Below are 288,358 nucleotides of genomic sequence, written 5' to 3' on the forward strand. Positions count from 1 at the left end.
TAAAGCTGCTTTGAAATTGTTTTCTGGCTTGAAGTTTGTATGTCTTGTCTGTCTAATTAGATTGTCAGCTGTTCAAGAGTAAGTGCTCATCTTTAACTTCTTTTGTGTCTGCAGAGTGCTTGGGACACGTGTACATAAGTGTTTGTTGTGTGATAAAACTTTACCCATGATTAAGCAATGTTACACTGTTTATTCACCATGATCCTTTCTGAAATGCCTAGGAACTCAGTTTTTCAAGATGAGGTCGTGTGTATGAGAGGCCTCAGATAAGACATAGTTGTATAGCCCTTTTCCATGGACTCTAACCTCCGATAATAGAAGACAGTGATGCTGTAAACTATCTGTGAGTCTTGTGAACTTTTGAGATCTTGCATGGACCAGTTGTTAAATCATTCCAGTGCACAAATCCAATCTTCCAGATCAGATTACTTACAAGATAAAATGTTGTCACATAATAAAGATGTGCTCTGAGGGGAGAATGGTTTTATACCAGGTCCTTTATACACTGTAACAAGAGAAGCAATTGTTTCTTCTTCTGAACTGAAGCGTGAAATAGACATAGTTTAAGAACTTGTAAAATTTCAGGAGTTTGGGGAGTTATAAAAAAACTGATAAAAGGTGAAATTCCTAAAAATTGTCCTTCTACTCCAGAAAAATTTCCCCGAACACCCCCATCAGAAGAAACTTGTCTTTTGAATTTCTCTGGTAGGCACCATTTTGTATGTCATTTGGTACCTACGGTCTCAAATTATTTCTTGAGCTCTTTATTTCCCCAACGAAAGGGAACATTTCCAGAGGGAAAGAGAAGTAGGCTGTGTTTGGGATGAGTTGAAAGAAAGTTAGTTGGAGGCCAAGCATGGAGGGTATTAAGCCCCAAGCAAGAAATTCTAATTTAATTGGGTTGAGTTATGGGGGGAGGGGAATCATTGACAGGTCTCTGAGAGGGAAATGACATATTCACAGCTGTAAAAAAATCATCTGCTTATGTATGCCAAGGTACTAAAAAGTTACAAGGGGATAAAAGTATCAAGAGAATAAGGATCCCAAATCCATTTGTCATGTTACACAAAGCATCTCTCAGTTATACAAAATAACTGTTCAATAAATATTTGTTGAATGAGTGAATAAATAAATAGAAGCAAATTGAGACAGAAAATGCCTTTTATTAACTTAGACAACCTTCCATATGAGAGTCATTTGCACTGAGCTCAGATTTCTATACACAGTTTATTTCTGTAAGTAGTTTATTTCTATACAAATTACATCATTAATGATGATGATGATAGAAGAAAAGAAGGATGAAGTAGAAAGGGATTTTTTAATTAAATATCAATTGATTATGTGCTCAGCAAGGCATTAAACTGCTTGATACACATTCACTCATTTTCCCAAGCCAACCAGAGAAGACTTAAACCAGGAGATTAAATACCAAGTTTGAGTAACACTAACAAAATGTATAGGGTTTTGACTGGCTGTCATGGCCAGTACTCTCACTGTCAATGCCCTGCCCCTTGGGCTGCCTGAGCTCTGGCTCCAGAAAGACAGTGTCCCTGGTTCAGCAGTTTCTGGGTTCTGGAGCCTGTGTCCCTCACCTCTTCCCCCCCCCCCCCCACCCCACAGGACTCCTCTGGCACCTGGGAGCATGCTTGCAAACAGATGCAACCTGTAAGTATGGCACAGTTACCCCTTTACCAGGAGAGGATGAGTCCTTGGAAATATACCCCAGTCTCCAGGTCCTCCAGGTGTGGGGATTCTGAGGTGTGTTTTACACAATTCTCAACAGATTCCAGAGCTCTCGTAACAAGGAAGAAGCATTATTTCATGTTTTCTTTAAAAGCATTGATATTTATATTCAAGAATCAGGAAACTGGGGGTAATATTACATATCAGGATAAAAGAGGTTCTTGTTTCATGTTAGGAACTTTATTACTGTGGGAAAAAATAATCTCCTATTGACTTAGTTTGGATCCCCCAAGAGCAGACCTTGAGACAAGTGCTTAGAAGTCAAATTATTGAGGGAAAAGGGGTGTTTCAGAATTTGGGGTTAGTGGGAGGCAGGAAGAGATTGCAAATATTTTCTTCATGCACCACTAATTGCTTTCCATGTTACATGCTTTACTTTAGTGATTTAAAGTATATATTAAATAAAAAGTTTTAAAAACTACATGCCAAATATGTCTATGAATGTTCCACAAACTTCAAAGACTCATCTCTAGAACCCAGACATATTGTTCAAAAACATTCTCCTCCTCCTCCCTATTCCAACTCCTTCTTTCTTGTTGCTTTATTTTTCTTTTTTTGCTACTACTACATTCCACCTTAAAAACGTCGTTTTACTTCCTCATATGACCTGTAGCTGACAATTTATGTCAACTTTTTCCCCAATGTACCCTATCAGTTATTTCATTTTCCCTTCCCTACACTCCACCCAGACTTAGGTTCTAGGACTGCCCTTTATGCCTACATCATTTGTTAGCAACCAACTGTCCCTTCTCTTTCCCAGCTACATGACATTCACATTTGACTCTGTTCTCTGGTTCACTGAGGCCTATCATGTTTCTCCTCAGAAATTATAAGCTTATTGGGAATAGGACCCATATTTTGTAGTACATTTTTGAATCTGCCAAAGGACACATTGTTTTGTATATAATAATGCATGATCATAGAATTATCCAGATTTCTCTCAATTTATGACATTAATGATGTAAAAAGTACAAATCACGAAGAGCCATTCAAAAAATAATTATTGTACACCTGGTGTTGGCCAGGCAGCATATCAGGTGCTAGAGATAGAGTGGTGAACAACAGTAAAAACGAAACATGTGTGTTCTGCTCTCTAGCAAGAAAAACTTGTAAAGACACCTGTGATTATAAATTAAAGAGCTCTAAAAAGAATGAACAGGATGGTTTGTAATATGATGACCTATTTTAAGTGGATGGACAAGAAAATCATCTGTGAGGAGGAGACCTTTCGGCTAAGACTGAAGAAAGAGGAATCTGTGAAAAGTCAGAGGTTGTGTATCTGGTCAGAGGTAATAAGATGGGCAAAGGCCCCAGGGTGAAAAAACTTTGATGCACTTAAAGAAATTAAGGATGGGTAATGTGGATGAAAAAAGTGCTCCTGGGGGAAGTGGCCATTGGTGAGCAGGCAATGTAGACAGAGGCCAGATCACAGGGTCCTTGTAGGCCATGCTAAGTGTGGTTTGTACTAGAAGAGCATGGGAAACTCTTTAAAGAGTCTAAGCAAGGAAGTGGAATGCATGATTTGATTTAGAATTTAAAAATTCACCTTAGCTTCAATGTAGAAAATTTATGATGTAGGTGAGAGGCAAATAGTGAGAATAGGTCTCAGATCCCTAAGAGATCAGATCAGATGACTTTACTTGGAAGAGGATAGGAGCAAGGCAGGAGAAGCTCATCAAACAGATGAGCTGGGGATATAGTGTGAAAATGGATTAATAGGACTTAATTACTGATGGATTCAAGGTAGGGAATAGAGAGAGAGAGGACTCAAGAATTACTTTCCAGTTTCTGATCTGAATAACCAGGCAGATGGTGTGCTGTTCTGGGGAAAGGAAGATTGAGTGGAAGAATAATTGAGCTGTGGGTTGGAATTCAGTGTTAAGTTTGTTACGTGCACAGTGCTCATTTAGACATCCAAATAGAGACATCAGGTAGCAGTGAAACATATGAGTCTGGAGTTGAGAAGAGAGATCCAGTCTGAAGACCTGAACTGTGACTTATGGAGTATTTAGTGGGATTATTTAGCTAGTATTTAAAGATTCAGGAAATGAGTTAAAGAAGGAGGAGGAGAAAGAGAAGGAAAGAAAAAGAATGGAGCTCCCACCCCCACTCCCCGGGGGCTTTCCTATACTTAGGGAGGAGGGGAAGAAACCAGCAAAGGAAACTCATAGTGGCCAGATAAAAAAGGGGAAAGAGTTCAAAAAGGTTAGTATCATGAGAAGAGAGACTTTCAAGAAGGAGAAATGCTCACTCTTGATAATAGCTGAGAAACTGGGCGAGCCCATGTGAGAATTGTTTCTACTGGGCAGGACTTCTTACCAAGGATAGAAATCACTTGAAGTATGTTTTTTATTTGAGAGTTTTATCCAGCTCCTAGCACACTATGGGCACTTGAAGCATATTAATCAAGTGACATTAATTGAATGACCGAGTATTTGAGTTCAGTTCAGGGTAAGGGATAGGCCTAAGTAGTTTTACAAAGTCCCTCTCTTCCTGCATGAACATGCTCACCCACCTGCTACCTGACTGTCACTCTTACCTGCAAAAGTATCTATTGGAGAGAGAGCAGTATCTTCAGGCTCTGTCATAGCAACATTAAATACCATTTATTCCTCCATACTTGGGAAAAGTGAACTGTTCAATAAGCCTTGGATGAATAAAAATTGGGGCTAACATAGTGCATGAGGTCATAAAGGATGACTTTCTGAAATTGTAATGAAAATCAGAACCATGACTATAACCATCATCATAGAAATGAGGTCCTGTCCCATCAAGACTCCTTCATCTTAGCTCCACATTGGTATTTACCAGTACTATTACCAAGTTCTTCTAGGTTCAGTTCTCAGAACTCTCTTAAGTCTATTTCTTCCTTTATCCCTCCTGTTCCTTCCTAGTTCAGGGAGTGCTTAGTCTAATGCAGCCCTCCTTGTCCTGTAAGTGCCCCTAAAGCATTCTGAATTTTCTCTAGTTAGTAAACATCTGTCTATCTACCACTTGGCTGAAAATTTTCCTAAAAGCTTGCCCTGCCTTGTTCACCTTGGCATTCTGTGGGCCTACCAAGTGCCCATTCAATGAATATGTTGAAAAAAGGAACAAGTATTTTAATTATGTATCTGCCTTTACAACTTCAGATGTGCTATTTCAGTTGTTTTAATGTGCACAGACACTATGTGATGAGCACGTTTTCTTATGTTTTTTTACCATAGAGTAATAATATATTAACTTGGACCTGCATTGCCTACAAATACCATCCTAATCATTTATGGCTGTGGCTGGTTGCTCTAGAAAGAAACCTGAAGCACACCATGGATTAATTAGGATGAGAATCAAGCCCAGTTCAGGTGTGTTGTGCTGTGGGTCCTCAGCGCTTTTTCATAGGCTCATTGTGGTGTGTGTCTCTTGACCTCAACTGGGTCTGAGCCCTGATGGCAGGTGCATCCGGTGGCAACTGGGTGGATGTGTGGAAATGGGGAGCGTCAAGAGTCCCAACAGAGGAATCTTTTGAAACGAGGCAAGTCACAGCGCTTCCTTAATCCAGCCCTTGGACTTAGCAATAGCCTTAAAACACCCGCCCCTCTTGTTCAGCCCTAGCCACTGCTCTTCAAGCAATAGGCTGGGACTTAAGAGGAAGTGCGGGGAGGAAGGAAGTGGGCATAGAGGGGTGCAGGGCTCTGAGTCTCAAAGTGAATACCAAAACGTCTTTGTCACCAAAATATTTCTCAGGTGCCTTCAGGGAGTGCCTTTTGTTTGTTTTTAATTTGTGTCTCCCTGATTGATTTTTCTAGTGGTTCCTTATGGCCCCCAAATCAAATATAGCGCTTAACCAACGAAAGATCAGGATGAATCCCCACCGCAGTCCATCCCGGTGCCCGAGTTTGCAACTGGCCAGGCCAGGCGGGGCAGGTCGAGGAGCCTCATAGTGGGGCTCTCGAGGCTGATTGGAACCTCGTCGCTACGCATCTAGGCCCCAACCACAGTTAAAAGGCGAAGCCCGGGGCCCCTTCTCGCCCTACTCTTGCAAAGTCCCAGGAGCCAGGCGTCATCCCGCGCTCAGCTTGGACTAGGTGGCCCCAGTCTGGCGCGCGTCCTGCGCAGCTAAGGTCCCCCAGCGCCCCCTACAGCCGCGCGATGGGGGAAACGGCGCTAGGTACTGCGCCTCTGCACCACGCCCGGGACCCCACCCAGCGGCCCGCGCCCCAGACCTCGGGAGTACCTCACCTCCTCGGCTCCAGAAACAGGGCGTGGGGCCCGGCAAGCGCGCAGCATCCCGGGCCACCTCTGATCGCTCCGCCCGCTGCGGCCCGACTTCCCCTCCCTCCTTCTGTCCCTCCCTCCCTTCTTCCCTCCCGCCTGCCCGCCGGCGCCGGACACGCTGAGCCTCTTCTCTTGGGGCGCTCTTCCCCTTGGCTGACCGTCGCATCCCGCGCAACTTTGAGATAGACCATGGTCGTTTGGTGTTGAATGTTCCTTTCCGCAAGCGCATGGCTGTACAATCGAGGCGCGGGCCTGGCCCCCGAAGGGCAGCCGTCTCGAAAGCAGTGATGCTACTGTTGTTCTTGGGAGTCCCGACTGGGCGCGCCTACAACGTGGATACCGAGAGCCCGCTGCTCTACAAGGGCCCCTCCAAAACCTTGTTCGGCTACTCGGTGGTGCTGCACAGCCACGGGGCAAACCGATGGTGAGTGGGGTCGGTCTCGGTAACTCAAAGCCGCGAGCAAAAGACGCCTCAGGGATTCCCTGCGGGTTGAAACTTTCCTCCCTGTGGAGGAGGAAGGAGGGGGACGCAGAGACGGCCAGCTCGCGAGAGAAGTGCCCGGGAAACTAATTTGTCTTGAGGTGGCAGCACCCAGTGTGCGTTCTGGAGTTTGGGGTGGTGGGCGGGCGGAGGAGGAGGTGGGGAGAGCGGCCCTGCTGCCAGCTGCACGTCTGTAGAGACCTGGAGTTCAATGGGCAGCACCGCTCACGTCTGCGCGCACGTGCACAATTCTCTTTTTAGGCTGGTAGTCGGGGCGCCCACCGCCAGCTGGCAAGCTAATACTTCGGTGGTCAACCCTGGGGCGATTTATAGATGCAGAATCGGAAAGAATCCGGAGCGGAACTGCGAACAGCTTCAGCTGGGTGAGTTGAGTCTGCGACCAGAAGCTAGTGACCCCTCCCCACCCCCATCCCCACATACCCAAGGAAGCACAAGTCCTGGAAGAACTCCTGTTGCCTATTCTCCAAGTGAATGATTTTCACTAACTTCACTCGTGACAATGATTGCAGTTCTCTGACAAAACTATGTGAAGGAAAAGTTTTTTTATGAAACCTTCTTTTCACCTCTCCCTTTCTTCCCGCATTTGTAAAACACATTTTCAAGTCTCTCAGCACATTAAGGACAGGATCCAGCTAAGCCAAGACTTGAAAATTTTATTTCCATCTTTGACATATCAGCCTTATTAAAGAACAGGCTAAGGAATAGATAAGGATTAGCAATTGGAATTGATTCCCTATCCTGTCATTTAGCCCAAGAGCTTTCTAAAAAAGAAAATGATATAGTTTTACTTTGAATGTGAAATCTAAAAGAACACAAGCAAAAAGTGGCATCTCCATTGTTAATATACTTAAAATAAAGCTTAACGTATAATTATTATTTTTTCTCTCCAAAAACTGATGTTACGTAGATACCTCTATTTTACGTCATTTATTAATGTCTCTTCTTAGGTTTGTGATGACTTGAAAAATGCATTCTGATGAGGGAGGGGAGAAAGTTCGTGTTTCAAATCCAAAAGCAGATTTGCTTTGCACAGACACATGGGAGAAGAAAGGGGAACTAATATTAATTCAGACTATATCTTGTTCTAAATATTGTTAAGAACTGCTATGTATGTTGCTTATTTTCTGAAAAGTGGCATTGTTCTTATTTTACCCATGAGGACTCTGACTCAGAGAGTTGCAAGGACTTTTTCTAGAATTACTTAGCTAGCAAGTAGAAGATGGGACCCCAAGTCAAAGTCAGGTCTACTTGTGTCCAAAGTCTAAGCCCTTTCCTATCATGTATACATCTTCAGCGCAAATAAAATTAAATGAAAATTCTAATATGTTGTCTGCTGAGCTGATACGTCATCTGTGAAAGTGAATAAAAGGTCACAGTTGGTACCTTTCTCATCTTTATCTTTGTATCAATGCACTTTTGGGATAAGCTAGTTATTGCATCTTACCACCTCCTCCCCCCTTTTTGGGGGTAGTAGTCTTTGCTTTTTCTCAAACTGGGAAGCTGCTTCTCTTCATTGAGAATGAATTCAAATAGAGTACGCACATGATGGAATTTTATTTTTGAGTCAGAGAGCATCCATAAAAGTCTTGAAGTTGTCTGCAGGGTATAGAGTAAACTTCATCCTCTCATTAAGCATTTTCCACCCCCAAAGGCAAACTAGGTAAGCATAACACATTCACGGACCTATCTATTTGGATAATCTGCAGATCATAATTTTCATTGCATGAGGAAGTTATAGGATGAAGAATTAGGGAGCAGAGCAGACGACCTTGATCTGCCAGAGGATTTTGACAAGGTCTCAGGAGGGAAGTTTTTTATTTTTGTTATCCTGTCATAGTTTCCTGATTCATGGTATTACAACTACTGGTATTTAGCCCTTACTTCCTGTATGGAAGGGCACCGAGTCTATTTGTAGATGTCTGTACTTAACTGGGAAGAGCCTGTCATAATATTGGATGAAATTTAAAATTTATCATAATAATGCCTGTCAGAATTGAAGGAAAAACCTAAATTCTTTGGGCACACAGAGCATAGGGATTGACTCCAGAAATAACCTCCAAGGAATGTGCATGTGGTAGATGTGCAGCAAACATGAATTAAGTGAAGATTTGTTGGACGGATAAATGAATAAAAACAAAGTGCAATTTTGATTGTTATCAACCTGATTGGTGAATAAGAGCATTAATTAGAAGTGATAAGCTACAGGGATATTTTTAACTTTCAAATTTTTGATCAATAAAAAAGCTATTTACTAGATGAAAGGCCAAAAAGGAGGAGAAGATTTCTAGTCAGACAACTGGTTGAAACACTAATAGCTGTCGTAATAGCCTTGAGCATTTGCAAAAGAGTTGACTGAAGTTACTTCTCAGATAACATTTTAAACATATCTTCTCTTCCTCATAGAAAGAGATGGTGTGTTTCTATTCAGAACAATCTCAGGAGTAACTTTAATTTGTAAAATCAGGAACTGAGGATAATGTCTGAAAGGGAACACTGAAAACAATAATTGGTAACTAAAGACATTTAAGGATTCTCAGGCTTGTGGACTATGTAATATTTTTTATGAAGAATTTTCAGGGAGAAAATACATACAGACCATTGTCTATATAAGATGACTTCACTTGTTCTGTTTCAAATGTGGGTGACTCGTAATGTATGGAAAAAGCTTAGCTCAGTAACTGACATAACTGACATTCAAAAAATATTACTTTTTTGTTTTCTACTTAAATCTATATCTGCACATTATCTATTATAGGCAGTTTGAGGTTAAAAATAAGGACAATTAATAGATGAAACCAAAAGTTAAATGTATAAATGAAAAGTACCAGTTGGAAACACAACAACTATTTTTTTTTTGTTCGCCCAACCAAAAATCTTATAACAACTAAAGACTGAGCTATGATTGCCCTGTCATAGATGTTTTCTTTCATTCATGGCTGAAAGTGCTATCAAGGAGATGAAGTTGGAAGACCCCTTAAAATGATGCCCATCTCCTACACAATTCAAAATGCTATTTCACATGGACTTTTTTAGGTCTCAGAATTTCAGTTAGAAGTTTGATTCAGATATTCAGATAGGCTCCTTCCCTAAAAAGAGGAGCTCAGTGCCCTTCCCCCATCTCCTACCAGCATTGCCCCGTATTATGGTATCTTTGCTATGGTCATAATCAGAAGTGAGCAGCAAATGGCTGTTTATCTGAAATGTTCAGGGAATGAGATGTTGAGAGTCAGATACTCCTTTTTTATCCCTTTTAAAATTTTATTGAAGTATAGTTGATTCATAATGTTGTGTTAATGTCTTCTGTATAGCACAGTGACTCAGTTACACATATATATTCTTTTTCATATTCTCTTCCATTATGGTTTATAACAGAATATTGAATATAGATAGTTTCCTGTGCTGTCAGTAGGACCTTGTTTTTTTATCCGCCCCATAGTGAAGTGAAGTGACAGAAGAAGAAGCGCCTTTCTTCCTGCATGCAAACAGGCTTTTTCCACCTCCCTGCCTGCCTATGAAGTGTCTTTTCCCTCACTTCTTTGGTACTTCCCTCTAAACCAGAGAAAGGTCATCTTCCCCTCAGGAGGGTCTGAATCCAAACTTGTTCATAAAGGCCTCAGTGTGTGGGGAGGCCATAATAATTTCCAGAGGTTCAGTTGCTTTTTCACTCAGGTGCTCTGCAACCTTGCTGAAGTTTTTTAAAAGGATGCATTGATCACAGATGATTGCTAAATGAAAGCATCACAAATAATGGCTTTTTAATGTATTTAATCATAGTTCACACATGGATTACCAGTATCCAAAGAATTAAGGACATAATAAAATGTATAAATACTATTAAATTTTACCGAAAAGATTGTCTTCATTTGGTTATTTGAAAGGCATATCAGATCTTTCATTACTTTGGATTTGCCACTAATAGCATTATACATGTATGTGCAGGCATGCACACACTCACGCACACACACACCTACACCCACACTTATTTGGGTAATAGAGGCTAATGTTACACAGCCCAATACAGTAGCCATTAGCCATTGTGGCTACTGAGCACGTGAAATGTGGCTAGTTTGTAGTGAAAGGTATTGTAAGGCAAGTTACATCCTGCATTTCAAAGACGTAGCACCAAAAAAAAAATTACATATGTAAATATATGTATATAAAATATCTCTTTTTTAGATATTATTACATTGGAATATTTTGAAATTCATATTGATTACACATTTAAATGAGAATATTTTTGATGTACCAGGTTAAAATTTATTAAATTAATTTCACATATTCCTTTTATTTTTTTTAATGTGACTACTATAAATATTTCACATGTGGCTTTTATTATGTTTCTATTAGACATCACTGCTCTAGAGAAACGTAACTTCCCTGTGTAAAATAACATTAACTTTTTAGCAGGTGCTTTCCCAGTGTCTACATATAAAATGAATAGAATTTTTACTTTTATTTTCCAGGCCTATGCTGTTACTAGACCTTTAAGTTCCTTGCTTGTACTTCTTTTTCTAATTGGAAAGAGCAATGATTTATCACAAGTTAGTCATTATTATTCCCCTTCATATGTCTTCTGAGAATTGAATTACCTTAACCAGTCTCCTGGTTTATATTACATAACCTGTTTGGAAGAGGATTAGCATTTGTATCATTAAACGAACTCACACTTGAAGGTGCTAGCTACCTGTGGATGTGGTGGTGCTGAGCCGAGCTGCTGCAAAAGGCATGGCCTGATGCAGCCCACAAGCTATCCTCCTCCGTAGCTGCATGCTTTCCCCTGGGTGTGTGGACTACAGTGAAGCTTGACAATGAGCAGAGGTTGGTGATGGCAGAGGCACAGATGCAGGGACAAACACTGAGCCTGGGCAGGATGGTGGGGTCGGCCACAAGCATCTAGGCTGATCTTACACTTGCAAGAGGCCTGATTACTAGGCTCTGGTGGGTACAGGGAGGGATTCAAGTGGCTGGCTTCTTACATTATGGTAAGAAGAGGCCATCCTCAAAGGCTCCTGATGGGTGGGGGTAAAGGGAGTGGGAAAAAACCTAGGTAGCAGTGTACAATAACACCTGTTGAACTAAAGTTGGCAGGATCTGCAAAGGTCCATGGTGGCTGTACGACCTTTGGCTTAGTCAGTGATGGAATCTGCTGTTTTTTTGCAGAGCAGGTCTCTGTGACCTGGACTTTGTAATTATTGCATGAGAGAGATGAAAGACGTTACCCAAGGTTCTGACTTGGGCTGTTGGATGGATGATGGTGCTATGTCCTGTGAGATGTAAGAGTAAATAGCTAGTAATCAGTTGGATGTGTGGGTCTGGTAGGCAGGAGAGGTCTGTACTGGCAATTCGAGTTGAGGGTAATTGGCATAGAGATGGTAATCAAAGCCATGGAGGTTAAGGAGTTTAACCTGGGAACTCTAGGCCAAACAGATCATAGTGCCCAGGAGAGGTCCCAGAAGATTCCTACAATTTGAGAAGCAGCTAGAACAGTGTTGCTCAACTCTGGCTGCAATCTAGATTCTCTGTAGAGCTTTAAGAATACCATTGCTGCCAGCCTCCTAATAAAACCTCTGGGGCTGGGTCTAGGTAGGTGGGATATTGTGATTTATACTAAGAATATTTGATTTTCATCCCCATTTCTGGCACTGAAATCCTAAAACTCTTGCAGTTTTCTAAGTTATTAGTGATAACTATGTCTTTTTTATGTTAATGAGATGACTTTGAGACCTAAGGGTGTGGCTGGTTGTCAGTGGAGCCAACCACCAGGTTAGAGGTTTGAAACTTTCATTCCCCCCATCTCCAACTTTCAGAGAGATAACAGGGCCTTGAGGTTGAACGAGTTGCCAGTGGCCAGTGATTTAATCCATCATGACTATGTAACACAGCCTCCATAAAACCCCAGAAGGGCAGGTTGGTGACACGTGGAACTTTAAGATGAGTAGTGAGCTCAGAGATAGCCTAGAATCTTTCCTGCCCCTTCCACACACCTCGCCCTAATTGTCTCTTCCACCCAGCTGTTCCTGAGTTAATTCTTTTATAATAAACTGGGGATCTAGTAAGTAAGTTCGGTGCGCCACTCTAGAAAATTAATCAAACAAAAAGAAAAAAATGGAAACCTCAGTAGCTGGTGGATTTGAAATTGGCTTCTGAAGTGGGGAAGGAGGTGGGTAAGGTACAGGCGAAAGAAGTCTTTTTCATTTATTTTAATCAACTATTAAACAGGTACTCCCAGTGCTTTTTACCTTTCAGCTTTCTTCTAAAATTCCTTTACTTATTAAGGAAGTTTTATGCTAATTTATTAAAGTTGCCTAAATTTCCTAATACTATAGAAATAGGCACAAATTACTAGATGATAGTCAGCTATTTTTTGGTGGTGTTCAGTAATGTACAGTACTTATTTTTCTGTTTTTACCTTTTGACCCCCTTCACCCATTCCTCCCTTCCCACCTCCCACCCCCACCTCTAGCACCCACAGATCTGTTTCTATATCTATGAGTTTGTGGTTTTTTGGTTTGTTTGTTTTAGATTCCACATATAAGAGAGATCATACAGTATTTTTTTATCTAACTTATTTCACTTAACATAATGTTATTAGTTCATTCATGTTGTTGCAAATGGCAAGATTACATTCTTTTTTATGACTAAATAAAATTCTGTTGTATATACATACTAGATGTCTTCATCCATTCACCCCTCAATGGACACTTAGGTTGTTTCCCTATCTTGGCTATTGTAAATAAAATACTTCAATGAACATGGGGGGGGGGTACGTAATTTTTTTTTAAGTTAGTGTTTTTCATTTTCTTGTGATAAATATCCAGAAATGGAATTGTTGGACCATATACTATTTCTATTTTTAATTTTTTGAGGATCTTCCATACTGTTTCCATAGTAGGTATACCAACAGCCACCATTACCACCAACAATGCCCATCCTTTTTCTCTGCATCCTCATTCACTAACTCTTGTCTTTTTGATAATAGCCATTCTAGTAAGTATGAGGTGATAGCTCATTGTGGTTTAGATTTGCATTTTCCTCATGACTAGTGATATTGAGCATGTTTTTATGTACCTCTTTATCCCTCTGTATGTCTTCTTTGGAAAAATGTCTATTTAGGTCTCTTGCTTAGATTATTTGCTTGTTTTGCTATTGAGTTATATGAATTCTTTATATGTTTTGGATATTAGCCTCTTACAGATATGTAATTTGCAAGTATTTTTTTTTTCCATTCAGTAGGTTGCCTTTTCATTTTGTTGATGGTTTTCTTTTCTGTGCAGTTTTTTAGTATGATGTAGTCCCACTTACTTATTTTTGCTTTTGGTCTCATATTTTTAAAATTTATATCTAAGGCCTATGTCAAGGAGCTTGTAGGACTGAACCCTTATCCTATCGATCTGACATTATCTCCAGGTAGTGTTACAACTGAGTTGAATTGTAGGACACTCATCTGGTATCAGAGAATTGCTTGGTGGTGGTGTGGGAAAACTTTCTCACACACACACACACATTGGAATTGGATGCAAAACCCTTAGTAGGGCATCAGAAGTTTCCAAAAGTCTCTAGATGATTCCAGTATTCATCTATGATTGAGAACCATTGGAGAATGAAAAAAAAAGAAAGAAAGAAAAATAGATTGAGAAAGAAAAGTCAAAGAGTTAGCTAGGAAATAAGGTCAATGTCATTATGGAAGTGGAAGGATGAGAGGTTTGGAGAAGAGATGAATGGTTGACAGTATCAAAAGTTGCCAAGAGGTCAAGCTAGGTAAGAACTTCAGAGGTTTCTTGGGATTTAGAGAGAGTTGATTTATTAAAACCTTCATAAGACCAGTTTTAGTGGTGACACCAGCCTGCAGGGGGGTAAGAAATGACAAGAAATATTGGCAGCAGGTGTCAACTTTTAACTAGGTTCTTCCTTTATTTATAAAATGTGTCAATTACTTATGCTGGTGCTGAGAATAGGAAGTTGGCTAAGACAGCTAAAGCCCTCAAAGTACTTGTTGACAAGAGAGACAGGAATATGTAAAGCATAAGGATAGAGACACACACAGTGGGGAGAAGAAATTGTTTGGATGATGAGTTTCCCAGAAGAGCAAATACTTGAGTAATTGAGCCAGTTCTGACCAGCTTTGATGAGCACTTGGTAAAATCTCAATGAGTGTGAAATGGATAGATACATTTCTCAGATTGGGGTGGGATCTTCTGGGATTTGCTGTATATTTCAGCATCATTCCAAGAGGTCTAGGCTAGCCTTGGGTTTTAGACTCTGCCTACTCATGCCAGGCAATCGAAAGAATATCTCTAACTGAGATAGGGAGCTTCTGACAGGGGCTTTAATTTTAGTAATGGCTGGAAACATCAAATTAGAGTGTGGAAATAGATTTGCAAGTGTCAGGACTGTGCTCAGTCATGCAGTGTGTTTATTCTGATGCTCTCAGTTTCTCCTCAACATTTTTTTAAATGATAGAAAATCTTTTTCATGTAGTTTATATGAACTACTGTAATGCATACTGAATATGTTCTGAAATAGTAAGAGTGTAGACTTAGTTGTCAAATATCTTTTAGGATATATTTTGTGAAGTGGATTAGATGTGCCCTTTTTAAATTATGCCCTGTGTAGAAGCCTCTTGTCAATATCTGCCCTCTAAAATTTTTCTAGATCTACCTCACCCCAATACTATTCTCTGTTTTCCTGTGACCATTTTATAGTATTCATTAGAATATCATTATTTTGTCTGCAAATCATTGTCTCTGCAACATCCTATCCCATTTGTCCTTTAAACTTTGAACGACAAGATGTCCTCTCTTGTCACCTCCCCCTAATCTCGCTCTGACCCTACACTGATTGGTACAGGGCTCCCTGCCTGACTTTTACTTCTCTCACATATTTTTAAACCTTGATATCATCTCAACCTCCTTCTACATCCTACCCTGTGAATTCCAAACCAAGCTCAGAACTTCAATATTGACCACTGAGCGTTATGTGTGAGCAGGTTTCCCAGGAGTTCTTTTTCTGTTTACATTTTTGTATTGTTTCAGAGCCACTCAAGTGGTATTTTTATGAGTGATACTTTTTCAAATGAACCCTTAAGTCTAAGAGATCAACTGAAAACCATGGAAGTAGAGAATTTTTCCCATTTTTTTTTTAATGTTGAAAGTTGTGGTTATAATGTAATAAGTTGCTGTGGAAGTAAAATTAGAGTAAGATATTAATGAAGTCAATACTTGGATGCATTCCCCGAATAACAGGGAAAGGTACTAATGGCAAATCATTGTAAAGTAGTATAGGGTGGTGGATAACAGTGTAGGTTTGAATCCTTCCTTCCCCTTATACGGGTTGTGACTCTGGTCAAGATGCTTAATCTCCCTTCGTTTCAGCTTCTCCATCTGTAAAATTGGGATAACGATAAAAATACCTCCCTCATGGATATATAACAAAAATTAAATCAGTTAACATATACGTTTACATGTATTAAAAGTATGCCTGATACATAGGAAGCTTATAACAAATATTTATTATATAAACGATTATATAATTATTATTGTAAGACAATATTTCTTCTTTTAGGTATGCTCACCAAATATATCAGTTGCTGTGTATTTTTCTGCTGTAGTTAGTAAAAGGACTTGTATAGGTTTTCTGCAGAAATTTTAAAAAGTTTGGGCCTGAGGTACCTGAAGGAAACTCTGATCTTAGATTCAAGCTCTCAAGCAGGATGGTTTTTAGAGATTTGAAGTCTGATGATGACTCGGGATCAACCCAGATTTATAAAATTTCAGCCATCAAGCTTGGCACTACTTCCTGAAGATGTTTACCTCTGTGTTAGAACTCTTTTCCTAAATACAACATAGTAAATAAAATGATGCAATAAAAAATTAATTTTAATTAATTAAAGTAAAATGAAATAGAGGATTGTTAATAACTGGCTTTTTCAGGCCTCTGATTATAGGAGCTGATTCTCACATAAACTGAGTGTGATTATCAACCATTATCAGATTCTGATTAGGAAGTCTTAGAATAAGACACTTAAAACATATTTTTCCTGAAAAAAAAAAAAAAAACTTTGTTAGTGGTTTCTGAGTTTGATATTTTGACTCTCATCTGCCACTACATGAGTTGGAGGGAATGGTGTTGGAAGTTTAGTACTTTCATGTCATATCTCTTCTAAAACTTAGGTGTTTGACTTTTCATTACTCATTGCTGTTAAATTCATGAATATCACTATTACCTTTGAGAAACATCTCCACCAAATTTTATTAGATATGTGGTGAAAGTACACAGTTTAATATAATAAATATGATAGAATGGATTTGATTGTAATTAGGGTTTGATAAGAAACTAAAACAAGGGGCCATTTGACTTAGCAGCTGAAGGCAAACTGCTGATTTAGTCTTACAGCACTGTGAGCTCCCTCTGCTGGTGGATCCCCATCAACACAATGTGGGTATGCAGGGAGCAGAGCATTTACCATTTAATGAACACCTACTAGGTGCCAGGAAGTCTTATTTGCACAGATATAAATTTTCTGTAATTTTTACATCCCTCCAATAGGGAGGGATGTAGGTCCTATAGTATTGCCATATTTGAATTGGTTTGTTCGCTTTTAATACTGTATGTTTTTTTCTATATTCAGAATTTAGATAAATGAAGGAATTTTATGATTATTTTCACTCGGTAATTATTGCTTCTACAAATAAAGATATCTTGAATGAATGACTCTATAGAACATAGGATAGAATCGGGGTCACTTATTTTTTAGAATTATTTAATAAAAATTTAGAATGGAAGAGTTCGAAATATATTTAGAATGGAAGAGTTCTATATATAAATAATATATATAGAATTATTTAATAAAAATTTAGAATGGAAGAGTTCGAAATATATAGGACTCGTCTTTCAATAGACTAGAACCTCATGTTTTAAAAAAGTTGTTGGAAGTAGGGTCTTTCACTATTTTTCTGAAACTTAAAAATGATGTCACATGTTTTGAAAGATCAGATAAGTGAGTGTTGTCTTAGCCATAAAGCCAGACCAAGAGCCCCAATCAAATTTTTGAATTGAAGCCACAGCACAGTGATGCAGGCAAATAAGCCAAACGTGTCACTGCATCCAGATGTCCCAGGCTGCCCTAGCCACAAAGTGTGTCACTCAAGCTGTCAAAAAGTTACAGAAAGAAGACCTTTGAATCTGGTCTTTCCCCTTGGTCCTTCCTCAGTGGAAATACCAAAATATTAAGAACTGATCTAAGTTGAGAAAAAGGTCAGAGTAAGATAAGACCAAGTATGTAGCATTTTGTGTGTGAACACTTGAAAATTGATTTTATGTCTGCAGACAGATTTGTGATATTTTATACACTTTCAGCTGAAAAAAGATTTAGATGATAAAGTTGATTCAGTTAATTCATACATCTGAAATATTTGTGGAGTTCTATCATAGATACTTCAGACTAGTAGAAAGTAACTACTTTTAGGTCTTCTATTTCTAAAAGTTTTTTAGTTTTCTTTTTTAAAAATTCTTTTCCATTATGGTTTATTACAAAATACTGAATGTAGTTCCCTATGCTATATCTATTTTATATAGAGTTGTTTGTATCTGCTAATCCCATACTCCTAATTTATCCCCCCTTTTCCCTTTGATAATCAAAAGTTTGTTCACAATGTCTGTGGACTATTTTGCTTTTGTAGATAAATTCATTTGTATCATATTTTAGATTCCACATATGAATGATATCATATGATTATCTTTCACTGTCTGACTTCACTTAGTAGGATAATTTCTAGATCCATCTACTTTGCTGCAAAAGGCATTATTTCATTCTAAAAGGGTTTTTTTTTTTTTTAATTATTTATTTTTGCTTTCACCTGCAGCATGTGGAAGTTCCCAGGCTAGGGGTTGAATCTGAGCTGTAGCCACTGGCCTACACCACAGCCACAGCAATGTGGGATCTGAGCTGCATCTGCGACCTATACCACAGCTCAGGGCAACACCAGATCCTTAACCCACTGAGCAAGGCCAGGGATCAAACCCAAAACCTCATGGTTCCTAGTCGGATTTGTTTCCTATGCATCATGACGGGAACTCCCAAGTTTTTTATTTTTGATGCTAATCTTTTCCATTTACCATCCCCATGGGTTTGGATAAATCACTTCTTTAAGGTTCTCTTTTCTCACCTGTAAAATTGGAGTGATAACATTGTCCTCTGCTGCTACTGTGAGAATGAAATAAGTTAACATGTATGGGAAGAATCGCGGACAGGGATGTGCCACAAATACGTTAGGGAGAAGGATGTATGCCATGACGTATGTGCAGCTTAATCATATCTTTTGCTTAATCCTTAAAATAATAATGTCAACATCAACTAATGTTTGCCTGTTTTCCTGCCAGGCTCTGGCCCGAGCACTTCTCACATACCTCATTTACTTCCCACAGTCCTTGCAGAACCCCTCTGAGACATGCATCTCCCACAGGCCCAGCTAATTCCCAGTCTTAAATCATCCTACTCACATCACACTTTGTAAAGATCTTCAAACCTGCAAACACTGTTTTCCTTCAGACCATCTGTTACTATCCTAAAACTTAAGGGACTAATGTTTTTGAAGAGAAGCAGGGAACATAGTAGTGAAGGAAGAAGACCTCTCTAAAGTTAGATCCCTGAGAGATGGGTGAAAGTTTGCATTAGTACCCTCTAGTCAAGGGTTTGGATTTCAGAATTCCCTCAGCAAATATTTTGTTCCTGCCTACTGAATGTAAGGCCCTGTTCTGTGCCATGGGAATGTCTCAGCAACAAAATAGTCAGTCTGCCCTCATGGGGGTGACAGTCATGACAGAATATCTGGTTTTCCGTATCTTCTGTCACATTTTGGCACTTGGAACAATGTCTCTAAAACAGAATAACAGCAACAACAACAACAACAAAAGGCCAGGATAGGAAAGAATATACCTACTTGACTTTGTACTAACATCCTTTGCATCTGTCTATCAGAATTACTGTTTAACCACATTTATATGCACATGTATGTCCCTGACACACAATCAGTAAGTGGAAATAAAAAACTGAATAGTAAGCATACATCTTTATATTTTCTTTTCTCAAATGAAAACCAAAAGAGGAAAAAAAAAGATGGGCTTAATTTTCAGGATAAGGGGTATGATTTTTATGTGGCTTTGTATTTTTAGTGTCTGTTGGGAAAATGCATTCAGCTGTGTTAAGAATTAGTCATTCTAATTGTATGAAAGCATGGAAAATGATCACATGTTAATTTCTACTGACCTCTTTTATGTTAAACCATGTAAGTACTTTTTTTCAATTATGAAGCTGATTTGATTTGCTAAGACTTTAGATTAGTAATGTATGAGCTGAATTGAAAACCAGATTATAAATCATTTTAACATGACATTTGGATAAAATATAAAGATGATCTGTGTTTATTTGTGATGTCCTGTCAGGGAAATGCATGAGAATTAGCTTTCTCATGACAGTTCTAATAATCATCATTTCTGACCAGTTTAGAAATCCTCCATTTCCACATGAGGAAAATTGGCTTAATATTTGATATTCTATTTCAATATTTAGCTGAAACCAAGGAGGGCAAAAAAGTATTACTGTTATTTTCTAGATGGAGTAGTTTCTTTTCAAATACAATGCGACACAGGAAATGGCCTAGCTATGCTGTTCACAAGCCCCACTGCACACTACCATTACCTGGGGAACTGTTTGCAAAATTCTCAGCCCAGATGCATCAAATCTGAGCCTCTTAGAGTGGAACCAGGTATCAGTATTTGTTCAAACGCCCCCTCTCCATGCAGCAGGTGATCCTAATGTGTGGCCAGGGCTGAGAACCACATGAAAAGGTGTGGCCTCTGGAGCAAGGAGTTTAAGGAAAAGCTTCGGAGAAGCCCAGAGCATAAGCTGGTGATGTGAAGGTCTGACCTCTCTGCCAAGATTCTGCAGGGACTACAGAGTAAAGAGGAAAAGGTGCTTGAAATTAGGCAAAAACCCTGATTGGTAGTGGCGATTTATAAACTGATGTTGGAACTGATTCCCTCTGGTGACCAGTGCTGAAAGCACCTCAGGATTATCATTGCTGTTGTTGGGTGCTGCTCTGTGGCAGAAGCAGTGTTAGGAAGTGCAAAGAAGAAACCTCTGTAAGTGTGAGTCTGTGTGTTTGTTCACTTACTAGAATAATCAAGGTGTGTGACCCTAAGTGTGGGAGCAGTGATGACATTGTGATAAAACATACAATAATTCACTGTTTTGTGCAAAAGAACTTTTGGGCCATTTTTATCAAGCAATTTACGTGGTGTTTTGGGAGTTCTAAACATTTGTATATTTACTCCATGAATACTATTGTGTGTTTAAACTTTGAGGTGGCATTTCTAGAGCAGTATTATTTGACCATAATCTTAATGAAACTGTGTATTAAATACACAACATTTTAACAGAGGTAATGGGTTCTTGGAGACCTCTGACCCCTCCTGTCTTTAACTTTTCCCTTACACAATTGCTTAGTTAACTGAGTATTGACTATAATTTTAGAAAGACTTTGGTATTTTTATTTTTAAAAATTTTTTATTATTATTATTTTTTGTCTTTTGTCTTTTTAGGTCCACAACCCTGGCATATGAAGGATCCCAGCATAGGGGTCTAATCAGAGCTGTTGCTGCCGGCCTACGCCACAGCCATAGCAATGCCAGATCTGAGCCGTGTCTGTGACCTACACCACAGCTCACGGCAATGCCAGATCCTTAACCCACTGAGTGAGGTCAGGGATTGAACCGCAACCTCATGGTTCCTCGTAGGATTCGTTTCCGCTGTGCCACGATGGGAACTCTAAGACTTTGGTATTTTTAGAGTTGATTCTTTATTGCAGTGTCAACTGGAATAAATAATAATAACTTCAACTTCAGGTGGAGGAATATGCCATTTATTATCTATTTTTGACACTAGTAAAAAAATAAGCAATTGGCAATTTTAGTAAAAAGTCAAATTGAAAATTTTGTGTCATAATGAAAATTAAAATTTATTTCATTCTTTCTGTTTCTTTCATTTATGTTGGCATCTTGTAACTACAGTAACAACTTTCTATGTTAGAACTTACCACACAATACTACAATTTACTTGTCTTTCTCGCTTCTTCCCTCTTCCTGTCCCTTCCTTTCTGTATAGAGACCTTATGCTTCCACCTGGGTCATCCTTGATCAAGGTTTGGGCTGCATCAAGATTCCCTTCCCATTCCAAGTAGATGCTGCTAATCAACCCCAGCAGTCTTCCCAGACCTTTCCTTAGTCATCTTCCTCTGTCTCGTGCTCTAGGTAGGCAGCGCCAGTAGGTGGGAGTTGACACTACTATTCTGAAGTGTCAAAAAAACTCTGCCAGAAAAAGATGATCCACCTACCATTGCAACAGTGTTCCAGATTATGGGAGTCACCTGGAGTAGTCAAGTTCTCAAATACTAAATCAGTCTCCAGAGAAGGGACTAGGAGACTTTCTTTAGTTCAGCTGTGTTGAAGGGTTGGTTTGTCCTGAAAAAAGTTTTTTAGAAAACAAACAAATGTATAAAATATATATACAAACATCTTTCCACACTCCTTACCCAGTCTCTTACCCAGGAGACTTATTGCAAATAGTTTCACTTTCAAAGACTAACCTCATCTAGGAAGTATTCTGACTTTGCCTGGGAAGCTTTATTTAGGGGTCAAGGTTATCAGAGACAAGGAAGTACCTAATGATTTAGAGTATGGTCCTTAACAATGGATGAAAACTTAGTTCCAAAGTTAAGTAAACAAACCCATGTTCCATGTCTTTAGCCCATAAACTTGGTGCAAATACGTTTACCTGCCTTTGGAATTAAGCTCAGGTGGAATAGAACTGTCACCTGGTAGTTGAAGAGGATGGAAATGGCAAAAGGAATCTTAATGTCCTGTATCTTATTCTCCCCCCAAAACCGCTTTACTCGAAATCACATTTAATCTAGGATCCAGCTGCAAAGCCAAGAAGTCACTTTAACAATTTTTTTTTAAATAATTGAAAAGATGTAAAGAGAAATCACTTTCTCTTACATAGCATGGAAGTACTCTATTGCCATGTGCAATATTTTATTTTTGGCTTTCTGGCTATTCATGCCTTTGTCAAAGTGCCTATTGAAGTTTTTCTTTACTAAAATAATTCAGCTTTTCAAAGTTTTTTCTTTGTTGAAAAACCTTACAATCCACTAAATGTAAACCGTAGGTCGGTTTGTTTTATACACTAGACTTTATTAGTATGTTAATTATACACAGCCACTTTCCACATGCTCAGTCATCACCTTTCAACTTCAATAAACTGTGACTTAAATTCTGGGGACCATATTGCAGTCCTTCTATTCTTAATGTCTCAATGTTTCTTAAAGAAATTAATGTCTTAAAGAAACATTTAAGAAGGTGCTCTGGTGATGTTGCTAACACTGCTAGATAAATGTCCAAAGCAAAGGGGCACATTCTTTGCCAAGCATCACACACAAGGAGGGGTTGCACAGCCTGTGCTGGTTTAAGCTGGTGTTCCCCTCTCTGGGTCGGGTTGGTTAGTTATCTCCCGTGTGGAAGCCATCTCTTCTCAGTGTTACCAGTCGGAGGTCTTACCTACAAACCAAAACCACCTGTGAGAGAACAATTCTGCTGGCACAGAGTAACTCACAGTGACCCAGCAATGTGCGCTGAATATAAGATGACAGGGAAACAGTGAGGAAGGCATTCCATGGATGGCTGAAAGAAAAAAAATACTGGGGATACACATGCATGTTTGTTTTCTCCGCTCTTGTGGAATAAAGCTGTTTTCAAGATAACTGATGGTGAAATTATTTTCAATGCTGCAGGTAGCCTTAAAGGAGAACCTTGTGGAAAGACCTGTTTGGAAGAAAGAGACAATCAGTGGCTGGGGGTCACACTTTCCAGGCAGCCTGGAGAAAACGGATCCATTGTGGTAGGTTATTGGCCTGGGTCCACTGAGAACATGATGGAATCAGATACTCTGGGTGTGACTTTCACATCATTTGGTCTACTTTTGTGTTTTATTCAGACTTGTGGGCATAGATGGAAAAATATATTTTACATAAAGAATGAAAATAAGCTCCCTACGGGTGTTTGCTATGGAATGCCCTCTGATTTACGAACAGAACTGAGTAAAAGAATAGCTCCATGCTATCAAGGTAAGGCATGGTTTTGATATTAACTGCATCAAGAGAAATAAGAGAATGCCTTTAAATTTTTTTCACTTTTCAATTTTGGATACTCAAGGGTGGGGGGAAATCTTTGAAATAGCTATGTTCTTTTTAGCTGCTCAAAGTATTATTTCCTTTCCTTTTTTTACCCACTTGCAGCAGTTTTAAATTTCAAAAATGTACTGTGTGTTTCAGGGACTAGGAATTTACAATTTAATTTGAATAATTTAGCATCTAGTTGATAATTTCCCACTTTAGCATTAAATATATTTCCAACTCCATATAAGTGAATGAATGCCCAGGAAAGGTAAGACACTTAAAATCATGAAATTAGACTGAAAAATCTGAGCAGAAGGAAGACTGTTTCTTGCTTCCCTTTCGCTTCCAGCAATATTCAGAAAGATTCAAAGTATAAACATAAATCTCCGCCCCCATGTCTTTTTTCAAATTCACATTTTCTCCTTGCAACAGCAAGGGATTGGTATCTTAAGTTTGAAAGGCCTTTCTCTTTAAAATTTTAGGTCGTAGGTAGCATTAATGCATATAGAGCTAGGACATAAACTGAAATAAAGCAGTGAGTGTCCACAATGCACTAAAAAATAATACCTGCAAAAATTCCAAAAATGTTTTTAAAATAAAATACATATGAATGCTAATTTCTGGTTTTTCTAACCAGAATGATTACCCAATTGTCCCCTCAAAATTTCTATTTCTTGACAAAACTTGGACCAAGTTTTCAAATTGGAGTTGATTCTGTTTATATTGGGGTCTTCCCTCCCTCCCTTCTTAGAATTTGATATAATAGGAAACATTATAGCATCTGTATTTCTAATTTGATTTTGAATGCCAAGAGGATAAAAGGTGAATTTTAGCTTCTCAGTGGCAGTAAAACTTTGTTTATCTGTCATCTTCTTTTTCATAACAGTTTATGGTTTATACTTTAAAACATTTCCCAGTAGAGGCCTCTCTCCTGGTTAGTTGTGGAGGCCCTCATGGGTGTTTGAGGTCTTACAGTCTCTCCATAATGCAAACCTGACCAGCCTGTGTCATAATCTCATGTCCAGATGAGGCCTTTCCCTTTGAGAGCCTGGCTTCCTTTAAAATCGTGTGAAAATATGTGATGATAGGACTTAGCTGTTTCTGCTGAAGGAAACCTATCAAAGGACAGGGTAGTAGAGATGCAAGGTACAGATACCCCTCAACTGCAGCACCCCTTTCCACATAGCTGGCCTCATGTCTGGGGCTTTTAATTGACTCAACAATCGCATATAACTGTTCTAACGGTATGGGAGGATGCACTTGACCCCTTAATGTTTTGCAGCTTTTGTCCTGCTGCTGGCTTGTTTCTTCATTAAATATTGGTGCCTCCCTGGGTGCAGATTTCAGTCCCCCACATTTTCTCTGTCTTCTCTGTGTGACTTTATGCAAGGACTGATTATGTACATGGATGACAGTGTCCCCATCCCCCCAAAAAACCCATTCTATGGGAAAAAAAAGTGGCAGAAATCTAAGACACTTAAAATTATAGTAATTTTTTTTTTTTTCTTTTTTGGCTGCTCTGAGACAGATGGAGTTCCTAGGCCAGGGGTCAGATCCAAGCCACAGTTTTGACCTACACTGCAGCTGTGGCAACACCAGAACCTTTAACCCACTGTTCTGGGAAGGGAGTGGAACCTGTGTCCTTGCTCTGTGCTTCAGAGACACCTCCAGTCCCATTGTACCACAGCAGGAACTCCTATAATAATTTATTTTTAAATAAAAGGACTATAGGATCAGAGAAAATATAAAAAAGAGTGAAAAAGCATGCAGGGAATGGTAATTATAAATGACTTAGCAAGGAGTTCTCACATTGTGGCTCAGCAGTAACAAACCTAACTAGTAACCATGAGGATGTGGATTCCATCCCCTGACTCTCTCAGTCGGTTAAGGATCCAGCATTGCTGTGAGCTGTGGTGTAGGTTGCAAATGCGGCTCTGACATTATGGTGGTTGTGGCCTAGGCCAGTAGCTGCAGCTCCAATTCAACCCCTGGCCTGGGAACTTCCAAATGCTGCAGGTGTGCCCTTCCCCCCAAAAAACATGCTTAAAGTCAACAACAAAAAAATCATTATTCCAAGCCCTGAAACTACTTTGACATTTTTTTTCAGTTTATTTAATTAGTATAATCAAACCAAAATTTTAAGAAAAAAATGACATAGCAACTTAACTTTTCTAGTTAGCAAAGCCAAAACGAAGATGTGGTCCTGATTATTTCCTTTATAGAGGCTTATTTACGTCAGTTTTTCAGGAAAAGTGAGCGTTGTTTCCGTATTAAGTTTTACAAAACATTCATTCATGAGGGCTTTGTAAGAAGAAATCTCCACGGGATCTTAACTCAGTTTTTGATTTTCAATGAGGGGCAAAATCTAGGAAGCCTATTTTAATTTTTTTTTTCTTTTATGACTGCACCTGTGGCACATGGAAGTTCTGGGGCCAAGAATTGAATCCAAGTCACAGCCGTGACCTATGCCACAGCTGCAACACTGGATCCTTTAACCTACTGTGCCTGGCACGTGAGCAAACCCATGCCTCCACACTGACCCATGCCACTTTAGTTGGATTTTTAACTGACTGAGCCACAGCGGGAACTCCAAGGAAGCCTATTTTATTTTATTTTATTTTATTTTATTTTTTTTTTTTTTGTCTTTTGTCTTTTTTGTCTTTTGTTGTTGTTGTTTGTTGCTATTTCTTGGGCCGCTCCCGCGGCATATGGAGGTTCCCAGGCTAGGGGTTGAATCGGAGCTGTAGCCACCGGCCTACGCCAGAGCCACAGCAACGCGGGATCCGAGCCGCGTCTGCAACCTACACCACAGCTCATGGCAACGCCGGATCGTTAACCCACTGAGCAAGGGCAGGGACCGAACCCGCAACCTCATGGTTCCTAGTCGGATTCGTCAACCACTGCGCCACGACGGGAACTCCTATTTTATTTTTTAATTTAGTTTTATTATTATTTTGGGGGACACACTACCAGAATAGGAAAGTTCCTAGGTTAGGGGTTGAATCGGAACTGCAGCCACAGCAACACAGGATTCGAGCTGCATCTGTAACCTACACCACAGCTCATGGCAACGCCAGATCCTTAACCCAATGAGTGAGGCCAGGGATGGAACCCTCATCCTCGTGGATACTAGTCAGATGGTATTGTTAACTGCTGAACCATGAAAGAAACTTCCAAGGAAGCCTATTTAAATGGAAACCTGGGACTTGCCACTGTGGTGCGGTGGGTTAAAATCCAACTGCAGCAGCCTGGGTTGCTGTGGAGGCGTGGGTTCCAGGCATAGTGGGTTAAAGGCATAAAGGCTCACCTGACAGTTTTTTGAGTATATGTTGTATGCTCTTCCCATGAGAAAGGCAGAGTGGATATTTTTATTGCTCTTTGACAGGGATAATTTGAAGATTAATATGGAAAAGATTTGTGATCTTAAATTTTACCAGTTACTCTTTTTTAAATGATACTGTAAAATCGAGACTTTACAAGGTATATTTACAAGGATATATGAGATAAACAAAATTATGCAGATTTTATCTTTATTTTTAAATGAAATCCTGAATTGTTTTCTACTTCATTTTAGATTATGTAAAAAAATTTGGAGAAAATTTTGCATCCTGTCAAGCTGGAATATCTAGTTTTTACACAGAGGTAATAGTCCAAAAAATAGATGCTATGGATGTTTTTATATAGCATTTTAATTGTTTTGAAGATCTAGAAGACTGATAATGAGTTTTGAAGTAAAATCCCAAATAATATGTCTTATAAATTTGATGTATTATAACTTAATTTTCACTGCTCAATATTCAACATATGTGGTGAGAAAAATATTAATATTTAGGTGTCTGGCTAACTCCAGAGCAACTAAAAGTCTATACCAAATAATGTTACTTTCATTAAGAATTTAATAGAAATCAAAAGTAGCTGTAGTATTGTCAGTTTAGGCATTGAAAATAGCTAAGTACATTATTTTTAATTGCTAAAATATATAGCCAAGTATATCTAAGTATAGTAGTTGAAGGGGAAGGAAGAATATGAATTCACATTTTTCATTAGAAGTATGATAATTGGGAGATTTAAGAACATAATAATATCCTTTTAAATAAGATATATTTCCAAACTCTATTATTCTCTTTCCAACACTATCTCATATACAATGAAAGATCACAGTTGTACTCCCAAATCACCCACTTTCTCTTAACAACCCATCATGAAGTTACGAATGTTTTCTAAATCTATGTGGACAGGCTGTATCAAGCCTTGAGTTAACAATTTCCATAATTACCAATAGTATGTAAAAATAATAATAATGCGTTCTGATTTTATATTTAAATTCACCTTCTCCCCCCCCCAAATTTTAAATTGTTTAGTAAATTTAAATGAAATGTTAAGTAGGTTTAATTACTGAAAGTTTTGTATTTCACCAGACAGGTATCTGCTTATTTCAATCATCCCTCTGTTTCCTTTTTTTGAATTTCTATGTTTATCATCAGTCATGCCCCAATAATATTTGACTTATTTTTTCCTAAGCTAACATTATTAAGGAAACTATTCATTGGCTTTTTGCAAATTGAAATAAATTATGTCCATTTTTTACTCTTTGGAAAAACGTGATAATCTCTGTAATGAGCACTAATGAATTACCCAGATACAATTTACTTTAATAGAAACCACATTGCCTTTCTCCCCAGAGCTTACTCTAGTGTTCAGTGGTTCTGCCTTTGATTTTAAAGTTCACCGTTAAGTATGAAGTGAATGTTCCTTTTCTGAAACTCTACTTGTAGGTGAAAATTCATTAACTAGTTTCTCTGGCTTTTTTTGATATATTTTTAATCTCATAAAATGCTTACATATCAGAAATTTATTTTAAAATACATTTTTGTCGCTAAGTACTTAGTGTATATCTGGAGGGGGTTTCGTATAGTGAAATCAAATGTTTAAATGATCATAAATTGCTTTTTATCTTACAGGATTTAATTGTGATGGGAGCCCCGGGATCATCTTATTGGACTGGCTCTCTTTTTGTCTACAATATAACTACAAATAAATACAAGGCTTTTTTAGACAGATACAACCAAGTGAAGTTTGGAAGTTATTTAGGTACTATAAAAAGTGACAAACTCAAATTGTTTCTGCCTTACAGATACTGGTAATTATAAAGAAGGAAAATCGTACCTTCAAAAGATCAAAATGGCCAATAGGAATTAAAGGGCCACTTCAAAAACTGCATCTTTAAGAATGTAATCTATGAAACTTTTAGTTAACTTAATATTTTATATATGTAACTGTTACCATCAATGTATAGTTAGATAAGAACTCCTGGTTTGGTTTACTCTTTGCCGTAAATCACTTGAAAGTCTGTATCTTTATACGGTCTACGTTTTATTGTAAAGGTAGTGTCTATTGAGTGCCTGCCATCTCCTAGGAACTTCTGTAAGCACTCTACATGAATTGATTCATTTAATCATGAATGAGTGAGTAAGTGTGGTTTCTTCAAGGACCCACTGAAAGTCAATGAGACTGCGGATGGCTTTCTAGACAATGGGTGACATTATGAAGAATATGTGTCTAAAAACAGCTCATTGACCTTTGCCTCATAAGTTCTTAGAATATTTCCCAGAGCATAACTATTTTTATCTATCTTCTTATTTAAGAAAGAATACTTATTTAAGATAGGATACTTTATAGTCTATGTTTCTACAGAAACCCAAGATTTTCTCTGGCATTATTTCCCTTGTTGTAGTATAAGGAATTCTTTTCCTAAGGTTTCTTTAAAAATACAGATTTGTTTAAATGATGTGTGCTTCAAATGTGAACAGCCTACACTCAGGAATAATTATAATAGAAAGCAGGATTTTTCCCCCATTTAAACAGAAGGAATTCATTTTCATACAGAGGGAACTAATTTACAAGTCAACATTTACTTGTTTATGGTTGAAGGATATCTTAAAGGATTACAAAAAATGTAACTTAGTATTATACCTTTGACCACATAATAAAATGAGAATATTTTACCTGTTGTGTTATCATACAATTTTATCATAATTGGGAAGGTTTCAGGGCAAGAAAAATTGAAGTTTAGGAAAAATATGGGTTTTTTTTTAACTTCAAGTTCAAAATGTTATATTTTAAATATGCTAAATTATTTCTGTTGTAATCCTAGAAGCTAGAATGTCCTGATACCACAGAGACTAACAAACCAAATGTAAAGGTGCTATCTTCAATTTCTAAGACTGAAAAATATAAGCCATGTGACTAGTTTCATGATGCACAATAACTGCTTAAGGCATATAATACATAACCAGTTTTGAATATTGCTATGCTAAATTTTCTTAAATCTCTGGTTTAGTGTAGTTATTTTGAATTTAGTCTTATTTAACTCTGAGTGGATTTATGATCGGGGTTTTACCCATTGCCAATGATGATTCTCATACTTTTCTACATTTTCTTGAAGGATACTCGGTTGGAGCAGGTCATTTTCGGAGTATGTACACTACTGAAGTAGTTGGAGGAGCCCCTCAACATGAACAGATTGGTAAAGTAAGAATTTCATTTTAGTATTTTATTTCTTCAAAAATGTTCAAATAGATCACATGAGAGAATAAGATATTAAAGGGCACCACAAAAATTCTAAGCATTCAAGCTGAAAATGATGAGCAATGTGCTGCTGTTAGAGGAAACTTAGTGAAAGTTGTATGGCTTTTAGATAAAATTGTGCAGAAAAGCTTTAAGGAAAATTATGGAAGTCAAATGATGCTCTTCTTTCTAATGAATAATTGTTTCTGAGATGATAGAATTTTCTCAAGATATCATAGGAATACACTTATTGGTTAATAACTTTATAGCTGAAGAGAAATCAAGGCAGCTACATTTGTGGTGTAGTAGTGTTAAGACTAGAAAGAATAAAATATTATTTCTCATTTAACTTTCATTACATTGTTGTGAATGTTAACTAAATTTTTCTGAGCCTTATTTTGAAAATTAAGGCAAACAACGTTTTCTGTGCTCTCTGTAATGGATCCGTGAGATTGTTCCTGAGAAGGTGGTTTTGCAAGGAAGGCATGTTAATGTGAAAGTGGATCCCTCGGCCTTTTGTATCACTCTGAAAAGGATTTTTTAAAAATATATTTAAGCAGGAAGTTCCCCTGCGGCACAGTAGGTTAAGGATCTAGCATTGCCAAAGCTGTGGTGTGGGTTCCATCCCTGGCCCAGAAACATCCACATGCCGTGGATGCAGCTAAAAAAAAATTAAAAAATAAAAAAAACCTGAGCAATTATGACAATTAATGTTTTGACTGAATGAAAAACTTTTAATGTGATAGTAGTGTAACCTTTCCTAATGCTTTTCCCTATTGCAGGCATACATTTTCAGCATTGATGCAAAAGAACTAAATATCTTACATGAAATGAAAGGTAAAAAGGTAATATGTCTCTACCTTTGGTTATCACTGAGGGCGTTGGTGAGTAACTCTGCTTTTTTCTCAATGACTGGATCTGGTTTGCCTTGGAGCAGCTTGGGTCTTATTTTGGAGCTTCTGTCTGTGCCGTGGACCTCAATGCAGATGGCTTTTCAGACCTACTGGTGGGCGCCCCCATGCAGAGCACCATCAGAGAGGAAGGAAGAGTGTTTGTGTACATCAACTCTGGCCTGGTAGGTCCGATTGCCTGCAAACTGGAAGCCATTTATGGGATTTTGATTACAACTGATGCTCTTCTTATTCCAGCAAGACTATAGATTTTTAGGCTTATTTTACCAATGAAAATTAAAGTTGTGATACTGTACTGATGCTCTAAAAATGAAATGGAACATGGTAGGGAAAGGGCCTCTGTCCTATTTTAATGTCTCAAAAGTATGAGATCAGGTGTCTGAAGTTTTTCTATTCACAGCTTGTGTTCACTCAAGTAGTAGAAGTGTCTTCCAGTTTTATTATGATGCAAATTTATAATTTGAAAGAATGATTTTTCTATAACCCTAAAAATGTGGGTGTCCTACTGGTTTGACAGTGAGTGTCCTTATATAATTTGGTAGTTATAAACACTACTGGAAGTAGATGATAAAGTATAAAATGTTTTTAATTTCTTGATTTGAAACAATTGGAAGCAAGAATTTTGATAAAATGTTTATTTGCACAGTTCTTACAGATTTTAATTCTTGATGTGAATGTAAAATTGACATTGTTTATTCCAAAGCAGATATAGTAGTTGTAGAAATATGTGTTTACTTGCTTATGGTTGAGTTTTAAATTATGCACAGTGTTTTGGAGTAGAAACTGACCAGTTAACACTTTAAAGAGTTCTGCTGGCCTTATCTTGGCCAGTTTATCTTCTTGGTATTCTATCAAAAGAAGGACTTGATAGGACCTTAATGGGGTCTTCTTGGCTTGTTTCTTTAAGAGCAAGAACAGGTTTGTTAAGTTTCTTAAGTCACAGCATTTTCAGTTGGGATTTAACAAAGTAAAATCTGTTTCAAAAAGATAGCTTATTTAATTAATGGTTTCAGGTCGTTTAATAAGGTCCTGTATTCAGCATAAGATGAAACTCTTTACAATTGAAGAGAGAACATACTCGGTCTTACAAAGCTGAGAGATTCTCAAAGTTCCAAATATAGAGCAGGAAAGTTATTTATATATTGGGGTTTCCTGGACTTTAAACCTAAGTTTAATAGGGAAAGCATATCACCTATGAAGTGATCATTTTTATCTCATTAATGGTGAAATACTTTTTCTTGAGTAGATATTTCACATTCCCTTATCCATAAATGGTCTTCCTTATACTAGTTACATCTTCATTCTACATACTTTTCTTTCTCTTTAAAACTAAACTTTTTAAAAACATTTTGCAACAGTAGAGTATATACCCAAGATAAGGTGATATAGGACAGTTTTTCCCATTGAAATCTTATGCAAGCCTAGAATGAAAAACAGATAAAAGGGGATCTTTTATCCACTTGCTTAAAGGGCAAGGGAGGGGCTCTACCCAGTAGATTACTTGTTCACCCCTCACTTCTTCACTATTCAATGCTGGATTAATTTCATAATTGATTTCAGCTTTAAGATGTCTGAATAAAGTATTCTTCCTTTGTTCCCTTCCATCTTCCTGTTTCTTAGCTCTAAAAAGATACTAGCCACTCCCTGATATTATATTACATATTTATTGGTTTGATTTGCCATTGCCTGTTCTTCTGTTGGAGTATAAACACCATGTGGAAAGGAATCCACTGTCTCATTTACTGCTGTTTCCTCAGGGCTCAAAAGAGTTCTGGACAAGCAGGTGCTCAGTAATTGTTTTTGAATGAACTCAAGAAGGAATGATACTTGAATGAATCTGGCTTCCACCCACTTCTGCTAAAATAGCTCTCAGAGGTCCCCAGCGAACTCTTAGTCACCTTTCTGTGACTGGAGAATCCTTGAAGAAGAGTGATCTCCACTTCTTGAAACTCTACCCCTGGAAATTCAGTGCCATTGAGTTGTCTTAGGTCTGCACCCCCTCATCCTCACTGGAGCCTCTTCTGCCTTCTGCCCTTTTTAAATTAGGCAATTCTCTAGAAGAAAAATAAGTATAGAAATTTTTTAGTTGGAAAATAAAAAGTAAAAGGCACTTCACAAGGGGAAGAACATTTGTGTCTGTGGGAACGAAGGACAGACTAGTTTGGGAAGAGGAAATTATCTATGATGAGTAGTGTGTGGATTTTTTTATTTTTTCATTACAGGGAAGTTACATGATCAGAATTGGGAGAGAGGTCTGGCAGCTGTTATTGCAACAGCTCTTTTGGAAACATTAGTGAGTGTCTAATTGTAGTAACTCATCTTCCAACTGCAAAGACAGCAGTTAACTGATCCATGCTCCAGTGCTACTGGAAAAAAATTCCAAAGGCAGCTTAAGTTGTGTCCCTCCTCAACTCAGAAAGCTTAAGTGGTTGTTTTGTTTTCTCAATTGAGAATAAATTTCTCCCAGCATTCAAAGTCCCACCCCATAAGACTCCAGTTTGACTTTTTAGGTCTCATTTATTGTACATACTAATCATTATAGCTAAATGCTTTGGAATTTGTGTTTTGCTGGTTTCTCTATGTATCAAAGCTGTGCCATTCCTTAAATAGCCACCTTGACTACCACTTCCTTTATGCAATCTTCTCTGGCTCTCAAAATTAGACATGCTCTCTTTGCTGCTTGAGGTCTCAAAGAAGTCTGAACTTCTGAGTCATTGACATGCTTGTGCTACATATTCCAGCAACAGAGCACTTCTTCAGGAAAGGGCGTGTCATATACACACCCTGCTTTTCCCCTTTCACCAGTTCACTCTTCGCATAGTACATTGCCTTTACTAGGAGCTCACTAAATATTTGCTGCATTGAATTATCAAAATGATTTATTGGATTTTCAAAGCTAGGGATCATGATTTTGACATTTTTTTATGTCCTCTGAGCTCTAATCATTCTATTCTGTATATTGACATACTTGATAAATATTTATTGAATTGAACTGAGATGTGTGTACTAAAGCTCAGACTATAGTTTGTCCAACTTGTTTGAAGCATTAGAAAAAAAAATCCATATCCAATTACAACAGTAAATCATGTGTAAAGTTGTCAGGGAGTGTTATAATGACACCTTTCTCTCCTCTCTATCTAGGGAGCAGTAATGAATGAAATGGAAACAGAGCTTGTCGGAAGTGACAAATATGCTGCAAGATTTGGGGAATCTATAGTCAATCTTGGTGACATTGATAATGATGGCTTTGAAGGTAATTAAAAATATCTAATTCTTATTTTCCACTTTTAAAATGGCACATGGAGGAGAATATAATTGGAGGTTTATGTAGTTTGCGTTTCTATAGATGATGAAGCCGGACTGGTATGCTAACTTTTTTTTTTAGTGTTGAACCTGATTTCTTCTCAGTTGTCAACTATTGATTCTCACCACTATTAATAAAGAATAATATTCAAAATACCTTATTTCATTGATTCTAGGGCACCATTGATTATAAGTAAGATCATTATTTTATGTGTCCCTTAAAAAAAATAGTGCCTCTTAAACTGACTCCCTATTTTTCTATTTTAAGAAGGATTCTTATTTCATAAATATGAAAATGTAATAAAAAATGTGTATCATAGAACCGTAGTATTTAACTATCAGTTCAGCAGAGACACGGACAAAACCCAACAGACCCTGGCTGCAGAGCTGGAGCCCGGCTCTGAAAGCTCCTTGCTATGCCAGCCTTTCCTTGCTCAGCTGCCACATTGTGGGAGGATTTGGGAATTCCAGGAGAGAGTCCTGAGCAGTGAGTGGTAAGGGGGCAACTGGCAGACACGGAGGTTAGTTGCCAACTGATATAGATGCATTTCAATAATAGAAATGATGATGCCATCATAACTGTGATTGTGAATTAGATGTTGGTCCTGCTGTGGATGTACCTGTCTACCAGCCTGCCCTCTTAAAATTTGCTTTTTTCAATATACTTCTGAACAGTAGTTAAGCCTGCTAAAACTGTGCCTAAAATGATAAATGGACTTGAGAGTGTATAATTCCTAAAGTTTAGCAAATAAGCATTTGATGTTTTCAGGGCTCAGAATTGTCTTCTTGATGGTCATTGGCAACCGTATGTAGAATTAGGTAAAAACATCCTTGGATCCTGGAAATAAGTGAGGGAGTACTGTAAATTCTCACTTTCTTAATTTCTTCTTTTGCCTAAATGATTCATTCTACTTTAAATGTATAAACCATGTTATTCTACAAGAAGAAAGCTAGTTGGTTATTGAATATATGTTCCCCATGAGCCCTATTGAATATAAGTGTAATTTGTTACAAAAATATTACCATTTTTGGATTTGTTTTACTATTTTTAAAACAAAAGGAGATGAAAAGTATATGTAGATTATTTTTATGGTAATGATTACATATAAAAATTTACATCAAAATATCAAATGCTGTTAGGATGAATGTTACATTTCACAAGTAATCAGCAATTCTATAGTATTTAATTGAACACTTATTTTGTGTCATTTGTACCATGCCAGGTATAGAGTATGTGCCATAATGAATGTAAATGAAGGACATAGTGGCACTCTTTTCTTTTTTTTTTTTTTAATATATATTTTTTTATTTTCCCACTGTACAGCAAGGGGGTCAGGTTATCCTTACATGTATACATTACAATTACATTTTTTCCCCCACCCTTTGTTCTGTTGCAACATGAGTATCTAGACAAAGTTCTCAATGCTATTCAGCAGGATCTCCTTGTAAATCTATTCTAAGTTGTGTCTGATAAGCCCAAGCTCCTGATCCCTCCCACTCCCTCCCCCTCCCCCTCCCATCAGGCAGCCACAAGTCTCTTCTCCAAGTCCATGATTTTCTTTTCTGAGGAGATGTTCATTTGTGGTGGATATTAGATTCCAGTTATAAGTGATATCATATGGTATTTGTCTTTGTCTTTCTGGCTCATGTCACTCAGGATGAGATTCTCTAGTTCCATCCATGTTGCTGCAAATGGCATTATGTCATTCTTTTTTATGGCTGAGTAGTATTCCATTGTGTATATATACCACCTCTTCCGAATCCAATCATCTGTCGATGGACATTTAGGTTGTTTCCATGTCCTGGCTACTGTGAATAGTGCTGCAATGAACATGCGGGTGCATGTGTCTCTTTTAAGTAGAGTTTTGTCCGGATAGATGCCCAAGAGTGGGATTGCAGGGTCATATGGAAGTTCTATGTATAGATTTCTAAGGTATCTCCAAACTGTTCTCCATAGTGGCTGTACCAGTTTCCATTCCCACCAACAGTGCAGGAGGGTTCCCTTTTCTCCACGGCCCCTCCAGCACTTGTTATTTGTGGATTTATGAATGATGGCCATTCTGACTGGTGTGAGGTGGTATCTCATGGTAGTTTTGATTTGCATTTCTCTTATAATCAGCGATGTTGAGCATTTTTTCATGTGTTTGTTGGCCATCTGTATATCTTCTTTGGAGAAATGTCTATTCAGGTCTTTTGCCCATTTTTCCATTGATTGATTGGTTTTTTTGCTGTTGGGTTGTATAAGTTGTTTATATACTCTAGAGATTGGCACTTGTCAGTTGCATCATTTGAAACTGTTTTCTCCCATTCTGAAAGTTGTCTTTTTGTTTTCTTTTGGGTTTCCTTTGCTGTGCAAAAGCTTTTCAGTTTGATGAGGTCCCATGGGTTTATTTTCGCTCTAATTTCAATTGCTTTGGGAGACTGACCTGAGAAAATATTCATGATGTTGATGTCAGAGAGTGTTTTGCCTATGTTTTCTTCTAGGAGTTTGATGGTGTCCTGTCATATATTTCTTTCAGCCATTTGGAGTATTTTTGTGCATGGTGTGAGGGTATGTTCTAGTTTCATTGCTTTGCATGCAGCTGTCCAGGTTTCCCAGCACTGCTTGCTGAATAGACTTTCTTTTTCCCACTTTATGTTCTTGCCTCCCTTGTCAAAGATTAATTGACCATAGGTGTCAGGGTTTATTTCCGGATTCTCTATTCTGTTCCATTGGTCTGTCTGTCTGTTTTGATACCAGTACCACACTGTTTTGATGACTGTGGCTTTGTAGTATTTCTTGAAGTCTGGGAGAGTTATGCCTCCTGCTTGGTTTTTGTTTCTCAGGATTGTTTTAGCGATTCTGGGTCTTTTGTTGTTCCATATAAATGTTTGGATTGTTTGTTCTAGTTCTGTGAAAAATGTCATGGGTCATTTGATAGGGATTGCATTGAATCTGTAGATTGCTTTGGGTAGTATGGCCATTTTTACAATATTGATTTTCCCAATCCAGGAACACACTCTTTTCTTATGGTTTTACAATCAAATGGAATATAAGATGAAGACATTAAAAAAATTAAGTGGTAAATTTAAAGACCCAACTTAATAAATATCTATTAAAAAACATGTTTTTGCACATTGATATTTCATATACTTATATGAAATAATAAAATTCTTTCTTTAAAAACAAAGTCATCACTTGGTAAAATATTTGTTTACTTAGAATTCCTTCCTTCTACACCCTGTTTTAACTGACACAGCCAAGGAAAAGCATTCACTACTTTGAATGTACTAAAATATTTGTGTATGTGCTCATAAGAAATGAGTTTTGTGGCATCTAAATGTTAATAACAAACCTGAATTATTCTTATAATCAGATTGAGTTATAAAAACGTTATGGACAGTAGGCAAGTTCCCTTATCAAAATCACTCCAGTACTTGGGAGAATCTGAGACAATTTTCCATTGATGTGAAGAACAGACAGAAGCTGTTCTGTCCTTTAGACTTAGAGAGGGAGAACTTAAAGGAGACCTGCAGGGCACAATGCATTATTTCAGAGTATGAGAACCTGGGTTTCATATAGCATTTGTGTCTTGGAGCCCTCAGCCCATCTCTTAAAGATAATACCTTTATGCATGGAAGACTGTTAATTCAAAGGAATGATTTCAATATTTCAGGATATTTTTGTGCTATTTATAATTTCATATATAATCACAACTATTTACATCTAGTGGCCACATTCATTCTGATTCACTTCAGTGTATGTATGTAATATCATATTTTTTTTCTAATTTATTCCATTTTTTCTTCCAGTTTTATTGAGATGTAATTGACATGTAACACTGAATAAGTTTAAGGTATACAGCATAATGGTTGATAAGCATGTATGGTCTGAATTATTTTGCAATAAGTTTACTGTCCATCACCTCACATAGTTACAATTTTTTCCTTGTGATGAAAACTTTTAAGATCTACCCTCTCAGCAACTTCCAAATACACAGTACAATATTGTTAACTATAGTCACCATGCTGTATGTCCCCAGGACTTGCTGATTTTGTAACTGGAAATTTGTATTTTTTTGACCAACTTCACTCATTTCCTCACTTTCCATCCCCCCATCTGTTGACAATCAACAGTTTGATCTGTTTCTATGAATTTTTTTTAAATTCTGTGTATAATTGAGATTACAGAGTATTCATCTTTCTCTGATTTATTTAGCGTACTTCTGTCAAGGTCCATCCATGTTGCTGCAAATGACAAGATTTCTTTTTTATGGCTGAGTAACATAGCTGTTTTGCCCATAGATGTGTGTTTTCTACATTTTAGGTTTTAGCCAAGACTATGCTGATTTGGAAGTTGGTTCAGTGTTAGTTCTTCACTGAGGTCTTTAATCCCATTCTACTGTATCTGCCTGGGTGAGACAATAGGGCATCTGTGTTTTATTTTTCATTATGAGATTCTCTTGTTCCCTCATCTTGTAACCTAGTTTATTTTTCTGGGATTTGGATGAAGTTACTTCATGTTCATGGCAGGGTGTGTGGGCTTGTGTGGAAAAGAGATGAAAACTGCACCTGTTCTTTTTCCTTCTACCCCCAGTCTTAGATGCAAATCAGACTTAATGTCCTTTTCCTATGTGCAGTTTTGTAGTGTTTTGAATAGTAGACCTCAGTTATTTTGGCATTTATGATATAATTTATATTGTTCTTCAAAAGAAACAAAATATATTTTCCGTGTCCTTAGAAAAGCAAAACAAGCCATTTTCTAAGAAGATAACAAATCAGTTCAAGAGTCCAGCATAAAAAGTTCATCAAATGTATGAGAAAGTTTACAGAATAGATAATAGAGAGACAGACCTACTCAACCATTGTGACCAGACAGACAGATGATAGCATTTTACCCATAAAGTAGATTAGGTCATTCCACTCTTTTTGGTTTAGGTTTTTACTTTGAGCTTTATCACTTGACTTTTATTTTTTTATTAATCGTATTTATTTTTATTAAAGCATATTGTCACCTGACTTTTAGCATGTGTTTGAGTATTTTTTAACAGAACAATAATAAAATTCTACAGTTGTAAACTTTATGTTGTATTATTTTATGTGCTCCTAAAATGCTTATATATTATCAATCATTTATTGAGCACGTCTTTCACACAGAAGAGGATCAGGTGCCAGTAGGGGAGAATGTTGGTCATAACTCTATTGTTAATGATTTTATAGAGTATGTGATGGACAACACAGATCTAGAGTCAGACTGCAGTGTTTAAATGCCAATTCTACCACATCTGGTTCTGTGACCTTGAGCAAGTTACGTTCTGTACCTCAGTTACCTTATCTATAAAAAGTGGGTATCCCAAAGTATTTCTTTGATAGGGCTCTGGTGAGAGTTACATGGGTTACAGTGGGATATGTGAAAATGCCATGAATTATATGTAAAGCCCCTATCACAGTGCCTGCACTGTAAACATTATATAAGTGCTAGCTGATGTTAAGATTATTATTATGCTAATGATAATCATTGTGATTTTTATTGGCAGTGGAATAACATATACACAGTACTCTAATAAATAGATTAATTAAAACCTACTGTATAGCACAGGAAAATCTACTCAATAGTTTGCAATAACCTATATAAAAAAAAGAATGGATATATTTATATGTCTGATTCACTTTGCTGTACACCTGAAACTAATACAACATTGTAAATCAACTAGACTCCAGTAAAATTAAATTTCAAAAATAAACTATAATAAAAAGAAAAGTAAAAACAATTGTCAAATACCTCAGTGTTTATTCTGTTTTGTCCCAAGTGAATTGCATTGACATGGAAAACCATTTTATTATTTATCATATATATTCTCCTCATTACTATTATGATAGGTAAAACTTCAGTACATTATAAATAGATCCAAATGTCATCATAGGAAGTAAGATTTTGGATCTATATATAAGATAGCCAATGACCAAATATACTTAAATGTCTTCTGCTTAGAATTAAATTGATCTGGGTCTTCTTACTTCAGCTGAAAAGGCTCATCTGTGTATTGTTTTAAGATAATTGCCTTACTATAGATCACTAGTGCTAGAACTGATAAACAGAAATTCTTATAGTATCAATAATCTTATAACCCAACTTGTGATCTGTTCATATATTATCATTAAGAATCAAGGTATAAAATTCTAGTTACTCAGGAGTAGCCGCAGTGGTTGAAGTATAAACCCACCACGGGTTAATGAGATTGCTAACTGGTCTTGTCTTCAGTGGTTACAGGATACTTCTTCCCAACTGGTCTTGTCTTCAGTGGTTACAGGATACTTCTTCCCTCACTCCTTCCCCTTGCCTCCCTCTCCCTCTCCCCTTCCTTTTTTCCTTCCCACCCCTACCCCTTATGTTGCTGAATGTATTCAGTCTGCACATAATTGGCTCCAGCTTTTCCAAATTGTTAGTCTTCCTGTGTGCCATGATGCCTTTATGTTCCCCTCCTATTGCTCGGGGTCTGTCTAAAACTTTGCTTTTCTTCACCTGCCCCTGATCTGGCAATACTTTCATCTCAGCATTGGCATCACCTTCTATGAGAAGCCTTTCCTAATTTCCACCACCTTCTCTTCACATGCTGTGTTATTATTTTTACTTGCTGTTCTTCCTTTTTGGGGTACTGCTCCTGGCAAATGTCTCAGGTGCAGTAGGTGCTCAATAGTTTTCCACTGAATGAGTAAATGAATGAGGTGTATTTGTATATGAAAACTTAAGCATGAAGGTTAGTTTTATGAAAACAAAATAGTTTGCAGAAGCAAAAGAGGCTAGCCTTGGTATGTGTAAGCAAAATAGATATAAGGTGAGCCTACTATTTAATTTTAGATGAAAATAGAAAAGCTTTTTCTTTGAAAAATTGAATAGCATTTGGCATAGAATTATATATCAAAGATGTTTTTACTCCCATTGAAGCAGCAGTGAAAAATTACCTCTGTAGCTGTTAAAAAGCTTTCAGATCTGATGAACAATGATAAAAAAAAATGAGTATCATGAAAGCAAACTATCTGTATTTTAGGTTTCTATTTAAGTAATAAGAAAACATTGTATATAAACAAATGTATAAATAGACATAATATTTGGTAAAAAAATAATGAAATGCTCTTGCAGCTATTGAACATTATTTTTCTCCTGCATGCTATGTACTTATAGCATTTAAGCAACCATGTCATTACTGCTGTTTTTTCTTGTTCTTTTTTTATGTGAAAACATAGCCTTAACAAGTATCTTAATCACGTTCATTGGGACAGGATTAATTTAGAATTCATTTTGCAAATAAAATAAAACCTAGAGTTTAATGTAAGAATTCTTGTGGTTTTATAATATTTATACATTATAATAACTTATTATATGCCACACACTGTTCTAAGCACTTTTACATGAGTTTTGTATTTTTTTCCTGAGGATGATTTCTCTTGTGATCTTGTGCTATAGGTGAGGGAACTGAGATACAGAGAGGGGGACCTGCTGTATAGCACAGAGAACTCTACCCAGTATTATGTGATAACTATATGGGAAAAGAATCAGAATGGATATGTGTATATGTATGACTGGGTCACTTTGTTGTACAGCAGAAATTGTCAAGCCTTATAAATTAACTGTATTTCAATAAAACTTAAAATAAGGGGGGCAGGGCTCAGTGTAGCTCAGTGCTGGGGGTCAGGCCCTGACAGTCTGACTGTAGAACTTATAAGCTTAAGCATTCTGTTAACCAGCCTCTAAGACCCTGAAACTCTAAGCTTCTTCCTTACACAGATTTATCTGTACAATCCTGTACAGTGCTATGACAATGACAATGTTTTATAATTTTTTTCTCTCCAGTGAGAAAAATGTTTTTGGATAAGGAGTTTACTTATGTGATATGAATTAAGGAGCATGAAGGTTAGTTTTCAGAATTGCATTCTTTGCATTAAGAATTTATTTTCTGCCATTTAAATTCTTGAATAGATGTTGCTATTGGAGCTCCACAGGAAGATGATTTGCGAGGTGCTATTTATATTTACAATGGTCGAGCAGATGGGATCTCATCAGCGTTCTCACAGGTAGGATAGTGTTCCATTTTCAAAAGAAGCGTTGGTAATCTTTCTTAGAACGTCCAGTATTAACGTGAACCTATTTTTCTTAATTCGCTCTTTCAGATGCTTAATATAGTTTCATCATTTTCTCATAGTAACAGTAGATATTCTCACTTTTAAGGTTATTAATAACTCCTTGAGGGAATTCCAGTTGTGGGGTTAAGGACCCAACATAGTGTCCATAAGGATGCAGGTTTGATCCCTGTCCTCACTCAGTGGGTTAAGGATCCAGCATTGCCGTGAGCTGTGGTGTAGGTTGTAGATACAGCTTGGATCCTGCTTTGCTGTGGCTGTGGCATAGGTCTTGGAATTGACCCCTAGCTAGGGAACTACCATATGGCACAGGGATGCAGCCAAAAAAAAAGAAAAAAAAATTTAAAAACTCTTTGAAACCATTTTTTTTTTTTCCATAAATGAGAGTTCTGGTTCATTTCCATTCTACTTTATCTTTCACCTAGTAAAGATTTCTCTCTGTATTTAATTAAATTTATGTTTTGAGATCTATCTTTACTATTCCAAATAAGCCCGTTTGAATTTGGTTAACTGTGTCTTGCCTTGCGGCGGCAGCCCCACATTTCATGGAGATTACACAGGGAGGGCAAACACTTGTATGCTTCTCTGCTCCTTTCAGAGCAGAGCAATAAGATGAGAGCACCTTACTGAAGTTTACTCATCTAATTCTGGATTTCCTTCATATTTTGAAAAATTGGGGCATTTCAGTACATGGAAAAAACTACGTACTTATAGAAAGAAGAAAAAGATTTCTAAAGATACTCTTGGGGAAACATTAGCTACTACTGTTATTTCTGATTAAGCAAAAACCAGTAAATGTTTCTCTATGTAACATGAAAAATATATACTTGTCTAGCAAAGAATGTTGGTTGTCTTAGAATGAATGACACATGCTTGTAAGTCAGTTTCTGGACATGAAATTAGGTACATGGACTAGGAAGCACATATCTGATTTGAGTTGCTAGGAAGCAGTCTGCCTAAAAGCGGTAAATGAGTAGCAGGCTCCATTAAGTGATTGTAGATGTCTCATTTTCCAGATTCCTTGTTTGGTTATTCATGTTCCTCAGGGAAATAACATATAGAGCCAGAAAAAAGACCGGAGAGAGAGTGCCAGGACTGTTTTAGGAGATGTATACTACATAATTTTCTCTCTGCTCAGAAAGTAATGAAAGCAGTTTTTTTTTTTCTTGTCCCAAAGTAGATGTCAACTTCTCACTTCAAACTAGAAACTACTCTTTCTCTTAGACAAGTATATTTGACTTAACTACAAGGCATTTATTATTAATGCACTGGGGTGTGTGTCAGGGCTCATTATTTAACTAAATCATTGTTTCTCTGAGATGCTAGATGTTCAAACCCTGCTTTCCACTTACCTTATCTATTTTTCAGAGAATTGAGGGACTTCAAATCAGCAAATCATTAAGTATGTTTGGGCAGTCTATATCTGGACAAATTGATGCAGATAATAATGGATATGTTGGTGGGTATAAAATTTACCATGTTTTCTTTCTTTTTTTTTTTTTTTTTTTTTTAGGACTATACCTATGGCATATGGAAGTTCCCAGGCTAGGGGTTGAATCTGAGCCATAGCTGCTGGCCTACAGATCTGAGCTGCATCTGTGACCTACATCACAGCTCACCTCAATGCTGGATCCTTTAACACACTGAGTGAGGTCAGGGTTTGAACCTGTATCCTCGTGGATGCTAGTCTGGTTCTTAACCTGCTGAACACAACAGGAACTCCTACCATGTTTTATAAATTGAAATAAGCTGTACTGTGGATGCTGCTTTATTGTGAAGTATATAAAACTGGCAGGTAAAAGTCCTAATTTACTAGTGAATTTTTCCCTTCATTTTTAAGGCTTTTTTTGAATTCAGGGATGAGTCAGAAATAATTAAGTAATTCCTGAGCTTTACAGTCTTAGTTATTTAACATTTTATTCCTTGTTCTTGAAAAAATTAAAAGTGCTCATGAAAATAAATCAAAAAGGAGTTCCCATTGTGGCTCAGTATCCTGACTGGTATCCATGAGGATCTGGGTTTGATCCTTGACCTCACTCCCTGGGTTGAGGATCCAGCATTGCCATGAGCTGGTGAGCTATGGTGTATATCACAGACATGGTGGCCCTGAAATAAAATAAAATAAAATAAAATAAAATAAAATAAAATAAATCAAACATATGATGATGAAAAAAGAAAGAGGGTTTTTTAATGTAATTTGAAAGGCTATTTCTAGATGAATGTTTATAGTTTAAAAATTGAATTTTGTTGTGTTAAGGCTGTCTTTATATCATATGTTTATATTTATATTATAAAGGGATGAATGTCATTGTAAATGATCAGATTCAGACAAATGTGAAATGAATCTTAAGATGTAAGCATATATTTTCTAATTAATTTTCTGTAAATAGTGTTTTGATATAGTCAAAAGGTGATATGTAGTTAAGTATTTATGGCTGAAAGTAATTCTCTTTGACTAATGATGATCATTAATCTGTGTTGTTTTTTATCCTCCAGATGTAGCAGTTGGTGCTTTTCGGTCTGATTCTGCTGTGTTGCTAAGGTAAAGTTGATACATTTCACTGCTTAATGACAATTGGGCTTAATTGTAAATAATGGGAGGCAGTTTTTAAAATCAGCAGTGGTGGTGACCTAATAACACTCTTTTTGGTACTCTGAAATTGAATCATTAAACTTTAAGATACTTTTTCCATCTTACATAGACATGTACTTAAACCATCAAAGTCAGTATTTTCAGAAATTTAAATGAAAAATTTCTGTTGATTCATACATGGAAATTAATAAAGTATATATACACAAACTGTTTATAAAGTAGATTCATGAAATTACTTGACCAGTAGAAACTGACAAAATAAATGTAATTGTCTTCTTAAGGAAAAAATAATTCTGCTATTAATATTGCTAATTTTATTTCATTCTTAGGACAAGACCTGTAGTGATTGTTGAAGCTTCTTTAAACCATCCTGAGTCAGTAAATAGAACACATTTTGACTGTGTTGAAAATGGATTGCCTTCTGTGTGCATGAAGCTAACACTCTGTTTCTCATATAAGGGCAAAGAGGTTCCAGGTTACATTGGTAAGGGGCCCTTACAGAATTAATGCCTGGTGCACTATGCACTTCACTCATACATCTCATGGTCATCTTTTAAGCCCTTTCTGTACTTCACCGTGGAGGTTTTTAGGGCAAGAGACAGCAGCTACCTGATAACCTTTCTCCATCTTCTGGATTCTTGCTTTGTTCTAACCAATGAGTTGAACATGTTAAGTTGTTTAGAGATTAGGGCAAGAAGCAAAGCAAGGGTATCACTTGCTATGTTATTTAAGGTGAAATAACTGAGCTTAATCTGCAAGATCCCTTTAGAATAGAAAGAACATTGCCACACTTCCTCCCCTGTTTTGCTGAAACAAGGTTCTTAAAAGCCTTGAGCTGGCTTATGATTCTTTTCTTCAAATTCTTTCCTGTTTGAGTAATTGAAGAAGCTTCTCTGGAGTCTAGATCTTGGTTCTAATTTCCATAAATAACATGCATCTCTTAAGGTTTTACCGTGACTGTCAGCTCTTAAGAGTCATGCCCATTTGCCTGTAGATGGGCAACTCTCAATTATCTCCTGTGGAGAAAGTCATTTTGATATGGCTCATCCACCACTTGGATTAGTCCCAAATCACATATGTGTGATTTTATAAGTTTTACATTGTTTCTAGCTGGTTAATGTTTCTAATTATGTTATATTTAAGCTAATATTAAAATAACTGCTAATAAAACTAGCCCATGGTAGGAGAGAAGCATACCTGAGTTTACCATTTGGACATTAATAATTCTTCAACTTCATGGGCGCCACAAGACCTATCAAGAGTTGTTTATATCCATGACCTGCAGGCTGTAATCTAAACATGAAGGGTACCAAGTATTTATTGAACCAAACAATGCATCATGTAACAGAGGCCTCAGTCTAATGTAGCCTGTAATAAGAAATACAGAATGAGCCTGGTATCTCTACTTCAGATCAGACTCATTTTTAATAGCACTGTGCAAAAGCCATCATGAAAGATGCAGTGATGGGACAGTGGACAAAACCTTCATCTGGTTATCGATTAGAGAAATGGTATCGATTTAAGGACATGACTCTAGTAACACAGTAACATAGACAGCTGATGGATTATCTGAAAGATACACATTAAATAGAACTATTTTCCTTTGTGGAAAATCAGAGCTTGTTGTACTACCAGTTCCGTTGTGACCAAATATTTCTTCAAATGGTTGAAAACGAATATATGAAAAGCATAAATAATCATAGCATTGTTACAGAAGCACACTTTATGGCTGTCATAAAATGACTTTGGGGAGAAATAATTCACATCATAAACATATTTAATGAAACCAGGACATTTTGCCTTTTGCTATGAGTGGATTTTTATTTACCCTTCTTTCATATACTTATCTGAACTCAGGGTAATGAATTTGTAGATGGCTGTTTCAACTGCAACTCCATCTCTGAGGCATTGAATCTCAATTATTGTCATTTCAAAGCCAATTGATTTGGACTTTATTTTCTAAATAAAAGAATGTTGAAAGATTTATTTGAAGTTTGTAGGAATGACGTAGGTTTTATATTTATGTTTACTTGAAGTAAATAGAAAAAAAATCCTTCCAGAAGAATAAGTTACTCCTAAAATGAGAAACTATATAAGTTATTTGAGGAATTATATAAATTATTTTAAATATCACTTATGAATTATTGCTCCTATATAATTAATGGTATCTCAGCAGACTTTTAGATGCAGCTTGTTTTGCAAAGAACCCTTTTATTTTCAAGTTTTCTCTTAAAGTATAATTGAAAACCTTTGTACTGATTCGATTGATTACATAGTTGAAACGTATTAGTTTCAAGTGTACAACATGATTCAATATTTGTGTACATTGCAAAATAATCACCAGAATAAGTCACCATACATAGTTGTAAATGTCTTTTTTCTTGCAATGAGAACTTTTAAGATCTATTCTCCTAGCACTTTTCAAATATCCAATACCGTGTAATTAGCTGTCGTCACCATGTTCTGCGTTACCCCATGGCTGATCTGTTTCATAACTGGAGCTTTGCACCTTTTGATCCCCTTCACCTGTTTCACTCTCCCCCACCTCAGCCTCTGACAACCACCACTCTGATAAAGAACCCTTTCAGATTCAAGAACCAGCTCTTTCTTCCTTGGTAAGATCAGGCGTGGAATTTTTTTGGTGGTTGTAAATTTTCCTTCATTTTCTTCCTTATCAAAGATCTTCTTTAGCAGATGATTATTTACTAGGTCAGATCTGAAATAAGTTCTTACCAAACCACCAGAATATTTATTGAGAGAAGATCTATCTGTATGTGTTTATTTTTGCACAAATTAGCACTAGAAGATCAAACCAGAAATCAATAAAAACAAGGAGAAATAATCAGGGTCTGGGGCTGGAGAGGGGATGTCTGTTGAGTCAACTGTTTATATAGGTTTAACTTTTAAACCATGTGTTCACTTTACATGAAAACAATCAGAAAAAAAAAAAAAAACCAGCAACCCCTCAAATTGGAAACAAATGGAAATACATGAACCCAACCATTTATGAAATTAGTTCTGTAACCACACAAAATAGAATTATTCCAAGTGACATTTGAGCGTAGTACTCTTTCTGTACTTCCTTAGCCAGATGTTCTTAAGGACAAAAGGACAGAAAAATCTGAAACTTTACTCAGAACTTTTATTATTAGTAAAAACTTTGGTTTTGTAGTTTTGAAATGTTTATATATAGGAGGATTAAGCAAGTAGCTAGAAATGTTAATTTTAAAAATAGAAATCTAGAGAAAAGCTTATAATTCTTTTTCATAATTTATAAAAATTTTTGAAATTTGCATTTTAAGTTCCTTCTTTTATGTTTCCAGTTTAGTTTTTAGAAAGCTATTTAATGAAGTTTAATATATTTCCAGTATTGTATATAACTTGATTGTTATCACTTCAAAAATAACAAAACAAATGCCTTTAGATAATAATATTCATTACAATTCTCTCTACATTTCTGCAGTTTTGTTTTATAACATGAGCCTGGATGTGAACAGAAAGGCAGAGTCTCCATCGAGATTTTACTTTTCTTCCAATGGAACTTCTGATGTAATTACAGGAAGCATGAAAGTATCAAGCACACAAGCTACCTGTAGAACACATCAAGCATTTATGCGGGTAACATAAACTCATTTTTGTTAACAGCTATGTAAACTTCAATATTATTAGCACATTTAAAATCTTCTGCATTGGTATCTTTTTATAAATCATAATTTATTTATTTATTTATTTATTTATTTTTTTTATTTTCCCACTCTACAGCAAGGGGGTCAGGTTATCCTTACATGTATACATTACAATTACAGTTTTTCCCCCACCCTTTCTTCTGTTGCAGCATGAGTATCTAGACATAGTTCTCAATGCTATTCAGCAGGATCTCCTTGTAAATCTATCTAGGTTGTGTCTGATAAGCCCAAGCTCCTGATCCCTCCCACTCCCTCCCCCTCCCATCAGGCAACCACAAGTCTCTTCTCCAAGTCCGTGATTTTCTTTTCTGAGGAGATGTTCATTTGTGCTGGATATTAGATTCCAGTTATAAGTGATATCATATGGTATTTGTCTTTGTCTTTCTGGCTCATTTCACTCAGTATGAGATTCTCTAGTTCCATCCATGTTGCTGCAAATGGCATTATGTCATTCTTTTTTATGGCTGAGTAGTATTCCATTGTGTATATATACCACCTTTTCCGAATCCAATCATCTGTCGATGGACATTTGGGTTGTTTCCATGTCCTGGCTACTGTGAATAGTGCTGCAATGAACATGCGGGTGCATGTGTCTCTTTTAAGTAGAGTTTTGTCCGGATAGATACCCAAGAGTGGGATTGCAGGGTCATATGGAAGTTCTATGTATAGATTTCTAAGGTATCTCCAAACTGTTCTCCATAGTGGCTGTACCAGTTTAATTCCCACCAGCAGTGCAGGAGGGTTCCCTTTTCTCCACGGCCCCTCCAGCACTTGTTATTTGTGGATTTATGAATGATGGCCATTCTGACTGGTGTGAGGTGGTATCTCATGGTAGTTTTGATTTGCATTTCTCTTATAATCAGCGATGTTGAGCATTTTTTCATGTGTTTGTTGGCCATCTGTATATCTTCTTTGGAGAAATGTCTATTCAGGTCTTTTGCCCATTTTTCCATTGATTGATTGGTTTTTTTGCTGTTGAGTTGTATAAGTTGCTTATATATTCTAGAGATTAAGCCCTTGTCAGTTGCATCATTTGAAACTATTTTCTCCCATTCTGTAAGTTGTCTTTTTGTTTTCTTTTGGGTTTCCTTTGCTGTGCAAAAGCTTTTCAGTTTGATGAGGTCCCATGGGTTTATTTTTGCTCTAATTTCTATTGCTTTGGGAGACTGACCTGAGAAAATATTCATGATGTTGATGTCAGAGAGTGTTTTGCCTATGTTTTCTTCTAGGAGTTTGATGGTGTCCTGTCGTATATTTATGTCTTTCAGCCATTTGGAGTATTTTTGTGCATGTTGTGAGGGTGTGTTCTAGTTTCATTGCTTTGCATGCAGCTGTCCAGGTTTCCCAGCACTGCTTGCTGAATAGACTTTCTTTTTCCCACTTTATGTTCTTGCCTCCCTTGTCAAAGATTAATTGACCATAGGTGTCAGGGTTTTAAAAGCAAGTGTTACCCCCTCTTGAACTAGTTGACCTGTTGTTCCAGAGTCAACAGTGTTAGATAATCCTGAGACCTGGATAATTCAAACTTTACTTTTTGCTTCTTCTTTATTTCACATTTATCGCATTGGACTGCATCATTGTTTTGAAAGATTTTCCTTTTCTTCTCCACAATTGCCATTGTCCCATCCCTGTGTGTACACTTGCCTAGAAATGTGCATACCAAGTAGCTCTGCTGAGCCTCACATGGACTCCTGGGAGATTTTGGCAGAGGGCATGGAGTGGGGAGGCAGGGAAGTTGGTTTTGTTTTTCATGTGACTTTAATGAAGCAGAATCCAACAAGACTCTTTTGGATTGTGTCTTTGTCTCTGTGCCAGCATTGTCAGTGATGTCAGTGGGAACTTGCACAGTTGTAACATGGTGGGGATCATCTGTGGGCCAGGATGGCGGTTCTCATGATGGTTTGGGGTATGTCTGCCAAAGCATAGCCGATTTCATGTTTCTTTTATTAAAACACTCATTCCCAAACTGATCATCACGTTCCTTGCATTGGTCACATTTTATCATATGAAGCAGTGCCAGGTCTTTTTCATTAGGGAATGGTATACTTCATCAGAAAATGTATTGTCACAAAAAAGCCAAACTATTCCCGGGAGCCCTTTCTGGGATTTCAAATAGTAGCTTCAGCTTAGAACTTAATTTTCCCTTAGATGCTTATTCCAAGCAAATGCAAACAAGCATCAGGGCTGTTAAATGCTAAGAGCAATAATCCCTGTGCTATTTCTTCATTTCCCTTAACAGTTTTTATTGTCGTACTAGACTAAAGCTATTAGCTGCTTGAGAGCCAAAGGTATAGAATGATATTAGTGTAACCATCATTGATATGGAAGGGATTAAAGAGAGTTTGTTTAATTCTACATAGTTGATTTTACTTAGATTAATCATTTTTAGAGACAAATATTGAGACCATTTTGAAGGCAATAAAAGGACCAGCGTTAGATATCCATAAACATATTGTGTTAAATTTGTGTAAATGGCAGCAAATTGATCTGATTTATTTAGTCCTTTTTTCCTGGTATTTTTCCTATGCCTAAGCATTCATCAAAAGTGTACACTTTCTTCAGAATGAATTTGTACTAGAAATGACAATTTAGCAGAGGTTTGTGTCGGTTGCATGTATACTTGTATACTTGGTGTGTTACCATGGTAGTGACAACCACAGGTTGCAGGCATGATGTTGGGCCCTCCTGTCAATTTCAAACAGAAGCACTTACCTCTGGGATTGATACATAGTATAAAGACTTTTTTTTGAAAAAGTGATTGTTTCTTCCAATATTTTTTTTCCTTCCTAAATTACCTTGCTTTGGTTTGGGACATTTTAAAACTCACACATAGAAAGGCAAAAGGCTACTCTAGCATTCACCCTTGCAACGAATCCAAAAGTGGGTATAAGAACCACAGAAGCAACTACCCCAACCTTGAGTTTTTGTCAAGGAACAATAGCTGTTGCTGAGGAGGAGATGAATACATAATGAGTGTGTTTTCCACCCCTACTGGCACGGAACCCGAGGCATTTGGAAACGTGAACTGGACTGTTCTTTTCCTCTATAAAATGTGTCCAGTATCAGGAATGTTAATACACATATGCATTCTACTTCAGAACCCCTTGCAATGAACTGTGGTGATGCTTGTTAATTATGTACTCAGCCCTCACTTCTCAGAGGACTCCATGCCTGCTAGTGGGATATGTTTGTTTTGTATAGTTCCTGTTGGCTATACTAATTAATTAAACTCCACTTCTCCACCCAATTAATTTAATAGATAGTGAGTACCTATGCTGTGTCAGCTTCTGTTTGAGACATTTATATAGGTCAGTGACTGAAATATAAAAAGATGAGGACCTTTATAGAGCTTATAGTCTAATGTGGTGAGATGAAACATAGTGTAACAAAATGTAAATTCTGCAGTATTTTAGAGGAAGGTATGTGTGATGGAGAAAGGAAAAGAGAGCAGAATACAGGAAATTAAAGAGTGCTGGAGAAGGAGTGAAGAGTACAATTTTAAATAGGATGGTCAGAGGGAGCCTCATTCAGAAAGTGACATCTGAGCAAAGACTTGAAGGAAGTGAGGATATCTGGGACAGTGGTTCTCAGCTTTAGCCTGCAGCAGCATCACCAGGAAGGCTTGTTAAAACACACATTACTGGGCCCTACCTCGAGTTCTTGATTCAATAGGTCCTCAGTGAGGCCTGAGAATTTGCATTTCTACAAAGCTCCTAGGTGATGCTGATGCTGCCAGCTTGTGAGATGTACTTTGAGATTCCTTGATCAAGTAGGGAACATTATGGAAAGAAGAGCTGGGTAAAAAAAGCCTCAAGACAAGAACATGCCTGGTTGTTTTAAATAAACACGAGGAGGCCAGGATGGCTGGAAAAGTAGCAAGGGGGAGAGTAGTAGAAAGAGTCAGGTCTTTGTGTCTGTTTCTGTTTTTTAAATTCTGCTGTATCATTTGTATTAGATTCCACATATTAGTGATCTAATATAATATTTGTCTTTGTCTGACTTCCTTTACGTAGTATGATAAGGGAAAATGTTCGGAGGGGAAGAATAAATTGGGGTTGGTATTGATATATACACACCATGGTATATAAGATAGAGGGGTAACAATTACTGTATAGGAAACAAATTGTTATATAGGAAATTTACTCAATACTATGTAATAACCTACATGGGAAAAGAATCTGAAAAGGAATGGATATATGTAGATGTATAACTGATTTATTTCACTGTACACCTGAAACTAACACAACTTGATAAGTCAATATATTCTAGTGAATTTTTTTTTTAAGAGTCAGATCTCATAAGACCCATGACTTTTTCTCCAAGTTAAATGAGGACCTATTGTAGTTTGGGGCAGAAAAATGACATGATCTGTCTAATAAAAAGGAATACTCTAACTGTTGTTGAGACCAGACAGTAGGTGACCACAGGCTGACCCAGGGAGAAAAGGATGGATCCAGTGAAGGAGGTAGCAGTATATATGTTGAGAGGAAGCTGAAGATAGACGCTACACAATTTCCTGACAGATTGGATCTCTAGCATCTAAGAAAGAGAGTCTCCAAGGTGACTCCAAAGTCATTAGCCCAAGCAATGGAATGAATATAGTTTTCAACAGTAGGGCAAGGGAAACAACTCTTGAATGGAAAGTGTTGAAGTTCAGTTGTGGACTGGCTGAACTGGAGAGACCTGTTTTACTTTCAAGTGTAAATAGCAATTAATCATTTATATCTACTCATCTGAAGTTGGGAAGAGGCGTGGAACTAGAAATATTACAGTGCATTTCAGCATATGAATGGTTTTGAAAGCCATATGAGGTCATCACAGGAGGAGAAAAGAGCCAAAGTCTGCACTGTGAGTGACACAATGTGAAGAGATTAGAGAGAAGAGAAAACTTAACAGAGAAGATGAGAAAGACTAGTCAGTAAGAAAGAAAACCAAGAGCTTACTTGTGGCATCCTGGAAGTGAAATGGATAAAGCAGGGCAAGGAGAAGAGAAGGACAATGTTTTCACTGCTGCAGCTTGGTCAGATAAGAGGAGGACTGAGGATTGATCATTGGATTTAGCAATGTAGAAGCTGTTGGTGATCATGACGCCAGCATTTCAGAAGAATAGAGCAGGGGAAAAAAGGAGAGGAATTGGAGACAGAGTATAGGTTATTCTATCGCAAATTTTTTCTCCAAAGGGGTCCAAAGAAAAAGAGTTGGGAGCCATTAGCTGACAAGGGACATGGAGAAATCTTTTTTTTTTTTTTCCTAAGATAGGAGGAATAGCATGTTTTTGTGCTGATGAGTGTGTCCCAATAGAGTGAAACATTTATGATATAGATGAGAGGAAAGGATAGTTGGAGCAGAGTTCTTGAGAAGGCAAAGGGTATGGGATTAATTGTGCAAATGAACGGATTGATACTAGATAGGCACATACAGAGTTCATTTGTTTATGAGCTTGCAGATGCTGGGCAGATGTGGTTGGAAGAACTGGAAGTTCTCTTCTGATTGCTTTAATATTCTCAGGGAAATAAGAATCAAAGTCATTTGCTTCAGTCAGAATGGGAGAAGTGGTGCTTAAGTTCGGGAAGAAGATGGGAAATAGTCTTCTAGGAGAGTGGAGGAGTGACAAGAGGAAAGGTGAGGGATGGTGGGAAATGTTGAATTGGAGGTCTTGGTGCCTCCAGTGATGGTCACTGGATGATCATCCAGCAGATAATTAGCAAATTTTTGGCGTTAAATATTAGAAAGTACCAGAAAGATCTCATCAGTATTACAACATGTAAGAGGAGCCAATTACGCTTGGTCTTGCTGGCTTGGATTCCAATCTAGGCCTCAGTCTTACCTTTTCCCACCCTAACCCATTCCCCACATTGACACGAGAGGGGCATTTCGACAGCACAAATCTGATCATATTCTTTGCTTAAAATTCTATGTGAGAACCTTCCCATCCCCCCTTCAGGTGTAAATTAGGTGGCCCTCCCTCTTCTGTACTTGTGTGAGTGTGTGTCAAAATGCTCATCCCCCAACAGAGGTGTGGACTTAATAGGTTATAGACTACGACATGGGCTCTGACTTTCAGTTTGGTATTCCCATATTCTGCCTTCTACAGAGAGGACCCATGAATAGATATCTTCAAATGTTTGTTTATAATTTAATGTCATTTTTCATTGAGTAAGGTAGTATAAATATTTCTGGCCTCACTCTTTAAATTCCTTCACTACATAAACACAGTAGGAGGATGTGGGCTTATAGCTCAGTTCTCAAGTTGGCCAAATACAAATTTCTATGAAAGTCAGACAAGAAGGCTGACTTTGTGTAATTTCAGGCATATGCTAATTTGCATGCTTGTGGGGGCCCTATTTTATATAATTGTCCATAAAAATGTGGCATGGAATCTTCATTATTTTTAATATAGATAGCACATGCCCATCCAAATTAAAAAATTTAAGCAAATCTACTTTTTCCCTCCTAAATATTAGTTACTTCAAGACATTTTTAGATATTCTAGCTTTTTGTCTTTAGGTGGAGCTGTAAAAGTTAAGTAAGTGTGAATATCTGTCAAATGCAGTTCTTGCAAGAGTGCACGTACATTTTATATATTGTGAGAAAAGCATAATTAATAGCTAATTAGGATAATGAAAGTAATATACAGCAGATGTAGAGAAGACCTTGTGGAAAATTAGTATGAATTAGATAACATGTGATTTGGTCAAAGCAAGCTTGTTGAGAAGAATTAAAACAGTGGACATGTGGAGGGACAATCAGTAGCTGTCTGGCTTCTACACCTGGGGAATAATTTAATCAAGTTTGCTATTGTAACACTCAGGGCTTCAAGCTGTTCCGTTTTCACAAGTTGATAACTTGGGATTTGGGCCTTGATTTGCAACATTCCTATATGGTCAAGGTTTTGGGTTGAGATGATCACTTATCGAGTAATCTAATAAAAACATCTCCATGTGTGAGAATGGAAAAGGCATGAGAGATCTTGAGTACTCTGATTCATGCTCCACGTCATCTAGGCACCACTTAATGAATACAAATCTAATACTTGTATTAGTAGAAAATGTAGCTCATTTTCTTTAGTGTTCATTGGTTGACCATTGTCTAATTTTCTTCTTATTCCTTACAAATATTCACCACAATTTATTATGAGAAATTCAAATACCTTAATTCCTTGGTTGACTTATATAGCTTCATTTTTAAATAAAATACACATATTAAGGTTTCATGAGATGTTAAACATTATACGTACCAGACACTGTGCTTAATGTTATATATACATTATGCCATTGAACCCTCACAACAATAAGGTGTAGCTGTCATTGTCATCATTATCACTATTATAATTTTCAGATAAGGTAACTGGTCCGTAGATAAAGTAATTTATCTAAAGTTACACAGATAAGTGATGGACCTGAGGTTTGAACCCCAGAACTCTACCATGAGACCACTTGCTTTCAGCCATTATATACATGTATTAATAGTGTTGAAATGATGAGAAAAAATAATATTTTTTATAATTACATAGACATAGAATAGGTGTAGTCTTTTATGTGATGTGTCATCATATTAACTCCCTTGATTTTTAACAAAAGTCACTATAGGTATATGTAGCATAGCAATAATGTGTTTGATAGGTATTTTTGGTATTCTTTAGGGATTATTAATTTATGAGCTTTGGAAATCTGTTTTTAGGCAGAAAGGTTTAAGCCATATTCCAACTCTGAATTATCTGTATATAAATAGAAACCCACTGACATTATTCACCAGGAGGTCTGTCTATTAGTGTCATGGATCTACTCACAGACTCACCAAGCGTAAATATAAAACTGAATTATGGTTAAAACTAATAGCTATTCTCAATCAAAACACTTGAGTTTCTTTGATGGTCAAGAGGGACTTTGCTGAATCTATTTTTTTTTTTTTTGTCTTTTTGTCTTTTTTGAAGGCTGCACCCACGGCATATGGAAGTTCCCAAGCTAGGGGTCTAATCAGGGCTGTAGCCGCCAGCCTACACCACAGCCACAGCAACACCAGATCTGAGCCACATCTGCGACCTACACCACAGCTTGCACCAATGCTGGATACCCAACTCACTGAGGGAGGCCAGGGATCGAACCTGCAACCCCATAGTTCCTAGTCAGATCCATTTCCTCTGAGCCATGACAGGAACTATGAATCTGGTTTTTTTTGTATTTTTTTTTTTTTTTTAATGAAGAGCACTGTAGATTAAAATGAACATACGAAAAGTAGAGTCAAATCAAGCTTTACATTTAAATTATTAGTGTGAAAGACAAAGTATGTGACTAGTTCTTCAAATATCTTCTGAGTATAGTAACAATTCTATTACCAAAAAAGAAAAGCTGCATAGTTCCTATGTAGGTGGACTGTACCTGCTGATTGCAAGGTGCCCTTTCAAATCCAGAGATTACATCTACTTTTAACTTCTGTTGTGTTTAAAATACTTGTTCTATAGATTTTCCAAGAATATATCTTACTTCTTGCAGTTTAAATTGTCAACTGAATTCTGTTATGAATCCTCATGAATTCCTTTATAGCAAAATCTTATTTTCCCATCTTCTTAGATGGGAAGAAAAAGAAATGTCTGCTTCGAAATCTTTTATATTTATTTCTTTTAGGCAGGGCTCAATGAAGTGCCTTTTTTTTTTTTTTTTTTTCCTTTTTAGGGTCACACTCACAGCATATGGAAGTTCCCAGGCTAGGAGTCTAATCGAAGCTATAGTTGCCAGCCTACACCAAAGCCACAGCAACACAAGATCCAAGCCATGTCTGTGACCTACACCACAGCTCACAACAACGCCAGATCCCTGACCCACTGATCAAGGCAAGGGTTCAAACCTGCATCCTCATGGATACTAGTTCGATTCATTTCTGCTGCACCACAACGGGAACTCCAGAGAAGTGCTTTCTAAGAGATACCAGGTGTTTCATCTTATCTGACTTTATTTTTTTAATAGACTTTGGATTCTAGAATACCTTTGCTTTCTTGTGAAGTGCTTTCTTAATTGAATGCCAAATGCTTTCAAAGTTTGCCTTGTCAGTTATTTTACTGTTGGTGCGTATATATGTTGGCAAATAATTTTGATAGTAATGAAGTATATTCCCTTTTAACAAGGAGGCTATTGAATAATCAAATGAAAAAATGAAATACATTTTAAGTTCATGGGAAAATATTTTTAAAGAGAGAGAAATAATGCCTACATGTAGAAATAAAGATTAAAATGTATGAATTGACAGCATAATAAACTCAACAGTTGTTTCTTGGAGGCAGAAGATGATAAATTTTTAAAATCTAATCACTCAAAAAGACTTTCTTGAATACATATAAATAAGATTAAGAATGAAAAATGCTCTGTTAAAATTGGTTAAGATAGTAAACTTAAAAGAATGTCATATAGGAGTTATCTTGTAGCTCAGAGAGTTAAGGATCCAACATTGTCACTACACAGGCTTGGGTTGCTGCTGTGGTGCAGGTTCAGTCCCTGGACTGGGAATTTTCACATGCCGCAGGTGCAATCAAAAAAAAAAAAAAAAATGAAGTGTGTCATATAGAGCAGAATGGATTCCAAATGTGTTTCAGTTTCTGTGTAATTGATAAATAAATCCAAGAACTTTTTTTGTGAAGTATAAAAGCACAAATGTAGAAAAACCATAGTGACTAAAAAGAAAATTGAATAAAAATTCTGTAGGATAAAAGATTAAAGATACAAAACAAATTATTTTCTTATATGTCATTTATAGACTGTTAGAAAATATAATTGTAAAAGGTCCATAATGAAAAGCAAAAAAAAGGATATGTTTCATAATAAATATGAGATAAAATGAGTCAAATTGAATCAAAAAGTAACTCTGAGATATAAAAAGAGAACTTGAATAAATTGAAAGAGCTATCATATCTCTACAAGTCTGCTACAGGGAAATATTAAATAGAATAAAATGATTGGCACTTTGAAATGATTTACAAAGAGTTTATAATGGAAAATGCTTATGTTATAATGTCAAGTTCTGAGAAGTATGCGTAGAAAATAGCATGAAGAAAATATGCCCAATGTAGATCTTTATAACTATTATTGGATGGTTATAATTTTTCATTTTTAATACTTTTTGTTTTTTTCATAATCATGAATTTTTGGAATGTGCAAAAATATAGTTCAACTTTTTAACAATTTTTATCTTTAAAAATAAGGATTTTCTTTGACTTTCAAATGCTGTATTTGACCTTATGTAGGAAAGGATGGGCTGTATATGTTTTTTATTTACATACTTATTTTTATTATTAAGTTTTTCGGTTTTAAATTCCCTTAGAAAGATGTACGGGACATCCTCACCCCAATTCAGATCGAAGCCGCTTACCACCTCGGGCACCACATCGTCATCAGTAAACGAAGTACAGAGGAATTCCCACCACTTCAGCCAATTCTTCAGCAGAAGAAAGAAAAAGATAGGATTGAAAAAACAGTAGGACTGTTTTGCTTTATTTGAAATATTATGTGACACATGAAGTGTTTTTTTTTGAAATGTTGCATAGTTCTGGTGAAATGAACTCTCTCTCTGAATGCTTTTTAAATTTTTATGATTTTTTTATAAAAAAGATTCATGATATGTCTTGTTCTCCATTTTTCTTTATTTTTTATATTCCCATTGGAATACTGAACTGAATACTTTTAAATATGCATTTAGTCAGAGCAGTGGTTTCTCATATACATAAAATGTTAATCTTCTCTCTTCTATGTCTTGCCAGTGAAGAAAATATATTTCTAAGTGAGCATTCATAATGGAAGTTAGTTGCCTTCATGAGTTTGTTATTCAGTGCTCTCATTTGTGTTCAGATTGTCTTTCTCTTTCTCATTTTTTGTCTCCTTTTTCATTTTTTTTCCCTTCTTACCCACCTTACGGATTCACTCACATCTTTTTAATCAGATTTTTACTCATTTATAAACATATGCATTTATGTCATGCAACAGTCTCTCTTTTTAAACAACTATATTCTTTTCAGCTACATCCCAGGATCCAATTTCATTTTGAGGTAGATCCTGCATTTTAACCAGTGAGCAGCTTTTTAAAATTTATCCCAAAGTAGATGTTTCACTGTGTGTTCATTCCCAGGTTTCCAGTTGTTCAGACTTTACTAACAGCACAAAGTCAAAAGGATGTTTGGGGGCATGGTGAAAGCATTCATTAAAACGTTTGCTAATGGCACACAGAATGCAAAAGATGACAGGGACATTTAAAGGTATAGTTCATATCCTATCCAGACAAATTGCCCCTAAGTTGCTTTAAGATACTTGAGTTTAGGAGTTCCCGTCGTGGTGCAGTGGTTAACGAATCCGACTAGGAACCATGAGGTTGCGGGTTCGGTCCCTGCCCTTGCTCAGTGGGTTAACGATCCGGCGTTGCCATGAGCTGTGGTGTAGGTTGCAGACGCGGCTCGGATCCTGCGTTGCTGTGGCTCTGGTGTAGGCCGGTGGCTACAGCTCTGATTAGACCCCTAGCCTGGGAACCTCCATATGCCGCGGGAGCGGCCCAAGAAATAGCAAAAAGACAAAAAAAAAAAGAATAGATTTACAAGGAGATCCTGCTGAATAGCATTGAGAACTTTGTCTAGATACTCATGTTGCAACAGAAGAAAGGGTGGGGGAAAAAATGTAATTGTAATATATACATGTAAGGATAACCTGACCCCCTTGCTGTACAGTGGGAAAATAAAAAAAATATTAAAAAAAAAAAAAAAGATACTTGAGTTTACAATCAGCACTGTCTAGTCTACAATATTTATATTGAATGAAGAGAATAACTTAAGAGCAAATTTTCTCTATAGATTTGTGTGGAAATATTTTTGCAAGTCAGTATTTTTCACTCTTCTGTTGAACTTCAGATTTCAATATCAACTTTTATTTTTTTAATTCAATGAATTTTATTATATTTATAGTTGTACAACCATCATCACAGCCTAATTTTAGAACATTTCCATCCCAAACCCCCAGTCCACCCCTCCCTTCCCCCACATGTCCCTTTTGATAACCATAAGTTTTTCCAAGTCTATGAGTCTATTTCGGTTTTGCAAATAAGTCCATTTGCATCCTTTTTTTTTTTTAGATTCTGCATATAAGTGGTAGCACATGACGTTTGTGTCCACTGTCTAACTTCACTTAGTGTGATAATTTCTAGGTCCTTCCGTGTTGCTGCAAATGCCATTATTTCATTCTTTTTTTATGGCTGAATAATATTCCATTGTATATCAACTACTTTTAAATGTCTGTAATAATGAACATCTCAATATTATAAGTACGCAAGCCAAAATCTTAGCAATGTGTATTCATATTAGAATGATCTACATTTTGATTTTCAGAACCTGCTTTACAAATAAGAGTAGTTTTAAAAATTGTTACTTAATTATCTAGAGAATGATTTATACCTTCCCTCTCCTCCCCCTGGTACAGACAGTCTCTGATCTGACTAGCCATTTGACAGCCCTCTACCCACTTCACATGTCATGTGCCTGGTTCTTTCTCTAACTTTCTAGATTTCTTTATTTTTTGCATCTCTCCTTCTTTCACCTATTCCTCTCAGCTTCCTTTCTTTTTTATCTCTCTCCACTTTGTCCTTGTCCAGCTTATAACTCAGGGCTTCCTATGTACCTTACAGTATCTCTGGGTCCTAGTAGAAGTCTCAGAATCAAATAAATTCTGGAACTTCCTGATGGACTATCATTTATTTCTGTTTACTATGTACTCAAAGTAAATTTTCTCAATCTCTACATTGTATTATTTTCAACAAATATAAAATCAGTGTTCTACCATCTGGAAAAATTGTCATGCTTATGCATAATAAGTGGGATCAAACTGTAGTACCAGAAAATTGAGAGGAACTCAACAAAAAAAATCTTGGCAGCACAGGTTTTACACACTTACAGAGATTACTATCACAGTTTGACTAAACTTCTTTTTATACAACTATTATGAAAGAAAAATTTTTTTCACTTAAAAACATAGGCTTTAAATTTATGTAATGAAAGAACTTGGTTCCTTTAGCCCTGGAATTGTCATTTGAACCTACTGACTGATTCTCAAATTGAACTCTTCAAAAGGGATAAATAGTTATTAATTTGCTATATTAGTTTTTATTTTTCTCATGTATCATAGATGTCTTATTCTTTAAAAAAACATATAAATATATCTACTGATTTGAACCTGAGTTAAAAATACTATTGTATTTTACTTCCAGATAAACTTTGCAAGATTTTGTGCCCATGAAAATTGTTCTGCTGATTTACAGGTCTCTGCAAAAATTGGATTTGTGAAGTAAGTATAATTTACTCTCTTTTATTCATCAAGATGGGGTAATTGATGTGTGCATGTGGGTTCTAAAGAGAAAAGGACTAAGAACTAGTCCTTGGGGGTTAGACATCTTTAAAGACCTGGAAAAGAATAGCATTCTGCTGAAAGAGATCAAGTGGTCCATACATCATTCATGTAAGTATACACTCAGAGGTTAGCACTTTTTGAAAAAAGTGAGAATATGTGAGCACTATGGTTTTATCAAGTGTGTTTTAATCTTTTATTGATACTCAGAAGATATTTCAGGATACTAATTGTGCTTTCGGTTGTCAGTATTAAAATTGTTATTTTTCAGACTACAGTTGTTAAGTGCCTGTTAATAGAGTTTTAGTGGTAAAATGACCTAACCTTTACTACATAATGTTTAGTATTTTATCATCCAAAAACTGGTTACATAATTCAGACTGATGTACAAAACAATGAAATCCGTGTGTGTGTGTGTGTGTGTGTGTGTGTGTATTCCCACATTTGAAAGGGAATAAACTATCCCACTCTTCTAAATTCATAGAAGGGAAACAGGAAAAAAAATTACATATAATGTGCTTAGAATAGTACACACAGTGCAAATTAGATAAATATGTATTGCTGCTGTTATTCTATGATGGGAAATAAACCATTGTGATTTTGTATCATGACTAGATCCCCTCTATTGAAATGGTTCTTCATGTCAGAAGGAGAATGTGAAAATGATAAGCAGAGAGATAAAACCCACACTTCCAGTTAAGGGCTGATTGTATGCAGAAAGTGAAAGAGGAGAAGGAGGCATGAGTTAACAGGGCAAGAACATGGGAGACTGTTTTGGGGAAGTAGGGATATAAAGGAAAGGGGTTTAAATTGGGGTGTGTTGATCAGTGAGGGGTGGAAATATTAATTTCACAGAGAAAAAAACTAAGGATCAAATCTTTGGGGGTGGGTTTAATTATATTTAAAGAGCTTAAAAAGAATAGGGAGTCACTCTGGAAGAGTTCAAAAAGGGTGTCCCCTATCACTGACGAAATATCTTCCTAGAACTAAGAGCAGAACCAAGTCCACAGTGAACCAACCAATAGAGAATATGAAAAGACTGACTTAATACTGTGATTTTGATAGCATAATGTGCTCACATAGCATAATGACTGAGAAAAGGTCATGGAAGTTGGCATTTAAAATGTGACTTATGGGGGCGGAAAGGATGTCACTGGCAAGTTTTGACATAGAAATACCAGTGCAGTCATAGCTAAATGACAGTCAGTGATTAAGGGAAGGAGAATAGACTAGGAACAAGTAGGTTCATTGGAATTTGTATGTATTTATCAAGTGTTATTTGTTTAATCATGGGGAGATACAACAAGTATGAGGATTGCAGGCAGGGAAAAGAATAAATTGAACAGAGAAATTGTCTGCTTAACACTAGGGGATACCCTTCTTGAACTCTTCTCTGAAGCACTTGACAGCTGTTCACCCCCTTTTTTGAACGCCTTTTGCTTTAATTTCCATGATGCTATCCTACTCTCCTTCTCCTCATACTTCTCAACTTCCTCCTTCTCAGCTATGTTTAGAGAATCACTGATTTTGGCTCTGTAGCCATGGCTGTGGCACAGGCTAGCAGCTATAGCTCCCATTTGCCCCCTAGCCTGAGAACCTCCATGTGGCACAGGTGCAGCCCTTAAAAAAAAAAAAAAAAAATTCCTCTACCAGGATGTTTCCAGGGTGAGCTTTCTAACTTACACTTCTCATAGCAGTGCTTCAGTAGCTTAAAATCTAAAGACCCTAGTGCTCATCCTCAGCACTTCTGCAGGACTTTTCCCCATTGAATAGCTGTACTTGCTTGGCCATGCCATAATCTCTTGAGCCTCTGTATCTTTTCATTTCTCCCACTTATCTACCTAACTTGTATATCTTATAAATCTCAGCTGTTTCCTAGGTATAGGCCCCCTTTTTCTCTAGCTACATAAACGGAAACCCTCCTGTGGCCCTGATCCCATTGCACCTGTGTTCACCAGTATTGTTGTGCGTGGCACACAGTGCCTGGAATACTGTAGGTGGCAAGTGGATGTTTCCTAAGAATGGAACAAGGTCCTAAAGGAAACAGTATGTAAGTGGATCAGATTCAGATTGAGGAGCTAGCATTTGAAAGAAGTTAAGATTCTCCTTATCTTCAGCTAAGAAGCTATGAATAGATGCTTGACACTAATTAAGAAATTTTAGGAGTTCCTGTTGTGGCTCAGTGGGTTACAAACCCAAGGGTTACAAACCCAACTAGTATCCACAAGGATGTGGGTTCGATTCCTGGCCTCACACAGGGAGTTAAGTATCCGGAGTTGTCATGAGCTGTGGTGTAGGTCACACACGTGGCTTGGATCCTGCATTGCCATGGCTGTAGTGTAGGCTGGCAGCTGCAGCTCCAATTCAACACCTGGCCTGGGAACTTTCATATGCCCCAGGTGTGCCCAAAAAGAAAAAAAAAATTTTTCACCGAAGCAGCTTGAGTCACTGGTTTAGGTGCAGTTTTGATCCAGTGGCTGGGAAGTTTCCCATGTCATGGGTTGCAACAGAAAGGAAGGAAGGAAAGAAAGGATGAGGGAGGTAAGAAAAAAAAGAAAGAAAGGAAAAGAAAGAAAAGAAAAGGAAAGAAAGGGAAAGAGAGAGAGAGAGAAAGAAAGAAAAAGAAAGAAAGAAAGGAAGGAAGGAAGGAAGAAAAAGAAAGGAGAAATAAAGATTTCAATGTGCAAGGAAGGGGAATACAGAGAATTAATGGATGAGCGAATAAAAATTGAATTTTTATATGGCAAGTGAGGGCTCTAAGGATGGCTTTGGGGCCTTATGAAGGGAATGGGAAAAGATTCAAAATGGCTGTTACAATAAATGGGATAGAGACTCAACCAGGAATGAGTAAAAAGGTTGACAAACAGTGTTGAGTAGCCTGCTGGGGTGGGATCACATATGGTAGAGAATAAATTAATTCTTTTCACTTAGGCAATGCCAGGATAGCCTTGAGCATCTGCAGTGGAGGGCCAAGAAGCCCTAACCTATTTGATTGATAATTGGACTTTATACTTAAATCATCCAGATTTGCTGCTCAGATAGTCCAAAAACAGTGACTGCTAACTACTTTGTAATCCAGCATGTAATTGTGGTGCCTTTGTTGAATTATTAGATGAATAATTTATAACCTTCCCATTCATGTATTTATTTTCTTCCTAAAATGCTTGATCTTCTTGGTGTTTTTCTGTCATGGGGCTTTGATAAGAAGATGAGTTTTGTGTGGGAACGATTAAGCAAAAATAAGTGGTGTTTTCATTTTCTCAAATGAGACATTCCCATTGTCACCTTGTCATCGTTCATTGAAATCTCTCTGGCCCATGAAAAATGGGACATTGAATTTCATGTAAATTGAAATTGAATATAATTGAAATTATATTACTAAGAATTCTTCTTTGCTTAAGAATGAAAATACAACTTAATGAAGATATGAAATCACGAATTTGTTAGTTTTCCTTAATTATATATTTCTCACAATAAGAAATTATATTATCTACTTCACATTTTTAACTTGAAGGTAATGTTTTCTGTTGTCGGGATACCGAGTCCATTATGATTTTTAAAAGGCAGCCAACACAGGGTAAGGCAGTATTTCTCCAGGTGTGGCCTTTGAGTCACCTTCATGAGAATCACCTGTGATGTCTGGTAGAAATGCTGGTTCATAGGCCCCAGCCATCCAAACTAGAATCTATGGGGACCAGGCCAGAAATATTCATTATTGAGAGGATTATTAGTGGCTCTTATCAAACTAAAATCTGGGAACCAGTGTTACAGTGGTTATGTGATTCAGATTTGAAGTCACACTAATCTGGTTCAAGTTTATCTGCCCTTGACTAGCTGAATGACTTTGTTGGAGAAGCCTTTCAACCTCTATAAACTTCCTTCCTCGTTGATAAGAAGGTGAAATAGTACCTACTCTATAAAAGCACTATAAAAATACAGTAATGCAGGGCCAGTGCAATGCATAACACAAAGCCTGGCACACATGAAGATTTGATAAAATTTGTTACTTTTGATAACATTATGGTTGGAATGTTTATAGGCTATGATAAAAAAAAAATGTTTTATTGCCCAGAACGTGAAATATTGCCAATGAATTCTAAATATTTTCTGCACATGACACTGGTTATTTGTCCAGAGTTTATTATTTTTTCTGTATTGTCCTGAGAATGTTCCAGCCTGGGCCTGGGTCAATTGTTTTCCATTTTATGAGGTTTGAAGTGGCCCACATCTCAGTATAAAGTACCAGCCACACATCTTTCGCATCATTAAGAAAGTTACAGGCTTTTTCTATTAGGTAAATGATAACTTATTTGACAAATTCTCAAATGAAAACTCTTACAGTTAATTTTTAGGCCCATGGTGAAGGGTTCTGACAAACTTCTTTACATTTTAATACTTTGAATTTAAATTATACTCTATCCAACAAAACTGTGCCTCTCCCACATAGTAGTGCTCTCTGCCTTCGCAGTCACGGTAGACAAATTGTGACCATTGTCTATGCCTTCTCCCGACTCTGACTCTATTGGCATTAATGGTATTCCTGCGTCTCAGAGCTATAAGCTTGCTTTAGGTAAATGTATTTACTCAGGAAAGAACAGGCATTTCTGACAATAATAGAAAGCCAACAGCAAGCTAAATCGTGCAGCTGTACTCTGTATCATGTTTTCATTAAGTTGAGGCTTCCTCCCAAATCTCTAAATTTTCAAGACAGTGAACCACATTGAAATGGCCTTAACACTGCAAAATGAAGATGAAGAAATACGACTTTATCAGGATTATGAGTAGCAGGTATTAGCCATTGCATAAGCGATTTAAAATCGAGTCTTTCATAGAGATGACTGATCTTAATGACATTACTTCTCCTCTGTGCCCCCATCATGCTTCTGGGGTAAGTGATGGAGGCTTTTCCTGAGAGACAGTGCTTTCATATCAGTTAGGAATGCTTTCAACTGAGAGTAACAATACCCAACTAATAGTAACTTAAAAAATAAGTAATCTTACAAAATAAGCGGTCTGGAGGATGTAATTGCTCCAAAATCTGGACATCCGGGGTTATTCTTCCTTTCTTTCTTTCTTTTTCTTTTTTTTTTTTCTTTAGGGCTGCACCTGTGGCATATGGAAGTTCCCAGGCTAGGGGTTGAATTGGAGCTGTAGTCGCCGGCCTATGCCACAGTTGCAGCAATGTGGGATCAAGCCAAATCTGCAACCTACACCACAGCTCATGGCAATGCTGGATCCTTAACCCACTGAGCAAGGCCAGGGGTCAAACCCACATCTTCGTGGATACTAATCGGATTTGTTACCACTGAGCAACAATGGGAATATCCCATGGTTATCTTTTTAGTTCTCTTGGCTTTCCCCTCGTGGCTATCAGATGGCAGCCATGGCACAAAGATTCCCAAGAAACGAAAAGGTGCTAGAGAAAAATGCAGTGTCCTCTTGTGGCTGCCTTTCCAGGAAGGGTCGTTCCTGAGCAGACCTCTTCTGATGAACCAGACTGGTGTCGCCTGCTCTCCCCCGAATCCCTCCTGGTTGCAGGAAGATGGAGTCATCATGATTGTGGTAGATCAATTAGAATCCACTCCCTGAAGCTGATCGAGGGGCTTATCTTCTGCAGGATCAAGGGATTACTGCCTGAGTAATCTGGGTTCTGGTAGCAGGGAAATCACTATTGGGTAGGCAGTGAGCACCGTGAAACAAAGAGTGAGTCAAACGAAACTGTCCATTGATTAAATGCAGGTAGGAATATATGCCTCCCTGAAGTCAGAGTCTGGGAAGAGGAATTATATGCTTTATACACTAAACATTCTAGTTACTGGTTCAATCTTCCAATCTGTGTTCTGCTGTCTTCTGCAGGATCTCAATGCATTTGTCTTTATTCAATAAAATCTTCTTAAGTAAATATCAGGTAACATATTTTCCAGTAGATGAGAATTTTCCAGTATTTAATTCTTTTCCCAAAGTCAGTAGTAAAGGAAAAAGAGGACAAAATTTTACTTGGGCCTGTAGGCCACTAGCTGCAGGCTAGTTTTTTGTTAAATAAATGACTCGTGTACCTTGACATGGGTCCATATCAGTTTATATTTTGTTCTAGCATTTTGATGAAAAACATGATCGTTATGAAGCAGTCATTCATCTTATCGAGACAAAGTGCATTCATTATATTAGGAACTGGGGACCATCTCTCGCAAAATAAAACATCATTGTTCATTCAGGAAAAACATAGAGCCTGGTGCTGAAATATATCAGTCTTCTGTTTTTCCTTTCACTTATTAAGTTATGATTCTGTAAGTACACAGTACCTTGATTGATTTAAATTATGTGGATTCAACGTTGCTTTGTAAATTTCAAGTCTGCATTATGCATGTTTTAATGAAGAATGAACCACGATTCCTGGAGAAAGCTCTGGTTCAGCCTTGTCCCACTTCCAGATGTGCACCTGGTCCTTTATTATGCCTCACATAAAAAGCTGGTGGATATCTTTCTGACAGCACCTTGTTAATGAATCAGGAGACAGTAAAGTGTGTGTGTGTGTGTGTGTGTGTGTGTGTGTGTGTGTACATACATATATATATAATATATCACAAGAGTAGAATTATAATTATGGTAATGTGGCAAAATAGCTCAAAAATGGAAAATAGAGCAGGAGCTTCGCTGCTGAAATGTGAACACTGTGTTTCTCTTTAATTTGCTGTTGTCTTGGAACCTAGCTGTTTATGCAGTGCTTTCACCTTCTGTTGCTTGTCTAAGTGCCAACTTCTTTCCCAAAGGTGTTCAGTGACTAATGCTTTGGTTACAAGCCAGAATATTTTATAAATGTCTATTTCTAGGCAGCTCTTCTACAAGTCTTAATTAAACTTTAATGTCAAGCCGAAGTTTACTTTTAGAACCTCTTAGGTTCCTTTAGTTGTAACATGATTTTAGAGATGTGGTGGGTCTGTGGGACAACTGTGTTCCTACATGTCTCCCCTCTGCTATTTAACACAAGGCCACCAAGCAGGTGCATCCTTATGTAACACACAGGTTTACAGCACAAGAATGAGTCAATCACAGCCATTCTCTTAGATGTGGGTAGTGCACTGCCACTGAGTCACATTCTTCCACCCTGAAATGATAGCTATGGTTTAGAAGAGTTATTGCCTTGTCAGTTATCATACATCCTTCCAGAAATATGCAGCTTCTCAAACCCAGGAATTAGAAGCTAGAGATGCTGCAAATGGACATTTTCTTCATTCCTTTCTCCTCGATGTCCTGAGTACCAGACAAGGAATTAAAGAGGTCTGGGTGGTCATTTCCTCTAATGCTGTGTCCCATGTCGTCTGAAATAATGACGCTTCTGTCAGTGTTGGAATAATACAGGTTTTCGAGGTAGTAATATATCAGAAGCTGATTATACCCCTCAGTCACATTGCTCAGTGGCGGAGCCAGTAAACTTTTTACATGAACAGACAGATAGTAAATATTTTAGGCTTTGTGGGACAGAGATCTGTCTCAACTGCTCAACTCTGCTGTCATAGTGCAGAAGTGGCCACAGACGAATGAGCTTGGGTGTATGCCAATAAACCTTTCTTTACAAGACCAGGCAGCAGTCCAAATTTGGCCTTCAGGCAGCAGTTTTTGAACCCCTACTCTATGGTATGCTTGCTATTTATATGACAATGCTGTAGTACATTTTTACTTTTTATTATTTATATATAGTTCCTTATAGTATATTTTATTTTTTTAATGGAACTTCTTAGTAAAATTTAAGTTGGTTGCCAAAATTAGCCTGACTTGGGGGTTTTTTCAGGAATTAATTCTGAGTTAACAAACCATAAGAGTCTGCTCATAGACAGACACAACAGAATTACATATATACGTCTCCTGAAAAACTATAAAAGCTCCAAACTGGAATTGCCCAAATTCCCAATGATAGATGAAAAAAAAATAAATAAAATGTGGTGTGTATGTGTACAGACAGATAGATAGAAGAAACAGTTTATAGCTCCATGCATCAATATAGATAAATCTTACACAGAAAATTTTGAGAAAGAATTCAGATACTTGGTGATTATGTACCCAGTGATTGATTCCATTTATATGAACTATAAAACTGGGCAAAATCAGTCTGTATTAGTAAAAGCAAGATAGCAGGTGGGGGCAATGATAGGAAAGAATGGGTCCCAAGAGTATTTCTTTGGTGTTGGCAATATGTTTTTCGTTGATCTGGGTGCTGGTTTCAGGCATGTATTCAGTTTCTAAAAATTTGCTGAGCTCTATACTTAGGTCGTATTCATTTTTCTCTATGTATGTTCCACCTTGATGAGTAAGTTTAAAGTGGAAAAACAATTAGAATAAGAGGGGAAAAACTTCTAGGTGTTAAGGAAAATGTCCAGTTTCTTGGAGATTTATTATTAGAACTATAAAATTGGGGCAGTGTCCACACTCTAATAATTTTCTTTGTACATTCTGAGGTTCATAATAGTATGCTTCTCAAAAACTGTACTCTTTCCAGTAACCAGGTTGTCGTTACCTTACTGGTCAACTCAGCAATTGTATTGCCACTAAAACTTTACGTTGTGTGGGCACAAATCACATGAAAGTGGTAGTAGATGTTTACTTTATCTTAATGAAAAACTCGGAATTTGCATACCATCCCAGAACAGATAAGCATGGCTGTAATTTCCCTCCCCACCCCATGGCAGTGTAAAAATTGGAGAACTTAACAAATCTATTAAGAGTATAATCCATGTTAACTTAGGTTTAATCATGAAATATTCAGACTTTCTTTATTTTAAAACAATTTTAAAATCTTCATTTAGTTCAACCTAAATAACAAAAATAGTAAAAAAAAAAAAAAAAAAAAAAAGCAGGAAGCAACATGCCATTTTTGTCGAGTAGATGGAAGCTGTCACATTTAGAATGGATTCGCAATGAAATCCTACTGTATAGAACATGATGGAAGATAACATGAGAGAAAGAATGTGTATATATATGTATGACTGGGTCACTTTGCTGTGCAGCAGAATTTGGCACAACATTGTAAATCAATTATACTTTAGTAAGAAAAAAAAGAGAGAAGGAGCAACATGCTTTTGCTACTCCAGGAGAAAGAGGTTCCCTGCTCTAGTTTCCCAGAGCCTTTCAAAATTCTTGGCATGTATTTCTAATATTTGTTGACATTTGTTTATAAATCTGCCCTTCATAAGCTCTACGAAGGTGGGAATTTGTTAAACTATTCTTTATCAAAGACTAATAGACATAGTGATTTCTTATATAGGCACTTTCAATTAAAATCATCCTGCAAGTAATGCTTAAAAGCATCTATTTTGAAATTTGTTCCTTCACTCTGTCCTTAAACTCTCGTTGTCTTAAATCAATTCACACATAACTAAGAAAATGCCTCCTATGTATTTAACATTTCCATAGTTTATTCAAACATAAATCTTCCATACAGATGTTCATCAGAATGGCACAATGTAAACCTATTAAAGAAACCTTCTAAATTCTAAATTGCTAGATGAATGTTTACCTTTTTTATTGTTATGATTATCCTCATCTGCTATTTTCTTTTGGGTCTCATTCTTCTCTGGTTGAACTCATTTTTCTAAAATTTACATTCTTTGATATTTAAGAACATCTGTTTTTGAGGAAAGCTTATAGAATTGTGATATTCTGTAATTCAAGTTTTGAGCTCTTCTAACCACCTAATTGGTAAAGGGAATGGGTCTCCTTGTTAGAATATTCTAGCTGTGGTATCTTGAATACATTTCTTAAACCTCAAGTTCCTCAGGATTTCATGGAATGTGCATGAGCAAAATCTTCACTGAATAGTAGTTATTATGACAGATGGGGTTGACTGACTCTTTAAAATGCTAAATGACCTCACCTCCAGAAGAAGTGGGGCCAGAGCCTGAACTTGAACTCATTTATATGTTTGGATTTGCAGCAGCGTTCTCTTTTCAATTCACAGGAGAGTTGAGTATTTCTGCAATTCTGTTTTTAATTTGATCTAGTTATTGGTAGAGGTGATCACTTGCTAGCCTTAGCAGTCCTTTCCGTACTGTGCTCACTTCCACCAAAGCATCCTCTATTTTGGTGGAAAGAGTCTCTCTTTTCTCCTTCTCTGCCAGGTTCCTCCAGTTCCCCCTTTGGCTTGGGCAGAAGCTAGTGCAAAGTCTATTCAAGGGTAAAGAATGAAAAGAAAAAACACTTTTCATTTAGAAAAAAAAATTGTTTAATTTAATTTTATTGGGGATATAGTTGACTTAAAAAGTTGTATTAGTGTCCGATGTACAACAACGTGAATCAGTCATACAAATATGCTTATCCATTCTTTTTCTCCCACATAGGTTGTTACAAACTCTTGAGTATATTTTCCATTTCTTGGGCAATAACTAACTGAATTTACCTGAAACATGGGTAACTGAGATCTTTTTAACATGGATTACAGATGTTTATCTTGCATAGGGTCATCTCCTGTGGTTGTGTTTCCAAATTTTATGTTCATGAAAATAAATGAAGCAAGGAGACCTTTAATTCCCAAACAAAAATTAAGCAGCATTACTTGATTTTTAGACCACATGAAAATAAAACCTATCTTGCTGTTGGGAGTATGAAGACATTAATGTTGAACGTGTCCTTGTTTAATGCTGGCGATGATGCATATGAAACAACTCTGCATGTCAAATTACCCTTCGGTCTTTACTTCATTAAGATATTAGATCTGGTGAGTATCAAAAACTCCAATACCATGAGACCATATGATGCTTTCTTTAATTTTTTTAAGAATGTAAATGGTAGGGAGTTCCGTTGTGGCTCAGCAGTTAATGAACCTGACCAGTATCCATGCGGATGTGGGTTCGATCCTTGGCCTCTCTCAGTGGGTTAAGGATCCGGCGTTGCCGTGAGCTGTGGTATAGGTTGCAGATGTGGCTCAGATCTGGCATTGCTGTGGCTGTGGTACAGGCCAGCAGCTGCTGTTCCAATTAGACCCCTAGCCTGGGAAACTCCATATGCTGTGGGTATAGCCCTAAAAAAAAAAAAAAAAAAAAAAGTATAAATCACTTCATCAATTTGAGGTATAAATATGTGGGCTATGAGTCTTAATATTCAGATTTTCAGACTTATCACTTGGGCTTCCTATGATTTTGAGACTTTCTTTATGTCCCCAATCAAAATGGCAACTTCCTTGGGAACTGAGATTAAGAGAGTCAGCTTCCTGCCTCCAAGTCCTACCATGAAACAGAAGCGATTGTCCAGTTACACAAGCAAGCTGACCAGGTGCCATTGCTTTTCTCATGGGTGCATCCTCATCTGTGGTGATGCACTTCATGGTTGGGGTCCCTACACAGGCAGTACTAGTCCTCCATGCTGGGCTCCCAGAGTTACCGCTCTGCTCTTCAAGTTCATGTACACTGTCTCATTTCCAGAGGACTTCCAAAATTCTAGGACTAGCATCAAACTCCAAAATCCTGGTGTCAGCCCTGTTGGAGACAAGTTTCTCTTTTCCTACAAGCTTGGAACATCTTTTTCTTCTTTTTTTCTCTCCTTTTTTTTCCCACTGTGTTTCAGTCATCATCAGTAAGGTATTAAAATGGTTGAATTTGAAAGAAAAAATTGTCTTGGATGCTTCTCTGCCTCTTAGAAAATTTACCCATTTCTTATCCAGCGATTATCTCTTCACACTAAGGACATTTAGAAAGGCCTTTGTCCTCTCATGAATACTTGTTACTTTCTCTAGAGCTTTGGGAGCCTATTTGCAATGGTAAGAAGGAAAACTCCAATATTCAGGATATCTACTATTCATAGATGTATAGTTCCATGAATATTTGAATATATATGTATATCTTATTGTGGTTACAGTTATTACAATTAAATACCTTTATCACATTCTCACATCTGAGACAGAAGAGGGCCAATGAAGTATAGACCTAATAAATTCCTTGCTTCATGATTTTCCAAGGACACTTAGGTTAAATAGGGAACAAGAAACGTAGATAAAAGCTACAAGTCCAGGAATTAATCTGCGGAGAATTTACGTGGCTGTTAGAAGAAATCTATACACATACACACATACTTATGAAATTTATTTATATTCCTATTGATTTATCCCAAAAGTAAACAGAAAATAGTCTTCCCAGAAGGTAAATTCTTTGAGCATGATTTTCTTTTCAAAAAGCATCCTTAAACATATGTTACTAACTTCTTGTTCCCTTCCTACCTGAACAAGTTATCTCATTTTTCCTTTTAGGAAGAGAAACAAATAAACTGTGACGTGACAGACAGCTCTGGCATAGTAAAACTTGACTGCAGGGTTGGTTATATATATGTAGATCATCTATCAAGGGTAAGCATTTAGCATTTGTGGTTTTTGTTACTGACATGAATATGAAATATTTTGTTTTCCTTGTGTTTGTGCTGCATACAAATAATGTAATTATTACTGTTGTTATTATTATTGACTATGGGCAACTAATGAAGTGAAATAAAACCAAAACTAACTGAGCTTGAGATCTTTGAAATTTTGCCTATATTCTTGGCAATGTACACTGTTTGAAAAGAAAGAAAAAGAAGGGGCACATGTTTATGTCAGGACGGGCATGTGCATTGTGTCAATCAGAATTCCGCTCCCTGGTCTCACCCTTCCCCAACACTCCCCCACCCCACCCCAGGTGGTCCTATCTGCCAGGCATGTTACCTCTGCTATACAAAAAGGTGTTTCTGGCAAGAGTCCTCACTCAAGTTGTTAAAGCATCTCTAATTTTGTCAGTCTGGACCTGCCTGTCTGTACATTCAGAGAAGGCTTTGTCTCTGAATGTCACTTGTGGAAACGCTGATGCTTTCAAATTGCCTCACACCTCACACTGGCTCTCTGTCTGAGTAAGGGATAGCCTGTGCTTCTAGAGCATTGTCTCAAATCTGCATTTCACTGAACATAAACAATAAGAAAAAGTAAAATTCAGATTATAAAAAAAAAAGCTTGTATTATTTTTTAAATGAGTATTCCCTGTCTGTTTTTCAGGTAGATGTTAGCTTTCTCCTGGATGCCAGCTCACTCAGCACAGTAGAGGAGGACCTCAACATCACAGTGCATGCTGCCTGGTACATTTCATTGTGAAAAACAATTCTGCTAAAGGAAATGAACCCCTGACTTTTTCAGGGGTGGGGTGACCTGAGGGGAACCACGTAACTGTGTGTCATTGTACGCAGGAAAAAACTTCCCTTATGTGACCTGTTAGGACAAACAAACAGAAAACCCCTCTAACATAGCGTAGTATAGCATAGAAGGAAATAGCAGTGTAAATAATGAGAGTGGATTTCTGCCAACTCTGACACAAACATTTCTTGCTACTGCTTCCACTTTTATTCCTGCTCCACATAGCATATTCTAAACCAACCTCCAAGTATGTTAGGTATGCATGGGTGTAATTAGTTCTCTCTGAAGAGGATCTATGTACTGACTGGATTCGAAGAGATTGTTTCTCTTTGCTTCTGCAGCGAAAATGAAGGGGAAAAAGGTGGGCTGAAGCATAACCACGTGACTTTAACCGTGCCTCTCAAGTATGAAGTCATGCTGACCGTTCATGGGTGAGTAGATATGGAGGCCTCCTGTAAGGCTCTGAGCTGATTTTAAATTCTGTTGCTTCTTAAACTACTGGTCAATAACATATTCAAAGTTTATGGTTTAAGAAAAAGTCACTTGTTCTTTCTGGCTCTTAACGATTATCTCGGGGTTGCAGTCCATTGCTTAGCTGTTCATATCTTAATCCACTCTATAGTCATCACAGAGACCACCTCAAACTCATGCCCAGATGGAGGAGATTTCTTACTGGAAGAGCCCAGTAAACCTCTAGCAGGCCATGCCTGACCTTTCAGAGACATGCTGCACAGGCCAGGGGCCCAAGTGACAGGATGTAGTCTGCATGGTTCATGCTCAGTGACAGGGCAGGTGTGAAGTTCAGAGAAGTGTAAGCTTGGCCAGATCACAGTTCTCAGAATATGAATCTAGCTGCATGGCAAATGAATCACAAGAGACAGAGAGCCTGCTGCAAGGTGTCCCTTTTCCACTCTTTCTATCCATGAATTACAGCATTCCTTTCCCCAGAGCCAGCATTCACGGATTCCTCACAATTTTAGAAATTGTTTGAATGGACCCTCCTCTGATTCAGAAAGGAGATGTGAGGAGAAAGAATTAAAGGAGTGTTAAATCACCTTTAGTTATTTTATTGAAAGTGGAGCCTATTAATCTTTGTTTAAAATCACATTTTTGTAGTAATAGAAGATAAGAGATACAGAACAAATAGACAGATGAGCTTTTCTAGTTGCTCTCAATATAAATTACCCCCAGTCATTCTTAACGACCCATGATGATGGCATATAGTTATATAAAGATAAAATAGTGTCTGAAAATGAAGCAACTCAGTCTCAAGTTTGTGGGATAAAAAAAGCAGGGGAAAAGGGAAGCCATTCAAGGAAGAGCAGTGGGAAGCAAAGAAAAGCCAATGGCAGTTTTCCTGGTTTTGAATGTTTATCTTGCTTCACCTCCTTGATTTTCTTATGATGGGTATATCCTCCTGGCTTTCCATTATCCACATCTTATTCTGGGCAAAAAATGCTCTGCAACTATTCAGCTGCTTATATCTAGAGCATTTGGATATTTCTCTTTTCTTTCCTGTGTAAAAGAGCCTCTAACATATTACCTCATATTAGCTTCAAATATGAGCAATTTATGGAGTCAGGATTTCCCTAGGAAAAAATATTTCTTAAAGTTCATTACTGACATACATATGTCTAAATATAGGTAAAAGAATAACAACCTTGTATTCTAACAAAATAGTGCCCTACTTACTGCTGTTTGAATTGTTCCCCAGACTTGAGCTTCATCACAAGTAGCCAGCAGGAATTGGGGGATGGTAAGCAATTACTCAGAAATCCGTAAGGGAGATTAAAGCATAGGAGGATATTGGAGCTCTAGGGAAAAGCTAAGAATTTATCTCATATCACTCATGTTTGCATGAATCACTAGGGCTGAGAGATAAGGAAGGGTCAGTAGAGTGAGGCAGGCAGTGTTGGGAAAGCAAGCAAAGGATACTGGTGGGAAGAGATACTGTCGCCCAAGTCAGCACGTGACTGTCTAATTTCACTACATTTTCACTAAAATCATTGTATTTACCTAGAAACCAAAAGTATTCCATGGTACTTAGAGGTACCTGTAGTCTAAATGATGGCATATTTTAGATGTAGGTTATATTTAGACTATAGGGAAAGACTGTTTGTAATATGTAATCAAATAAGACAGTTAAATTAAATCCGAATTTGTTTCTGCCAGGTTTGTAAACCCAACTTCGTTTGTGTATGGATCAAAGGAGGAAAATGAGCCCGAAACATGCATGGCAGAAAAACTGAACTTCACTTTCCACGTAAGAAAAATTGATACTCGTAACAAAGTGATGCCCCAGAGGACATCATATCCCTGTGTGTGTGTGTGATGTCCCTCAGCTTCAGGAGACCACAGCTGGCTGAAGATCAGGTGCCTTTTGGTACTCACGCCGTTGCCTTCTTGGCCCCTGCTCCTTCTTTCCCATTTGTTTTATACCTCTTACTGAAGCCCATCTCCTTATAGCACAGGTAGGAATAAGCAAGCAGGAACAGAGGTAATGGCTGAAACAGGCAACGTTATGGGAGGAACTGAATCCACTAGAAGCAGAAATCATACAGAAATCAGAGTAGGTCAAGGAAGGGCATCTTTGAGTGCAAACCAGTGAAATCTCTACTTGGTTCAAGCTCTTCCCAAGGCTTAGCCTTACTAAATAAAGGAAGTTTTTACCTCTGCATCACCGTTGAAGGCCCTCTTGATCAGCCTTTCAGGCCAATCATATGTGATCCGTGATGAGTGGTGCATCATTTATTTAAAAATCTTTTTAAAGAATACTATCACCATCCAGAGTATTATCATACTAATAAAGAGCTAAATTCTGTTTTTTACTGTCAAACTGAAATTTTTGTAATATCATGGATATTGATAATGAGTAAATCATTGGAGATTAGGTCCACAAAAGTATTTTCTGAACCAAAAGCACTGCTCACTCATTCTTAGAGCTGTGTAACAATCTACAGAATGTACATCTGGATTAGGTACGTTATGATATTTTATAAGGTGATGCCTTTCATAATACATATCAGAATCACTTGAGGTGCTGCATCTAAAATGCTAACTCCTGGGCCTTGCCTCAGATCTGTGGAAAAATGATAACCTTGGAATTCTGGAGTCTGTACTCAAGTTGAAAAAATGTAGCCTTCTACTTTGGAGTTCCAAGAACATGCTTTTATCACAGCCCAGTAGGGGTTTGTGCTCTGATAAACAGAAACTGAGGTGGACTCTAGAAGGCCTATTTATTAATTTATAATTAATAGTTAAGTATTATCTAGTTAAATTACAATGCAGTGACAGGGTCTGGAGATTGTTTCAGTCTATAGGCTTGGCGAGTTGTCCAAGTGTGAAGATATTTTTGGAGGTCTAATAGTTATTAGGAGAAGAGTTCCCATTGTAGCTCAGTGGGTTAAGAACTCTACGTAGTCTCTGTGAGGATACAGGTTCGACCCCTGGCCTTGCTCACTGGGTGAAGGATTTGGCTTTGTCACAAGCTGCATCATAGACTGCAGATGTGACTTGGATCTAATGTTACTGTGGCTGTGGCGTTGGCCTCAGATTTACCCCCTTCATATGCTGAAATCCCCAGATTTATCAACAATAATGAAATATCATCCCTTTACACATTATTATTAAAAATCTGGTTCTGGTGGGGTTTTTTTTTCCCCCTTTGGCTTTTTAGGGACACACCCATGGCATATGGAAGTTCCCAGGCTAGGGGTCCAATCAGAGCCACAGCTTCTAGCCTGTGCCACAGCGACAGCCACACCAGATCCTTAACCTACTGAGCAAGTCCAGGGATCAAACCCACATCATCCTGGATACTAGTCGGGTTCATTACCACTGAGCCATGATGGGAACTTCCAAAAACCTGTTTTATTTTTTCTGAAACTCAGTTACCTACCCTTTTCTGATTTTCTGAGTGTATTAGCATTATAATTATCCTGAATTAAGTAGATTCTTATTCACTTACTGCTGAATTCTCAGAGTGATTTTGTGAAAATGACAAAGAATTTAGAATTAGAATACCTGAGTTTTGAATACCATTTCTTGTCTCTTTTTACCTTTCCACTTGGGTACCACATTAACAATTCTTACCATTTTCCTGAGTTGGCAAATAATAAAATGTCAGCCCATCTCATGGGATAATTATAAGGATACTCAATCATGATTTTTTAGATACATAATGTGCCATACCAATGTACAGTTGGCCCTTGAACAAAACAGGTTTGAACTGTATGGGTCTACTTACATTTTTTTCAGTAGTTAATACTACAATGCTACACAAATCACCATTGGTTGAATCTGTGAATATAGAGGAACCGTCAATACAGAAGGCCAACTTAGTTATACTCTGATTTTCAGCTGCTCAGAGGATGAGTGACCCTAACCCTCGAGTTGTTCAGGGGTCAACTGTATATTATTGATGTCTTTTTCTTCAGACTATTTCTACAATAAACCAACAGTGTAGACATTATGGTCTAATCAACAGCAAAAGTTGAGGGCTAGGAATAATGACTAGCTATATTATTAACAGTTTAAAGTTAACTATGGATATTCTGTCTCCCTTTTCCATGAAGCTGTCAACACAAACCTCCACATTATAAATGTTGCATGAAACACATGGGTTCACCTAAAAAACTTGTTAGTATCTGCACTTTTATAAAAAGTATTTTTTGTGTATTTAAAATTTATTTCTTCTTATCAGGTTATCAACACTGGCCAAAGCATGGCTCCAAACGTTAGTGTGGAAATAATGATACCAAATTCTTTTATCCCTCAAACTGATAAGCTGTTCAACATTTTGGATGTCCAGGTAAAAAAAAAAAAAAATGTGATTCTTCCTTTTTTCTAAGTAATATTGCTAAAATGGAGATTCGTGTTAACTTGTTTCAGTCACACAGTCTAAGCTATAAAGTCACCGTGCATTTACTGTGTGCACTTTGAATATTGCATAAGAACTGTAGGATATTTGCAGGTGACTTACACAGTGACAGAACTGTGCTCTATTACATTTCCTTCGTGATAGTGACCTGCAGAAGTCATTTAATTGGTAGCATTGTCCATAAAGCTTGAGACCACTGTTGAAAAATTAGTGTTTCAGCCTTTTATTAATAAATATTCAAATCACTACTTAAGGATCAAATTCCTGTGTTGATGATTCTATCAGAATTGCTTTGCTCTCCCAATTTCAAGACAAGCAATTGATGGATAAACCTACTCAGTAGATTTGATATGTGATCCTTACAAATATTACTTGAATTCCAGGTTTAGATGGTATGACATGCTGTTACAACATATTGTTGTGTGTCTAAAGCCAAAGAAATGTTTAATTTTATATTAATGTTCAAATGTCCATTTTTCACACTGTCCTAGTTTCTGTAAGGTTAAGGCCATTGATCAGTTTAGGACCTATATCCAATCCTCTGAAATTTCACTGGGTTTCTGTTGAGTTTTTGCTACAAAGATTTACTCTCTCCCAAATAAATCTGTCAGAAAATATTTTCATACAATTTTAGAAGTACTTAATGTATTTCAGAAAAGGTAAGGTTTACAAGGTAAATTTTAAAGCCACATAGCTTTTGTTGTTCTTTCCAATACTGGATGATGAGATTTTTCTACTTTTGTAGACTACTACTGGAGAATGCCATTTTAAGAATTATCAGACGAAGTGTGCATCAGAGCAGCAAAAAGGCGCAATGGAGACCCTTAAAGATGTAGTCAACTTTTTGTCAAAGACTGATAAGAGGCTGCTCGTAAGTTTCAGTTTTTCAAATATAGAATGAAACACTTAAAAAACAAGAACCAGGGGATTTGAACTGTTAATTGTAGGAGAGAAACCAGGTCAGGTAATATTTGTATGTAGGAGGAACAGACAAGATTGGAGACTTGACATAGACTCAGGGTTAAATATATACTACACAGTTTCTTTATCTAACAAGGGCCCAATTCATGGCAACCAGACATTGTACCAGATCCTTTAGGAGGCTAAGATGCTGTCCTCAGCCGAGCAGACTTTGTGGCATGAGGTTAGTTTTCACTCTTTCCATTTTAGTGAATTTTGGTGGCATGGGGGAAACAAGGGAGCCCTTCAAATGATCCAAGTTTTACAGTGAACATAGAAGATGTAACTTAGCAAGACTCTGATTGGTTGTCTTTTTCTGTCCCAGAAGATTAAGTTCATAAGGATAATGACACCACATGAGCAAGTTAAAATACTTTGTTTTTGTATAATTTATTAAATATTTGTTTTGTTTAATGAGATAATTTTTTAAATGCATCTATGAAAGCAGATCTTTAGTTCCATGTTTACAGCAAGATAATATATACAAATGCCACTAATGGGAGCAGATCTTGAGTTCCACATAAACTATTTTAACCATATTTTTTAAAAATTGTTGAAACTTTAATGTAGCTCTTTTGAATTCTTTCCCAGTACTGCATAAAAGCTGATCCACATTGTTTAAATTTCTCATGCAATTTCGGGAAAATGGAAAGTGGAAAAGAAGCCAGTGTTCACATTCAGTTGGAAGGCCGACCATCCATTTTAGAAATGGTAAGTTTATGATACAGTGACCACTCGTGGATAAAATTTCATTTAGAATCTACAAACTCAGCCATCTTATACAGATATGGTGGTATGGAAGGAGGCATTCAACAAATTAAGAATTTATGGATGAAAGTAAATCTGGAGGGCAACTCTAAAACTGCATTTATTACTTCACATTGCATTGTCTAAATGATATGGCTTTAGTAATTAAACAGATAACTAAAATAGCCTAATTTAAGAAGTTTATATTAGCACATCCAAGTATTAATGAACCTTGATTGAATCAAAGAAATTGGCTGCCTTAACATTTCATATATCCTTCAAGTTCTTTCCAAATTACTTTATGCTTAAAAACCTATTGTATTTAATATACATTTACTTATATTTACAAAAATGTTTTCCATGTCATACTACAACATCAAAATTTATCAACAATAAAACACACACAAGAACAAAATGCACTTTTAAGAAGATGAACTTTGAAAAGTTGAATTCATAAATAAACACATGTTGGATTTCTTCCTAGAAAGGAGTATGCATATTTATGAGAAGTACTTTGATGGGTATTCTGTTCAATTTCCTTATCTGATAAATATGGATATTATCTCTTTTGCAGAGGTGTTAAGATTAGATGATTTTTGTAAAGCACTTAATAGCACATGACACATAATAAGACAAAGGAAATGATAGCTATTATGTTCTGTCAAGAGGAAGATGCACTAGCCATGAGCTACGGTGGAGGTCACAGATGTGGCTCAGATCTGGCATTCCTATAGCATGGTGTTGGCAGGCAGCTGCAGCTTCAATTCCACCCCTAGCCTGGGAACTTCAATATGCCATGACTATGGCATTAAAAACCAAAAAAAAAAAAAAAAAAAAAAAAGAGGAATATGCACCAGACAGGGAAATAAGAGTTATGTGTTTTAGTCCAAGTTATTTGAACTTTTGCAGACTGCCTTCATACTCTTGAGGATCAGGTTTCTCAACAGTAACCACTAATAGCATTCTGGACCAGATAATTCTTTGCTGTCAAGGCCTGTCTTATGTATTGTAGGATACTTATCAGTATAGCTGGCCTCTACTCAACTAGATGTTAGTAAGCCTCTCCTCCCAAGTTCTATCACTGAAGAATGTCTCCAGACATAACTGACTCTTCTCCAGGAGACAAAGTCATCTCTGTTGAAGCACTGGTCTAGAAAAAGTATATGTAATTTATTTTCAGTCCTAAAATTCTACATGTTCTGTCTAAAATTTAAATAACCTTTACACAATGGCTTTAACTTTTGTGGGTCACAGACCTCTTTAAGAACTAAAGAATATATTCTCATCTACTCTAATAAATGCATGTGCAAAAAAAAAAATCTCAATTTTGAATTTCAAAGGTCCTTTGAATCTGTGGATCCTGTCCATAGATGCCTAAGCTCTGTGGATTCTGGGTTATAAAGTCCCCGTATTAGATAGCTCTGAGTTCATCCACTGATTATATTTTTGGATGCTATAAATGTTTGTACCAGATTTTTTCATTATATTTGGTATACTATCTATATTTGATCAGAGCAGCAAGATGACAATGCTATTGAAAAAGAAGCCCAATAAAATAAATTTGAGGACACATTTATCAGGTAAAGGAAGTCTTCTTTGGGAATGAAAATTTAATATCTAAAATAAAAATACACTGGTAACTATAATATTTAAATATTAAATAGTATAAATATTTAAATCAAATTCTCTGCACAGTATCTATGTTTAATAAAATGATTTCAACAAAATGATGCCATATAAATTAATACCAAGGCCATGCCTTTGAAGTCAAAGGAAGCATTGTGTTGCAATTACCTACACATGGTGAAATAAATTGAAGATAAATTGTGCAGACCTTTAGCTAGAAATAGTTTCTCCTGATCCTTACCTGCCATAATTGGTCTTCAAGAAATAAAACTATGAATTAGGCTACAGTGTGATCTTTTTTTTTTCTTTTTATTTTACAGGATGAGACGAGAGCACTGAAGTTTGAAATAAGAGCAACAGCTTTTCCAGAGCCAAATCCAAAAGTTATTGAACTTAACAAGGATGAGAATGTTGCACATGTAAGATTACTTTTTTAACTGAAACATTAAGATTGTAGGGAAAAAATAGTGCTAGGGTGTTTAGTCAAGAAAATCACGGAGAGCCTGAAATGCTTAACCGGGGCTTGGCATTTTCCACACCTTGCCATTTCTCTGCAGGAGGCTCTTTCAGGAGGTGATTTTGGTAGGAAGCATCAAGGATATAGCCTGTTACACTCCTGGTTTCTGCCAAACAAGAGAACCAGTCTTTCCTATGGTTTTTTTAGACCAGCAGGAGAACTATTGGGGATGGTAGAGGGACTTCAAAGGAAATAGAAGCATGTTTTCCAAGTGGTGGGCTTTGTTTTTATTTTTAAATAAATTTTATTAAAGTATGGTTTACTTAGAAAGTTGTGTTAGTCTCAGATGTACAGCAAAGTCAGTCAGTAGTACAGATACATATATCCATGCTTTTTCAGATTCTTTTTCCATACAGATTGTTAGTGTTGAGTAGATTACCCTGTGTTATACCATAGGTCCTTGTTACCATCTATCTATTTTGATTAATTTATGTAGGTTCTACTTGAAGGACTACATCATCAAAGACCCAAACGCAGTTTCACTATAGCGATTATTTTAAGTAGCTTGCTACTTGGACTTATTTTACTTTTATTGATTTCATACGTTATGTGGAAGGTAAGCCTTTAATAATTACTAATGTTAAACCACTGAAAATGATTTTGTCAAAGCCAGTTAGTGATGCCCACATTAGATTTAAGCATTTAAGTATTTTTTTAATATTTTAAGTATTTTTTAATATTTAACTCTTTAAATTTTAAGTGGACATATAGTCCTGATCTTTTCTCCTAACTTCTGTACCAAAGTCTTTCTAGAAAAATATGGCATCTTAGAGGTAATTTATTTCAACAAACATTCAGACTATAACATTAGATTTGAAAAAGTCTTGCTATAGAAGCATTTGAAAAACACTGCCCATTATGTTGAAATTTTATGTCAATTTTGGAGAGAGTGTGTGAATCACTAAGTCCTACAGTAACAACAAAACAATAATCTTTAACCCAGTATTTCCAACTAATTTTTACTGCCTACAACTGGTGTTGACTGTAGTATGTTTATAAACTATACACTAGTGATTATGCAATGCTATTTTCAGGCTGGCTTCTTCAAAAGACAGTACAAATCTATCCTACAAGAAGAAAACAGAAGAGACAGTTGGAGTTATATTAACAGTAAGAGTGATAAAGATGACTGAAGACTTCTTTCAAATTGAGAGAATTAATAACAGACTCAGGTTATACTAAAATTTTAGATATTGTTTACAAGCAACCATGAATTTTTCTCAGACGTCTATGTACATTTTTTACTCATAACTTTGTGATATACTATGTCTTAATGCAAATGAAAAATCCAAGCAATGATTAGTCTTTAAGAGAAAATAACTGCAAAGGTAATATTTTAATATATCCAAAGATGATCTTTCAGCTCTGAAATGGGTAGGAAAAAAAACACTAAAGCATTCAGTTTATTCAAGATAAGTAATCCCTTGAAGGTATCTTGAAATGAAAGAGCATCTGAATTAAAATTATGTTGAGGAAACAAACAACTCAACTGGAGATGACTTGAAGTATCAGTTCTTTAAAAGAAGCATTATTTACCTTATGTGCTTGCTACAGTAAAATAAATTCCACTGAATAGGTAATGACTCATTTCTAATAGATCTTTGAGATTTGTTTGGAATATGTTCTCTAGAAATAACAGTTTTTTCAAAGAGCTGTTTCCAAATTTTCTAGTAACTAGAAGAGAGCTATCATCATTTTAAAGCAGATTTTATCTTTAAAGGTGTTGATTTGTAATATATTTCCTAGGGGCCTTGATAAACATCAACCATTTATTCAGCAGTCTATAAATATTACTGGACCTGATTAGCAAACTTCAGACTATTTATACACTGGTTTGAGCTTAATGGGGTGACTTATAGATAATTACTGTTTATATAGCCATGATTTTTCTTTCTGTATATAAATATACATATGTTTTTCCAAAAAAACTGTTTATATAGGTATAAATCCACTAGTCCTTCTAGAACACCATTTTTTCAAGGGAAGGTTACTGAAGAGTAAATGTTAAAAATCCATCTTTAGTCACATTTTTTGTTTATAAAAACAACAGTCCTTAAGAATTCTAATTTATATTCTAACACAGATTGAATGTTGCACTTCAGCTGATATTTGAAAGATAAATACACTGATATATATAAAATGTGAAAACTGTACCTTACTAAAGATTTTTAACAATCCGAGCCCTGCAGAGACGATATTGTGAGCCAATATTTCACACAAATTAGAAACTGTTTAAAATGCCGACTGTCAAATTAAGCAAATAGACAAATTCTTATTTGGATGTTCCTCTTTTCTCCTCAAATATAAGTATAAAACATGTTTTCACCAGGATTATAAGAACATTCTCTTCTGAATGGAAATAGAGAAACAAAATTCACAAATTTAACTGTAAACTGAAAAATAGAGATTTAGCTTGTATCTAATGAAAATATGACATCAAAATGTCCATTTTTTTTAGTGATAAGTGAGATATTAAGTTTTTTGTTGATGTTAGTTTTTTTTATAATGAAGTAGTTTCTTTCTGGATCTAAAATAATTTATCTTTAAATGCCTTCTCACTTGCAAATACAGTCAAATTTTGTAATATCTATTCATGCATATGAACTAAAGGCTGATCATTATGGAATATAATTTCATCTGATTTGCCCCTATATCTGTCTTTATATGATGGTTGCAGCCAAATTTTCAAAATCCATTATGGGAAGTGACCAAATAGAAAAGTTAGAGGGAAGTCTTTACTACTATGGAGAAGGATTTCTTTATACAAGGTCCCTGCCAACAGTTGTCTTCCTCAGACTGCTTAATTCCTATAACCTATCCATTCCCAATGTGGTGGCTGGAGAATGAGAAATGCACAGAAATTTATGAAGGTGTTTGAGCAGCAAAATGCAATTACAATGAGCATGAATAGTCCTTAACTTGGTGTGTACCAGTAGAAATTAAATTGTAAAGAACTCTTTTTTGAGAAAAAGATATTTTTGGGTGTTTTTACTATGGGGAAAAAAACAAAAACAAAAAACAAAACAAAAAACAAAACAAAACAAAAAACAAGTAGTTCTTTCACGAAAATGCCTAGGATCACTGGTGGAAAATCAAATCCAAATTTAGAATTGCTTTCTCAAGGATGATCCCTGAAAAAATTTTAATTTCGTTCTTTCCTATTAGAAATAATAGCATTTTAGGTAGTACTGCATATATTGAAAGCAGTGTGCTATGATTACATTTTCAGGAACAAGAACACAGTTCCCTTTTGGGCCAGATTCAGACCAGATATTTTGCATATTTTAAGATTATGTATATTATGAATCTCAAAACTTTCAGAGACTGCTACAGAATTTTAAGTTGTGGTACTGTAAAATTACCTGTCTTTTTCCTTTTGTTTTTGGCAAGTAGTCTAGGTATTAGAAAGATTTTGAGAAAAATAGTACTATGTCTGTACTAAAAAATATTTAGGTCATCTCTGAGCTGTGTAATTTTGAAATTCAGTCTCGCTGGATTAGGTACCTCATCAGGAAATCAGGACGTTCTTATGTGAACTCTGTGGTCTGTTTGCAAGAGCTACAGGAAATTTAACACTGGAACTAATGGACTCAAATCCAGAAAAAAAAAGAATCCAAATCATTTCACTGTTCAATTATGTAGGTTAAATATTGCTAGATATATCATGTTTACATTTCAAGTATTTTAAATGCTTACCTTCCATTCCACTAAACACCATCCAAAAACCAGAATTTAATTTTTTTATGTTTTTTTAAAAACCTGGAAGCTAATTTTTAGTAACATCAAAAATAGCAAGTTTAAAATTCTTTGAGATTTTTTCCTTAGCAAAATATCTGTTTAAAACATGACAATATCCCTTATATTAAAATTCTACATATTCCTCTTATAAACAATTACAGGTTACTTTGGAATCATTCATTTCTTCTATCCTTCCTCCATAAAGATTGATAAGTCTTGGGTGTACTCTGTAAAGAATATAGTAATACACATGACATTATTTTATCGACCTATCATTCCGTTATCTTTTACACATAAAACCTATTGAATATGGTACATAATATCAAATACAAATCTAATGACAGCCAACAAACATACATTCATTGCAGAGGAGCCAGGTAGAAAAAAATGCAGGGCCTGATAAATCAGCAGTAATTACTGTGAAGCCCAGCTAATTGTACCTATAGAAAGCTCCCATCCAGCAGGCTTCTCAGGGAGCCCTTGCACACTTCTACTGCCTGAGTCAGAATACTGACCAATCATGAGTCTGCATGTTCCCAAGCCTGTTTATAACTAGTTGCCCTTGTTAATAAATAATATGTAAAACTGTTCTTGTGTAAAGTATGCTTTGTAAAGACTTTATAAAAGCAAACTGCTAAACACCAAGTGTTTTAGTGTTTGTTGTGAGCAAAAGGAAATTTTAAAAGATTGGGGATTAAATTGTAACCATCTGTTACTGAGACAGCTTCACAAGGTTTAAGATCTTAATTCATTTTAAAAACTTCAGAATGGAAATTGTGGATACACATTGTCTGTATATTTTATGAAGAACTGTAATTCAGAACGCCAATGTAGAGACTCATAAGTGGTTCTATGTAACAACTGGTGAGTAAATACAAAGTTATACTTTATCAAAATTATACATTCATCTTTTTATGCTTCCCTGATTTACCAGTTTAAAAAAATTAGCCAACCATCTGTTTTGATAGTTATAATAAGGTGGCTTCCACTATAAGTTTTGTGTCTACCGGTAGATATATAAGGTGGTGAAATAATTAGACTTACCTAACATGAACCTCAGATGCAACTTCCATTAAATCACCGTCTACATTCCAAGGGAAACTGTTTCCTGAAGTAGTTTCATATGGTCCATCCTCTTCCTCTGGATTGTGTCCACTGATGTTACTCCTTGGGTGAACTTTTACTTCTTCAACAGTGTAAGTTTCAACAAATGGAAAATTGAACTAAAAAAAACAAAAGAAATAAATGCAAGTAATCTCAGTAATTGCTTTATCCCTAACAGTAATGCAAATTAGGAAAGTTCACTCTGATCTCACTTGCTAGTAAATATCAATGTGCACACTGATGTTTTTATAGCTTTGAAACTAATTAGTTCCAAATTCTTTGGAAGAAGGAGCCCCTTTTAGATCTAGCTCATTTAGATCTAGCAGCTGAAAAACATGTTTTATGATAAATATTATATGCTATGAAATTGCATACAATAATTTCCAATTAAAGACAAAATCTTTTACACTGGTCTGTTGATATAGAAGATTTATATAATCCGCTGACTTGATTATTGTCAACTAGTTTAGCTGATGTAAAGCAAACACTAGAATAAATTTCACATTTGGGATTTAATTAGGAAGAACTAAATTTATGAATGTGAAAAGAAAAAGTCCATCCAGTATGATTTTTACAGGTATTTGCCTACCTCATCCTCGTTTTGAAGATGGGCACAAGTTGCAAAAAAATTGTGTTTGTTTACTAACCACTAAAGAATGGTGAAAGTAACCTTCAAATTTCAATTTTTTGTATTTGCCTAAGGAAACTATGGTGAAAAATATGTATTCTCTGAAATAACCAAGAAAAGATAAACAATTTTTAGTAGAAATGTACAACTACTCATTTATTTCAGTTTTCAGACAAATGGAATGAGGTTTATTCCAAATATATTATCTCCATGTTTCTCCTCTTCTTTTCCATTAAGACATCGATTAAGACCAGAATTTTAAAAGTGACAGATAACTTATATTTTCCCCATTACCCTTATTTTACATAGGTAGAAAACCAAGGTCCAGCTGTTTTTACGGTTAATACTGAATGAGGCACTGGGTTTCATGGTGGATTATACAGGGTTACCTGATAGCATCAGCTATCCTGAGTACAGAGTTGGCAGGCCCCGAGCAAGGCTCTCTCTGAAGCTGCCCAACAGTCACTCCATAAGAATCTCCATATTGGGTGTAAGACCTTGAGGCTACCCTTCACACTGTGCACTTGTAAAATTTTCAAAAAATTTCATTTGAAAAATAATGCGTTTTAAATGAGTGAGTGATCACTGGCTGTTATGGGTTAAATTATGTTCGAAAAAGATCTCTAGAAGTCCTACCTCTCACTACATGTGAGTGTCACCTCATTTGGAAATAGGGCCTTGGCTGAGGTATCAAGGTAAGATGAGGTTATTATGGTAAGCCCTAATCCAAAATGACTGATGCCCTTATAAGAGAGGAGAATGCCATGTGAAGACACTCAAGGACTTGTGATAGAGCATGATGGAGGATAATGTGAGAAAAAGAATGTGTGTGTGTGTATATGTGTGACTGGGTCACTTTGCTGTATCATAGAAAATTAATAGAAAACTGTAAACCACCTATAATGGAAAAAATAAAAATCATTCTAAAAAATGGAGACTGTGATGCAATTCAGGGTCAGAGACTAAAGCGATGCAGCTGAAGCCAAGGGACATCAGGAAGTGTTGGCCAGCACCAGGAATTCTGTTATCTTACACCATCAGTTTTCCCATGCACACTTGACAAAATGAAGCTCCATCCATCCACCCACACATATTCATTACATACAAAGCCACAGATGTTGTAAGATGGGACTTGAGGAAAGCCAAGAGCTTGATATCACATGTGAGGAAGAGAGGTAAACAAAGTTGTGATACATCTAAGTGCCATGATGATGTAAGCACAGAGAAATGAGAAGAGGCAAACAGGCTCAGGACAGTGGGTGAGCTGTCCTCTTAAGCTGAATCTTAAACTGCACAGAAGAATTAGACTGGAGGCAAAGAAAAGTGCTGGAGAGAGGAAACTTCGTTTTCAAGAGTACAGAGATATGTCATGATCAAGCATAATATGATGTTAATGCACAGGACTGGAATTTGGGCATTTACTTTTCAGAATACATAAGTGCCTATATTGGATTTAAAAACGTAGACATATGTAGTGTGATGGGCTGAACTGTGGTCCCTCTCCCCAATTTATATGCTGCAGTTCTAATTCCCTGTGCCTCAGAATGAAACCACACTTGGAGATAAAGTCTTTGCAAGGGTGATTAAGTTAAGTGAGGTTTTTTAGGGTAGGCCCTAATCCAATATGACTGGCGTTCTTATAAGAGGAGGAAACTGGAACACACACAGAGACCCCGGGAATATACATGCAAAGAGAAAAGACCAAATGAGGACATAGCCAGAGGCAGCCATCTGTAAGCTGAGCAGAGAGGCCTTGGGAGAAACCAAACCTACCAAATCTGTCTCAGACTTCTAGCTTCCATAACTGTGAAAAAAAAAATTCTATTGCTTAAGCCACCAAGTTTGTGGTATTTGTTATGCCAATCCTAGAGAACTGACACAATGACCAAAACAGGAAATCTGGTGGAGGATGGCAAGAGGTAAGGCTCTAACACAGGCAAGGGCTAGACTACAAAGGACCAGATGCATTCCACACTGAGGAAATTAGATGTTGCCTTGATAACAATGAGAAAGACTTGAAAAATTAAGAAGATTGATTAGGTATGTGTTTTAGGAAAATCCCTCCAGAAGGAAACAGAAACAAGACCAGAAAAAAGGAAGACCAGGAGATGGCTACTGTAAGCAAGAAGGGAATAGGGTTTGAATTAACTGGTAGACTAGGTGTGAAGAATGAGGGAGGGAGAGGGCTCCAGAGTAACTCCAGGATGGGTAAAGAGTGACACCATTGCTCTGTGTAGGGAAGCACAGAAGGAACATCATCAGGGGAAAAGGTGACAAGATAAGCAGTGGACATGCTGGACTCAAGATCTCTGTGGGCACACAGGAAAGCACAGTGGTCTTGCAGAGAAGACAGAGCCTTTGGTAGTGTGCAAAGTTCAGAGAGTGGTTCAAGCCATGGGAGGCAATGAGATCACCCAGGGAAAGGTATCATGAGAAGATAAAGCTGCAAACAAATCCCTGGGGAAGCACTAACATTTAAGGGTTCTAAACCCTCTACTAAAAAAATGATGGTCAAAGAGAATGCAGAAATGTATGAATAGAGAAAGCAAAGACCAGCTAAGGATGGAACTGAAAGGACTTGAAGGGTAACTTTTACCTTCCATCCATTTTACACAGAGATGGGGAAGGCAAGATGAGTCACCTACAAATGATGGTTTTCAGTATGTTCTACAGTTGTTCATATATATGAACATTCAGTTCAACCTGGTAAAGATGATGGGGAGACCTAGATTGTTGCTCTTCTTAGGCTGCAGTGCTGCATTTCCCTCTGGGTACCAGAACTGCTCTTTAGACATTAGATTATATCATCATACATTTAGCTGGTCTTTACAGTATTACATAATGTATTTAACTTTACATTTTTAACATGTCATCATGAAGGACACAGACACATGTATTTGTGTATACATATGTCTATAATTTTTTAACAAACATATCTAATATTGCTTGAAAGTAGTCACTTTGAGAATCAATCCAATTATTTTAATATACAAAATTATACAAAACGTTTTAAAATTTCTTTGCAAAAAATTACAGAGTAATAGCATGGACTTGAATTATGGAAAGACCTAAGTCAATCAGTTAAGCCTGATGAACCACACACAAACACAAATACACACACACACACACACAAACATAGAGGTAATAGCTTTGTTTTTTGGGTTTTTTTTAAACAAAAAGCAAGATATGACTGGTTGAGCATATGAAAAAAAATGTTATATCTTGCATAACCTGGTCTCCTTTTGAAAAAAACAATTATTTTCCCAAGATATTCATGTCTTTGTCTTGCTTTTTATAGTAAGCAGCTATTTTTAAAATCAGAAGAAAGCTATTTTCATATTGAAAAAAAAAAGATATTTATAAAAATTACCTAAGATATTTGCCCCTTTAAGCAATTCCAAAAGAGAATTTCCCTAAATAATTTGGGCAAACATACCTCTCTAAAATAAATATACAGCTTCTCAGGGTAAGGGCCTTGAGGTTACTACTCCTTTAAGTTCTCATATTCATTTAATAGAAAAAGATTAGGAAATGTTTATATCAAGGTAATGACATCTCGTGGAACACAGAATTTGGAGCACTTTGTATGTTACCATTTTGTTTCTATTTTCTGATGTAGAAAAAAAAACCACTGTACATGTACTGCTTTCTGATTAAGAAAAATAAAGTTGCAAACAAAACTAATTAACATTTGAAAAGGCACACATTCCTTTAAAAATCAATAAATCACTGTATTACTTAAGCTCACAACCTACATTATTTATGCTTTTATCTATAGGCTCCTTTGAGATTTCTATTTAAGGAACATAGGAGGATATCTACTTCTTTATGTTCTGACTTCCTAAACATTTCATTCAGTTGGTTGATCAATAGAAACTGATCAAATAGTGTTGTAGACAGGAGAGAACTGAGACTTCATGAGGACTGCCTTGAGAAAGTTTAAAGTTACAATGAGGTAAAAACTGAGACCTTTATAATGGATAACTGTGTAAGCACAATACAGCTGCTGGTCACTGGCTGGATTTGCTCTCCTCCCACCACCTGTTCTCCCCCAAATACATCCAGGCACAGTTTTATACCTTTAAGAAGGTATGAGACAACAGGGTTTTACAAGCATACTATGTACTTCAAGACTCATAATTTCAGAAATTCACATATTTCTGGATCAGCTCCCTAATAACTGGCTCAAAATATCTGCCAAAAGAATACGGCTTATAATAGTTACTGCTTCTCTTTAAAATAAATCCCCTAAGTGGAAATATAATTGTATCGATCTCCACAAATTCCACCACACCTTCTAAGTTTAAAATAAAATAATGTCTGATAAAAGTGGTGTATTTGAAAATATATTCCAGGAGTTCCTGTCATGGCTCAGGGAAAAGGAATCTTACTAGCATCTATGAGGATGCAGATTCAATCCCTAGCCTCGGTCAGTGGGTTAGGATCCGGAGTTGCTGTGAACTGTAGTGTAGGTCACAGACGCATCTCTGATCCCGCGTTTCTGTAACCAGCAGCTACAGCTCCAATTCAACCCCCAGCTTGGGAACTTCCATATGCTACAGGTGCAGCCCTAAAAAAAAGAAAAGAAAATATATTCCTACAAACCTGTTCCAATCAATATTAAGCAGGCAGATCTAAACCAAATATTAGGAAAATCCAGAGGTCATAACTTTAGACCAGAGGTTTGCTGCCATAAAATCAAGAAGGCTAAAGATTTCAGATTCCACTACTTTTCATTCTGAAGACCAACCAAGTAACTTTATCCTGAATTTACTTCTCATTTCAATGTAACACTACATGTTCTATTTTCTCTTTGCACACACATACATAAAATGTATGTAACTTCCAACCCATAATTCAAAAATGGCCAATCTATATTAATACTGGTGGATACTTTTCAAAATTTGAAGAAAACATAGAAAAAAAATAAAGATTAATGCATTCAGAAGAAAATAAAGCCTTCTTACAAGGCAGGACTTGTCAGCTCTGCCAGCTTCTCTCTCCCCATGATTAATTGCTTTGCACACAAGTAACACAAATGATTTACTACTGTACCTGATTTTTAACACTTGTATATCTTTTCAGGTGTTTTATAAATTCTGGCCGAGAAGTGTTTCGTGCAATTATAAGAGCCATACTTCCATTATTTAATCTGAAATTAAATATTTGTATTGAACATTAAGAAGTTTCATAGGAGATTGCATCAGAAATTACTCTCTTTTCATTCTTTCTAACACATACAGTTTTACTAGAAGTTTTAAGCATGCTAGATAAATCATCATCACATTAAATTTACCTAAAATTCTTAAATCATACCTTGCTGTGTTATTTTTTAACTGACACGGCCTTTCAAATTAGTTTTATTAAACAGCTGACTTCCTGCTCAGCAAGCTCTGACATTAAGGGCTTTTTAAAAAATGAATCAGCATGAATCCTATTCACATATCAAGACATAATTTGAAATCCAATGTATTTACTTAGGGATTATAAATGTGAAATCATGAATTTTTTTTAAAGATTCTTGTAAAATAGTTAATAAATACAAATGGTTTAACAACTAGTTCAACACTCTTTAAAATCTACAGTGTGGTTTAGATATTTATTTATGGGCAGGTCTAGTGACATAGGAAACCAGATAAATCAAAGTGGCCCTTGGATGGGTGAACTGGAGTGAACAAATGCTACCACACATGTTCAGTTAAATGACTGCACATTTTAATCTTGCATAACCGTTCAGTTCAATCTAAGAGACTGCAAATTTAGAGGTGTGATTTAGTGCAAAAAAGCCACTCACAGATGCGTCTAGTTTCAGAAGGCAGTTTGCAGAAATACGTGCAAATGACTTCTAGGCTCAATTTCAGTGCAAATATAAAGTTATTCCAAGAACAACAACAATGACATAAAAAAGAGCACTTTAAATCACATGGAAGGTCAGGTGAGAGCTGTAAGGGGCTTTGGAGGTTAACCAGTCATTCACTCAATTTATGTAAAAGAAAAAGAAGCCCCCAAGACTAAGTAATTGTTTCAAAGACAGAGAAAAACAAAATGATCACTGGAACCAGAACTCTTAATGCAAGGTTCAGTGTTCCTTTTACCCATCATGCCACCTCTTCCCAACTGGAAATAAATAGTTATGGAACATTTATGTCTTACCTGTCCTTGACTGTTTTGTCAGTTACTTAACTTTTACTGGTAAACATGAGAAGCATTTCATATGTCTACCTTTCAGTACTTAGTAATTGGAACACACGCTAGCTATGTGCCTGGCATTGTTCTAAATATTTTTCATGTATAAATGCATTTTATCTTAGAAAAACTCGAACAGAAAAATATTAGTTCTGATCAGCAATTTGCTCAGAGGTATGTGAAGTAACTAATACTTTCTTGTGAAAAAAATAAAGCTGAAAGCTGAAACTCCTGTACCATTTTCCTGAATTATTCAAAAGACAAATTTATGAATATCTTGGTCACCTGGGCTCACTCCTTTGCAAAACCAGCATGTTTGATTACAATCCACAGAAGAAGGTTTTTTTGTGTTTTTTGTTTTGTTTTGTTTTTTGCTTTTTGGGGCCGCACCTGTGCCATACGGAAGTTCCCAAGCTAGGGATCAAATCAGAGCTGCAGCTGCCAGCCTATGCCACAGCAACATGGGATCCAAGCCACATCTGTGACCTACTCCACAGCTCATGGCAATGCTGGATCCTCGACCCACTGAGCGAGGTCAGGGACTGACTAGTATCCATACTCATGGATACTCGTTGGATTCATTTCCACTGCACCACAATAGGAACTTCCATAATCCACAGAAGAAATCATCCTTCTCTGAAAAGTTCATCAATGCTGATTAAACCCAGAGAGTAAGCAGCAGATGCCAGGCCAGCTGCAAAATGTCTGGAGCAGCTTTTAAGGAGGCATGAGTCCACTGCTCCCAGGAGAGCAAGATCACCTCCTGTGAAGGTCTTTGAGCAAATATGAGGGTCAGAGTTAGCACGAGGTTAGAGCAGCACTGCATCAAGTCCTGGAGACCATGGCCCTAGTCAGCTAGCCAGGTCTTCCCTTTTCATGGGGGCAACTACATTAGGATTTCTGAGGGTATGGGGAGGAGGCAATCAGGCTCCATTTCTAAATCACACAAGCTTCAAAATACTCCTTTCAAGCATCAGCATTGGAGATAATTAGTGAGGACCCTGACATTTGATTTTCAGTTTCTCTTCTTCTCTAACTTTGGGTATTTCCCTCTTTCTTACCTTCATATCAATTGCCAAGGAAAACATTTGAAATTGGTTCCTATGCCAATTGTTAATACTTCTGGTTAAATAATATGTGGGGGAATTGAAACTAATCATGAAATCATGTTATATGACATGAAAATCATAACATGAAAATCATGTTATAAATCATAACATGAAAATCATGTTATAAAGTGCCAGAGTATGTACATAAGCCATTCTTTGATTCCATTTCTGGGGACAATCTAGATGTGATGATACTATACACCATTTAAGACCCCTTCCTCTATGCTCTATAGGAATGTGAGAGAAGTATTTTCAGCCCAATAACGGACAACTACATGAAAAGGATGTGAGAGCAATGGAATACCTGAAGCTTGTGGATAAAATGATACATAAAATATCTCATGAAAATGTGGGCAGTAGTTCATATGCACCACTATTCACACTAAAATAAAATGTTTCCTCTGATTAAAGGCAACACACACACACAATCTTCATGCTATGGATGGTTATATCTGCACTAAAACTGGAAGAAGAAACCCCCTAAGAAACAACAGAATTAAACATAATGTTCTCAGTGACTGCTAAATAAACATAATAAAGCAATCAAAGTTGACATAAAATAACACAATAAAATCATGTCAATAAAACTTCAGTCATACTAAAAATTCTGAGTAACTTTCTGATAATTTTTCCAGTATAACAGTTGTCTAAGCCTACTCTGATGAAAAATCCTTTACAGTTGCTAATATTATACAGTCAAAGAGAGACTACCTCTTGATAATAATCTAGACAGCCAAGAGTTAGCAGGGTATTCTGATAGATAAATTTGGTTTATAGAGAAGTATCAAAGATTCGATAAAAATTCTTACTAACCTGGTATTAGGTGCCAAGCCTCTAGGTGCCACTGAACATAGGCACGGAATTGCCATAATGCTGACATTCAAGAACCGACCCTGGATCATTTGCCACTTATCATTATAGTCTAAAGGCAATGGAAGGGATCAGTTACATTCCCTCACCAGAGCAAAAATATCAATAGAGCCTGGCTCAGTTCCCAAGGAGATAATTTCAGACTCACCAGATTTGGGAGATCCCTCTGCCCTAAGAGAAAACAAAACAAAGAAACAAAAACACATCATACAAAAAAATTAGCATTTATTAATCATGAGAAGATTGGAGAACCCAACATTATATACATTAGACAGTAAGTAAAAATATGTGAACAATTCTGTTACTGCATTATTTGTTGATTCATCAGACAATGGTTTTCAATTTTTTTTTTAAACACTACAGCACTTACTTTGTGTGGCTTTGAATATTATTTTCTTGCCACACCAGAAATTCTCATGAGGGTAGATACTATTGATTATGTTTGTCTGTGTTTAGGCTCATTGTATCCAAAAGTATCTGGTGTACATCAGGCATCCCATAAATAGCAGTTGGATGGATAGATGGATGGATAAGTAGATGTATGTATGTATGGACGGATGGATGGATGAATGGATGATGGGGTGAATAGTTGTTTTGAAGAAAGGTGCCAAATTACATGCCCTAATAGAATCTGTAGGACTCCATGATTCTATATTCTTCACTAATATGAGAGTAAAAACCAAAGATCACAAGTCTAACAAATTATTTATATCAAGCTGTTTTACCCAGCCCAGTTCAGTGAGTTAAAGGATCCAGTGTTGCTGTAGCTGCAGCATAGGTCACAGCTTTGGCTCAGATTCAGTCCCTGGACTGAAAACTTCCACATGCTGCAAGTGTGGCCATTAAAAAACAAAAACGGAAAAAAAAAACTGTTTTATGCTTTTAAAAAAGGTATAGATGCATGTTTTATTCTGAGCTTTTAACTTACCTTTCTTCTAAATCCTGAGAGCTATTAAATGGTAAAAATGATATTTCACAGTCCTCTGGTCTAAAACAAAACAAAATGTGTTATTAGCAGTCATTGACTCTGAGATAAGAAATCATGGATTTAAGAAAAAAAGATTTACTTAAGTTTTGCCAGTGTCTTAATGATAGCAAAATCCATCCGTTGGTTAGGGGACATCCATCGGTATTTCTCTGCCAGGGCCAAAGCTCTTCCACCAAAGCCAAACATGGCTGAGAACCCAAAGCGAATAAACTTGCCAGTGGTGCTAAAGGTGCAGACATCAACCGGTTGTATATGCCCTTGAATATTACATTGAATATTAGTCAGTCAGCAAATACAGTAGAGCCAGTTGTCAAAATGGCAAATATGGTGGAGCATATTTATTTACTTAGAGAAGAAGAAGAAAATGTAAGGCTACTTTCTACCATAATAAATATTTTGCTTTCTCTTCAACTCTCTTTACCTACAACTGCTGCAATTGCCATTTGTAACTTTTTCAGGTATTAAGAGAAGAAACACAAAGCAGTAAAGTTTGTGGCTTACTGCTATTTTAAATAAAACATGGTTAAAGAAGTTGAAGTATGTGTGCGAGGTAAACTCAGATAACAGTAGTTTTGCATTGCATTTATTTGAGCTTATATGCTTTACATCAGTTGAGATAACAAAAGTTCTATTGGAAGTACACTGGCTGAATTTTTTTTCTTGTCCTTTTTTTTTTTTTCCTTTTAATAACTATTCCTAGAGTTTTGGTACAAACAGTATCTTACATATTTAAACATTATGCATGGATTTTCTTGACCTGGCTATTAAATTGTGATCTTGAATATCATTATATTTTTTTCTATCAAAACTATAACAGAACTTCACTTACTTCTCGTTATAACACCTATATTCTGAAAAGATAAGTAGTTCAAATGGTGAAGCTTTGCTGATTTGGTTTTTAGTCAAACATTTCTCAGTTTTGAGAGGCAAAGAAACTTAGACAAGTTTGACAGAAATAAAATAGCCTTCCTTTTATAAATAGAAGCTTCCTTATAAAGCACAAATTCTTTGGAAGAATTCTTACCCATTATAATGTGCAAAGTTGCAGTTACCACGTGAGGGATTCCATGGAGAGAATGTGCCAATACATTAGTAGATCCTGTCAAAGCAATTTTAAAACATGATCAGTGTAGCAAACATTCTAAATTAATCATTTGCTCTTTATAGAGATGTCACCACATACTGTTCAAATGAAAACTTAAATGGAAGTTTATAAGTTCTTATTTACATCATAGGTATACATCAAAGGGTTACTGAATTATTTAAGTAACTTAAAAATTAGGAAACAATTTATGGTATCTACTTGCTCACAGCTTCTTCCTTCATGGATGTCTATTTTCTACCTGAAAAAAAAAATGCCAGCTATATCAAAGTCTGCTCCATCCAACTTTAATGAAAAGGTGTCTAACTTCTTTACGAAAATGAGCACCAACAGCAGAAGGATGGCTCTGGAAAGCAGAGACAAATGCATAAATACATAAATTTTTAAAAAGCCAAATAATAACTAAGAAAAAAGTACAAAAAACACTCTTTGAGTACATTTTAAAGCTCTCAACCCAATGGGTATTGAAAAATGGAATCCTATATGAAGAAAACATTTAAATCCATGATATTGGCCATAGTATTTCTGATTTCTACAATCACTGGGATAATTTAAGATCCACATGGATTTTCCTCAGCAGCATACAGAGAGAGAGAGAGAGAGCTCTCACATCAGGCTCCCATAACATTTGTGTGTGGCTGAGATCTTGGGGTAAAGGCCTGCTTTTGAAGGGGAAAATACCAGCTAGCCCCTGCCCTTCCCCGGAGTTAAAAAGAATTTAAAATTAAGCTACAATTTTTCTTGATTTAAGTCCAGAAACTGCTAAGAGCTGGGCAAGCCTGGATGTATTGTATTCTAGAACTGTCAAGGCAAAGGCTAGTCTCCTGGATTTGCTAATTAGGAACTTCCCTGTGTGGGCATACATAATCCCTTCCATTTGTATCCCTTTGAACTGATGTGTGCTTGGGTTGCTCAGTGAGAGAAGCTAAGGGAACCTGGCTATTTTCAGGAAAGACATTAAAACAATAATCATCATGAGATACTTATCTAAGCATGAATGATTTCCAGACCTCTAGTGATACCCATGCAAAGAAATGTCCACATGAACCTATCTGGTCAACTGGTTTTAACTGATTCTTCAAATGGTAGTTTATGTTCTGACCCTTCTTACTCAGAAGCTTCATTGTCCAGCAGCAGTGGCCACACCTCAGTGTTTATTACAGTTTGAATCTCAGGCCCCACTCCAGACCTAACAAGCCATAGTCCACATTTTGTAAGATTCTCAGTTATGTGTATGGAAAGGCATCCTCCAGAACCTATGGTTCAAGGATCAGCACCTGGGATCATGTTAAAGGAGCAAATTTCTGGGTTTCGCCTCCATCCCATGGAAGAGGCATGTCTGGGAATGGGGCCTGGGAGCCCATGTCTTAGAAAGTTCTCCAGGTGGTTTGCCTGTGTCCTAAAGTCTGAGAACAAGTGGTCCAGAAACTGTTCCTCCGTGGATCTTTACAAGCAGTCAATTATAAAGGCCTTTCCAATTATCCTTTGACCCTCTACAGGCTGCCCTTTGGCCATCTAATTGCTAATTAACCTGTTATGGAGGGTAAGCAAAAACAAACCAATCTATTTTGCTTCCAATCAGATTTATGGTAGAGGTTTTGGAGGAGGCCACATAATTAGAGTGAGATATTTAGGATTATCTATGGATTACAGTATTCCATGAAACACATTCCCTCCATTACCATGGTTAATTAGGAGTATCCATAAAAGCATTGCTCTAGAAAGACTATTAAAAAACATAATGTAATGTTGTCAGGTGCAATAGAGAATGACACATGTCATGACTCAAGAAAATAAAGACCATTTACTTCCTGTGAGTTAGAATGATGCTAAGTATCCCCAAGCACCAATCATTTTAGAATGCTATAAATTGCTTTTTTTTATTTTTATGTCTTCTCAGGCTTTGCAACTTTTAATTCCATTGCACTTGGCAGTGAGGATAGGCCTGACCAGAAGTCAGAAAACCATTTTAGTCATCTTCTACTCTGTTTAACATGTACCTTAATCCCTAAGAACATTTTTTACACTCTAAATTAAAAAGGCAAATTCATGAAGAAAAGTAGAGGCAAAATTATAAAACTATAGATTGCTCCATATTTTTGTCTGAATAATCTAAAAGAGTACAAGTTCCTAAAACCAAATGTGAGCCATCCAAAAAGATATCTACATGCCAGAAGAACATGCTGCTCACATAAATAAAAACGATATAATTTTAGCATTCTCACAAAAGCTATAAATGTTCTACCTCAAGGTAAACATCTTAATTAGCCTGAAAAGTTAGTTTTCTTAACACAACCAGCAACTTTGCTCAGCACCACCTCCCCAAACCTGCTAAAATGTCCTTACTCCCATGAGTAAGGACAGAAGTAGCAGCTCATGTAAAGCATGACTGGTGGAAAAACCAGGCAGAAACTACAGAGGCAAAAAGAAAAAGAGAAAAAAAAAAATTGTCCTTGGAAGTAGAAGCACTTCTACAGAACAATTAACTTAATTAACCAGACATCATGAATATTCATAAGGCCATTAATGTCTCCTACATTCAAACAGATAAATGTGATGTAATGACTTCCTAGTCAAGCATATCTAAAATTCTCATGAAAACTGCACCTACACTTTGGTTCTTTGCCTGAAATATCAGAAATTAACAGTCCCTTGGCAATATTTTATTCTCCTCAAATTAATTGGAAAATGAATTTATGTGAATTCTATAGGAATATATGGCTCTCTGTCATCAGTATGGGGACAGAGGCTTGTTTTACAACAACTGGATTGCTTTTTTATTTTTATGTCCTCTCTGGCTTTTTTCTCTATCCTCCCCTCATCCCTTTAATCGGAATCTCTGTATAGTTCCTTAGCACCAGTTCCCATAGCAACAAACACCATTGCTAATGGCCAACAGTTCAAACACAGGCTTCCCCACATCTGATCCATCTGAGTCTAACCATAATTCAGCAGCTTAGTCTGTTGGCTCAGTGGAGTAATTTACTAAACAGTCTCCCCCTGGGTGTCTCTCTCCAGGAGGCAAATGGCTTCAAAGGCAGACTGTCTTTTGCATTCAGCTTAGAAACTTCCTGCCTAGCCCTTATTTCCATTCTCTGCCAAAGCACTGACCAGACCTAGAGCCCTCATATTAAATACATTCTGCACAGGACTTCCTCTTACTACTAGACAGAATCCATAAGCTGGAGCTCCTATACAACCGCTGAAGTTTTGGCAATAGGCTGTATCTTCTAAACAAAATGTATTCAAATAGCATTTCTACATATGCACTGTATCTAGAAAATGCTTTCAAAATCAGAGATATGCTTTAAAAGTATAATGATAATAAAATGCAATACCATTTCTCTAGATAATCTGAGTTACATATTAAAAGGTAAGAATGATCACCAGTTTTCAAGCTAGTATTCATTTGCTGTCAAGTGCACACCTGTAGGGACACCTATCTTTCCAGTTTTGATGCACATCAGTTAATGAATGACCTCAGGAGTGTAAGTACCAAGGAGGAGAAGAATGACCTATGCACATCCACTTTGCATGGAAGAAAATGCGAGGAGAGCTCCACCACTATAGACAGCACTACTAAAATGACATGGAAAAGTCAGTGTGACCCTCAAATGCATCTTCTTGAGTTGATACATTTTGTTCTCTTTGACCTGAAGGGTTTTCTCACAGATTTTTCTCAATAGATTTTACAACTATCAGGATATATCTGAATTATCCCTCTTTTAAATTCTTGTTTTTATGAAAGACTTTTTTACCCTAAAAGGGCATTGGTGTATCCTTTGCTCTTTGTCAATTAACAATACTAAATATACTGAATTCCATACTAAATGATGGTTATCAAATGGATAGAACATTTATATTTTCGACCATGTGCATTGTTTTCTATTTTTACAGAAAAGAATACAGTTGACCCTTGAACAACATGGATTTTAACTAAGAGGATCCACTTGGAGGTAGATATTTTTCAGTGGTAAATACTATAGTACTTTCCAGTCCCCGGCTGGTTGAATTTGAAGATGCAGAGGAAAGAAGGGGCAATTGCAAACTATAGGTGGATTAACCCCTGAGGTTTCAAGGGTCAGCTGTAATTATTTCTGATTTTCTTGTAGAGATAATATATGATGTATTAAAATGAAAAGGAGTTCTCACTGTGGTGCATGGGGTTAAGAATCCAACTGCAGGGAGTTCCTGTTGTGGCTCAGTGGTAACAAACCTGACCAGTAACCATGAGAACTCAGGTTTGGTCCCTGGCCTTGCTCAGTGGGTTGAAAATCCAGGTTGCTGTGAGCTTTGGCATAGGTTGCAGACATGGCTCGGATCTGGTGTTGATGTGGCTGTGGTGTAAGCTGGCAGCTTTAGCTCCGACTTGACCCCTAGTCTGGGAACTTCCATATGTCATGGGTGCGGCCCTAAAAAGAAAAAAAATTTTAAAAAGAAGAAGAAGGAATCTGACTGCAGTGGCTTGGGTTACAATCCCTGGCCTGGGAACTTCCACATGCTGTGAGTGCAGCTAAAAATTAAAAAAGAGAGAGAGAGACAAAAGAAATAATCACTTAATCACTTTCCCTCACTACTGTTTGTTTCAATAATAATTCGGGAGGAACAACTCTTATAACAAACCTGAAAAAAACGCTTTCATCGTTTTTGTATCCCAGTGTTTCTGAACTGCTCTCTCTGGCCCTGACCTTCTTTTACTCCCTTCCCCTAGTCAGGAATCCTCCTAGAACAGGCTCCCAGTGGTCTTCCCCCCTACTCTGAAGCTCCAAATCTTTACCTACTACATTCAGAGCCCTTTCCATGGCATCCAGGAGCTCCTATTCTGACCCAATACCACCCAATGAATGGCTGTTTTCTATCCCTCAACATTCCTGGATTTTGCCTTGCCATTTACTATTTTTGCAGCCAAGAAATTAACTCAAATTCCCATCTTTCAGGCCAGATCCAACCTATTTCTTTTTTTTTTTTTTTTTTTTTTTTTTTTTTTTTTGCGAAACCAACCTATTTCTAGGTCCAATTCAAGTGATACTTAGTCTATAATGTCTTCATCACATTCACTTTATTGAGTATTCACTGTGTCACATTCTGTTCTAGCTGCAAGGGATACAGCAGTCAGAACGAATCCTCTTGGCATTCTGGAGATTATCTGTTTATACTTCAATTAGGGGAGTTGAGGTACCACATCTTACTTCACATGAAATTATAAGCAGCTTCACTAGAGGGGCCTGGTTTTGAAATTTCCTATCTGGGACTGTGTGGTCATTGGATCTTTATATGGGAAGAGAGAAAAAGTGGTTCCATCGATTGCCTGCTTTACTATGTATTAAACCCTACACACAAACTGTCTGATTTAATACTGTAATACCCTTGTCATGACATGAATATCATGCATGTTAGCTCTCTTTCATAGATTAGAAAAACAAGGCTCAAAGAAATCAAATAACTTGGCCAAAGTCTCGCAGTTGCTAGTGGAGATGCCAAGGATGGGTCTTTCAGACTAAAAGTATGTGTCTTTAATGCTGTGTGACACTATCTAGGTAAGGAGGTAATACAAGGAAAGATGCGGGAGAAGTCCCAGTTAGCAGATCCACGGCCCCTCCCTTGCCTGCTGGTATCACACCAAGTGGAAGCTGTGCCCGCACGGGAGTCAGGATGAGGTCTGTCTCCACCCGGGAGTTCTTCTGGGCTCTAAGAAGCAAAGCATGGGCCACTTCACTGGCAAATCCATCTCCCCCAACACAGACAACACTAGAAAAGAAGAAACTAAGTAAAAGAACATAAAACATCAAAATAACTGGTAATCATTTGTAAAATTTATACTCCACAATATTCATCATCTATATTTTGTGTATTTCCTCATGCACACCTTCGAACATTTTAAAATGTGTCAGTGGATGAGAAGACATTAGCACTGCACTGATAAAGTTTACTTCACAAACATCATACCTAGATGAAAGCCCATACACAAAATATTTGTAATATGGGTTAAGAGGCGGGAAGACACTTAAACATGTTAATTCACATCTGACCTGAATTTTGCTCTGTTAATATCCTAAAGCATATTCTCCTCATTTTGTTTATGTTAATACTAGTGATGGCAATTACTTTAACTAACACAAGCAAAAGTCATAAAAAATCCTGCTAATTTTCAATATAGCTCTGAAAAGACAGATAGCAATAAAATTCATGTCAAATATGAAGTTTTAATTTAAGGATCTGCTAATTATCATTAGTATATGAATGGTAATTGAGAACCTGAGCTGGGTAGTTCCCATTGTGGCACAGCAGAAACAAATCTGGCTAGGAACCATGAGGTTTCAGGGTCCATGCCTGGCTTCGCTCAGCGGGTCAAGGATCTGGCGTTGCCGTGAGCTGTGGTGTAGGTCACAGATGGCAGCTCAGATCTGGTGTTGCTGTGTCTGTGGCGTAGATCGGTGGCTACAGCTCTCATTAGACCCCTAGCCTGGGACCCTCCATATGCCATGGGGGTGGCCCTAAACAAAAGACAAAAAAATAAAAAGAAAACATGAACTGGCTTTCATCTCCTGTACATTACTGTAATATGGCACTTTTAAAATGAGTGTTACTACCCTCTGACCCTAGTCAGTACTGCAAATATATATATATATGTTTTGCTTTTTTAGGGCTGAACCCACAGTCAGAGTCAGATAGGAGCTACAGCTGCCAACCTATGCCACAGCCACTCAGGATCTGAGCCACATCTGTGACCTACATCAAGCTCATGGCAATGTCAGATCCTTAACCCACTCAGTGAGGATGAGGATTGAACCCGAATCCTCATGGATACTAGTTGAATTCGTTACTACTGAGCCAAAATGGGAACTCCTGCTAATATTCTTTTTAACACCTCACAATAGGTAGGAGTGGTGGGGATGGGAATCTATGAAAGTCGTGTAAGATATGAGAAGTTTTGTCATAATCATCTGTATGTAAAAGATGCAAAACAACCTTAAGTATCAAACTACATCCATTTACCCACAAGGAAAAGATCTTGTGTTACTGAGAGCAGGTGTCACAACCCAAGGCCTTCAAGGCCCAGCTGGGGTGGAAGAGTCTGCTCAATGCAGGAGAGATGCAGCTCCAGCAGCACCTAGCAGGCAGGCTTACAAGACCACATCTTCTGATTTTTAGAGGCAAGCCACAGATCCTGAGGTGGGGTGAATTTCCTAATTTATAAATACTAGTGTTCAATATATTTAAAAGCTCTACATACCAAACAAAACAGCCTATGGGCCATAATCAGCAGTGGTAACTAGCTCCCTAAGTTAAGGAAGCTAAAGAAGTTGGTACATCCAGAGGCTGGGAATACTTTTTCCATCAACTCCCTCTACCTTGCCCTCAGCCTTCCATCCAGCCCCAGCACCTGGTGGAGGTTCAGCACTATGGCGACACATAACCTAAGTGTTCCAGGTCATCGTGATTAGAAAGACTTCAGGATATGAGGTGTGACCCAAGTCATTTGGGCCTAGGGTTATTATTTTACATCTAAACTGATTCCAGGGGACAGGAGTGTGACCACTGATTCAGAGAAAAGTGATTCTATCTACTGAGAGCCAACTTCGTATCAGATAATACATTGGCTCTTTTCTATCAAATTCTCAGAATTTTGTAAAGTAGGCATTAGCATCATCTTTACAAATAGGGAAGCCAAAGTTTGGTTTGAATCTCTTCTTTTTATGATTTTTATTTTTTTCCATTATAGCTGGTTTACAGTGTTCTCTCAATTTTCTTATCTGTATGATTTCCAAGACCAGATCTATGAGCAGATTTCCAAACGTTCTACGAACTTAATTGTAACTCCCAGTTACTGTCTACCTGCTAAGGTGTGTGTGGCCCATAAAAGGAGCACATAAAGTGCAGCATCCAACTTGGCACAAAGAAGGTGCCTCTTCCACATAGTATGGCAACAATTGGACCTAGTCACAGTATTGTGTACATGTTAACTCACTGCTTGAGTTAGTAGAAATGGCCTTTCTGTGAAAAAGCCCTGCCACAATTTTCAATTTTGTCCCAACACCTTCTGTGTTAAATATTTCAAAACTCTTAACAAATGATAATTATAACAATAAAGTAAGATTTAGTAATTACTATGTACCAGACACTGTTTTTGGCATCCTGTATGTATTATCTTATTTAAACAATAACTGTCCCCAATAGATGCTTTTACCCCCAATTTACAGATTAGGAAACTAAGACATTATAAAGATTAAGCACTTTTTCTGGGAGTTCCCGTCATGGCACAGTGGTTAACGAATCCGACTAGGAACCATGAGGTTGCGGGTTCGGTCCCTGCCCTTGCTCAGTGGGTTAATGATCCGTGAGCTGTGGTGTAGGTTGCAGACGCGGCTCGGATCCCGCGTTGCTGTGGCTCTGGCGTAGGCCGGTGGCTACAGCTCCGATTCGACCCCTAGCCTGGGAACCTCCATATGCCGCGGGAGCGGCCCAAGAAATAGCAACAATAACAACAACAAAAAAAAAAAAAAAAAAAAAAAAAAAAAAAACCAAAAAAAAAAAAAAAAAAAAAAGATTAAGCACTTTTTCCAAGGGCATACTATAGTTAAGTTATGGAATGAGATTTTGAAACAAGACAATTTGGTTTTCAAAACTACACTGCTATTTTTTAATATTATATTCCTTTCTTAAATATGAAACCTAATGAAAATAGCCTTATGAGAATTTTATGATTTTGGAAGTCAGTTTTCCAGTAGAATCACTGTGGAATTAAATGAGTTAGAAAGGAATATATTTATTTATGATAACAACAACTGTATTATTAAGTTCATCTCAAATTATGCTTACTCAACATAGGGAATACACTTAATACAAACATCACAAGAATCTGGACATTACAAGAAAAGGCAAAAAAACCCAACTTTTTACAAAGAGTTAATTTAACCATGTTTAAGAGTTACCTTAAGACATAAACCTTTGCAGGAGGTACACCTTGTATTTTCATAATAATAAACTCCTCCTTGCCATGACCCCAATAGAACTTTTCTGTCTAGAAAAGTACAACTAAAGTCCAATATCTTATTTATCTTTATAAAAAGTGATAAATTTTGAAAAAGAAAAAGGTGATAAAAAATTTTAATGGGTGTTTATATATTTATCAATCAGTATAATTATTGAAATGTTTATATTATTGGATTTTTTACTTAAAATTTTTCTTTTTGGAAAAGAGGTACTTTTTTAAAAAACCTGACTTAGTAATACAGACATCATGGTGGTAATTAAATGTCAGTTTAAGCCAAATGTCTAGATTTTTATGTGTCCAGTTAAGGATGGAATTAAGAAAAAAAAAAACCCTGTAATTTGACAAATTAAAAATTTAAAATGCAGTGAAACAAAAGAGGAAAATGTGGTATACATATAATCTCATAAGAGCTACAGATTAGCTTAACCATTTTCACATTTACTATTACTGCTTCAAGTCTATGGACTGATACAAACTTCCTATTCATGCCCAGTATAAAGAGGGGACTGTATGAAGATGGATGGGCCTGCAAGCATTAGCAGGATCTAATTAGTGGATCTAAGAGTGTTTGCTAGGACATCCTGGAGTTGCACACCCACTGTCATGAGTGTTGAGACACTGTTCCTGCTGGTGTTAGGAATATATCACAATGTGTCTTCACAGAAACATATACAACTCATTTAAAAAAATTTTTTAAAACCTCCAAAATCTTAGCAAATAACATTTCTTAAACATTATTTATTAAATCATGTTGCTGCACTGAATAATACACATAGAACTTCTCTTGGATCTTAACCTCTCTGGTCTGTGTCTGAAAACCTTTGGTAATTTCAACTCACTTTCTATCAATAGCTCTGTTAGAGTAAGGCAAGAAATGCTTCAGGCTCAGAAAGTGAACTCCTCTTGGATCAAAATACCATAGAATCCTGGGGTTACCTTTCTCACCCTTGAGTCTTTTGTATCTATTTCTCAAAAGTGCTCCTATGGCTGCTCTTTGAACAAGTTTGGAAACCGGAAACACATGAATATAGCATCTTCCATCTTCTAACAATTCTACTTATTAGGGAATTGTTCTTTGGAAGTGCCTAGAGAAACTATGTTTCCACTGTACTCCTTATTTACCTCTCTATGTAATTCTAAGTAGAGTGACTTAAAATTATCATTTTTATTAAGATAGTTATCCCAACCACCACTTCAGCTCCTACTCAAAAGACTGGGCTCAAAAATTAATTAATAAAGGAGCTATTTAAAGATTACATGACTTTCAATAGAAATTTTAAATTATTTTAAGCCCTAAATAAATCAACATGCTGTAGAGTTTCGAAATAGTGTAATCACTGAAACTCAATTCACATAATGGTTAGGCCGAAATATTTGGTTAAAAAAATATAGGTAGTAACTAAAGGATCTATACATCTGGTAGTGCCACACCTGCCATGTGGAGTAAATAAGAATTAAGTAATTTCAGGTAAAGAGAAAAATATTACTCAACTGCACTTAAGCAATAGTCTTTCATCATTCTGCAAAGTTCTTCTTGATCTCTGTATTGTAATAATGACCAATGAAACTTATTTATTGATACCACATTTGTCAGAACCCTTTGTAATGCTGATAGCAAGATCAGGTCTAATATCCACAATATCTGTTTTTATTATTTATATAATCATATTTTGAAACAGACTTATTTGCAAGGCAACTACTCCTATATACTCACAAACTGTGTTTCAGGACTATGCAGCATATTAAGAGAGGGAGCTGGTAGGCATGATTCCCCCAATTACTTTCCTTAAATTGTAAACTTGCAAGATGATTTCCTAAATGTGGCCTATTAATCAATCTGTCTAGTTCTAAGTATATAGCTCTGAAGTAATCTCCTACCTCATCTTCTTCATGCTTAAGATTTATGTAACATTGCCATCTAGATTTACTCCCATCGATTAAATTCCCTTTTGAAAAATTGTTTTACTTACTAAACTTTCTTCTTCATCCAGCAATATTTTTCTCACCCCCAATTATGCATTTCTGGAAAACAACCCTGCTAATGTTTTGTTTTGTTTGTCTGTCATTTTAAGGCCATACCCAAGGCATATGGAGGTTCCCAGACTAGGGGTTGAATTGAAGTTAAAATTGCTGGCCTACACCACAGGCACAGCAATGCCAGATCCAAACTGTGTCTGCAATCTACATCACAGTTCACAACATTGCTGGATCTTTAACCCACTGAGCAAGGCCAGGGATCGAACCTCGTCCTCATGAATGCTAATCAGATTCGTTTCTGCTGAGTCTCTAAATTACAGAAGGTGGAGTTCCTGTCGTGGCTCAGTGGTTAACAAACCTGACTAGGAACTATGAGGTTGCAGGTTCCATCCCTGGCCTTGCTCAGTGGGTTAAGGATCCAACGTTGCTGTGAGCTGTGGTGTAGGTCACAGACATAGCTCGGATCCTGCATTGCTGTGGCTCTGGCGTAGGCCGGCGGCTACAGCTCCGATTCGACCCCTAGCCTAGGAACCTCCATATGCCTCGGGAGTGGCCCTAGAAAAAGGCAAAAAGACAATAAATAAATAAATAAATAAATAAATCATAGAAGGTAAGTAAACTTAGCATCTTTCATTCCTTCTGAAAATAATATATTTGTTTCCTAAAATATTTATCTTCAGTCAATCATGTCCAAATTAACCAGCAGGTAGCTACTAATATCATCAACAAACATGCAAAAAGAAGGTCATAGTATAGTTATGCCATATGACCAGTATAATAGCTTCCATCAATGCTTTTCTAGATACTCACAGGGTTAAAGCTAAGAATTAAGGACTATCCATATAAATATATGCACATGGGTAAGTATAGCGTGGTACACTGATTTCCCAGTGCTTTTAGATTCCTCCTTTTGCTTTCCTACACCCAATTCTGAGAGGTAGATGACCAGGCCACATGATCATAATCATCAATTGTTATTACACAGATATAAATTAAATAGAGCCTAATTTCATGTGTCAGAAATATTTTAAAATTATAGGTCCCAAATATGTGGCTAAAAACTAATGAAAGCATTGAATAACATTGCTTATTATAAATAACATTGCTACAAGACATATATAGATTAATAATACAACCTACCCATCAAATCCCTGTAGTTCACATTCTTTTAGCAGTGACAGAGCGTGCCCTTCATATTCCGTTACTGTTTTTTTAAAAAAGAGAGAGAGAAAGGTGAAAGTTTTAAACAAATGATCGACACTCTTTACTTGGTTTGGCAAAATAATATGGTAAACATATGGTCAGGTCATAAAACAACATTTATTCTTGAATATTTATTTTTTAATCATGGGAAAGAGGATTAAGTGTTACTTGCCCAATGTGTTTTACAGCTTTATGTAAAAGAGGGTCATATATTCGTTCAAGTACATAAGTCATTTAGGGATATCCCGCACAGAGCAGTTAGATAATTTATCTTGGTGCCTGTCTGTTTAGTGTTCCCTAAATAAGACACATTTCCTTTAAATCAGAAGCCTAGGAGCAGCAGTATTTTGAAAATAAGGCATATTAGCTGGCATCAAATAGTCAATGTTAAATCGCTTTGGCAACCTTACATGAATAAATTAGCTGAAAGGTTAGTGTAAGATTTACATACTAGAAGAATGTGTATCTGGAACTGCTAGACTAAAAAGAGGAGGAGTTGGATGTGAAAACGTGAAGCACAGCCAACACCAATGATAACAGACCCAACGCCAAGGAGGAGGGTGGCACACAGGCCCACCAGAGCCCAGATTCTCCGAGGAAATGAATCTGTCACTCCCTATCGTTGTCTCTACAGTCATGATGCCCTATGCAGTATTGCAAATGCCAGTGAAGACAGGATAAACTGGCACACTGCAGATGGCATCAAGCATCCCAGCCACATTTAGCATTTTCTAGGGCAGCTCTGCCAGAAGAGACAGCCCAGCTGTATCCACCCATCAAAGATTTCTGCTGACTGACATGACACTGCAGATGGATTTTTTGTGTAAGAATGTGCATCATTATATGCAAGATTACATTAATCTTTCATGCCTGTCTGTCCCTGGTGCCAGCATGGTTCAAGCTTTCCCTACAATGTTTTTAGATATTGTTAAAAATTATTAGTCTTGCTGTCTAAAAGAATCATTCTGTATCCAGCAGCATTACATTGTAATTCTCCCACAGCTTATTCAAATGCAGTTAACATTCACATGAATAAAACCTCTCTATATTAAATTCTAGTCAGAAGAAAGCTACAAGAAAATGAAATATAAAATATTAATATTAATAAACATAGAAGGTTAAGTTATCATAAATGACTATGTGCTGATCATTCATCTGTAACTTCAGCAAGTTGTTGCGACCTTAAAAGCAAAATAATAAAATGTCTTACAAAAACACATTAAAATTAATTAAGGATATTAGGAAAAGATATTTATGCTGAGCATCAGTTTATCAAGGCTCATTTTTACACCAAAACTTACTCTGGCAAAGCTTTTCAAATCCAAAACAAAATTAGCCTTAAAATTACCTTGTGACTGAATGCTACTTTTATTTAGGAAAAATGTGAAATAATAGTCTACTTTTTCCCTTCGGCTTGCAAGTGAAATGTGACTATACACAGATGCAAATTATATAAGAACAGTAATTTTTAAGTGACCCTGTAAAAGGTAAAGAAAATGACTGATTCAGACAGAAAAGATGAAAGAAATCTGACCACAATATATTAGGACAATAAACAAAAATAATCAAGTCCTTGGTTTCAGGGAGGTTATATTCTGGAGACAGATAAAATACGCTAAATTTTAAAGATGAATGTACAATATAGACTAGTAACAAGTGATCACAAAGAAAAACAATGTATGGGGAAAAGATAAAGAATAATCTGAACTACTATTTAGAAGGAATCAAAATATATGTTTAGATGGGATATTATGGGCTCTGGAAGCAGAAAGAGCCAGATTTGAAGAGCACCCCACTTCAAATAAACATCAACAGTGGGCTGCTAGGCAGATGCAGTTTCAAAAGAAAGTTACTAGCCTCTTCTTTCATCTATTTTGATTTTCCAATGAGATTGACACCCCTTTTATGTAGGAAATTTGGAGTTTTCATTGTTTACGACTCTTTGAACACACAGTTCTCACAGCTGGGATCTGCCACACACCTCAACCTTCAGTTTAAATATTACTGCCTCAGAAAGACAATGTTGGAGGAAGGTAATGTCTTGAGGTTAATACTGAATGTTGATGAGGAAACAGGTAAAATCAGATGAGTTTTGATTCAGACATAAGAAACATTTCTTGGTCTGGGGATAAAACTACTGAGATGCCATTTTCTTTCCTGTCCTATTGGTACTTCAAACATAAGAAGTTCTAAATAGAATCCATCATTTCCATCTTCAAATACACTGCCTTTCAATTGTACTGTCCTTTTTTATGTTCCATCATCCACTCCCCACTACTCAACATAGGAAAATGTCTTCTTTCTAGAGTATCCCTTTCCTTTACCCTGAACAACCACTCCCACACCCAAAGCCAGTTGTTTCTGTCTTTTAGTTGTTCTGCTGTATCCCCACATTCCTCAAGCCAATGCCCTGGATCCAGCCACCACCATTTTTAATATGCAAACTACATCAGCCTCTCCTCCAGTCTCACTTCAGCCTTTATCCCACTCTAGCCAGAATAACCTTTCTGAAGCATATATTCAACCACATCCCTTCCCCACATAAATACCACTGATGACCACTCATTGTCCCCAGGAATAAAGCTGCAACTCCCTGATTTCACAGTATTGGAAATAGGATTTGTGTGTGTGTGTGTGTGTGTGTATAAATCCTATTTCTATATCCATAATTACTCAAGGGATACTCTAGAGTAATACTCTAGAAATTTTCACACATTACTCTTACTCTTTCTCTCTCAATCACTCTAGCTAGATGTGATTCATGAACATTTACCATCCAGGTTTTTATTTATTTACTTTTGTGTGTGTGTGTCTTTTTGCCTTTTCTTGAGCTGTTCCCGCGACATATGGAGGTTCCCAGGCTAGGGGTCGAATCAGAGCTGTAGCCACCAGCCTCTGCCAGAGCCACAGCAACACAGGATCCGAGCCGCGTCTGCGACCCACACTGCAGCTCATGGCAATGCCGGATCGTTAACCCACTGAGCAAGGCCAGGGATGAACCCGCAACCTCATGGTTCCTAGTTGGATTCGTTAAACACTGTGCCACGATGGGAACTCCTACTATCCAGGTTTTTATTAAGATGTAGGTAAAATTGGAAGGGAGTAATGCCTCAGCCTACTAGCATATTTTATAACACAATTTTATCAGATCACCTAGTTTTCTGCTAGGTGAGATCAGGAACAGTAAGAGGTATCTCCAAGGAAGGGAAGGCTTTAAGGAGAGAACTAAAGAGCCAAAGGGAATGAATTCAAAGAGATTTGGTAGAAGTGTCAAAAATTAAACACATGATCCTAGAAAGAGGAAAAAAAGTGATAACAAAACCCACTTTCTTGACAACTCTGCCCAGGGTCAGACAGGAGGCAAAATTATCTGGTGACAAGACACCCCATTGGCACTGAGCTGGCAGAGATCAAGGCTATACGCAGAGAAGTATTTTTGACCATGATAATGATAATGAGCATGATAAGGTCTAGCAGCTTTGTTATTACAAAGACTGACTAAAGGGAAGCAATTATCTGTCTTGAACAAGAGAGATAAAGGGCAGACATAATATCTGTTTTCAAATACCTCAATGCTCTTACACACAAGATGGGAAATATTTATTTCATTTATTTTGTATCACTACAAAAGACAACATCAACCCTAAAGATCACAAGAAAGCAAATGTCAGTTCTTGAGGTTGATATCTCACACAAAGGCATCTGGCTGGAGGAGTGGGTAGGTATGCAGTATAGCCAATACCCCTATTCAACATGCTAAGTGACCCTGGGCTGCATCAGCCCAGAAGAAAGGGCACATTTTTTTAAGTTACCACAAAGGAGGTGCTCTTTTCTAATATACACAGAGGCACAGCGACCCTGAACTCAAGTTAAGAATGTCTAGCAGTGTTTTCTGGCACACTGACTCCACCACAGGGTGCTGAGGCTGGGTGACCCCACACCTGTACTCCACTGTACGAGGGAAACGGAACTAGACAGCCTCCAAAATTCTTCCCAGTTTAATTTACCTGCTGCCTTGACTTTTTCGCTTTATTGTTCTAAGAATTATCCTATGAATCTATGATGTCTAAATTTCCTCTCACATCTTTAATAGTGTAATTCCTAAATCTGCTCTGCTTTGGGAGGAAAAGAAAGAAATGCTATCATATGCCAGCATGTGCTTACCATTCATGCTCTTCGATTTACATACCAAGTTAATAAAATAAATAACTCTCTTCTTTCTAGGTTCTTCCAGAGTTCTTCTGATACCATTAGGAGATAAGATACTGACTGTACTGACAGTGGCAAAGCACACCGTTAGCTCAACTATTTCAAAAGATGATTATCTACATTTAGAAGCAGTTAGGGTTTCGGCACAAACCAAAATGGAAGATATATATTTTTATTAATGTGGTGAGAATCTTCTTTTTTAAAAATAGAAGTTTGTACCTTTTGACACTCTTCGCCCATTTTACCCTCCCTAACCTCTGGAGAAATCTCTTTACATGTTTTGGTTTATTTGTTTGGGGGTGGTTAAAAATATTCCACATATAAGTGAAATGGTACAGCATTTGTCTTTCTCTGGCTTATTTCACTTAGCATAATATCCTTAAGATCCATTTATCTGTTCCCAAATGGCAAGATTTCTTTCTTTTTATGACTAAATAATATTCACGCACACATGTATATACCACATCTTCTTTATCTATTCATCCACTGATGGACACAAGTTGATTCCATATCTAAATTATTGTAAATAGTGCTACAATGAATACGGGGTACAGATATCTTTTTGAATCAGCATTTTTGTTTTCTTAAGATAAATACTCAGAAGTGTGGAATTGCTAGACCATATGGTAGTTCTATTTTTAATGATTTAAGGAATTTCTGTACTGTTTTCCACAGTGTCTGCACCAATTTAAATTCCCACCAACAATGCATAAGAGTTCCCTTTCCTCTACATCCTCACCAACGCTTGCTATTTCTTGCCTTTTAGAAAACAGCCATTCTGATAGACGTGAGGTAATATCTCACTGAGGTTTGTGCTGTATTCCTCTGATGGTTAGTGATGCTGAGCCCCTTTTCATGTACCTGCTGGTCATGTGCATCTTATTTGGGAAAATGTCTATTAGGATTATCTGTCCATTTAAAATTTTTTACTAAGGTATAACTGATTTACAATGTTGTGCTAATTTCTGCTGAACAGCAAAGTGACTCAGTTATACATGTACACATACACACAGTCTTTTTTTATATTCTTTTCCATCATCTACCCCAGGAGATTGGATATAGTTCCCTATGCTATATACCATAGGACATTATTGTTTATCCATTCTAAATGTAATAGTTTGTATCTACTAACCCCAAATTCCCAATCCGGCCCATTCCCTTCACCCTCCGCCTTAGCAACCACAAGTCTGTCCTCTATGTCTGTGAGTCCATTTCTGTTAGGGACCTAATCAAACTTAGAAGCTTTTGCAGAGCAAAGGAAACCATTAACGAAAACAATGAAAAGACAACTAACAGAATGGGAAAAAATAGTTGTAAATGATGCAATCAACAAGGGCTTAATCTCCAACCAACTTAACATTAACCCTCCAAGGGTTTAATACAAACAACTCATACAACTCAACAAAAAACAAGCCCAATCAAAAAATGGACAGACCTAAATATACATTTCTCCAAAGAAGAGGCCAGTAGACACATGAAAAATGCTCACTATCACTCATTATTAGAGAAATGCAAATCAAAACTACAATGAGGTACAACCTCACACCAGTCTGAATGGCTATCATTAATAAGTCTACAAATAACAAATGCTGGAGGTGTGGAGGAGAATCCTAACATGGGTGGGTTGTTCCCTTGTAGTGGTTAACATGGTTCTAGTGTTTAGGTCAGACCCTCGATCCGCTTGTGTGGTCTGGCTAGGGTGCTACATGATTCAACCCTAGCCTGGAACCTATATGCCGGGAGGAAGAAATAGCAACAACAACAACAACAAAAAGACAAAAAAAAAAAAAAATGCTGAGATGGAAAAAGAGAATTATACTAAATGAAATGTCGCTACCATATAATACAATAGCAACCACCCAGAAACAACAGATCAGTCTGAATAACAAGTAAGCATCTTAAATGACAAGGAGAACCCGCATCATGTCCATTCTTAACATGCAGAGGGAATGGAAATGTAAATTTTTACAACCACTGTGGAAAATAGTATGGAGGTTCCTCAGAAAACTAAATATAGAACTATCATATTATCCAGCAATCCTAATCCTAGGCTTATATCTAGGAAAAAAAAACACAACTCAAAAAGATACATGCAATTTATAGAAAAAGTATTATACATCTAGCTATAATTTTTCACATACTGCTGTATTCATATAACATCATCTCTTAATGACTTCATCATGGTAAAGAATTTGCTACATAATTCGTATTCCATTTGGACTCAGGAGTGCATACAAGATATGTTCATGGTCACACTGGACATGCAGAACATGTACTCTCTCTGCTTTACTCCTTCATAGAAGATACTTTTTCTTTCAAAGTCTGACTTTAATCTTACTATTACATAGTTTGTAAAACTGAAATGTACAGTATATGACCATCTTTCTGCAGCACTTCATAACACACAAGGTAGTTTCAAATTCATTACCTTATTCACAATACAAAACTACACTGTGAGATAGGCAGAAAGATTCTAAAACTTTTCAGACACCCACACGTGGTATTCAGTCCTTCTCAAAATACAGGAGACATATTTAATATAAACATTTAGCCAATATATATACAAAATGGTTTTATAAGCAAAATGATGCAATTTTATAATTTTGCCTGTAGGAGGAGTGTTAGGCAGCTAATAATTAGCCATTCTGTATATTAAGAAGTTCTAAATTTACTATTACATGTATAAGTTTATTTTATGTAAAATTAAATATAACATTCAATAACATCTAAAAATTTAGGGTAAAAATCCCTAGAACATAGTATTTTTATCTCCAATACAATTGTTTTAAGAAGAAAGGCACATGCCTATTATTTCCTCTACCTTAGTTCAGGCCTCACATCCTGGTTTCCTCTCCTCCAATCTCTTCTCTTCTTTTCTAATCTTCATTCTGAAGACAAAATTATCTTGCTAAACCAGATTACAACACTATGATAAAAAATACACACCAATTTGGGATCAACGTCTGATGAGTAAACTCCTCATGGTGAGGAGTAGCACAAAGATCCACCCTTAATCTGGACTCAGATTTCCTCTTGTGCATGATGTTGGCAGCCTTCCCAAATTCAGTTCAGGTGTCCTCAGCCTTCAGGGAAAAGGGTCCCACCCTCAGCCCACAGGAAGGGTCTTGATGCTTAAAGAGAGTGAGTGCTTGGGAGGGAGGGGGCAGAGATGCTACATTAGGACAGTCAAACTGAAGAGAAGAAAAAAAAATTAGGGAGGGGTTTACATCCCTGGAATAGGGACGATCCCAGGCCAGGGACTAAATCCAATCCAACTGTGACCTATGCCACAGCTGTGGCGATGGTGGGATTCTTAACCTACTGTGCTGGGCCAGGGATCAAACCTGTACCTCTGCAGGAACCTGTGCCACAAGAAAACGCCCTGAAGGGAAGAAATTTTAATCCTTGTTCAGGACTATTGAATCTCTCACACATGCACTCCTCTCCCATCCCACTAGATTTGAATAAAGAAGAATCAAATTGCACTGGCTATCATTTTATGATGATAGAAAGGACCATATATATTTAAGATGAAGCCAATGTTATGAAAGAATTACCAAAACACTATGAGCACAATGGACACAGACACCCCTACCTGTATGTGCTGATAGCTTACCTGCTTCTTCTCACTCTTCTTTTTCTGCTCTGCAGAGAGAAAACATTGTTTGCCTCCTCTGACATGCCCAAACTGTCCAGTTCAAATATCTTCCTTACGCCTTTCCATCAAAGTTAATATCACCCTCTGAGACACCATAATTGATTTATGTATCTCCCATTTATATCTACTTTAAATATCTATTTTAATCCCTAATAAATTAACAGTCACTCAAGAGCAGGTTGTAGAGCTTTTCCATTTTGAATTCTGCAGAGTGGTTAACACAAAACATTGATTAAGAATTTCTTGAACTGAAGTACATATAGTAACATCCACATAAAACTGTTTCAGATAGGAGGTCCCGTCGTGGCTCAGTGGTTAATGAATCCGACTAGGAACCATGAGGTTTCAGGTTCGGTTCCTGGCCTCGATCAGTGGGTTAAGGATCCAGTGTTGCCATGAGTTGTGGTGTAGGTTGCAGACGCGGCTCGGATCCCACGTTGCTGTGGCTGTGGCGTAGGCCGGTGGCTACAGCTTCCAATTAGAACCCTAGCCTGGGAACCTCTATGTGCCGCAGAAGCAGCCCTAGAAAAAGGTAAAAAGACAAAAAAAAAAAAACAAAAAAAAAAACTGTTTCAGATATTTAATCAATGAAACAAAACAATGAAGTGTTACTGAGCTGGCCAAAAATAAGTTTACTCAACTTTTAACTGTCTCATCCTAATGTGAATTGCAAACTTTTCCTTCTGCCAACCCTTGAAAATATTGAGTGGAAAGGAACAATAGATCTGAACTGTTTCTTTTTCTTATAAATCATCTACAAGTAAACCAAAAGCCGAAAAGATCAAAAATGAACTCCTTTACTACAACTTTAATTCAGAAACTCCTCTTGAGTTTTTCAGGGTAGTTTCTCCTGAGGCTTCATTGCAGTAGATGCCCTCTGAAGTGGATGATCTTCTTACAAAGATTGCTGTTATTGTTTTTAAGGAACTACCTTCTACCCCACCCATCAAGTCCTGAGATGTGGATTTAAGAACCTTATTTTTATTGTGAGACCCCTCTCCCTTGGTTATAGCAAGGCAAAGCCAGGTCACTCTGAATTTATTTTCCAGGAATTTACAATTGGGACTAGGAGATGCCAAGTGCACTCTGGCCTTGTGTCTGAGTAGGATTCTCATGCAATCTCCTCATCAATTAAAATTTACTGCAAATTTACACTCTGTGCTAGTGAAGCTACATAGAAATAAAACCAGAAAAACTAAGGGTGTGATTCAGGAATAGCATCAAACCCTGCTTCTCACCCCACCCACCATGGGAAAAATAGTCTCCAGGAAACAAAAGATTTTGGTCACCAAATTTAAAAAGTTGAAAAGAATTTTACTCATCTTCTTTCTATTAACTTCAGCATTAGCAAATTTCTATTTTCTTGGGCACAAACTTAAGCACCTTTCTTATTTTAAACAATGAATTTAAGCTCCTGGCTTCTCTAAATTCATCTAAAATTAGCAGTTAAGTGCTTAGTTTTGACCTAACCAGCAGGGGTCAGAGTCAGAACAAAAACCACCTAATGAAGGATTCCATGGAAAGACATCAAACATTTAAGTGAGCAAAAATCAATGACTATTAAACTGCAGAAATAATGTATAAATAGCCAATATCTCAATGAAGATATCGCAAAGTGTGCAACCTTTTTAAAAATGATACCTAATAACTTTTAAAGTCTGAAAAACAGTCAAAAGAGAAAAAATAAATAAATTATAATCCTGGAGCTGGCTGCAGTAACTTACAGAGGCACATAAACAACTTTAGATATTACAAGTAGCTTCCAAAATTTGGCTTAAGAATGAATTTAAAGTCATTTTGCTTCCTTAAGTATGATTTTTTAAATGGCAAAGTTATGTCCTGAAAATACTTACTTGTTACATCAGTCTTTATTCCTGCAATTTTCAACAGTGGTTCAACCTTCTCAGAATAGACCTGGGTAGCTTCTTTTTTGTGACTTTGGGGGTTGAGGAGTATTTTTAAAGATTTTGGTCTGTTTGAAAAATCTAAGAGGAAAATATAAAGACAAAAATTATAAAGTCTTGTCAGTATTTGTTTCCCTTTAAAACCATACACTAAGTCTGGTTAGAATGTTATACACCTATTTAAGTAGTATTTGCTATTTGTATTTGAAATTCTAGCATGAGTTCTCCTGAATATGGCATTATTTTAAAACATTTCACATATTTTCTAGCAGAGAAACAGGACTATCCTTCTTTAACTCCTGAGTTACAACAAAGCATTTAATTTGTGAAGGAAGGTGTGAATGAAAGTAACTTTGTGAATATTAGGCAATATTTATGTATATTTACCAAAGTATCAATGATACATCAAATGTTCCTTTAGCATTTGTCTCTGGGTAGAAAAGCAATGGACTGTAACAACTGGAAAAGTCCATCTTACTCTCCTTGGATAAATGTGCTCATTAGGGAAATTATTGGAACTGGGCACTCCAATGACCCAAGGGCTACCCAGGGCTGACCTGCTGATGAGCCCAGGGTGGAGTAGAGTGTGCAGGGCCAGGTCATGGCCAGCACCCAGGCAGTGCATGCTGGAAGCTAAAAAGAGAGTTGAGGTCGGAGTTCACGCCTGAAAAGGGGCCAGGGAGAAAGAACTCTTCCCTGAGGAATTGGGAAAGCAAAGCCTCTCAGCGGGGACCTGGGGATGGTGCCGCCTCACAGTTGGGGCTGAGATTTGATACTACAATTTTCTGGGCTTGCAAGATGCTTATCACTTAGAGCCCAGTTGGAGCAGGTGCAAAGCAAATTTTCTGTTGTTAGGAAAGGGCAGGGGGGACAGAGGAGCCACAAGAAAGCTGACGACCACTTCTTTCATGGTAAGCTACTCTCACAGGGCCACGCTTCAAGGTTAGAAAAGCAGTTACTAACATCCATTTTTAATGAAACCGTTACTACAGCCAAAAGAAAAACGTCCATTACATCCAAGCCGGGTTTTGTGCCTCACATGAATATAATATTTTATGTCTTACCATACTTGATATAATAAATTTTCAACAGCACATAATGTTTGAACTCAGGGAGAGTCTTGGCTGAGAATGAGATAGGGTGATGCTGAATTCCTCACCTCTTCTGTATTTGGCCCTGGGATCCCATTTTGGTAAAAGACTTCTGCCAGCCTCTTCATCACCCATTCTTGAAACCTCAAAGCCATGCTCAATTCATTCCTTGTTTTCAATTCCTACATTCAAATGAGTGCCCAGATTTTTGAGCTGATGACCATTTGCTTCCATGCTTCTGCCCTTCCTGGCTATTTCCCCTGACTGTGTTCTCCAGGGGCACTCAAAGGCACGCTGCAGCCCCCACCTTCCCCACATCCTCAGACATCATGTCTCCCATCAGCCCTGCACTAGTTCAAAGCACCAGGGCTCATCACTGCCTGTGGAGAAAACCTGCACCCCTGAAAATGGCATACAGAGCCTCCCCTAAGTGACTCCTATCCACCCTCTCCCCTTTCTCTTACACATATATTCAAGCAACATTTACTGAGCATTTGTGCTGAGTACTGGGTAGCGGGAAACTGTGATTAACATGTGGTTCAAGCTTTTAAAAGGGAGAAGGGAGAAGATGTATCCACGAATAGAGAGAGCACAAGACAGCACAGATCTGTTAACACAGAGGCACAAAAAGCCAAGCAAGGGCCTGACAGGAAGGTAGTTAGCTCTTACTAGGAATCCAGAAGAGGCCCAAGAGAAGGGAACATGTGAGAGGGGCTTTGGGCTCCTGCTGCTTTCACTACTGGTAGTTCCCTCCTGCTTCACACCTCATCCTTCCCTTAGCAAAACAGCAAGGGTCAGGCCAGGGAGGAAATTCTAAGCAGTGAGAACATTCCAGAAAATGCTCGAAGCAAACTAAGCACAGAGGGTATTCTGTTCCACTTCAGCTTCCCCTTCATGTTCTGGACCCACTGTATCACTTGTCAAATACCAAGTCTGCCAGGCCTTTCTCTGTTTGGTTTTCCCTTTCTACTCTGCCTTGTCTCCACTTCTTTGACAATTCAACCACTTTTTCGAAGCTCACTTCAAATAACATTTCCTTAGAGTTCGCTCTGTGGCTCAGCAGAAACTAATCCAACCAACATCCATGAGAATGCAGGTTCCATCCCTGGCCTTGCTCACTGGGTCCGGGATACGATGTTGCCATGAGTTGTGATGTAGGTTGCAGACCCAGCTTGGAACCTGCATTGTTGTGGCAGTGGCATAGGCTGGCAGCTGTAGCTCCAATTCAACCCCTAGCCTGGGAACTTCCAAATACCATGGGTGAGGCCCTAAAAAAAAAAAAAAAAAAAAAAAATACCACTTCCTCACTGAAGCCCTTCCTAATCACCAACAGGATTCACCTCTCTGGCTTCTCACTCCTATGTCACTATTTGTACCCCTATTATCTATTTCTTAAATCATTTATTCAAAAAAAATGATAAAACACTCAATGTCTCAAGACTCCCACTGGCCAAACCTGGCACAACACAAAATGGAATAAAGACAGTAATACATCATACGTTCTACATCGACTTTTTAAAAACCCAACTCCATGAGCCATACCAACACAAAAGACAGATAAAAATAAAGGGGGAGAAGGAAAAACTCTTTAATAGTAGAGTAACAACTAATAAATATGGGCAAAAATCACAGAGTTAGAAAATCATTATTTTCTACCATCATAATGATGCATTCAGGGAAGAATCAGCAATGGAAGCTAAAACCATCAGTGAGAGTCAGCTGGGGAAAAAAATATTTACTTATTCTTAAACTCTGTCCTTCCCTATTACTCTATTTACTGAAGGTAAAAGGGGATATTTATAGGAGGGAAGTCTGGCATAAACCTCCTCTGTTCCTCAGTCAAGCAATCAAAGTTAATAGCACCCTGAGTGATATAAACCCACAGCACTGAGACACACAATCTCTGTGGTGTTCCTACCCCAAGTGCATGATGTGGACCTAACATGATGAAACCCTTAGACAAACCCAAGTTGAGGGGCATTCTCAAAATAACTGCCTTAATTTTTTTTTAAAATGTCAAGGCTATGAAAGACAAAAGTGGAGGACCTGTTCTAGATGAAATGAGATTAAAGAGATGACCACTAAATGCAGCATGTGATTGTGGATCAAGTCAAAACAAAACCAAACTGCCATGAAAGACAGGATTATTGCCCTTTAACCAGGAAGGACTAAGCAGATAAATCTAGGGCTCGCTTTTTTGGGGGCGGGGGGCATGCCTATGGCATGTGGAAGTTCCCAGGTCAGAGACTGAACTCAAGCCACAGCAGTGATAACACTGGAACCTTAACCTACTGAGCCACCAGCAAAATCCCTAGGGTTCACTTTGATTAAAACATGACAAGGAAAAGAAACTTGTTCTAAATTCCAGAGTCCACAAGTTAGACTGAAAATCTAAATTGTTTCCCTTACCTAGTGACTTTGTTAGAATATTTTGGTGCATTTCTCCAGTAAGGACAGATCCAGTAAGAAAGGTGTCTGGGCCCTGAAATGGCAGTCCCCAAGTGTTATAATTAAAACCAAACTTTATTTCCCCCTTTTCCTGTATCATGACTGTGGAAGAATAGAAGTGTAACTGGAATAACTGCCAGACAGGATTCTAGAAGCTGTGGTTCTATCAGTGCACAAAAAAAAAGGCTTGGCCTCATGAAGCTTCCACTCCAATGGCAGAAGACAGAAATAAAAAAAGAGAATTCAGAGCATGTTAGGTCATAAAAAAAAAAATTCATAAAAATGAACTCTGTGGTGGGAGAAAAGGAGGGCAAAGGGAGAAGTGACTTGCTGGCCAGAACAGATCATGTCACTCGGAGCCTTTACAAAGACTTTGGCTGTGGTTCTGAGCGAGAGCCGCAGCAAGGAAATTTTCGAGCAGTGCAGCAATATAACTTTAGGTGTTAAAAGGATCACTCCAGCTGCTGCATGGAAAGCAGACACAGATGGGGTAAGGACAGGCAAAGTAAGAAGAGTTGTAATATTCCAGGTGGGAAATGACTGTACTTAGACACAGTGGTTGAGGTAGACATTCCAAGAAAAGCTAGATTCTAGATACAGCTCCTTATGAAGGTATAATCAACATACACATTATGTTAGTTTCAGATGTATAATACTATGTCTTGACATTTCTATCCATTGGGAAATAATCATCACAATAAGTCATTCTCTTCTGTCACCAGAGATTAGAAAAAAATTTTTTTCTTGTGCTGAGAACTTCTAAGATTTACCTAGCAACTTTCAAATGTATTTTGAATATATTCGATTATATTTTGAAGGGAGAAGGGTCAGGATTTTTTTACTGTTTGGATATGACATGTGAAAGAGAACTTGCATGTATAGCTGAATAAGGAGAATAGCTAGACAGCGAGAAACTACTCTACGTCTATACAAAAATGTGTCTTCTGTGACTTCGTACATAGATGGGCAGCATCCCAACCCACTAATCTGTGCTTTGCTTTTCCTCTTACAATATTCTGGAGGTGATTCCACACCACTACGTACAGTGCCATCTTACTTTATTTAAAGCTGCCTTGTTTGCTTTGTATGGATGAACTGCAATTTAATAACTAGTTACCTGGGGACGGGTGCTGAAGTTTTTTCCAACTTTCTTTTACTGCAAATAATGCTCCAATGAATATCATTTTGCATCTATTGACATAAAACTGCAGGACAAACTTCCAGAAACAGAATCACTGGATCAGAGGGTATGTACCTTGAGAGTATGTATTGTCAAATTACCTGCCATGGAAACAATGTTAGAGTTGTGACCCCAAAAAAAGTAAATGCTGGAGCAAAAGTAACTGGTCTTAATCTTGGCTCCTCCTTTCGTCAACTGTGTGACCTTAGGTTATTGTCTAACTTCTCTTTCAATTTCCTCATCTGTAAAAGGGGGATAATAACAGTACCTCTCACAAAAGGTAACTGTGAAGATTAAATAAGAAAATGTATAGGACTTAGAAAAGTGCACAGCACATAGTAAGTCCTCAGTTTACCTATTATTTTTACTATCTATTTACACTCCACCAGGAACTTAAAGAGTGTCTACTTTCCTTTCCCTTGTAAATTTTTAATTTGTTTGATCTTTGACAATCTGAGGGGTTGAAAAATTGCTTATCACTCTAATTTAAATTTACATTTCTCTTATTATGAGAGAAGCTGAGAAAATTTGCAAGTGTTTAAGAGCTATTTTTAGTTCTCCATGAATGGTCAGTTTATATCATTAGCCAATTCTTACTGTGTATTGTCTTGGTCATGTAAATTGCAGCAGTGCTCAGTACAGTAAGAAAACCAACCTTTGGTTTATTATATGGGTTACAAATATTTTTCCCACTTAGTACTTTAATTTTAGTTATGTCGTTTTTTCTACATCAAAGGGGGGTCTAAGTTTTCATTTTTATGCACATATCACTGAATTTATCATTTATTTAATGGCTTCTGGGTTTTGTGTCATATTTAAAAGTTACCTTTTAAATTTTAAAAAAATCCTTACTTTTTCTAATAATTTTATGGTCTCAATTTCATATTTTAATACTATCTGAAATTTATTTTGATAGTAGATACAAAATCAGGAGTTGATTTTACTTTTTTCCAGATGGCTATCTATCTGTCCCACAATCATTCATGGCATAATTCATCCTTCTCCCACAGGTTTCAGTTTTCTTTTCCTTTTTTTTTTTTTTTTTTTTTTTTTTTTTTTTTGTCTTTTCTAGGGCTGCACCCGCAGTATATGGAGGTTCCCAGGCTAGGGGTCGAATCAGAGCTATAGCCGCCAGCCTATGCCAGAGCCACAGCAATGCCAGATCAGAGCCGCATCTGCAACCTACACCACAGCTCATGGCAACGCCAGATCCTTAACCCACTGAGCAAGGCCAGGGATCAAACACTCAACCTCATCGTTCCTACTCAGATTCGTTAACCACTGAGCCACAAAGGGAACTCCACTCTCCCACAGATTTCAAATGCCACCTATAGATACACTAAATTTCTGGATGTGTATGGATCTCTTAAGTGTCTAGTCTGAAGTCTAATGATGTACTCATGTCAGTATCATAATGTTTTAAATATTATAGTTTTATAATATGACTTAATAGCTGGTAGGGTTCGTCTCTCTTTCCTTACCACTTTTAAGGATTTCCATGTCTATTTTTACAGATGATCTTTTTTTTTATGGCCGCACCCACTGTATATGCATATTTCCTGGCCCAGGGAGTGAATCTAAGCCTTGATCCATGGCAGAGCTGTGGCAACACCAGACCCTTTAACCTAATGCACTGGGCCAGGGATTGAACCCACACCTCTGCAGCAACCCAAGCCACTACAATTGGATTCTTAACCCCCTGCATCACAGTGGGAACTCCTACAGATGATCTTAAAAATCAGAGTGTCTAGCATGAAAAGATTCTTCAAGTATTTTATTAGAATAAAATTAAATATATCTTAGGGGTAATAACATTTTTATGAGATTCAGTCTTTCTTTACAGAAACATGGTACACTGTTCCATATTAAGACTTCTGTGTCCTTCAGTACCATGTTAAACATTTTTTCAGATAAATGCTGAACAAGTCTAGGTTCTTCATCTTTTTTTGCAGCTGTTATCAATATGTTCCTAACTCCAGCTCCTAACTGGCCACTGATGGCATATAACAAAACTACTCATTTCTACACTAGCACTTAATTTTCTCATTGTTTGTCACAGATTTTTCCTTTTATGCTCTTGGATTTTCCTGGCTAATAGTTATTTCATCTTTCAATAATGGTCATTATACTTTCCCTTTTCCAATTGTCATACAAATTCATTTTCTTCTCTAGTCTACTTGCACTGGCGGTTTCCACAGAAGAATGTGATTAACAATGCTGATGAAAGAACTCTTGTCAGTTCCAGAACTTAGTGGGGACTCCCTCACATTTGTCTCCATGTAGGCTTGAAAATTAGAGATGTGTTTATCATGTTGATAACATAGCCATCTGTTCTTATTTTATTAAGGGCTACTTGACTCTAAGTAAAATCAATGTATATTTTTCCTTTTTTGAACTTCACTGTAAGATGTTGGTATTAATTTCATGTAAGCTCTATAAATAAAACTATTCTTTCTCTGTGATTCAGAATATTTTAAATAGTACTAAAGTTTTCTGTTCCCTAAAGGTATGGTACACATCCCTGGGAAAATATCAGAATTGGTGTTTTCTTTTTAAGAAGTGACAAACAAATTTCTGTTTCTTTGGTGGTAATTGGTTTGCTTACATGTTCTGTGTATTTTGGAGTTGGTTTGGCCATTTTTATTTTCCTAGACAATGTATTCATTGGTTTCATCCTACTCCTAAGAGGCAGATCAGGTTGCCTGGTGGGTTATAGATATTGCCCTCCTGTGGAGTAAAAATAGCAGCACTAATTTTCCCTGATAATCAGAATTTATCACTTTTGCCAGCACAGCAACTTCATTATTATTACTTTTTCATTTTTTGGCTTAGTCACATGATCCAATAATGTGGCCAGGTAGTTTTCAACATCCAATTCAAATCAACCATTGTCATGTTCCCATATGAAAATATTCTCTTATACTAAAAGCTCTGAATCAGTTGAGTTCAGTCATACAGGCCAGAAGCAAAAATATTATGAGTGGGTCACAAGAGGTAAAGAATAGAAATGATACTTCTGCTTTCACTCATTGGGCCACATACCCATGTATTCTGTTCATGGGACTAATATCACAAGATTTAGTCTCTAAGTGGAATACAATGTAATAAAAATGGGAAACACAGTTAGACTAGTGAACCCCATAGTTGTCAGCCAATTGCCTCATGTTTTTTTGGTTTGTTTTGGCTTTTTTAGGGCTGCACTTACAGCATATGGGAGTTCCCAGGCTGGGGGTCAAATCAGAGCTACAGCTGCCAGCCTATACCACAGCCCCAGCAATGCTGACTCCCCAACCCACTGAGCAAGGTCAGGAATCAAACCCGAATCTTCACAGATTCTAGTCAGATTCCTTTCCTCTGCACCACAATAGGAACTCCGCCTCACTTTTTTGGGGTAAATGAGCTTTTTGATCAAAAGCATTATTGTATAGGATATAAATTCACTGAACAAGGCACTTAGTAGGACCTGCGGATGGTAGTGTTGTCAGAAAGATGGTAGACAGGGAATGCAAATCCCTATCGACCAAAAGTGAGCATTTATAGAAATAAGGCCAAGCTCTGACCTTTCACAGGAAGGGATCCAAAGTAATCAGCACCAAGTGCCTGACTGCTTGTTCTGGGATATAGGTGTATCCAGGGCTCAAGGCTGATCTGTTTGTAGGTAGAAGACTCAACAGTGGTGGTAGTCAAATCAGCCTTGGTAAACAGAAGTGCTTGTTGTTAAACCCCTGTATTTTCCTCACTCTTGCCTGAGGTCCACTTTGTTTACTAGTTCTTTGTGCAAGCCCTTGCTCTGAAAAGACACTATACATCTGTAGCATGGGGCATCTTACCTACCTGATTATTTCCTCTTCTAGAATAAATTGTCTTTGGTGAGCATTTACAGAAAACACAAATCTCATATTCTGTTCTTATTCAGTGAAAGTCATCCATGCACTTTTGCTTTATACAGCTTTGTCCACAAACCTTCCAATTTTTTTCTTCCAACTGTTTGGCTAAGTTCTTAACCACTGTCTATACACTGAGATACATCTATTCATCTCATCATCACTCCTTAACTAGTGTCAATTCTTTGAAGTTCTGACTACCAGAAGGATCTCCCTTCCATACTTCCTTTTAGGAACACTCTTGAGTGGAGCTGCAATGCTTCAGGAAGTCACTTCTATCATACCATGCAGCGCTACCTCTGAACTAAGCCCCACTTATTTCCCCTAGTCAACTGGTCGTAGAAAATGTCTCGTGAAGCCACAGATATGGAACGAGGGATGGGGGGAAAACAATGCAGTAGAGAATGATCTCACCAGCACAGTCAATGTAATAGAAACTTCTCCTCCAGCTCTTGAATAATATTATCTGTATAAAACAGCTTTTTGGAGTTCCCACTGTGGCACAGTGGGTTAAGGATCCAAGGTTGCTACAGGTGTGGTATAGATCAGCTGCAGCTCAGATTCAGTCCCTAGCCTGGGAACTTCTGTACGTCGTGAGTGTACCAAAAAAAAAAAAAAAAAAAAAAAAAGTTTTCTATTTAAAACAGAATATTTTATGTTTTACATCAACTGGATGTTGATCAATACACATATTTAATAGACATCTCAAATTAAACGTATTCAAGACTGAAATCCTGATTTTTCTCCACCAAACCTGGTCTATCTACCCACCATCTTCCTTATCTCACTGAATGACAACTTCATCCTTCTACTTGATCTAGTCAGAACTTCATTTTACTTTGAAAAACTACTTAAGCATTTATCCTACCTTTCTAATATGCTGTATTTCTGGATAACCAAGCAGTACCAATTGCAGAAGCAATACCATTTAGAGAAAAATATGCATAACTCATTTAGGAAGAATGATTGACTTAGAAAGTTTACATGATCTACCTTTAATTAAATAATTAGTTCAGGCAAGGATAATCAATGCACATTAAAACCATTAGGTGAAAGATTTACTGAGACCTAGACATTCCCTTCATCCCTCTGAGTACCATTCAACACATTATCTACTAGTTTCAAATAGAGACACTACAATAGAAGGATCAAGCTTTCATCTCCTTGACTCAAGGATCAATCTTAGCCTTGGGGAAACTATCTTGGCCTCATTAATAGTGGGGATGTCAGACATGATGTATCACCTGAGATGATATATAAAATCCAGAGAACCACTTGTGAAGTATTATTGCCCCAAATCTACAATATAAATCTAATTAAGCCCTTAGGTTGAAAACCCAGTTTATAGGATATACAGGGAATAGAAGAACAAGTTCAATGATACCTGTAAGAAGCATTCAGGTAGGGGCAGAACAGTACTGCTCAAAGTCTGTGGTCTCCACAGTGACAGCCCAACAGCAAGAAGTTTATTAGGAAGGCCCACACCAGACCTACACAGTCAGAATTTCTGGGAGTAGAGACCAATCATATATATTCATATTCTTTATGAACACTAAAATGTCTACAGGACAAATAATCCAGTCTCTTCCCTAAGTCCATGTCAGAGAGAATAAAAAAGATAAAGCATGTTGAAAGGGGCAAGGTGTAGTGTTATAGTTTAAATGCATTTGGTTGACTGGACACTGGTTGGTACAAATTAGCCTTAAAAGACATTTTGTATAACAGGAAGGAAATTTCAATGTGGACTAGGTATTAAAGAATAATAACTAACTACTTATTCATTCACTTGGTAGGATAATGAAATTTGGCTATTTGTAAAATTTGTGTTTTTAGAGATGCATACTGAACTATTTCTGGGAGAAGTACCATGATGTCTACGATTTACTACAAAGCACATTGACAGAATAAATGTTTGAAGGAACTATGGGAAATATGAGAACTGTAAAATCAGGTAACAGAAGTATAAAAAATATAAAAACATTACAATGAGCACTTACATGTTTGACAGTTTTTCAAAATGGAGTAAAAAATATTTTGGAGTCATCCTTGGCTTTTTTTTCCCCCCAGTATCCCTCCTAACCACAGAGTCAATAAATCTAGCCAGTCCTCAAAAACAAATGCAAAGTCCAACCACTTCATACCTCCTCTCCAGCTCCTACCCTAGACTTAAGCCACCGTCTCTTGCCTAGATTATACCAATTTCCACTTAACTGGTCTCCTGCTGCAATCCTTTTACCCACTCACATAATCTACACTCTATACAGCCAGAATGTCCATTTTGAAAATAAGTCAAATCATGTCACTCCTCCACTTAAAACTCCCAAATGCCCCCCATTTTTCTTAAAAGTCAAAAACTATACAAACCTTGTAAGATCCTTCAGGCACTATACCCCTGTGACCTTGTTTCCAATTACTTTGCTCCCTAATGACTCTGCACATGACTCTTTTTTTTAAAGTAGGCCATACCAATAGCATATTGAATTTCCTGGGCCAGGGACTGAATCTGAGTCACAGCTGCCATATCCTTTAAGCCACTGCCAGGCTGGGGATTGAATCCACCCCTCAGCAGTGACCCAAGCCACTACAATCAGATTCCTAACCCACTAAGAGAAGGCAGGAACTCCTACAGACAACTTTCTTGCTCAACCTTTTGTACTTAACTGTTCTCTCTGCTCAGAACATTTTACCCTTCCATAGCTATATGGCATCCCTTCTAAAACTTTCAGCTCCCTTCTAAAACTTCACAGCCTATTAAGTTTTCCTTAATCACCTGTGTACAATGGCAAATAATTTCGTACCATTTGACATCATAGAAATACATTAATTTGATTTTTAAAATTTCCTCTTAAGAATTACAAAAACAGGAGTTCCTGTCGTGGCTCAGTGGTTAATGAATCCAACTAGGAACCATGAGATTGCGGGTTCGATCCCTGGCCTTGCTCAGTGGGTTAGGGATCCGGTGTTTCCGTGAGCTGTGGTGTAGACGAGGCTCAGATCCCCAGTTGCTGTGGCTCTGGCGTAGGCCGCATCTACAGCTCCAATTAGACCACTAGCCTGGGAACCTCCATATGCTACAGGAGTGGCCCTTAGAAAAGGCAAAAAGACCAAAAAAAAAAAAAAATTAAATATTTGTGCCCCCTTCCCCAAATTTACCCATTGACATTCTAATCCCCAATGTGAGATATTAGGAGGTGGAGCCTTTGGGAGGCAATTAGGTGATGAGGGTTGAGTCCTTATGAATGAGATCACTGCTTTTATAAAAAAAGACCCTAGAGAGCTCTCTAGCTTTCTTTCTGCCACATGAAGACACAATAAGAAGAGGGCTCTCACCAGAACCTGACCATGCTGACACCCTGAGCTGACTTCAAGCCTCCAGGATGGTAAGGAATAAATTTCTGTTGTTTACAAGCTACAATAAATTTCTGTTGTTTACAAGCTGGGTACTTTGTTATATCATCCCCAACAGACTAAGACGCCACTACAAGAATATAAAGCTACTTGAAATCAGACTTGATGGTTCTGCTCTTTGCTGTATTTCTAGTCCCTAGAATAGTATCTGGCACACTATGAGCACACACATGGAATTATTATTCTTTTAAAAAGCCAAATGATAAAGAAAAAATAAATTATAAAACTATAAATCCAATTGCATTAAAAACAACAAAAGATCAACATGGTAAAAACAATCATTTAAGCAAAAAGTTTTCCCTTTTTCGCTGAGATATAAAATAAATCCAGAAATATAGCTGCTTACATTAATTCCTAAAACAAAACAAAAAGACTAAGGCAAATACTTCACAAAGAACCAAAGATTTATCAAAAGTAGGTTTTGCAATAGACATCTCTATCCCTTGAAAGAAACTCGTAGCATGAATAAGCTAACAACCTCTTAATCCTGCCAAGTTAAGCTTAGAAAAAATAAAAAATAATTCAATCCCTATCTTATATTTACTTTCTACATACACAAATTTAAAACCTGTAGAAGAATTTCATTTCAGAGCTGGTGAAATCTTTTATAAATTAAATGTACAGCAACAATGAAAATACTGACCCTTTTACTCAGAATTGAAAATAAATCAGCTTGCCTTCCAGAAACAAATCAGCAGTTCTTGAATCATCAGAAAGTGGGCCCAAAAGAAACTGCCTTTATTCCACATGGGTTAGTTGATTTTGGAAAACAATTTCAATTGTACCATATTAGGCTTGGATTCAGAGGGCTGTCCCTCAACCCCATCAGGGCACTTGGGCTCCGTCATCTCATAAGAGAAAGGACAATGCAAAGAAGCAGGTAACCAAGGGGATGGCACTAGTGCATAAAGATGAAGCCAAGTCAGAACTTGCCAGGTAAGACTGCCAGATGATCTGGTAAACCTATCTTCCATGGAAAGAACTGCAACAGTAAGAAAATAATTTGGAGACTTCGAAAACTAGGTTAGGAAGGTAAAAAGAGGGGGAAGTTCTCTAAGTTTTATGAAATTTTATTTATTTATTGAGAAAAACAAGACAGTTTAATTTTGTTTGTGATGAAATAGATATGTCTCCTAGATCTCTTACCCAAACTGTAAACATTTTGATGTAATATAGCAGTATACTACACTGTAAAAATTTACGTAAATTACTGGCAACAAAGAACTCTACAGGAAACATTTTTAGAATGAGAATGCAAAACATCAGGCAGTCATGACCTTATTCTTCTCTTGTTCAGTTATGACAAACTATTTAATATGAAAGCTGTATTGAGGCACATAAATCCTCTGAACTCCTTGAAAAAATGAATCTGAAAATATTTATTCATAATTTTATAATAATATAAATAGCCCCTTAAAAGATAATCTAAGTTAAAATACAGGTATGATTCAACATTAATATGCAACTGACTTGGTTCTCAGGCCTTTGGTAACCCCTCAATTCATACTCTAGAGTATAGTCCTTTTTAGCACGCCAGTTTGCAATGAACCAGCAATGTAAAACAGAATGGCCAACTGTTCCTCTGTTAGTAACAAATGTGCTAATATGTACTAGTTTAAACTTGATCTATCAGTGAGTCAATGAACCATGAAGGGTGGGGGTTAATCAGGGTGTTCTCCAAACAAAGGCTCATGAGAGCAGCGGGAACGCCACTCCCAGACTCACATCTGTGCTGTTCGGTGTGCAGCATGATGGAAATGGCATGGTGTTCATCAGAGCTAAGAGCCCAGAACCCTGTCATAGTGTTGTGTATACTCACAATCATCTTATACAGAAAAGCAACTGAATTGTTGCAGATGCAAAACCCAAACACAGGAAATAAAGATCATACTTAGCCACAATTCTCAGGAGCTATTAATATTAAACTATGCCCAGTTAATGTGTAACAGTGACGGTAAAAAACCTTTCACACATAAGATCTGACAACTTCCCAGCACTGCTCAGAGTTTGAAGTATTTTATATTAGGTGACTTATATAAGTGTATCAATTGCACGATACTGTCAGCAAAATTAATTGGTAGGCATCTTTACACACACCAGTGAAAACAATCTAAATGTTACAGTCTACTTAAAGTAACAAAGAAGCTTAATAACTTCTAAATGCACATGCAGCCCATCAATGTAATATATCTCTATTTCTAACAGCTGAAATGGATTGAACAGCAATTAATAGAAACAATCACCTGCTGCCAAGAATAATCACCTCAATACTCCAGTATTTAAATAATAAAGGAGGTAACAGTATGTAAATGGAACCAGAGTGAACAAACAGAAAGAGGAGGAAAAGAGGGAGAAAAAGAGAATTCAACAAAATATATCATCCATTTATCTTGATATTTTTATAACAACCCTGATAAAATTTTATTTATTTTGGTTACTGTATCACTTTCCCCAATCAAAATCCCATACTGAAAAGAAATACATGTTACTGGCTTCAGGAAAGTTTTTTATTCCCTTGTGCTGCTTCAAATTTAACCACAGAATTAGTTAAAATAATTAGCATTTAAATATGATTAGCTCTGGGAGTTCCTGTCATGGCTCAGCAGAAAGGAATCTGACTAGTATCCATGAGAACTCAGGTTTGATCCCTGGCCTTGCTCAGTGCGTTAAGGATCCTGCATTGCCAAGAGCTTTGGTGTAGGTTGCAGAGGAAGCTTGGTTCTGGTGTTGCTTTGAATGCCGCTTAGGCCAGTGGCTGCAGTTCTAATTTGACCCCTTAGCCTGGGAACCTCCATATGCCATGGGTGTGGCCCTAAAAAGAAAAAAAAAAAAAAAAATTTAAAAATAAATTAAAAGTATGATTACCATTATGAAAATCCAATTTGATGACAGACTTGAATACTTTCTAAACGAAGTTATGAAAATGTTAGAGAAAAATTCCATAAAATTTTAAATTTTTTCATTTAATTATAATCAATAGTTTTATAGTTTCATGGGTGAAACATAATAATTTGACATTTGTATATATTGCAAAATGATCACTGCAGTAAGTCTAGTTACCATGTTCAGCATACAGAGTTTATTATTGAATGTATTCTCCATGCTACACTTTATCTCCTTGTGACTTATTTTATAGCTGAAAGTTTGTAACTTTCTGATCCTCTATACACATTTCACCTTATGCTTCACACCCCTCCCCTCTGGTAATCACCAGTATGTTCTCTGAGTTTGTGTTTTGTTCTGTTTTGTCTGATTTTTTAGATTCCACGTATAAGTAAATCATGCAGTATTTGTCTTACTAGGACTTATTTCACTTAGCATAACACCCTCAAGGTTTATCCATGTGATCAGAAACGATACCTAACATGCTTGTATTTTTTTACACATTCATTCACTCTATGTTTTTCGATTGGAGAATGTAGTCCATATACATTTAAAGTAATTACTGATGGTTATGTATGTACTCACTGCCATTTTGTTAACTGTCCTCTGGCTGTTTTTGTAGTTCCTCTGTTCTTTTTTTTTTTTTTTTCTCTCTTCCTTTGTGGTTTTAAGGCTTTCTTTAGTGTTATGTTTAGATTCCCTTCTCATTTTCTTTTATGAGTTTACTCAAGTTATTTGCTTTGGGTAACCACGAGGTTCACATGTAACATCCTATATATAGAAAACACTTTTTTTTTTTTTTTTTTTGTCTTTTTGCTATTTCTTTGGGCCGCTCCCATGGCATATGGAGGTTCCCAGGCTAGGGGTCGAATCGGGGCTGCAGCCACCGGCCTACACCAGAACCACAGCAACGCGGGATCCGAGCCGCGTCTGCAACCTACACTACAGCTCACGGAAACGCCGGATCCTTAACCCACTGAGCAAGGACAGGGACCGAACCCGCAACCTCATGGTTACTAGTCGGATTCATTAACCACTGCGCCACGATGGGAACTCCCATATCCAGGTATTTTTAAGTTTTGATTTCTCCTTGGATTTGATGATCCACTGATTGTTCAGTAGCATGTTTTTAGTTTTGTGAGTTTTCCATTTTTTCTAGTAATTGATTTCTAATTTCTTACCATGTTATTGCAAATGCAGATTTCATTCTGTTTTTATGGCTGAGTAGTATTCTTGTGTGTGTGTGAATTGCTGAATTATGTCAGTTGACATTTCCATTCTTAATTTCTGAGGAAACTTCATACTCTTTTCCACAGTTGTTGCAATATTTACATTCCCATCAACAGTGCATGAAGGTTCCCTTTTCTCCATTTCCTTGCCAACATTTTTTGTCTTTTTGATAATAGCCATTCTGACAGGTGTGAGGTGATGTCTCATTGTGGTTTTGATTTGCATTTTCCTCATTATTAATAATGTTGAACATCTTTTCCTATGTCTGTTGCCCATCTGTATGTCCTTTAAAAAATGTCTATTCAGATACTCTGCAGTTTTTTTTTTTTTTTTTTTTTTTTTTTTTTTTTGCCTTTTTAGGGCTGCACTCATGGCATATGGAAGTTCCCAGGCTAGGGGTTGAATCAGCTATAGCCACTGGCCTACACCACAGCCACAGCAACGCCAGATCCAAGCTGTGTCTGCAACCTACACCACATCTCATGGCAACACCAGAGCCTTAACACACTGAGCAGGGTCAGGTATCGAACCTGCATCCTCATGGATACCAGGTGGGTTCATAACCCACTGAGCCACAATGGGAACTTCCTCTGCACATTTTTTAATCAGAGTGGTTTTGTTATTAAGCAGTGTGAGTTCTTTATATTTTTGGATATTAATCCCTTATAATTTGCAAATATATTCTCCCATTCAGTAGGTTGCCTTTGTGTTTACTGATGATTTCCTCCACTGTGCAGAACCTTTTTAGTTTGACACAGTCTAATTTGTTTATTTTTGCTTTTGTTGCCCTTGCCTTTGGAGTCAGATTCAAAGAAAAGGAGAAAAATTCCAACTAAGAATACTTAGCACAGTTATCATTCAGAATTGAAGGAGAGAGGAAAAGTAAGTTTACCAGATAAGTCTAGGAAGATCTGTATTTCAAGAACACACATTTCATGGAAAAAATGAAGATACTTGAAAAAGTTTATGTGCTATAATTATGTTGTCAAAGACCCTGAACTTAATAGTAGTGAGAGTGATAAAAACAGATTTTATTCAGAACTTGCACAATAGGCAGAAAGAGACTTCAGTATAGAACCAGGCTTAATTCAGACTACAGCATGGGAAACTAGGAGTTCACAGACAAGGAATAAGACAGGGTCAGTGGGTGGAAAATTACTAAGCAGAAATATCAGAGGTAAAGGGTATTCTGGCTAAACCCACCTAATAGAATTATTTGCTAAAGACATGATAGGGTAGATCGGACATCATCATGGGGGTGCTGGAGAAAAAGAAACTTGAACAGATATTGAAGCAGATCAGATATGGAGGGTTGGGGGTTCTAGGTTAACTGACTTTTAGCAGGGTTCTTGCTAAAAATTGGTTTTATGAGGAAGTGAAGAGATGGGCCTGGGAAAAGGTTCAGGAACCTGTTACTTAAACAAAATTAGCCCACATTATAAATGATAATGACAATGCGTTTCCAAAAGTCTAGTATTTCAGTATAAGAAAACTTTAAAAGACAGTCTCCATCAATCTGCTTTGGGATTATCATTTTGGACACAATAGCAGCTGCATTAAAGCAAATTTTGCCACATGAGTTCTGGTCCAAGATGTCAGTTCTTCCAAAGTTATTTATAATGTGATCTCAATAAAAATATTATCTAGATCTAGATAATTTGATACTAAAATATGTACCTAAAATTAACCTTCAAAAATAGTAGAAAATAAAAAAAGATTTAACTGGTCCCACCAAATATTGAAATATACTACAAAGCCTCTTTAAATAAAACACTGTCATGTGAAAAGACAGACCAACCAATGGAATAGAATAGAAAGTCCAGAAAGAGACCAAAGTTCACATGGGAATTTAGTGGTATCTCCCATATTTAGTTTTATCTCAAAACTTTGGGATAAAAACAGACTTTTTTTGTAAATGGTATTGGGACAACTGAGTAACTATTTGGGAAAAAGGTCCATTTTATACTACACATAAAATAAACCCCAAATGTATTAGACATCTAAAATTAAACTGTGCAAGCCCTAGAAGGAAATTTAGATAATTTTATCTATAGCCTGTGTCTAAAAAAAAGACTTTCTACTATGATTCAAATACCAGATGCAATTAAGAAAAAGAGTAAGGAGTTCTCATTGTGGTGCAGCAGAAAGGTATGAGACTAGTATCTGTGAGGATGCAGGTTCAATCCCTGGACTCAATCAGTGGGTTGGGGATCCAGAATTGCCATGAGCTGTGGTGGAGGTCACAAACACAGGTTGGATCCCAAGTTTCTATTGCTGTGGTGTAGGCCCTCAGCTGTAACTCCGATTCAGCCCCTAGCCTGGGAACTTCCCATATGCCACAAGTTCAGCCTCCCTCCAAAAAAAAAAAAAAAGGGGGGGGGGAGAAGAAAAAGAGTGTCTAATTACATAAAAGTTTTTAAATAAAATCTTTGAATCACAAAATCACTATAAGAAAAGTCATGAGAAAAACTGTATATCAGGAGAATAAATATTTGCAACATATATCACAGAACAGAGTTTAATCTTTAATATGCAAAGAATTTTTTTTTAATTGAGGGGGAAAAAAGACCAAAAGTATTCAGAGAAAGTGGGGAAATGATATGAACACAATCCACAAGATATTAAAAATGGCCTTTAGACATATGAAACGATGTTCAACTTTTCTTGTTTTTAAAATTCAAATTAAAACTATATTGACACATTTCTCACCTACCACAATGCAAAAAGTTCTAAAGCATGAAAAGTAGAGTCTGTTGGTGAGGCTGTGTGGAAACATAAACTTTCATACATTGGTGATAAACATGAAAAATGGTACAAATCCAATGGAAGGGAACTCAGCAATATCTAATGAATCTACATAAGCACTTACCCTTTAACCCAGAATTCTACTCAAAATACAATATGTACAAAATTGTTTATGACAGCATTATTTGTGATTACAAATATTAGAAAAAATCAAAATGCCTAAACATGCAAAAATGTTGAGCAATTAGGATCAAGATGGCAGTGAAACAGGAGGACATGGAGCTCATCTCTTCCCACAAAAATTCTGGGTATACATCTCCAAATAGAACAATCCTCATAAGACACCTACTGAATACTGGCAGAGAAATTTAAATACCTGACAAGACAAGAGGGATCTCCACATACCTGGGTAGGACAAATGGGGGAAAAAAGAAAAAATAAAGAGAGAGGAGAAGCGGAAGCAAATAGAGACCCGTGACCCTGGGAGGGACCTGAAGAGGAGGAGAGGTTCCTGCACCTGGGGAAGTCCCTTCACCAGTGAGAGGTCAGCTGGAACAGGAAAGCAGATTTGGAGGTTCAGAGGAGAACACAGCAGTCAGTGTGTGGCATGTGAGGCAGAATGAGACATACTTTGATGAGTTCTGCCACCATCCTGTGCACCCCAGCCTCAGATTCCTGACCAGTGATACTGGAGGGGGCTGGGTACTGGAACATGAAGTTTAGAGAACAGATCTGGGGAGAGAATTGTGGTTGGCTGTGCACAGGCCACCAGAAGGGGATGGAGGGCAGAGTGTTCCAACGGGGAATATTTGGGGAGGAGGCCTATGTGGAAACAGAGGCTAAGTGCCATTGTTTTTTGTTTTTTTTTGTTTTGTTTTGTTTGTTTGCTTTTGCTTTTTGAGGCAGAAGAATGAATAAGTGAGCTGGAAGACAAAATGGGGAAATCCCTGCTGAAAAAAGAACAAAGAAAAAGGAATGAAATGAAATGAGGACAGTCTAAGAGACCTCTGGGATATTAAATGCACCAACATTCTCATCATAAGGGTCCAAGAAGAAAAAGAAAGAGAAAAGGGGCCTGAGAAAATATTTGAAGAGATTATAGCCCAAAACCTCCCTAACATGGGAAAGGAAGCATTCACTCTGGTCCAGGAAGTGCAGAGAGTTCCATACAGGATAAAACCAAAAAATAATATGCCAAGATATATATTAATCAAACTAACCAAAGTTAAAGACAAAGAAAAAATACTAAAAGCAACAAGGGAAAAGCAACATAACATACAGGGTTATGTGTTATATATACATATAACCATAAGGTTATCAGTAGATTTTTCAGCAGAAACTCTGCAGGCCAGAAAGAAGTGGCATGATATATTTAAAGTGATGAAAGGGAAAAACCTACAACCAAGAATACTCTACCCAGAAAGGCTCTCTTTCAGATTTGACAGAGAAACCAAATGTTTTTCAGACAAGAAAAGGCTAAAAGAATTCGGTACCACCAACCAGCTTTATAACAACTACTGGATAACTTCTCTAGGTGGAAAAGAAAAGGCCACAATTACAAACAAGAAAATTACAAATGGGAAAGCTCACTGGCAAAAGCAAACATAAAATAAAAGTAGGAAATCACCCACAGACAAACATAACATCAACACTACCAACTGGAGAAGAGAGTACATACACAGGCAGAATATTGAAAATGTATTTGCAATTAGGAGGTCTGAAACCTAGAACAGTCCTGTATGAATATATACTACTATATCAAAATCTAATGGGAACTACAGACCAAAAAACTGTAATAGTCACACACATAAAAAAGAAAAAGTATACCAATACAACACTAAAGATAGTCATTAAATCGCAGGAGAGGAGAACAAAAGAGAAAGGGAAGAAAAAAGATATAAAATTACCAATCTGAAACAATTAAGAAAATTATTACATTGAATGTAAATGGATTAAATACTTCAACCAAAAGACATAGACAGGCTGAATAGATACAAAACCAAGACCCACATATAATGCTGTCTACAAGAGAACTACTTCAGATCTAGGGACATATACAGGCTGAAAGTGAGGCAATGGAAACCAAAAAAGCTAGAGTAGCAATATTCATATCAAACAAAAATAGGCTGAAATAAAGATGGAGTTCCCACTGTGGTGCAATGGTATCAGTGACATCTCTGTAGCGCCAAAATACATGTTTGATTCCTGACTCGGCACAGTGGTTAAAAGGATCCAGCATTGCCACAGCTATGGCCTAGGTCACAACTATGGCTCAGATCTGACTCCTGGCCTAGGAACTCCATATGCTATGAGGTAAAATATGAGTTATTAATAAATAAATAGATAGAGAGATAGATAGTTACAAGAGACAAAAAAAGGACACTACATAATGATTAAAGGGTCTATACAAGAAAAAGATATAACAATTATAAAGGTATATATGTATCCAAAATAGGAGCACCTCAATATATAAGGCAAATACTGATAGCTATAAAAGGAAAAATTGACAGCAACACAATAATAGTGGCAGACTTTAACATCCCACTGACAACAATGGATACATCATTCAGACAGAAAATCAATAAGGAAACACAGGCCTTAAATGACACAGTAGGACAGACAGACTTATAGAACATTGGTATAATTGATATTTATAGAACATCACATCTGAAAGCAGCAGAATATACATTCTTCACAAGTGCACATGGAACATTCTCCAGGGTAGATCATATCTCAAGCCTGGTAAATTTAAGACAATTGAGATTATATCAAGCATCTTTTCTGACCACAATGCTATGAAACTAGAAACCAACTGTAAGGAAAAAAAAAAGCAAAAGACACAAACACCTGGAGGCTAAACAATATGTTACTAACCAACCAATGAATCACAGAAATAAATAGATAAATAGGAAATTTAAAAATACCTAGAGAAAAATGACAATGAAAACATGGTGATCCAAAACCTAAGGGACAGAGCAAAAGCAGTTCTAAGGGGAAAGTTTATAGCAATACAATCATATTTCAGGAAAGAAGAAAAATCTCAAACAACTTAATCTTAAACCTAAATCAACTAGAGAAAGAACAAACAAAACCCAACGTTAGTAGAAGGAAAGAAATCATAAAGGTAAGAGTGGAAATAAATGAAGTAGAGATGAAGAAAAACAATAAATAGGATCAATGAAACCAAAGCACAGTTTTTTGGAAAAGATCAACAAAATTGAAAATCCTTTAGCCAGACTCATCAAGAAAAAAATGAAGAATGCTCAAATCAATAAAATTAGAAATGAAAAAGGGAAAGTTACAACTGACACAACAGAAATAAAAGGGGATCATAAGAAACTACTATAGGCAACTATATGCCAATAAAATGGACATCCTAGAAGAAATGGAAACATTCTTGGAAAGGTACAATCTTCCCAGACTAAACCAGGAAGAAATAGAAAATATGAATATTCCAATTACACGTACGAAAACTGAAACTGTGATTTTAAAATTTCCAAAAAACAAAAGTTCAGGACCAGATGACTTCACCGGTGAAGTCTATCAAACATGTAGAGACATGTTCATACTTATTCTACTGAAACTCTCAAAAAAGCTGCAGTGGAAGGAATACTCCCAGGCTCATTCTATGAAGCCACCATCACCAGATACCAAAATCAGGCAAAGATAACACAAAAAAGAAAATTATAGGTCAGTATCACTGATTAACATAGACTTAAAAATCCTCAACAAAATACTAGCAAACTGAATCCAAAAGTACATTAAAAGGATCATACACCATGATAAAGTGGGATTTATCCTGGGGCTGCAAAGATTCTTCAACATCTCCAAATCAATCAGTGTGATACACCACATTAACAAACTAAATAAAAATTATATGATTATCTTATCAGATGCAGAAAATTCACTTGACAAAATTCAATACCCATTTATGATTAAAAAAAAAACCCAGAAATAGGAATAGAGGGAACCTACCTCAACATAATAAAGGCCATATATGACAAACCCACAGCTAACATCATCTTCAATGGTGAAAAGCTGAAAGCATTTCCACTAAAATCAGGAATAAGACAAGGATGTTCCCTCTCACCTCTTTTATTTAACATAGTTTTGGAAGTCTTAGCCATGGAAATCAGGGAAGAAAAATAAATAAAAGGAATCCAAATCAGAAAAGAAGTAAAATTACCACTGTTTGTAGATGACATGATTCTATACATGGAAAATCCTAAAGATGCTATCAGAAAATTATTAGAGCTCATAAATGAATTCAGTAAAATTGCAGGATACAAAATTAATACATAGAAATCTCTTACAATCCTATACACTAAGAATGAAAGATCAGAAATAGAAATTAAGGAGACAATCAAATTTATCATTGCATCAAAAAGAGTAAAATACCTAGGAATAAACTTGCCTAACGAGGCACAAGACCTGTACTCTGAAAAATACAAGGTGCTGATGAAAGAAATCAAAGATGACATAAACATATGAAAAGTTATATATACCATGTTCTTGAACAGATAGAATCAATACTGTCTAAAGAACTATACTGCCCAAGGCAACCTACAGATTCAGTGCAATCCCTATCAAACTACCAATTGCATTTCACAGAAGTAAAACAAGTTTTTTGTTTTTTTTTTTTTTAATTTGTATGGAAAGATGAAAGACTCTGAAGACCAAGCAATCTTTTTTTTTTTTTTTGTCTTTTTGTCTTTTATTGTTGTTGTTGTTGTTGCTATTTCTTGGGCCGCTCCCTGGCATATGGAGGTTCCCAGGCTAGGGGTTGAATCGGAGTTGTAGCCACCGGCCTATGCCAGAGCTACAGCAGCGCGGGATCCGAGCCGCGTCTGCAACCTACACCACAGCTCACGGCAACGCCGGATCGTTAACCCACTGAGCAAAGGGCAGGGACCGAACCCTCAACCTCATGGTTCCTAGTCGGATTCGTTAACCACTGCGCCACGACGGGAACTCCCAAGAAGACCAAGCAATCTTGAAAAAAGAAAACAGTGTTGGGAAAATCAGGCTGCCCAGCTTCAGACTATGCCTTAAAGCTAAAGTTGTTAAGGAGTTCCCGTCATGGCTCAGCAGTTAAGGAACCCGACTAACATCCATGAGGATGCAGGTTTGATCCCTGGCCTTGCTCAGTGGAGAAAGGATCCAGCGTTGCAGTGAGTTATGGTATAGCCTGGTGGCTACAGCTCCAATTAGACCCCTAGCCTGGGAACCTCCATATGTTGCAGGTGCGGCCCTAAAAAGGCAAAAAAGGAAAAAAAAAAAGACAAAGTTGTTAAAACAGTATGGTCCTGGAACAGAAACAGAAATATAGATAATGAACAGGACAGAAATCCTAGAGATAAACTCGTGCACCTATGATCAACTAACTTATAACAAAGGATTCAAGAATATACAATGGAAAAAAGATAGCCTCTTCAATAAGTGTTGCTGGGAAAACTGGACAGCTACATGTAAAAGAATTATATTAGAACATTCTTTAACACTATACACAAAAGGAAGCTAAAAATGGATTAAAGATCTAAACATAATGCCAGATATTATAAAATTTCTTATAAGAAAACATAGGCAAAACACTCCAACATAAATCACAATATCTTTTCGGATCCACTTCCTAGAGTAATGAAATTAAAAACAAAAATAAACAAATGAGACATAATCAAACTTAAAAGCTTCTGCACAGCAAAATAAATCATAAAAAGTGAAAAGACAACCCACATAATGGGATAATATCTTTGCAAATGAATCAATCAAAAGGAATTAATCTCCGACATAGAAAACATTTAAGGGGGATGGGATTAAGATGGTGGAATAGAAGAACTGGAGCTCAACTTCTCTCCTAAAAACAACAAAATTCACAATGAAAACTGAGCACTCTTCACCCAAATGGACCAGAAACCTTAAAAAAGATATCTTACTACAGAAGAAAAAGAGGAGGACACATCAAGAGGTAGGAGGGGCGATTTCACGATATAAACAACCCCATATCTCCTGGGTGGGAAGCTCCACAGACTGGAAACCAACTGGATCACAGAGACTCACCTACAGGAGTGAGAGTTCTGAGCCACACATTAAACTCTCACGTGTGGGGATCTGGCACAGGGAGAAAGAGCCCCTGGAGCATCTGGCATTGAAGTCCAGCGGGGCTTGTGCACAGGAGCTCCACAGAACTCGGGGAAATGGAGACCCCATTCTTAAAAGGCACACACAGACTTTCACGTGCACTGGGTCCCAGGGAAAAGCTAAGTCTCCATGGGAATCTGGGTCAAACCTGACTGCAGTTCCTGGAGGACTTCCTGGGAAAACAGGGGTGAATGTGGCTTGTTGTGGGGGAAGGACAGTGAAAGGAAAGCTCTCGGGAATATTCAGCAGCAGTGCCTTTCTCTGGAGGTGGCCATTTTGGGAAAATCTGGCCCCACCCGTCAGCAAGCCACTGAGAAGCCCCAGGGCAAACAACAACCCAGGTGGGATCACAGCCCTGCCCCTCAGTAAACAGGCTACCTAAAGACCCCTCAGGCACACAGCTGCCTCTAATCCCATCCAGAGACTAAGCCCCACCCACCAGAGGGATTAGAATCAGCGCCACCCACCAGGGGGCATACATCAGCCCCTCCCATCAGGGAGCCTACAGTAAGCCCCCATACTGACTTCAGCCACAAGGGGGGCAGACATCAGAAGTAAGAGAGGCTACAATTCTATTATCTGTCAAAAGGCCACCACACCAAAAACCTATAAAAATGAAAAGACAGAGAACTATAACTCAGATGAGGGAAAAAGGAAAAACCCCAGAAAAACAACTAAGCAAGGAGGAGATTCTTAGCCTCCAGGAAAAAGACTTTAGACTATTGATGTTGAAGATGATGCAAGACATTGGAAATAAACTGGAGGCAAGATATAAAACTTAAACAAGAAGAGATGCAAAATACAATAACTGAAATAAAAAATTCACTAGAAGCAGCTAACAGCAGAATACAGGAGGCAGAAGAACGAATAAGTGAGGTGGAGGACAGATAAGTGGAAATTACGGATGCAGAACAGAAAAGAGAAAAAAGACTGAAAACAAATGAAGAGAGTCTCAGAGAACTCTGGGACAACGTGAAACACGTCATCATCCATATCATAGGGGTGCCAGAAGGAGAAGAGAGAGAGAAGGAGACAGAAAAGAATATTCCAAGAGATAATAGCTGAAAACTTCCCTAACATGGGGAAGGAATCATTCAAATCCAGGAAGCACAGTGAGTACCATATAAAATAAACCCAAGGAGGAACACCCCAAGACACATACTAATCAAACTGACCAAAATTAAAGACAAAGAGAAAATCTTGAAAGCAGCTAGGGAAAAGAAACAATTAACATACAAGGGAACCCCAATAAGGTTATCAGCAGATTTTTCAACAGAAACTCTGCAGGCCAGAAGGGAGTGGCATGATATACTTCACATGATGAAAGGAAAAAACCTCCAACCAGGATTACTCTACCCAGCAAGGCTCTCATTCAGATTTGAAGGAGAAATCAAAATCTTCACAAATAAGCAAAAGCTGAGTGAATTCAGAAACACTAAACCAGCCTTACAACAAATACTAAAGGAACTTCTCTAGGCAGAAAAGAACAAGAGAAGAAGGAAAGAAAAAAGAACAACAGAAACAAATCCAACACAATTAATTAAATGGCAATAAGAACATACATATCAATACTTACCTTAAATGTTAATGGACTAAACGCCCCAACCAAAAGACAGACTGGCTGAATGGATACAAAAACAAGACCCATATATATATGCTGTCTTCAAGAGACCCACTTCACTTCTAGGGACACATGCAAATTGAAAGTGAGAGGAGGGAAGAAAATATTCCATGCAAATGGGGATCAAAAGAAAGCTGGAGTAGCAGTACTCATATCAGACAAAACTGACTTTAAAATGAAGACTATTTTAAGGGACAAAGAAGGATATTACATAATGATCAAAGGATCAATCCAAGAAGATGATATAAAAATTTTAAATATCTACGCACCCAACACAGGTTCACCACAATATATAAGGCAACTGCTAACAACCTTAAAAGGAGAAATCAACAATAGCACAATAATAGTGCGGGACTTTAACACCCCACTTACAGCAATGGACAGATCAACCAGACAGAAAATCAATAAGGAAACACAGGCCCTGAATGACGCATTAAACCAGATGGACTTAATAGATATTTATAGGACATTTCAACCAAAAGCAACAGAATACACATTCTTCTCAAGTGCACATGGAACATTCTCTAAGATTGATCATATCCTGGGCTACAAATCCAACCTCAGTAACTTTAAGAAAATTGAAATCATATCAAGCATCTTTTACGACCAGAAATCAACAAGAAAAAAATTGCAAAAAAAACACAAACACGTGGAGACTAAACAACATGCTACTAAAAAACCAATGGATCACTGAAGAAATCAAAAAGGAAATTAAAAAATACCTGGAAGCAAATGACAATGAAGATATGACACTCCAAAACCTATGGGATGCAGCAAAAGCCATTCTAAGAGAAAAGTTCATAGCAATACAAGCCCACCTCAGGAAACAAGAAAAAGCTCAAATAAACAAGCTAACTTTACATCTAAAGCAGCTTGAGAGAGAAGAACAGACAAGACCTAAAGTTAGCAGAAGGAAAGAACTCATAAAGATCAGAGCAGAAATCAATGAAATAGAAACGAAGAAAACCACAGAAAAGATCGATGAAACGAAAAGCCGGTTCTTTGAAAAGATCAACAAAATTGATAAACCCCTAGCCAGACTTATCAAAAGCAAAAAAGAGAGAGGACTCAAATCAATAAAATTAGAAATGAAAAAGGAGAAGTAACAACGGACATCACAGAAATACAAAGGATCATAAGAGACTACTGTATGCAACTATACGCCAATAAAATGGAAAACCTAGAAGAAATGGACAAATTCTTAGAAAAGTACAATCTTCCAAGACTAAACTAAGATGAAATAGAAAAGATGAATGGACCCATCACAAGACCTGAAATTGAAACGGTGATTAAAAAACTTCCAACGAACAAAAGTCCAGGACCAGATGGCTTCTCAGGCGAATTCTATCAAACATTTAGAGAAGAGCTAACACCTCTCCTTCTGAAACTATTTCAAAAAATTGCAGAGGAAGGGATACTCCCAAACTCATTCTATGAGGCCACCATCACCCTAGTACCAAAACCAGACAAAGATTCCATAAAAAAAGAAAACTACAGGCCAATTTCACTGATGAACATTGATGCAAAAATTCTCAACAAAATACCAGCAAACTGCATCCAACAATACATTAAAAGGATTGTACATCATGATCAAGTGGGATTTATCCCAGGGATGCAAGGGTTCTTCAATACCCACAAATCCATCCACAATATCCACATTAACAAACTGAAGAATAAAAACCATATGATCCTCTCCATAGACACGGAAAAAGCCTTTGACAAAATCCAACACCCATTTCTGATAAAAACTCATCAGAAAGTGGGCATAACGGGAACCTGCCTCAACATGATAAAGGCCATATACGACAAACCCACAGCAAATATCATTCTCAATGGTGAAAAGCTGCAAGAATTCCCACTGAGATCAGGACCAAGACAAGGATGTCTGCTCTCACCACTACTCTTCAACATAGTTCTGGAAGTCCTAGCCATAGCAATCAGAGAAGTAAAAGCAATAAAAGGAACCCAAATTGGAAAGGAAGAAGTAAAACTATCACTATTTGCAGATGACATGATACTATATCTAGAGAATCCTAAAGACTCTACCAGAAAACTGTTAAGAGCTCATCCATGAATTTGGCAAAGTCGCAGGATACAAAACCAATACACAGAAATCGACAGCATTTCTATACACTAACAATGAAAGAGCAGAAAGAGAAATTAGGGAAGCAATCCCGTTTACCACTGCATCCAAAAGAATAAAATACCTAGGAGTAAACCTATCTAAAGAGACAAAAGACCTGTACTCTGAAAACTATAGGACACTGATGAAAGAAATCAGAGATGACACAAATAGATGGAAAGATATACCATGCTCATGGATTGGAAGAGTTAATATTATCAAAATGACTATACTATCCAAGGCAATCTACAGATTCAATGCAATCCCTATCAAATTACCAAGGACATTTTTCACAGAACTCAAACAAAATATTTTAAAGTTCGTTTGGAAGGATAAAAGACCCAGAATAGCCAAAGATGTCCTGAAAAAGAAAAATGGAGCTGGAGGAATCAGGCTCCCGGACTTCAGACTATACTACAAAGCAACAATCATCAAAACTGTATGGTACTGGCACAAAGACAGAAATAGAGATCAGTGGAACAGGATAGAAAGCCCAGAATTCAACCCACGCACCTACTGCCAACTCATCTATGACAAAGGAGGCAAGAATATACAATGGAGAAAGGACAGCTTGTTCAACAAATGGTGCTGGGAAAACTGGACAGCCACATGGAAAAGAATGAAATTAGAACACTCCCTAACACCATACACAAAAATAAACTCAAGATGGATTAAAGACCTAGATATAAGACCAGACACTATCAAACTCCTAAAGGAAAACATGGGCCAAACACTCTGACATAAATGACAGCAACATCTTCTCAGATCCACCTCTTAGAGTATTGACAACAAAAGCAAAAATAAACAAATGGGACCTAATCTAACTTCAAAGTTTCTGCACAGCAACAGAAACCCTAAACAACACAAAAAGACAACCCACAGAATGGGAGAAAATCTTTGCAAGTGAATCTACTGACAAGGGATTCATCTCCAAAATTTATAAACACCTTCTGCAGCTCCATACCCAAAAAACAAACAACCCCATCAAAAAATGGGCAGAAGATCTAAACAGACAGTTCTCCAAAGAAGACATACAGATGGCCAAGAAACACATGAAAAGATGTTCAGTATCACTCATTATTAGAGAGATGCAAATCAAAACCACTCTGAGGTACCACCTTATACCAGTCAGAATGACCATCATCCAAAAGTCTACAAACAATAAGTGCCTGAGAGGGTGTGGAGAAAAAGGAACCCTAGTACACTGTTGGTGGGATTGTAAATTGGTGCAACCACTGTGGAAAGCAGTATGGAGATTCCTCAGAAAACTAAACATAGAACTACCATTTGATCCAGCAACCCCACTCCTGAGCATCTATCCAGAGAAAACCACGACTCGCAAAGACACATGTACTCCAATGTTCACTGCAGCACAATTTGCAATAGCCAAGACATGGACACAACCTAAATGTCCATCGACAGAGGAGTGGATCCAGAAGATGTGGCACATATACACAATGGAATATTACTCAGCCAATAAAAGGAATGAAATACCAGCATTTTTTGCAACATGGATGGACCTAGAAACTATCATGCTAAGTGAAGTCAGCCATACAATGAGACACCAACATCAAATGCTTTCACTGACATGTGGAATCTGAAAAAAAAGGACAGACGGAACTTCTTTGCAGAACAGATGCTGACTCACAGACATTGAAAAACTTATGGTCTCCAGAGGAGACAATTTGGGGGTGGGAGGTTTGTGCTTGGGCTGTGGGATGAAAATCCTGTGAAATAAGATTGTTATGATCTTTATACAACTACAGATGTGATAAATTCATTTGAGTAATAAAAAAAATTTTTTTAAAGGAATTAATCTCCAAAATACACAAATATCTCACACAGCTTTATATCAAAAAAACAACCCAATCCAAAAATGGTCATAAGATCTAAGTAAATATGTCTCCAAGGAAGACAGATGGCAGAAAAGGCACATAAAAAGATGTTCAACATCCTTATTAGAGAAATGCAAATCAAAACTACAATGAGGTATCACCTCATACCAGTCACAACAGCCAGCATCAAAAAAATCTGCTAACAAATAAATGCTGGAGAGGTTATGGAGAAAAAGCAACCTTTTTACACTGCTGATGGAAATGTAAATTGATGCAACCACTAGGGAAAAGAGTATGGAGATTTCTTTAAAAACTAAATATAGAACTACCATATGACCCAGAAATCCCACTCCTGGGAATCTACCTAGAGAAAACCATAATTGTAAAAGATACATGTACCTCAATGTTCATTGCTGCACTATATACAATTGCCAAAACATGGAAGCAACCTAAGAGTCCACTGACAGAGGAATGGATAAAGAAGATGTGGTACATATATATAATGGAGTATTATTCAGTAATAAAAAAGAATGAAATGATGCCATTTGCAGCAACATGGATGGACCTAGAGATTATCATACTGTGTGAAGTCAAAGAAAGCCAAATATCACTTGGCATCACTTATATGTATAATCTAATAAAAATCATACAAAAGAACTTATAAAACAGAAACAAACTCACAGATTTTGAAATCAACCTTATGGTTATCAAAAGGGAAACCATGGAGGGGAGGGATAAATTGGTAGGATGAGACTAACACACACACACTACTATACATAAAATAGAAACTAAAAAGATTACAGGGAGGTCTACTCAATGTCCTGTAAAATCCTATATGAGAAAAAAGAATGGATATATGTATACCTATAACTGATTCATTCTGCTGTACACCTGAAACTAATACAACATTGTAAATCACCTATAATCCAATAAAAAATTTTTCAACATGCAAAAGTGTTGAATAAAATATAATACAGACCACACAATGGAGTTTTACACAAGTTTAAAAAAGACGAAATTCTCTCTGAAGGGATATGGAATGATTTTCAGCGCATAGAGTGATTTTCAGTATATGTAATCAAGGTGACAAAAGAAAATGCATAAGAGTTTATACTGAATGTTTCTTTTTGTGTAATATAGGAAATATTATAACATACATATATCTGATAATTTTACAAAAAGAAATATGAGTATTAATAACCAGAAACCAATGGAATTGATCACCTATAAAATGGATATAGTGAAAAGGATACCAGAAAGAAAGTTTTTTTCTTTTGGGAACATGTTTATATTCTATACATTCAGCAAATATAATTAAATCAGTGAAGATGGAGGGTAAAAACATAAACCTGAATAAAATAGAAACAAAGCCAGCTGTAGTTCAAATGAGTAACATAGCAATTATGAAGAGGGAACAGCTAACCTATATAACTTTTGAACACAGTACTTGAAATATATACCTTCAATCTACAGGGCTAAAAAACGAACTCCCAACAAATCTTAAGCTCTTTTTATTAGGTTTACTTTCCTAAGTGGCATAGGTGCAGCTATTTTGAAACTATTTTGTGTATATAATATGATTGAGCAATGGAAAAATGTGCTGCTGTCATTGGGAGCCAGAATTCCTTCTACAGAAGAAGTGTGATACAGATATCGAAAGGAGAGAAACAAGGATTTATCCTATAGGATTGGATTAGAGTTATCAAAATAAAGTCCTGATTTCTTTTTTCCTTTTTTTTTTAGGGCCTCACCCACAGTATGTGGAGGTTCCTAAGCTAGGGGTCAAATTGGAGCTCCAGCCTCTGGCCTACATCACAGCCACAGCAACGCAGGATCTGAGTCATGTCTGTGACCTAGACCCCAGCTCATGGCAACGCCAGATCCTCAACCCACTGAGCCAGGCCAGGGATCAAACCTGCATCCTCAGGAATGCTAGTCAGATTTGTTTCCACTGTACCACGATGGAATGTTCCCTGGCTCTACCTACTGCAAGAGCCTAGATGTTATGACATCCTAAGAGCAATGTGCACACTTAGCACCTAGATTTTGGTTTCTCAATATCATCCCCCACCAAAAGGAACCACAACTCTTTAGAGAAGTGGCTCATTCCACAGCTGGGGCAAGGAAGGTACAAATTAAGTCTGAAATATCCAGTTTTGCCAAAAAGTGAAGAAATGCTCCTAAACTGATGGAAGAAGGTTGAAAAAACTTTAAGAGGCTCCTCAAAATGTCTTCACTTCCGTACCTCAAAGAAAGCTCAATTTGCATAAAAGGAAATTGCTTTTCTCCATAAACCTGCTCCTTTGCAACAGTTCCAAGCATTCACATACACCAAAGAAATCAGAGTCATTTCTCTCTCTCATGCATGAACAATTCATCTTATACTATAATAAAAATGTTTAAATTGTTTTCTCTTATCTCCTGGGCCCGAAAGATCTAAAATTGCCAGATCAATTTCAAGCATTACTCATGGATATGCTAGTCAACTATTAAAAAATGCTAACAATTACATAAATTAATATGAACAGAGCTTATTGCTTTAACTAAAAGCCAAATATTGAATGATATTTTAGAACCAACCAGGCCTCAGATATACAGAACACAGATAATATGTGTTAACTATAAACAACTATTTTGTTGGCATCCATGACTTTTTGACTTTTTATATCACCAAAAAGAAGATATAAGAATAGCAGATCTGACCAATATTCCAAAGATAGAGGCTAAGAGACACCACCAGGTAAAAATGAGAGTCTCTTTGAAGTAGCATTAAAGAATATGGAATATGCTAACTTTTAAAGTATTGGGATAATCTTGTGGGCTAAGAACATGAGCTGTGTAGCCAAACTGCCCAAATTAGAATCCTAGTTCCACAACTTTAATTATGTGACCTTGTGCAAATTTTCTACCCCTGTCTCCTTTTCCCCGTCTGAAAAATGGTAACAATAATAGTACCTGTCTTGGGAGTGCTGTGAAAACTAACATCAACTGGTATATGTGAAACAGTTGATATACTCCCTGACACACCAAGAAATGATGGTGATGACAGTGATTATGATGATATTACTATATAGTCTATTAGGAAACTGACAGTTCCTCTCACCCTCCCCTCTGTAAAGATGATGCTTAAATGTAGTATTGAAGGACTAAAGGGTTTAGATCTGTGAATTGTGAAGAAGTGCAATACTATTTACAATAGCCAAGACATGAAAGCAACCTAAATGTCCATCAACAGAGGAATGGATAAAGATGTGGATATATATACAATGGAATATTACTCAGTCAAAAAAGGACAAAATAATGCCCTTTGCAGCAACATGGATGGAGCTAGAGATTATCATACTAAGTGAACTAAGAGAAAAACAAATATCATATGATATCACTTATATGTGGGGTCTAAAATGTGATGCAAATGACCTTATTTACAAATCAAAAATAGATTCACAGACATGGGAAAAAAAAACTTACCATTACTAAAGGGGAAATGGAGGAGGAATTAATTAGGAGGTTAGGATTAACATATACACACTACTATATATGAAATAGATAACCAACAAGGACCTACTGTATAGTACAGGGAACTACAATACTCGATATTTTATAATATCCTATAAGGGAAAAGAATCTGAGAAAATATGTATTTCTGTATGCATAACTGAATAACTTTGCTGTATACCTGAAATTAACACAACATTGTAAATCAACTATATTTCAATTAAATTTTTAAAAATAAAGAATTGCAATAATGCAAAAAAAAGAGAAGGCGTTCCTGTCATGGCACAGCGGAAACAAATCCAACTAGGAACCATGAGGTTGCAGGTTTGATCCCTGGCCTCACTCAATGGGTTAAGGATCTGTCGTTGCTGTGGCTATGGCATAGGCCAGCAGTTATAGCTCTGATTAGAACCCCTAGCCTGGGAACCTCCATATGCCACTGGTGTGGCCCTAAAAAGAGAAAAAAAAATACGACAATACTTTGAAGAGCTATGTGATAGTAAGAAGAGCTATCATGTGAGTGGCCACTGTTTGACATATATTAATATTTGTGTCACAATAATCCAGCAAGATTGGCATCACTGGCTTCATTTTACAAATAGAAAGCCAAAGGCTCAGAGAAGACATGAAGATAAGGTTCACAGCTAAGCAGCAAAACTAGGAACCAAAATGAGATTATCCAAGTAAAAATCCCATGGGTCATAATAACATTCATAAATCCAGCAATGATGGATTTTTCATTCATTTAAGTAAGAGGAGAATAAAAAGAGTTGAACTTGGCCATGCTCTCCTAGAGTGATCATCCTTTCTATCCTTCTTGTTAGGACTAGGTCACCTTATTTCTAACAGACTTACTAGTATCTGCAGTGAGCAGTTTTAGAAGTCTCAAAACACTAATATATGGTGTTTGAACTTGAAAGCCTTTTCATTCAGTATGCATCATAAATTGGAAATTTTTATTTTTGGTAGGACTTTCTATTGGTAAAATGAAGCCAATCCTGCTAGACAGGAAACCACTGGTAAAATTGGGTGTGTACCCTGCAGCTCTAAACTCAGGGAATAGGAAAGCCCTTATCCTCTAAGATTTTAAGGGACCCTCTCCTTTGCCAATATTAGGCTTCAGCACAGGCTGGATTCCCTGGCTCACCAATTTCTTCACCTTCTCATCTTCTAGGAATTCTTTACCCCACATGACCCATTGATGTTAACCCACCAGTGCTGTCACAAACTTTTTAGATACATATATATATACGTGTGTGTGTGTGTGTATTTAAATATATATATATATATATAAACAATATTATATATGGTCTCAAACACATAACACAGTTTTACACTGCCTTTCAAGAGATTTATACCACTCTTTAAAAAAATCTATAAATAGGAGTTCCCGTTGTGGCTCAGTGGTTAACGAATCCGACTAGGAACCATAAGGTTGCGGGTTCAGTCCCTGCCCTTGCTCAGTGGGTTAACGATCCGGCATTGCCGTGAGCTGTGGTGTAGGTTGCAGACGCGGCTCGGATCCCGCGTTGCTGTGGCTCTGGCGGAGGCCGGTGGCTACAGCTCCGATTCAACCCCTGGCCTGGGAACCTCCATATGCCACGGGAGCGGCCCAAGAAATAGCAACAACAACAAAAAGACAAAAGACAAAAAAAAAAAAAAAAAAAAAAAAAAAAAATCTATAAATATACACGTAAAGGTGTCATATCTTTCTATTGGGAGACAGTGTGGCTTAGTAAAAGATAGCCAAGGCTTGAGCCTCATTCTACCACTATTTATTAACCACATAACCCAGGAACAACTCTGTCTCTCAGAGTTGTTCCCTTAGCTATCTGTGAGGATTGAAAAAAAAAATTGATCACAAAGTGTTGTGATAAAGATTCAATGAATTGATTGATATTAAAAGCAACTAGGACAATGCCTGACACATAGTAGATAAGCAATATATTCAGTTCACTTCACTAACATTGAGTTACGCAGTTAGAAATAATGATAATAAAGGTAATTAACATTTATAGAGTACTTACTATATGTGAAACCCTATTCTATATGCTTTTAGAAAAACTGTACCCAAGAGAACTCACAGTCTAATAAGGTATCATCTACATAAGCCCACAATGAGAATGTAAGCAATCATTTTATCAGAGGTATGAGAAGGACTACAAAAACCTAAAAGAGGAAGTACCTGATTTTGCCATGGCATTCAGCTTTGCAGAGGATTTGGTGGTTACATCAGCCTTTGAACTGCAAAATGGACCTCACTGTATACAAACAGGACATGAGAAGCAGTCCAAACAGATGGAAGTTCCTAGCTCTGCCACTTCTTTAGCACACAAGCAGGCACTGAGGAATGAGAGAACATGGCCCTGGCACTAGATGCTGCAGAAACCCCATGCAAGCAGCTTCATCTTTTTGACTGCCTCTTCTCTTAAAGAAAAAAAAAAGTGTGACTAGCAGAGACAGAAAATGTGTTTTTAAGTTAATATTCCACTTAAGATATTTTTCTTCAAAGAATAAAACAAAAATAGATGTTTTTTCTTCAATGATAATGAGAAAAATGGCTGATTTGAAAAATGTCATCTCAATGCTTCAGCATAGTCACTGAAAACATCCACCTACCTGCCTCAAACAGCACAAATATATTCATATAAGATTATAATAAAATTCCTGTAGTTACATATGATATCTCTATAAATACCACACAATTTCATTACATTAATGGTAGTCTAATGAATACCAGGGGGCTTGATAATTGTCACAATATGAAATATTATGTATTTCCTAGTTAAGCATACTGTGAGAATGTTGCTTTATTACTTTTTACTTCATTTTTTCCAGTGGAAAAGTTGTTAAATGACAATCCATCATACTCTACTCTCATCTAAGGGTTGATCTAACTTTTTAATCTCTCCTGTAGGCTTATAGCATTTGTGATTTGTTTAGGACACTCAGATAAACAAAAAGCCTGGAAATCAGTCACAAACCCAAGTGTTTATATTGTTTTAAAAGTTCCTTCAGGCTAATAAAAAGAACTGTTTGCCGTCTTTTTCACAGTGCATTCCTAATCCATTTCAAGGCATTTGAGAAATCTCAATTAATAATGGTGACAGTCATGAGGAGGACTATTTTTAAGGATTGAGAACTGCATTACAGTATTACTGCACACCCTGAATTCTGAGGGTGAGTTTTAGAACCCCAAGAACCTAGAGTTTAGAATCATCATGTACAGAAAAGGGTAATTTTTGAAAAAGATGCAGTAACTTCTTCCTAACATGAAAAGTGTTTGAAGCCCTTTTTTTGTTTAGGACAGAGTCTAAACTGTACCATGAACATAATCCCAAAGAATTGTCGAGTACAATACCACTGACTTGACAGGCAACAGCACAGCATTTAAGGCTTCACATTCCAGATCCAGGGAGATAAAAATTTGTTTCCAGTTCTTTCACCACATACTAGCTGTGTAACTCCAGACTAGCAAATTTTCAAACTATTTAAGCCTTAGTTTCCTCATGTTAAATCTAAAGCTGGGAGTTCCCATCGTAGCTCAGCAGAAGCGAATCTGACTAGCATCCATGAGGACGCAGGTTCAAACCCTAGCCTGGCTCAGTGTGTTAAGAATCTGGCATTGCCGTGAGCTGTGGTGTAGGTTGCAGACACAGCTCAGATCTGGCATTGCTGTGGGTAAGGTGTAAGCCGGCGGCTGCAGCTTCTATCCAATACCTAGTCTGGGCCACAGGTGTGACCCTAAAAAATAAAAAAAATTTAAAAAAACTAAAGCAAATGAGTATAAAACTAAATAACTTACTTAATTCTACTAATTGTTATGCCATGCCTTATTTTAATTCTTCAAACCTGCAACAAGACTCACAAAATAAACACCATTATTACCCATAAAAGAATATATTTGTTGTTCTTGGTGCTATTATTATGAGGATTTAATGAGATAATAAAAATTGCTGCAAAAGTAGCACATAGTAAATGCTTAATAAATGTCAGCTATTATTATTAAGATTTAAATTTTAAAAATAATGATCTCTCTATAATTCAGTAAAGGCAGAAATATTAACTAATTCATTTAACAGCATGAAAACTTAATTCAGCATTTTACTGGGGAATAGTTAGATAAGTTCCTATTTAGCCCTTGAATATAATCACATGATAAAATGTGACAGAGCATACCTAATTTTTTTTTTCTCCAGAGAAGAAATTTAGTTACTCAAAAGACACAGTCAAAAAGACCTTTATATAGAAAAAGAATTTGAAAGACAGCAAAAATAACTTGAGAATAAATATAACTTGTAATTCCTTTTCTCAAGGTAGTCTATAATGACTGGAGCAGGAATAATATTTTCTTCTATAAGACATCAGTTACTAGTTTTTAAATATAATTATAAGCAATTATATCCAAAATATATCCCTCCCTTAGGATAAAAATGCTACAGAGGCCTGTGAGAAGCCCTGGGGAAGACAGCCTTTTGTCACTCATTCCAGGTATAAACACCATTAATCATTTCTAAAGGACTAATTCTAGCTTGCCTCCAGCTGAAGGAGTCATGTGAGTGAGAGCTGCCACTAAGAAGAAAAGAAACTTGAAGGAAAAAGAGAAACTCTTGGCATGCCTCTGCCTAACCAAAGTAGTGCTCTTGGAAAAAAAGTGATAGTTTTATGGGACTCAGGAATGAGTACTGGCTAACCTGTAGGAATATTTAACATACAAGAATATAGAATATATACCTATAATTAATCATTGCAGAAATACCCTTGGTAAGTATGGAGTGCAGACGTCTACATATGTTCATCAAAATAAACTTAATGTTGTTCAAATTTTCAACATTTGCGGTTCTTGGCCCTGGCAACACATTAGAATCACTGAAGAGACTTCTCAAGGAAACTGGAGTCTGGGTCCATCCAGACCCATTTAATCAAAATCTCTGAATTCTCAGAATTAGAGGCAGTAAATCCTAAGGAGAATGATTTTTTTAAATGAAGTTCACACGTACATATGTCACAACAAAAATGCTATCCTTTTTTATTGCACCCTGTGCTTTTATGTTTTCAATTTCTCTTTTTGTTAGATTGTTTTTAATTCACTTACCTCATAGTCTCTGCTTGTTCTATTGTGTGCAGTTCTTGGGGATCTACCTCTATCATTTATGTCCACAGACTCTTATGATGGTTTTTCACAGTGTTAATTTCTGGAGTGGAAATAGCTCAAAATGTCAAGCTAGCTATTCTCTAGGTTCAAGGTAATATTTTTTTCTATTCTTTATTATGCAAATTTTGCATGTTTCCATCTATTTTTATTTTTGAATACAAGTTTCATGAAATTAGAGGTCTGGCTTTAAAAAGTTTAAATACCTTTGAAAAGCTAAGAATGCTATTAGTCATTAAGAATTTAACAAAAACTAGTTAATTTCATGGTTTTATTCTCCAAGTCCAGCTTAGAAAGCCAAGAGCAAGTTCGAAGCATAGAAAAAAAAATTTTTTTTGAAGTAAACTTATTTTTTGACAATTTCAATCTTTGCTTTGATAAAGTATTTCTTATTTGCAACGTGATTTGTATTCGATATTTTATGAAGTTATAGAAATGAAAGATATAAAATACTTCGAATATATTTCATAAGCAACTTCTATTCAAAATAATATTACACGAACACTCAGTTCACAATTTGTGGATCACAGTGAGTGTACATTTGGAAGCTTTCTAGAAACAAAGTTTTACTCCATAATACTAAATATAAAACATATCAATTAGGAGCTACACTCACTCAAGGATAAATAACAGGTATGGACTCCACCCAGTGAGGCAACTCTGGGGTAGGGGGTGGGGGTTACAATCCACAGAACCCAGTTGGAAGCCACTACAGGAGGAAAACATCACATCATCTTTGTTGGACAGAATATTTCAAATGGGACTAGACTTTAATATTTACATGTAAATGAGGTGAAACATTTAATCAGTCTCTACATTATTTCAATATATATTGATAGTAAAATTTTATTCAAAGTGACATGCATAATTTTAATGTACAACTCAACTGCTCATAAAACAAAGTCTTAAATCATTTTTTGGTGCTTCAAAAGAAAAACTACCATACCTCAGAAATAATGTCCTTGCAGAAAATAATTTGCCCCTAGGGAGAAAATGTTGCCAATGCAAATAGTACCCAGCCAAATGTCTAAAGCTATCATAATTTCGACATACAACAAATGCTCATTTTAAGATAACTGTTATAATGTTGATTTCCAGTTTATTTTTCCTTATAAGTGCATCACTTGGCAGCATAACCAAGTAAAAAACTTCACATCATTCTGTTCTGCTAAAAAAAACTGTACTTGGTTCATGATAACATAGCTGATGGTATAGTTTGGATTTTTTAAAAACCCCAAAACACTTCATGATTTTCTCATACATAACAACATAAATATTAAACAAAATATTGTTTAGAGCCCTGGTTTCTACTATCAAGGAAAGGAGACGATGAAATCAACATTATTATCACGTGGAAAAGAGATTTGACATCTTTGGAAAACTAAGAAAAATTATGCTTCTTAGGAATAAAAGCCAAATATTTAAGTAATTTTTAAATTTTCTCTATTTTTCATAGCTGAAAATTGAGGGATGCTGTTGAACTAAAATTTAAGAACAGACTACATCATAAGGACAAAGTGTATTAAATAAAAAAGGTTCATTTATATGTGCCTACTTCATGAAAAGCCATTTAGAAACAAAATAGAAAAATATGGTAACAGAAATAATTCAACCAAATATGGACTAAAAATGCCTTTGTCAACTGTCTTTGGATAGCAATTAAGAATTACAAATAAATTATCAAAACCAAAATATAACAACAAAGTTCAAAGGTCCTGTATAGAAGGGTTCTTCTTTTTTTTTTTAATCACTCTTTCTATTTTGTACTTCTGGCTTCTGTCCTATTTTAATATATGAATATCCCCCAAGAGTCTATATTTAGTCTTTGCTTTTTTTTTTTTTAACTCTATACTACTTCCTTGCAATCTTTCACCTATTCTCATCACATCTGCTCTTCTCCACTTCTCCATATACTCTTCTCAAAATGCCAGCTGGCAAAACATCTCCAACAGGATGTTGTAATATATACTTAAGGGGTCTGTAACAAAACAACTTTCCTTATAACCAACCAGTGTCCTGATTTCACTCTGTTTATGGCTACTATTCTCCAAGTTACTTGGGCATAAGGCCTTAGTTTTTTGGTTTTGTTCTGTTTTGTTCCCACAGCTTTCTCCTAAGTCCTCCAATGAAGATCAATCAGTTCAACTTCTGAAAATCTTTCAGTTTTGAGTGGCTCTAAATATCACCTTAAGGGTGCTTTGTTTTGTCCTTCTATATGGGGGTACCTGTCAGAAAGCCTACGAATATGCTTTAAAGTGTGGATTATAGTGTCTAGAGAAAAGGTTGGTTCAGGGTCCATTGGAGCTTGCAGTTCACTATTTCTAGGAAACTCAAATATGCAAAGACTGGATCACACCTTAATTGAATAAAAATTAATGTATCTAGAGTACACAATGCTATACTTAAATGTTGTGCGTGTTTATCTTTGTGCCACAGGTATTAAAAAAAGCAGAGAAGACGGTGTTAAATGACTTTCACCACAATAACAACACATCAGGCTTATCAGTAACTACATTAAAGCCTTAATCAATTACAATTTTTAAAGATTTAAATTTTGGAATCAATGATCAATGGTTATGATCCCTCTTAATTTGCTCATACCTTCTTTGTGGCCCTTAACACATTTAAAAGTTTCCTTGTCTGTCCCCCAAGGCAGGAGTGTTTTACACAGGAATACATCTCATTTGTTTTTGTACTTCTAGCACTTAATACAGTGCCTGATCCCAAATGAGTGTTGGAAGAATTAACTTATATTGACTATTAGTCAATAAATTTATGAGGGACTTTTCTATTACTAAGAAAAAAAGATACTATGCTCAACTGTATTATTACAAATTACAATGTAAAAGGACTTATTTTCAAATATAAACAGTTCTAAAACTCTTTTTATATATCTATAAACCCTTTTTAATCTAGTCACTCTCTGTCACTGTCTTAAAACTTCAAGTATTTGAGAATTGGCTTCTTCCTTTTAGAGTTGACAATTGTTCTTTCCTCAAAAATTCATCACATCTTATTCATTGTTGCAGTTCAAAATATAAATGTGCATATTTGAGAGTAACATTTAGTATCCAAATATTCTAAAATTATAATTACCAGGCTAATTAGACTAAAAGACCAACTAGTTGGGGCTTTTACATTGTTTTCATGTTTGTCTTAACAGAAGAATAAAGAAGAGAAAAAGATATAAAAGGCTGTCAGGGAAAAAAATCCAATTTTCTGATTAAAGATAACACTCCAAATAAATCAATGAAAAATGTATTTTTTAAAAATCTGCTCTTTTGCCACAAAAACATTTAAAAAGCAAGATCGTTGGACTTCAAATAGTGATGTCTAAAATTCAAGTGTAAGTAATTTATATTTTTGTGATGTAAATTTCTATCTATTGCCTCCCAAACTTAAGTCAGCTCTGTTTCAAACACAAATTCCTTAGTTGGGGACATTTTTAAAAAAAAATTTAGAGAACCAACAACCACTAACCTACCAAACCTTCATGGATACTAGTTGTGTTCTTAACCTGCTGAACCACAACAGGAACTCCCGGATTGCCTCTAATAATGTAAACTGTTTATCTGATATATATAGTACAGAATAAGGACAATGGATGTTTGACAGAAAGATAATCCACAAACAGACCCAACTCAGAGGAAATCAGAACCAAAGAAGACCAGAAAGAAGTAAACAATCACCCTCACCCCAGGAAGACTAGGAAAGACACAGGCCACCTCCACTCATAGAATGAGCCTTGAGCCAAATGTATTTGACTCTCAGATAACTGGCACTTTAATGAACACCTGGATTATGCAACTTTGAAAGTAAAAGAAATGCCAAGAAAAACATTCTCAGATGGCGACCTTACAAAGGAAGTGTCAGTGTCACACAGCACTTGGTGGAGAGCTTTGGAGCCTCATGAATGCATTTGTGTATGATGAAACTGATCCAGAACTTTTTCCTGGGGCTCAGGGATGCAGCCCTGGCTCCTCCCATAGGACCTGTTTAGTCCACAGGGGGCAGAAATGGAGCAGTCATTCATTCATTCAGATCATCTTGGATTGGTTCCTTCATTTTCATGAGAGGATTTCAACCCTGTTTTGTTTGCATTGATTGATTTCAAAAAATCAATCTAGCTGATTTAAATCAGCAAAATCACTCTGTCTGCCAGGACCATGCCAGAGACTATGACCTCATATATTTTACTACCTCCAACTGTTATCAAAATCAAAGTTATAAAAAAGAACATTTCCACAGGATGACTGCCTAAAAAAAATGTAGTTTATTCATCTCTATAATATGCTTAGATTTTAAACCTGGATCAAACCAAAACATCATTCATTATGCTGAAAAAATATGTGGACAGTGTTTTGTGGTGTGTGTATGTGTGTTTGGGTATATTTGGACAAGTCCCTCTACTCCTATAAAATTGCTTTTACTAAATTGAGCTTTGCTGTGATAACTGCTGCTTACTGGCTGTTGGTTTTATGGGTGAGAAATATTACGGAAGTTGTCTCTCACATCACTGAGCCAGCCCTTCATAAGCCCTGTGGGAGAAGAGTTCCTCAGACCTTCAAGTGCAAGGAAGAGCTTTGCCTCTCCTCAAATGACGCATTCTTATTTTATAGACCATGCAAGTCCCATGAGTACCTGTCCATGTAAGGAAATTTAATTTTTTTTCATTTTCATTTTAACTTCTCTTATATCTCTTCTCACATGAATTTAAAATAAGAATGTTGTAAAAGACCCACTGTTAAAGTGGCATTCTTTCAGTTAAAAATATATATATATTTATAATTTTTTTTTCCAGAGAGAGGAACCAAACTATGGCCTCTGTAGTTTTCTTTATATATATATATATATATATATATATATATATATATATATCCTCTATAGTTTCTTGCCTTCATGAAACAATCAGGTCTCCTTCAAGATTCCAAAGAGGCTAATGGGGAAGTATGCAACTCTTTAGTTAACAGGGTCTCCTGGTTTTAATAGGTCACTCAGCTCATCTTCTCTGTACATAGAACAGAGCTGGCTGCTCTTGACCAACTTAGGTCCTCAGTCTCCTTGATCAACAATTCTTGGCCCAAAATTTTCTAACATCACAGTGTGCCTGCTCTTTGTCTGGCACCCATCTCTGTCCTGAGTCATCTTACCCCAAGCTGTGCATCAACTACACCAGCTGCCTCTACCCTGATCAATCTGGCAAACAGGAAGAAATGGCAAAAAAAAAAAAAAAAAAAAAAGCAAGCAAGATTTACAAGTCTATGTGGAAAAAGAAATACTAAAACTGTTTGTTTGAGAGTTTTTTGTTTTTTGGGTTTTGTTTTTTTGCTTTTTGTTTTTTTTTTTTTTTTTTTTTTTTTTTTGCTTAGGGCCGCACCTGCAACATATGGAGGTTCCCAGGCTAGGGGTCTAACCAGAGCTATAGCAGCCACTCTACACCACAGCCACAGCAACGTGGGATCCAAGCCATGTCAGCAACCTACATCACAGCTCAGAACAAGGCCAGATCCTTAACCCACTGAGTGAGACCAGAGATCAAACCCACATCCTCATGGATACTAGCTGGGTTCTTTTCTTTGGCTATTAACTTTAGAAAAATCTACCCTAAAATATAAACAACTTAAATATCATCTTTAAAAAACTGCTATTCTCGGAGTTCCCAGCGTGGCACAGTGGTTAACGAATCCGACTAGGAACCATGAGGCTGCAGGTTCGATCCCTGGCCTTGCTCAGTGGGTTAACGATCCAGCGTTGCCGTGAGCTGCGTGCAGTGTAGGTTGCAGACGCGGCTCAGATCCAGCATTGCTGTGGCTCTGGCGTAGGCCGGTGGCTACAGCTCCGATTCGACCCCTAGCCTGGGAACCTCCATATGCCACGGGAGCGGCCCAAGAAATAGCAAAAAGACATAATAATAATAATAATAATAATAATAAACTGCTATTCTCACTGAACAGCCACGTGTAAATCATGAAATTAGAATACTCCCTCACATCATATACAGAAATAAACTCAAAATGACTTAAGACATGACACCATAAAACACCTAGACGATCACACAGGCAAAACATTCTCTGACATAAATCATACTAATGTTTTCTTATGCCAGTCTCCCAAAGGAACAGAAATAAAAGCAAAAATTAAAAAATGGGACCTAATCGAACTTACAAGCTTTTGCACAGCAAAGGAAATATAAATAAAGTGAAAAGACAAATTATGGACTGGGAGAAAATAGCTGCAAATGATGTAACCAACAAGGGCTTAATTTCCAAAATATACAAATACTTCATACAACTCATTATAAAAAAAAAAACAAAACAAACACAACTCAAATAAAAAAGAGGAAAGAGTTCCCATGATGGCTCAGCGGTTAATGAACCCAACTAGCATCCATGAGGACATGGGTTCAATCCCTGGCCTCACTCAGCGGGCTAAGGATCTGCTGTTGCCGTGAGCTGTGGTATAGATCACAGATGAGGCTCAGATACCACATTGCTGTGGCTCAGGTGTAGGCTGGTGGCTACAGCTCCAATTAGACCCCCTAGCCTGGGAACCTCCATATGCTGCTGACAAAAAAAAAAAAAAAAAAAACAGGAAGAACACCTAAATGGGCATTTCCCCAAAGAAGACATATAGATGGCCAACAGGCACATGACAAGATACCTAACTTCACTAATTATTAGAGAAATGCAAATGAAAATTACAATGAAGTAGCACCTCACACCGATCAGAATGGCCATCATTAAAAAATCTACAAATAATAAAAGCTAGAGAGGATATGGAGAAAAGGGAAACCTCCCTTATTCTTGTTGGGAATGTAAATTGGTACTTCCACTATGGAGAACAGTATGGATGTTCCTTAAAAAACTAAAAACAGAGTTACCATACAATCCAGGAACCCTGGCATATACTTGGAAAAGACAAAAACTCTTAATTTAAAAAGATATATTTACCCCAGTGTTCATAGTGGAGCTATTTACAATAGCCAAAACATGGAAGAAACCTAAATAATGTCCATCAACAAATTAATGTATAAAGAAAATGTGTGTGTGTGTGTGTGTGTGTGTGTGTGTGTGTATTCAATGGAATATTACTCAGCTGTAAGAAAGAATGAAATAATGCCATTTGAAGCAACACGGGTAGATGTAGAGATTATCATACTAAATGAATTCAAAGACAAATATTATATGATATCACTTATATGTGGAATCTAAAAAATAGTAGAAATGAACTTATTTAAAAAAAAAAAAACAGGAACAGATTCACAGACATAGAAAACAAACTTATGCTTACCAAAGGGGACATGGGAAGGGGATAAATTAGAAGTAAGGGATTAACAAATGCACACTACCACATGTAAAATAAACAACAAGGATTTATTGTATAGCACAGGGAACTATATTCAATATATTTCAATAAATTACAATGGAAAATAATAGAAAAAATATATATATATACATATATATATATACACATACACACTCCACGTCACTTTGCTGTATACCTGAAACTAACACAATATTGTAAATCAACTATACTTTAATTTAAAAAGAAAACCCTATTCTCAAGTCACTCAGTACATATATTCACTTGCTATTAATGTGTAGATGGAAGGAAGATAAATTCTGATATAAGCTCAAAAGAAACATTAATTGAGAATTAAATATGCTTTCAAAAACAACTCTCAAATGATGCAAATTATTTAAAAACTGTTTTATTTCAGATTCTCAAATCTTTTTCATGGAAGTTGATCATTCAACAGTTACTTCCTATGTCATTCTCTAAGGCCAGTATTACCCTGATATCAAAGTCAGACAAAGATACTACGAGGGACAAAAAAAAACCAAAAACAAAACAACACAGAAGTATCTCTAACAAATATTAATGTGAAAACCTCAACAAAAAACTACCAAACAAAATTCAATAAAGTATTAAAAAGGATTATATACTATGACCAAGTAGGATTTTTTCCTGGAATGCAAGGATAGTTTAGCATATGAAAAATCAATATAATACACCACACTAAGAGAATAAAGGGGAAAAAACGGGATCATTTCAAGTGATGGGAAAAAGCATGTGACCAAATTCAGCATCTTTCATGATAAAACCACTTAACAAACTAAGAATAGAAGCAAATAACATCAACATAATCAAGGATTAGAATATTGATAAAACAGTATCATGTTTAGATCAATAACCTACATCAAAAAAACCAGACTCACTAAAAATTTCCATAAGGAGTACTTACCTGCCAAGATTTCCTTGAATTGTCTAAACCATATGTCACAGTGATCTTCACTAAAATTAATAAGATCAAGTGTAGAGTCCTTCAATTTATTTTGTTCCTTTCTCAAGCATATGAAGAGTGTGATTCCTAATAAAGTGCCACTTTTCTGTTGTTTAACAGAATAACGCCATTTCAGTTTGACAGAGAATATATCCTTGAGTTCAATAAATTCTTCTTTACGTAGAAAATCATACTTGGAATCACCTGAAAATAAATTAAGTTTTCCAATCAAAACTACTGTCTCTATAACTTACATATATGAATAATTAATAGTGAAAAAAATAGAAAATCTTTATCAGCTGTAATTTTATTGATTATGCTTTATGTTAAGCCCTGTATGAGAGGGAGAGGGAAAAAAAAGAAAAAGAAAAATTGGATTTTCCCAAGAATAAAAAATAGAAAAAAATGGAAGAGAGTTCTGCCGCACAAGGTTTAGGACCTTCAGAATCTGAGAATATTCAATATATGAAAACTTCCAAGAATATAAACAAAGCAACAATTCAGTAATAATAAATTAGTGTCATGCAAGAGACTTCCTGATACTTATAGGGACAGAGTAAAATAATATAAAGAAGAGAATTCACTTACAGAAGTGAGTTTATGAGAGGTCGTTGAAGGCAATATGCAAGGGGAGGAAATGTACATTCTAGGTAAAGTAACACGCAGAAAGGAAATAGTTAAGATTACTATGAGTAGAAAACATGAATTCCTGCCAATGTAAAAAGAAAGATCCACCTGAAATCTTATTATAGTATGACTGTATTTTATAATGGCATTAAATTTTACTAGTTATGTTTAAACACAGGTCAAAAAATACTTATTATTGTGATAATGGACAATTTCAACTGATTCTCAAAGTAGGAATGTTTTATACTTGAAAAAAAGTACTTTCAGGAGTTCCCATTATGGCTCAGTGGTTAACGAATCTGACTAGGAACCAGGAGGTTGCGGATTCAATCCCTGGCCTTGCTCAGTGGGTTTAAGAATCCAGCGTTGCCATGAGCTGTGGTGTAGGACACAGACGCGGCTCAGATTCCCGGCCGGCAGCTAGAGCCCCAATTAGACCCCTAGCATGAGAATCTCCATATGCCACAGGTGCAGCCTTAGAAAAGACAAAAAGACAAAAAAAAAAAGTACTTTCAAAACTTCCACTCTGGACAACATGGAATCATAAGGACTCGTTTTACCTTCCTCCTGAAACAACTCAAAGAGTACACCAGAGATAAGAAACCTTAGTTTTCGGACAGAGGACATGAGGTAGCACAGGAGGACAGTGATCCCAGAGAGGGGGAAAATAAAGAAGCCATGTGATTCCCAGTCGACTGCCAGGAGGGTCCCCAGGCCACAGAGCAAGTAGGGGAACCCTGGTGAAGCCTGGTGGTCCCCCTGAGTTGATTAGAGTTCCCTGGGAAAATTATTATAGACAAGAGAACTGCATGTAGAGAGAGAGCTCTGTGGATCTGCCCCTTGAATCCTCAGCTGAGCATGGATAGGCATGTGTGTGAGATCAGGGAAAGAGCTGCCCAAAGGGTCAGAGAAAACAAAGCTCAGAGATCATACAGGTGTTTCCACAAGCCAAAGCAGAAAAATAATGCAGTACTGGGAAGAGTATTGTCTCTTTAGTGAGCTTACCAAAAGCTGCTCTGAATTCTACCTAACAAAGCTTAAAAGCAAGCCTAAAAGGATTCAACTGTTTCCAGTAACAACATCCTAGAACAAACACAAGAATATTTATAGGAATTCAAAAATATTCAGCAACTGTACATGGTAAAATTCACAGTCTTATTCAATCAAAAATCATGACACATGTAAAAAGACAGAAAAATATGACCCATGATAGGAGAGAAAAAAATCAATAGAAATAGATGCATAAGTAATTATGAGCACTAAAACAGCCCCAGCAAGAAGAAACCCTCTATTAGCTTCCTTTACCCTTAAGCGGGCACAATGATATTCCTTCTCTGCATTCTCCTGGAGTTTTTTGGCCTCTCCTAACCATCTTGCAAATGATAGCACAATTGCTTACAAGGCACATGTACCACCAAAAAAGAATGAAGATCTTCTCTTGGTGTTTGCAGTGGGGGATAGGGTGAACCCAAAGGCAGTATTTCAGGCCTGTCATTTCCTCAGAAAGCTGAGGCTTCACCTCCATGTACTTTCTTTTCTTTTTTTTTTTTTTTTTTTTTTGTCTTTTTGTCTTTTTGTCTTTTTGTTGTTGTTGTTGCTATCTCTTGGGCTGCTTCCGTGGCATATGGAGGTTCCCAGGCTAGGGGTTGAATCGGAGCTTTAGCCCCTGGCCTACGCCAGGGCCACAGCAACGCGGGATCCAAGCCGCGTCTGCAACCTACACCACAGCTCACGGCAACGCCAGATCGTTAACCCACTGAGCAAGGGCAGGGACCGAACCCGCGACCTCATGGTTCCTAGTCGGATTCGTTAACCACTGCGCCACGACGGGAACTCCCCTCCATGTACTTTCTACTGCTATTGTCACCTGGGTGATCAAAGACTCAAAACCCTCAAAAGTATCAGTGCAACAGGAAACATTTATATGTACTAGAAAACAGTCATCACTGTTACTACAATCATCACTGAAACGAATCAACACTGTATCACCATAGGCCAAAGTGTCCCATATGTCTTCATGAACAGAATGAGTCAACCTACCTTTGCTCTGTAAGTACTAATAGATTATTTGTGTTGGTAAGATTGACTTTTCTCTAGTTCAATGGCTCTCAAACTCTTGGTCTCAGAACCCATTTATACTCTTCAAGACTGAGGGCCCCAATTGTTTTTGTAGGTTATATCTATTGATATGTACTATATTACTCTTCGGAACTGAGACTTTTTTAAGTACAAAAATACAAAGCATACACTTCATTAGCTATCGGGGCAATGGTGTCATCTTGTATGTCAGCCTCTGGAAAATTCCACTGTACCCTTGAGAGAGAATAAGAGTGAAAATAACAAATAAGTTCTTAATAATAAGAAGAAAACAGCTTTGACCTCACTAACCCCATAAAAAAGTTTGGTCCTAGACCACCCTTTGAAAATGCAGCTTTCACATATTTTAGACTCTTTTCCCTTTGATCATATAATGAAGTTTGACCTTTTACAGACTCAACTTTTCAATTAACTAAAATTATTTCCATTTGAATACTCCAAATTTGTATAGACTGGACAGTGAGAGTTCCTCCAACCTGCCTCCTTAGTTACAATCTCCAGATGTCTTTGAAAATAACCTCTTATAACAGCATAGAGTTTCAGGATCATGTAAACTCCCCAAGGAGCTCTCATTCCTTGTCAGGAAGTATATACTAGAAACTAAAAGCTGTATTGTATGTATCATATACAAGGGAAACCAAGTTCTTTCACAGTAAATCATCAATAAGATAGTTGCAGCTGGTGAGCTTATTAAAAGCTATTTGCACTTGTTGGGCAGGTAGACATATGGCCAGGATCTCTAGAACAATTGGGGTTGGGGGAAGACCAGGGAGATTCTACATCCTTCTTCTACCTTCAAGAATGGAGTAAAGCCGGCTGGTCAACAGTTGTGACAAAACCTTACCCTGTGGTGTGTAATATCCATATAGTAAACAGTGTCTAAGAGGTATAAAGAAGCTGGCCTCCCACATAGGGGTCTTCAGGGGGTCGGCTTCATACAGCTGAATGTGTACAGGTAACTCCTATCATTTATCTACCTTAGGGGACTTTATATTCTTGACTATATTTGTGATTTCTTTTCCAAAAATCAATCAAACAATCAAGTTGAATATCTTTGCATTTATTTTTCATTTGTATTTCTTAGAAGAGCTGCCACTACACATGCCTCTTTTTGGTTGATTGTCTATTTCTTATTAATTTCTCAGAGTCCTTCAAATATTCTTGAAATTAGTCCTTTATTATATATGCATATGTGACAATTTGTTCTAGGCTAATCTTATATTTGTTATAACCTTGTGTCCCATACCATGATTATTTATGTAGTCAAGCATACAACAAATAGCACTCCAAAGGAGGAAGGGAGGGAGGGACCACTGAGGGTAAAAAATAATGCAAAGGATGAAATATACTCTTTTCACTCAAAGTCCTAAATTATTACCATATGTGCTTTACTTTGGCAGTAAACAATTTATTGACTATTCCTATTTAAAGTCTCTTGTAAGTTGCAAATTTAAAGATACCAAGCCAACAGCCAAGATCCAACTTAGTAGTAAGAACTAAAAGAATTTCTCAAAACAGGGCAAGAAGGGCAAGAATACCTATTATCACTCTTACTATTGCCAATTATTCTAGACTTTCTCACCACTATCACATAAGGGGAATGAAATTAAAACAACTGGTGGTAGAAGGGCTGGAGGGGGAGCTGAAACTATAACTCTTTATAGATAGTATAAATATATTTACAAAACCCAAAAAGAATCAACTTAAAATCATTAGAACTAATAAGTATATATCCAGTATGGAAGCTGGTTACAAATCTATCAATACCTAGAAAGAAAGCATATTGGAGATAAAGAGATCTTAGGCAAATTATTATCCTAGGAACAAAATCAGCAAAATGATCTTGGACTTGTTTGGTGGAAAAGGCCATTCAAAATACACTGAGAGACAAAGCATTGAATAAACATAGGTATATCAAGTTCTAAGATTACATATTTTTATGCCAGTATTCTCATATTAATAACTACTTATAATGCAACCCCAATCAAAATCTCAATGGTATTTTCTCTGTGTAAGGGGCAAGGAACCTAATCAAATGACTTGCAAATTTTCTTGGAATAAATATATTAAGAAAATGTTTTAACAGTAATGAGAAGTGCATACCTGATTAGATAACATAATGTTCTGTAAAGCTGTAATAATTTAAACATCTAGAAATAGATAAATGAATGGTCCAAAGAGACACCTGTATGTGTTTTAAAAGTCACCAATGTGATAATTGTACTATCCAAGCTCAGGAGCAAATATTCAGTAAACGGTGATTTAGGACTGGTTCATCTTTAAAAGAGAAAAGAAAAAAATAGATCTATATTTCATCAAATACACCAATATTCCTAGGTTAGAGAGAACTTTATATAACCATAAATTAGTAAAGCCATAAACACTGAACTAAAGGAAGACATTCAGAGACTGTGATACTTAATATAAAAGTAATTTAATGCCTATAAAGTCCTAGAGTCCCATAAAGAGAAGTCACAAACAAAGGCCAACTGGGCAGAAATATTTGCAACATATGACAGTTAAATAATCTATTTAATCAAGAAAAGAAACACTTTAGTGGAAAATTACATAAAAGACCCAAGACAGGCATTTCACAAAAGAAGAAATGCAAATGGTCCAATGAACATATGAGAAAGTTCAATCTAATTAGTAATCAAAGAAATGCAAATTAAAACAACAAGACACCATTTTTTTTTGCCTTTTAGACTGGCACAAGATCAAAAATAAACCTCAGTGATGGTGTGGGTAAAGGGAACCAGTCCCAGCACTGGTGGGAATGCAAAAATGGTAACTGCTGGAGTACAAGTCAGGAATATGTATCAAAAGATTTCAAAATGTTAATTGCAGTAGTATTTTAATAACAAAAATATTTGAAGTACTCTTATGTCTTCAATAGAGGAATGGTTTAATCTTCTGCAACTCATAAATGAGCAAGTTAGAAGATCTCTTGTGTTCTGATCTGGAAAGACATTCACGTTTAAGACATATGAGTACGTCGAATACAAGCAAGTGACAAAATAATCTGAAGGATTTGATCATTCATTGAAAAGAGAAAAGAAAACTCAAGTGGAAAACACATAAAAAAACTTAATAGCGGCTACCTCTTAAAAGAGAGGTAAGAGGGAGTATAAGATTCATTTTTTCTTTTAAACTTCCCATTACATTTGGTAAATTTTTTTAAATGAAGAGAAAGGAAAATGCTTTAAAATATGCCTACTTTTGATCCAGCAAATTACTTCTAGGATTTAACCCTAAGGGAATAAATAATATGCACAATTTAGCTAAAAGAATACTTACCCAAGCATTATTTGAGTGAAACTTGGAAACAACCTAAATGTGTAACACTGAGTATTGCTTCTGGAAAATAAAGCATATTCATGTACCAGAATGCTATTCAGCCATTAAATGTAGAAATCTGACAAGAAAAGTGTCTAAAACAGTGAACCACATTGCCATTACTGTTTTGCATATATTTATTGAATACACAGTGTATGTGGAATATATTTCCATATGCACATATGTAAGGAAAACTTGGAAAGCAAGTGAGATTGTGATTTAGTTTGTGTATATGAATTTTTAGTTTTCCTACAATGTAAATATTTCTGTAATTAATTGAAAAAGATGGCTTCCTTTGCTCATCCTAAAATAGTTCCTGATCCTATTACTCACTTTAATTTTTAAAATTTGATTTTCTAAAATGTAAGGATAGCTAATATTACAGAACATGAGCTCTATGCCAGACACTGCCCTAAGCACTTTACATCTATTATCTCATTTAATCTTTACACTAACCCTAGATAAATATATTTTCCTAAAAGAGAAAGAATGCAGGATAGAGTGTTTAAGTAACTTATCCATGGTTGTATGGCTATTTGGGGTTAGATCTGAGATTTAAATCCAAGAGCTTTGGCTGGTCTTTCCAACACTGCACAGAAGTAAGATCCCTCTTCAAGTAAACACACTCTCATCTGACCCTCTGGATCTATTTTTTGTTCTAGCCAAACTTTAAACAGTTGCCAAACCATTGTTCTATCTCTAACTAGTCCCTAGGAAAATAGTAAAACCACCAATGTGTCCTAACTGAGTAGTAAGTTGATTCTTAAACACCTCTGGGGTAAAGGGCGCACCCTCAGTGATATCAAAAATCCACATACAATTTATAATTGGCCCTCCATATCCAGTTTCCCCCATCCATGATTCCACATGCAAGGATGCAGACAACTGCCTGCTATTTACTAGAGGAAAAAAAATCTGCATATATGTGGACATGCGTGATTCAAACCTGTATTTCATCAGAAGCTTCAAGGTGACCATCAGGGAAATGGAAGGTTAGATTGTAGCAACTGAAGCTGACAGAAGTGAAAATTCTGAAAATATATGTAACTCTCTATGAGTGGTATTTCCTGCTTTATCTGCTCAAACTTCCAATCTTTTCCCGCATTTGCCCACAGGTTCAAATTTGGGGTTTCACATGAATTAATTCTTTGCCACTGAGACAAAAGGAAACTAAGAGAGAACCACAGATTTAGAATAAACATTTTGTTTTTATTTGAAATGAAAATAAACATAATTGATCTGTAAATAAAATAGTTTTTGCTTCTTTTACAAATTCCTAACAAATATACAAATGTTCTTTTACAAATTCCTAACAAAATATACAAATGTTCTTCAGCACTCTATTATTCTCAGTAGCTATAGAAATAACTCAGGTGCCAATTTCCTGCATACATGTTCTGGTCTGTTATTCATTTCTACAGTGTTAATCATTCCTGTGACATGAGGAAATCTGCCCAGTTCTTTCTAATCACAGGCCTCACCTGACTTTGAATAAAACTGTTTCCCAACAGATGTGAAGATGTGTATATTATTAGTTTTGCAGAAAATTATTTTCTCATTCTGAATATGGTCTTTAGTAATAAAACTTAGAATTCTGTGAACTTGAATTTAAAATGTTTTTTATCTAATGGCTTGGAACTGTATAAATATTGTTTAGTCCATCATAGATTAAATGGTGATTGTCTATGTCTTTGTTTTGTTTTTGAAGATCTTAAGATATAAGCAGTGGACCAGCTGGCTCTGCAGGGCAGCTGGACATTGGTTTCTAAGACTTGAAAGAGCTAGGGCCAAAGGTTCCTCAGGTTTCTAGGTGGAAAGCCCTCAGGCTAACCCCCAGCTAAGGCTGAAAGTTCTGGAGATCAACTGATAGGATAAACTGAAAATCTAAAAAGGTCATTGTTTCTCCTTAACCCACACCAACACACTTACTCTTTGGGAAACATGTAGAAAACACAAATATTTATGAGAAACAAGATTAAAGACAAAAAAAGAAAATAAACCATATTCAGAGAGAAGACTATTATCTTGGAGTCTATAAAAATTGAGCACCTGCCTATATGGGAAAAGAATCTGAAATAGAACGGAAATTTTTCACTTTGCTATACACCTGAAACTAACAACATTGTAAGTCAACTATCCTCCAATAAAATTTTGAAAAATTGACCACCTAACTACACCCCTTTATAAGTAGTACCTTAAGAATGACTCAGACTATCTTTATTCTCTATGTGAATCAGAAAATATTGCTTTTGATTTATAAACTACTTTATCGATAAATTTACAAAATGCTCAAACATATTTAGGTCTTTTATCTCTGCTTAATTTTTTATCTGCAAGATAACTGCTTCGATACCCAGGCCAGCCACTTCTGTTGTAGTACAAACCAGTTTCTGCCATGAATAACAGCAAATGTTTTCATAATTGTATGCAAAGGCACATTTCCATGCACATCCAAACACATTCAGACCTTGTATAAAAGAGAAACTAAAGAATTTTAAAAATATACTTTGGGGGGCTATAGTTTACATATTCCTTTAATTTTACCTTAATATTAAACATACCTTTATCAGTGAAAAATATGAAACAAAACTTAATCCATAAACTGATATTTGATAACAGTAGATAAAAATACGAAAAAGTATTTATGGACACTTTTTTCGAAGCTTATGAGAATTAAAACCTTACAGATGATACATAATTTTTCCTTGTGGCATGAGGTTTATTATTTTAAATCTATTGGTTCATTAGGATCATATTGGTTATAGTTAGTTGTTTCAGAACATTAACTGTCCTCTCACATTACTTACAGAGATGCTGGGACCATCTGTTCTAGCACAGGATTTAAGTATACGTCTATTGGATATCATGCTATTTATTTAATTCAGCACCCACTTCCTATTGTTGTATTTTCTTGGGGGGAAAAGTCAATTTAATTACAGGGAATAAAGATAACCTTTCCTGGCAGGTTACCCTGTCACCATGAGAGCAAAGCAGGCCCTGATTAAAGTAGGTTACGGTAGTTAACAAGAAGAGTAAAACCAACAACACTTAAGAATATTTAGCAAAGGTTTAACAAAAATAGAACAGTGAATGGCACTTTTAAAAATATTACTGTAAGCCCAGGGCTTGTCTGAATCAATCTTGGCACATCTGTCTGATGCAGACCGTAAACAGGATTAGAGCTGGATTTATCTGCTTGGCGCTAATTGTGCTCACAGTTCCTGCACATGTCCACTCTTTAAAACACTGCCTGAAAAACAAGCCTGTCTGATAGACAGCTCCCACAACATAGTGTAGACACACACTTATGGTCTATGAGATGGTTAAGCAATGTGATGGCTAACAATTTTTTTTTTTTTTTTGGCTCTTCAGACTTACTTATCTAATCCCCTAATTAAAAATACAAAATTCTGTTTGAATACACCACATACTGAGATAAATCTGTGAAGCAAGGGACCAATAAATTTGAATACACTTTAATTGTAAGAAGAAAACACAATTGTTAATAATCAGGTTAAACCAGGGTTTAAACAAATAGGGCCGCTCCAGTAATTTACTGAAAAACCATCACAATGCATTACTATCCTCAAGAATTATGACTTAACATTTGTTAGCAGAAAAGTTTCAGTTCCTAAATAATGCACTTATCAAGAGTAACAAGAAGAGAATTTTTATCTAGTAAAAGAATTATAGAGGAAATTCTAAATGTACAATTTATTGAGAGAGATAAATGCTGATCCAATACCCCAAAATCATATTTTTATCACACCAAATAAAAAACTACTGTTTGATTTCTATCAGCAATTTTCCCTCCTTACTGCTATCCTGTGTAAACAGCTTAGATACTTCTCTTACAAACTTAACCACTTGAAGATACACAGGTGCTTTGCATAAAGTCCAAAATAAACTAATCAGTCCAAAAATTTAAATATTATTCTTTGGTTTGATGATTTCAAATATAGACAGGGAACAAATAATTCTTAATTCAAAACATTTAATACCTATGATTCAAAGTGATATTAACAATTTTAAATTACATAGTCTATGATTAATCATAAATGCCACATTTTAAAAAAGTACAATCAAAAATTTAGACTGACTCCCAATCATAGACAATCTCTTCTAAAGTTTTTTCTTGATATATAACTTACTCATGTTCCAAATATTTTTTAGTGAGCTCTTCAGTTTTTTTCCCAAATTTCTATTAATAAAAGTGTGTCTATATTTACACTGTTGTTTTGTGCAGACAAGTAATGGAGAAATTAGCAAATTAAGCCAGTCATTTAGATATTTAAACCAAACACCTCCATCAGCAGTTCTCAATGTGTAGTCTCAGGAGGTACAAAGGGCCAAAATGATTTTTATTATAATGCTAAAGATGTTATTAGCCTTTTTCACCATGCTGACAGTTGCAAAGCAACAGTGGTTAAAACTCCTGGTGTCAGTATGAATCGAGGCAGCAACACCAAATTTCACTAATAATTGTTTCATTGCTCACCACCTCAAACTTACAGTTTAAAAAAAAAAAAAAGTTTCACTTAGCTGTCGATGAAGCAGTAAAACTATAATTTTTTTAAAATCCCTACCCTTTACTATATTTTTTAACATTATGTGCAATGAAATGGGAAATGTGCAAAAAACATTTCTGCTACAAATGACAGTGATGGTTCTCTCTGGGAAAAGCATTTATATTATTTGCATTGTGACTTGCTGGTGTTTGTGGTAGACGATTTTTGCTTGAAAGACAGACTAACAGACTACGGCATTCAGACATGAGTATTCGACAAATGTTTTCTGGAAGCTGAACAAATGTTTTCTGGAAATTGAGCAAAGTGAGCCAGTCACTTAAGAAAAACAACTGAGAATATTTGCTGTCAATGATGAAAGTCTAGTTTTCAAGCAAAATAGAATTTTGTAAAACTTGTACCTACCATGGTGAGCTTGACAGCTTCCCAATAATTAAAGAATTTTCTGGTGATACTGGCAGTGATGTTAATGTACCTGATATTTTTTAGATGTTATATAATAAAATATCAACATTTGGAAGCTCTGTATAACTCATCAGACCAAATTTTCCACATAGTCAATGCAGGATGTTATAAAATCATGCATAATAAAAGATTCATTTGAAGTACAAGACAGACCAATACACTTTCAATTAACCGACTATAAGAGGTTAATTGATATGTTTTCAGATCCTGCTTTGTAATTAACATTTAAGAAATCAGCACTTACCAAGTTTTACAACAGTATCAAAGAAGGATATCCACAATTACGTGAAAACATTATTAAAATACGTTTCCTTTTCTAAACAATATCTATGACCAACTGGATTTTCCTTATATACTTTAACTAAAACAAAATTACAACAAACTGAATCCTCTTTAATTTCCTTGATTAATGTTCTATAGTTCTCAGCATATAAGTCTTTTACCTCCTTGGTCAGGTTTATTTCCAGGTATTTGATTTTTTGAGGTGACATTTTAAAAGGTATTGTATTTTTGTATTCCTTTTCTAATATTTCATTGTTAGTATACAGAAATGCAACTGATTTCTAAATGTTAATCTGTATCCTGCTACTTTGCTGAATTCCTTGATCAGTTCAAGTAGTTTTGGGGTTGAGTCCTTAGGTTTTTCTGTATATAGTATCATGTCATCTGCATACAGTGACAATTTTACTTCTTCTCTTCCAATTTGGATACTTTTTGTTTTGTTTGATTGCTGTGGCTAGGACCTCCAATACTATGTTGAATAAAAATGGTGAGAGTAGGCATCCTTGTCTTGTTCCAGATTTTAGTGGGAAGGCTTTCAGCTTTTCTCCAATAAATGAAAAAATATTCCATGCTCTTGGGTTGGAAAAATTAATATTGTAAAAATGGCCATACTACCCAAAGCAATCTACAGATTCAGTGCAATCCCTATCAAATCACCCATGACATTTTTCACAGAACTAGAACAAACCATCTGAAAATTTAAATGGAACCACAAAAGACTCAGAATTGCCAAAGCAATCCTGAGGAACAAAAACCAAGCAGGAGGCATCACTCTCCCAGACTTCAGGCACTATTACAAAGCCATAGTCATTAAGACAGTGTGGTACTGGTACCAAAACAGACAGACCAATGGAACAGAAGAGAGAACCCAGAAATAAACCCAGACACACACGGTCAATTAATCTTCAACAAAGGAGGCAAGAATATAAAATGGGAAAAAGACAGTCTTTTCAGCAAGTGATGCTGGGAAAACTGGACAGCTGCATATAAATCAATGAAACTGGAACACACCCTCACACACATGCATGAAAATGGCTTAAAGAATTAAACTTAAGACAAGACACCATCAAACTCCTAGAAGAGAACAGAGGCAAAACATTCTCAGACATCAACCTTACAAATGTTTTCTCAGGTCAGTCTCCCAAAGCAAGAGAAGTAAAAGCAAAAATAAACCAATGGGACCTAATCAAACTGACAAGCTTTTTCACAACAAAGGAAACCATAAAAAACAAAACAAAAAGACAGCTTACAGAATGAGAGAAAATAGTTTCAAATGATGCCACTGACAAGGGCTTAATCTCTAAAATATGCAAACAACTAAAACAACTCAACACCAAAAAAGCCAACAACCCAATGGAAAAATGGGCAAAAGATCTGAATAGACATTCTCTAAAGAACATATACAGATGGCCAAAAAGCACATGAAAAAATGCTCAACATTACTGATTATTAGAGAAATGCAAATCAAAACTACTATGAAGTACCACCTCACACCAGTGAGAATGGCCATCATTAATAAGTCCATAAATAACAAATGCTGGAGAGGGTGTGGAGAAAAGGGTACCCTCCTACACTGTTGGTGGGAATGTAAACTGGTACAACCACTATGGAAAACAGTACAGAGGTACCTTAGAAAACTCAATATAAAACTACCATATGACCCAGCAATCCCACTCTTGGGCATATATCCCAACAAAACTTTCCTTGAAAAAGACACACACACCTGCATGTTCATTGCAGATAGCCAAGACATGGAAACAACCTAAATGTCCACTGACAGATGAATTAATTTTTAGTACATATATATAATGGAGCACTACTCAGCCATAAAAAAGAACAAAATAATGCCATCTGCAGCCACATGGATGGAGCTAGATATTCTCATACCAAATGAAGTCAGTAAGAAAGAGAAAGACAAATACCATATGATAGCATTTATATCTTGAATTTAATATATGGCACAAGTGAACCTTTCTACAGAAAAGAAACTCATGGACTTGGAGAACAGACTTGTGGTTGCCAATGGGGAGAGGCAGGGAGTGGGATGGACTGGGAATTTGGGGTTAATAGATGCAGACTATTGCCTTTGGAATGGATAAGCAATGAGATCCTGCTATACGGCACTGGGAACTATATTTAGTCACTTATGATGGAGCATGAAAATGTGAGAAAAAAGAATGTGTATATGTATGTGTGACTTGGTCACCTTGCTGTAAAGTAGAAAATTGACAGAACACTGTAAATCAGCTATGATGGAAAAAATAAAAATCATTTCAAAAAAAGATACAACAAACTGAATGCAGACACAATCCTGAAAAATTTAGCTTTTAGTAAGGCTATTAATGAAGGCTGTGTCTTTTTTTCATTTAAAAAGAAATTTTACTGAAGTATAGTTGATTTACAATGTTGTCTTAATTTCAGCTAAACAGCAAAGTGATTCAGCTATATATATACATATATATATATATATATGTATATATATATATACATCTACACATATCCATTCTTTTTCATATTTTTTCCCATATAGGTTATTGTGGAATATTGCACAGAGTTCCCTGTGCAGGTACCAGTGACTATCCATTCCATATATAATAGTGTGTATATGCCAATCCCAAACACCCAATCCATCCCTCATCCTCACCTTTCCCCTTTTGTAACCATAAGTTGGTTTTCAAAGTCTGTGATTCTGCTTCTGTTTTGTAAATAAGTTCATTTGTAACCTTTTTTTATTCAATTCATATAATAAGTGATATCATATGAAAAGGCTGTGTCTTTCTATAAAAGAGATTTGCAAAATGTAAAGTAGTTGAGAAAATGGTATTGATTGGGGTTTTTTTGGAAACTAGTTTTTAGTAAAAAATATTATTTATGCTAAAATGCAATAGATTTATTGTTATATTTAATATTTTAATGTCTTGTAATTTCTAATATAAATAAGTACAACTTAGGTAATATAAACACAAGCTCTTTGTGGTTTTTAATAATTTAAGAGTATGAAGGAGTTCCAAAGAGCTCCCATTGTGGCTCAGCAGGTTAAGAACATTGTCTCTGTAAGGACAGAAGTTCAATCCCTGGTATCACTTAGTGGGTTAAGGATCCAGTGTTGCCACATAGGTCGCAGATGCAGCTCAGATCTGGTGTTGCCATGGCTGTGGTGCAGGCCTCATCTGCAGCTCCAATTCAACTCCTAGAATGGGAATTTCCATATGTCCCAGGTGCAGCTGTGAAAAAAACAAGGGGGGAGGGGTGTTCCAAGACCAAAAAGCTCAAGAACCCCTGGTCTACCTATAGTGTTGTGCGATAGGGCTAACCTAAGAAAAATGGTGTGATTCATGCATTTTTATGGTTTCATATCTCATCAAGTAACTAAGATTTTATCATCCAATGTTTTAGGCTATCTTTGCAGTAAGTCCTACTATATCTAAACCTAGTAAAATAAAAGAATGGTTCACAATTTCATATTGTGTATTTCATATTCTAAAACATGAATTTATCATGCAATTGACTGGTTTTGTCATTTCTACTTTAACCAAGGCACTTATGTACTTCTACTGGGACTATTTATTCCTTGATTTTATTGTATACTTCTGTGTTTGCCTCTGTCATTTTATATGTCCATTTCCACCTCTATTCTTTAGGAAAAACATTTATAAATAGAGAGTGTCTAAGAATAGCACACACGGAAAATACCTTAATTGGTTCATCTTACTCTTATAATCTAGTCTTTTTTTGGCATTATAAGTTATGTATATCAGCTCGTACATGAAATACAGTTCTTATATATTCTCCTAGATGACCTTTGCACAGATTCCTCATGCACCTCAGAAGTTTAGTAATGAGTCTTCCTTTTTCTAATTTCTCAGCAATTTACTTCACCAGTATCTTCATCCTCCTCCTCAACTCTCAGCTCTGTATCCCAGCACCTAGCTCAATACTTCAAACACAGGCTGGGCGTCCAATAAAATTTTGTTATTGACTATATTTACCATCAATCAGATAATATTTTAATCACAGTATATGTAGTTCAACCTCTGAACCTTTGCTCCTTCATTTCCCAGCAAATGGAAGGCCTTCTTGACTCTAATCTTTTCAAACATTAACCATCTGTCAAAGTACATTGAGCCCCTCCTCCAAGAAACAGCCTTTATTTTTCCAGTCCCTCTGAATTCCTTTGGCCCAGTACCACTCAGCTGAAAGGTAGTCACTTAGCAGAAATCCTAACTTAACAGAAGTGAAGGCACACAGGTCCCTCGAAAACTTTTAAGAACTTAATTTATATATATTTTTCCCCACACTAATTAAATGTCAACTACCTTTAAAAAAAATAGCAATGGGGAAGGGATTAGAGAAAGATGAGACTATAATAGTTTAGGGTAAATTCAAAAGCTTATTTCAAAAGCTTATTTCTTTACTATATTTGAAAGCCTAACATTCCAGCCACTCCTGTGTGGATATTAAACTGCTAACATTAATGTAACAATCTCCACAGACAACTGTTTCTATGAGAGCAAAGGTTATGGAAGTCTTCCTCTTCCATGACCTGAAACTTTCTAGACAGTGGAAACAGAACTAGATGAAGCCACAATGATGGCTTCTATTGCCAGCATCTAAAGACTGTGGCTGGGTATGGGTTTCCTGCGTGGTAAAGGCCCTTCTATCTCACAGTCCAAGCTGATTGCTACTCATATCAACATAGTCATGATGACTTTGCTTTCACCTCCACCATTACTAGCAATCAAATGCCCTCCCTAGGCAGGTCCAATCCCCTGTCACCTCATAATAGTAACAGAAAAGTTATCACATAGTCCTCCAGATCATCTGAAGGGCTTTGCTTCTGAGAGACACTAAAAGGCTCACTTTTACAGCACTCCCATTCAGTTTTACCTTTAAGACTGTCATTATTTGCTAAGAAGCCAGGAAAGTATTCAGAATAATACTCTAAGTCCAGAGTATCTGAACTTAGCATGTGCAGATCTGTATTGCTGGAAGGAAGCAGAACCATGACATGGGAGACTAAAGGAACTGATAATTTTTACTTAATGAAGCATGAGCTTAGCACCAGAGAAGAAAAAGTTTATCTAAGGAGCAAAGACAGCTAGAAAGAGAATGCCATTATCCCGACCATCCAGAAATGGACTAGAAGAAATTCACCTCATCATGCTCCAGGACTCCTGAACTTATCATTAGTCCACTTTTCAGATGCCAGGTACGGCACATTTGTGGTTGAGGAATCACTGTATGTGTGTGAAGGGAGCAGAGTGGTAGAATAAAGAGAAACTACCAAAAGCTACATATACTGAACATACAAAAGTAAATTTAAATGCAAATATATTCAGAATTGCTAAAATATGGAAACAACCTAAGTGTCCATCAATGGATAAAGAAAATGTCACACACATATGTGCATCATGCACGCACACTCACACATACCCCATGGAATATTATTCAAATATAAAAACAAAGAAATCTTGCCTGTGAGATACCTGGGATAGAAGCTTAAGGGCATCTATCCTAAGTGTAATGTCAGACAAAGAAAGACAAATACTGTATGACCTCACTTATATGTGAAATCTTAAAACACAGAAACAAAAACCACAAGCTTGTAGACACAGAATGGACAGGTGATTGTCAGAGGTAAGGGGTAGCAAGTGGTTGAGGAAGGTCCAAAGGTAAGAATGTCCAGTTTTAAAATGTCAGGGGGATATAATGTACAGCATGGTGACTATAGTTAATAATACTGTATTGCAAGAGTTCCTGTTGTGGCACAGCATGAACTAATCCAAAGTGTATCCATGAGGATGCAGGTTCGATCCCTGCCTTGCTCAGTGGGTCAGGGATCCAGCATTGGTATAGGTCGCAGATGCCACTCAGATCCCCCATTGCTGTGGCTGTGGCGTAGGCCAGAAGCCCTAGCTCCAGTTCTACACAAAGCCTGAGAATTTCTGTATACCTCAGTTGCAGCCCTAAAAAATAATAATAATACTGTCTTGCATATTTGAAAGCTGCTAGGACAGCAGATTTTAAAACATCACAAAAATTAAAATTTTGTAACCATATATAGTGATGATATGAACTATACTTGCGATCATTTCAAAATGTACACAAGTATCAAATCATTACACTGTACATCTAAAAATGTTTTACATCAATTATACCTCAAAAAGTACACATTTGAGATATTCTAAAAATATTTGTAAATCTTTATTAATTTGACGAGGACTTGAAGGCTTAGACTTAGTGGAGACAATGGAAAAGTGCTAAACAATTTTAATGTCGCCAATCCATTTTATTTAAATATCCAATGTAATAACTTTCAAGACAAAGTTCATGTTTATTTTTAATATGCTAGGCATATGAGAGATATGTGTCTTTCGTTTCCATCATTAAAAGTATATATTTGACAAACACATTTGGTTTCTGTTTTATTTTTGGCATTCAAAAACTCTAAGTAAATCTAGTGATAACTGATTCTAAGGAAGAAATATTAAAGTGAAGTTACCAATAAAATATAGTCAAATATCCTAACTTTTAAATTCATTTCAGTTGGACTTAGGCAAATGCAAAAAAAAAAAAATTACAACTTAGTAAACATACAAAAACTGTAAATTATGCTGGTCAGTTGATAATATTCAGCCTCCTATTCACATAAAATATGATGTTCTACCTATATATTTAAAGGAAAATTTAAAAAGCCATTTTTGAGTAGAAATCAGAAGATAGAATTTTTTCTAAAAAGCATTATATTGATTCATAGAATCCGATATGAATTAAGCTCAGTGTTTGATGTTTTGAATAATGTTATTTATTCAAGTGTGTTCCCAATTTAAAAAGTTTTAACAGTTTCTTCTCCATGCCTTTTGTCGTAATAATTTTTTACCACATAATTAATTAGTACTATGATAAAAGACCAAAATTAAAGTAAGAAAGTATGACTTGATAATGTGAAAATTTCAGAGAAAATTTAACATTTTAGATCAGGTATATTATATATTTTCTAATACCATAGAACATGTAATCGAAGCAAAATAGCTTATAGGATTACAGCAAGCTCTTCTCTACTGTGCTATAATAGTATTGTATTTTTTAGAAAGATAAATTTGATATCAATACGATGTGACACAACTGCATCAAACCTTAATTTCACTCACAGTAAGAAGTCACAGGATTAAATAACACTGTGCAGTCTTTTAGAAAAGTTTATTGCTTCCAGATGGATTCAAGTTTCCTTTCAGCCCTGATTACATCTAATATGCACAGGGTGCCAACATTATAAAGGACAGAGTCAAAAATATCATTTATATAGATAGCACAGAGCAGGGTGGAGGAACTTTGGCTTCTAAATAGGTTGTACCGATCAGGTCTTGACTATTTTTAAGACATTATAAGGAACCTTTAATAAAACACAAATACCACACTATATAAATATCTTGCATGATGGCTGTTCCACAGAAAAACACAAATCTACAGTGAAGTATCTGTAAGATGACTCCTAGCTCAAGCTGCATGCTCACTGCCCCCATGTTGGGTTGTGCCATGTGTCACACTGCATGAGGCTTGCCACCAAGATGTCCACCTGTGCCTCTGTGGCAGAAGAGGCATCCATGTTTATTTCGTTTATTAGCACTGTTGAATATAAGTCATTGTGATCAGAGAGGAAGACCTTCAAAAACACTGACTACTTCAAGCCTCATTTGCTAAGTTTAAGGATGCAAGTACCTCACTACTCTTGTTTAAAATAGCATTTTCTTCTACAACTGAAGTATCACTACCGTAGTATCCTTTCCACAAAACCCAAACAAAGAAAGATCACCCCATAATGGGAATTAAAAAATAAAATCGCATCTGCTCTGTCTAGTCTATGAAGGAAAAGCAATAAAAATTCATGATTGAAGAAAGATTTCAGTCTGTAGATCAGAAGCCAACTTCTAAAATACAGTAAAATTCTAGTAACACTTCCATTTTCTTAAGTTTAATTTTTCAAATGTTTTGAAAGTTTTGTAGAAATTACAAATTTGATTCAATACAAATGTTAAACAATTTATTATGTAGACTTCCAAACAGATTAGCAATTTAAATACAATTATGGTCTCAAAGCTCAAAAGAAGAAAAAAAATGATTAATTTCTGAAAGGATATAAAATCTTTCTTGCTAGAGAACCACTGGGAAAAGTGGTTTTACAATAATTCCTACTCATGCCTAACTTTCTCCCTGTGGATACTCAACCAAAACTAAGACAAATATCATTACAGTACTTTATTATTCACATTTTCTTTAGAGAGAAATAAGTTCATTTATGTAAGGGATATATAAATGAATGTTACAATTTCAAGTGATTTTAATGGAAGTTTTGCCCTTCTATTTTCAATTAATTTGATACGTGATAATTAAAATGTATATGAGCATTAAAGTTTTTAATTTTACTTGCTTTCAAACAGTGACTATATCTTTGATCAACTGCATGAAAATGCTCTAAGGTACAGGGTGATCAAATGAAGAATAAAATTATACTAAAAATCTATTTAAAGTTACATGCCAGGTCAATAACAAATCAATGCAACAGAGTCCAACTAATTAGGCTACCAGGCACTAGCGCAGATAAGAGGTTTTGTGTCAGCTGATGACGCGCCCATTAAGTATTACTGATATTCCAAATACTATATGTGCTTGAGTTAACTATTACTAACCAATTTGTTTTTGGTAATGGTTAACTATTCTTAAACTGGTAACAATGTCTTCTAAATAGCAGATATTTTTGAGTGAAAAATGGGCCTCATTCCTCCTTTCAGTTATTGTTGCCTGGACACTCTCCACATGCCAGACTTGCTCTACAAAAGAAAAGATAGAGATCTTTCCTGACTACACATTACCACTGCATAAGGATTAGAAAAAAATAATAAATAAGGGAGCAAGCCATGTAGTTACAGATCCAGAATTTCTCATCTGCAATTCCAAAATCCCCAAAGGTCTGAAAATTGGGGTTTTTTCTTAAATCATTTGTCAACAAAACCAGAGTTGACCTCATTTTGCCCCCAAATTGGACCTGACAAGGAAATTCTAAGTCTTTATTTATGCCACTTAGCATGGATATTCTTAATGTTTCATTCAGAAATATTAATGTTTGAATATGCAATGTGCTACCTGAGGCTAATTGCGGCGTTACATACTCATAAACATATGCCCCATGTTAGCTTTCTAGAAATCAGTAAATAGCTGAATTTCCACACAGCTGATTCCAAGGGTTTCTAAGCAAAGGGAACAGTAAGTGTAAAGGTCCTGTGGCAAGAGCATACTTGGTGTATTCAAAAAAATAGCAAGATGTGGCCGGAATTAGCAAGAAAGCAGGGAGGCTAAGTCCTGAGAATACAAGGTTCTGGAAGCAGGTAGAATGTGTAGGGGTACATAGGCTACAGAAAAGACTTTGGATTCTAGCCTGAATAAGATATGAAAGCTTTGAAAGTGTTCGAGTGGAAGAAAAATTGTGATCTGAGATGTGATTTAAAAGTAACATCCTATCCTGATACATAGAGAATAGACTGACAGGTGACATGGTTAGAGATGGAGAGACTAGTAAGGAAGTTTATACAGTACTCCAAGTGAGAAATGATGGTGTCTCACACCAAGATGGCAGCAGTGACCCTATTCAATTTTGAATATTACAGAGGAAGAATCAACAGGATTTGTTAATGGATTGGATGTAGTGTAAGAAAGAGTAGAATTTAGCAGATCTCCAAGTGTTTTTGGCTTGGGCAATTAGGAGGATGAATTCTTTGTGTACCAAGATGTGAAAATCTACGGGAAGCACAGAGTTGGAGGCTGCAGGAGAGAATGTGGAGTTTATTTAAGAACAAGCTAAGTTTGAGAAATCTATTAGACCTCTAAACTGAAATTTAAGTAAGCAGTTTGGTTTATAAATCAAATCTCTCCAGAGAGAGAAGGGAAAAAGACAATGAGGTCAGAGGACAGTCATGGAAAAAATGAGGACAGCAAAGAGTGGAGTCTGAGAAGGAGCAGGCCAGAGGGGTGGAGGAGAACCAAGGGAGTGACATCCTAGGAGGCAAGTAAAGAAAACTGTTATCAAGGGGCATTATGTGCTCAACTGTCAAACTCTGTCCATAGGTCAAGTCAGGTGAGAACTGATCTTGACAAGTGAGCTGTGGAGAAATGGCAGTCCAAATCCTGATCACAGAAGATTCAAGAAAAAAATGAGAAATAAGGTAAGACATCTTATCTATAACAAGTCTAGACTAAAAAGTTGGTGGTGAGGAGGGCTAAACAAATGGAATCAAATACTCTACACAGATTATCTCAATTCAGCCTCATAACAATTCTATAAGGTAGAAATGACCTTACTTTAAAGGTGAGGATGCAGAAATTAAGCTAAGTAGTGTGTCAGTGATTTTACTGAGAATGTTAGAATTTTATCCAAGCATGTATGATTATCAAAGTGCATCCTCTTATACTACTACACAGCTTCCTATGAATTTACCATACAAAATAAATAAATATTGAGAAAATGACATAGTCTTCTCAGAAAGGACACTGGTATGGGAATAAGGAGGCCCTTGTTGTAGTCTAGTTTTGTCACCAATCTTGAGGAAAATGCCATGATTTTTGAACTCAATAGTTCATTCCTAAAATGAGGGTTTTTCTCAGAAAGGACACTGATATGGGAATTATGGGACCTTTGTTGTAGTTCCAGCCTTGTCACCAATCTTGAAGAAAATGCCATGATTTTTTGAGCTTAATAGCTCATTTCTAAAATAAAATAAATCAAGAAAACCAAAGCAGTAGAGTAACATGAACAAAAAAAAAGAGGCTTGAGAAGGCCCATGAATGAAAGAAAACAACAGCCCTTGAGATCTTGGCTCAGGTCAGTGACCCACCAACGTGCCACGAGCCTAAATGTACGGAACAGTGGACAGGCCTGGTCCACCAGGGCTCCTCTGGGGGTGGGGGCTGGCCTCTCCCAGGCTCTCGAACATGTTTCTTGTTTATCAACCCTCCTGAGAATCGACATTTCTAATGAGCCTAACAAAGTAAATATGCTCCTTCAGAAAGGAGCTCTCTGAATTCCCGTGGTGACTCAGTGGTAATGAACCTGACTAGTATCCACGAGGATGCGGGTTCGATCCCTGGCCTCACTCGGTGGATTGGGGATCCAGTGTTGCTGTGATCTGTGGGCAGGTCACAGACACAGCGCAGATCCTGAGTTGCTGAGGCTGTGGTGTAGGCCCAGCAGCTGTAGTTCCGATTGACCCCTCGCTTGGGAAATTCCATTTTGTCATGTGCCCGGCCTTAAAAAGCAAAAAACAAAAAAGAAAGAAAAGAAAGGAGCTCTAGAAACTTCCTCACACTTTTTGATACAACCATGTTTAAAAGGAAAGCAATTCTCAAGGCTTCAGAGGTGAAATCCTTACAGAAATCCAAGAAGGACAAAAGAGGCAGAGACGATTCTCATCTGGTCTTACCATCACTACATCACCCTCTGGTTTTCAGCAGAGAGCTCGTATCTGGCTCCGTCCTCTGCCAGGGATGTCCTTCCAGGACCAGGCACAGGGACCCTCACTGGCTGAGAGCCATTTCATCTTCTCGAGCTTTCAACATAGAATGGTAATACTAGAATAACTGGATTTTTTTACTTTGAGGAACTATTATTAGAGCTGGCATTTCTCCCTAGTACTCCAAAGATTATTTGGAGAGCATACTGCTTTCTAAATCATGAAGGCAAGAAATGTATCTTGCATTAATAATTTTTCTAGTTCCAAAGTTTAAATGTTTCCTCTACGCCAGGTGCTTACCAACCTAAATACTGTAGATTTAAGGATGATTAGATATGGCTCTTTTCCTGTAGTAGGTAATTCAGTATATCAGGGAACAGAAGCATGGTGTATAGCTAACCGTCATGTTAGCTTCACCAGATTCTTATTTCCAAAGCATTGCTTCACAAAAGGATAGTGGGACCCACTAGAGATTTTAAAAAACAACCACCCCAGAGTTCCCGTCGTGGCTCAGTGGTAACGAAATCTGACTAGTGTCCATGGGGACACAGGTTAGATCCCTGGCCTCACTCAGTGGGTTAAGGATCCGGCATTGCTGTGAGCTGCCAGGTGGGTCGCAGACGCAGCTCAGACCTGGTGTTGCTGTGGCTGTGGCCTAGGCCAACAGCTACAGCTCCTATTCAACCCCTGGCCTGGAAACCTCCATATGCCATGGCTGCAGCCCTAAAAAAAACAAAAAGAAAAAAAAAGAAACAACCACCCAATCTGTTTCATCATTCCAGTTTCCACTCAGAGCACCTTTTCAACATAACATAGATTCAAGATTCATTCATCTGCTCTATAGACTTCTTTTTTAAAACAGTACTGCATTAAAAGGTGAAACGAAAACTAAATTTCCCCTAGAAACATGCTTTTATTTACACTTTTTTTTTACATACTCTCCTATATTAGCTGAATTCTACAAGTACAATTTGTATGCATGATCAGAAAAAAAAAACACACATTTTAAAGTTGTAGGCAGTCTGTAGTTGCCTGAAATTAATTCTATATTCCAACTATTTCCTTCATTAACTTCTAGTAAACATCCAAGAATGAATGACTAGAGAGGAAAATAAGGTATTCAGAAGCTCAGCTATTTCCCAAGTTCTCATGTATAAAGCTAATACTAAGGAATAAAACTTCTCTTTACATATTTGCCAAATTACTTTACATATATTCCATAATGTGTGGCCCACCATGCAAAGAAGCACCTAGTTTTTACTGTAAAAAGCATGGTCCAAAAACCAAGGGAATGAAAATGAGGATAAAGTGTCTGCCAAACTAGACCCTAAATCAGATACTCCATCTCATTTAACTATAAATTATCTTCAGGTTATGGTGAGAATTACAGGAGGCAGTATCCCTATTTCCCAATTTTAGAGAAAACCAAACAGATCCTCTGAGAGGTAAAGGGGCTTAGTAATTACAGATGTCAATGGCAGAGGCTCGCCTGCAACCTAAGCCTGGCTTTTTTTCTTTTTAGATCCAGACCTTTGTCATATGGAAGGTCCCAGGCTAGGGGTCCAATCAGAGCTGCAGCTGCTGGCCTACCCTGCAGCTTGAGGCAATGCTGGATTCTTAACCCACTGAGTGAAGCCAAGAACTGAACCTGCATGTTCATGGAGACTAAGTCGGGTTCTTAACCCGCTGAACCTAAGCCTGGACTTTAAAGCTCACATTCTTTTCCTCTGTTCTGAACACTAGAAGGACTTATAAAGGACCACCTTGTCATTACAATTGTATGAATATGAATATCTACTTTATAACTAGACTTTGAGAAGATATAGTTGGTTCCATATAATGGGTTCACACTTCAGTATCTGTTTTGCTGTCTTTCTGGAACCCCAAGGGCAAAGTAGCACTTCAGGTTCTATTTTTTAAAAAGGCCCAAGGAGAAGCAGCAGAGATAAGTGACTGAAAACATGACCTTTTGGAGTTCCTGTCGTGGCGCAGTGGTTAACGAATCCGACTAGGAACCATGAGGTTGCGGGTTCGATCCCTGCCCTTGCTCAGTGGGTTAACGATCCGGCGTTGCCGTGAGCTGTGGTGTAGGTTGCAGACGCGGCTCGGATCCCGAGTTGCTGTGGCTCTGGCATAGGCTGGCAGCTACAGCTCCGATTAGACCCCTAGCCTGGGAAACTCCATATGCCGCGGGAGCGGCCCAAGAAATAGCAAAAAGACAAAAAAAAAAAAAAAAAAAAAAAAAAAAAACGAAAAACATGACCTTTTAGAAAGGGGGCTGGAATCCAGGCTTTGCCTCTTACTACCTACGTGACCTTGGAGAAGTTACTTGAAGTCTTTTTCAGTTGTCTCATCAGGAAAATGGGGATTATAATATAACTCCTCTGAGGATTGTTGTGAAGATTCAGTGAGTTAATATGTAAGATTCTGGTAAGAGTTCCTGGCACATACAAAGTATGCTAGGCAAGAATGATTAGAGCAGGCCTCTACCTTACACTTAGAATACAAAAATGCTTGGGCCTTGTCCTTCCCTGATGCAGACTAAGAAATGCCTCCCTTAAGGGATCTACTTAGAAACATATCGAATAGGTTAGAAGGAGAAAAGTAGGAATCAAAAGCATAGAGAAAATAATGGGAAGATTAATCAGAAATAATAGTAAGACCTAGACTTTCATCATGTAATCAAGACAACATCTTTTTTTTCTTTTTCTTTTTTTTTTTTCTTTTTTTTTTTTAATTCTTTTTTCTTAGGGCCTCACCTGGACCATATGGAAGTTTCCAGGCTAGGGGTCAAGTCGGAGCTATAGCTGCTGGCCTATGCCACAGTAACACCAGATCCGAGCTGTGTCTTCAACCTATGCTGAAGCTTCCAGCAATACCGAATCTTTAATCCAGAGTAAGGCCATATATGGGATTCGCATCCTCATAAGTATTATAATTATAATTAATTATAGCATTAAGAATACTAGTCAGGTTCTTAACCCTGGGCTGCAACAGGAACTCCAAGACAGAACATCTTTCAGTTGGTTCATTATGATCTATAGAAGCTCCAAATGAAATGCTCAGCTTTTGGAGTTCCCGTCGTGGCGCATTGGTTAACGAATCCGACTAAGAACCATGAGGTTTTGGGTTCAATCCTGCCCTTGCTCAGTGGGTTAACGATCCGGCGTTGCCGTGAGCTGTGGTGTAGGTTGCAGACGCGGCTCGGATACTGCGTTGCTGTGGCTCTGGCATAGGCTGGTGGCTACAGCTCCGATTAGACCCCTAGCCTGGGAACCTCCATATGCCGTGGGAGCGGCCCAAGAAATGCCAAAAAAAAAAAAAAAAAGAAAAAGAAATGCTCAGCTTTTATTGGCTTTATCTAATGAAAAATAAGATTTGTTGTTCCTGTTATTCAATATAAAAGTCTTTAAAATTAAAAAAAGGAAAAAAAGAAATAATGGTAAGATAATAAAATTATCAGAAATGAACTCACATGCTTACTACTATTCCAATTCTAGTAAGATACAAATATTTTCCCAAATATTTGGGGAAATGTTTCAAGTTCAGTTTGTATCCTGAAAGAGCTTATGTGCTCTAGTCACAAGACAAGCTCTTCATCAATTCCACCCCAGGACAGGACAACAATGTTTTTGACAAACACTAATGGTGATGAAACATGCAACAGAAATTTAATAATCATCACCTGGTTCATCAACTTGTGGTTTTTCTGTGGATCCTGGATTTTGTTATGAAATGCACAGATGGTGCTAAGGAGGAAACCTTGCATACTCTGGGACGAGAAGGAGACACTGCACTCATCACTGCCCTGAGCACTCAACACTGGATGCTCTGAGATAACACCAGCCCTCAATGAGCCACTCTCCTGATTGACCCTTTCAGTTCCCCAACAGATGTGACAACAGTGCCATAGCAACTATTTACAGCAGAGGGAGTTGCTATGAATTTGAGACTGAGTGATGACGTAACTACAAGCTCATCATTAACAAAAGCACGTTAGTCACCTTAGATACAGAAAATAAGACCCACAGCATAATTATTCCAGAATATTCTCCAACTGTAATGTCTTGTCCTAAAGGTTTCATTTGTGTGCAAAATCTTTTTGTGAAAAAAAAAATGTAAACAACTCTATATTTAGAACATCTTAAACTTGCTGTTTATAGACCGTGACTACTGACAAACTCTTATTTTAAAAATTTCTCCAGGTAGCAGAAATCAACAACATTGTAAATCAATTACAAAAGTTTTTAATTATTTAAAAAATTTAAGATAAATAAATAAACATCATCAACTTCAGAAATTTTTGTAAAGACCTCCACAACCCTGTAGCTACCCATTTAAGAAATGGTTTATACAGTGGTTCCCAGCCTGACTTCCAGATGATTCTAGACTTTCTGTGACATGAACTTAATGAGCTCTGTTTTGTTTTTACCTACTGGGAAAAGGAAGAAAGGGTGCTTTAAGATGCCCATGGAATCAAGGGATCAAAATTACAGAAACCATTGCTTTAGTGTGGTTGTCATTTCAAGTACCCATGGCCATCACAGTGCCCAGTTTATTCAGAGAGTTACTAGGATGCTGGAAGATTAGAGATCAGTTCATTTAGTTTAAAACTATTTTCAGTGGGCATGAGATAAAAAAATACGAAGGCAGTAACCTACAGAGACATGCTCAAGCCTTAGTATATTAGGATTTGGAATCCTGGAAACATTTTCAACAAGTTGTTGAAAGAACTTTCTAAAAAATAAAATTGAGGCATATTTTTCTACTCTGTTAAGGGTATAAGCTAAAATTTACATATGTTCGCTTTCCTTTTATGTATTTTAGAATTACATTATTTTTCCAATACATGCATGCAGTTACTACCTATACAAGATTATGATAATCTATCCCAGGTAATTACTGCTGAGATCAGCAATTTAATGCCCTTTGTTTGCCAAATTTTTGTTTTCCCAAGGACCAATCCCACTCTATAAAGATGTGTTTCCAGGATACATATAATTACGCCTGGTATAACATCTGTTGCTTTGCGTGTTCAGAGGCTTACCAAACCAAGGTAAGAAAAAGCTTCTGTGTCTACTTTAGGAGAATGGCTAAAGTATTAAAAGCTTCAAGCATCAATAGAAATGTCTTTTAAAAAGCAATATTTATCAAAAGTAAAAGCTAATTCTAACTTAACAAATATTTCCATTCCAAATAAAATTAACTTATTTCAGCTCTTATTTAGATAAATGTTAATGTGGTTGTTGTATCATTTTTCAATATCATTACTCAATAATTCTGAGATTTATGTTTACTATGATTTCATGTTGGAATCTCAGTGAAGTTTTCTACTTCAATTATCTTTCAGAAGCAGACTATCTAACAACAACCAAAAAAAAAAAAAAAAAAAAACCACAAAAAACAAAACCAACAAGAAGAACAAAAACCCACAATCTACACTCCAGGACAACAGAGAAGATAATAATGGTGACCTCTTTTCTGTATTTCACCCTTTTATAGCACAGTGGATTTAGATAACAGAACAGCACTGCATTTTCAAATGTAGGTCAGTATTTTGATTGTACCACAAAAGTGAATTGTTCAGACTTAAATAAAGCAGGGCAGTACCAGCCCAAAAATCACTTTTCCACATGGTCTTTGAAGGTTGCCCAACAATCTGATAGCCCTAAGAATTTCCAGATTTTCAAGAATTTATTGGTAAGATTTATCAAGAAGATACAAAGATAAGTGAACAATGATTTAAGTACTGAAACCTGAAATAAACCCTTAATAAATGGGGGGGGGGAATCAAACACAGTAATCTCTTAAATGTTTGTAATCATAGACAAAACGTTGAAATTCTGAGTTCATCACGTTTTCAAAAAACTTTGGGACTATTCACGATTATCAGTAAATTCAAATGTATTTCACAACCTTCAAGATGCACAACACTTGCTGCTGTTATATAACTAAGATTGCTGTTTGAGATGCACTGAGACCAAATAGATATTTCAAGCTCACAAAGATTTAGAGCTGAGGAAACCTACTTAAAATGTTAAAGAAAAAAAATCTTTCCAAATAATTCTAATATGGTTCAGCTCACTTAACTCTTCCAGCAATTCTTATTTCTTAGCATTATATGTAATTTGATGTAACCAACCATATATTAACCATTATATTAAAAATTCAATAGAAACACACACAAAAAAAAAACTCTTACCTCACTGTTAATAGGAATTTGGAGGGTGGGGGAGATGTAAAACCCACTTTCAGGATTGGAAAAGATTGGGCTAAAGGAGCATTATAGCAAATCCATTTGTTCTGGATTGAACTGTGTCTCTCTAAAACTCTTATCCTGAAGCTCTAACCCCCAGTGTGACTTCATTTGAGCCTTAAAGGAATAATTAAGTTTAAATTAGGTAATAAGGGGGGGGTGCCTTAGTCTGACAGGATTAGGATCAAACAGAAAATCTCTGCAAAGTCCTTAAACTTTTTTTGCTCCTCCTGGTTCTTTAAACGTCTGGACTAGAACTGTAAACACTGCCTCTTTGAGCTTCTACACTTAAGAGGACCCAGCACTGCCATGACTGAAAATTTAAAGGTCAAGACTGACACAGGATTAAGTAGGGGAAAAGGTCAGTTTGAAAAGTTTCACCAAAGCCCAGAAGTGATCAATGAGAAAAATGGCCCTTCATCTACCTCTACACCTCCCCCGCAGCTCCTGCCTCCAGCTAATGCTGCTCCTAACACAGTCTCTTGCCTGGGATCTCAAGTTCTGACCTAAGGGGCTGAGGGGAGGGTTTTAAGAAAGTCCCATATGGAGGAAGATTTTACCTCAAGCCAAACGCTCCCCCTTCTTACCACTCTAATGCTTGTCCTCTCCTGGACTCACACATGATTTAAGGGTCTCAGAAAAGGACTCTGGAGTATGGAGACCAAAAAGAGAAAAGAAAGGGGGACAGAGCTTATTCTGGGAATTTTTCTAAGAGTAACAGTAGTGTTAGACATTACATTTTGCCTTTCTCCTATATCATTTTAACCCTAACCATTTTTTTTAATGGCTGCATCCACAGCATATGTAAATTCCCAGGCCAGGGATTGAATCCTAGTCATAGCTGCAGCAAGGCGGGATCCTTTAACCCACTGCAAAGGGCCAAGGACTCTGCAGCAACCCAAGCCTCTGCAGCCAGATTCTTAACCCACTGTGCCACAGCAGAAACTCCCTGACCATTCTTTTTAAGATAAACCATCTTCAGGCATTAAAACACCATTTTAGGAAGGCATTTATCTCAAATTTAAAAATACATAGTAGTGACCTGCCTGGCTAGCTCAGTCAGTAGAGCATGAAATTCTTAAAAATACATAGTAGTGAATTTAGTTTTTTGAGAGCAGAGTTAAAAATTATGCAAATAATGAGTTACTTATATGTTTGAATATTTTATTGTGAAGACCAATACATACTCATTTAAAAAGATTCCCACAGCTTCTATTGTTCTTAACCAGCTTCTGTCTGAGCCTTTCTCAAATCTAAAATAAGTTCTTGATAGCACACTGTTTTCTATATTATCATCCATAAACTTTGAGAGGCATTATTAAAATTCAGTGGTTAACAGAACTATTTAATCTGGAAATAGTATTAGCCTAAGACACCATTAGATTTATTCTCATATATAGGGATCAGGCAGACAAAGGAAAGAAATCCAATTATTTAAAACAGTAATCCCATAACTCTGGGATTTTGTTTTAATTATAAAGAGTGTGTCTTATTAAAAACAAAACAAAGCCTTGTCCTTTAAGGGAGAAGCCCCATGTTTCTCTAGTGAACATGCATGCAAGATTTCCTAAAGAATGCTTCAACAAATTAATTCTGTTATTCTTCAATTTCCCATGATGTAATTGACTTCTTAAAAAGAGCATCAAGTAAATAATTATGAGCCCACCTGTTCACAATGCCATACCAGGCACCATACAAAGTTAATGAAAACATATTTCATTTTGTTCCCCATGATAGTAGAGACAAAATTCTATGCCACGATAGTAGAGACAAAATTCTCTGTACTAAAAGCTAACAATAAGCATAGGCAGAATATATAGGATGGATAAACAAGGTCCTACAGGGAACTATATGTAATATCCTATGATAAACCATAAAGGAAAAGAATATTTAAGAAAATATATATATATAAACTGAATTATTTTACTGTACAGCAGAAACTAACATTGTAAATCAGCTATACTTAATTTTTTTTAAGTACAGGCAGTAATTAAGTATTAAAATGATAATTACCTGCTGTATAGCACAGGGAACTATATCCGATCTCTTATAATAGAACACAGTGGAAGATAAGAAGAATGTGTATATATATGTATATATGTATTACTGGGTCACTGTGCCATACAGCAGAAATTGACACAACACTGTAAATTGACTATAATTTAAAAATAAATAAAATAAAAACAATTCCTAAATAGTCTTTGTACTTCAAATAGGACTCCAGATACACCCTTTCATGAATGCCTCCCCTCACCTATGATTCCTCCAGTGTTTTGGAAAGCATAGGGGGCCCAGAGGGGAAGCCATGATAGCAAATAAATGGTCTGCCCTTTAAGAGGCAAGAAAAGCCATTGGGGACTTCTCTAAGTTGGTCCTACTCCCATCATACACAGAGGAAAACTAAACCACAATTTGAGGAAATTACACTCCCCTTTGGGTCCAGCCCACTAGCCCACTTAAATGGCTCAGTGTTGAGCCCAGAAGGCCACGGGAAATCCCTCTTTCTCAAGGGACATGAGGCTCCTGGCTCTCCTATTTCAGGCCTAACAGAAAGCTATTTAGGTACTCAGCACAGCCTCACTGGGGCATTATCACTGAAACTAAAGCTTTCAGTCATCTGGTCACCCTTCACAGAATTGAGTTTTGGCATGGAAGGAACACACATATTACTGAGGCCAAAGCTGAACACAGCAGGTCAAGCACCTAAGGTACCTGGCAAGGTCCTCAGCTCAGTTGCAGCCAAGTGATGGTAAGCAGGGGACAGAAGGTTGTCCTAATGACATAAGTCACCCAAGGGACTAAGAGAGACTAAGAGCAACAAAAGCAGATGAATGAGCACAGAAATATAAATGCTGACATACTTAGAGTCTATAGGAGTCCAACTGATGCATAGAAACCCGATAAGCAGAAAATAACAGCAAGCTGCTCTAGCTATGATCTTAACATAGGTGTTTGTTGTGATTAAGGGCTATACCTCATATATGTTTACTGGGTTTAGAGTTGGTATCAATATGTACATAATACAAAATTTTATAGATAATGTCCTCTGGTATAATAAAGGGAGTGGAAAAAATTTCTCTCTTCCACTGGAAAACATGGACAAATAATGCTATACCAAAAAGTTTTGTTTTTTATTTTGTAGATGTTCCAGGTTTAAAGACCATAAATATATGGTCATATTGCTTTCTTTGAATAACTATGACTTAAAGAAATTAGACGAAACAGAAAAGCAGGAAAGAAAGAGCCAGACAATGGAAATCTGTAACCATGGCTTCTTAGTCAAAGTCATACCAAACCAAGTAAAAGGGCTTTTACTTGTAATATAATCAATGGCTTATGTCCTCTACAAGTTCTTCCAGTCTCCTGGAGCAAACATTTCATGACTTTATTGAAACTTCATTTCCTTTTCCTTTGTCTGCCCTTAAACATTCTTTGAGGATTAACCATTAGCAAAAGATCTGAACTGACCACTGATACATTACAATTGCTACACCCCTCTATAAATTAAAAGAGTAATTTCAGAACCATTAGAAAGTAATTTTGCACATAAAATTTTGGATCCTAAAGGAGCCATTAAAAGGGCACTTTTATATTTTAAAACATCAATGACACAACCACGAAGAGACTTTTAAAGTATTGTGCACAGACAGTTCAGTTCCTTTCTGAATTATGTCATAAAGCTGACTCAAAATGTTGTTAATTAATTTCAATAGCATAAAAGCCAGAAAGTGAGCCTCCTCTAACGAAACATAGATTCACATTAAAAAGTGACTGGCAGGTCAAATTCTAAAAAAGAAACAGTAGATACCACTACAAAACTAGCAGATGTTTCTTGGGGTCATTTGTACAAAAACATAAGCATATGTTAAAGAAATGTGACACTATCATGGAATCAGTTGGTGTCTAAAATAATAGCAGCTCCTTATGGCAATATGGTAATATCCGTATCAAATGCACAACACATTATGTTGCAACAGTATGTGCAGACAAAAGAGCATCAGTGGCAGCAATAATGACCAGTGCTTTCATTAAGGTGAAAAAAATAAAATAAGGTTATATCCAGGGCATAATACTGTTTAACAGTAAATTGATCGTGATAATATCAATATCGTTGAATTTTCAGAGTCTGCATTTAACCAATTTTACTGATACTCTTATAAAGGCAGATTATTAACCAAATAAGAATACTGAAGTTTTTAGAGGGGCCTCCAACATGGGTTTTCTTCCGTCTACCCTAGGATAATGAAAATAGTTGGTATTTTCAAAACTAACAATAATACTTAGTTTAGAATATGACTAAGAATTCTTCACTTCAAAAATCAATGGTTTCAACTTGGTGTCCTATACTCAATAAAGCAATAGATAACTCCTGAGTCATTTTAATGTGGAGTACACATAATTCAGTCAGTGCATTATCAGCTTCAACCTCAGAAGTCAAAGATCTTCTAGAATATTCCTTTGTTGCTAGTCATATAATCCCAAAGCATAAAATGTTACACAATAAATGCTAATTAAATGTTACTGAATGAAGATCTTTGAAAAGTAAAAGCAAAAAGGCATTTCACAGCTTTGCATTGTTGGGATTCATGTTGTGCTCTAGCAAAGTCAGATTTGAAAAAGCACTTACAATTTTCAATGCACATATTTTTCCTGCAGATGAATTGGATGCAAGGTGAATCTGGCACACACCTAATAAAGTGCTCAGGTACTAAGAATATTTGAATAAAATTAGGTTCCCCCATAAGATGTTTCCATGGCAGGAAGCCCAATAATAGAGTAGGTTTGGTCCCAGTGTAAAACATTCAAACAACCTGAAAAACTATAGATTTGTCTTTAATTCAGAAGCTGGATACCAAGACATTTTTCCTCACAATATGAAAACTGCTAATTCAAGGAAATGGAAATATGATTTTTAGAGAAGAATTTGTTTCCACTTTTAAAATAGGAGTATACTATTACAAAAATGTATCCACATTATAGTAAATATTTAAATAAAATATTCTCACAAATAAATGGGCTATGGATGGGACTTCAAAAATGTATTATAATCACCAAGATTTTAACTGTAATATTTTCATCTGTATAATGAAAACCACAAAACATATACTATCTTGCCTTTACACTCTCAATACAAGAAAACATGCTTAAAATATAAGGAAACCAGTAATTCTAACAGTTGTTCAATTTTATTGATCTTATTCTTCCTGCACAGATGGGCACTAGAAAGTGCTTTGAATTAAGTGTTTGTAACATTTACTAAGCTTGAAAGTTTAATCTGGAACAAATAGTATTTGTATTAGGGAAAAAAAAAACAGATTTTATGAAATAAATGAATTTGTTTTAAATGATAAACAGTTTTTCTACATATAAAAATTGACATTTAAAGTTATTTCACTGACATTTTATATTGCAATAATACCTAGATATTATGGTTGTACAAAGATAACTTTATCTACCAATATTTAATGAACAATGTTTTCCGAAAATAGCTTTAAGGTTTTTTGTTTTTTTTTTTTTTTTTTTTTTTTAAAGTAGCCCCAACCTAGTAAGAAACCGCACAGAAAGGGAAACTCTGAGGCTCATGGAAAACATAGATCTTAAGTTTGATAGGGTTCAATTTACAATTCTTCAGGAGCAATTTCTCCAGCTTACGCATTTTTCAAGCTTTCTATTTCCCTTCTGTTTGGACATTTTGCTAGCTACTGGTATATTTGATGCTTGGTAGAATACATTGCATAAGATAATTCTTAAACCAGCAAAATAGGAAGCAATTTTAGCTGTGTCCACTATCTATTCCATTGTCCAAGCTGAAAATCTCGGCATCACCATTGTTTTTTCTCTTTTCCTCAAAGCCTATACTCTCCAGATACTATTTTTGACAATATCCCTTTTCACCTACCCTCACCTGTCTGCTCTCCCTACCACATACACCCTGCCTCCTGGATCTTATGGTCTACCGGCCACTGACTTGGGCTCCTCAATGTGGAGCCTATTTACAATCAATCTTATCCCTGGTTCTAAAACCCAAACTCACTTACTTTAAAAAACAAAAACTTGATATCCTCCAACATTCTGTTCTTGCACTCCTTACTCAATTCTCAGGTTAAGACATCGACTTCCTGGCAGATATTCAAAACCTTATGCAAACTACTGACTTACACAAAGCACTGTCACCTCCCCCCATTAAAGGAAACTCTCCCCACAGACTATGGTCTTGTTTCCCACATAGGTCAAAGCCTTCTTTCCTGAGATTTTTTTTTTTCCAAAATATTATCTTCCTATAATGATTTCCTTATTCCTTTTTATTGCCTACTCCTAATCATGCTTCAAGGCCCACATTCAAGTTTACCCTCATACCCCTCTGAAGCTTTCCCTGACTTCCCTCTCTGACCAATCCAACAAAATTTTTTCTCCTTTAGCTACATTTCCATGATTCTTTATAATGCCCTATAAGTAATACCTCAATTGCACCTAGTTATCTTGCTGATGAGTCTCCCTGCAGACTGTGAAGCCTTTGAAGGAGAAATTATATCAAATTGATTGTAGCCTCCCTGGAACCTATGAGAAACCCCAGCTATAATAGGTGTTTCCATATTGTAAGGGTGAATAAGCTAAAAACATGAGTGATTTGATGAGAAAAATACAAATTAAAGTATGTTGAATTACCATTTCTTATCTACCAGATTCGTTTTTTAAATGTCTGACAACATTATCTTTTGAAGAAACTGCACAGAAAGAGGTAACCTCACACAATGATAGAATAGCTAAATAGCACAATCCTTTTGAGGGAATTTGGAAATATTAGCAAAATTGTACAGGCAGGAAGTAAATGTCAAATCTCTGTACCTTTTGCTTCATTTTGCTATGAACCTATAAGTACTCTAAAAAGTCTATTAAAAGTAAATATATACTTATTCTTTGAGTCAAAAACTCCACTTCTAGGGATCTATTCAAAATTATAATGAGGAAAAAAAGACATGAGAAGATTTTTTCTTTATAGCACTACTTGCAATAGCAAAAATGATTAAAAACAACCCAAATCCTTCAATAGAGAGATGGTCCAATAAACTATAGTACACAATGGATTATTGTGCAAATATAAAAGGAAATGTGGAGTCTTGCTATATACTTTATCAAGTGATATACTGTGTATAATGTTAATTTAAAAAAAAAATCAAAGTGGAAAAGAGCATATATGGTACACTACCATGCACTTAGGAAGGTGGGTAGGGGTGAGGTAAGGAGAATATATGTACATGTTTGTTTATGTAAGAATAAACCAGGATTGAAAAGGATAGAAAGCCCAGAAAAAAACCCAAGCACCTATGGTCAACTAATCCATGCAAAGGAGGCAAGAACATACAATGGAGGAAAAGACAATAAGTGATGCTGAGAAAACTCGACAACTATATGTAAAAGAATGAAACTAGGCAATTCTCTAACACTGTACACAAAAATAACACAAAATGGATTAAGGACTTAAGTGCAAGGTTAGATACCATAAAAGTCCAAGAAGAAAACATAGGCAGAACATTCTGACATAAATTGCAGCAATATTTTTTGATTTACCTCCTTGAGTAATGAAAATGAAAACAAAAATAAACAAGTGAGACTTAATTAAACTTAAAAACTCCTGAACAGCAAAGAAAACATAAAAAAAAAAAAATGAAAAGACAACCCACAGAATGGGAGAAAAATCTTTGCAAATGAAGCAACTGACAATGGATTCAACTCCAAAATATGCAAACATCTCACATGGCTTTATATATATATAAACCAAAAAGTGGGCAGAAGGTCTAGACATTTCTTTAAAGAAAACAGACTGCAAAAAATGTCATGAAAAGATGCTCAACATCACTAAGTATTAGAGAGATGCAAATAATCAAAACTACAATGAGGCATCACGTCACACTGGTCAGAATGACCATCATCAAAAAGTCTACAAACAATAAATGCTGGAGAGGTGTGGAGAAAAGGGAACCCTCTTACACTGTTTGTGGGAATGCAAACTGGTATAACTACTGTGGAGGACAGAATGGAAATTCCTTAAAAAAAAAAAATGTAGAACTACCATATGATCCAACAATCCCATTTCTGGGCATACATCTGGAGAAAATAATTCAAAAGAATACATGCACCCCTATGTTCACTGCAGCCCTATTTACAATAGCCAAGACATGGAAGCAACTTGGCTATCAACAGAGGAATGAATAAAGATGTGCTGCAGATATACAATGAAATATTACCCATCAAAAAGAGTAAAATAGGGAGTTCCCGTCGTGGCGCAGTGGTTAACGAATCCGACTAGGAACCATGAGGTTGCGGGTTCGGTCCCTGCCCTTGCTCAGTGGGTTAATGATCCGGCGTTGCCGTGAGCTGTGGTGTAGGTTGCAGACGCGGCTCGGATCCCGCGTTGCTGTGGCTCTGGCGTAGGCCGGTGGCTACAGCTCCGATTAGACCCCTAGCCTGGGAACCTCCATATGCCGCGGGAGCGGCCCAAGAAATAGCAACAACAACAACAACAAAAAAAAAAGACAAAAAGACAAAAGACAAAAAAAAAAAAAAAGAGTAAAATAATGTCATTTGCAGCAATATGGATGGATCTAGACATTATCATACTAAGTGAAATAAGTCAGAGAAAGATAACTATCACATCGCTTACATGTGGAATCTAATAAAAATGATACAAAAGAACTTTAAAATAAAAAAGAATAAACCAGGAGTTCCCTGGTAGCCTACTGCTTAAGGATTTAGCATTGTCACTGCTGTGGCTTGGTTTCAATTCCTGGCCTGGGAATTTCCAATTCCTGGATGTGCCCCCCCCCAAAAAATAGACAAAAAAATCTAAAAGGCTTACCTATAATAGGAAGGAAGGAAAACAGTAGATAGGACACTAAAAATTATCCTTCTTAGAATACAACTTGTTCAGCAGATTTGATTTTGGAACCATATACATATTTTACATAATTACAAAACAAGACTGCATTTTTTAAAAAGCCATGCCCCAAAATTAAGCAAAGATGAAACCAGTAATTCTGCATTATTGAGTTAGAAGTTTAACATCACAGATAGGAGTGATTCCAAATGTCTTTAAAACTCAGTCATTTGCCTACACACAGCATTTACTCTTAAGTGATGTATGACCCTAAGAGCAACAACAACAAATTACAGAATGATCTTAAATGGCACTCAGTAATTATTTCAGTGATGGTAGCATTGGTGTGTTATTTTGAGATGTAGACTTACTGTAGGATAAGGTAAATCAGTAATGATAATGTTGCAGTTCGAAAATAGGATTTTAAGGGTAGGAGAAAGGAGATAAAATAAAAGCCTTTTAGTCTTGAACTCTAGAAGTATGAGCATAATTCCATGGTACATTTTCCCTTTAGAAAAAAAAAAAAATACACAAGCTTCTCAGCTCTGCTTTCAGGAAAACCTAGGAAACAGGAACATATAAGGGAAGTAATAGCAATGAGCGCACCTGGTGCTCAAATTGTGGTCTCTAAATACTACTATTCATTTCACTTATCATCAGGGATGTTGAGCATTTTTTCATGTGCTTGTTGGCCATCTGTGTATCTTTCTTGGATAACAGTCTATTCAGGTCTTTTGCCCATTTTTCCATTGGGTGATTGGCTTTTTTGCTGTTGAGTTGTATAAGTTGTTTGTATATCCTAGAGATTAAGCCCTTATCTGTTGCATCATTTGAAACTATTTTCTCCCATTCTGTAAGTTGTCTTTTTTTTTCTTTCACTGTGCAAAAGCTTGTCAGTTTGATTAGGTCCCATTGGTTTATTTTTGCTCTTATTTCTGTTGCCTTGGGAGACTGACTTGAGAAAATATTCACGGAAACAACCCAAATGCCCATCGACAGACAATTGGATTAGGAAGATGTGGTATATATACCCAATGGAATACTACTCAGGCATAAAAAATAAAAATAATGCCATTTGCAGCAACATGGATGGAACTAAAGATTCTCATACTAAGTGAAATAAGTCAGAAAGAGAAAGACAAATACCATATGATATTACATATCTGGAATCTAAGATACAGCACAAATGAACCTCTCCACAGAAAAGAAAATCATGGACTTGGAGAATAGACTTGTGGTTGCCTGGGGGGAGGCGGAGAGAGTGGGAGGGATCAGGAGCTTGGGGTTAACGGATGCAAACTATTGCTCTTGGAATGGATTTAGAATGAGATCTTGCTGTATAGCACTGAGAACTATGTCTAGATACTTTCATCGCAACACGACAATGGGAGGAAAAATTATGTATACATGTATGTGTAACTCGGCCCCCATGCTGTACAGTGGAAAAAATAAAATATAACATAAAAAAATAAAGTTACTAGAACATAAAAAATAAATAAATAAATATTATTACTCATTTCAAACAACTAGGCTTCCTTGATGATAGTGTTGATGCCATGTCTGAGGCATGAAACGTTCAAGATGAGCCTGGAATATCTTGCCATTCCAGAAAGCAGGGAAAGCTAAGAGAGAAGGTGAAAGAATGTCAAAAGTTCTCTGAAATCAGCCTCAAGAGGTTCCCATTGGTCCAAAAATCCAGAATCTGGGCAATTAGTAAGAATAGTCATTGCTGTGAATCAAAATATATTTAATACATTTAAATACCTGAGTTTATAAGGTCACTGTGGCTGCTGTGATTTCTCCTTTTAAGAACTTTTCTCCTTTTTAAGAACTTTTCTGAGTTCCCACAGTGGCTCAGTGGTTAACAAACCTGACTAGTATCCATAAGGATGAGGGTTTGATCCCTGGCCTCGCTCAGTGGGTTAAGGATCCGGCACTACCATGAGCTGTGGCATAGGTCACAGACATGGCTCGGATTCTGCATTGCTGTGGCTGTGGCATAGGCTTGCAGCTACAGCTCTGATGCGACCCCCTAGCCTGGGAACCTTCGTTATGCTGCAAGTAGGCCCTAAAAAGACAAAAAAGATAAAAATGACCTTTTCTGCTACAAGGAATGCACTTAGTTGACGGCCTTCAGCTATTTGTACCTTCAGGATCCACCCCAACAAGAGCTGAGGTCACACTCCTTCCAGGCCGCCCTCAGCCCATGACTGAACACAACTGAGAACTAGCCATTTCTGCCCAAGGCAGGACTCCTGATGAGCCATCTCTCTCCCAAGCCCTCATGTAGGTTAACAAAGATTATCTATAAACTCCATGGGCTGAGGCTCTCCCTGCCCCTGCCTGCTTCATTCCTCCTTCACAGGTGTCAGATTGGCATCACCATGTGAAGGCTACCCCTTCCAATCGGCTTCCTCCTCCCTTTTATCTTTCACCGACACTGACCCTCAACAAACTTTTCATTTTCCTATGAAGAACTACAGTCCAGACAACCCAGTTTGTGCAGAAAATAAGTCACAAGGAGAAACAAAAGGGGGGAGAGGAATCTATGAATTAGAAGATATAAAAGAAATAAATAGCAACCATCTGCTATATGTATCTTACATAAACATTAATTTACATTAAAAAAAGAAAAAACAATTAGAAGACAATGAACACTCACTGAATATTTAAGGATACAGACAATTATTTTAAATTGGAATAGTGATAGAGTGACGCTACTGAAAATTACATTGTGTACTATATACTTTTTAATCCTTGTCTCCTAGAGGTACATATAAGATGTTTATGGATGCAATTATAAGATGCCTTGGAACTTCTTCCAACTTTTCCAGAAAAAAAGGAGGGAACTGGGTAGGCAGATGGAACAAGACTGGCTTAAAAACCATTTTAACTCAATAACATGTTTTACAGAGCCTCACCCCTCAGTGGGTTGAACATGAAGGCTTATTCTTCTTCCTATATTTGAGTATGTTTAATATTTTCCATAATAAAAATACTGAGTTTAAAAATCTTTGTCTATCCCATTTGGCCATCTACTCAGGAATTAGAAGTGGAGAGAGAAATGGAATATGCCCTCAGAGTGGAAATATTGTAAAGGCCTGAAAGAAGTCAGATGATTTTGTTTTATGTGGACCGTGATGTGATATTACCATTAAACTCAGACATCGCATAGCTTCTTGAAGGCATTGGGGGAAATCTTCTTATTGGACTGAGGAAGCAGAATAATCTACTGGGTAGAGCATAGACTCTCGAGTCGGAACACTTGACTTTGAATCCCAGCAACTCCATTACTAGCATGACCTTGGGCAAGTTATTTAACATCTCTAGGCCCTAGATCTCAAAATCCTATCTGGACTACATAGTCCCATTGGGAAGATTAAATAAGATAGATACTTAGCACAGGGCCTGGCAGAGTAAACAATAATGTTCCCTATTTTCAGTCAAACCCTGGACACTGATGTGCATAGCAGCAGCAGTAGTTTCCAGAACACTGTTTTAGATGAAAATCCTGCAGTGTATTAGAGGAATTCCCTGATGCCAGCTGGTACCTTATTTTAGACTTACCTGTAGGCTTTCCCTAAGACCATAGCACTATGACGACCATTGTCATTGTTTTTGTTTTAAATATATGAGTATCTGCCTGCCTGCTGACCTGTATCCCTGACTCTGGATGCAGTCATCCATTACTCTAAGGGTCCTCGACTTCTGGTTCACATCCCAGAAATCAGTGTAAGGTTTATCTCCTTCAAACTCCACCTCCCTCCCTCTTTTCCCTTTTACTTCACCACATACTGGTCTCAGAAAACACAAGAGCATGTAAAGAGCCACAGCTACTTTGCTCACCACATACATGACCAGAACTCACTTGCTCAGCCTATAACACACCCATCATTTGGCATAGTACTTCTAAAACTTGGGCAGAAATACAGTCATATGGAAGGTATTAGAAGGGCCTGTGTTTCAGACTTTGATGATGCTTGCAGATTTATCAATATTTGAAATGTGATCTAATAACTTCGTCAATTAACAGGCTAGGCAGGATTGGCAGTAAGTTTCAAAATGGGTAATCTAGTACTGAGATCACATCGAATTATATTTACTCCAGCCCTGGCCCTTTAAACTAGGATGGTTCACTTTCCCAAATTACAGGGGGTACAAAACGCATAGTCTAAGCAATAGCATCTTCCTGTGTACCCAGCCCATCTGTTGATCCCTATTATCTACTGTCATGGCTCCTTGGTCCTTTAGCTCCATCTTGCTCAGTCTGCAATTCACTTCAGTCCTCTCGCTCTGGCAGATCCCATATAGATCAGCCTCTCTGGTTTACCAACCTTGCCCCAGTTTCATCCTTATCTGTTTATCAGTTTCTAAGTCCCTTGCCTTGAATTCAAGTGCCATTCCCCACTTCTAGGAGAGTATTTCTGTGCCAGCTGCAGTCCCAAATACCCCCACGTGGAAGAGGAGTCGAGAAGAAGGGGACAATAGATTAGTTTTTAAAAGCACTTGCCTTCAGACAAGACCATACGGTTGGCAATTAGGAACATTAGGATGCAGACTTCCATGGGTCAGGGTACACAGGGTACGCAATTACTTTGAATATACTATTTCTGATAGTAAGAATCAATTTTTGCCAAATTTTTGCCAATTTTTTTTTTTTTGCTTTTTAGGGGTACACCTATGGCATATGGAAGTTCCCAGGTTAGGGGTAAAATAGGAGCTACAGGTGCCGGCCTACACCACAGCAATGCCAGATCGAGCCATATCTGCGACCTACACCACAGCTCACAGCAACCCCAGATCCTCAACCCACTGACCAAAGCCAAGGATCTAACCTAAGTCCTCACGGATATTAGTCAAGTTTGTTACTGTTGAGCCACAACAGGAACTCCTGTTTGCAAAATTTTAGTGTAAATAGTAAATCATGACCATAAAGAATAAGACAATGATTTTTACAGACAAGACTTCAACTTTACTATCGGCCAATTGATTCACCACAACAGATAAAAGCATATTTTTGTACTCACAAAATATGTTAAGGGGCTCTGCTACTAGGGCATCTCTGGACTCAGTTGTATCTTTAAATCAGCAACTCAAATTGTATGATCATATCAGCTCTATGTTTAGATTAATTACCTGAAATCTGTACATTACTACAGAAATAAAGATGAAAACCTATGCCTGGGAATAGATGTTTTCAAATCTTGAGGCATCCAATGTGTTAGAGCTATGTTGTCCAACACAACCACCACTAGCAGCATGTGGCTATTAAATTTATTAAAACTTAAATAAAATTTAAAATTCAATTCCTCAATCACACTAGCCACATTTCAGGTGCACGGTAGCCACAAGTGGCTGGTGGCAACCATACCAGAAAGGGCAGACACAGAGCATTCTATCATCACACAAAAGTTTCACTGAACAGTCATGCTTACAGATCCACACTCTATTTTTCTGTGTGGACCAATTTACTTTAAGAAAAAGCTAATATTTATACAATATGAGCTTTATACAGTATTTCTACATTAGGTTAACAGACCTGTCAAAGCACTTAAAAACTTCAACACTACAGGCAGTTACTTGATAAACTTGCTTTTTCACTCCATCTTTTAAAAATTCCTTCAAATTTGACAGCTTTGGGAACATTTTTAAAGAAGTCTTTTTCTTCTTAATATGTACACTGGTGAATCAAAGCATCATGTTTTACTGAGTAATTGGGTCCTTCGATAATTCATATGCATAATGGGTCATTTTGGGGTTTAACCCCTGCTTCCATTATTTCTGACCAACGGTCCACTGACAGATGTCCGCCTTTGGGTGTACACAACAGAAGACTGGGATCTGTTTCACGTACATCTGTTCCCAAACAGCTTAGGCAGATTAATACTCAGAATGTACCCAGCTCTGCTAAGTCCCACGTAATCACCAACTCTTGTTGTTTTAAAATTGTTTTCCTCATTTGCACATTATACCACATTACCTTTCACGCTGCAGCAAAGTTTCCAGCAAATAAATGTTTATACAAACTTAGAGCACAAGAAAATCATTAACTCCCTTGTAAAAGAAACACTTTCAACACCTTATTTTGAAGCCCAGCTTTTTCAGATTTTCTGGTTCCTGCTCTAATTCAGCTGAGCTCAAAGTCATGGTAGGAATAACCCTTTGAAAAAAACATAACATTAAATAGTATACGCTGAGGTAGTAAGTTTATGGATAATAAGAATTGTGAACCATAATTAAGATTTGAAACCTTCCTTTTATTTTTAAAAATATTAAAACATAATATTCTAATGCTAATCAAACAAAATTCAATGAATGAATGGGTACAGCAGAAATTGACACAACACTATAAATCAACTATACCTTAATAAAAATTAAATTTAAAAAATGAAAAAATCCTTGCCCTGAAATTTGATTAGAAGGTACAAGAAATGAAACTGAAGAAAATATAAGATAGTCCTTTCATCTATCATGAAAAATCTGCTCATGACTCACCTAGCATCAAAAAATGGTTTCCCTTTCAAAGACAGAAATACAACTCCTCCACACATGCCAAACCTTGCTCAGACTTAAGATGTCCTAACACCAAAAGTCTATAAAAATAGGTTATTTTCTTTCAAAAGCAACTTCACAGAGTTGATGATTCTTAGAGACCACATAATGTAAATGCCTCATTTTGCAGATGAATTAACTGTAACTCCGCGGGGGTTAAATGACTTGCTTTAAGTCAGTTACACCCACACCCATTATTCGCAGACAAGACTTCAGGTCCCCAGGTGCCCACTCCTGAAACTTTTCCTGCACCAAATGGGAGATTACAGACAGCTGGAGTAGGGAGCCTATAAAGAACTTATCACGCTTTTTTTCTTCAAGGTGCTACTCATTAGGAAATGATAAAGGTGCCCAGCAAGAGAGAGCAAAGAGATGCTTGTGGATATTTGGCATTCCTGTCATGGAGATCCCTACGTGGATCATTCTTCAGTGTACTAAAAGATGAGCTTAAAATAGTTTAATCCTACTCATTACTAACTCTCCCTCTCAGCCATTTGTCCTTTATGGGAAACATCATAACCAGGTCTCATGCCCGGTATTGGGGATGCACAAAAATGCCTGTATCTTCTACTTCCATCTAACATTTCAAATAGAAATTTACCACATAGTAAATAGGTGTTCCTAGAAGTTTGTCCTTGGTTGAGATTTAGAACAATGCCAACAGGCCATCAGTAATAATTTTGAAAATGTTGCACTCTGAAAATATCTGATCTAGTACCAAGATAAGCAAAATGATCTACGACATCTGCCCATGTCCCTTTTCTGAGCACTCTTCTCAATTTTTGACACCTTATGCCTAGTCCTAGGCACCATGTTGGGGGCTAACAACACTGTGGCACTACCCTTGACCTAATCTGCCTAGATAGGGTTCCATGACCCAGACTTGCCTGACCTTTCCACTTAGCCTTAATCCTCACCTGATCGCTCTCCACTTCATCAGGATTTTGCCCTTCTCTAGGGCACAACTAACTACACAATTATCATGAATAAAACCCATATGATTCCACAAGTAAAATGACCATGATTTGAGATTGCAATAGAAAGAACATTAGGCACCACTGCTGGCAATAACAAAGGTATTTTCTGAAGAGATGATACCCTTTTGTATATACAGTTTACATTACATTGTGTTTATATTACACATGTGCCATCCTGGTCAATCTATGCCCTGGTCAGAGCTTGCTTTCTCTATCCTGCAGCTGAACAAGAGGGAACCTTCTGGCCACGATGATCACGGTGGCGAAGTGGACCAACTTTAGCTTAAGAATGTTTTTATAAGGAGTTCCCATTGTAGCACAGTGGAAACAATCCTTCTAGGCTTAATCTCTGGCCTCAGTCAGTGGGTTAAGGATCTGGCGTTGTGGTGAGCTGTAGTGTAGGCCAGCAGCTGTACCTCCAATTTGACCCCTAGCCTTGGAACCTCCATATGGTGCACGTGGCCCTAAAAAGCAAAAAAAATATATATATATATATGTATATATACATGTGTATATATATATGTGTGTGTGTATATATATATGTGTGCATATATATATATATATACACACACATAATGTTTTTGTAAAAAGAGTTCTAATGCTTTAACAAAAGGGGAGGGAGGGAAACACTCCTACAGGTGATGAGAAGTCACTATTAATAGCAGTGTAGTAATCAGATGGTAATGCAATATGCAAAACTAAAGTTCACCAGACCAGATAACAAGTGCATGCATGTAACAAATATTTATATGTCAGGCACTCTTCAAGGTGCTGAGACTAAATGAAATAAATGTTCTGAACATCATCCCTTTTCCCCATGTAGATCCTGTCTCTGAGAGCCACATTATCAGATCCCCTGCTTCTCAGGCCTTCACGTTTGATCTGAATTAGGCCACCAGCCTTCTTGGTTCTTCAGTTTGCATATGGTATAGAGCAGCATATCTCAGTCTCCATAATCCCATAATCTCCAATTCCCATAATAAATCTCCTCAAATATACATATACACCACACACTGTGTTGTACATTTTTTTTCAAGGTTCTGCTTTTCTGTAGACTCTACATCATTACAAATAAGCTAAAACCAAACAGAATGCAGAACACCAAGAAGGAGACCTAATGTAAACAACGGTGAATGATAATGATGTGTCAAAGTGGATTCACCCAATTTTAACAAACAAACCACCTTGATGGGCAGTGTTTATATTTTGGGAAGCAATGCATGTGAGGGGCACAGAGTGTGTATGGAAAATCTCTGTACCTTCTGCTTAATTTTGCTGTGAACCTAAAACTGCCCTAAAAATAGTCTATTCAAACAACAGCAACAACAACTATTAAGGCACTATGAAGTTTAAACACTGAGTGGTCTTGCAAATATCTCTTATGACCTGAATGACCAGCGATCTGATCCCCACCCTCACCCTTTTCTGGAACAGCCAGGCACTGGCCAAGGAGCAACAGACATGGTCTCCCCCACCATGTCATCCCAATATGGTAACCTTGGTGCAACTTTTCCTCCTTTTCATCCATTTTCCGGACCAACTTCATTTGCCTTTCACCACTCACCTGGAAGCTAATTCCATAGAAATTATTTCTCACATTTAAACGTATCATCTCTTAACTCTTCCTTTTTTTTCCCCTCACTCTTACTGTTTTACCAAGTAAAACATATTTTGGTTTCATCTTACTAAGCTGCTAGGCTTCTGAACCTCCAATTTCAGGGCCCAAAGTGCTTTGCATACTAGGTGTAAGTTACAAGAAAGAAGTACACCTAGCTGAAGGAAAAGAAAACGGAAAGGTTTTAGGGCAAAATTAAACAAATATCAACACTTTGAACCTTTAGAGTTATATCTTTTTAAACTCTACTGCCAGGAATGCTAATTAAGCCTACTTTTCCTCCATCACCACTCACTATGTAAAAGAGCATATTTTGTTTCAGGTCATTATTTGACTTTTCATGTACCAGTATTGCAGCACTGGTTTGAATACTTCCCATTGCATAATGTCTCATTTTAAGCCTACAGTATTTCAGCTTCATTGTAGGTTATATCAATTCTTGTAGGCCAATTGAAACTCTAATTGTAAAGGTCTGTCTCCAAAATTCAAAGTACTTAAAAACTAAACAGAATAATTCTGCATCATATCCCTAGCTTTTAACTCAAGAGTTCTAGAAAATATTACACCCTGGTTTTCAACACACCTGAAAACAGTTTTAATTAAGTTTCAAGGTAGTTTTAGTTAAGTGAGCATAGCACATGCAGCAGAATTCCCACTAAGAACCAGGGCTGAGTCCCTGATTAGTCAGTTTTGCTAGATTCTTAAACAAGCAACCTTAAAACAGTCACTTTTCCTATTCAATATAAACAGCCTATTGTGTCTTGTTTTCCAACAAGGGAAGGCTTTTTAATTTTTTTTTTAATTTTGTAAGTTAGCATTTAGAAGGGATGTGTTCCACATCCCAAGATTTTTTTTCCCTAAATCATCTCTAGACTAAGACTTGAAATAGTTCTACTGTACAGAACTGTAACACTAGAAAAGTTTTAAAGGCAATTGATTCTAAAGTCGATGTTAAACACCAAAAGTTTCTTGACTGGGCTTCTAGACAATGGCAAGGAACGTGAGGGATGGAAAAGTCCAGAGAGACCATCATTGAGGTTAAACTTTCAGAAGTCCACAAAATCAGAATTGGATTCGGAACGCACGTGTAGGTATATTCCGTAAAATGCTTACACTTTCAGCGTTACCTTCAGAAGTTGATGGAGTAACACTTCGACTTGGAGGGAAGCGTAGGTGACCTTCCCGCGTTTAGAAAGCACAGCCCCTTCGGGGCTCAACCCTTTCTCCCGAGTGGTGTAGCAGAAGCTGAGTGTGAAGTTAGTAGTGGGGTCGCGCCACAGGCGGAAAGCCAGGCGGGAGGGGCAGGGAGCGGGAGGCCCCTGGGTCCGGCTTGGGCTCTGCCTAGTCTGGAGGGAGAGGCGGCGGCTTCGGGACGCGGCAGCCGCTGGGGCAGAGGAGGAGCTAGCAGAGGGCGGAGGGAAGGCGCAGGGAAGGAGGGTGCGGAGCCGGGAGGGGGGTGGGGAAGGAGGCACCGCGCGGAAGGCGGAGGAGAGGACCTCCCCCTGGGACCACTCACCTGTGGGGCGCTCGGGCTGGATGGGCTGCCACCTCAGGGCCCGCTCGCTCAGCACCACATCGCAGCTGTCCCTACCGATCTCGAAGATGCCCCGGAGCAGAATCTGCTCCGCCGCTGCCTCTGGCTGCTGCCCGGACGCCCACAGCACCGAGGGCACGGCGTCGGCCGCGGGGGGCGCCTCTTCCTCCCGGCAGCCCTCCAGGGCGCTCACCCGGCCGCCGCGCTTCCCCCGGGGCATGGTGGAGCCTCGGGCTGAGCCTGAACCAGGGGTCGGAGGAGGCCCTCGGGGAAGGACTTGGAGACCGCGGCTGACTTGTCTTTAGCTGCGTCCGGAGCTACCATGGCAACCGCGTGAGGGACGGAGACCCAGTAGGGAGGCGGGGCGGGCAGGCGGGGCCACCCTGACCCAGTCCAGAACCTCGGCCCGCCAACTTCCAGTCTAACACTTACTACAACCACAACCCCACCACCAAACACACACCCCACATCAGTCCAGGAGGAGGAGTAAGTGGCTCCCTTCCTAGTCCCTACCATTCCTTGAGATTTTCGCACCGCATTACCCCCTTCTCGAACTTCAACTTGCATACTCACCCTCTGGGCATCTCATTAAAATGTAGATTTTTATTGAATAGGTCTGGGAAGAGGCCACAACACAGTTTCTAGGAAGCTCCCAGGTGATGCTGCTGGTCCTCAAAGTTGTTGCGAGAGTATAACCCTCTGATTTTCCGCTTTTCTTTCCAGTGGGCTATCTTGAAGCACAGAGGTTTATAACGATGCTTGCGTGCCCTCAATAGTTAGCTGATCTTTATGCAGCTGGTAATAGAGAATTCACTTCCCAAAAGCCAAAGATAAATCCCTGGTTTACAAAGACAGATTTTCATTTTAACAAATTTCATATTAAAGGAAGTTGTCTCCATGCTATAAGTATTGAGGGTCCTACTTTCTCCCAAGATACCTCCTGTGCAGTTTTGTGTCTTCAGGGATCTGACCGTCCCTGGAGATTACAAGCAGTAGGGCTTGTTCTCCTGAAAGCTACTGCTGTAATGCTGCGTTACCTGGAAATGGAGCAAGCCCTGGAGAATTCACCCTTCACTTTCTCCTGATAGCTGAGATTCATGAAATTAGCTGTTAATTTGGAAAGCTCAGAGTCTGGAGGCCAGTGGTTCTCAATGATGATTGCACATTAGAGTCACCTGGGGAGTTTTTAAAAATCCAGATGCCCAGGCTATACTTAAACACAATTAAATTGGAATCTCTGGGGATGGGGCCAGACTTCAGGAGTTTTTAAAGCTCCCCAGCCGATTGCAACGTTCTGCTAGAGCTGAGTATTGCTGCTTTAAGCAGAGTATTAACAGGGAGTTGACAGCTTGATGGTGAGACAAGGAGAGAGTTCTCAGGAAGAGGAGTGGAATGGGAAGTAAATCAGCAGGCTTATTTTTTTAGATATAAGGTCCGAATAATTGTATTGAGAAAAAATTAAAATTGTGAGCCTAGTTTCAGGGTGGTAGGGCCTAACCAATGACTTCCAATAGGTGGCCACTTCTCTGTCCTTGCCCTGGTCATGCTGCAGTCAGAAAATCTCACAGTAGCAGGAGCATCTCCAGGTTCTCTGCTCAAACTTGACTTTGAAAAAAACTGAGGATGGAGACCATAGGCCTAGCCAAATCCCTTCCAGACATAAAGCTCCTATATGTCAGGTAAGCAAGGAGTCTGACTGTTTAATGCTCTGAAAGCAAATACCCAAGCTTCCAGGCAAAGCAGACAGAGCCTCAGTTTGATCTGATTGCAGAGAGCTGTTTCTTGGAGCAGAAGTGCAGCTGCTGCTAAGCTCCACGCAGGCTTCAGGTGGCTCAGCTCAGCAGTCGTTAGTGGGGAAGGCTGGTGCCCTGCAGAATGAGTCGCAGTTCTGGAGTCAGCATCTTGTATTCACAGCTGTCAGGCAATCAACACAATTAGAGCTCATTGGCATTTTAAAAGCTCACTGAGAGCCAGGGCAAATAGGCCAAGGCAGTGACTACTTCTTGGGACCTTTGCAAGGGGCAAGTTGCCATTTTTCAAGCTTCAGTCAGGCCAGAGAGCCAAAAACATTGGCTTTGCTTTTCTTGAGGATGAAAGCAATGGCTGTGTTCCATTTCTTCCTTTTGATGAGCTGTTCTCGTCCAGGGATCTAAAGGTTGCAGTGCCCTGGAGCTCTGTCCACAGGATCCATCTACACAGGCATCAGTGCCATGGCTTTACTTACTTCTCAGAGCTTCTCAGGTGAAGTCATCAACCCAACCACTCCCTGAACTTCAGCTCATGTCCAACTGCCTACCTGACATTGCTACTTGCCTGTCCAACAACCACCTGAATGAAACCTAACATCTAAAACCAAATTCATGATTTTCTATCACAAACCTGTTCCTCCCAATATGTCACAAATCTCAGCAAATTGTGTCATCAAAATATCCTCCTTGTTTTCTCTCTCACACACCTCACATCCAATCCACTGGCAAATCCTGTCAATTCCATGTGCAAAATAGGCTTCTCATGCTAGCCTGCACCCCTGTACCTCTCACTTTGACAATTTCAAAAGCCTCCCAGTCCATCTCTTTGCTTTCCCCTTTCCCTGTACTGCCTTCTTCAGCCCAGTCTGTTTTCCACCCACCAGTCACATCGCTCCTTTTAAAAGTAATAAGATAAGGGGTTCCCACTGTAGCACAGTGGGTTAAGAATCTGGCTGCAGCAGCTAGGGTCACTGTGGGAGTTAAGGTTCAATCCCCAACCCCAGGCAGTGGGTTAAAGGATCTGCTGTAGGTGGTAGTTGTGGCTCAAGATTCAATCCTCAGCCCAGGAATCTTCCATATACTGTGGGTGCAGCCATTAAAAAAAGGAAAAAGTAACAAGATCTTATCACTCATCACCCATACCTTCCTCTGACTTCCCATCATTCTTTTTTTTTATTATTATTATTTTCCCACTGTACAGCAAGGGGGTCAGGTCATCCTTAGCCATCATTCTTAGAATAAACTCTTAGCAACGAATTTGGAATAAATGTTTAGCAAAACCCCAAGGCTCTATGTAATCTGGTCCCTGGCTATACCTCTCCAAGGTCACCTGCTAACACTTTTACCCTTGCTCTCCCATACCAGCCTTCTTCCTAGTCTTCAAACACAGTGAGACTTGTCCCTTCTCAAAGTTTACTTTGTTTTCTCTAACTGGAATGTTTTATCTGCCAGGCAACCTGATGTCTCCCCCCACCACTTTGTGCACTTTTCTGCTTAAAGAGCACCTTCTCTAAGAGGGCATTGCTGAGCAGCCTTCATCACTCACCACCTCGTAACCCTGTGTGATAGTTTCGTATTGCTGCTGTTAACACAGAATGCCTTAAACAATCCAAATATCTTACATGATGGAGGTCAGCAGTCCAAACTCAGTTACAGTGGACTAAAATCAAGGTTTCAATATGCCTACATTCCTCCAGGAGAGGGGAGGTATCATTTCCTTGCATTTTCCAGCTTCTAGAGGTTGCTAGCATTTCCTGGCTCATGGTCCCTTCTTCCAGCTTCAATGCTAGCAACATACATAGCATTGTCTCCCTGCTTTCATCATTTCATCTTCTGTCTCTGACTTTGACCTTTTTTTCCTCTTATAAGGACGCTTGAGATTACATAGGGCCTGCCTGGATAATCCTTAGCAACATCTGCAAAATCCCTTACACTAGGTGGGCTCACATAGTCACAGGTTCTAAGGATGAGAACATAGACAATTTTAGGCTACAAGTAATTTCTCTACCATACCCTGCTTTATTTTTTCACATCTATTATAATTACTTTTTTCTATCTTTATTTGTTTACTGTCTAGGTTCCCCATTGAATCAGTTAATACCCTTACTGATGGAATATAAGAAATGCTCAATAAATGTTATTATTTTTGCTAGAATAAATTTCCTTGATGGAAGGAAATTTATATTGTTTTTCATTAAATTCTTACTGTCTAGCACAGAGCCTAGCACATAGTAAGAGCTCAAGAAAAAGTATGAAAGAATGAATGAATTTCTGTAACATTATCTGTAACAATAATGCCAGTGCCACCCAATAGTTTTTCCTCCTAGATCCTGAAGAACAATTATCCCATACATGTTGCATATGTAATAAATACACTAGTACATGAGAATGGCACTCTGGAAATTTTCAAGGACCTTCCTGAACATTGCTTTCCCTGCTTTGGCTGAAGCTTGGGTATTTGTTAATATTGTTTTCAGGAAGTTATTAGTTGTCTAGGCAAATGCCAGGAATGCAAGCCTGATGGGACAGCCTTCTGAAATCAGGGACACCTTCTCAGTTACACAGATGGAGGCAGGTGAAATCACAGCCAACAGAGACATTCAGACCTACTGCATTGAAGACCAGGGGCAAGGAAATCTCATGCTTGTGCTCTGGCCCATGGATAATCCTAGTCATTCCCTTTGCTGTCTTTAAAGTTTAAAGTTTGTGTGACAAATGATTGAGTGCATATGTCACCAAATTACCATCAACATAGTTCTTTTTCAAATTCTAATTTACAGAGTATTTTTATTATGGACTGCTCAGTGCAGGAGGAATAAAATCCAAACACCCACCTTGATCTGTGAGACCCCATGTGATCTGACTCCTGCCCACCTGCTCAAACTCTGTCTCCTACTATTTTTTTCCATTTTTATACTACTTATGTCCAATCAGACTGGCCTTCTTTCTACTGCTCAAATAAAGCAAGTCCTTTCCTCATTCAGGGTCTCTGCTATTGTTGTGTACTTGGCCTGGAGCAATTTTCACAATGGCCTAGCTTTGCATGGTGCCCAAATCCACATCATGTCACCCTCTCAGAGGGTCTTCCCTGACCATCAATCAAAAGTTGCCCCCTACTCAATGTTATTTCCTTCATTGCATATCCCACGATCTAAAAGTACTTAATGGAATTATTTGCGTACTTCTTGTCTGTCCACCCTCTGCCATCAGATGGGTACCTCAATGACAGACGTGACCTAGTCTGCCTGCTTCTGGCTCTATCTCTCGTGTCTAAAAGAGTGGTCTCAGTATGAAATGTGCTCAATAAATGTGTTTGTTGAACACATGAATGAATAAATTAACTGTTTAAATTGAATTCTGTTATTAATTTCTGATGCTATTGAACATATTATGTCCCATGAGTGATAATAAAGAAAATAAAAATTCAGGATGTATTTAGTTTCTTCACATCAACATCTATTTTGGGTGAAGCGAGCTTTCATCTTTCAGTCATTTCTGATGCTAAATGGGCACTTTGTCAATGTGTCAAAGGAACCACTTCCTTCTCATGCTGAGCAGAGATTTTGTCAGAATGTTCTTGCTACCTGGGCTCCTGCTGCCTAAAAGGTAGAGGGCCATATGTCCCTTCAAGAATTACAGAGAAAATAGAAAAAATGACAGAATCCCACCAAGTCAGAATATCACATTTTCTTCATGTGCCAGTTTTTTGCATTTATGATGAAATTGTTTAAAATGAATTTCTCACCTGTGTCCTGTGACCCATCTCATGCAATTATGAAATGGCATGACCATGTAATGTCTAGCTTCTGAATAAACAATAATAAGTGACCCAAGAAAGAAGTGGGCCCCTCTTCCCTTTCCCTCAAGGTTTCCAAACCAGTTTGTAGGTAGGTACTGATATCCGTAAACTTGGAGCAAACAATTTGAAAGGTATTTCCACCAAATAGAGAGCTTAAATTTTTTCACAGTAACTGCCAGCAATGCTGGAGTGAAGAATCTTAAATTAGGTATAACCAGAAATATAAATAAAACAGACAATTTCAGTCAGAAACCTATCCTTATTTCCTAGAGCTCCTACTATTACAGGTGTGAAAAAGGCATTGTATAGAGGAGGCAACACCCCATCTCTCTGTGGAAAACAGTCACTGCTTTCCAACCTCTTACCCATAGGCACCAAAGAGTTTAGCACTGGGTACAGTCTTTGAATTTTACATAATTTTCTGCCACCATTTGGGGGCACTTCAGTATTCTCTACAATCCCCAAGTCCCAAATTTTCATGACAGTCTCATCTCTACTATCTACGGTGTCCTCTGTTGTAGGTTCCCATTTTTAAACATCCTCTGAACCTTGAACTTCTTGAATACTTAAACTCAAAAAAGGATTCTTTCTGAACACAAACTCTTATTCTTTTCAAACTTGGATGTGCTTAAGAATCTTAATTTTTTTTAAATGAAAATTCCCAGTCTCTGCCTCCCACTGATGCTCTGAGATTTTGAACCTGTAACTGAACTATTCCTAGAAGCACATGTTTTAAAAATTACAGCAGGTGATTTTGAGTGTTTTCAACAACATAGTCAACACTTTGACAGTCAGTGAGTGGATCCTTCCTCTTTGTCCTTCTTTTTATCCCTGCCCTTATAGCAAAAGGCTTGTTCATTTGTCTATCATTTACATAATATCCAGCTAGAAGTGTTTTCAAAATATGATCTTACTTATCACATTAATAAATTCCAAAATCAGGCTGCTCTAAGTTGGCCATTAAGAAATGGGAGTCTTTTTAAAAAATAGGACCCAGTCAAAATTAATAGTTTTTTAGCTAAGGAAACCAAAAACAAAATGAAAAGAACCTACAGAATGGGAGAAATATTTGCAAACAATGCAACAGACAAGAGCTTAATTTCCAAAATATATAATTTGACAGCAAAAAAAAAAAAAAAATCTGAAATTGGCCAAAGACCTAAATAGATATTTTTCCAAAGAAGACATACAAATGAAAAGATGCTCAAAATCACTAATTATTAGAGAAATCCAAATCAAAACTGCAATGAGGTACCACCTGACACTGATCAGAATGGCCATCATCTATAAGTTTACAAATAATAAATGCTAGAGAGAGTAGGGAGAAAAGGGAACTCTCCTACACTGTTGATAAAAATGTAAATTGGTACAACACCTATGGAGGACAGTATAGAGGTTCCTTTAAAAATGAAATAGAGTTACCATGTGATCCATCAGTCCCACTCCTGGGCATATATCTGGGAAAAGCAAAAACTCTAACTTGAAAAGACACACACACCCCAGTGTTCATAGTGGCACTATTTATAATAGCCAAGATATGGAAGCAATATAAATGTCCATCTACAGAAGAATGGATAAAGAAAATGCAGTATACACACACACATTGGAATATTACTTGGCCATAAAAAAAGAATGAGATATTGCCATTTGCAGCAAGATGAATGGACCTAGAGATTATCACACTAAGTGAAGTAAGTTGGAAAGAGAAAGACAAATATTATATCACTTATATGTGGAATCTAAAATAAAATAATACAAATGAACTTATTTACAAAACAGAAAGCAGACATGGCTGCCAAAGGGGAAATGGGGTAGGGAGGGATAAATTAAGGGTAAGAGATTAACAGATACACACTACCATAGTATAAAATAGGTGAACAACAAGGATTTACTATGTAGTGCAGGGAACTATATTCAATAACTTATAATAACCTATAAATGGAAAAGAATTTTAAAATATTATACACATAAAAGAAGCCAATCAGCACTTATAATATTCTGCCAAAAATTTCCTTAGTCAGATCCACAAATTCATTTCAAGCTCTATCTTCCAGGCCATTGCAGAATTGTTAGCGCCATCTTTGCCCATCTACCATGTGCATTCACTCTTTGCTCCCCTGGGCCCCATGGCATATCACTTCAATTTCTCAACTCCTCTCTTCTCAGCACCTGTAATTTTTTTATCCAAATGCCATAAAAATCTTCAACTATCTTTCAACTATCTTTTTTTTTTTTCTTTTTAGGGCCACGCCCACAACATACAGAAGTTCCCAGGCTAGAGTCAAATTGGAGCTGTAGCTGCCGGCCTACACCACAGCCACAGCAACACAGGATCTGAACTGTGTCTGCAACCTACACCACAGCTCACAGCAATGCCAGATCCTTAACCCACTGAGTGAGCCCAGGAATAAAACCTGCCTCCTCATGGATAATAGTTGGATTCTTAACCAGCTGAGCCACCACGAGAACTCCACCTGCAACTATCTTCTGTTTCCACTCTGAATTGTGGGCTTCTGAGAGATTTTCACTGAAGCATGTGGATTAAGGCTACTACAAACTATAACATTAATATAGTCTCCAAACTTGGCTCAGTTCTAAGCCCTACTGTGCTAGTATTGATTAATCTTGATGGAGCTTATTCTCTTTATTCCTGGAGAGGCTGTTCTAAACCTTCTGTTAATCTCCTTCAACTCTCTCTCATGTAGCATGTCATCATCCCTCCATCTTCACATGAAAGAATCTGGTCAGAGTAGACTCTCACTACTCTCTAACCTTTACTCCTGAAATTCTCTTTCTCTACCCTGACTCCTGTCTCTAGAAAGAAGTAGCTCTCCTCTCCAAAGGAATTGCCTGTGTTCCAGATCTCGTACCCTCCACTCTTCTTAACAACTTCCTCTACCCAACACACCCACAAAGATGTAACATTCTATTTCATCTTCACTATATCCACAGTTTTCTCCAACTTTATGTATAAAAAGACCAAGCAACAACAAAATCACAGTCTCTTTTGTATCAGAGAAGTCTCCTTATGTGACAGAGAACCCAGCTCATACTGGCCTAAAAAATACGACCTAGTTAGAGAGGTGGGGATAGCTTATGAAGAGGATTGAGCCAGTGGCTCAAATAATACAGTGCAAGAACCAGTTCCTCCCCCTTTCTTCACTCTGCCTTCTATAGTGTAAAACTCTCTGCTCCAGGTATATCCCCCTACTCTACTCTCTTGCTTCCAAATAGCCAAATAGCTGCCACATGGAACTTAAATTCACTTGCATCACAATCATTTGTTTAAATTACATCATTTTATACATCATAAAATTGTGTTGAATGAGTGTTTGTGAAGCCAAGGAAAATGCTGTATTTGCTTTTTCACAATTCTGTTTATTTGTATACATACTTCCCTACATATAGAATAATTATAGGATTTTTCAAATGAAAATAAGTAATAGTTTATATTCTATGCTTTTTTGTTAATGCTATGATAAAGCTTTAAAAAAATCATGTTTAGCTTATTGGGTGTGCCTATTCACACTTGACTAAATCTGGATGTCAATTTAAGTTACTTCACACAAATAAAAACCAATAAACTTTTACATAATTCAGATGCTTGCTTATTAAATAGCTATGATTTGTCAGCTTGCTTAAATATCAAACCTGGTACTAACATAATATGCTGATAGTTATATGTTATGTTGCTTGAACAAAGTAATATTTTTTATAAGATTTTAAATGAACTCTTCTACACTTATGTATATTTAACATATCAATTAATTGTAGGTGATAATTGTATTAGTTTCCTAGGACTGCCATAACAAATTACCACAAGTTGGGTGGCTTAAAACAATAGGAATGTTAGAAATATATACATAGAACTTCCATATGACTCCGCAGTCCCACTTTTGGGCATCTATCCGGACAAAACTCTACTTAAAAGAGACACGTGCACCCGCATGTTCATTGCAGCACTATTCACAATAGCCAGAACATGGAAACAACCTAAATGTCCATCGACAGATGATTGGATTCGGAAGAGGTGGTGCATATACACAATGGAATACTACTCAGCCATAAAAAAGAATGACATAATGCCATTTGCAGCAACATGGATGGAACTAGAGAATCTCATACTGAGTGAAATGAGCCAGAAAGACAAAGACAAATACCATATGATATCATTTATAACTGGAGTCTAATATCCAGCACAAATGAACATCTCCTCAGAAAAGAAAATCATGGACTTGGAGAAGAGACTTGTGGCTGCCTGATGGGAGGGGGAGGGAGTGGGAGGGATCAGGAGTTTGGGCTTATCAGACACAACTTAGAATAGATTTACAAGGAGATCCTGCTGAATAGCATTGAGAACTATGTCTAGATACTCATGTTGCAACAGAAGAAAGGGTGGGGGAAAAATGTAATTGTAATGTATACATGTAAGGATAACCTGACCCCCTTGCTGTACAGTGGGAAAATAAAAAAATATATATATTAAAAAAAAACAAAAAACAAACAAACAAAACAAAACAAAACAAAAAAAAACAATAGGAATGTATTTGTTCACAGTTGTAGAGACCAGAGTCTAATCAAGGTATCTGCAGAGTGGGTTCCTTCCTGGGAGGGAAAATCTCTTCCATGCCTTGTCCATAGATTCTGGTAGTTGCTGGCAATTCCTACAGTCCCTTAGCATATAGACATGTCATTCTAATTCCTGCCCACATCTTTATTCTCCCTTTTGTGTTGCCTTTGTGTCTGCATGCTCTGTTCTCTCCTTTTATGGACAACAGTCCCCTTTTTAAGGGGACAACTCTAATCCAGTATGACCTCATCTTAATTTACATCTTACACCTAAAAATGTATTTTTGGATACTATTCCAAGTAGAATCACATTCTGAGATTCTGGCTGGACATGAATTTTGGGACACTCTACAGCATATATATTTTTTTCCTTGACAATATATTTCAGGTGAGGTAAATGCATTGTTAGTTAATTAGATGAAAATGAAACCTTGGGAAGCAAAATCACTCTTTATTTAACTTTTTGAATATGCTAGTTAGAGTCAAGGAAACATTAAAATAGAGTTTCTTTATCCAAAAACATTACGTTAAAATTTATAAATGTCTAAATAAGTAGTCTTGCCTCTGTTGACTAGGAAATTCTTTTAGTAAAGAAATATTTTAAGTATCCATGCCGTGAGCTGTGGTGTAGGTTGCAGACACAACTTGTATCTGGTGTTGCTGTGGCTGTGGCATGGGCCCACGGCAACAGCTCCAGTTTGCCCCCTTGCCTGGGAATCTCCATATGCCGTGGGTGTGGCCCTAAAAAGACAAAATAAATAAATGAATAAATATCCCTACTTAGATTTTAGTTATAACTTACATGCATTTTTCACTTCTGTTTACTGTATACTTAATTATTGGCTAGAATAAAGATTAATCAGTTATCTAACAATGACAAGTTATGTTATCCCATCTTCTTTTTATTTTTATTTTTTTATTTTTTTTTAGGGCTGTATACACAGCATATGGAAGTTCCTAGGCTAGGGTGCAAATCGGAACTGCAGCTGCTGGCCTGCACCAGCTGCCGGCCTTCACCACAGCTCTCAGCAATACCAGATCCCTGAGCGAGGCCAGAGATCGAACCCGCATCCTCATGGATACTAGTTGTGTTCATTACCACTGAGCCACAATAGGAACTCCCCAAGTATTCTTTTTAGAATTCAATTACATTTTCCACTCAGTTCTTGGATATGAACATTTCTTGGCTGCATACTTGAAAACTACTACAGATTATAAATTTATAATTCCCTGCCACGAGTAGACAAGCACTAAAATTGTTAGCGACACTAGCCAAATGAACAGTTCTCTTAATCATAGTCATACCTTTTCATGGTCATCATTAACTGACATCATTCAGAGAAAACACTAAAGAAATCTTATTGATGTGCTAGGTTTATACAGTGAATATTTTTGAGGTATAAATTAAAGTTTTGGTAATCCAGCAATGTTTATCTCAACCAGTAACACATACTGTATATTAATATGATTATTTTAAAGAAAATTATTATTGTTCAGTTTTCAGTGATTTTTATACTAAATCATCTTCTGAGAGTACTGATCCTCCCAATGTTTCTGTTTCCTAAACAGCTCTCCTAATAATTCATGTGTAGCACTAGAGTGAATTCCTGATGTCACTAAAAATAGTAACTCTATGTTCTTTAATTGTGCTGTACTGACAAGGAAGGTCATAACTTACCATTAACTTACCGTTAGAGGAAATGAATTTAAAAACTATTCTGATTATAAAGTACTCTCTTATACACTGTGGGTTTCTATTACTGTGTCATCATCTGCCTAGATGTAGCCTATTTTTACTTTTTAATTTGTTAAATGCTGCTCAAAATTCTCAAACTCATTTCTGAAGTACATAATTATAATGGATTAGATTCTGATCTGCTGTAATCTAAACTCCTCAATGATGATAAGGAAATTTGGGACAATACATAACACAAAAAATAAAACAAGAACCACTGCTGAAAGAATGATGAACAGAAAAGAAAAAAAGTAGGATGCATTTGAGTTCTTAATGAATATAAAAAAGCGGCATAGTCTAGAAAGAGTCTATAATATTTTAGTTCTTATTGTATTCTAATTCCAATTATATTTAACCAACTGATATTAGTAAAAAGAGAAGATGAATGATAACTCATGATTACTGATTCTCAGAAGGAGTGGAGGAGAGGAGTTTGGTGCCATGGAGTCACAGAAAATTAATATCAATCGTTCTTTTTCTGCAGAATTAATGCTTATAACTTTAGCTGGGTTCAGAATCATTTGCGGCCCTTTCCATTCCCAACTGACTAGATTTGTAGCATAGTGGTTAAAGAATGTGCTTCAACATCAGGTTAGTGTGGTTCGATTCCTTGAGAATGTTCATATTTATTGAGGATCTGTGGGTCTTCTAAGCACCAGAGAAACAGTGACAAACAACAGAGACAAAGTTCCTGTTCTTGTGAAGCCCACATCTTTAAGAAGTAAATAATTTTAAAATAAACTAAAAAATAATAAGCAAGATTGCATTAGATAGATAAATGCTCTGAAAAAGACGAGAAGCAACATAAGCGTTGAAGGTGGTGGCTACTTTAAATGGGAATCAGGAAGTGTTTCCTTGAGGAAAGTTGCATTTCAGTTAGAACTTGAATGAAGAAAAGTAACTGTACAGAAGGATCTAGGTATCCCAGCTTCCTGAAGTTTCTCCATCTGTAAAGTAAGGCACAGGGTTGCTTTAATGATGAAACGTGGGAATGAATGGAAAATAGTTAGCACTTACCTAGTAAATGCATGAAGCCTTCTTTCTGTCTGTCCTTACAACATCAAAGCATAAAGTAGGGTTAGCTTTTAATCTTGTTCACCGCAAAATAAGTTATCAAGTTGTCTCACATACGCAAGATTAAATTTATTCTTTTGTCTCTGGATGTCAATCCATCCCTCTGGACTGCTCCATACCTGGGGTCTGTAAAGATGGTTACTGTCACCACCCATCTACCTCTAAGGTAATTGGGCAAATAGCACAGTAATGTTTAGGTAGCCAAATCCACATTTAATGTAGCTGAAGATTTAGCCCAGGATTAACACAACATCCTGCATTTTAAGATATTTTAAGATTAGCAATTTAAACAGAAGTCCCCAGAGGCTGTGGCCTTGTCTTATTGATGCCACTAATTTGGTTTTACAGCTAATTCCATCAGAGCCATTGAACCAAGTGTTAGTGTGTGTGAAGAGAGTCCATGAGTCAATTGCCAGCACAGAATTCTTCCTGACATAGGAAGGCAGATGATCTCAACTTTTGAGTGCATACAGTGCAGATTTCTAGTTGAATGGTTCTTGACAATAGTGTCCTCCAAAACATAATGCCTGGCCAGGAGCCAATGATTATGCCACCATACAAATCACTCTGCATCTGACGCCAGAACGCCTCTGTGCATGGTAACAACAAGAGTTCTCAGTCCTGGTGTTCCACAAGATGTTGCCTTGGCTCTTTTATTCTTTATCAGACCCTGGAATTAAAGATTTCATTTAGATGGTTTTCAGGAAATAAGTGGTGGTGGAGGAAAAGGAGAAGAGAGGAGATTTTAGTATAGTTTAAGAAATAGCTTTGCTATGATGCAACTCCCATCAAGACAAATTCAACCTATGTTTTGAAACCTAGTTTTATTAATTGTTTAATAGATATTTTCACTTTAAATCTCTTGTTTAATTATAGAACTAAAACAGCTTGGCTCAAACTGTTAGCTAATGATCCATGTATCATTTTAGTAATTGCTAGCTTCTTTCAGAAATGCATTAATTTTTTAAGAATTATAGACTTTCAAATGTGAAAACTAAGTTTTTTTAAGATTATTAGAACACATAATTTGTTTCAAATGTTATTTTACTATAACATATCATAAACCCAAAATTAGCAAAACATTTTTAAGGTATTATAATCCTCTATTTTAACTGACATTTAATTGTCTTTTTTTGGATTAAAAGTAGATAGATCATACTATATTTGTAATTGATGATATAAATGAAACCTAAGTTATGTAGTATTCTATTCAAAAGGAATTAGGCACCAGTTAAAATATTTAGCCAAATTTCATCTCCAATTTATGAAAATATCTGCTGATTTTAAATACCAGCTTATTCTAGTAATAACTTCAGAACATTTTCACGTTAAATAAGTAGATCAAAACATCTTATTTGATAAGAATAGTAATTATTCAAGATGAGAGAACACACAGAATCCTAAACATTACTCATAAGAAGTAATATACAACAACACTAAAAGAATTTTTTTTCCCAATGAACCTATAGATGCCAATGTTTCTTCTTTTTGGTTGTTTTTCACTTAGCGAAATATTTTCTTCTCTTATTAGCTAGATACAGGCACTGGCCAATTATGAAAACTGTAAAGTCTCTTTAAATATGGCTAACAATTTAAAAAGAAAAGAAAAAGATAATTGAAAAGGTTTCTTGTGGTTTGAAAATGCCTTCCAAATATTCATTAAACATTTAAGTGAGTAAATTTGTAGAATATGTTTCTGACATTGGCACGGGTTCTGTGGTATTTCTCTGATCAGATGGAAGTGTTGTGTGTTATGCAGAGTGCATTCAGTTCATTCATGCATAAACAATATCATTTTCATAAATTAAAACCTCCCCTGCAGAAGGAACATCTGTGCCTGCCTTTGAATAAAAGATGGTGGCATGTGAGTTACTCCTTGACTGACTGAAAGAATCTTTATGTTTAGAAATAAGTTATACAGGCAAAATGGGAGGACAAAAAAAAAATCACACCTCACTTAGTCTTCATTCCTACCCTACAAAAATAATCTACAGTTAGATTCCCCGCTTGCCGTTTTAAAAGCTGAAATTCTTAATGTCATCCTCTTACTCTTTCTTCTGTTCACTACAGCAACAGTTTTTAGTTTGCATGAAGATGTCTAATTTTAATTACAGGTGAAATTGAGCTGCTGAATAGATCACATCAGATCTGAATGTTCACTTCATGGTCTCCTAGGCTGGAAGGCTGTCAATGTTCAGATATCATATCAGTATTATGCCTCTTAAAGTAAGAACAGTGAAAGCAATCTTGGATATAAGAAGCAACAGCTTGATTCCTCAATAACAACTCTGCTTCACTTGGAATGAGATGACTGCATTTTGGATAAAGTTAGGACTAACTTAAAAGTATTTCTGTCATGTGATGAAGGATGATGGAAAACATGCTAAAATGATATATTTTAAATTGCACTCAAACATTTTTTAAATGTTGAAATATTCCTTACTGCTACTGTCACAGCTTGACGTAGCCCCCTTGGCAATGTTATTAGTATGGCTAATTGTTCCCGTCCATTAGATTACTCACATTTTTCTGGAGCAGCTTGCTAAATGAGGTCAGCTTTCTGGAACCCCTAAATCACAAATGAGAAGGAGATTAAAGGAACAAGCTTGGGATGGGAGGTAGTCATCCAATGTGGCATCCGAATCAGAGGAAGAACAATGGAGTTACTAATGACAGTAATCAGAGTACCACAGTAGAGCCAGGGCCCAAGTGCCAAAACATTATTCCCTAGAAATTATTCCTGTCAGTCAATATATCCAGAGGAAGAAGAAAGCCAAACTTTTTTAGTGGCCTTAACAGTGGACAGAATCATCTCTGAGTTTTCCCAGTAAGTTCTATTTATAAAATAGCAGAATAGTACTTCAAAGGGGCTAAGGAAACAATTACACTTTCCTAAAAAGTATTATAGTACAAATAGTATGTTCTTGAGTGTAAGTAATACATTACTTTTTTTCTTGGAAAATTATGGTAGTCATCACGTGTAGAACAATGATAAAATGCTACTTTTAGATTCTTTAAATTAATTAAATCATTTCTTCCTGGTATATTCTATAGGAATATCATTTTTGCTTTTTGGGAGAGTACTGATTTGCAATAGAGAACACTTTACTTCAGGAAAAGGTACAGATAACAAAGCACCAAGACAACGATAAAGTTTTTCTAATATATTTTTAAACATGTAAACAAACTAAGCTAGGATACTTGTATCTTGCTTGTTAATAATTAACTAAATTCACCTTTTAAAAATCCCTATCTTTAAAAAAAATTGAAGAAAACACATAACATAATCATTTAAAGGAATGGAAAACAAAACAAGACGAAACACAAAAATACAACTGTTTGTCTCTCCACAACCCCTCCCCCACTCCAGCCTCATATTCCAAGTAATGAAGTATCAGTTTGGTCGTTTCATTATCTACAAAGAACTGGTGACTCCCTAAGCAAGATAAATAGACTAGAGAGTTTGCATTAACTTTTTTATTTTATTCTACAAACAGAATTTAGTGTTTTGTTTTGTTTTAACTCAGCAAATAAAGTAATTATTCGGCTTAGGAATTAAATATACTTAAAAACATCACTTTAAGAAGAAATGCAACAACTGCTCAGATTTTCAATACTATTTTATTGCAACTGGATGGGTGTTTTCTAAATTGTGCATTACACCATAATATACAGGATTACAAACAAGATTACAGTACAGGTCGATTTCAGTGGTACCAGTATCACATTTCAAACAGCACTTATTCTGGACTGCATTTTACATGCAATAGCTATTGTTCTAATTATGAATTAAATGGTCTGACTTTACTTAAGCTACTGTACTAATTGACTACAATAGGTATAAACCCCAACATTAACAACCTGATCAGATTTAGGCTCAGATTCATTACATGAATATATGACAAACCACCCATTGTGTGACTATGTATAAAATCATGCATTTATATTTTCTGGAAACATCAATAGCTTCAGACTTTCTGTAAAATCATGGAATGCAAAGGAGTAAAAGACTAAAAAGAAACAGTGCAAATTGTATGTGATAGTCAAGCAGCTTTTGATTTAAAGAAGGGTATGTTGGCATTTGTTTATAATATGTATATACAAGCTTGTGCAAGTAATGTATTTAATTGATATGTTTTGATAGGGAACACATCTCTTGTTTTTATTCTTCTTAATAATTATGGGTCTGGTTATCATTTTAAGGAAAGGGAAACACTTTAAAGTGAAATGAATTGCTCAAATTGTGCAATTGTTTTAACAATTAGGGAGGAAAGAAGTGCTAAGGCAACACAATAACTTTCTAAGCACTTTTCTGCTGGTTTAAATTAGTTAAATTATTTTGTATAAATTAGATATAATTCTACTTTTCTGATATGTATAAAAATTGATGAAGCTGCATGGTTTTAAAATAGGAAATCCACATTATAAAAAGTCATTAAAAATTCTGTACAAAATCACAACAAAATAATTCAGCATGGGAAAGGTAACAAGTAGTAAAATGCTGGTTGAAAAATATATATTTATATATATTTTAATTGGCCCATTACTAGTTTAAAAATTGCATAGATCCTAATTATTGCTTGTGATTTTGTTATCCCGATCAAATAATTAATATGCTCTTAATACAGCTACACCAAATTTGTGGTGCTTTTTTTTTTTAACTTTACTGTATTATTATTTTTTTAAAATAGAAGAGCTATAGAAAATAATACATAAGGTGAACAGGAACTTTGATCCCCTGTTTCTTTCAAAGGCAGTAACGACAATAAATACATATATCACTTGAAGCTTGGAGTATTTGCACTTTGCAGCAGTAGTACCTAAAGGGCTGCCTTTTGTAAACACGACAGTCACTGTAAGCACAGTGGGTTCATTTCCCAGGGATGGTGAAACTGACGTGCCTCTAATCGTGAAAGATGGCATTAAGCTGGGCACTCATGACTCGCTCATGATGTGAATGGCTATCGAACGACATAATGTTGTCTATAGGGATCTCACAGCGAGGGGCAGCGGCGCCCGAGAAGATTGATCCGTGGCTCTGGGCCCCTGCCAGGGTCGCTGCAGGATAGTGCATGGTAAAGGCATAATTTTTCTCAAACTCGGCGGACGGTTCGTGTTTGAAAGAGAAGTTGCCGTTGATGCTGAGCGGCGGGCTGAGGGGTCCATCGAAGGAAGGGCTGGTGCAATCAGTCAGGGGGCTCTCAAAAAAGGGCTCTAACGCTGCGCTGTAGGCGTGTGGCGGCGGCTTTACGTGGAAGACATGGGAGCTGTCCATGGTGCCGTAGGGCGGGCTGGGCAGCCCGGGCGACTGGTAAGAGTAGGGGTGCACAGGGAAAGAAGCGCTGGCCGTGGGCAGGTGCGGAGGCATGTCCTGGTTCTGCTCAGGCAGAAAAGTCCGAGGATTGAGCTGCAGGCAGCCTGCAACCAGGTTGGTGGTGGGCTGGGATAAGCCCTTGCAGAGAGTCTGTACAAAGGAGACCAGGTCAGGGCTTTTGCCTGAACGCAAGATCTCCGACAGAGCCCAGATGTAGTTTTTGGCTAAGCGCAGTGTCTCGATTTTGGACAGCTTCTGTGTCTTGGAGTAGCAGGGCACCACCTTGCGCAGGTTGTCCAGCGCCGCATTCAGCCCGTGCATGCGGTTCCGCTCCCGGGCGTTGGCTTTCATTCGTCTCAGCTTAAAACGCTCCAGGCGCGCCTTGGTCATCTTCTTCTTTTTGGGGCCACGTCTTTTAGGCTTTTGATCATCATCCTCCTCTTCCTCTTCCTCCTCCTCTTCCAAGTCCTCGTCTTCCTCCTCCTCCTCTCCCCCGTTCCTCAGTGAGTCCTCTTCCGCATTCATGGCTTCAAGGTCGTCCTCCTTTTTGTCTGTCTCGTGCTCCTCGTCCTGAGAACTGAGACACTCGTCTGTCCAGCTTGGAGGACCCTGGGGCTGAGGCTCTCCCATCAGCCCACTCTCGCTGTATGATTTGGTCATGTTTAGGTCTCCTACATTCAACAGGAGAGAGAGGAAAACAGAAAAGGAGAAAGAGGCTACATTCGAAAATTCCATATGCCTTCAGCTTTCACTAACTAGCCCTGCAGAAATGTGTGTAAAAAGAATTACCAACTCATTTCAAAATTGATTGCACCTGAGGAAAAGTTAAATGCAGAGTTTTATAATGGCTTGTGTGTGCCCCGCTGGAACAGAGGAGACAGGATTGGGCTGGGAGCAGGGGAGAGAGTGAATATGTGTTATACGTACACTGTACACTCCTGTGTGTATGTTTCTTTGCAATTAAAAAATTCTACGTGTATTTATGATGATTACCTGGTAGGATAATGTGTGTGAAAATGAGTGTATGTTTTGGTGACTTCATATTTATCTGCATGAGTTCAAAGTCACTCACAACTCCAAAAAAATGATGAGTCTGAAAATTGCAATTCCGTTTCCATCTCTGTCCTGGCTTCCCAGTACTTAGCGATTAAAGTTGAAGAGCCATTACGTAATTTGCTAACGCCGGCGGTGATTTTTAAGAAGATTATGCTGACTAGAGATTGAAAAGCAAATGCATGGCAGAGGAGAAGTAGTTTCCACCAAATTATTTCACCATCAACGAAACATTTAGTAACAAAAGTGGGTTGGGGTCTTCGACCCCGCTCTCGCCTTTCTTTTCTCGCCTCCCACCCGGCTGGCCCTCTACTGAATTTCCACCCTGTACAATAAGCGATTGCTTCAGGGCCAGGGCTGGGGCACCGCACTGAGCGCTCTTCCACGCGCTGGGGATCAGGTGCGGAAGGCTCCTCTCTAATAAACAGCCCATTGAAAGGACCGCCCGCTCTTTATTGGGGCTTTTCAAAGTTCGCCTCGAAACCTCCCTTTAAAAGATTGAGTAATTATAATGGTCAGCGATTGGTAATGGCGAAGTTGCCGCTTCTAATAAGAAAAATAAAAAGCCTTTAGTGAGACAACTGAATTTCTGGCTCCTGCAGTGGCTGCTGGGGACTTTGCCGACCCTGGAGCAGTAACAGGTAGTAAGAGTGGGTCCCTTTCCCTTTCTCCACATTTTTCTTCCTCTCAACTAAACTACCTGTCAACCCGCTTTACTTTCTAGGGTATGTATATTCAAAGTATCAATGCTACTTTCCTTCAGTGAAAAAAATAACTTGGCACTCCCGGTGCGCATGAAATACATGTAGACAAAATAAATCTTGGTAACATGGGCTTTTTCTTTTCCTTAGTGAAAGAAGTGAAAAAGTGAGGAAGTCATTTGCTTTCAGAACTTCGAAGTCACCACTAGCAAATAATTATAGAGTTAGTGCGCGCTACATTTTTAAAAAATCCAAAGATGCTCCTATACTTTCGCCCTCAAAACACACATAGAAAAAAGGTAAAACATTTTTTTTAACTAAAAAGCTGGCAGTGAATATTTGAGTAATGTGAGTCAAATTGTGCGCGTATTTGTCTGCAATTGTGGAAAGGAATGCATGTCTCAATACCCACACATGCGCTCACAAACACACAGAATATGTAGATACACATCTTCAAATGCTGCTTTTATTCTCAGCAAAAATGAAAGGATTGTAATTACCTGTAGTTGTTAGTAGGTCCTGAGCAGTGATGGTCTCATAACCCTCGGGCCCCGGGACGCGGTGCTTCTGCGTGGGGCGAATTCCTCGTGTCCCGGCCTCACGGGCGCTCAGGTTATATAGGCGAGGTGGTGATGCTGAACGCGGGCGGGGCTGGGAGCGGAGCGGCGAGCAGGTTCCTGCGCCCTGCGCCTGCGCACGCGTCCAGGCCTTGCGCTCCCTTCCGACAGTCTCCTTTCCCCCGCCCCCCGCCCCTCGCCCCTGCCACCTCCGCCTCCCTCTTCTCCCACCCTCCTCAGACTCCAGCTCCGTTCTCCCCCACCCCTACCCCGCCCCATCTTCCTCCCCGGCATGCGCCATATGGTCCTCCCAGTCCAGCCAAGAGCCGGGAACCACGTGACCTGCCCATTTGTATGCCGCGGAGCGCTCCATTCCGGCCCCTTTGTGGCCAGAAGAAAGTGGCCCATCTGTCGCCAGTTAGAGACTCCGCGGACCTGTTTTTACCCGCAGGAGAGATTAACCCTTTCGGGCGGCAGAAGGGAGAAGGGGCGCGGGGGAAAGGAGGCGGTCGGGGTTGGGGGGGAAGGAGTTTGAGAGAAAGGAGCGGGAAAGCTAAAGCTGGCTGGGTTTACAGAGTTAGTGGCCTGTGCTGAGGAGCTAAGTAGGGCAGAGGTGAAAGAGGCAGAAGCGGGGAGACTCCTTTGGATTCTTCTCCCAGGCACTAGCTTCCTGCTCACTCCCTTCCTTCATTGTGGCCATCTCTTGGTTTCTCCCCTTTGGTAGATGCTTTGCTCATTGGTGCCAAGGGGTAGCTTCTCCCAATTTCCATCGGCCCCTTAAGCAAACCTGAACGCCATATAAAAAAGGCTTCGTTTGCGAATGCAGTTGTGAGACTAGTCCTCTAACTTCCTTAGCTGGATCGCCCCACCCAGACCAAACAGTATACAAAATTTTGTACCTACCTATTTTACCATACACGCAACCCCATGCGTCCAGACCCTCAGCTACCCTTGTTCCTGGAGATCCCTCATTATGTCTCTGTCACTCTCTCCTGTGAGCCTTATCCTCAGAACGCTCTAGTCCTTGGCCTCATTGGTTCCTGGAGCTCTCATGCTTGAAATCTGGAGATTCTCTGACGCGGATTCTGTCCTATCAACCAAGGCCATTGGATTGATGTAAAATATGCCCTCACCCAGATGCTCCTGATTCCCTGCCACAGGCTGCCTCACTCCCCATCCCCACTCTTGGGCCTGTAAATAGGAACTTGGTTGAGACAAGATTTCTCAAAGGGAAGTGCAAAGGGCCTGTGGTAAAAGGGTCTTTTTCATTTCTGAAGAAGCCATATTTGTGTTTAAATAGCAGTTCTTTTTTACTCGTTACCAACAAGGCATGCTCTAGAAGATACAATTTTTTTAAATAGTTAACTCTATCCCTTCTTTGTCCACTCTTTCTCCACCAAATTCGCTTCTAATCCTCCATTAATTAACCCTTTATCCCCCTCCCAGACCCGTGTCCCCTTACAATGAATGTGTTGAACTTAAATTGCTTATTTAAGAGCAGTTGTTCTAAAAGCCCCTTGAGTTTGAAAACCGTGTCACGGTTGAGCTGTTGGAGCTGAGTGCATCTGGGAACAGAAGTGGGGACGCTATGGGGAGGGGAAGAGGGTCCTAACGCAGCCTTCCTGGTCCAGCGGTAAATCTTAAAGAAAAATAACGGGGGGTGTGACACCTGACCCGTTGCTCAAAGCATGGCACAAATCATGTTGAGTTTCCAGAGCTAGAACTCAAGAGTTTTGATTTCTGTGTTCACTCTTCAGTGTACGAAGATCGCAGAGAATGATCAAAGAACTCACCTAGGAGCCTAGTATCAGTATTTAAGTACGGTCTGTATCTTAAGTGATGGGCATCAGAGTAATAGCCGGAAGAGATCAGTCCATAACTCTGAGTTCTGAGGACACATGGAAGGGTTGGACCAGGAGCTACCACTCTCCCAGAAGCTGCCCCGACGGCCTATCCCGCTGTGCCAACAGAGATGTGAAGCTTGTGCTCTGGCTCTCATTTCTCCGTCTTAGGGGGCGTTCAGAAGAGATCTTGGGGGCAGGATGGAAGAGAGACCCAGTTGCCCCAAAGGTCTGGGGGTGACCTAGGGGATTTCCCTCTCCCAGGAAGTGGAAACGTTACCAGTTTGAGACACCCCGTGGAATACAGATTTTTGGTAGAGCCAGATGTTCTGGGGTAAGGAAGGGAAGGAAACTCGGGTATTTCGTCAGCCGAGACTCTAACGGGCAAAGTTCAGGAATCAGGAGACTCGGTCCCTCCTTCTCCTCCCGATAAATTCACCTCTAATCCCACTGTCCAACGTTGGCCCAGACTTGGGGATTTGTACAAAGAAAAGGGCACTCTGGGTTCCAGAGACCTGGGCGAAATTCGTCTCACGGTGGCTCAGCAGTCGGTGCTGACCCGCCTGTGCGTGGGGAATGTCTACTTCCAGCGCTGGCATCGCTGCTGAAACTGCCCACGGGACCCCTGGGAGGTTGCAGCCGGGTAGTCAGTAGTCACACATGGAAGGGAAGAGTGTCCAGATTGGGACTGGGGTGGGATGTTTTTGTTGGGAGGGGAAGGGGGCGAGAAATTGGGGCCAGATGACGGCAGCCGCAACACTGGGAGAGGATGGATTGCTGCTGAAGCGGGGCTCAGACGGAGAATTGTCGCTGCGGCCCCGCCCTGCCCCCTTATTTTCTTTTCCCTTTGGACTTTGTTTCGACGGTTGCACACTTTCCCCCCTCCCGATTCCCTAAATACCCTCCCTCTTCCTCTGCCCCATCTACCCGTCAGCGGTACACCCTTTTCAGCTTCGGTCCCCACTGGGCGCTGCGGGCTGCTGAGCGGCACGCGAACCGCACGCGCGGGCAACAAAAGCGGCTTTCATGACTCACTGCCCTCGAGCAATGCCCCAAATCTGTCGCCCCCGGGTCCCCGCTCTGAGCGCGCGGCGCGGGCCGGGCGGTCCCGGCCGTTACAGCGGCTGCCAGGGCGCCGGCGGGAAGTGGGGGTGGGAGGAGGCAAGTGGCCAGGGGTGGGGAGAAGGGAGTGTGGCCAGGGCGGGGAGAACGGGATCCGGGGAGAGGCGTGTGGCAATGCGCGTGGGGGGTGGGGGGGACGAGGGATGAAGGCCTGAGGCCCGGACTTAGGGGGTGGGAAGCGTGTAGCGGGCGGAGGGTGGTGCGACGCATTCACAGGGCTAAGATAAAGAGCTGGGGCCGGGCCGGCGTCCCCGGCGGTGACCTGTTTCTCTGGGAAACAGATGCTCCCTCTTGGCAAAGGAAGGTTTACGTTCAATGAAAGAATTAAGTATGGCCAGGGCGGCCCCACCGACCTCGAGCGGTGCTCGCGTCCTCTTCCCCACTTCTCCCAGGAGATGAGTGTCCCGGCCTGGGCATGTTGGAGGGGCGGAAGATGCGGGGGGAGGGACTGAAGGGCGAGCCAAACCGCAGGACACTGGATCCGCAGGCGGGCTGAGAGCTGTAGATTCCTCATAGGCCCCGTAGAGCCCTTGGGAAGTCAGAGGGGGATGTTGTGGGTCTGCCCAGATCTCGGGCTTAGCGCAGGGTTTGCACCTTCGCCTCCAGGGAGACCACTGGGCGCCCGGATCCTGGCCAGGGGCTGAAGCTGCCCGGGCTCGACAGGCAGGCGGCGGGGGAGAGCCAAGAGCAAGAGAGAAGCTATTAAAATGCTTCGCCGTCGCCCCGAGCGCAAAACCCGTCCTCCCCAAATCTCCTGGGCTTGCGGCATAATCTTAATTAAGATAATTGATTCATATTGCACCTGCGAGAACGGAAAAAAAATGATTCCAACCCTCAACCCCACAAATTGCTTAGAGCTATTGGATGGAACACGACGCGGCTGTGATTTGAGGAGTGATTTAGTACCGGGCTTCCCCAACTCGGCCTGCCTGGACTCTTTTATTTATTATTTACATCCTCTTAGTCCTTCCAGGCCCTGAGTGGCTCCCGTCATGGCGCCTACAGATCTTGAGGGACTTCATCTTTGATTCCCAGTCTGCTGAGGGGCTTTCCTTAAACTGTCATCCCACACTCATATTAAAAACGTAAAATCAACGCAGCTCCGAGGACTGGCAGGCATGGGTCACTGACATGATTTCCCAAGGCCTCTTGTGTCAGATGTGTGTGATTGTGTGAGTGTGTGTGAATTTGAGTGTGAGTATACAAGTGTATAAGAAATTGTGTGTGAATGTGCAAATCAGTGTATATATAGCAGGTGTGATAGTATGTGAATATACGTGACTTGTGTCAATTGAGTGTGAATGTGTAATTTATGTAAGTGTGTGGGGTTGTGAGTGTACACAGGTGTGTGTTCGTGGGCTCTCTTGCTTTCAGGTGAGGAGCGTAAACAGAGGGCTCACACCTGTTTCTGTGGGCTGAGAAACAGCATGAGGTCTAAAGGGGACCCGCAGCCCCAGCAGTAACTGGCAAACGCCCTATATTTATCAACCTTTGCCTTAACAGAAAGCAACAAAGCCACAAAAATCCCCAATAGCTTGTTTAGCTGCAAGTGTGGAAAACAGAAATACACCGACGGCGCCTGAGTTTCTCCTGAACAATGGCTACTGCAGAGGGTTGGAGGAAGAGATGAGGCAAGTTTCCAAAGGCGAGAGAGAAGCCGAGCAGGTTTAGAGCCCAGGGCAGCTTACAGGACAAAAGGCTTCCTCAAAGTATCAGCACCGTGGACAACTCCCACTTCTTTGGCCCTGGAATTTGCAGTATTAAGGTTCAGCAAAATGATCCCCCTTCCAGTGGCATTCATTTTTTCCTGTTCGCTTTCTTTCGAAAAAGCGCTGACACCACATCCCGAACTTTTCATCGAAGAGCCCTGTTAATCTGCATTTAATTAGCCACCTTCTTTTCGGAATAAGTTTCCTGGAAAGCTAGATAGCTAGGTTTAGGAGTAAGGGGAAGCTTTAATTGTAGTTTGAACTAGCGAGTCTGAAACAAATCTATAGAATAACTTTCAGGAAGATAGTCATTGTTCTAATATTTGCCACAGCATCAAAACCAAAAGGAACTCTTATTGGTTGTCCACAGAAATAATAACATATCTAAAAATAATTTTGCTTTTGTTTTATGGAGCATACATTTTATTGGTAATATAAATATTTTATCATTACCATCATCCTAGCAACCCTCCTGTTATTTCATATTAAAAACTATTTCTATTAAATTAATGGGGAAATAATCCAACCAAAATTAAATGGCATTATTTGCTTAGATTTGGTGAGCCATACAATTACTTAAATTACACCAGATTGAGAATATTTCATCTAAATACACATGATATCCAAAAATCCTGGAAAAATTCCTGTAGAGATGTAACTCTGAGAAGATCAAGCACCTTTGGTAATTTAAACATCATATTAATATACACCATATGCCTCCCTCAGTTATTGATGTAATTTTTAAATATTATTATTAGCAATCGGAATCCTTACTGAATATTATTTGGATTTTGCTGAAATGGAAAATATAATTATTTTTGATTCAAGAATATACCATAGAGGATTACTTCTTAAAAATAAAATGTTTCCTTTCCTCTTTAACAAATACATTTTCACAGGAATTAAATATTGATAATTTGACCTTTTATGTCTTTAACTAATCAAAGGGGGAAAATTCCAAATGTAGATCTCAGAGTTTGGCCCTGGTGGGTCTTTCCGCTTGAGCAGGCACTGAGATTAAAGGAGTTGAACTTCCTCTTTCACTGCTCTCTCCTTGCACTAATTGCTTATGCAAAAAATGCAGATTTGTATTAATTAGTAACTCCACTGATTAGTTCTGTGGTATTTTCACATAATAAATCATGCTGCAGACATGAATTTTGGCACATCACCCAGTAGAGGCTCAGGCTGCAATACGGATTTCATATTAAAATAAAATCTCTAACTAAATCTACCTTTCTGATGCAGGTACCATGAGCAACCGCCTGCTGGGAGCACCTGTCATGGGAAATTACTTTCACTCAGTGACAAGCCACTTTGGGGGCCTAAACAGGTCAATCTGATTATGAGGTTAGGCTCTAATAATAAATAAACAAATAAATAAACACATAAACACATACCTAAATGACACACACGTGCCTAAGCTCTAGACATTTTTTGCAGACAATGATGTATAATAGAGGATATACTTGTAATGGAACCAGATTTTGAAAACGACTTCCCGGATTATGGATAAACACCTCACTCTATTTTCCTCCTGTGAGATCTTTGCTCCTTTGTGAGATGGTCTGATAGTGTGAGACTTTCATCACTCATCCTCATTGACTTATCTTCTCCCTAGTCAGACAAGCTAGATATGGATGAAAAAGAGGGACCACTAAAGCATTATGAGCAGGGCATGAATGCCAAGAGCCATCTCAAAGGGAATTGGCCACCCCTGTGATCATAGCATATGGTGAGAAGCTGTGAGGTCAGGCACCCACAGTTGCCTGATGTGAGACAAATTCTCCACTCCCTATTGGTAAGTATATGAGCTTCTACACAGCTTCTTTTGTTTTTCTTGAAAACCATTTAATTCGATGAGGCAGATTACAGCCAATATTGCTGAGACTATAAATTAGACCCTGGTGTCTTATGTGCTTCAGACCAAACCTCTACATGCCCTTGTTTTCTTGCCACCAGTGACACATTTCCAAGACCCCTCTTGTGTTCACAGTACTCTTATATTTTCTGGTCCATGTCCACTGTTGAAAAATATCTATAAGTTCATGCTTCTTAAGCAGTTAAGGGAGAGAAAGAAATGCTTAATCTAATGCCCCTACCTGGAATGCCTGCAAACTTACAGGGTGCAAAGAAAAAGGAAGGAGTCCTTAATCTTGACATTCAGAGATGAATAAAGGCTAAGGGAGATGTATCTTGGATGGCGGCTGGGGCACCATGCTCTGCCACAGTTGTGCTTGCAGGTTTCAGTCTTTCTGCCTACTTTTAAGACCAGTCCTGAGGTAGCAGGACACAAGGATGGGGGTGAGGAGGGTGCAGCCTCTAGGGAGGCTTTCTCTAACCATTATTTACTGAAACTTTTGTATGCTTTGTTGGTGAAAGGAAAAGTTCTGCATTTTGTGGTCTTTTTATCTATTTACCTTATATGTGAATAACTTTTTTTTAAGGAACTAAAAAGCCAGGAGAGCAGATATAATTTAAAGAAGCCCTCTATTAAGTCAAATATGCTTTTTTTCTCCTTTGAATTTACTCCTGAATCCTACTTCATATGGCTTGACATGGACAAGATTGATCATCACTCATGAGAAAATAATCCTATATTTTCTGTGTTGGTCCACAATACTGGGGTGTCGAGGCTATGTAGAGAGCTAAAGCTGGGCATTAGCAAAGATTCCAAAGTTGCTTTAGTTTATTATTGGAGAGTTTGTCTCATTCCCTTCTTTTCAGAAATTGCTTGCTTCACTGAGTAATAAATGCATCGATCAAACCTATATTGAGAGAGTTCCCGTCGTGGCACAGTGGTTAACCAATCCGACTAGGAACCATGAGGTTGAGGGTTCGGTCCCTGCCCTTGCTCAGTGGGTTAATGATCCGGCGTTGCCATGAGCTGTGGTGTAGGTTGCAGACGTGGCTCGGATCCCGCGTTGCTGTGGCTCTGGCTTTGGCGGGTGGCTACAGCTCTGATTCAACCCCTAGCCTGGGAACCTCCATATGCCGTGGGAGCGGCCCAAGAAATAGCAACAAGAACAACAACAACAACAAAAAAAGACAAAAAAAAAAAAAAAAAAAAAAAAAACCTATATTGAGGGCCATTATTGCCAGGCACTATGCTGCTACGTATCTGTGTATAGAGGTATGGGGATAATAGAAACAGACATTAGCCTCTGCTTTCTCTAAGTTTTCTACCTAGTGAAAAAGATAAATTCTAATAAGATTCTCTCACAAGTGAGTGTGCAGCCATCTGACTTAAGTGCAGGAAAGGAAAACAAAACCCACCAATCTATAAATGCTGGGGACAAAGGAACCTGACAAAGACTGAGGTGGAGGGCTCCAGAGGAAGTGGAGTTTGAAGGTAATGAAAAGGGTGTTACCCAGTGAAGGAGGCTGGCCTAGGGGAAAGTCCTCCAGGCAATGAAGAGAATATATAAAAGCCTGAAGGCAAGAGGAGTGTGGAAAGCTTCAAAATCTAAAAAACATCCAACGTAGCACTAAGAGAAGAAGGATAATGGTAAGAGGGAAGGCAGCAAAAAGGAAGACAGAAGCCAGAACCTGCTTCCCACTGAAGTGCTTTGCACTGCTGGGAGGAGTCTGAACAAAACTTAAGATCTGGGTTTTTAGAAGATTGTTTTAACCACAGTATAGAAATATGATTGTAGAAGGGATGAGTTGGGTAAAGGAAGGCTGCTGTGGTTTTCCTAACAAGACAAGATGGTACTTGGACTAGGCTAGTTGAGGAGGAGATGAACAAAGTTAAAGAATATATTTCAAGATATTTAGGTACAATATTGTAAATCAACTCTACTTTAATAAATATTTAGATAAATTGGAACTATACTCTAGTTTCACACAAATTACCCAGTGGCCATCAAAAAGATGTGATTTGGTATAGCCTTGGATGAATGTTATTGGTTTCCTCAAGAGTAACATACTGAATTTAATTTAAATCAACAAGGACCAGTTAGCCCATACATAACTACAATCTAAAAGTATTGCCTAATTTGCAAAGCAGGTACTAAATCAACGCTAGTACATATTTATTGAGAACTTAGGACATTCCAGGTGACTGAGTCAACAACTATGATAATTCTCATTTGATAGATGAGGAAAATTAGGCTTCTGTGGGTCAGGTAATATGCCCAATGTCACCTAGCTAATTTGTGGCAAAACTGAGATTCAAATTCAGTCTACTTGACTCCAAAGCTTATACTTTTTAGCTGCTACATTGTACCAGGAAAAGGATATGACCAAGATTTATTTATAAATTATGTTTTATAAAATCACACTTTCTCTTTTAAAGAAATAGTTTTAAGCTCAATGTTTAGTTGTTCAATTAATCAAAAAATAACATTAATACAACTGTAATATAAATTGTTAAGTCTTTCTGGAAATAGATATGGGAGAATGGTAACTAATAATTTAGTAAGTTAAATCCATCTGAGTTTTGCAGTAAACTAATTTAATTGATGAGAAACAATCAGGTTGGAGGAAATTATGCAGATAAATTATTCTACATCATAGAAAAACCTGTCTCATAAAAAGCTTGCTATTCAAGAATTACACAAAAATGTGTTAAAATTGTTTTGGTTCTGGATATTTATGGTTTAAAATAAGCAATCCTTATTTAGCATGGCTCTGTGTTAGCCTTTGAAAAAGAGTGAAAATTTTTGTTTTCATTTGGAAAAATTGTCATATTTAATTATAACTCATGCTTATTCCTGAGCAAATTCATTGCCTGAACACATTTAAAGGGACGTACTTTCATATGGAGATGGGGAGGATCTCCCATGTGACTCACATCCTATGGAGACGGGGAGAAGGCCAAAAAAAAGGCTGGCATCTCATTAATGTAATGAAGTTATTGCTGATCTTTTATGGTAAGATTCCAATTGTCAACAATACATGCATTTTAATCGGGTAATAAACAAGCAGAGGCATCAAATGCATAATTTTTGTTGTTGTTGTTTGTATTATCTTGGTTTTGGGCTCACCCTGTGGCATTATGGAAGTTCTCAGGGCCAGAGATCAAACCTGAGCCACAGCAGTGACAACAGGAATCGTTAACCACTAGGCCCCCAGGGAACTTCCTCTAATGCACAATTGAAAAGCAGAAAAATAAAGTTTACTTTTCCTTCTCTGAAGAAATCATTGTCAATTTTATGGAAACCATGTTGAAAAGTTGTCTATTTCAGCACACTAGATGTGGTCTTCAGGGACATATCATGCATTGAATGGCAGGATTTTTTAGTTCTACATACACATGTATGCCCAGTAATATTCTCCATCCACTAGCTTTCTCATACACATATGTATATGTCTCATCTTGTAATCTTTTTCCTGATCTGGTCAGCAAAGCCTTGCCTTCCTTCAATTCATGTATAACTTTTCTAGCTATTCTTGCATGTTTGAATAAACCACCAGTTTACAAAAAGTTTTAGCTAATTACAAAGGCTATGGGAACGTATTGGTTTTTTTACATTCATAACTAAACTGATAAGTAATCTTATTTCTCTTTTCAATATTGTACAATTCTTTCATTGACAATAACCAGATATGTTGCATAAATATTTTTCTATCTGTAGATTTTAAACCTATGTTTATAAATATTTTAAATGAGTTTTAACAATTGGATTTTGATAGCTGTGACTGATTTGGTTTCTTATTGCTTATTATATGAGTATCTACAAGCTATTGTGTATAACCAAACATCAATATTAGTACAGAGAGTACTAGAAGCTACTGATTTTGAAGAAATGAGATCTGAGCTGATGTACCAGGGGCCATGATAAAAGAGAGTCCTGAAAAATCCAGCCCAGATCATCATGCTTGTTGCTTTCCAATAAATTTTGGGGTGCTTTGCCATGAAGCAATAGCTAAATGATAAATGTGCTATGAAAAAAAATTTTTCCAGGTAGCTTAGGGATTTGGATGTTGTGATTAACCAAAACTTATTTGTTCAAGTGAGCTATCAATATCCTATACTTAAAACTGTTTCAAGAATTTTAAAACTGTACCTATACCTCCTAGTAATCATTAAACCAGTATTTATGTGTTAGAAATTATGCTCAATGATATAGAAAAGTTCTATAATTTAATCAAATAGCTCTATGAATATATATTTTTTTCATTATTACTGACATTCAATAGATGAGGAAATGGAAATAGTAGCAACTTGTTCAAAGTTACACATCTAGAAAGAGGTGGAGTCTTTTATTTTATTAAAATTTCTTTATTATCAAACTATCAAGAATGAAGAATAGTAAATATTTGGGGAGAACTTGTGGCCTATCATTTTCCAGGTCTATTTTCCTTTCAGCAAGATGACCCTCTCAGTTCTACACTCTTTGAGCCTGTCACACACAATCGTAAGGAATTCATGCTGTACTTCCTACCTGCAGCACATATCATGGATTGTTTCACTCAGCATTCAACTTGTTCCCTTCTTGTGAGCTTTTCTAGAGTGAAAAGCCTGGAAAGCTACTATAAAGGAATACATTAAAAATATTTTCTGTAGGCCCTAGATGTGGTACATGTTTTTCTGATCAAATACATTAGGCTTTTATTTTTATTTTATTTTATTTTTTTGCTTTTTAGGGCTGCATATGTAGCATGTGGAAGTTCACAGGCAATGGGTCAAATTGGAGCTGCAGCTGCCAGCCTATGCCACAGCCACAGAAACACCAGATCCGAGTCGTGTCTGTGACCTACACCACAGTTTACAGCAATGCCAATACTTAATCCACTGAGCAGGGCCAGGATCGAACTCACACCCTCATATAATCAGATTCGCTACCACTGAGCCAAAACAGGAACTCCATGCATTTATTTAGAACCAAGTTACATGGGGCAGTCAGAAATCAGGGGATCTACTCAGCTGGTATGAATTCTGGTGCCGATATGGAAGCCAGCAGATGCAGCTGCAGCTTTCTGATTTAGCATTTAGAAAGGTAATGGTTTTCTTAATGGCCCACTTCTATGACATAGCTTTGGATATCACACCTGGAATCTCAGTCTAGAGTTCATTTCTTTAGGCCTCCTAGCATTTTTGTTAATTGTCTACACCCATCATGAAATCTATTCATACAGATTCTAGAAGAGTTGAATATACTGCCTATAATTAAGAACTCTTTCCTATTTGGTAATTAGTACTAGAAGGGTTTATAGGCAGCAGAACATGAAGAACATAATTTTCCTTTTACATGATTGGGTTCAAGCTATTAAACCCATGGCACCCAGCAATGAATTAATTGGTTATAAGCCTGCACCTGTGGTCACCAGGAATGAAGTGCCACACTGAGTGGCTGCTGTGATGGACCATTATGGGAGCACAGGAACATAAGGGATGTGGAGGTGCGCTGTCTTCCATGAACTATACTAACTTCAAGAATGACTTATTCAAGACACCATCAAGAAGTTAAGGAATGACTGATATCCCTAAAATAAACCCCAGTCATTTATATCTACAGAACTTATATAGGCAGCAATCAAACACAGGTTGGTTGCTACATTACAAGGTAGTAGAGTTGTGCTCAAAATGTGGTCTCTGCATCAGCAACTGGCTACTTGGAAAAGGAAATTCTTGGGTCTCACTCTAGAACTATGAAAACTCAAAATCTGGGAGTGGGGCCCAGAAATCTATGGCTTAAGAAGAACCTCCATGTGATTCTGATGCATGCTAACTTTTTTTTTTTTCTTTTGTATCTTAGGGCAGTATATGGAGGTTCCCAGGCTAGGGGTTCAATCAGAGCTGTAGACACTGGCCTACATCACAGCCACAGCAACACCAGATCTGAACCATATGTGCAATACACCACAGCTCATGGCAATGCCAGATCCTTAACCCACTGAGTGAGGCCAGGGATTGAACCTGTGTCCTCATGGACACTAGCCAAATTTGTTTCCACTGAGCCATGATGGGAACTCTGCATGCAAAATTTTGAAAACCATTATAGTTTCCCAATACTCCACTGCAACCACCTGCAGATCTCTTTTGTAAAGGAGCAAAAACAGAATTACAATGGCAACATTTGAGCGAATTTCACTGGCTCCAAGTACTTGAAATACTCAAACTACACTGAATTACTCCTTGTCTAAATTATATTCAACATATGGCGCCTCCTCCTACCATATCCAGTGAGGCTGGTGTGGGTTTGCTTGAAGTGCTCAACTTGCAAGAAAATGGAAATTCTCTTTGTGCACCACACCCCCCTCTTGTTACTGCCTCCAACTATTACTGGTGTCCGACCCTAGCAGGGCTTAGGTGAGACAAGAGCAATGCTAGGCTCAGGAGAAAGATAGTAAATAACTGCAAGGTTTTGCTCATAATTTCCCTAAAAGAGGGATAAATGCATCAAAATACATTCTGAATGTGCTAGTCTAGGTAGAATAGAATATTACTTCAGATCGACCTGGATTTATGGATACTGTTATAAGCATTAGTAATTCTGAATTCAAATTGCTGCTGAATCCCCTAGTTCTCATGTTTTGTTCAAGGTTGACTAAAATATACATTCAAAAATGATCTACAGGAGTTTCCATCATGGCACAGTGGTTAACGAATCCGACTAGGAACCATGAGGTTTCAGGTTTGATCCCTGGCCTTGCTCAGTGGGTTAAGGAACCGGCGTTGCCGTGAGCTGTGGTGTAGGTCACAGATGTGGCTCAGATCCTGCGTTGCTATGGCTCTGGCGTAGGCCAGCAGCTGCAGCTCTGGTTTGGACCCCTAGCCTGGGATCCTCCATATGCCACAGGTGTGGCCTTAGAAAAGGCAAACACACACACACACACACACACACACACACACAAAGATCTATATAACATGAAGCTGAAATACAAAAAAAAATTATTGACTTGATATAGGAAAATCAATCTAAAATTTTAAGAAAAAAAGAGTGAATTAATTATGCACAACATTTGTGTTCACCTCCTGACCATGCCTCACTATGACTAATACCTATGCATTGCTAGGGGACCAACAGCATCTTTAAAAATATCTCCTTTCTAGGCTTAAAGACTTAAACATAAGACAAGACACCACAAACTCCTAGAAGAGAAAATAGGCAAAACATCCTCTGACATCAACAATACAAATGTTTTCTTAGGCCAGTCTCCGAAGGCAACAGAAATAAAAACAAACAAACAAAAAAAATAAACCAATGGAACCTAATTAAACTTACAAGCTTTTGCATAGCAAAGGAAACCATTAAAAAAAAAAAAAGACAACCTACAGAATGGAAGAAAATAGTTTCAAATGATGCAACTGGCAGGGGCCTAATCCATAAAATATGCAAACAACTTATACAACTCAGTAGCAAAAAACAACACCACAACTGAAAAATGTGCAGAAGACCTGAATAGACATTTCTCCAAAGAAGATATATAGATGGCCAACAGGCACATGAAAAAAATGTTCAACATCACTAATTTTTAGAGAAATAAATCAAAACTACAGTGAGGTTCTACCTCACACTGGTCAGAATGGCCATCAATAACAAGTCAACAAATAACAAATGCTGGAGAGGGTATGGAGAAAAGGGTACCCTTCTTCATTGTTGGTGGGAACATAATTTGGTATAACCAGTATGAAAAACAGTATGGCTGTACCTCAGAAAACTAAATATAGAACTACTATATGACCAAGCAATCCCACTCCAGGCATATATCCAGACAAAACTTTTGTTCAAAAAATACATGCACCCATATGTTTATTGCAGCACTATTCACAATAGCCAAGACATGGAAACAACCTAAATGCCCATCAACAGATGAGTGGATTAAGAAGATGTGGTACATATATACAATAGAATACTATTCAGCCATTAAAAATGAACAAAATAATGCCATTTGCAGCAACATGGATAGAACTAGAGACTCTCATACTAAGTATAAAGTCAGAAAGAAAGAAAAAGACAAATACCATATGATATCACTTATATCTGGAATCTAATAAATGGCACAAATGAACCTTTCTATAGGAAAGAAATAAACTGATGGACTTGGAGAACAGACTTGTGGTTGCAAGAGGGAGGGGAAGGGAATGGGATGGAGTGGGAGTTTGGGGTTAGTAGATGCAAACTATTGCATTTGGAGTGGATAAGCAATGAGAACTGCTGTATAGCACAGGGAAATGTATCTAGTCACTTGTGATGGAACATGATGGAAGATAATGTGAGAAAAAGAGTGTAGATATTATATATAGAGAGTGTGTGTGTGAGAGAGAGAGAGAGACTGGGTCACTTTGCTGTACAGCAGAGATTGACAGAACATTGTGAATCAACTATAATAGAAAAAATTAAAATCTTGCAAAAAAAGGAGTTCCCGCCATGGCTCAGCAGAAACAAATCTGACCAGCAACCATGAGGATACAGGTTCAATTTCTGGCCTCGTTCAGTGGGTTAAGGATCCAGCATTGCCATGAGCTCTGGTATAGGTCACAGATGTGGTTCAGATCCTGCGTTGCTATGGCATAGGCCGGTAGCTATAGCTCTGATACTCTGATTTGACCCTAAGCCTGGGAACCTCCATATGCTGCAGGTGCAGCCCTAAAGATGAAAAAAAAAAAAAAAGAAAGAAAGAAAGAAAGAAGGGAGGGGGAATGTTACTTTTGAACTGAGATTCCTGATAGCATCAATGATCATGGGTTTCTAGGATGACAGGCCAGAGAACAACATGTAAGAATCAGAGGTAAAGCGGGATTTTTCTCCCATAATGTAAAAATCTGGTAGCAGAATTAGAGTGATGATTGGATTGATTTAAAAGAGGAATCTGTGGTCGTATCTTAAACTTTCACGGGATCCTAAGGAATGAATTCAGTCAAAATAATAATCATAACAATAACATATGGGAGTTTCTGCTGTGGCACAACAGGTGTCTTTGGAGCACTGGGATGCAAGTTTGATCCCTGGCCCAGCCCAGTGGGTTAGGAATCTGATGGTGCTGCTCCTGCCCTGGAATTCCATATGCAGTGGGGTGGCCAAAAAAAGAAAAAAGAAAGAAAGAATATTTAAAAAAAAAAAAAACATATGAGAAGATCATGTCATTGTGAAGTGGAAACGAATCTGACTAGGAACCATGAGGTTGTGGGTTTGATCCCTAGTCTCATTCAGTGGGTTAAAGATTTGGCATTGTTGTGAGCTGTGGTGTAGGTCAAAGATGTGACTTGGATCCTGCATTCCTGTGCCTATGGTGTAGGCTAGCAGCTGTAGTTCAGATTCAACCCCTAGCCTTGGAACCTCCATATGCCGTGGTTGCAGCCCTAAAAAATAAAACAAAACAAAGATAACATATGAATGATAAAACCCAATAAGGTCCTGTCACAAGTCACAATGTTGTCTTCATGGCTGCTCACTCAATTCCCAAACTTGAGTCTATCCCTAAAGCCACAGTTCTTTGTATACAGAAGAAGCCAGCCAACCATAAAGAAAGACTTTGTGTATCACAAGCACTTCCCATAAATCTTTCTCTCAGCCTTCTTCAAAAGTATCTCTGACTGTTTACAAAGATAGCTGTGTAGTTGTAAAAGGGAAATAGCTGGATCTTTCAGGTATTATTGGCTGCTGAATCTAAAGTAACACAGTCTAGGATGTCACAATTATATACCCAGCAGAATGGGGAAATAGTAAGGTGAGATGACAATTGGATTCTGGGGTCTCATTCTGCTACAGTGGTACCTGTGGGTCTGCAAACCTATACTGTGGTCGTTTCCACATTTCCTGCATGTAGAGAAGACTGAATATCTGGTTGGCTCCCTGACCCCCTCCCAAATAAGGGTTAGCATGCAATAGAGGTCCCAACCAAACATCTTGAGCTTCCTGTCCTATTCCAAAGTAAATCTGAACACTGGGGGAACTGCAGAGGCCAGTCCAGCATCACAGTTTTGAAATGTGTCAGGTGATGTGGCAGCAGCTACATCCCCAAATAGCTGTGCTCCCCTTTTCTTTCATAGAAGCAATCTCCCCAAATTTTAAACTATGGAAATAGCCACCCAAAAAAAGTTTACACTTCCCTTCCATATTTATCGTACCTACATATGGCAATCTAAGTTTTGGCCAATGGGATGTGAATGAGAATGATGGGAGCAATTTCTGGACCTTGTCTTTATAATGAAGCAATGTGTCTAGCCCTTCTTATTTTCTTTCTCCTTTGTGCCAGCTGGAATAGATACCAAGACACCACCTGAGTGACAGTTTAAGAATAAGATAGGAGTTGGGTCAAGGGTAGTACCACCATAACAGCTCTAGTCTGCTTATACAAGGACTTTTGTTTAGTGAGAAATAAAATTTCATTTTGTGCCCATTATCATTTTGGATCTCTTTACAGCAAATGAGCTCATATGCTAACAAATACAGGTAGTGATTCCTGTCATATCCCCATAAAAATCATTAGCAGCAACAGTAAAAATCCATTCTTGGTTCAGGCAGATGACAGTTGGGTCTTGGAGAATTTAAATGAATGATGATTTTAAATGCAGTTGCTACTCCATATGATGTCTTTAGTTGAGTAGGTCAACACACCCTGCTATCTGGCAATCAGTTATTATTCTGACAAGAGTTTTGTTTTTTCTTCACCTCAATAAGCAGAGAACATCAGTAGGAGCTTGCTTTGACATGTTCTATTTCAGGTATATGCAATAAGTTAGCCTTCAAGGACTTTAATCATCTCATCCTCCTGTAGAGCCTCTTGCTTATCCACTACCTCAATGGCTTTATGTTGATAAATGTTGAGTGTAGGAAGTGACAGACTATAGCTGCATTGAAGAGATTCATGCATGCCAGAGGATGGGAGGTACAACCAGGAAAAATTTAGGAGCCTGACACATAAGTGAAGATTCTGGGGGTTCAATGGAGTGGGACACACCAGATACTTCTTTCAAAGTAAAAGGCAATTTGCTTCACTTTGCACCATCTACCACAAAGTTATTGCAGATTGTTATCCTCGAATCAAAATCACTGAGTTGGATTAAATAAACTTAACTGAAAAGAAAGAGAGAGTAAGCAAAGCCAGGGTTCTTATCCATATTAAATCAACTTTGGAAATGTTTGGGGTGGTTCTAAACAGGTTTGTCAAATGGGTTGAGGTATGGACCTTATGCTCTGCATAGTTTAAGTAAATTGCATACAGGGTAGGATAAGAAGCCATCTGTGACCTGCAGTATAAAGCATAGTTAGAAGGTAACTTTAACAAATGTAGGATATGGATGTCAAAGATATAAGGAGGAAATGTGCTTGATGAAATGAAATGAGGAAACTAGATAAGCAGAATAAAGCAAAGAGAAGAAATATTCATATATATGTATTTTTTAAAAAAAATAATTGGAAGAACCCTCACACTTTGCTTGTGGGAAGATAAAATGGTGCATCCACTGTGGGAACAGTCTGGTGGTTTCTTAAGAAGTCAGAGTTACCATATGGCCCAACAATTGACTCACAGGTATATCCCCAGGAAAACTGATAACATATGTTCACATGAAAACTTTTACACAAATGTTCATCACAAGACTATTCAAAATACCCCAAAGGTATGGGAGTTCCCATCGTGGCTCAGTAGTTAAAGAATCTGGACTAGGAACCATGAGGTTGCAAGTTCGATCCCTGGCCTCACTCAGTGGGTTAGGGATTCAGCGCTGCCATGAACTGTGGTGTAGGTTCATGTCTGTGGTTGCAGACTCCGCTCAGATCCCGCGTTGCTTTGGCTCTGGCATAGGCCGGTGGCTACAGCTCCAATTAGACCCCTAGCCTGGGAACCTCCATATGCCACGGGAGCGGCCCAAGAAATGGCAAAAAAGACCCAAAAAATACCCCAAAGGTAGAAAAAACTCAAATTTCTATCACCTGATGAATGAATAAATAAATGTGGTATGTTCACACAATAGAATATTATTTAGGTGGAGTTCCCATTGTGGCTCAGCAATAACAAAACCGACTAGTATCCATGAGGATGCAGGTTCCATTCCTAGCCTCCCTCAGTGGGTTAAGGATCCGGTGTTGCTGTGAGCTGTGGTGTAGGTTGCAGATGCAGCTCGGATGCCCTATTGCTGTGGCTGTGGTGTAGGCTGGCAGCTGCAGCTCGGATTTGACCCCTAGCCTGGGAAGTTCCATATGCTGCAGATGTGGCCCTAAAAAGCCAAAAAAGAAAAAAAGAAAGAAAAGAAAGAATATTGTTTAGGAATAAAAAGTAATAAATACTGATAGATGCTACCACAACATGGAAAAATCTTGATGATAGTTTGCTAAACAGAAAGAAGTTAAATGCAAAAGGGCATATGCTGCATATGTCCATGCATATAAAATGTCTAGAATAGTCAAATCCATATAGACAGAAAGTAGATTAGTATTTTCCAGGGGTTGAAAAGAGGGCCAAATGGGAAGTGACTGCTAATGGGTGAAGGGTTTCTTTTTTGGATGATGAGAATTTTAGGAAATTAGATAATGGTGATGGATGCACAACTTTGTGAAGATACTAAAAACTACTGAATCTTACACTTTACATGGTGAATTTTATGGGATGAAAGTTTTATCTCAATTTAAAGAAGTAGAAAATGCAACCGCAATATCTTATTCCTTACCCTGTGTGGTATTATGTGCCTCAGATTTTCCTACTACCACTTTGGCCATTGTTTATAAGTTATTGTGCAGGTTTCTCTTCTCTTGCCATCCCTTCAATCTTGGTTTTCCTTAGGGTTCTCTCCTAGGCTTTCTTCTGTTTGCCCCTTACATAATTTCTATTAGTAAGGCAGTCGTTGCTTAGAAGAATTTTGTCATGCACAAATTTCATTTACCATGGTTTAGTTAAATAATCCAGTCCCCCAATGACATGCTTCAAATTTCAGTTATACAGTATATTAACAGTGAGTAATTTCATAAAGTATAAACTTCATGGCTAGTTCCACAAATCCCTATGTAAATGACAGATGTGCATCATAACCAGTGACCAACCACATCACTCTATTGATGACTGGCCACTGTACATCATTTATTCAGTTCATGCACAGACAGCAAAGCCTGTGGTTGGGCTGCCTCCTTGTCTATCACTGATGAACCATGTGACAGAAAAAAGTGAAAGTTGGGCAAAGAAATTAAAAGTGATAATGCAGAAAGGAAATTGGATGATTAGGCAATTTGAAAGTGGAGACAGTAAAATAAAACCAGAAAGAGACCTGGACTACAAGAAGCCTCTGAATGAACAATGTTGGGAAAGTCTGATAAATCAAAAACAAGGTAAAGGGGTTTCAAAATTGTTAAATACGGAGTTCCTATCGTGGCCCTGTCATGGCTCAGTGATGAGTGAATCCGACCAGGATCCATTCATGAGGTTGTGTTACTCAGTGGGTTAAGGATACAGCATTGCCATGAGCTGTGGTGTAGGTCACAGACGTGGCTGGGATCCCATGTTGCTGTGGCTCTGGTATAGGCCAGCGGCTACAGCTCCAATTAGACCCCTAGCCTAGGAACCTCCATATGCCGAGGGAGTGGCCCTAGAAAAGGCAGAAAAACAAAAAGAAAAAAAAATTGTTAAGTACAAGTGCCCTCAGAACAAGAAGCTGCTAACAGTCGAAAGGGAGCCTTTACTTCTACTTTGGGTTGAAGACTGTACTGAAAAAATCCCACCAGTTTAACTAGCATTTGGGCCAAACATTAAAGTTAGGTGCTATGTTGAAAAAAATATTAATTACAAGAAGAATGAAGGATGTTTTACTGACAGGAAAGGCTGAGTTCACTGATTAAGAAATTGGCATGATTTTGCAGAATTCAAATTGTACGTAAATGGAGTTACAGAAGAAATAGCTGACTGTGGGAATGTTGACACTGTCACTGTTCAAGAGACTCTAGAAATGTAGCTACAGGAACTTCATAAAGGGGACATTTAACATAAATGGGGAAAGTGGCTGTGACAAAAAGAATGATGTCCCAAAGGAGGTGACACTAGCAAACAAACAAACAAAAACTTCAAATTGAAGGAAGTCACAGAGATATTTTCCAGCATTGAGAGTGCAAAAGACAGGAGTTCCTGGTGTGGTGCAGCAGAAATGAATCTGACTAGGAACCATGAGGTTGTGGGTTCGATCCCTGGCCTCACTCAGTGGGTTAAGGATCTGGGATTGCTGTGAGCTGTGATGTAGGTCACAGACAAGGCTCAGATCTGGTGTTGCTGTGGCTGTGGCGTAGGCCAACAGCTACAGCTCCAATTCAACCCCTAGCATGGGAAGCTCCATATGCTGCAGGTGCAGCCCTTAAAAAGACAAGACAAAAAAAATTTTAAAGAAGAAAGAAAGTGCAAAAGACAAAATGTTGGCAGTTGATCCAAACTTAATAAGGAATGTGATACTTCACCAAGGCAAAGAAAAGATGTTCATTTCGTATCTAAAATTATAGGATAAAAAGGCAAAGACTATTCAAACTTCTTTTGATAAGTTTTATACAAAAAAAATGATAGACTTCAATTCTCAATGTTTCTAATGTTTTACATTTCCATGTCCTAAATAAATATTATGAAATTAATTTACCTCATTTCCCCCAAATAAGAGAGTTTTAATGCTTAGCATTTTAAAGGTCACAGACCAGTTGTAATTCTTCCTACCGATTATTAAGATCACTGCATGTTTTCAGTTTACAAGACCATTTTTATGGTCCTCATTACCATGGAAGGTGAGGTCTGCCTGTATTTTTTTGACACAGATAGAGAAAGCTTAATTCAAACTAGCTTAAGTGGAAAAGGCATTTTTTTTTTTTTAGCTCATATATTTGAAATGTCCAGGGTAGGTCTTTTCAGTCATGGCTGGATTCATGGCTGAGATGACATAAAATGAACTTGGCTTTTCTTCATCCCTCAAATCTGTGTGTGGGTTTTCTTCTCAGGCTCTTTGTGATGGCCTCCAGGGACTGTCACTCTTATGGCAGCAAGATGGCTTCAAGCTCTAGTTTCATATTTTTCCAAGTTCCAGTCCAATGGGATAGAGCAGAATAGGCCTTTTCTTTTTTAAAAAAATCAGTGGCTCTTGTACAAGTCTTTAGGTTTCCACTTATTTTACTAACCTAGGCTGCCACTCTTATACCCCAATCACTGTGGCCAGGTATATGTGAGCTTCTACTTGACTTGGATATGAGTTTCATATTCTACCCATGGGCCAGAGAGTGACCCCTACTCAAATTACACAGACTGTTGTTGAGGAAGTGCAAGATACTCAAAAAAAAAAAAAAAAAAAAAAAAAAAAAACCTGAGGGAAATGAACTGGCAGACAAGCCATAAATGTCCACAGTGTAATCCTTGGACACTATCTATCACTGCAGCTTTAATTGTCCTCCATTGGAGAGTGACTCTAAGATTTATCCAGAAATTGTGACCTATAGTCCTAACGCCTTGATAGAAAATTCACCTTGGGTTCATTGAAATCCAGTGTGAAACCAATGTGTCTGAAGGTGAACTCATGTCTCCTACCCCCAACCCCAGCCAAATCTGTCTCCTCTTTGTTCCCAATCTCAACCAATATCTTCAGTGTCCACCCTAGTTTTTCATGTTAGAAATCTGGGGATATAGCTTTACCCCTGACTCTCCATCACACTTGATTAAAATCCATCACCAATAAGTTCTTATTAATATACACCTAATACCCTTGAAATAAGCCCATTTCCTTCTGTCCATATTTCTCTTACCCGATATTAGCTCCCATCTTTATCTTTGATTGCATCACAGTGATATTATCTTTCAACTTGTTCAGCCATTTGTTACTGTGGTAAAATATACATAAAATTTATCACCTTAATATTTCTCAAGTGATTAAATCTAGTGGTATATGAGTATATTTATATTGTTGTACAACTGTCACCACCATCAATTTCCAGAATTCTTTTCCTCTTGCAAAACTTCAACTCCATACCCATTAATGATAACTCCCTATTCTTCCCCTTTTCTGCTCTAGCAACCACCATCCTACTTTCTGTCTCTATGATTTTGACTATCCAAGATAATTCCTATGAGTGGAATCATAGCGTATTTGTCTTTTTGTGACTGGTTTATTTCACTTAGAATAACATTATCAAGTTTCATCCATATTGTAGCATGTGTAAGAATTTCCTTCCTTTTTAAGACTGAATAATATTCCATTGTGTGTATATTCCACATTTTGCATATCCATTCATCCATTAGTGGACATTTGTGTTGTTTCCACATTTTAGCTTTTGTGCATAATGCTGCATGAACATGAGTGCACAGATATGTCTTTGAGATCTTTTCAATTTGTTTTGGTGTATACCCAGAAATGGAATTGCTGTCTCATACAGTACTTCAAATTTAATTTTTTGAGGAACCTCCATACAATTTTCCATAGTGGCCGTACCAATTTACATTCTTGCCAACAAAGCACAAACGTTCCAATGTTCCCAAAGCTTTACCAACACTTACTAGTTTCTGTTATTTGATAGTGAGCATCCTCATGGGCATGAGAAGCCAGCCACTGGATTCTATCTTCTTTTCATACTTTAGTCAGAATGATCTTTAATAAAAATATAGTGATTATGTCACTACTATGTTTAAATCCTTCAGTGTCAAAACTAAAGCGAGGTATCACCTCATACTAGTCAGAATAGCCATCATCAAAAAGTCTACAAATAGGAGTTCCCGTCATGGCTCAGTGGTTAATGAACCTGACTAGCATCCATGAGGATGCAGGTTCAATCTCTGGCCTCACTCAGTGGGTTAAGGGTCCAGCATTGCCGTGAGCTGTGGTGCAGATGCGGCTGGGATCCTGCATTGCTGTGGCTGTGGCATAGGCTGGCAGCTACAGCTCCGATTGGACCCCTAGCCGCAGAACCTCCATATGTCTTGGGTGTGGCCCTAAAAAGACAACAACAACAAAAAAAAGTCTACGAATAATAATTGCTGGAGATGATATGGAAAAAAGGGAACCCTTCTTATACTGTTGGTGGGAATGTATGTTGTTTCAGCCACTGTGGAAAATAGTATGGAGCTTCCTCAAAAAACTGAAAATAGAATTACCATATGACCCAGCAGTCCGACTCCTGGATATATGTCTGGATAAAACTATAATTCTAAGAGATACATGCACCCATATGTTCATTAAAGCTCTATTCACAATAGCCAAGACACAGAAGTAACCCAAATGTCCATCAATAGATGAATGGATAAAGCAGATGTAGAATAGTACTCAACCTATGAAATAATGCCACTGGCAGCAACATAGTTAGAACTAGAGATTATCATACTAAATGAAGTAAGTCAGAAAGAGAAAGACAATTACCATATGGTATTTTAGATGTGTACTCTAAAATATGCAACCATTTGCAAATGAAACTATTTGCAAAACAGAAACACTCACAGACATAGAGAATAGACTTGTGGTTACCAGCGGGGAGGGAAGACGGAGGAGGGATGGACTGAGAGTTTGGGGTTAGTAGATGCAGACTATTACATATGGAATGGATAAACAAGGTCCTACTGTATAGTATAAGGACTGTATTCAATATCCTGAGATAAATCATAATGGAAAAGAATATTTTAAAATGTGCATATACACACACACACACACATATATATAGCCAAATCACTTTGCTGTAAAACAAAAATTAACACAACATTGTAAATCAACTATACTTCAATAAAAAAAAAAAATCCTTCAGTGGCTCTTCATTGCTTTCTGGATAGTCTGGTCTCCTTCATATGTCTCATGCAGCCTCTCCTGATTTCCTCCCTTGCTCATTTCTCTAGCCTCCTCTCCGCTGCTCCCTTTTCCACGTCTTTCCTTCTAACCCATTCCCCATTTTTGTACACATATATACACTCAGCATTTGTCACTCTGAAACATGCTCAGGTCTGTGCAAATGCTGCTATTTCCCCTCATATGCAACACCATTTCTTCTGTCAGACGCTTGCCCAGAGCTAGCTCCTGGTTATCCTTGAGATCTCTGAACAGACACCATTTTCCACCGGAAAATTTCTTTCATGAATTCCCTCTGCCCAAGCCATGTCACCACTCCTACTCTGTGCTCCCGGAACACTCTACCCTTGCCCTAACAAAGCACTTCATCACATTCTATAATTGTTCACTTTCTCACTGTATTTTTCTCTACACCTGTGCTGCCCAATGTGTGTCCATTAAATACTAAAATGTAATTAGTGTGACTGAGGAAATGACTTCCTAATTTTATTTAATTTTAATAAATTTAAATTTTTAAATGATTTATTGAAAAATTATTAAGTATATTTAGAAAAATCTGGATATGTGTCTACTCTTCAACTGCAATTTTATTGAATCTAAATACAGGTTCAATAACAAATGAAAATGAAGCAGCTGAATGGAGATAAACTGTGAGTATAAAATATTTTCTGGATTTCAAAAACTTATACAAAATAAAAAATGCGAAATATCTCATTAACTTTTAAAATTTGATATGTTAAAATGAAAATATTTTGATATTCCAATTTAAATAAAGTCTTAAAATTAATGTTAGTTTTAATTCTACTTTTAATGTGGCTATTAGAAAATTTTAAATTATATATGGCGCTCACATCATATTTCTACTGGACAGCACTGACGTCTACTGAAAGTTCTATGGAGATAGGAATCATGAGTGCCTATTCACTTACTTTAAAAATTTTAGTAACATTTATCACGTGTCAGGTGTTATTCTATACATTACTTACAATGACAAGCATTAACGTTTTAAATCCTTATTACAACATTTTAAGTATTACCTACATTTTACAAATGAGGAAATTTGCAGAGATTAATAAGCTGAAGGTCACAGAGCTGACCTTGTGGAGCTAGTTTGTAAGGATCCAGACTCCACACTCAGTAACTCTGTTATGCTATCTCTTGTTCATTCTTTTATTACAGGTGTTTATGGAAATAATTAACTTTTAAAAAATTATTTAAGACAATATGAAACTTTTCCAGTTAAAAGTAATATGAAAATATTCTCCCTTAATTAATCAACCTATTGCTCAATCAGCATTAACTAAATGATTATGTGTCTGGTATTGTGCTGGGTGGTAGGGACCTGGATGTGAAGGAAATAAAGGTTTACTTTCAAAGAAACTCTGTTTCATGGTGATGACAGTGACATGAGACAATAATAATACAAAATTTATTAAACAGAAAAATTTCAATACAAATATACTGTTGAAGAATATATGAAGTTGTACCTACCTTAGCTGAAAGATGATCGATGTGATGGTAAGAGGGAGAGAAAATCTTAGAGGATGTTTAGCAGTTGGTTACCTGTGGGTAAGTGGGAGTGGTTGATGAAGCAAGCCCTAAGCAGGGGGCACCATTTAAGCAGAGGAAAGAAAGAACCTGGTGTTTGCCATTGAAGTGGTTAAAGCCAAATGAATAACAAGTTCAGATGTACCTCCATGAAAGACCACACTGGATAAAGTTGGAGAAGAGATTGGAAGGAAGTAACAGCATTATAAAGCAGAGAAAAATTTAAGAGTCTGTTGCTCTTGTCCTGAGCAAAATGATAGTAGTTGAGGCTAAAGTGGGGGCTGTGATGAAGTAGCACACGTAAGAGATATTTAAGGGCTCAGGGTAGATTCAGTTTGATGTTTTGATGTTTGAAGGAAGATGGTGTTTGTTGCAGATGCTGCAAATTACTTAACATCTATTTTCACTTTCTTCTTGGTTTCTTGAGGTGCCAATATGCCTATCCCGGGTAATCCAGTCATAGCAATCCTGTTCTCTACTTTCTGATCTCCCTTGAAACTGGGGCAGTCATCCGACCTGCTCAGAGGTTCTTCAGAGAAAGCTTTGTTTCCTGGCAGACTCAAGGATAATGCTGGGTTTTTCTGTTTTCTTTGAAAGAGAAAATGATGAACTTCTGTCTCGATCCTATTGGGGAATGCCAAGTGAATTGCAAAAATATTGCTAGGCATTTTAAAGTTAGTGAATCAATGCTATAGCCACCCACTTCAAACCTAGTTGTTAAGTGAGAAAAATAAAGCAATAGCACTTAAGTTGCTGTTAATAAAGGGTGTGTAAATTGAATTGTCTACTACTTGTAGCTGACCACATGCCTCTTTGATAAGTGGTTTAAATAAGAGTTAAGACTTTTCCTGACTTATGTAATTGGGTGAATCATTCAGGAAAGCCTGGGGGTAGAACAGGATTAAAAGGAAATTTGTTTATGCTACATACAAAGCATAAAGAGCTAAAGGTTGTTTATGCTAAATGTGATGGGTGTGGGTATATCCAAGTAACAAGTAGGCCATTCAATAAACATATTCAAAAACCAAGAGAAGAGAGAGCTCTGGCTTGGAGACACAAACTTACAAATTATTAGCATATCAGTATAACAAATCAATTCATCTAGGGAAATAAGAAATAATAAAAGTATTTTGCTTGTGAAGTCATACCTTTCAAGTACGACTTGACGTCATACTAGTATGTCACAAGTAAGTCATAAATATGACATTGAGTCCTTAGTCTTACCCTAAGATATACAGGGATCCAAGATCTTGGAGCTGAAATGTTTTCTGGCTGCCTAGTTTGAACATGGAGTATGATATCATTTAAATATAGGATGAAAGCATAAAGGAAAAGAAGAATACTGCCAATTACATTATCTTAAGTGTCCCCAAAAGCAGGTTCTAAGACAAAAATGAAGTAGTTCTTTGAGAAATTATTCCAGGAAACATGGGTAGGGGAACGGTGAAGGAATACAGGAAGATGGAGGAAGTGAATAAAGGATGTATTATCAGGCATTTACTACTGTAGTTACCTGGAGCTTCAAACTGCTGGAGAAATCAGGAGGCCACTGTGGAACATACCTCAGAGTTATTTCACCTGAGCACAAGGGAGCTGGGGTATGTATATACCAATTTCGTTTCCCCCACCACCAGCTTTATTGAAGAAAACTGACAAATAAAATTGTAAGACATTTAAAGTTGTGCCCACCCATTTCTGTCAGTCACTGGTGAGGGCCACTCCCATGCACATGGGCAGAGCAGGCTCTACAATGAGATGCTGGTACTGGTAGCTGGGTAGTCTGGCCAGCATGCACTACAATGGCAAGGTCCTAGAGCCATGGGTAGGGTATCAGCAGCATCTGAGATGGAGAATAATCAAAACCAGGAAGGCCAGGGGATATAAGTGGAGGCAGCTGGAAAGGAGTAAGAAAAGTTGAAAGAGGAGAGGAGATAGAACCTAAAGGAATTTTCTGAACCAAAGAACGTAACAGTCGGAGCATTCCAACAATCTTGGGCACCAGCAAAGGGGGCTATTAAAAGAGCTCACCAGCTCTAAACATAAGGGGTGCTATGTTATAGAAATGGAATTTTAGTGGCATTTGAAGAGCAACTCCTGCTTTTACTATTAATTTATTTCTGAGTAGACTAAAAATGCATTTTCCTCGGTTTTTTGTTTTTTGTTTTTTTTTTTTTAGACACTTGAGAGAAAATGAAACAAGGAGCAACCAAAAGACTGACCACTGCTAAAATATTTTGCTCTGTTTCAATGAAAGAAAAATTTTTAATAAAAATTCTCTGGAGATTTTGAAAAGTAAGAAGAAAATACTCTATTTTTCTGATAATTTTTTAGTGGGTGACATCTTAGGCTTAATGCCAATACCTTGATGTTCTTGATTATAAATGACTTTCTTACGCCATAAAATTCTGTGAAATCTCTGGAAAGACTACTACATTGCAATGTGAATTATAAGAAGCCAAGGGAATGTCACATCTATAACCAGAGATGAAAATATCTTGCAGGCAGTCTTGTTTTTCACAGTTTGCTTGGAAATTTTGTTTTTAAGAACCAGAGTTTATATGCAATCATATTTATTTCTCATTGTGTTTGAACTTTCACCATGTAGGAAACCAGAAGAGAGTTATGTTAAAGGGTAGCTCAGGTGCCCTGGTGATTTAGAATTTTTCAGGCCCAAAAGACCTTGCACTTTATACAACGTGTCTATTGTCAGGGTCAGGCTTTCCTGGTGATTTTTCAGAGGCTTTCTATGAATGAAAATGACCCCGAATATGACACAAGAATTGAGAGTTGGTTGATCTAAGAATATTTTCTTCCAGAGACTATGATATGTTAGATATGGTTATAAAACACATTTATTTAATTGGCTGTTCTGGAACAATTTATATTTTTCTTGTAATAGCCCATCTGGCATAGTGATGTTTGAAAGGCCATTATAGGAAAACATGGTGCTGGTCTTTGATGTAGCATAAAACCTGATGTGTATGGAACACATTTTAAATACTACAAGGAGGGCCTTCTTTTTATGGAAGAGTTCAGTTTGCTGTAGCACAATGCCCTGAGTGCCAAGGACACACAACCATACTTTTTTTAAAGAAAGTAAATCTCCTAGTTCATTCTCTCTGAATAACTTTCCCCAAATGGTGATGAGAATGTAGCAAAATCATGTACGAGTTAAAAAACTGTGATAAACAGCTTCTAGAAAGTTGTGACTCAAGTAAAAGCATTAGAATATGCATTGTTTTCGAGCAGATGCTGTTAAAACTGAAAGAATTTTTGAGCCATACCTACTGTAAACCTCGCAGTTTCCTGCTTTAAAAAAAAAAAAAACCCCAAAACATATAAAACAAACAAAATAACAAAACAAAAATGCCAGACCGGCAAGACTGGCATTCAGCAGAGTTGGGGAGTATGACGCTTCTGCTTATCCTGTTTGGGCCCCTCCAAAAATGTCTTTAAGGGACAAAGAGTTCGTTTTAAAAACATTTGCAGATAGATTCTAAGTTCCTCCCCTGCTCCTCAAATGATGCTAATTCAAGCCTCCTTTAAAAAAACTAATGCCCAGGGGTTCCCATAGTGGCTCAGCGGTTAACAAATCCAACTAGTTAGTATCCATGAGGACGCCGGTTCGATCCCTGGCCTTGCTCAGTGGGTTAAGGATCCGGCATTGCTGTGAGCTGTGGTGTAGGTCTTGGATTCAGCTTGGATCCCGTATTGCTGTGGCTCTGGTGTAAGCTGGCAGCTACAGCTTGATTTAGCTCCCTAGCCTGGGAACATCCATATGCCGTGGGTATGGCCCTAAAAAGACAAATGACAAAACAAAAACAAAAACACAAAAAACATAATACCCAAAATTTTACCTCCTCATTTGGTAAGACTGATAAATTTACAGTTCCAAAGGAAACAGAAGAAATGTAAGAAAGGAGAAGAAAGCCACAAGATAAGAATTTAGATAATTCATTTAAAACATAAAATCCAGCTCAAAATACTGTTTTGGGGAGGGGAGGAAAAAGGACTCATCACTACAGTGCTTCTGTTTGCCTCTTCTTCCTCAGGCACAGTTTTAATCCTAGGGCCTTTCCTAACTTATAGCCCACCTTCCATATCCCGGAAGAGCCCAATGCTCTCTTCAAATCTCCTCTATATTAAGGTATTAACCTATGTTAAAGCATTAATATATTCATGTACCACACTTCAGGTAACATGTTTGCATTTTCTGGAAAAAAAATGCATTTATCTAAAGGGATAATTCAAATGTTGGGAACTGTGGGTAGCATAGCAGGCCATTGAAAGAGATGCATCTGGGAAGGAAGACTCTCTGCAGCCAAGGAATTCCCTCTGAGGGTGGGAACTCAGCCTCTTCTCTAGTAGGTCTGCTCCTGTCCTAGAGGGAGAACTTACTCCCTTCCTCAGGATTGCCTGCTGCAAGTCACTCACTGTAACACGACCATGACAAATGGCCCAGGAAGAGAATGATCAGAGTCTGTGTCCTGTCTGTATTTCATCAAGACCTGCATCTGTGTTCTTAAAATAGGGTTTCCCAAGGTATGTGTGGTAAAGTCTTAGTTCTTTTCATTGTTATATAGGAGAATGAATTTGCATGATCAAATAAGTTTGGGAAATGATTTGTGTCATGGCTTCTCCTTCAAGGGTCACAGTGACTTTAGTAGAATAATGTCCCAAGAAATCCTACAGTAAGTGTCAGGGTCGAGAATTTTATCTCACTTTCAAACTAACAAGATAACCTGTCCCCTTTTCATAGATACTGGGAGAAGACACGAGATTCCTGGGTCAGAGATGAAGAACTTTCTTACAGCAAGTAACATGAATAGCATGTTTGTCTTTGCTCCCTTTATCCTCCAAAGCACAAACACAGGGGAACCTATCAAAGGATTTATGTTACAGTTGAGGAATTCGCCACTCAACTTGGAGAGTCTACCTCTTTTCCTTTCCCAGAGGAAGACTACCTCATTCCTTAAAGTTGTCTGCTACAAAGCTGTCCATTGCAACACAACCATGACAACTGCCCCAGGAAAGAAACAATCAGCAAGAATGTAAAGGGATGTCTGAGGACCATGGCAGATTGCTTCCCTAACAGTAACAAAACCTTCTTTAATTTGTTAACCCAGAAATCCCCAATGTGTATGCCCAGACAACAGCATTCAGTGGAACATATTTTGAGAAAGTTAATTTCTTTTCTTTTTTTTTTTTTTTTTTTTTTTTTAGCATTTCTTGGTATTTTTATTTTTTATTTTTTGGCTGTGCCTATGGCACGCAGAAGTTCCTGGGCCAGGGATCAACATGAGCCAAAGTAGTAACCAGAGCCATAGCAGTGGAGAAAGTCAATTTCTCCTTGTTCATATTTTTGGACTCCACATGGTGTAAGTAGGTCAGAGTCTTTTATTTTAGGTACTTCCATGGGCTTAAAAATTGTTTAGTAGTTATCAATATAAGGAAGAGGTTTTCCAACAAGGGATCAGACAGATTTTTTTTTTTCAGGATTTACTACTTCTTTCCAACCAGCTTGTCTTTGAACCAAGTCTGGGACTCATACATGCTTTTTTTTTTTTTTTTTTTTTTTTTTTTCTGATCAAGGTATACTGTAATCACTTCCAAGACCAAGTAGGAATGGCTGTAGATTTCCCTATCATTAATCATAGCCCTAGTTTTATCATTTAGGCATCTTTAGAGCAGAACCTCTTCTGGAATTTTAAGGAACTTTTCTTTTCCAGAAGGTCTATTCAATTATGCTTGGTCTTCATCTTTCTGTTAATTTGAAGAATCTATGAAAATATAATCCCTTTAACAAAATGTAATGATCAACCTTTTGGAAAAGAAGATATTTGTATAGCTCAGTTTACATAATTTTATTCATTCCCTGGCCACTTTTTCCATTCTTTCTTCTGTACCCTGACCGTAGCTCTACTCTTCCATCTTTATCTCTCCGAATTCTGGAAGTTATCTTTTCTAGTTTCACATCTCTCTTTCTCCTCCATTGCTGTTAGTCAGGATACCTATTTTAATTAAATTATCACATGGACTTTCACTTTCTTTTCTGTTTAACTTTACTCTAGGGATAGGCAATTGATGACTGGCATTCTCTTCCTTCTTTCCTCAAATTGTATCTTGGCCATTTACAGCCCAATCGTCACCCACATCCACACCTTTGTTTGAATGCCTAACTAAAGAGCAGCTGCTGCAGCTCTACTTGTCCCTTTGTACCCATATGATTTCTTTCTTTCTGGCTATTTTGTAATGGCGAAATAGCATGAACTGCTTTTTCAAATCTTGTTGCTTATGCTCTCAGTCAAATATAGCATTGGATTTTTCACCTTTCCTTCAGCTGTAATTAACTAGAATCTTTGTCGTCTGTCAAAAATTCAAATTTTGGTATATTCTCTTCCACTCCTGTTTTGTATTATAAATGATCATTCTCAGTTTTCTCTGTAACAATATTTCACATGTTCATATAGAAACTGTGCTTAATTGCTGTTGCAATATGATATTCCCTTGAAATTAGAGGGTGGTGAGCATCTGTTTGCTCATCTTAAAATTCTGAAAATGGAAGCTGAATCAAACATCCATGATAAATCATTAGCCATGAATCAGCCTTACATATTGTGAGAATGAGTGCTGTTTTTCCCTGGAGCTGCTGATCATGGCAAGGTACTGAACTTTTACAAAATGACTATGTACCCATATTGCAGTCATTTAACCTGGTTCTGGATCTTCTTGGCCATTTCCTGCTCAGGAAATTGGGCTCCATCTAACTGCACAGCTGGTTTGGCTTTAGAAATCTCACATTTCTACCCAAATTGTCAGGCCCGTTGGACAGCCAGGCAAATCCATGGGTTTCAACATAAAAATCTTCAGCATGTGCCCCGGTGGCACAGGGAATCTGAGTTTTTCTCTGAATGTCTCATCCATTAACAGAAAGATAAGGAACCATCTCCCTTGGAGCTGCCCAGAAGGGAATGTAAGGACTAAGTAGCTTGGTCTCCCACCAAATATTCCCCCAGTTTTCAGGAAATTTATTATTTGGAAAGACCTGAAACTTAAAGACTTCAGTAAATTTCTACTTTTGTATCTTCATGGGAAGATGTATTTTTTAGTTCTTACTTCTCCATCTACAGCCAAAAAGATGTAGGAAAATAGGAAGCTAAAGTGGTCAGGAAGAGGGAAGGTTTTCTAGGTATAGACAAAATTTTCCCCACCTGCAAATTAGAATGACTCAGTACCAAAAAAGATGAAAAGATTTAGTTTATGGGATCACAAGGGCAGGACTAGAGTCAAGAGTTCCACTGATTACCTTATGCGAGGCATAACTCCATGTGCTGGAGATACAGCAGGGAACCAGAGAGAAAAAAGTCCCTCATGGAGCTCCATCCTAGTGGAGGGAGGTGGATAATAAACCACGGAAGTATATTAGACTGTGATAAGAACTAAGGAGAACAATACAGCCTGGAGAGGGATTGGAATGTTGGAAGTTGGGTGTGTGATAGACTGGGTAGTCAGAGAAGACTCCGCTGAGAATGTGGCCTTTGAATAAAAGTCTGAAGGAGGTGACAGAGAGAGCCACACAGAAAATTGGAAGAACTGCATTCTAGGTAGAAGGAGCAGCAAGTTGAAAGCCTTGAGACAGGGTCATGTCTGCCAAGTTAAAGCAGCAGTACAGAGGCCAAACTGAAGGAATCGATTTAGAGGAACAAGCAAGGAGGTTGAAGCAAAGAAATGAGGGAGAACCGCAGGTGAAGGTAAAGTGACAGAGGCAGCTGATGAAAGACCTCGTAGGTGGTTGTAAGAATGTTGCTTAGGGACATACATGGTTCCTGCTACTCAGCGTTTATAATCTATCAGGGGAAATATATGGATAATGATGATAAAATGAGATGACTATTAAAGGTAGGAAAGCACGAGGTGTTATGGACTCATGGAGGCCTAGGTCCTAATGTGCAGGATGATCTCTTCCACAAGGAAAGGCTGGATATGCTGAGATCTACAGAATGAGCACAAGTTGGATGGAGGCAACGCCTCTGGGTGTGAGCTGTTCCTGGCAGCACAAGCAGAAGCAGTAGCAATAAAGAGCCCTAAAGTGAACATAACAAGAACTGAAAAGGAATATATCATAACTAAGGCAAAAGAACAAGTGGGACAGAGCTAAGGGTGAAACTGGGGAAGGGAGGCGGTGAAGGGGCAACTAGATTATAAAAAGTGCTGTAGGCCATATAAGAGTTTGAATTTTACCTACAGCAGTAGGCAGCTACGGACAATTGTAAACAGGGGGACTATATGATTGCCCTTGTGAAAGATGCCTTTCGAAAGATGACTCTGGATGAAGAGTGGAGGGCAGATTGAGAAGCCGTGGTAAAGGGGAAATGGCACAGGAAGGAGGTGACAGAACTTTGGGACTTTGCTAGTAGAAGGAATGGAGAGACAGGGCACACTTGAAAGATGTTTATGGACTAAAATAGATAGGACTGGGTGACTGGTTGGACGTGGCATTGCTGGTGGGAAAGTTTAAAGTGCAGAGAAGGATCAAAATGCCATTCAAGTTTCTGACTCTGGAAACTTGATAGATGATGGTGCCCTGGGCTCCGAAGGGGACAAAAGAGAAGAAATGAGGTCAGAGATAGACTTTGGCTTTCAGAACACGTCATTGGTCAAAACCCAAATAGCATTTGCTGTATTTTTCCCTGTAACTCCTTTTCCTAATTGAAAATTTAGAGGTGATTTAATCAGTTCACTCCTTGGGTAACTTATATTAATCTTTATAATTTACTACAGGAATATTATTTCAAGGTAGCATTTGCTACAGATCTTTTTGTAAATCTGTGTAGCTATGAGGGACTTGGTTTCAAACAAAATCACAGAAATGCTGGCAAGTTGTAGCATAGCTGAGCATGTGGCGCCATCTTCAGGACAGCTTGTTGAAAGCTTATAAACCAACCAGTCTGAAAGGTGAGATTTTGCTCCAGAGGGTCCTTCCAGGGAGTGAGTGTAACCCCGCCTTGTTTGGTAACAAGAAACGGAAAAAGCGTTTCTGCCAGCTCCCAGTGTATGATAAATTCTTGTCTTCCTGAGAGTTACAGTTCATCATAGGATATGGGACAGTGGCTGATTTTCCTTTGAAATCATTCCAATTTGAAAGTGACTGTGAGCTGGACAATGAGCTTTGCTGTAGAAAAGCCTGGAGAGGGAAATTAAGGCAGTTATCACTTGAGGTTTTTAACCCTGATGGCCAGATTCTCTGAAACTTTTATAATTTCATGTCATATGTTCATGTTCTGCATTTGCTGCCTCACTAGGTGCGTCACCAAGTGGAATTTAGTTCTTATGCATTTGTAAAACTTTGTATAAATATAAAAATTAGAAAAAATTATTAGTCTTTGCACCTCAAATATTAAGATAGGAAATGTAGTATCATAGTTATGTAATCTCCACTTTTAAAAAAACTGTAAATAAGAGGAGTTCCCGTCGTGGCTCAGTGGTTAACGAATCCAACTAGGAACCATGAGGTTGCAGGTTCGATCGCTCCCCTTGCTCAGTGGGTTAACTATCCGGCGTTGCCGTGAGCTATGGTGTAGGTTGCAGACACGGCTCCGATCCCGCGTTGCTGTGGCTCTGGTGTAGGCCGGTGGCTACAGTTCTGATTAGACCCCTAGCCTGGGAACCTCCATATGCCGCAGGAGTGGCCCAAGGAATAGCAAAAAAGACCGAAAAAAAAAATTATAAGAAATCAATATTGTACTCATAGATAAGTACAGTAAGGAAGAATGCTATAGCTCACGAGATGACTTTTATTTTTAAAATCCTCTCAGTCTTTAATTATACTATCTGAAGAAAATCCACTCTCTTTTTGTGGGGTCTGGATATGAAAGCATGAATATATGTGTTTATCAAAATGTATCTGCCACCTTCAACTACAGGATGCACTGTTTAACCTACACTGAGCATTTAGCACTGTCTTGTGAATAGCTGGGAGATAAACATCTTGGTTTTTACACGGAGGCAAATGGTTTCTACCATCTTGTGGCACCCTGCTTGCAAATGGGCTTTCTTCCTAGACTGCTCTCATTAAAAAGGCATGTCTTTCTACTGAGGAATTGTGAGTCCTAGAATTCTTATTAATCTTGAAAGAAATTATACTTTAATCTAAATTCTATTTCTAGATAAATGGGGACCCAGACCACCCCCATCAATGACTAGTTTGCGTTTCTTGGGGTGAGTGGTAGGGGACATAGAGAATGTGTGTCCCCTAATAGTATCTAATAGAATTATGTGTTTACCATGTGCTGAGTGCTTTCACATGGATTATCCCATTTAATCTTTATCATCTGAGTACTTTTTTTCATGAGTGGGTACTTTCATTATCATCTATGTTCTATAGATCAGGATACTGAGGCTTAGAGAATATAAAATAATTTGCTCAAGGCCCACGCTCACTGTTTGGTAAAGCTATGGAAATAAATCCCAATCCAGGCATTCTTTCTCCAGAACCAATAAACTTGATCAAAACCTCATACTACCTTTTTTTTTTTTTTTTTCTTTTTTGTCTTTTTAGGTCTGCACCTGTGGCATATGGACGTTCCCAGGCTAGGGGTCAAATCAGAGCTGCGGCTGCTGGCCTATGCCATAGCCACAACAATGCCAGATCCGAGCTGTGTCTGCGACCGAACTACACCACAGCTCACTGCAATGCTGGATCCTTAACTGACTGAGAGAGGCCAGCGATCAAACGTGCATCCTATGGATACTAATCAGATTTGTTTTTGCTGAGCCACAAAGGGAACTTCTTATACTACCGCTTAAAGGCAAAATATTTCCCCAAAAGGAAAATAGCCATAACCGTATTAGACAATATAACTTTAGAGCAGTTAAATTATGTTTTATTATTCATAAGGAAGTGTTTGGATATCATTCTAATCATTTTCTTCATTAAAGATAGAGGTAAATCAAAGATGTTATATGGCTGAGTATTAAAATCAATATTAGGTTGGAATTGAGTCACAGCAGAATATCACCAACTTAGTAGAAACTTCTGGGAAACGGTAATAAATGTCACATTTTATCAACACTTGTAGAAGAATGTATTGTAAAAGTTTAGTGGTCAATTTTCTAAAGTTTGAAAGGCAGTACAGAAACATTAGTCCCTTAGCATCTCTAGTGCAGAGGATGATTCTAAATAAATGATGACCACAGAGTTCCCGTCGTGGCACAGTGGTTAACGAATCCAACTAAGAACAATGAGGTTGAGGGTTCAATCCCTGGCCTTGCTCAGCAGGTTAAGGATCTGGTGTTGCTGTGAGCTGTGGTGTAGCTTGCAGACATGGCTCGGATCCCACATTGCTGTGGCTCTGGCGTAGGCCAGGGGCTACAGCTCCAATTCGACCCCTAGCCTGGGAACCTCCATATGCCGCGGGAGCGGCCCAAGAAATGGCAAAAAGACAAAAATAAATAAATAAATAAATAAATAATGATCAGACTGAAGTTGGTAGAGAAGCAAGATATTTGCAGGTACATGATCTTATTTCTAATTTTTCTTCATGTCTCATTAATTATCCTCTTGTTATTATTTATATTTCTATAAACATTTATGGACTCAAATTTGATATAGCGCATTTTATAACCTAGGTAATATATCTTCTAAGTCATATTAACTATATTCTGTTTTCCCATTTAATTAGTTGAAAGTTTTTAGTCATTATTTTTGTACATAATCAATAACTTCCAGAATCATCATTTTTACTGTTCTTGACAGTTTTTCTGCTTTCATGTGTGTTTCTGCAGTGTGGCTCAGTTCATGCGTAAGTGGCATCAGGGATGTTAGCTGGGAGGTCACATTTGGTTCACATGTGATTTTTTTTCTCCCAGCACGTTGGTGTTTTGTACAGTGTGTAACAGCAGCTGAGTGCAAAGTGCACTAAGACAGCTGAACATCCTGGACTGGGCTATGTGGTGCCCACTCATCCACAGTCCTCCCTTGGTGCCACCTGGCCTCATGCTCTCCCGAGCTGCTCACGGCGTGGTTCTCTCTGACCTTTGTGCTCTTGGCTGGTCTCCACTACTCAGAAGCCCCAGCCCTTCTACAAGCCTCAACAATCCCCAGTTGATCTTTGCTATGTGTTTTTTTAATGCAAGGACCTACTTATACGTAGTATTTCTTTATTTATTAGCTATATAATCATTTGTTCAAACTGTGCTGTATTTTTATTAGAAATACCATTCTTTTCCTCAGCTCACCATTATAAAGTTTTGCATGTATTGAGTGGAAGTTACATGTGTTTTGTGTGGCTTGACCCTGATAATTTGCCCATAAACCCTAATGTTTTTAGGTGTGATTTTGTAGATTTGAGTAGGCTTTTCCTTATTCAGGAATACATGGGTTGCATTAAGGCAAAACTACTTGTACACTGATTTTGCAAGTGAATGACAGAAGAGCCACCACAACAAAAAACCCACAAAGAGATCTGGACTCCAATTTGCTTCTAGAAAGGTTACCTACATTTGGAAGTGAATATTCACATGTGAACAACATTCCAAGTGATATGCTTTGTTGCTTTGTTTATATTACTGATTTTGCTAAAGCAGTTATATGTGACGGTAACTTTGTGACAATCACTGGTCACACACAAGTCCTGGGATGTCAGAGATGACAGTGAAGGTGGTTATTTTATCTTCTAAAGAGCTAGACCAAAGACAAAGGAAAGCATAGTCTTCGGATGAATAGCCAGATTGAAGATGAAGTTCCATGTCTATTTTAGAAAGAAGAAACATGCATCGACCTCTATAAATCATTTGGATAATTTCTTTGAGATTCTGGTATGTGTGCTCTTCAGGTCCTAAAAAGCCTGAAGAACACGGCACAGTTCTTTTCAGCCTCATCTCTCTTTTGACACAATATAATGCCCCATCTTAGAATATATGTAGGAAAAGTGTTCATGAATGTCATGTCCATATTCTGGAGCTAGAATGCTTCTGTCCCAGGTAAAAAAAAGTCAGGCTACCAAGTGGTACTTACAGAGAAATTGTTCCCTATTGTGTGTTTGTAGAAAGAGAGCATGAATATCAATTCATAGTAAATTGGAACTACCCCACCTTAGTTCCCTTAAAGTATTTGTTTTCAAAGAAAGCTATAATAAATTACACCTCATAAAACATATGTGCTTTAACTTGGGTTACATACTTTTAACTGCCCGCATCAGACTGGGTGTTTCTCACCACCGGCATAACTCAGAAGTGCTGCCCAGGACATACAGAAGAGTCCAAGACACACTCACAGCTTAATGCAAATGTTTCCCAGCTTGGCATCTACTGCCCCGGGTGCCAACTGCCCCAGGTTAGCAGGTCAGTGGTTTGGAGCCTGTGCTTCATGCTAATGTATTGGGAAGGCAGGCTCTGGTGCCAGACCATCTGCGTACAAAGCTAGGTTATTTACTTCCTTGCTGTATGACCTAGGTAAATTTCCTAGTATCTTTGCTTCAGTTTTCTCATTTTAAAAAATAAGGATGGAGTTCCCACTGTGGTACAGTGGGTAAGGAATCTGACTGCAATGGCTCAGGTTGCTTTTAGGCATGGGTTCAATCCCTGGCCCTGTGCAGTAGGTTAAAGGATCTGGCATTGCTTCAGCTGTGGAATAGGTCACAGCTATGGCTCAAATTCAATCCTAGCTGAAGAATCTCCATGTGCCATGGGTGTGGCCATTAAAAAAAAAAGGATAAAGTAATTCCAATGATATGATGTTACTAGAAGAATTAAATGTAATACATGTAAAGTAATCAGCATACTGCTGGCATATAGTGTTTCATGCATGTTAGCCTTCATGATGATGTTTTCTGGGTGGCTTTTTTTCCCTAAATTATCAGTAAAATTATCACTGTGAAATATTTAACATTTCAAGGAAGCTTCTACTAAAAAAAGCATAGCATGCTTTCAACATAGGAGAATTGAGGTAACCAGTCACACTGAAAGGGCTAACTGATAACCAGAATGGGTTGGTTGCTTATTCTCTGAGGCAGTGTCTGTCTCTATAGACAAGAGGACATTGAAGATTACTGAGTGAGTATACTTGTCAAAGAGAACATGGGAAATAATGTGACTAATGGCTGTAGGCTAGTGTCTAACATGCTTCTACATGGCTCTCTGCAAAGTTTGGTGTGTATGTAGATTTATAAGTTGTATTACTTAACTATTGCTGTGTAACAAATACTCCCCAATGTTAGGATTTACAACAAGAACAACTTGCTCTTTCTCATGATTCTGTAGGTTGACTAGATGGTTCTTCTGTTCCACTTGGTATTTGCTGGAATCTCTCAGCTGCACCCAACTAGTGACTGGGGTGGCCAGAAGGCCTCTCTTACATGCCTGGGGACCTGGTACTGTCCACTCTGGTGCCCCATTTCTCCTTATGTGGCCTCACTCTCAACAGTTTTTCCCCCTCTAGAACCTTTTACATAGCCTCTTTCTATCAGGGTAAACTGAACTTTCTTACAGCCTGGGAGCTGTCTTCCAAAAGGGAGAAAACAAAGACTTCCAATCCTCTTAAAGGTTAGCCTAGAACTGACTCAGCATCACTTCTGCCACATACCGTTAGTAAAAGAAGTCATGAGGAGCTCCCATCATGGCTCAGCAGAAACAAATCTGACCAGTATCCATGAAGATGAGGGTTTGATCCCTGGCCTCACTCAGCGGGTTAAGGATCTGGCATTGCTGTGAGCTGTGGTGTAGGTCACAGACGTGGCTCGGATCCTACTTTGCTGTGGCTCTGGTGTAGGAAGCAGCTGTAGCTCTGATTCGACCCCTCGCCTGGGAACTTCCAAATGTATCAGGTATGGCCCTAAAAAAAAAAAAAAAGAAGCCATGAGCACTGCTCAGACTAAACCAGTGAGGAAAGAGACTTCACTCCTTGGTGGGAGGAACACCAAAGATTTTGTGGCCATCTATAATCCACACTGCCTTCTCCTGAAGGCAAGATCTGGGTCTTCTTGGTTTTGCAATTGGCTTCTAGCACCTAGGAGTATACTCTGCACACAATATGTTTCAAAAATGTCAATTGATGGAATATAGAGAAATCATAGCTATAAAAATTAGAGGGGAGAAAAAGCTACCTGGAACACTCAGGACACAGGCCCTCAGGGCATCTTGGGCTCCCCACCAGGGAAATTTGGTAACTCTTTCCAACTGTTTTCTTACCAGAGAAACTTTGGCAATGCACTGACATCTCTTTCCAAGTTCTCTGCTTCTGTGCTCACCTAATCTCAGACACTTAGCTGAAATCTGCTGATTTGTGACTAAAAGCCATTACAAACAGTGTATTTGGAATTTAGGGCAAATGATGACATTTTTCAACAAATTAACAGTTGTTATGAAAAGATTCTACTAAATTAATACCTCTGTCCATTTTGGGGGGGAGGCTATCCCTTAGAAGAAAAATGAAATTGCCTAAGGCATATGTTAACAGCATCATGGCTCTTATACCACCTATTTTGAAGCATAGGTGCTACAGAGTCTTCTCACTCTAGGCACACAGCAGGCATTACCACTTACACATTTACTACTTTCGAAGGTATGGTGCATGCACACACACACATGCACATGCCTGTACAATCTGATAAATAAGATACAAAATAAAACAAGATAAAAATGTACCAGCATAAAAGAGTGAGACTAAATAGAAATCAGCTGTTAGGTGATCTTATCAGCAAAACACAAGGATGGCTCTAGGGAAGGTAAAATAGCTCAGTTAAATTTACCCTGCCATTCTTTGTATTAGATATCCTGAAACCGACACTGTACTAAAAGTAACATCTTTTTCTTCCATTCAGGCCTTTTTCTCTGCCAAGATCCCTGTAAGTAGAAAATGACAAAAATTTATGAAGGTTACATCCAAAAGCAAAGGCCTGAGGCATATTGTTGGAAAGATAAAGACGGTTCATTAGGGAATTCTCTGTTCCTTTATTACCTGAGAAAAGATGGAGCAGTAATTGACATGTGGTTCTTGACAGATGTTGACAAGGGAAAAACATGTAACTGAGCCCCTTGGAGTTTTTGCAAAGGGTGATTATGATGCTTGCCTCCATGTTCCATAACCTCAAGAGTCCAATCACATTTCCCCCCTTACCCTAAGTGCCAAGCAGACATTCATGCAGATGTTATAGGACTATATCAACATCTGGCCAAAGAATAGAATTCTCTCATCTCACATCAAGGACATACACAATAGAGACCATTGAACGTGGAGTGAGTGCTTTGATATATTCTATTGTTAATTTCTCTTGGAATAGATTGATTGCTATGGAGAAAGAATTCACCAATATTTTTTTTCCTTTTTAATGATCAGAGCTTGTATATGGGCATGCACCATAACATTAAGCAATTTATTGTTTTGCTCCAAAATTGCTCATATTTTACTTGATAAAGTAATAACATGATAGAAATATTAACAAATACACCATCAGAATAGCTTTGTATAAGAATAAGAATTAGACTTAGAAAGGAAATATTTTCTCCATGTCTGCCAAAGATCCAGATGAAAAGTTGAAAGACTGTCAGTCATGCAGATGTTCTGTATGTCCAGATGTTATGTAGAGAAGATATTTTGCCACAAAAGAAACTTACTTTTTTCACCCATATGTTTCATTATAGTTGCATTTTGTATAAAATTATAGAATAATGGCAATTATAAGCATTAATTAAAATAAAAGTAGAAATAAAAGTAGAGCAAGATCTAAGAATAGCGTTTTTATGTATGTAGTAGTAAATTGAGAATACCATGGTTTTAAAAATGAGAATTGTTCATGCTAAGCAAAATATCACACTGATCTGATTTCAGTATACTCTGCATTTTTTTTCTCACCTTATATTACTCCATACTTTAAGAGGTTGGCTAAATAATAATTTGAGATTTGTTTGTTTTCCCCTAATACTTTCCAGTTAGCCCCTCATGCAGCAGTCTCTGTGGGTTATTAGCAAAGAGGGGATGCGTATCAGAGTGAAAAGCACAAATAGCCCTAGGACTTTGTAAATTTGGTTTCCAAAAGTTTAAGCTTCAAAGAAAGGAGTCCAGTTAATAAACAGAAAGTAAAGACACATGCTCTTTCTTGTACACCCCAGTTTCTGGACTGAAACACATGCTGAAATTGAACAATGCACTTAGACAATGTGCTATCATGATTGGATCAGCCAGATTAGGTGGGCTTGGGTGAGTTTTAGGAATAATCAAGTGCAAAATCTCTCTGCAACACCAAAGGATTATTTCTCTTTCACATGATATGTCTGCCATGGGTCCTCTTTACTGCATTTCCAAGCTGAAGGAGAAGCCCTTTTGTGGAACACTGGCTTTCTGATGTCAAAGGATGGGCGGCATGGTGGACCACACACTGGTTCTTAAAACTTCTGCTTGGAAGTGGGTGATGCCACTTGTACTGATGCATCATTGAACAAAGTGAGCCATGTAACCAAGCCTGACACCTTAGGAAATATAATCCTGCCACTGGGAGGGGCTTCACTGGGAAGACCCAGAAGGGAGGGGCAGTGAATATTTTTACCTCAATACAATTTACCGTAAGTATCATTTTAAGTATGCATTTTGGGCTTAATTGTGCAGATCACCAAGTTAGATATGCGTCAAAATCATTATTCATTTGAGGGTTTTTTCCCCTTTAAGAAATTATAAAATATGAGAGAAAATTCTAATTCAGATAGAAAACAGACTAGTGAAGCAGTTTTGGGTGTTTCCAGGTAGATGTGCATTTTTGTGCTTATAGTCATATAGAGAATGAGAGTAAATTCATGTTCAGAGTGGAAAACAAAAAATTGAGGAAATTGATCTTCATCTAGTCAAACTGAGAAATGTTTGTGGTTTAGGATCTATCTAGGGAGAGAAATGAATGAGGAGAAAGTAATAAATAATATTTATGTGTCCTTTTACAACCTATAACTGTTATTTTACTTAATACTTGTAGTAATCACCTAAGGGAAAGGTCATTCACTTCCATTTAGCAATGAGGACTGTAGGCTCAGGGTTATTGGCCTGTGTTTTCAGGGTAAGTGTCAGAACCAGTATTTAAGCATTCTGCTCTAGTTCTATACACTGTATGGTTTACATGCTAAAAAAGCAAATGGGGCAAAGTTCTGGGTACCTCGGGAGGAGCTCCAAAATGAGGGACAGACTGGAAGCAAGTAGATGGAGCATAATGTAGGAGTCTCCTCTTCTCCTATGGAAAAAATAAATGAAAGAAGTAGAGTCACCTGGCATACACCACCTTGAGTATTTTGAAGCCCTTGACTGATGATATGAGAAGCAGTACAAGAAATACTTACCAGTGACCTACAAGCTGGATGACAGAAGAGGATGAACATGCTGATACAGATTGTGGATACAAAAGAATTTACTTGGTCTTAAAAGTTAGATATAAAACCAGTTCAACTATTTAATCTTACTGTCCATCTCCCATGCTGAACTCCCTCAGGCTAGGAAGATATTAAGTGGAAAATGACTTATTGGTTCTCTTTGGAGAAGGATCTATGGTTCCTATCATTGGCAGAAAGGGACAGAGTACTAGCTTTGGTGCAAACATTGTGATACTGCCCACTTCTGGTCAGAGATGATAGTGAAGGATCCTGCACTGGTTGTGGTTTCTAACCTAGTTCAGGTCTTCTGAGAAGCAGTCACCAAGGTGAGACTAGACTGGCAGGGGATTTATTCCCCGAAGAACTTACAAAGGATAAAAGAAAAGGAGCAGGAGAGGGTGGGAAGAGCATCAGATTATGAAGGTGTTACACCTGTGAAGAATGAGGGGGAAGGAAGGAGAACTAGGTAGAAAGAGTCAAATTGAAATGTATTTCTGATGTCACTTAAATGTGGAATCTAAAAAAAAGAATACAAATGGATTTATTTATAAAACAAAAACAGACTCACAGATTTCAAAACTAAACTTAATGGTCACCAAAGTGGAAAGGGGAGGGAGGGATAAATTAGGCATTTGGGATTAAAATACACAGTACTGTATATAAAATAGATAATGGACAAGGACTTACTGTGTAGCACAGGGAATGATACTCAATGTCTTGTAATAATCTATAATGGAAAAGTATCTAAAAAGGAATACAGGTGTACATTTTTCTGTACACCTGAAACTAACATAACATTGCAAATCAACTATATTTTAATAAAAATATTTTTAGAAAAGAAATGTAATTCTATCAAAGTTTAGCCATACTTGAGGACTTGAGGAATTTTCACACTCAAATGGTAAGTTGTAGGAGTTCTGTGTCTGGTAGGAATGGGTTAACTGAGACTCTGTGGGAGTGTAGCCTCAGTGTGATGGATCCAGAGGAGCAGAAACTGGGACCAGCAATCAACCACACTCCCCTCAGCAGGAAATCTGTGCATCGCAGCCCACCCCTCATACCACATGGATCTATTTCTCCACTTAGGTTTGGGGAGAATTCCTCCATGTTCCCAAGGACCTCTCTTCATGAGGGGAAACTTACAGGGAAGCTAATAGGATGAATGAGAATTCTCATCATTGCAGTTGGTCTCAGAAATATAACTAGTACCCTCCATTATGCATCCTAAATTCTCCTCACTCTCAGCTACACCTTGGACTGTGTAAGTGCCTTAACCTGGTGCCTTAAGTGTCTCGGCCTTTGGCAATCACGTTTTTTTTTGCACTAGGTTGTTGCACATGGGTGTTAACCATTACAGTGGGGCAAGGAGGTATCAGTTGATGCCCAAATAGATCACGTGGGGTTCTGCACATATTCCTCTCTGATCCTGTTGTGTAAAGCAGCCCTATCTCCTCCTGTTGATCAAGATAAATTACCCTACCAGTGAACCTGCCATAGTCACTCTTCTTCTGGCCTGCTGGTCCATGGTGTATCAGTAGTAGCCATAGCTAATAGTTCAATGAGGCCCTTTCTTTGTTACCTGAAAAGACTGTTCTCTCTCTCAGGACCAATATCTCTAACCTTGCAGAGTTTACAGCTGTGGAGTGTACCAAAAAACCCCAGTGTATCGCTGGGAGGAATGGAAAGCCAATCTTGCTTCCAGTCCTTGGTTCCTAGATCCATGCATTCTTCCTATTGGGAACACAGCACCATGTAGAAGGTTCCGATTTAATGCATTGACTACATCCTGAAGGATGAAAGCCTATCCTTGCAGAGGATGACCTCTGGGCTGAAGCTTCAACTGTGCCTTGAGAAGGCTGTTTCAGCACTCTCTGAGGCTGGCTGCTTCCGGATGGTGTGGCAAATGCATCACATGAGAACAATGGATCCCATGGTTATGTCTTATAACTCCTTTGCTTTGAACTGGTTCCTTGGTCAGATACTATGTTGTCTAGGATCCAAGGCATTCTGTAAGTCCCCAAATAGCAGAGCTGGCCGAGATTCTGCAGGCAGAAAAGGCAAACCTATACCTGGAACAGCTATCTATCCCTGTGATGATGAATCACTGACCTTTCTAGGATAGAAGGGGCCCAAGGTAACCAACTTGCTAGGAAGTAACCAGTTGCCCCACTGAGGAATAATATCATTCTAGAGACTCAGTGTTGAGATTCAGAGGCAGCAGTAATTACACTTGATTTTTCAATGTGAGTCCATGCCGGTGGTCTCATACACAGCTTCCATCCCAAGTGCTAGAGCCACTCCATTCATGCACCTGCATGCTGGTTCTGGGGTGGCCAATGACAATGAATGGCTGACACCAATCAGGCAAATCATTTTGTCAATTCGGTTGTTCAGTGCCTCCTCAGTAGGTGTTTTCCAGTGGCCATTAACATGTAACATAAATCTTCACATTTTTGCCATAATGGACTTTATGTCCATTCACATTCTGCTCCGCACACCTCCTTGCCTCTAATTTTCGAGTCCTTTTCTTTCCAAGTCCCCGATAATGGGCCACTGCCCACAAATCTCTATCTATCCTCACCTGGGGTCACTTTCTACTGCACAATAAAAGGATGGTTAAGTGTACTGCTCTCAGCTCTGCCCATTGGGAAGATTTTTTCTTTTCTCTATCTTTGAGCGCTACCTTCTCATTTCCATTTTCAGTTTGCCTTCCTGTACCAAACTATGTCATACTTTGGCCCCAAGCCATATGATGGCTCCCTCAGTCCCAGTACTATCAATACAACATGCCCTAACTATGAAACAAGTGTGAAAAAGCCTTTCCAAAACAATATTGCTGATGCTGTACCATACAAGTTATGCATTGTAAGAGCAGCTCTTATCCTTATCTTTTACATTTATTTGATGCCTCAACAACTAGAATCATATCCTAATCAATAAACAGGACAGATACATATCGTATTCCAAGATGCCAATCTTGGCAGCATTTGAGAACATCTTATTTGTAGGCACATTTGCATTTATTCAGAGTTTTTAAAAAAGTAAATATAGACAGGCTCAATTCTTGCTTGCATCAATATATTTCTCTTTAATTGTATTCCAGTAAACTACTTCCACCTGGAAAAGCAGGTAATGGAAACCATAATCTCCAGTTCATAAAGGGACATCATTGTTCTCTTTTTTTATTATACAATAAGCCATGATTGGACAAAGAACAATGTGTCTAATATAGGAATGTTTTTAAGAATTATGAATGTTGAAGCATGGCAATCCACCATTACCTTCATATATTACAAAGACTGATGTTTTTATGAGAAATTAGACTTGTTCAGGTTTGTCCCAACGTACAGAAACAGGGATCTGAAGTGGAGGTTACAGGGAGGCAGATTGTGATAATAGAAATAAAAGTTTTATGACAAAGCTACAGAAAATTGGAATGGGTTGTATCTAAAGGCAGTGAGTGTCCAATGGAGGGTTAAACATTGGCATGTCTAATGGGAGGCTACTTGAATAAACTTTAGGGATATTTTAAAGATAATTCATCCACTAGAAGTGGAAAGATTAACCTTGAAATAAAGAAAGCAGCACAGCACAATGAAAAGAACATAGGTTTAAACCAAAACCTAATAGCAATGTCAACTTTGTCAAATTACATACTTTTCTCCTCCAGAAATGGGAATAATAATAATACCTACCTTGCAGGGCTTTGTGAAGCTCTACTATAACAAAAAATATGTGTCTAATAGAATGTCTAGCACATAGCTGTGTTCAAGGAAATTTCTTATTATGATCTGATTTTATGTAGTTAAAAATGCCAACATTTGACCTTTTTAATCTATAAAAATGATAATTACATGTAATTTAAACTTATATTGTTAACAAAACTAGACATAATTAAACCCCAATTCCTAAAATGTCTCAATTCTAAGATTCAGATTTAGGATCTGTTATTAGCAAATTCTTAGATTTCTAAAGATTTCTTATTGCCAATTTTAAAAACAGCATAGCATGATGATTTAGAGGTGAGAAGTTTTCTTTTTGGTTCCCTGAAGTTCCAAATGATTAGGCTGACCTCTGATCTATGGTTCATACCCTGGGTGCAAAATTGCTGGATTATGTAGAATTCCAAAGTCCACATGGTCTGGAAACCTATGTCACAAATTTATGGGGGTAGGGAGAGCATACATGGATTGACAAGTCATTACAGCTTCTGTACCCTAGTCATATGCTCTGACAATTACGGCAGATTACCAAGAAGAAATTAGGCAATCATGTTAACTAATGCTGTTCTTGTCAACTTGCTCTTTGGAAGCAGCTGAAAAGGAGTAGAATTAATTGATATTTCTAAAATCCAGAGAATTTCTATAGGCCGTGGGATAGTTTTAGTAAATGTGGGAGCCATAGAGGTTGTACCTCACCAGAGTTTAGAATTGCAATTTTCTATTATAAGTACTTTCTGCTATTGAAGTCACATGAGTCCTCTTGAGGCATATTCATAGGTATACTTTAAGGCAATCTATTTCCTGACATAAGTAAATGTTTGTTACTTTAATTATAACTCATCAAGAAAGACCATTTATTTACCTGTCTGTTGATCAAAATTTCTAAATTATGGAGGGAGGAAAAATGCGAATGTAGCTTTACTTAAAAGAAATAACAATAATTTACTTATGCAAGAAAATTATAGAGTATACATAATAAGTTATGCTGGGTAATGCTGTAGTAAACCAATTGGATATATCAGTTACATGGTTATTCTAGAACCTATATTTCTAACCACCGCTCACAGTAAACCAAAAAATCCCACTACCTCAATTCTTTGAAAAAAAAAAAAGTATAAGTAGTAAAAGAAAAAAAAAAGCCCTTTACTTATAAAAGTGACTAATAGTAACTAATAGCATATGGCTTAAAGGATAATTTAAACTATTTTATGTTACTTCCACAAAGATATTATTGTTATCATAATGATTCCTTTACACTTAGAATGAAGAAATAAATATGGGGTTTTCACATGATAAATACTGAGGTACAGGTCTGAAAACCAGAAAGAGATGTTTTTCCAGCAGAGCTGATCAGATTAAGCATGAAACGATTTTTTTTTTAATTACCCCACAAATCAAAACAAAGATGAGGGAAAAGTTCCATGAATAAACATCAGGGTCATAGTCTAGGAGAGGGGAAAACATATCAGGAAACCAAAAACAAGTGGAGCCAGTTGTCAATCTAGGAACAAGGCAGATGGTTAAAGTCGGAAGTCACATAAGCAACAAAAAGAGCCAAGGTCCAAACCACAAAGCAGAAGTTATGAGAATAACACAACTGGGCTCTAATCCCAAGGCTGAGAATGGAAGCCAAGCAAAGGTGCCTAGTCATAGAACCAAAGGGCAGTTGTTGAAGCAACAGAGCTTTTTTTGTTTCCTGCCCTTTAAAAAATGCAACAGAAGATAATTAATGTCTATGCCTCTCTGCCATGGTTAGATTAGAGGCAAGTATGGGCTGATTGAGAGTTTTTACCTATCCGACAAGATCAGGAGACATTTTGATTCTGTGGAAGTCACTGTCACAGAACTTGAGGCTGAGGACAAGTCTGAGAAAATCCGACAGACGG

General features: G+C 37.6%; 3 protein-coding genes across 7 annotated transcripts; 1 reads left to right on the forward strand and 2 right to left on the reverse strand.

The window, feature by feature from the left end:
- On the forward strand, window positions 788-87,162 carry ITGA4 (integrin subunit alpha 4). 3 transcript variants are annotated; one of them, XM_003133517.4, is made up of 28 exons: window positions 864-6,421; window positions 6,740-6,861; window positions 23,344-23,450; window positions 23,547-23,676; window positions 27,302-27,369; window positions 28,689-28,818; window positions 30,173-30,258; window positions 31,077-31,139; window positions 31,232-31,369; window positions 34,347-34,458; window positions 42,466-42,560; window positions 43,995-44,085; window positions 45,123-45,168; window positions 45,549-45,703; window positions 48,683-48,837; window positions 59,217-59,369; window positions 62,136-62,212; window positions 72,830-72,980; window positions 74,505-74,600; window positions 75,276-75,355; window positions 75,752-75,841; window positions 77,583-77,673; window positions 80,113-80,220; window positions 81,035-81,160; window positions 81,841-81,960; window positions 83,943-84,041; window positions 84,576-84,695; window positions 85,174-87,162. In XM_003133517.4, the coding sequence occupies exons 1-28, from the start codon at window positions 6,225-6,227 to the stop codon at window positions 85,270-85,272; spliced, it is 3,105 nt and encodes a 1,034-aa protein (XP_003133565.1). In that variant the 5' UTR covers window positions 864-6,224; the 3' UTR covers window positions 85,273-87,162. The 3 variants fall into 3 exon arrangements, 2 of the variants coding, with proteins under 2 accessions (XP_013837685.1, XP_003133565.1); XM_013982231.2 differs by having other exon boundaries at window positions 817-6,421; window positions 23,344-23,676; XR_002339183.1 differs by lacking the exons at window positions 27,302-27,369; window positions 59,217-59,369; window positions 62,136-62,212; ... (9 more) ...; window positions 84,576-84,695; window positions 85,174-87,162 and having other exon boundaries at window positions 788-6,421.
- CERKL (ceramide kinase like) lies at window positions 87,971-218,289 on the reverse strand. Of its 3 annotated transcripts, none has more exons than XM_021075443.1 (13): window positions 217,952-218,289; window positions 169,288-169,530; window positions 121,760-121,891; window positions 111,977-112,040; window positions 105,470-105,612; window positions 99,787-99,861; window positions 98,842-99,019; window positions 98,703-98,762; window positions 97,923-97,945; window positions 97,718-97,826; window positions 94,665-94,761; window positions 88,922-89,100; window positions 87,971-88,104 (listed from the first exon to the last, which is right to left on the reverse strand). In XM_021075443.1, the coding sequence occupies exons 1-13, from the start codon at window positions 218,187-218,189 to the stop codon at window positions 88,023-88,025; spliced, it is 1,623 nt and encodes a 540-aa protein (XP_020931102.1). In that variant the 5' UTR covers window positions 218,190-218,289; the 3' UTR covers window positions 87,971-88,022. The 3 variants fall into 3 exon arrangements, with proteins under 3 accessions (XP_020931102.1, XP_020931101.1, XP_020931103.1); XM_021075442.1 differs by having other exon boundaries at window positions 105,470-105,627; window positions 217,952-218,209; XM_021075444.1 differs by lacking the exon at window positions 169,288-169,530 and having other exon boundaries at window positions 105,470-105,627; window positions 217,952-218,209.
- On the reverse strand, window positions 234,363-238,687 carry NEUROD1 (neuronal differentiation 1). Its single transcript, XM_021075510.1, has 2 exons — window positions 238,463-238,687; window positions 234,363-236,879 (listed from the first exon to the last, which is right to left on the reverse strand). Exon 2 carries the CDS (start codon window positions 236,866-236,868, stop codon window positions 235,798-235,800), a length of 1,071 nt encoding a protein of 356 aa, XP_020931169.1. The 5' UTR covers window positions 236,869-236,879; window positions 238,463-238,687; the 3' UTR covers window positions 234,363-235,797.

This window comes from Sus scrofa, chromosome 15 (assembly GCF_000003025.6).
Source record: "Sus scrofa isolate TJ Tabasco breed Duroc chromosome 15, Sscrofa11.1, whole genome shotgun sequence".
Taxonomy (NCBI): domain Eukaryota; kingdom Metazoa; phylum Chordata; class Mammalia; order Artiodactyla; family Suidae; genus Sus; species Sus scrofa.

Coding starts and splice junctions, on each gene's coding strand:
- ITGA4 (XM_013982231.2), top strand. CDS start 6,225: ATGGCTGTACAATCGAGGCGCGGGCCTGGCCCCCGAAGGGCAGCCGTC. Junction 45,704..48,682: donor AGAGGTTCCAGGTTACATTG/GTAAGGGGCCCT, acceptor ACATTTCTGCAG/TTTTGTTTTATAACATGAGC. Junction 62,213..72,829: donor GCAAAAATTGGATTTGTGAA/GTAAGTATAATT, acceptor CTTGATTTTTAG/ACCACATGAAAATAAAACCT.
- CERKL (XM_021075442.1), bottom strand. CDS start 218,189: ATGCCCCGGGGGAAGCGCGGCGGCCGGGTGAGCGCCCTGGAGGGCTGC. Junction 112,041..121,759: donor AATAAAGACTGATGTAACAA/GTAAGTATTTTC, acceptor TTAAAAAAACAG/TAACGGAATATGAAGGGCAC. Junction 105,628..111,976: donor GAACTACAGGGATTTGATGG/GTAGGTTGTATT, acceptor TCTTTTACTTAG/TTTCTTCTTTTCTAGTGTTG.
- NEUROD1 (XM_021075510.1), bottom strand. CDS start 236,868: ATGACCAAATCATACAGCGAGAGTGGGCTGATGGGAGAGCCTCAGCCC.